Below are 255290 nucleotides of genomic sequence, written 5' to 3' on the forward strand. Positions count from 1 at the left end.
ACCAAAATCTTGCTGAAGACTTCTCTTTAAAATCAAATTTAACGAAGATGTTATCAATTTAGAAGTTCAACATTAAAACATCTTCGGTCGCCCCAGTTGATGGAATACTAATCTAAATATATTTCAGTCTAGATGTGTCATGTGCGAGCTGCAACATAGGGAAGAAAATATAAATGTGCGGCCGATAATAGGCGTTGTCAGTAACAGAAAATAAAATTTATAATAAAATGCGTAATTAATTAGCAATTACAAGATCTATATAAAATAATATGCGAATTGCGTTATGTGTAATGCACAGTAATATTCATCGCTTACAAACATGAACATTACATGGGATTTATGTTACTTTAAAAATAAAGATGACTTTTACATAATATGTGGAGCTACGCGAAAATATACACAAATCAACATATTATATACTCATTTTTAAAGATAAATCTTACATTGGGTTTTAGAAGTAGTAACACTAGAACATTTCCGTAACCCTTATTAGTTCAGCTTGTTTATGAAAACCAGTGTTATATACGATCGGTAAAAGACGAAACCCAGTTTTGTGCCATTGACAACCGAGAGAAGTGTCTTCCAATCTGCGATGAAATGATACGGCTTATGTTGGATCAATTTGGATTATCAACAGAAGAATATGAATTAAAGGCGATTGGCAAAAGCAGAAAACTCGTTATGGACAATCGGCAATGGTCGAATTTGCATTACGCAATAAAAGGACGTTATTAATTCACTCCCGTTTCGCCTGTCTCGGTGAACATGGAACTATTATTTTTCCCTATCAATTTTTGTCAAATAAGATTTTCAGCAACTGGCTAAAAGATGTTCTTGATATGGCCACCTTTACCCCATCTGTCTTGATAGATGACTGTCTGTGAGCTAATCATAATTGTAAATATCATATCTTAGAAATTGATTTTAATAAAATAACCACAATCTGTACTAATACATTTATAAAACATTCAACAAAGAAGTAATGCGAAGAATTAAAATTTTTGTCGAATAAAAAAAAAAAACATTCCACAAAGAAGTAATGCGACGAATTAAAATATTTACCTAAAATATTTTGAAAAAAATGCGGTTATGTGTGCTTGGAGACCTGGAAAACATGGCGGCATTAACAGTTTCAATATAACTCTTATTGATGTATAAAATCTTAGCAAAGACAAAGAAGGTCGACCCTATTTGAACTAGGGGTTAAATAGGGTTATAAAGATCATGAACAGGCATATTATAAACATTTATTGGACTAGTTATCAATATCAATTTATTTTAAATTCCACAAGATACTAATGAGATAAATATTAAGACAGCAGTTGAAATTATATCCTATCACGAGTTCAGGTTTTTCCTAAATGCAAATATAGAAATTTTTTAGAACAAAATGGTTTGCCAAAGGGTAAGCATACCCTAGCCATCAATGATTACAGAGAACTGGGGCGATCGTTAAAAGATGGATTTCAGAAGCTGAGGTTAATTGGTAGACAAAACACCCTATAATTTGAGGTTATGTGTTCCAAAAAGAGCACTTGTACGCTGCCGCATGAACAAAATAATTTTTACGGGAAAGCTAAGTCTTAGATTTCGGACGCTATCGTGGAAGGGAATATCGGTGAATGGCTCAAAATAGAATTACCAAGATACACACACTGTCCACCAAATTATCAGTCTGTATTAGTATTGTGCTTGATAACGACAAGAGAATCATTGATGAAACGTAGCTTTATAGAAATATAGTAATTGTTATCCATAGAACTGTTGTGTTTATATCCGTCAAGTTGTTTAAATATAAAACGTTTTGCGCGCAGAGCTGATATATATTTAATTAATTGACACGTTCTTGCAAGGGGGACTGGATGGAAATAAAAATCGAGATCAACTTAATTCAACACTTTATTTCGACGGGGACACCTTTAAGTGTCTGGTCCTATTGTCTAAGCCTAGGGTTTATAGTCCAGAAAGGCGTGGGGAGCGGGAGATTTGAATCTGACATGTATAGCCTGTTCTATATTAACAGCCAAAGTTTTCGGATATTTAATAACATTTGATACATGGTAGATTGAACATTTAAAGTTTGGCCTAACTCCAAGCGGTTTACCTCCATTAATTGTGCTATATATGGGCACGGACGAGTTCTTGGCGTTCCCACTTTCAACCTTAACTGAATATTTGTTTATTGGCAAGTGTCAGTTCATATCTTTCAACACATTTTAAAACATGCGAACAGGATTGCAACAAAAATTTGAAATATTCATTTTTAGAATATTTTCGATCAACAATGACGATTGACATTTCACGCCATCGTTTGTTTTTAATAATCAACGAATGAGATATAGCTATTTGGTTCAATATTTACTCTCAAAATATTCGAATTTTATTTTATTTTATTTTTTTTTACTATTTTAGCGGATAATACGCTTATGTGTGCACATCGATTCGTGTATGTAAACCGCCTGGAAATATTTTGTCGCTCGTTTTAATAGATTCCTATACGATGTTAAAGCACGTGACGCCTCCTTAATTCATTTGTTCCACACATCAATAAGATAAGAATCGTCAAATACGGAGGGGAAATTGTCAGCGATCCCAAATAAGACATTCCAGGACAACTGTCAGTTGTTTGTGCTAGTTCTACTAAAGAGTACGTTTTGTACTATTTTCAATATTTATTTAATTAAACGCGGTAAGGATTTTAATTAAAGGACACAGCTGAATTACTTGGGAAATGTCAACGTAAATATAGTCACGACATGAGGTAAGCAACGGGTTCGGACAAAGAAAAAGTAAACCGTTTTTTCTTCCCAGGCTATTATACCGAATTAAATAACCTGAGAAACCTCTCTTCATTTTATGCAAATTAGAATGTTATGAATATTATTAACTAAACCATTTTAATCCGAAAGCAAAAGAGATTCAAGCTGCGTTCACACTGATTTAAAAAATTATTTATTCTTCCACCACTGAAACACATTGATTACGAGATGTCGCTCTCCTGAAGACCGCCATATTGAATTATGTTGATTACGTCATTTTACCATGGCCAAATTCGACCGATTTTGAGTATAATTTTGTCTGACATATTTATCATTGAACCAAACTGCATTGATGCAATTTGTTTAAGGTAAAACGTTATATCTTTCCCCACCTATATAATGCTGCATGAAGTAAATAAAACGTTTTGTAATGATAAGTAAAGCTGTATGACGCCATGGTTTTTGTGGCGTCATAGTTGGGACCCAAAATGGCGCCTGGAAATGAGTTGTCGTAACTTTCCTTATATAGGGCTTTGGTTAAGATAAGGTCGTAGGAAAAAAATGTCGGCGATTTTGAACTCGGGAGTATGGATTTCCTATAGGTCTGTAAAACATTTAGGTGCACTAAAGCCAACCGTTTCGGAGATTTTGTCGATTTTCTAGTCCACTGGCGGCCATCTTGGAATTAAGTTATTTATGCAAATTTCCCCAAGACCGATAATGGCCCCTTTTGTTATGGGAGTACTAGAGACAATACCTGAACAGTTCCCAAAGAAATGAGTTCTGTTGCAGTTTGTTCTAGGTCCCCCCTATCATATTGTTATATCTACCCACCTATAGACTCCTTTTCGCGGAATTCTATGACATATCTATACACATCCCTGTCGGGGCAGGCAACTTTGACACAACAGTATGATAGGACATAAAATAGATAGTGAGTAGGTCCAATTACTTGGGACCCAAGATGGCGTCTTTGTACACTTGTCGTCATATTTTCATGACGTCATATGAAATTTCTGGCTTCACAGTTGTCGCAACTTTATCTATATACGGCTTTGTTCGCGTGTACACACTGACGTGGACGTAAAAAAAACCCTTGATAGTTGGAATTCGATAAAAGCGTTGGCCGTAGCGTCGCTACCCTGGGAAAATTCCCGTCTTTATGAGCCCAGTCGGACCAGAACAGTAGGAAGTTTAACCCCATTTTATAACATTTTAATTACACTTGACGTCATATTTTCATGACGTCATATGAAATTTCTGGCTTCACAGTTGTCGCAACTTTATCTATATACGACTTTGTTCGCGTGTACACATTGACGTGGGCGTAAAAAAATCCCTTGATAGTTGGAATTCGATAAAAGCGTTGGCCGTAGCGTCGCTACCCTGGGAAAATTCCCGTCTTTATGAGCCCAGTCGGACCAGAACAGTAGGAAGTTTAACCCCATTTTATAACATTTTAATTATGAAATGTATATTCGCTAGTACAGAGTCAAGAGTTGATGTATAGCAAACGCTACCAAAAGAGTGATCATCCTCATTCGCATTTGATTTTGGTGTCAACGAAATCGTGCCCAGCGCTGCATGGCAATGTGTCAACGATCTAAGACCCGGCGTCGCTGATGTAGCCTTGCTTGACTCAGGCAATTAAACATAAGCAACAGAAGATCACCAATACGAATGTCTGGCGCATCCATCTTGGATATGAATGACCTTCACTGCGCATTCAGTGTGGCGCTTTTCATTCTGAATTCAGTCCAAATAAACTGTAATGTGACGCACCGCTTTTAAACCGGAAAAAAACAATCCGAATTCCGGAGACCGGTCTTCGGAATTCGCATTGAATGCGCATGCAATGTGAACGCAGCTTTTATTATCCCGCCAAAGAGATATAGGAAAAGTACATTTATTCTAGCTTATTGAAGCTTGTTAACAGTAAATATAGGCCTATTTTTCACGTTTTTATAAATTAAAGGATTTTAATATTAATCTTATGACTCAGTTGTACAAAAACATTTTCGAAACATGAAACGGACACCCCGAGCGAAGTAATGTGAAAGTAATTTGTAAGAGGATTGCTAACGCTTCAATATACATCCACAGTCCTGTTTTGATTAAAATGGTACTTTTTTAAAATGAAGAGAATGAAATATGAAATGGTTGCAATGACTGTAATATGACAAGAGGTAAAGAAGGCTAGGCGTTGGGTATGTTTTGCCAAATTTACAGATTAAATATTAACAGAAAAGTCGGCGTGACACCCAGAGGCGTAGCTGTGAACTATATATTTGGGGGGGGGGGGCCGCAACCCTAAGCCTAATCCTTTTTTAAAACCCCTATAAAATATAAATAAACACCATGTGGCCATGCTGTCTACACAACTCGTTTGCTGATTGGTCCAGACACCGTAAACGTGGCTGGCTGAGCGGGCGATAAATATTTCGTTTAGGCGATAATGTTTTTGGGTACCGTACCTACATGCGATTCACTCTGATAAGTGACAGAAAAAAAATAACAAAATATTACTGACAGGCTAACTAGACAAAATTTTATGGAACACAGTTACTTTTCACTTCACATATGTTTCCAGGGTGATTCTCTCTGTGTTTTATTTTAGCAATGTAAACCATATTGGGATATGTACAGGTTTTATACAGATAGAATCTTAACTAATTCTAATAATTGTTGTAAATAAATATCGCCTATTATGTAATTTTTTTTTTTTTTTTTTTTTTTTGGGGGGGGGGGGTCCAAGTATATTCAGACCCCCCCCCCCCTCGATTTTGCGACCGACTATTTTTCTTCCTGGGGGGGGTGTACCACGCCCCTGTACCCTGTAGTTTAGATACAGTCTCCAAACCGTGTTTACACTGTAGTTTGGGTGTAGTTCGTCAAATGAAGATGAATTTTACGATATATCCATCCTGAAATAACAAAAAAATGAATATATTGTATACGCGCTTTAAATATCTGGATGCGATAGACTTCGTGATAAAAAATTCAAGGTGCATTATATCATTGGCAATAATAAGATCCAATTTTAGTTTTTAGTTACACAATGTTAACCACCAATAGATATTTTAATGACAATAAATCATATAATTTATTCAGCTCGACGTAAGACTTAAATATAAATAGATACAGTTGGTTTAACTTGAATACACCACTTTCTCAAGAGTGCAAACGAAAGATATCAGATTACGTAAATGATAAGATTCCCCCAAATAACAACTTTTCTATTAATTGTATTACTACCACAGAGGTATTAAAACATTTATTGAGTTTAAATAGTAACAAAGCCATTGGGTGTGATGGTATTGGACCCAAAATTTTAAAATTGTCTGCGTATACAATTTGTAGCAGTTTGACATATATCATTAATCTTTGTATTTCTCAAAACATGTTCCCCAGTGCCCTTAAACTGGCTAAAATTATTCCTATACATAAGAAGGGAGCTAAAGATGATCCGAACAATTATAGGCCAATCTCAATTCTCCCCACAATTTCAAAAATATTCGAAAGGCACTTGAGCACTCAAATTCAAACTTATTTGGAAACCTTCAATGTTCTTTATGCTTACCAATCTGGATTTAGATCAAATCATTCATGTGCTACTGCACTGATCCGAATGACCGATAATTGGCTTGATGATATCGATAATGGTGCGATGAGTGGAATAGTGTATCTTGATTTTAGCAAAGCATTTGATCTCATTGATCATAAGCTTATTATTGAAAAACTACATCTTTATCGATTTGATAATAATTCACAAATTTTGATTGAATCATATCTTGACTCACGGAAGCAAAAAGTATGTTTAGGATCAATTACCTCCTCAATAACTACAGTCAAATGCGGGGTTCCACAAGGTTCGATCCTGGGTCCTCTCCTATTCCTAATTTTTATAAATGATCTCCCACTCAATATTGAATCAAGTCAGATAGATTTGTTTGCTGATGACAGTACCCTGCATTGTTCACACAAAGATATTTTATCCATCGCCAAAAATCTCCAAAATGATCTCTATTTGGTTGCTGAATGGTGTGAAAACAATGGGATGGTAATCAATCCTTCGAAAACAAAATCAATGCTGATTTCAACAAAACACAAAAGAAATCAGAAAAACCTAACTTTATCACTCCATGGTGAGAAAATTGAGACGGTTACTACCGCAAAATTACTTGGAATTCAAATTGACCAAGACCTTAATTGGGAAGCACAGATAGCAGATATGTCTAAAAAACTAGCATCAAAAATATTTCTCCTAAATAAGATAAAAGATCATTTACCTTACGAGACAAGAATTTTGTTTTATAACAGTTACATACTACCAATATTTGATTATTGCTCTATTATTTGGGGAAATGCTACCAAAAGTAGATTAGACATTATTTTAAAATTACAAAAGAGGGCAGCAAGAGCTATTCTTGATGCACCGATTGAAACTCCGTCCACCTCTTTATTTACTAAACTCGGTTGGCTTACCCTTACACAGAGGATTCTTTACAATAAAATTGTCTTATCATTCAAAATTATTACATTTAATACTCCACTTTATCTAAATTTCCATTTTATTGAAAAATCTCTTGTTTCCAAAACGGATATCTTGCTCCGTTCACAGACCAGTAAATCTCTTTTTCTTCAAAAATGCAAAACGGAATCCATGAAACGTACTTTTCATTATTCTGCATGTCTTTTATGGAACAATCTGCCTTTTGATATAAAGATGTGTAAAAATGTTGAAAATTTTAAGATTAAACTGAAAACTCATCTATTTTGCACACTGAAGGAACCATAATATTCAACTGATGACATACTTATTATTTTTAACTTGCAACTGCATTCTATTTTATTTTGTGTGTAATTATAGTGTTCTTCCTATATTCTACTTGTATAATGTATATGTTTTGTAGTTTGGGAGTGACTTATCAAACTTCCCACTTTAAAATGCTATTGCATTTCTAATGATTTTAAATTTATCCTGATATTACATGTATATATGTCTTTGTAGTTTAGGAGGGACCTATGGAAGATTAGTGTTTTTTTTTGCAAACTAAATATGTTGCCTCATTAAAAAAAGTTTTTATTATTATTATTATTATAATAGAGATTTTAATTATCAATGCATATTTCACATTACAGTCGAATCACATTACATATCTTTTTAGTTGATGTCCATATCGTCTTACGTATTTGTCAACATCAAGGTGAACTTGCTCTCTTGTCCGACTAGCCTATTCAGACTCAATGACAGACTTTATGATACAGCGCGCGCACGCTAACCATTCAGCCATCCACCCCCCCCCCCTCAATCTCTAAACCAACCGCGTTCCCTTCACTGAGTCCCTTCAAAGGAGGCCCTGTCTGTCTACCTGTGGAATAACATGCATTTGTATCTGTTAAATTTGTGTGGTGGACAGATTGATATTATTTATACATAGGCGGGGAGTGATAACGTCTTACCCCAAACAAATTGCAAAAGAAACCACGAAGTTTCTGAGAGCGATATTTCGTAATTAGTGTGTTTTAGTGGTGGGGGAATAAATAATTTCTTTTTAAATTGTTCAAACACAAATTGGTCATAGAGGCGAAATGTGCCGAAAACCGAATTTGACAAAAATCAAAAAATGTATTTTGCACATGTATGGCGCCGGGCATTTCTTTTACAATGACTGACAACTGACAAATTTAAAATAGCATTTTCCGACAAGACCAGCGATAATCTCGTAAGAGATGGCTTTTACTATGTCTTTTAAATGGTTTTCAACGTCACTTCAAGGTCACCGTCTTATGCCGAACTCGTGAAACGCACCGTCGGACCGTCGGGGGATTTGTTTGGGCCTGTCTCCCCTAGAAAATTTCTAGAAATTTCAAGTCGGCCTTGCCAGGCCGTGAATACAGCAACCTGAAAGTGGTCGATTTTAATGTAATCAACAAATCAATCAACCAGGCTGTTGTCGTTGCATTCACATGACACCAGACGTGTCACCGATGAAACAAATATGCCTGAAACAAGTGTCGCTGTTAGTGCGACCCATTTGTGACAATTTCTAGGTCCCAAATATTAGCGATTCAGCTCCTTTAAAATCGAATGCAAGTTAAATATGTTTAATAGTACTTTCTTCTAGTGTATCTTTTATTTTGGTTTTTCTTATAGAATAAGGCTATATAACAATAATGTGCGCTTCTTGTTGTATAATACTAATAATAGTATGTTCAGCTATACTTTTCGTTTAAAAAATGTATGTTTTATGTCCTATAGACACTTATTCGCTGAAATCTATGACATCCAACAATATAATAGGGCATATAAATAGAAAATAAGTTTGCATGACGTCATATGAAATTCCTGGCTTCACAGTTGTCGCAACTTCATCTATATACACGGCGTTGCGTCGACCAACCATGCCATGTGAAGTAGATGTCAATATGGTTATGTGTAAGAATATTCAGTTCAACATATTCACGGTGTATGATTTTATTCATACTTCAATTTTAGTGAGTTCATTCTGCGACGTTTTTAGAAACAATTGCTATTAATTTGGCCAGTGCTGTAATAGCAAGTGTATAAACGTGTTTTGTACAGTCTGTACACAGTAACATATCCGAGAACCATATCAAACCTTGCTACGTTTTTGCTAGGTAGTTAAAAGTCTTACCCTGTATTATTACTAAATAGATGTACTTCTCCGAGGATGTACAAGTCTCATAAAAGTAAAATAACTCACTGAGTCGTGGGTGGGAAGGAGAGCGTGCGGAGGGGGGGGGGGGGGTGAAATGAAAAGAGCATAATTTAACAATAGATATTATTCTGAGACTCGTATGTATGGCTACATGGGATTGCAAGAGGGGAAAGTATTTTATTTGGCCAGACAGTATTATTTTGAAACACAAATTACATGCATCACCATGTTTCACATTGAACCAAATGGCCAGTTTGATGGCATTATGTGAGTCTAGAACCACACCAAGCAATTATTCAAATACCTATGATCATTTGAAGTTTACATCTGTTTCTGATGATTACACATCCGATTTTTTTGTGAGCAAAATAACGTAATAGCAAGTGTATAAATGTGTTTTGTACAGTCTGTACACAGTAACAAATCTGAGAACCATATTAAGGTATACAGACAACTCATCCAAAAGACAACTCATCCCAAGCAAACTCATCCCAATACGAGACAACTCATCCCAATACGAGACAACTCATCCCAACTTTAAAACATGAATCGAGATATAAGACAACTCATCCCAACAAATATAAGTGCTAGTTTTATTTGTTTTAATAATGATATTGAGAGTAGACATAAAAGAATGAATCATAAGGCAAAATAAGAAAACCTCCAATTTTACCTTCTACTAACATTGTTAGCTACTAACCCAGATAAAATGGTGTCTGAGGGGAAATTGAGAAGACACAAACAGAAGCAGTTCAGATCCACACAGTTCAAGCTATTCCAACTGTGGTATTTATTTGTAATCGTCATAACTTGGTCCGAGTGGTCTTATATCTCGACCCATGTATTAAACCAAACAAAACTATTTTGGGATGAGTGTTTTCTTTAAAGTTGGGATGAGTTGTCTTTAAAGTTGGGATGAGTTGTCTTATATTGGGATGAGTTGTGTTGGGATGAGTTGTCTTTGGGATGAGTTGTCAGGTATTCCATATTTAACCTTGCTAAGTTTTTGTTAGGTATTTAAAAGTCTTGCCTTTTATTATCATTTCTGCCCATGGCAATTACCAATTTTCCATGTTCTTGGTCTGAAGAAATAAAATAATAAAAGTCAAGTTTTTATTATTATACAAGTGGAAAAATACAATTCTTTATGGTATGATTTGAATAAATACAACTGATTTGAAGTTTGAATTATTATTTGTCTAAGATGACTGGGCATTTACAAATTGTAATAGCTACTCTTCATCAAGAAAATACATGAATATTTTTTCCCAATTCACCTGGATTTTATTGTAGGTCTTTGAACGTGAAATAGCTTTATTTAACGCCCGCTTCCACCGAAGTGATATTGCAGAAAATTAACAAATTCGGATTCCCTTTTAAAGGAATTAGACTGCACTATCGCTGGATTGTATTATATAGGTCATGTCAGTTTTTTTCAAAATGGCGCCTAGAACACAAAACAAACATTCCAATTCAGGGCGGACTGGTGTCGAGGCTGTATCCTAAGAATGATTTTTTGAATATTTAATCACGCAGAAACACAATTATGCACATGCAGTTATGATATAATATTGAATTAGCTTATCTCAAATACCTCGAAATATACTGTTTGGTCAGTTTGTCCGCCCGCCATATTTCTATTAGTCACACATCTTTCGGCCAATTAAAATGGACGTATATTTTGATTTAACCGAAACGAAAAATTTGCGTTATAAATACATTGTATTAAAAAATACCAAAATCACAAACCTGATATTCTTATTTTCTGAACAAACTTTTTTCACAACAATATCACTTTTTTCGATACTAATCCAGGAAGGAATTACCACACTGCTTAATAATACAGTTAACATTTTTAAAAGCGTATGCAAGTTAAATATATTTAATAGCGCTTTTATCTGATGTATCTTTTACTTCATTTTCTTATGAATTAGGCTATATAACAATAATGTACGCTTTGTGTTGTATAATAACAATAATAGTACCGTATGTTTAGCTACACTTTTCGTTTAAAACATGTATGTTTTATCTCCCATAGACTCCTTTTCGCGGAATTCTATGACATCGGCGCACGAAGTTTATAATCTCACTTATAATCGTGGGAAAGTCTAATATTATGAGAACCTTAAAAGAGAAAAAGTAAATAAAGAATAGAGATATTGCAAGTTTATACAGAAATTACAAATAATGATTATTTTGAATGTTAATCCGAGAGACGTTCCTATTGTAGTGATGGCATTCAAAAAAGACATTTCCAAAAGGAAAACAGGTAAACACCGCTTTAATTTAAATTTAGTCTGTGCATGTGCTTCTATTCAATCTGGAAAACCAGAACAAATATTACAGGATATCAGCCTACTGAAATTCATTGTCCGAGAACCAACATTTCGTACTCTAGTTTACTTGGCTAGTTTGCTGATTTACTAACATTGTGCTTTTCTATAACCCGCTTCCTAAAATTTTATTACTGTTAACAGCCTCTTTAATCAGTGATTATATTTAATCATTGATTAAAAGTATAATTTTTAATCACAGTTAAACATGAATTTTATTCGCTAAGAAAAATTGGAGTAAAAAATTAGCTCAACTAACCTTTGAGAATGTCGAACCAGTGTCAACTATTAACCTCTACCGAGCTAGTTACCGATTAGACCTAATCACTGATTATTTTAGACACTGTTTGAAAATACGGGCTTATTGTTTAAACTGTTTCTTAAACAAAACTAACGCTTGTCAATATTGAAAATTGAAATTTTAATAAAAAGAATCCTTGCCTCCGGTTTAAAAAAGGTATAAAAGCGCATTTTTTAGATTGTCTCCGGTAGACAAACGATAATTTTCGATTTTCTGTGATCTGGCCATGGAAATTGTTTTATTAGTTGAAAAACATAAAATATAAGCGAGGTCTGTAAATGGATTTGGATAATTAGTTGTGTCGAATGGTATTCTAAATATATTGTTTAAATTACAAGTTTACTTTCTTTTGTTTAAATATATTTTATTACTATAATGTAAAAGTATTGTTAATGTTACATAAAATTATAAAAACCTCATTTTCTTAATAAGCACGTTAAACTATCGAGATATAAGAGGTGCAAAATAAGAAAAATATTGAGTGCGTCTTTGAATAATTCCCGCCTTAGACGATCAGAAAATGGCGAATTGAATCAATCTGATGTGTCAATGCCAGTAAATTTTAATTTCAACATAGAATGTGGAAGTCGACATGTTTACATATTTTCTCTGTTTTCTTGAAACTGAAACCGTTGATTGCTGAAAATAAGATCGTTTAAATCTAAACACTATGGAAAACGTAGAGAGATTTCCATTATATGAAACGAATTCCACCCCGAAAAACAAATTAACACATATAAAATGTAAAGAAAAATACAAGCTTACCCTTTTCTTGGTTTAAGCACACAAAGAAATGGGAGATAAAGTATCCTCTATTTGATGGCATCTAAATATCGTAATTTTTGTTTCAAACGTAAATCCGGTTATCTGTAATCCACCTTCTTAACAGCAACGTTATAAAATTCAGAAATGAAATAGAATACAAAGTAATGTATATTATTTTTACCGTTAACCTTCACCGAAGATTTATTCAAGAATGTTTTGTAAATACATAACATAGAAACATTTTTTTTAGAATAAACATAAATGTGTCACAATGACCAGATATGGTTACAAAATTGTTGGGGAAAAAAACTATAAAGGAAGTAAGATTGGAGAAACTCATTTTGACAAACGTGTAAATGTTTATTTGCATAGAGAAATCCTTAAGATATAATCAGGGGCGGATTGGGACCGGGAACCGGCCCGGGCTCCCGTGTCGGATGGCCCCTTTTACTGACAGCGGAGCTCGGGCCGGGGATCCGGGGGCACTCCCCTTTGGACAATTTTGAAAAATGAACCCCATATGTGCGATTTGGTGGCATATCTGATTATAAGCTCTGTCAAATAATATATCTCATCAATCGATTAATTTCGGCCAAAACCCCGACCTGCAAGTAATTTACAACCATCAACCTGTGAAATTATCATATCGTCATGTTATTAATTAACGTATTATCACTGTATCGTCAAGAGTTAAGAGAATTTAACTGGTTAAAAAATCGGACTAGTTGAGAAACTTTTGACCATTTGATTAACCAGTTAGGAATATTAAATAAGTAGGAATATTTTCATTGAAAAATATCCCATTTTTGTTGCCGGGAGCGGTAGTTGATTCCTCCTGTGATGGAAGGCCACGAGACACATTGGTACAGAGTGACGAAAGTGTAATTCATAAAAGTTGCTTTTTGAATTTTGGATTTGTTGTTCCAGGTAAATTATTTTACCCTGACTCCGAACCTGAACATTTGACACACTACATATTGATTAATGAACATAGCATTAGTTCAGATAATGAATATTCGAGTATAAGGCCACACAAATTTAATTATGAGAATTGCGTTACCCTCGACATTTTTGTCAGGAGCGGCGGGAGGAAATAAAAATAAAAATAAAAATTGATCTTGGACGCAAAATATAGCTACCACGACATCACAACAGTGTCGGGTGAATCCGATGAAATTTCCGGATGAAATTCGAAATCCCCATTGCAGGATTCCGAATTCCGGCCCACACCCAGCACACCCGGCCCTGAAAGTCTATTATACCAGCCCATTCCAGACTCCAGTGATGGCATGGCGGCCCGTTAAAGCCATCGGCCACATACAACATGATCATCATTGCTCCATGGCCGGTCCAATACCCCCCCCCCCCACATATAATGTTCAGCAGAAAAAGGTTTTTTAGCCGAATTTGACAAAATTATTTTTTTCATATTTTGTCCGACCGGCACTCGGGCGATCGCCCGATGGCCCAATCCACCCCTGGATATAATAATATGGACAAGATTGGCGGGACCATGATTTATTTATAGCTATAGAAGGTAGATTCTAGAACGTAAACATATGAGACTCATCGATTTTTTAAGACACTCAACTCTAGATTAAATTTTTTCATTTACATAAAAGAGAGCTTGAACTTAATTTTATTTTAAACTGAAATGATACATTATCAACAAAACACTTATCAACGAACCCAAAAATGCCAGTTAGCGGGCCTGGCAACGTTCATTTGATCGAGTAGGATATGAACGCTAGCGGTCACGTACAATAACCCACGATAGTCTGAATCGGGTAAAGAGTAGACCGTTATCCCACTGTCCGGATAAAATTTCCCTCATAGCACACTGCATGGCGTATGTCCGTCTTCATTAATCTAGTTGGTGTAGAACAGTAGGACGTTAAACCCTATTCCATTTCCTATAGCAAATAAGATAAGTAAAAAGCTATATAACCATATGCAAATAAGAACTACCACTCCAAATCACAGGTTTATACTAAAAATAAACATTCCGGTTGGTAAAAAGCACGTCAGCAGAAGATAAAATAAAGACAGCGGAAAACAAACTTAAGATACATCGATTCTGAGCTGTAATAAAATGGGGTCCATGTAAAAACAGGTAACCAAACAGATACGAAACTGATGATGTTTCATTTGAGTCCCCTGCTGAAGGAATTACAAGGAAAGTGTGTAGTAATTTCGGTGGTAAAAAAAACAAACTTGTCAGTTGGTGTTTGACCGATCGGGACAAAACTGTGATGACCAAACGTTCAACTTCATTCTTTATCGGTTCTTGTCTATTCGTATATTTTCTTTTACATGGGACAATGTTTTGTTTCATCTATAAAAAAAACATAAACAAAAAGTGATTTTAGAACACTTAGATACTGGATGAAAAACTCAACACAAAAAACATCCAAACCGTGCATGCTTAATTGCAACAATTTGAAATAAGACAGGTACAAAGCAAGATTCTGTCTTTTTCCAGTATTTTGGTGAGTTATGTAGTATTATCATCGTCTACTTTGATAAAGTCTCTGTATACAAGAAATAATAAACAATCAACATTTGTATATCTATCCTGAACCCGTCTTCTTTATTCCGGTTGGTTTAGAAAAGTGTGATGTTAACACTCATTAATCTGCATTACAATCGCTTTAATAATACAATACCGCCCTACATTTCATTTCATTTGCGTCACAGGTTTTTGAACGAAAAAAAATTCGCTTTAATAATACAAAACCACACAATACATTACAATACCCTAAAATGTTTAGAAAGCTCTCTGTGTGTGTAAGTCTATGTTGTATATCTGACCACCTACCAAGCGTATTGCTGTAAAATGAATAATAGTAATAGTGTCTTTCTGTTTGCCTTTACGTTCTCCGCGATTGCCAAACAGCACCGTTCTGTGAGAACCTCATTTGCAATTTCACAAAGCAAATATGTAAATGATTACCAGGATATAGAAAACAAGGGTTACTGGCGACTTCTGTCAAAAACGTGTAAAAAACATAATACCGTTAATCAAATTTACAAATGGTGGAGATTTGTTTTATATGCATTCAAAAAGTGACACGTTCAGACTGTTTTATTTATGGTTCCAGTTGCTGACAAAGAAGCATTAATTTATTTTCTAACGAACCAGACCACTATCAAACTGTAAATCTATCTAATAATCGTAAACAAACAATTTTAGATTCTTATTTCCGAAATTAAAGTTCTTCCGGAAATATATCAAACGGGCCGATATTTATCCTCTAGAGATGCTAAGAATCGGACCTATAGCAAATTATTTGGGGCAGGTGTGTGCCGTGCCAATGTATACACGGGTGCACCTCGACACTCCAAAATGTACACGGCGTGGGGGGGGGGGCTTGATTTTTTTGTTCCATCCGATAGACGAAGCACCACTTTGCATGCTAGTGTCTGAAGACTCTTCACGGCCAACACCATGGTGGAAATGTACTACTATCTGCTCCTTTGGTGTATCTGTCATCTGTTTTAGCTTCAGCTTTTGAACTCCATGTACAAATCATCTGTTCCTTTAGATATAACAAATGTAGTGTTTTGTTGTACTTGCGTACACCTGACTCAATTCAAAATGAAATTCCCGGTCGTAACCTGGAAAACTGTCGTATTGGCCTGTGACGCGTTTTGCATGTTTGGAGGGCTAGTGATCAATGTGTCGATGTACCCGACATGGCAACTATGTTAACGACGTTATGTTAAGATACTCGACGATTCCTCATTCTACCTCGAACTATGAACCAATATGGATCAAGTTTCATGTAATAGATTTCATTTGTCCTTTATTGTTACGTGGTCTATTTAAAGAGATATTACCACTTTCGCCCAGAAATGGAATGTAATTGTTTTGAAATAACATTATACATTGGCGATCAGGGGTTTGGTGTGTTGCCGTCTGCGAACTCTTTGATTGTATGCTCCCAAGACAAATTAAGCAGGGCAATTTGTAGAACAAAGTAAATATTTAGCAGCGGATTAGTAAGTCCTTTTGCATACGGAAAATTCATCAATCGGGAATTCTTGGATAGTCTTAAGGGAAAACTCATCAAACGGGAAATCTCGGTTAGTTTTGTTAGTTTCATGGGAAAACTCATCAATCGGGAATTCTTAGGGTTAGTGGAAATTTTTTTATCTAATTGAAATTCCTGTCTGGGGTTGAGGGAAAATTCATCATTACATCATTAGGGAATTCTGGGTGAGGGTGAGGATTAGAAAAAATTTATTGGAAGTTATTGGCTTGGGTTAGGGGAAAACTCAACAATCGGGAATTCTTGGTTAGGGGAAAATTTATCTATCGGAACTTCTCGGCTAGGGTTAAGGGGAAATTTATCCGTGGGAGATTCTTGATTAGAGTTAAGGGAAAATTTATCTGTTGGAAATTATTGGCTAGGATTAGGGGAAAACCCATCAATCGGGGCGTCTTGGTTAGGGGACAATCATCTAACGGAAATTCTTGGTTAGTGTTAAGGGAAAATTTATCTATTGGAGATTCTCAGTTAGGGTTACAGTTACCTATCTCTGGTAGTATATAACTGGGCGTATGGGAAATTCCGACCTCCTCAATCGGCTCGAAAACTTCAAACAGTATATTAATGTGCACAGATGTAGAGGTAAAATCGTACGATGGAGATAGCCAAGTCTGATTGTAGAATGTCTTAAAGTAGCTAAGTCTTTAACTCAATATCATCCAAAGTCTTCGAAATGGAAAAACACGAATTATTTGTCAATTTAAATCAACATTGATGTTGTGATCTTACCGGGAAAATATGGCTTCTGATATCTAATATTTAAGACATTTTTTCAGCGCCATTTGTAACAAGGGGCTCGAAGAACGAGGCTAGACATAATCCACAAGTCATGTAAAACGGTTACCCGTATTCTTATCTGGGAAGCATGCGCAATAAATACTACCGCTGTAGACTGGAATAACCAGGCGCTAGCGATTGCCATTCGATTGAAACTTCTCGCGTATTTCGCCGAACATAACTGATTTGAAATTAGATTAAAGACGGAAACGATTGAATGTAAATCAGTTTAAATACAATCAGATTACATTATTATATGCGTTGCGACCCATTTGTGTCAATTTCTAGGTCCCAAAATATTAGCAATTTAGCTCCTTTAAATCGAATTAATGGGGCTAACGGACTGATTCAAGACAGCCAGACTTAGGGTTAGTGCAGCTATTTCTAAACAAATATTTACTCCGTGTCTTTTGCATTAAATTAATAGACTACCTTCTTTCTCAACATATTTACAAATCTTAGTGCTCTTAAACTATGAAACTGTCGGTTTATACGCATCAAAAAAAACAACTTCCGATTAAACACTATTTCCTGTCTGATTTTAGAAGAAAGGATGTATTAGAGATCGCGGTTGTATATCATTTTTTGCCCTTTCTTAAGTGCATATCTTTTTTGCCCTTTTTAACGCGCAATATTTCTAAATTTATTTTTATTTCTTGTTTTTAAAATTTTACGTACATGCCAACTTGTACACGGGATCTCGATTTTTCGTGCCAAATCAATTACGTTATCCTTAGATAAAGTTATTTTCCTTCATGGGTAAACAGACGGAAAAAAGAGGTCAAAAAGAACAGAAGCTAATTTTATCTATGAACACAAGAATGTGGACATTTCAGAAGTTATCTAAACTGCAAAAAGTATCACTATGTCAACTTTCCTGCATTGGCCGAGAAAGTTCATCGGGATTTTACGGAGTGGTTTCCCCTTGTCACTGTCAGTGGAGGGCCTGACAAGAACAGCTGTCTAGTCGTTCGGATGATACGAAAAACCGAGGACGGTTGTATACATTGGCGTGCACGTAAAAGATTCCCTGGGAGTTGGAATTCGATATAAGAGTAGGCCGTATTGCCGCTGCCCGGGTAAAATTCCCCTCGTAGCACACAATATGGCGTATCTCCGTCTTCATTAACACAGTAGGAGCAGAATGGTAGGACGTTAAAGTCCATTTCATTTCGTCAACTTTCTGTTAAGACACGTTTATTTGTGGAACAGGAACTGGATCCAAGGCACCACTCATCTGGTTGTTCTTGTTCTTCTTCTGTGGCTCGACTCTCTTTGAAAAAAAAACCTGTACACAATCGACTTGAAAAGGAAAGAATGGCACAATCCTGAACTATGCATATTGCACAACAATGAACTAATTTCTGCAAGTCTGCAAAACAAATTGTTAAGATGGGTTGATTATTGAATTTTAGTATTTAGCTTAGTTAGCCTGTGTTTTACCACTTGTATTGTTTTATTATAGTTAGCTTTTATATTTATTTAAAGATGCATTATACAAGTGCTAAATCTGCTTATTGCTGGTCTTTCTTTTGGCCTCAACTGTTTTATAAATGAAAATCCTATAATCAACTCTAGAACATCGGATGGGTGAGATTTAAATGGATTGAGGCACGATCACCATTTAATAATTTAATTGAAAAATGGATAATCTAGACTTAGTCATTCATATTTTGAACGAAATTTTCTATACATTCAATTTTCATTATTCATTTTTGAATTATTATAACTAGAACAGTCAGCTCTTTAGCTAAATCTTACATAATGCATCGTTAATAAAGGTACTTGTGTTAAAATTAAAAAGTAATTATCATTTAATATTGGGTTTCTTTTTGTAATGAACTAATTTTTGTAAAATTTTGATTAATTTATGTCTAAAGAATGTATGTACATGTTTTTCGTTTGCTATTTAATTTAATAATCTTTATTTTTAGTTGTACCATTTTAATCTATTTTTCTACTTGTTCCACATTCACTTAAATTCGTTCAAAATATTATCGATCAGTGTCACATAGCTATCCCAACAATTATGTGCACCTCAGTTACTTCCCTTGATGGAATGGGTAAACCTTTTTATTCGTTGAATTGTTTGAATAATCTCGTTGGCCTCTTGAATTTTAATACACCTTTAGCATTTTGTGGAGCTAAAAATATTAATCACTCGAAATCGTATTAATAATCCGAGTGTGCTTTTGGTATCAAATAAATGCAAAGGACACAAGGGCAGAGCAGAATTGTTGTGTCTTTTAATAGTCAGATAATACCTACTATGGGGAGCCACGGTGGCTCAGTAAGTAAGACGTTGGCTCGCTAACGATTGGAGGAAAAACCGATGTCCCGTGTACATATTCGCGTGCACATAACAAATTCCTTGGCAGTTGGAATTCAATATAAGAGTAGGCCGTGTAGCCGCTGTCCCCCACAGCACACTGTATGATGTATGCATGTATGTCCGTCTTTATTAGCCCAGTCGGGGTAGAACAGTAGGATCCTACTTCATTTCGATACCCACTTTGAAATTAAAAGATAAATATTTAAATATTGAAAAATGCTCTTTTGGAGTGCCCTGCCTTGTCCATTGACAGACACAACCTATTGTAATAAAGTCCACGCCAGCAAAATTTCTAGCATACATACCTGAGACATAGGAGTAGTCGAACACGTCCAGATTTGGTCTTCCCATTTGACCTAGGAACTGAATGTGATTGGCCGGTTTAGCATTGGAAATAAATATTGTCTAAATTGGCCTTTTAAGGTAACTCAGGAAAAGCAACTTCAAGGTTTTCAATATCCACCACATAAGCAACATAGAGAAACGGGCGGTTTAAAGGGTGGGTATATGATATGTTCTGTTGTATGACGGCGTCTTCATTAGCCCAATTAATACAGAAAAGTAAGTCAAATTTCATTTTGGGAGCCGTGCTGACTCAGTGGGTAAGGCGCTGACCCACTAGCCGGGGGTCCCGGGTTTCACCCAGGTGTTGCCCTAGAAAGTCCCTCGGTATATCCGGCATGTTTTCCCCTTGCCAGAGGTGCAAGACAGAGGACTTGGATAAGAAAAGCGTCTGGGCGTTCGGATAGTACGAAAAAATGGTCCTGTGTACATTTTGGCGTGCACGTAAACGAAGTCTTGCCAACAGAATACTTATCGAAACGTCGTGCTTGTGTATAATAAACCAGTGATTGTTGCCCCATATAACTGTGTCAGTCTTGTTATGTTTCCAATTGCTAAATGCCACTAAAGGATTATTTTTATGAAGTCTTGACAGTTGGAATTCAATTGCTGTCCGAACAAATAGCATACTAAATGCCGTTTGCCAGTCTTCATTGGCCCAGTTGGAGGAGAGAGAGAGAGAGAGAGAGAGAGAGATGTGGTTTAACGTCCTCTCGACACAAACTACATGTAGGTCATTTCGGGACTAACATATGGTTCAAATTTATTTCAATAATTATCTTGCGCCTAGGGTTCTTTAGCAGTGGAAGGAAATCGGGGGACCCGGAGAAAACCCACGAGGTTGGACCGGCGACCCTACTCCTTGCCACGTACAACCGGGGAATCGAAACTACGCTAGTTGACTCAATGGCAGGCCTTAGGATACAGTGCGCACGTGCCAACCAACCGAGAAACGTGGGACGTTAATAAAAATTCCCATTTAATTTCATTTTCATTGTCTATGAAACTTTGTGGTCAGAGACAGGGAATCGTATTGACTGCAATCAAAATAAATCCATCAATACAATGTCAACTGGAGTTGGTTCCCTTTAATCAATATTGATTTGACGTGCTATTGTTTTTTTCTTTAATCGACTTGTATTTCTTTATTGTCCATTCTTACTAAAGACACACTGTGTGTTATAGCTTTAAGCCCAAAAGCCCAAGGTAATAATAAATCGCCAAGTATCACACAGCTGTGACCCTGTCTCGGTGTTATGAGACGTATTAAAGTAGAAAGGTGGCCGATACCTGAATACTATGACCACTGGGACTTCATGCATCGATAGACAGCCAACTCACGCGGTAGTATGATGGTAAATATTGTTATACATGTACAACTAACACTTAGATCTCTTCCTTTGGTTTATATTATATTTACTTGGTTGGTGGCATGTGACGTACTATACGACACAAGGTTGAACGACCGTTTACAAAATGGCTGACAAACATTTGAGAAAAATTTTAAGCAGGATTGTTAAGATTAGTTTGTGCACCAAGTGAAAGTCTGTGAGTATTAGTAAGTAAACAAGTAGTATACAGGTCTACAGGTAGATTATGTGTGGGTAGTCCTTAATTAGTGTTTTAAAAGTTTGATCGAACGGTACAACACCTTGATTTATGGTGTACGTTCTTTTCCGGGACATTTAATAACCTGTTCGTGTATATAGCTATTAAATATTGTATGATTGCGCATAAATAAACAGTGCAGACTGTTATTAAACGGGTGGCCACATGTCCCGTATCGACGACTTCTAATGCCAGCATAAGTTATCGCCCCTCGACTCAGTAGTTTGTCTATTGTCGTGTTACAAGCAGGATCACCCTTTTAGCTAAACAAACTTGGTTGACATTCGCCATTGCTGTAAGTACTAAGATATGTCATCCTATCTTAGATCGCAAAGTGTATCATTGAGTCGAGTCATATGGATAGCTGGATCGCCTGTCCTACCTGGTAGGTTTCCTCCGTGTTCTCCGGTTTCCTCCCAAAGCTACAATCCCTATGTTAGTCCTGAAATAACCTACTTTGTGTCGAGTGGGACACATGGTTTGAGAATCAAATTCCAACCAGTGCTTCTGTATTTGGGTTTCTTATCACCCATATAATAAATTTGCAATCAAACGTAAATTAAACATACCACAGTAAAATTTGCCAGACTGAAACGTTCTACTTAAATGGGGTATAACGTCCTACTTTTAGGCAAAAAGTCAATTTTTCTCACGGCTATATCATTTAGAGGAGTACGGGTTTAAAGATACGAATCGACATTAAATACCAAAATGATGTATTCCAAACTATTAGAGAGTAATGCTAGTAGTAAATCTATCGAGGTCGGGTGTTCGATCCCTGCAATGGCCGAGAAAGTTTATCCAGATTTTCCGGCGTGGTTTCCCCTTGTCAGTGATGCAGGACGGAGGGCCTGACAAGGACAGCTGTCTATTCGTTCGGATGGGACGAAAAACCGAGGTCGCGTGTGCATATTGGCGTGCACGTAAAAGATCCCTTGGCAGTTGGAATTCGATATAAGAGTAGGCCGTAGCGCCGTTGTCCGGGCAAAATTTCCCTCATAGCACACTGTATGGCGTATGCCCGTCTTCATTAGCCCAGTTTAGGAGCAGAACAGTAGGACATTAAACCCCATTTCATTTAGTAAATCTATCAGTCTACTAATACACGGTATTAACCTATATAACTAACTTTGGTTATTAATAGGCCTGATTCTGATTCTGATTATGTATTGCGTGTCATATTCATTTGAATTTTAATCAATATTATCACATATGGTGTGTATAAAACGAAGGCAATATACCATACAACATTGATCGGTGTGAATCAACATGTAGTCGTAACCTTGAAGTTTTATGAGCTAATTTCAACATGTTTGATTCGATGCTAAGGTGTTATTATTTCTGTTGATTGTGTTTTAAAACCCGTATGTTGATTGCAGGAGGCTATTCCCCTACCCATACCTATTGGAAAATCCTGACAACGAATGAAAGTGAAGAGCTATAATATATGACCCTTTAGTCTAGTCCGGCGCTACTTAATGTCTTCTAACAGCTGGCACTTATAGATTTAATATTGTGCTCTTATCATATTACACTATTATTATAATAATATGGGTTACTGTTTTATCTAAACTCTCTTTATAGTCAATTAAACAGAACAATTTACATGTACCTGTATTAGCATACAGGGTAGGACGCTGCTATAGCTTCAATTATGCGGTATCCATGGGGGGGGGGGGCTTTTATAACATTGGTAGGAGTCGCGGTTGCTAAGTTTGTAAGACACTGGCTCGTTAGCGTCTAGGTCACAGGTTCGCTCCCGGCGTTGGTGGAGTAAGTTCATAAGGATTTTCAAGCGTGGTTTCACCAGTGATGCAGGGCGGCGGGCCTTTCAAGGATAGCTGTCTAGTCGTTCGGATGGGACGAAAACATAAGATCCCGTGTACACATTGGCGTTCACGTAAAAGATCCCTTGGTAGTTAGAATTCAATATAAGAGTAGGCGCAGCGCTGCTGTCCGGGCAAAATTTGCCTCATAACACACTGAATGGCTTATGCCCGTCTTCATTACCCCAGTCGGCGCAGAATAGTAGGACGTTAAACCACATTTCATTTCATTTCTATAGCATTGTTCAAGAGTTCCCGATTATACGATATCAATATCTGTCAGAATTTTCTCCTAAACAAAGCCTTGCTATGTTAGGGGAGGGGGTATCTGCTATAACATTGCTCTCTAGTTAAGGAAAGTTCAGAATTGTATGGTACCCATGATCAATAATTAAAGTCCCTCCACAAACCTTTATCTTCCTTTAAACTAGAAAACATATTTGTATGCTAAATACGAAAATACATTAACAGTTTCAAAAATCCATGTTGGATCGATATCTTAAAAAATAACATTACGATTATGAAAATCAATATCAGCTGTTCTTCAGCACAAAATCAATCTATGCTTAAAGATAGATAAAATGTAAATGAACGCGGAAAACATAGCTTCGTCATTGTGCAATCACATGAGAAACAACATTTCCTAGACACACGGATATTTTTTATGTTTATAACAGTTCTAAAGGTATTCGCCAAGGCCCAAATCTACTAGACCAAAATACCGTAGAAGAGTCAAATTAATTCACAGCCCGTCCCAATTCTCTAATAAAGAAGAAGTGTTCATGTGTATATATTGATATTATCTTCTTTGATTGGCATTTAGTAATTGAACATATTAACACAAGGTACAATTTTATGGATAAACAATTACTGAATTTAACACTAAGCCACGTTTCAACGAGGAAACTCTCGTCTTTATCAAGCAAATGATACAAATATGTGAGTATCCTCGTTGAAACGTCGCTTAGTATCAAACTCAGTAATTGTGTATCCATAAAATTGTACCTTGTGTTAGTATTAATATTATAATGAGCCAGTTAGTATATATTAAATCAGCGAAAAGAGATAATGCCACATCCACAGCAACATTAATTCAATGAAATAGATTAAAATCAATAATTAGAACATATTGCGTGCAATGATAATACTTTTTAGACAAAACTTGCAACTTTCGAGAAATATATCCTATTTCCGGGTATTTTGGACAAAAGTACGATTTTACAGTCTTTGAAATCATAAAATTTACCGAACGACAAAAAGATTATAACAACCTATCAATAATATATATATATATCAATAATAACTCGAAGCTTGTTATATGGCTGGGATCTCGTTTCCGTCATATTTGCAGGCTTGACTGGCTGGCTGTGAAATTGACCGAGTGGTACAATTTTATTTCAATAATTTGGGTAGGATAAAGCCATGATTTTGGGAAGGTAACCCTGCTCCCTATGACGTACAAGCTTGGGATAGAGACACCATGCTACTTGACTCAGTGACAGTGTACAGGCGTTAGACAACCTGATCAACCAGAAATCAAATGTTTGATATCTGAAACGTGTTATTTACTGAAATGATCTGCCAATTCAAGTATATATTTCTTGCCAGCCATTCTAGCGTTATTCATGACAAGTCGTCCTCGGCATTCCCAGTGGCATCGTTCCGTTCTACTCCACTATACCCTGGGTTCATTCACGAATTTAAATTATCTGTCCTTGATCGTAGTTTAATTCTACGAACCAATCAAAAACGGTTCACATACCAGTCTTAGCGTCATCGTTCACGTTCACCACACCGATTCGGCTCTTAGTTCCAAATAAAATACCACAAGTATCAAGGGCGGATAATTTGAATTCGTGAAAAACCCGTGAATGAACCTAAGTTATACATGAACCCATTAAGATATCCTTCAAGGGACACCGAGCCAGATTCTTCAGATATCTCAAAATTAAATCATTCTGTATTATTCTACATGTAATGTACCGTCTGTTGTCATTACACAACCGGATGTAAAAAGTAGTATTACTATCATAATGGTGTGATATTATAATCAGCAATCGCTAATATAATTATTATTTTTTTAATTAACCACTTAAATGATTCTTCAATTCTTTAATATACCGGAACATAAATATACATATATCGTCATACAGTACTGACAGACCAGTTACTGCACTTAGTAAGGGATCCTAACTAGTGACTGTCTTCATTGTGCAAATTTTGTTATATTTAAGGAAAATAAGATAATAGGATAAAAGCAAAAGTTTTAATTAAAACTGACATGTCGATAGATGAACAATGCATAAAGGGTTAACAATATAATAAATCAACAAAAACAATAGATGGGATTAAAGTCGTACCCCAATGACGGCTTGAAAAGTGGTGACGGGTTAACAACTTAATAGCCAGTTGATCTTATACCTCTAAACTATGTTTGTTTAATAGTAACAAAATCACACGTAACAATAATTATTAACCAAAAAGACAAACCACCAAGCAAGACAATGTTACATACAAAATACATAGACACTATAAATAATAATATATCATTTAAAATACCATTTACTGCCCAGTGCATCCCTACAAACACCTGGCGGTTATTCTCATCCCACACGGTTATACTCAATAATCAAATCGATGATTATTCATCCTGATGCAAGAGAGATACCATGGCAGATGGCCAAGAATTATTTACATTTATCAAAAGGAAATACAAATATACTGTTTATATAATAATTTAGGTTAATCAATGTATTTAAATCAATGAAACTATTCTAAACACCAAAATGCTATAACTTTATATTGATCGAAATGAACAATTGGTAAATATGTTGCTTGATTGTGTGATGTCTTACTCTCTGTATTTGTGCTTTATTATAGACTGTTGTCATTTGGGAGCCACGGTGGATGAGTGAGTATGACGTTAACTCATTAACCATGGGCCCGTTTGCCTTAGCCTGTTTAGTGCATTAAATTAGGGCTATGAAATCCTGTTTTATCTAATTCCATGTCTTGCCACTTTAATTGTAAAGATATATATGTTTATATATTCAGAGACGTCTGTTACTGGGTAATCCATTGATGATATCCGCAACCATGACGTGTTTAAATATGAGCCAGAGATGTGGTTATCTGTGGTACAGAATGACCAGGAGAAAGACTATTGAGAGTAGTGATACCACCACTGCATTAAATCGCTATCTCTCCACCTTTCATCTGACCTTTATGGGAGTTGGAGCAACTGTGGGTGTGGGTATATATGTGTTAGTGGGCGTGGCAGCTAAAGAATATGCAGGTATGTTTCCAAACTGGATGTTATATGTATTCAGTTGCAAGTTTGTTTAGTTTTACTTTTTTGAGACATCGCCAGAGAGTCGAGAAGGACGACAGCAATGTCGGGTGGTGCTACCGGGGTAATAATGGTTATCTTTTATCCAATAATTTCGATAATCAGTCTATGATGATGGACTGTGTTGTCGAGGTGGCCACAGTAGTCGTATGTTAGGGCATTGGCTTCTCGTCTTCAATATCGCGATTTCGAATTCCAGCGTGGGCCAAGAAGAACCTTTGGGATTTTTGTTGCCCGGTTCTGCAGCTGTTAATCTGGCAAGGAGGGTATACTCAGTCGTTCGAATTGAATGAAAAATGTACGAGGTCCACCCGTGTACACATTCGCGTGGAATTGGATATCGAAGACGCTATCAACGAATACAAATTTTCTTATTGCCGAACATTGACTCGGATAATTTTAACAGAATTCATGCTATCAGTTTTTAATCCATTGTGACTTAATTTTCATTTCAGGACCTAGTATGCTGATATCGTTTATACTGGCGGGAATTGTTACTTTGATGAATGCCCTATGTTTTGTGGAATTTGGATCCCGAATTCCCAAGACCGGTGGCTCCTATACTTATGTTTATGAGAGTATGAGTGAAATAATGGCGTTTCTCGTTGGATGGCTCATTTTGTTAGGTAAGATGTTATATTTTTATATATTCGTCTCCCAGACTAGTGCCTGCTTTTGATATCACCAGAGGACGTTTTGATTTTAACCTCCAGCTGATGGTCCAGCAAGACAAGTACATGATGCCAGTTTAGTACTTCTTACTCATCATCTTCCGGCACCTTCTCGAGACACTAACCCTTGTCGTCACTGTTATTTAGTTCTTGCTTATGAAGAACGGGTAATGTGGCAGCTTTAACCTAGACAACGAGAAGTGGCATTGTATTGGGTCTTAAAACATTTACAAAACCATGTTATTAATGCGCGGCAAAACACCAAGTTCATTTTATGTTCTTCAATAATTAACAGTTACTTATCTTTTTTTTTTAACTTCAGGCTACTTGACGTCTGGGGCCATAGGTTGTAGAGCTTGGAGTGGATATTTTGATTCTTTATTCGACGGCGCTATTCATAATAAAACGATTGGTGTATTTGGAACTATGAACTTAGGGCCGCCATTTAGTCACTCCCTTGATCTTGTAGCGTTTTGTTTTGAACTTACCGTACTTGTGATAGTGTCTTTGGGTATCCATGCCTCGGCTAAGGTGAACTTTGTTCTTTCTATGGTCTCTATCTCTGTTCTCCTTTTCGTTACAATGATGGGTTTTATTTTTGGAAACATTGAAAATGTCATAAATAAGGATCACGGGGGATTTTTCCCGTTTGGTGTTAAGGGAGTGATTGTGGCGACGTCGGCCTGTTTCTATGCTTTCCAAGGATTTGACGTTATCTGTTTGTCCGCAGAAGAATCGAAGACTCCACTAAAATCTATACCCAGAGCAATACTTTTCGAGCTGATTATTGTGACTCTTCTGTATGCAGGATCATCGTTCTCCTTGATCATGCTGGCACCCGTTTACCTCATCGATACTAAAGCACCTATTCCATCGGCTTTTGCGCTCAACAATATACAGTGGGCGAAGTATGTGGTGACTATTGGGCCTGTTTTGGGTATCAGTAACCTGAGCTTGTTGAACTTGTACAGTACTTCCCGACACGCATACTGCATGGCGAATGATGGATTATTCTTGAAGGTGTTTGGTGTGGTCCACAAAAAGACTCAAGTTCCTCTGGTCGGTGTAATGTCTATTGGGATTTTTGTGGCGTTATCTTCGTTGTTTTTGGATATAGCAGACTTAGTTCAGTTCAACGTTCTGACTCTTTTTGTGATCAACATCATAATAAGTTCTAATATAGTAATCTTACGGTCAAGGACTTCAGATCCATCAGCTGTGGATGACACTGAAAGAAAGACAATGATATCAAAATGTCAGATATCTAAAATAATAGATAAATTCAGTGTAGGATTTTTAATATTTTTTCTGGTTGTAATATCCTTGATGGTTGCTTTGCTGATACAAAGGACACCTGTTTTATCCTCCCAACCTAATATTATAGCACTGTGTACTGTGATCTTGTTTACGCTATTGATAGTTGGTATTAGTTTTATAATAAAATTAAAACTGAAACCACCGACTGGCGATAGTTTTAAGGTAAGAAGTTGTCTTGAATTGATTGTCCTTTATACATTTTAGATTTGAGAGTGGATATGATGGTCGAGTAGCCATTGATTCCAGTTAGGCTGTTTGTCTAACTTAGTGGATTTTCTCTGGGTATCCCGGTTTCTCATAGTTGAAAAGACCCCATCTATTTTGTTATAATATATTGGTTAATGGCTGCTCATATGGATTTGATTATTGGGTTATATCCGTTGATTATTCCGTGTGTTCCAATGTCCGATGTGATTAAACTACAGATCTATATTTCGTTTTGAACTATAATAAACGAAACGAAATAGGATCTGTGTTTTAATCAGATCGTGTTCGTATGTCGAAACTGTGTGCCGAAAATGAATTTACTAAATTTAGTACACCTGTGGGTTGTCGCTTAATCTTTTCAAACAAAACTTTAATGGCATAACCCACGCCTAATCGCAATAACACATAAATCAAAGAACTTGCTCTATTAAATTTGTATTATTTTATATCAATTTTATTTAATGTCTCGTATTATTTTGTTTTGTTTATTTATTGCAGGTGCCGTTTGTTCCCTTTCTTCCAGTTATAATAATAGCAATGAATATGATGTTATTAGTCTACTCCATTGACCTAAATGGTTTAATAACATTTATTGTTTTAATATTCATAGGTAAATATAGCCAATTTACATCCTATGATAAATCAATATTAATTGGAGTTTCTTAAACATACATTATGCAAGAGCTGATTTTGTGCTGAAGAACATCTGATATTGATTTTGGCGTAATGTTATTTTTTAAAATAACGATCTAACATAGATTTTTGAAACTATTAATGTATTTTCGTATTTAGCATATAAATGTGTTTTCTAGTTTAAAGGAAAATAAAGGATTGTGAAGGGACTTGAAATATTGATCATGGATACCATACAATTCTGAACTTTCCTTAAACATACATTATGCAAGAGCTAAATCTGTCTATTTCAGGTCTTTCTTTAGGCCTGAAATATTATCTAAATTATTGATTAGACATTAATTAACTTATCCAGGCCATAATCAGCTCTAGATGTCATCGCTAGCCTGCGATATTTACTGGATTAGGATCCGATTTGCTACTCAACTTTCATTCATGATTTAATCATGAAATAGATAATCGAGACTATGTTTTTTATCGTACCGACTTTAGTAATGATGTTCGAGGCTAGGCCGAAAATTCAGCAAATTCCCTTTACGTTGTCTATTTTTTAACTATTATAGTGAGAACTGCCAACTATCTTTATTTAATCTCCCATATTGTATCTTTAAGTGAATAAATATTTATATAGTCTTTTATGTTTGTTAAAGTGGAAACATGGTATACAAATATGGTATTCAATATTCGAATAACCACAAAAGCGTATATCTTTATCTGTGTAAATGACCGTGTTTACCGGATGTATCGAAGAATACTGATTGAATACAACAGAATCGCATAAATAAACATCTTTACAGCTATATGCTTAATATTTGTAAAAGTTGCAGATAAAGAGCTGGTCGTTCTTACTATCATACTTTGAAAATAGATAATGAAAAATGAATATATTGAAAATTTAATTCCAACTACTTTGTTCTGAGCGAAGTTATAAAGTGTTTGAAGATGTTACTTAGATTGTTTATTTTCGTAGCAACGGTACTTGAAAGTCGGGACTAGGTCTCGGTTATCTATTTTATTATTAAACTTTTAAATGGCGACTGTGTTATAATCTGCTAAGTTGGAGCCATCCAGTGACCCAGAAAGTTGATTACGGGCCTGTCGTGTTAATAAATGTTTCAATAATTGTTTATATAACATTTGAAGCCAAAAACAAACCTGTAATAGGAAGATTTGTCTTTTGCATAATGCATCTTTAACTTTGTTCTGTTTAGATGTGGTGTATTTGTGTTAGTGGACCTCCTTGTAAATACAATCAGAACCATGCTGGACGCTTAGTTGCTTCAACAAACATCATTGAAGTTTCTCATTTTTAATTTTGTCGTTTGTGTTGGTTTTTTTTGCAGGTGTATTATTTATATGTTAAGCAAGATATATTATCACTAGCCAGTCCCTGCTTCGACCCCGTTGTCTGCTAGCCTCTCTCTCTCTCTCTCTCTTTCTCTCTCTCTCTTTCTCTCTCTCTCTTTCTACCACCACCACTCTCATTCTCTCGTCCACCCTCCTCTGGGAAAGTAAAGGAAATATTGCCTTTACTAATTATGTTCAATTGTTTTATCTTTCAGGTCTTGTCATATATGTAGTATTAATTATCTTCTCTAGAGATGTTATGCCACGTGAAACGGTGATATCCGAGGAAGAGGTAGGGTTGATGTCATTAGAGCAAGAATCCTGATTGAAGTTAAAACTGGAGATTAATATAATATTGTAAAAATAAATTATTTTATTTATCTTAATGAGATTAAAACTATAAACCCATAAAAAAACGCAAACTTCCTGCTCAATTTCACACAGACCCCATTGGGACAGTCATTAGCTTTACTAATGCATTATTAATTATTATCCGTTAAAAGTAACAAGGTCCCCAGTGCGCATCTACTAGCACTTCCTTACAAAATATATTTATGTGGTTGTAAACATCGTTGTCCTATACACAGGACCCAATTCGAGTTGAAACGTTGCCGAGTAATAAACGGTAATTCTGTTTTAAAGAAATGTATTCAGTGTATTTTCAGTTCATTTACTAAATGACTTTGAGATAATTTATCTCTATCCGTTCTGGTTTAATCAGTATTTTATTCAAGAGAAGATCAGTATTACAAATGTAAGTGAATAGGATGCAGTAACGTGCCAAAGTGCTTATATAAACTCCAGTTTCCTCCCACTGCTAAAGACCCCAATGCCCAAGCGAAATATTGAAATAAAATTGAACCATGTGTTAGTCCCGAAATGACCTAGTTTGTGTCGAGTGGACGTTAAACCCCATTTTTCTCTCACTCTTGATATAAAACTGTTTTCATATCCTCTCTAGACTTGATGTAGTCCGTACATGACCTCTATTGTAAAAGTGATCTCTGGTCTCCTATACACCAGGGCGGATCCAGACCTCCCCCACCCCCATTCAGCTACATAAAAAATTGTAAAAGTGTCACACCCGTGTGCTTTATGCCTAATCATAAGATCGCGGGATGGGATGGGCATTCAAAGCGCGAGATAATGATATAATCCTAATATGTGATATCACAATTAATGCTTTGCATCAATGGAATTGCTACGTAATTTGGAGACGATGATGACATCATGCATTGGCATCATGCATTGTCAACTGTAAAATTTTCATAACAGGAATCTGGCAAACCCCCTTCTGCAAAACTTCATGAATCCGCCCCTGTACAAAGCACACAATTCTAGTCAAAAAAAGTTGTTCTGTAATAAACAGTAATTATAATCCATAGAGAGGTGTCCGGTGTATTTTAGTGGTGCAGCCCAATTAGAGCCAACAAAAACTACATAATAATTTGAATCTTGGTTATCATTTTCCAAATCGAACCCGGTGCAGCTGAAATTACGTGTGTGCCCATCCGACAATGCGGACTAGGTTGTTAAAGAATCATGCACGACACCGATTATAGTTAACCTGGGGCCTGTTTCACGAAATTTTAACTAAGATAAAATCCAAATTTTAGTAATTTGATTGGATAATATTAGATTGATTTTAGTGCTTAGCCAATCAAAATTGAAGTATCTACTAAAATTGGATTTTATCTTTTGTTAAAATTTCGAGAAACAGGGCCCTGGACTTGGTCTCAGACGCCAACGCAGTTAGTGAGAGGGTTATTTAAATACAGGGGGTGGGGGGGGCTCAGGGGGGGCTCGGTGGATGTGGCGTTGACTCACTAGTGTATCACAGCCGATAGAATATGAAAGCTAAACCACGAGCTTACTAAATGCGACGTGTAACGCTATCTTTGCTACACATTCTATATTTCGGCTACTGATCGCCGAGGTATTACTAGTGTGTATGCCATTGCAGTTCCCTAATCCTAGACTTCACGCTGTTGCATTTACTGACTAAAATATTTGACTAAAAATGAGACAAAGAAGTTGTCTTGCCCACAGACAATATATGCCTTGTAATATACTCTTTAAAAAAGTAGGTGATATTGAAATGCAAATACCTATGCAGGTTGTGATATGATAAATAGTCATGGACACTTGACATGCTTTGAGAGTATGTTCACAGATGAAGAACTTATTGCCCTAGCAGAACCACTGAGCTGCACATGCGACACGCAAAAGCGCCATACACGTGGGAGGGGTTCATTGTCAAATTTGACACTTCAAGGAAGGGTTGATGAAAACTGCCGTTTGCTGGTTTATCCTATCCATGTTTGCTTTCCTATCGGTTCTTGCATAAGATTTACTGTTTAGCGTAACTTTGCTTTAGTGTGTTACGTTTAATTTGATCGGGAGAAGTGTTCGTCGACGTCAACATCAACCGACAACACTGCAAGAATTGGCCGTAGCACTGCAAAAGGAGTGGATCAGATTGCCCCAAATCGTGATTGGACGGTTGGTTAGGAGCATGTCACGATGAATTGATGAATGTCTGGGGATTGGTGGAGCAATTACTCATTATTATGACAAAAATCAAAAACGTCCATTTTCACTTTTGACGGTGTATCTCTTTGCGAGTCAAACGGGCCCGTCAGATAAGCCGCCGATATGAACTGTTTATGTTCATGTGTAGGCAATTGGCCTGTTATTAACATACACTGGTTACCTCTAATAAAAACAGCAGTGCATTTCCACAGTTTTGTATTGTTTCTGAATATCCTCTACTTTTTTTGAAGAGTATATATCTCTATAATAACTCTCCTTAAAGTTTAAAACAGCTATGCTATTACAAAAATAGGCACAAGTATCAAGTCTAGATGTAACTAAAAAATAATGTTTCTCTCTGTCAGCCCACTCAGCTCCCTCTATCCAGAGGGTTAATTGCTGGAAACGTTACACCGTCTCTTCCTATCAATTATAGTCATTGATGCAGGACGGCGGGCCTGACACGGAGAGATGTCTAGTCGTTCGGACGGGACGAAAAACCGAGGTCCCGTGTACACATTGGCGTGCACGTAAAAGATCCCTTGACAGTTGGAATTCGAATTTCCCCCATAGCACACTGTATGGCGTATGCCCGTCTTCATTAGCCCAGTTCGGAGCAGAACAGTAGGACGTTGAACCCCATTTCGTTTCATTTCCTATCAATTATAAGGGGTCTTCCTAGCCGGGTCGATTTCTGGTCTTTTATATCCCTGGCACCAGGTTATTTATTAGCTAATTGGTTCAATATAACCAATGACGCAAAGCATTAGCCAAATATGGATAGTGCAAAAAGAATTGAAAACAGGGTCTATTGGCGTGTCCAAAAACGAGGCCCCGTGTACATTAAAGTGTAGGTTAACAGGGTGAAATTTAACACAGAATATGTTGTATGCTCGTCTTCTCTGGCCAGTTTAGTGGAGAAAAGCAACACATTAAACCCCATTTCATTTCAGGTTGGATTGCTGCGTGACAAAGAGTAGAATCGCATGTTCAACCGCGTGGGTTTTCTCCTGGTCCCCCGGTTCTCTTCTGCTAAAGCCCCCTACGCTCAAGCGAATTATTAGAATAAAATTGAACCACGTGTTAGTCCTGAAATGACCCCAAGTCAAAGATACAACACAATTTATTTTTATAGATTTTCATTTATTATAGAATATTATACAGATATAATATGTACATATAATTTACATACCACGTCCATTTTATTATAAAATACAGATATTAAGTACAAAAGTAAAATATAACTTTACTTTGAACCGATTCAGGCTTGATTTTCATACCAAGATTATACTTAAATGTTACGTTTCGTTTTAGAATAATCCGAACTTAATAGACTACCAAGTATACAATACACTGACGGTTATAAGCAAAATAACTTTCTGGGCAGTTTTTGAATCAATAATTAAAAGTCATAATAGAAGGTGATACAATTCATACTGGCGTCTCAGTGATGGGATTAAAACCGATTGTGTGGTCCATTTTCGAGACATTACAGACACAATAAGCCAGGTGATTCACATTCACGCCAAACTTACAACGTGTACTATTTTAACGTGTGTACAGACTATTGCTGGTGTAATTAAGCCCATCTCAGTATAAAAAAACCAACGGAACTCAAATAATAATAACATTGTCCCACAGATTATTTGAATCGATCAAATTAAGTTTGCACCATTTGAAGTTTACAGTAGTATGCACTTTATATACATCCAGTTTTCAGAAGCACTTACAATCAGAAAGTAATTTTTTGCAATTGATAATTACCATTACATTTTTGTCAATAAAACCGATCATGAAGTAAATTTAATATGGATATTGGATGAGTATACAGCTTTTTACAAATGTGATGACAAAGCAGGCACCTTCTATTTCAATACTACTGTAACTATAAAGCTGCCATGCAAGTCCTGAATAGTGGAGATGGTAAATCTGGGTTGAGTTTCTCTGGTACAGCTCCCTTTGTTGAATTTGATACTAAGACAACTGTATTGGTGAAACCTGCAAAAATAAATGCATACATCTGTGAAACCTTAAAGATACATTATGGGAGATATGATAAAGAGCTGGGAGTTCTCACTATAATAGTTAAAAACTATAAAATATAAAGGCAATTTGCTGAAAATTTCAGTCAAATTGAGACACTATGAACCGAGAATTAAGCGATCGAATAGTTAAAAACTATATAGTTAATAGTTAAAAACTATATAATATAAAGGCAATTTGCTGAAAATTTTAGTCAAATTGAGACACTATGAACCGAGAATTAAGCGATCGAAATTTCGGCATAGCTTCGATCATCATTACTTAAGTCTGTACGATAAAAAAAACATATGCTCGATCATCCACTTCATGATTAAATTATGAATAGAAGTCGAGCAGCAAATAGGATCATAATCCAGTAAATATCGCAGGCTAGCGATGCCATCGAGGGTTGATTATGGTCTGGATAATTTAATTAATGTCTAATTAATAATTTAGATAACATTTCAGGCCTAAAGACTAAATATAACCAGCATCGGAACTGAACTAGTGTGGACAACCGACCCATCAACCCTGTCGTACAGTAACAAAATCTATTAGCTATGAGAAGTATTATCGAGTATTGCAAATTCTCCACCAAAAGTATCATTGTTCGTTGTAATAACGTATCGCATAAATAGAAATTGATTGAAAATTAAAATCTAGTTAAAATAGTCTACGAAATGTTGGTATCTTATCCTGGAGAAGGTGGAAACGCCTTTTTACATACATCTACATATTCATCGTTACCTTTAATATATTGAATGCGTTTTGGTCATTTTTATTTATTCTACGATATATACTACAAAACAAAAACATACCTTATCTTCTGCCTATTGGTGAATACGCCACTGATGATAATGCTGCAGACATATTGGGAGGAATAGCTCTGACAATTGATGTCAGTGCTCTACCAATGGCATCAGTTGATTGCACTGGAGATGATATACCGTTACTAGAAATGGATGATGGTACTCCAGAAACTACTGGGTAGGAACTAGCTTGGGGGTATGTAAATGGGAAAATTGGTGAATATGCAACGGATGATAATGCTGCTGACATGTTCGGTGGAATTGCCCTGACTATAGATGTCATTGATCTGCCAATAGCATCAGTTGAGTCTGCTGGAGATGAAATACCGTTAGTGTTAGTTGAAATAAAAGGGTTAGTTTGAGATACAGCAGACGGTACTGGGTAGGAATTAGACTGGGACTGGGAAGTTGGTGAATATGCCACTGATGATAATGCACCTGATGAATTGGGTGGAATAGCTCTGATGATAGATGTCATCGATCTTCCAAAAGCATCAGTTGATTGGGCTGGAGATGAGATGCCGTTAGTGGAAATAAAAGGATTTGTTTGAGATACAGCAGACGGTACTGGATAGGAATTAGACTGGGACTGGGAAGTTGGTGAATATGCCACTGATGATAATGCACCTGATGAATTGGGTGGAATAGCGCTGATGATTGATGTCATCGATCTACCAATAGCATCAGTTGATTGGGCTGGAGATGAGATGCCGTTAGTGGAAATGGGTATTCCATATGATGTAGGGTTTGATGTTTGTACAGCCGGTAACGGTATGGCAACAAATGGTGATGAAGGTATTGCAACAACAGGGGTTGATGAGATAGCTGGTATGGTAAAAGTAGGTTGTGACCTTACGACAGTCGACTGTCTTGGGACATTTGCAACAGAATTTGGAACAACAACGATGGGTATAGTTCGTGTTGTAGCGGGTTGGGGAACTGAAACATACTGAGTTGGGACGGCGGCTATTTGTTGCGTCTGGGAGCAAAATAGTGGTAGATACGTTGGGATACTAGCAGGGGTCGTAGTAGCCATTGGTAAAGCTCGAGTGGAGTATGGAAAAGCTACAGATGGTGTTGGCATCAAAGCAGGTGGACTGTAGTACGGTACGGGTAGTATTCCTGGCGAGAAAGGCAATGTCCTTGGATACATTCGTGGTATATAAGACTCAAATGGTGAATAATAGGGAAATCGCCGTGAGGCATAGTAAGGTTGTCTGGGGTAGTACCGTGATCTTTGTTGGAAACCAGGTCGCCGAAGTAATCTTCTAAAAAGTGAAAACATGAGCAAGGGAAAGTTGTTCTGGTTGACTCTTGGCAAGTTGTTTTGGCCCAGGCCAGTATTTGTTTGTCCCCCTATTGGAATATTTGTACCCATAGGTATTTGACCAATTCGTGTATCATAAGGTGAAACTTGGGAAGGGTTGTAAGGAAACGGAGGGAGGTTTAATGGTGGGTAGTCAAACGGCGGGACATTTAGGTTCGGTAACTGTGGGACGTATCCCGACCCAAAGGAGCCGCCTAATGATCCTGATCCAAGGGAGCCACCATACGACCCAAGGGAGCCACCTAGCGATCCTGATCCAAGGGAGCCACCTAGCGATCCTGATCCAAGGGAGCCTCCGAACGATCCCGATGAACCAGATGATCCAAGGGAGCCTCCGAACGATCCCGATGAACCAGATGATCCAAGGGAGCCTCCGAACGATCCCGATGAACCCGATGATCCCACTGAACCCGATGATCCCACTGAACCCGATGATCCATACGATCCAGATGAACCTGATGATCCAGATGAACCCGATGAACCTGATGATCCATAAGATCCAGATGAACCTGATGACCCGGATGAACCAGAAGAACCATACGACCCATAGGAACCAGAAGATCCAGAGGAACCCGAAGATCCAGAGGAACCTGAAGAACCAGAGGAACCTGAAGATCCAGATGAACCATACAAGGACGAACCATAGTCTATAGGGAATGGGTTGTCATACGAGTAGTCTCCTAAAGCAGAATAATCGATGAGCGGCACAGGTCCAGAATCATAAGAATTACTGTCCGAATAACTCGAGTAACCCGAGTCATAAATACTTGAGTAGCCTAAATCAGAACTGCCACTATCATATGATGCAGCATACGAGTACGCAGGATAATGTTCTTCCATGCTTGAATATTCGTTATAGCTGGGGCTTGCCCTGCACTCTAGTATATACGATAGAACTGAAAATATAAATAAATAAGAGTTTTAAATATTTAATAAATGTAGCTTAAAAACAAATAAAGCGTTGCCAAGCAAAGGATAAGCACCCACCAGCTGCCCCTTGAATGTCGCTATGCAAGTTTCGCTCTTAGTGGCAATACTTAACCATGAGAAATTTTTAATTTTGATACGCTTCCTCTTTTCGACTAGGCGAATGATGCTGACGAGCTTGAAAAATTCGCAGCAAGTTTTAAACATAGATCGCATTATATGCTTCGTGTCGATTCAGTAACACTGCAAAAAATCGTAAAATTCAAAAGGGTTCATCCTTAGGAATAATTGATTAATCCCGGGAAGTTTACAGGATAGGGTATCAATGACAAGGACAGAAACGTTTTGAACGAGATTGAAGTTTTCGTTAAAAAAAATGTACGTCCTAATTTACTGGAACAAAATGCGAAAAGTGATGCAGCCTAGGCCTATAGATCAGAACAACCAAGTCTCTTGCTAAACTAGCTAGATATTCGAAAAATATGTTATAAAATCAGCAACATTTCTCATCATCACTTTTATTGTGTAAGGATAAATATAATTAACCAACTATCTCAAGAGCAAATTTCATCTTGAAAAATGTTTCTAGTTAGCCTATATTAGACTATCCCTAGGCGGGTTTAGACAGACTATACTTAACATTTGAATATTTTTGGGCATATCTATTACTTATTAGCATTATCTTATGCCACACTCGTGGAATTTCGTCCAATTTCACAAATTTTCAGGTCAATTGTGTTGCCATATGCCTGAAATGATTTTTGGCTGCATATTTTCTATGCAAATCCCCTACACCACAATTCCATTTAAATTCTAATGCTCTAAAAAATTGTGATGGTTCCTGTCCGACGGAGTTAGTTTCCAGTGTATTCCTGTCCTGAATACCCCGATGCATAATTCATAATTAATGAAAGTATAGCTAATTTGTATTTAAAATATTTCAATTTTAAAGGGTTATTGCACTTAGTGTTTACTTACCTATAATAAATAACGAAGGACCTTTATATAGAAACTTCATTCTGATGGTCAAAGATACCCCTGGAAAGAGATGTCTGCGGTCTTTTTTTACTGTGTCTTTAAAACGTTAGAGGATACAAAACACGAAACTGAAGAGTCATCTACTGTTCAAAACCATAGCCATTGTCTAGATAGATGGTAGTAATAGTGCCATGCGCAAAGCTCTTCTTTTCTCTCTTAACGTGTTTAAAGCGGCAGATTGTTCTTCAATAAGCTTGGATATGGATACTTGTTTCCGTTCACTGCTCTTTCTTTGACTTCCGCTCTCCTTATTTAATAGTATACATTAGATAAATTTTTAAAAAAATGTTCGGTCTGATTCCAGATATTTTGAAAGAATGGTTCCTTTCTCTACAATAATGATTTAGTTCTAGAAAACAACATCAGAAAGGTCATGCTTTCTCTGAAATGCAGCTAGGAAAACGGTATCGCCCTTTCTGTTGTGTCCCTGCTATAACAACCCGTACTCCAACAAACTTTACAACTATTTCGTATTAATATAAATGCAGATTTTATATATCTGTAAAATAAAGTGTTCACGAGATTTCTCTTAGTGCTTTGAAGTAACGTGTCTGTATAGCGGATCCTCCTCTTGCGGTAACGTTGGCTAATTTGATCATATCTGCAATAAAAATTGTATTTAAGCAATTAAGTACCCTTAAAATTACGTCACGAAGCTACACGGTGTGGTATCAAAGAGCCGCTGCTGAGACACAGTATGGAGTACATGGAGCTTTAACATGATCCTGATAGATTAAACATAATTAAATAATATTAGGCCATGTTGAGAATTAATTGCACAAGGGTTTTTTTTCTTTATCTCTCTAAGCTTTTATAGTTTTGTATTTAATTCCGTTGCAATTTTAAGTCGGGGTTATTTTTTTTTTTTTTTTTTTTTGTAGATTTAATCGTAAATTTAAATATATTCAGTAACGTTATTTAATTACGAGGGCATCTAGGTTCAAATTATTGCTCCATTTAGCTTTCTGCCATTGACATGTATCGTACACTATGTTATGGTTTCCCTTTCTAGAACACCCATCGTCACATCTCATATGAGGGGTTTCTATGGTTTATAAATTGTTGCAGTACTTAGCATTATATAACACACAGATTGCTGGTTTTGTTTAAACTATTAAACAGTATTTCGAAATGAAATGAAATGAAATGGGGTTTAACGTCCTACTGTTCTGCTCCTAACCTGGGCTAATGAAGACGGGCATACGCCATACAGTGTGCTATGAGGGAAATTTTGCCCGCGCAGCGGCGCTACGGCCTACTCTTATATCGAATTCCAACTTCCAAGGAACGTGCACGCCAATGTGTACACGGGACCTCGGTTTTCCATCCCATCCGAACGGCTAGACAGCTGTCCTTGTTACTGTTAGGCTCTCCATCCTGCATCATTGACAAGGAGGAACCACGCCGGAAAATCTGGATGAACTTTCTCGGCCAGCGTCTTACCCACTTAGCCACGTGATCCCCCAAACAGTATTTCGAAAATATTGTACAATATAAAGTCATAAAGAATAGGATAGAAAAACAAGCCAAGTGAAGTAGGCTTTAATTATATTATTTACTTCCTTCTGGTTTGGGTATATATATTATGTACAATTTCAAATAATGTATGATATAGACAAAGATTAATTACTGTATTTTAGTTATGGTATAAATAAGTAGATAAGTAATTATAAATAAATAAAATCCTCGTTACAAGGTTGTATTTTACGAAGTAAAACGTTTTGTAAGTTTAATATAATTGTAAACAGTTATTTAATTATAAATAAATAAAATCCTCGTTACAAGGTTGTATTTTACGAAGTAAAACGTTTTGTAAGTTTAATATAATTGTAAACAGTTTTAAAATTATCGGTGTTTATGTCTGGAGATAGTTCGGCATTACCGTAGGCATGTAATATTTCTAAAATACATTGGTAATAAATGAATGGTATTATTTCGCTGGAGTGTGTAGTTTGGACAGTAGGGTAGAAAGTGTTCAGTGGTTTCAAGGTCGGGATCACTTCGATGACTGTGATAAATATGCATAAGGAACTTATGGTATCTTAAATCACTTTTATTGTTACGCAGATAACAGTGGATAATTTGAAATTGTCGTTCACCATACAAAACAGTTTGTTAATATGGTGGGATACGGTTGGGTACAGTTTAGTCTTGGTGTCGGCGGAATATCTATGATAGGATACCAAAACGCAGTCGAAATTTGCTCTATTAAAAGTTGAACTCACCACACGAAATGTTAGGACAGGTTGACAAGCGCTTACATAGGCTAAACACCGACCAAGTGCATAATCCGTGGTATATTCTATGGTGCCATCGCACGTGAAATTTTCAACACATCTATCAACTATTATTGACGATTCTGCATAACAGAAACATTTAGCTTTTTGGTTGTTACAGCAACTTTAGAAAATAACGTTTTGTTTTGTTTTTTAATTTGCTGTATATTAACTATATCGTTAGGAGGGGCATCGTTTGGTTTAGTAAAAGTAAAACCTCCGAGACCTCTTCGTTAGGTAAGAATAGAATACTAGTAGTATTTTCCTTTTGCATTTACATGGTTCTCAAAACAGTAAAAGTTGTTGAGTTGCGTAACGAATTAGATTTATTGATTATCTAGGCCTGTCAATCAGCCGGAGAACGATCGGTAGGCTAGTTAAGCAGGTCTAATTTCAAACCAAGGGCACGTAACCTATTTGAACTAAAAAATGTTAGATGTATTGGATTACCTTTTCAATCTATTTTTTTTTATTGATGTTTAAATGGTTATAACTTGTTAAATACAACACGACCGTTTATTTATTTACGGTGGGGCACCCTATCTATGACTAGAAATAAGGACGAAGTATCATCTGCGAATAATCTTTATCGGGACCTAACTCCATTTGTAATATCGGCAATAAAAATGAGAAAAAGGAGAGGTCCCAGTACACACCCCTGGTGTACGCCAGAATATGATTTTTTTAAAACTGGATAAATAACTTTTTAGGAGATCTAAAACACCATTTCTAATTCCAAGTGAGTTTAGTTTGTGTATCAAGTCACGATGCCATACCCTGTCAAATGCCATTTTTATATCATTGCTCGTTTTGCTGCAATGGGACCAAGACTGTCTTCTATTGTTTAGGTTAGGCGGAGTCATGGTACCTCATTCAGTATGGCACAGGCTTACTATCCAGAAGGTCTAAGGTTCGATTCCTGTGTTGGCCAAGAAAACTCTTTGTGATTTTTCAAGACCCATGTTTTCTTGTCGTTGTCATTTAGCTGTAATTAGATAAAAGTGTTGCGCCATGATATCTAGAACACATCATATACCGAGCTGTGATTTTGTAATGCAGGATTCCCACAAAAACAATAGAATCAGCGCAGTATTTACCATGAAGCAATATAACCACGCACTTGGGGCATCAAGGGAAGAGGGGACACAAATTTGACATTGCCGGATATACCATCACTATACGTTGCAAAATTACAAACGGTCTGGTTCAAGAAAAGTCCTTCTACTTTCACCCAGAGGCGAACTGGGAAGCCGAAGTAGAGCAGACAGATCAAATTTGGGGTACCTAAGGAGATGATCTGAACATGAACATTGTTAGCAATTTTAACAGTTTAAAATCATCTCATCGGTTGGTAGATTGCAATCTGTATTCGGTACTAGCATAGCAGTTCAAAATCCAACTGAGTCTAGTTTGTAGATTAATCTTTATTCAGTGGGTACTAGTATAACAGTTTAGATTCAACTCAGTCTAGTTAATAGATCAATCTTTACCCGGGAAGTACTAGTTTAACAGTTTAAAATCAACTCAGTCTGGTTAAGAGATTTATCTCTATTCAGTGGGCATTAGTATAACAGTTTAAAATCAACTCAGTTTAGTTAATAGATCAATCTGTATTCGATGAGTACCGGTATATCAGTTCCACATTATCTCAGTAGTTAATAATTAATCTGTGTTCAGATAGTACCAGTATAATCTGTTTAAAATCAACTCAATTTAATTAATAAATTAATTCGGTGAGTTCTAGTATAACAATTAAAATAAACTCAGTCTATTTAATAGATTAAACAGTATTCCGTTCACAGAATTCACTGTTACATGCATGGGTAAGTACAGTTTTCAGAGACCAAGCTACGCGCATGTGGGGTTTTTTTTACGAAAAACGGGGTATATCATATAGGATGGCGCTGTAGTAAGGTGAAAGTTCATTTACGACAGGGGTTCTAGGGTACAGGGTTGTGTTGTGATGAAGGACGGTGCTGTTTTATGGAGGAGGTGGTTGTTTTGGCGGGGGTCGATGCTTCGTAGCCATATGGATATGATAAACGTTATTTTATGAAGGACGTGGCTTGTTTTATGAATGTCTGAGATGTGGGATACTTTAGGTTGCATGATATTTAGATATGTTGACTTAAATACTGCAAATCATTTTCAGTTGTTTATCCACAGATATGGACAACGAAATCACCGGTTCCAGTTTCTATCTAAACACACATGAAAGTGCCCCACACACCCTGACACACACACACCCACACACACACACCCATCCGTTGTCTGAAATACTTACACTGATTCACGCACACCCTAATCGAAAAAGAAACAGCCACATTCAGTCGATCAACAGAAGCTTAATTGACTGGTTCCCTGTCCCACTGAGGATGAAAGCAAACCAGCAGCGAGGAGTGATCGATGGTACATAAACGTAGATTGAACGCGATTGGTTTTTATTAGTATCACTGGATCTGGTTGGATGAAGGGAAAGATAGCAGGAAAGGAGGGCAATAATATCGTCATTAGGACAATGGGAATATGATGACATTGACGCGGGCATTTACATGAGTATTTGAGATAACTTGAATTTCGAGGGTACTTATTTTAGAATAGAGAATACGATTTCAGAAGGTAGGGCACTATTTTAGGATGGAGAGGGTACTTAGCCCCCCACCCCCTATATCCTAGTTGGAAATCTTATCGGGTTCGACCGTTATCAAACTTTTGTTTCCTGAATTTATGAGGGCAGGGTAGGCGGCTACCTACCTGCCTAGCACGCCTCTGTGGATACCACGTCAATATGATACGTAAAATTAGCTTGGAGGATCTGATCAAAGACTTTGTAGTTTAAAAAATGTAGGAGAAATCTTTCCGCTAATATAAATACACATTATTTTCAATCTTAATGTAAATTTGGTTAATTTCGAAAAAAAAATACCTCTTATTTTATTGTCTATCAATGAACTACATATATTATGTAGGCTCTAAAATTAGATCCTCTATAAGTCTTAAGATAAATGAAAAATACCTATAACGTCTTACCATTAAACAGATATTCTATAGAATATATTGGTGTGCAGGCGGGGTTTTGTTTATCCAGTCATTCCCAGCCATGCACCTCCTGACACCAATGTTTTACTTTCAAGTATGTCTTTAGATTCTGCAAACTCTTAAATATATATTTATACATTTTCATAAATTCTGGATACACGGTATGACTCTAAAACCTTTTAATCATTCTCTAGATCCAACTGTTTAACATTTCTAAAGTGAACTACTTATAATTATTAGGTCATAGAAGATATAGTATTGCTCTCTAAATAGAAGAAAGTACAGCAGACTGGTTAGTTATAAGACAGGGGCGGATCCAGGAATTTTTGCAGGAGCGGGTTTGCCAGGTTCCTGAGAAAATGTATCCCCGCCCCCCTCGGCTTGAAATTTTTTGAGAAATACGTTGTCTCTATCCTCATTTTGGCGTATATACAGACACATTGAGCTTTTTAAACAGAGAAATCCAACATCCTGTTTGACGTCAATTTTTATTATGAATTAATACGAATACATTGTGATTCAACTTTATTGATGCAAAGCATTAATTCACATATGTCTTTATCATTATCTCGCGCTTTGAGTGCCCATCCTGTCACACCATCTGGTAATAAGTGAAACTCTTATCGACATTCATAATCAGGTATTGTCAATAGGATTCCCATCGAAAGTTAGAGTCGCATATCGGTTGTTTCGCCCAAACTTGTCACGTGTACCAATTCTACCATTCTGCACACGAGACCTCGTTACAGGTATGTAGTTTGATTATTTAGTAATAATGGGGAAAAAACAACATCCCTTTTAAGAGACGAGTTATTCACGTTGTGGGGAACAAGAGTTATTGCTGTCGTAGTCTACGTCAGGCGATTTACGTCAAGTAAGGACCTAGTCCCACATCCAATAACCCATATAGTGGTATATTTGTTATTGTTATACAGATTCTGAATTATTAATAAAATAAATCTGCTTAACGAAATTATATTTACACATCCGTGTATAGTCCACAAACTAATTATGATAAATAGTTTTCACAGTGTGATTTCAACATGTCAGTAATATGATACATTCCTACAGTTTAATACTTTATATTGTAATTATGCCATGAGCTTTGGATAATTTATAGCATTTAGAACCTTTAGCTTCAAACAATTTATGCGGATTTAGCCCTCTTATTTCATTTATATAGTGATAATTACAATTACTGATGGTATGTTTAATAGTATTCATATCAGAAATCAAACTGATCCGTAGTAATATTCGCTGAGCCGCTACGATCACTGAAAGGGGTGACATTAATTAGCGAGTAAATCAGCTCTTAATATTAACTTTTTCTTCTGCAAATTAAAGTCCATAACAATCTGTTAGATTATGAAGAAGAAAATAAATGTGCTGGAAGTATATTTGGGTCAAAATATATTCCAATTTAGAGTAAATGGGAACGTAAAATAATGCACGAAGGCGTAAAATAAGTAAAAGGCGCCATTCTGCCCGGACCAGTTTGTGTTACACAACGTCTGATGTAAACAATGCACATGCTATCGTGCCGTCTGATGTGACGTCACACGTAGACCTATAATATAAGAGACATCAGGTCAATTATGTTCTACAGAGTTAAAAGAAGGCTTTCGCATTACCTCTGTGAAACAGATAATTACCAAGAAGAAGCAACGGGCCTACATTGCACATGGCACTGGCTCACTAATCAGAAGGTCCCGATAGCTCTTTTAGGAGCACAGAGGGGTGTTTAAGGTAAACGTCTAGTCCTTATTATGGCCCGTTATGACGCGACGAAAGACCTAGGGCCACCAGTGTACTCTGTATTTCACGACAGTACGAATTCAATGAAGAGTATAGGCTTACGCGTAGGGGTCTTTAGCAGTCGCAGGACCCGTAGAAAATCTAGGTGATTGGACAGACGATCATACTTTTTGCCACGTGCAACCAATAGAAACCCTGCCAGTTGACTCATGATGTAAAACGCACGCGTTAGACTACTCGACCACCCAACCCCGTTTTAATTGTATGTAAAGGGCTAGCTCGTGGGACCATTGGCGTTTTTCCTGATACACAGAGAAACTCCAACAAGAACCCCCGAATAATTATTTTAATAAACTTGACCGAATTCACACTCATTTTTAAAACATTTTATTTCAATGGAAACTAAATACAAGAGGAAAAATCATGGTAATGTACAGAGGAATGTGAATGTACAAGTGAGAGAGATACAGCATCGAAATCCAAATATACCCGCTTCTTAATACCTGAAAGATACATTTAAAATATACATTTATTCAAGATACGATATGGAAGATTTGATAACGAGTTGGCAGTTCTCACTATAATAGTTAAAAACTAGATAATGTTAAAACAATTTGCTGAAAATTTCATTCAAATTGATCCACTATCATCATTACTAAAATCAGTACGATAAACAGCACAGTCTCGATTATCCATTTAATCGTTAAATCGTGATGGAAAGTTATGCAGTAAATCGGCTCATAATCCACTAAAGATCACAGGCTAGGGATGCCATTTAGAGTTGATTATGGTCTGGATAGGTTAATTAATGTCTAATTAATAATTTAGATAACATTTCAAGCCTAAAATTTCAAGACAGATTTAGCTCTTGCATAATGTATGTTTAATTGTGGGCTGATTTTCGCTCTGAACTAACAGAACCAAAAGCGTAGCCAAATAGCAAAAAATCTATTGAAACATAATACGAATGCGACACAAAAGTCAGTAGACGTCCAAAAAGAGTTGGAAATATGAAAGCAGCGAATAGCCAAGAAGTATCAACGTTCCGGAAGAGCTGGCATACTCTGAACCGAGCGCGACACTGGCCACATCTATAAAGTCGTAGATTGTGAGGAGATAAGTATCAATAAAAATATCAGTCTTGATACCACTTACAGTTACAGGTTTATTCTATTGTTTAATATATCGTAGAAAAATTGGTAATAAATTCTGTAAAGTGTACTATTAAAAACTACTCTTTGAAAGAACGATAACCACAATTGTTTATCAATGAAATCATTTCCTTTCAGCATTCATCTTTTAATATAGCGTATTTAAACTACCCTTTCCCCATTTCGGATGATCTTGTCCAAATACGTCAACAAACGGTGCCCCTATAGATTACTGTAAAATCAATATTTCTTAAAGCTACATTGTTTGAGATTTAGATAAAGAGCTAGCTATTCTTACTATAATAGTTCGAAAATAGATTATAATGTAAAATTGAATAATTTGAAAATTTCATTCAAATTACTCTATTGCAAGCGACGATATTAGCCTTTGAAGGTTTGACAAGACGTGCGCAATAATTTCAACCACCGTACTGGTTGTTCGAAGCTAAGTCTCGCTCCTCCATTTTTAGCTTAAATCAAAATATGTCTGAACTGTTCTAATCTATTTAATATCGGAGAAATCCGATGACATCTAGGGTTGATTATGGCCTGAATAAGTTAATTAATGTCGAGTTAATAATTTAGAAAACATTTCAGGCCTAAAGAAAGACCTGCAATAGGCAGATTTAGCTCTTGCATAATGTATGTTTAAGTTCATTTTAGTTCTACAAGAAACCATTAAACTTACCTTTGAATACATTAAACTGTGTTAATGGTGTTTACTTTTTACCAAGAGCGAAGACATTTGTATCAACTGTTGGTGTACCTAATCCATTTGTTCCGTACGTGTTCGGACCAATTCCATTACCATAACCAGTTCCAACGCCACGTGTTCCATAGCCTGTTCCTAAGCCATTTGTTCCATAGCCGCCTGTTCCCAAGCCACTTGTTCCATAGCCTGTTCCCAAGCCACTTGTTCCATAGCCTGTTCCCAAACCATTTGCTCCAATACCAGAACCTAAGCTACCTGGTCCATAGCCTGTACCAAAGCCACTTGCACCATAGCCAGAACCAAGGCTACCTGTTCCGTATCCAAGAGATCCATATCCGGATCCGCTCAAACCAGGCGTACCATAGCCTCCGAAACCAAAACGAGAGTTATAGCTATTACCATAACCATTGGAACCCAAACCACCGAGTCCATAGCCAGGGGAACCATAACTGCTTCTTACGGTATCGAAACCTGTTGCTCCTAAACCGGAAGTTCCTAATCCCGCTGCGCCTAATCCTGGTGCTCCTATTCCTAAACCTGGTGCTCCCAATCCCAATCCTGGTGCTCCCAATCCCGGTCCTCCCAAACCCGGTCCTCCCAATCCCGGCCCTCCTAAACCCTGTGGTCCTAGTCCAGGTCCTCCTAGTCCAGGACCTCCTAATCCCGGTCCGCCTAAGCCCGGTCCGCCTAAGCCCGGTCCTCCTAATCCCGGTCCTCCTAATCCCGGTCCTCCTAAACCAGCAGCTCCAGGTCTATTTAATGGACCTCCACCTAACGAAGGACTAAGACCAAACCCTGGTGTATTTCTTGTACCGAATCCTGTCGAACCAACTCCCACTGGTGGATAACCTCTACCAAACGTTCCAAATCCACCTGGTGGGGATATTCCACCGCGATTATAGGATTGGGCGTCTGTTGTCCATATTATGGTCACTGAAATAAAAACAAAATCATCTAATATAGAACGATAGCTCTAGTAAACCATTATTGAAACGTGCAGGGAAGTCTTGTCTAAATACTAAATGTATTCCAAAACTGATAGCTTTACTTCGAAATCTGTCACGTAGTAGAGTTCTTTCTCAAACAACGCTCCCTGGGGTGTCATACACAAAGTATGATATGCACACTGTCCAACAGTACGCCGCATAGATATACTATTCAAAAAAAGTAGGGGATATTTGATTTTTAAGTGTTATTAAAGTCACCTAATGAAACTAACGAAGAAACAAATGACAAAATGAAATGAAATTCACATTCATCGATTTATTCCAAATGATCGTTAGACTAAGTAAGGCACAGACTGACCATTATAAGGGTAAAATGATACCCGGGGTCAAACAGCAAAGTTACCACAGCATCACAACCAAGTCAGTAACGGGTAAATCCTCCTCTGTTTGCCAAACAAGCATTGATCCGACGTGGCATACTCCTAATGAGACGTCTAAGGTCATTTTGGTCCAGATTGTCCCATTCCTGTTGCAACGCAGCAGCAAGTTCTTGGACATTGGCAGGACGTTGTTGACGTTGACGTAACCTCTATCCAAGCATGTCCCAGACATGCTCGATGGGAGAGAGGTCGGGACTCAGTGCTGGCCAAGGTAATGTGGTGATGTTCTGTTGTTGGAGGTGACCTGTAACGATCCTGGCCCTGTGACATCTTGCGTTGTCATCCTGGAAGATGAAACGGCGGCCATGACGTCGTGCGAACGGCACAACATGGACTGCCAAGATGTTGTCCCGGTAGTACTGGCCTGTAACACGCCCTGCAACAACATGTAAAGCCGTTCTTCCAGCAACAGTGATGCCTCCCCACACCATAACAGAACCACCTCCAAATCGATCATGTCTGATGACGTTAACGTCTTGGAAGCGCTCGTTTCGACGACGCCACACCCTCCTACGTCTGTCCAAAAAATCAACAGTGAACCTTGACTCATCTGAAAACATCACATTGCTCCAGCGTCGATTATCCCAGTGTTGACGATCCCTACACCAACGACGTCTTGCCTGAATGTGATGATCTCTCAAACAAGGGATCACGCGAGGACGTCGGGCGCGAAGGTGACCCCTATGCAGTCGATTCCGAATCGTCTGGCCACTCACTCTCACACCAGTGTCTGTTTGAAGACGAGCGCTGATCTGATTTGCTGTGATGACACGATTTCTCAAGGCCAAGGTACGGATAAATCGATCCTGGGCTTGAGTTGTCGCCCTTGGTCGACCTGAGCGTGGTCTGTCCTGTACAGATTGTGTATCACGGTATCTGGACCATAGCCTGCTTATGACAGACTGAGAAACATTCATCGTCCGCGCCACAACCGCCTGTGTTGTGCCGATCTGTAGCATGCCAAGGGCACGTAACCTTTCATTTTGGGTAAGCCGACGCATATCAAAATTTGTTTTCTGGTCACTAAAACAATTAAACTGATGTTTCCACCCTGGAATTCAATGCCACAATGACTGTAACATTCAAAGTCAGAGTCGTGCAAATCTTGGGTTGGACCCCCATGATGATCCCAAGCATCACCTGCATTCCATGCGGTAGCTATTGGTGCCTTTGGGCGTCACATGTAACTGGAAATGTTTCTTCTGTTAGGTTCTATAGTGACTTTTTTCGTAGTCATTTGCATATTTTAGTATTATGCCCCCAAAATCAAATATCCCCTACTTTTTTTGAATAGTATATAAACATATCTAGTGTACGTTTGTGTATTGCCACTCACCTAACCCAACTCTAATCACTTCAAATAGAGGGATACGTGAACATTTTATTAGAATACAAATCATAAAATTTAGATTCGTTCCTCATTTTTAAAACATTGACTAAATGAAAACAATTAAAGGATAATTTTCGAAATGTACAATAAAGCGTTGTATAAATTTTCAAGCTGTAGTATTTTTGGACCAATTTACATCCATTTCAATAGTTTTCTACTTAATGCACGCTAAATTATAAAAATGAAAAATATTAACGACTAAAAAGATTATGGTTAATAATATATCTTTCCAAATAATAATCCTAGGATTTAGAGAAAAAATCCTGATGCGGCCCGTGGTAATGTCGTTTTGTTCCTTTCCTGCTTTCATCGAATAATGCGAGATTTATTGGCTTTTTGGCGTATTAAAAGTTTCCCCAAGCCATTTTCCTTCCGTAATATCCTTATTGTACGCCGATTAGCTTTTTGATTATAAAAATCCTCCGATTCACAAAAAAATAAAAACATAACAGATTGGATTGGTTAAAAGTGTAAATAATTGGAATAATTTTCAAAAATTGATTGAAAATGCAAACACATATTGTTCACTAAATTCGAAATAAAAGAAATAGTAAACCTGAATGTAATTTTCAAAAGTTAAAAGACTTACTGAAAGATAATAAACCACAAATAGAGCCAAACATCTTGAGGTATTGTCGTAACTTATGTAAAGTATGGTATATACAAATAAAAGTTTATATATGTTTATATATGGGCGATAGATAAGGAAGAGAGCGGATGGAGTCAAGAAACCTGTTGAGGTAGGACGTGTGTTCGGTGTTATAGTAACGGATTAAGGAACTTGACAATGTTTTGATCTAATTAGTATCAATGTGAGAAAACAATTAAAAGGTGGGATTAATTACTCAGATAATTGACATGGTCAACCTTAACGTCGAGCATGTTACTCAAATTGTTGAACTAAAACTAAGTTTCTGCACTTAACGAATCGAATCACGTGACATTCTATCTTGACGTGTAAACAATTAAAGAGGTTGTAGAATTAAAGCCTACAATTTATTTGTTTACGATTTTTATCCAGATTTTACACAAAAGAATAAGACTTAGTTAATTTCGCAGATAAATGAGAAGTCGTGTCGGGTGTTTTTGGGGTCTTTTTATTTTATTATTTTTTTTTTTTTTTGGGGGGGGGGGTGCATGCCATGCCTTTGTGCACGACACCCATTTATACGTCTATATACTTGGTATTTGCAATGCATCTCTCTCTTAGCTGTTATGGGATATGGGCCACTGTCTGGTTTAGATCCTGGAATTGACCGAGAAAGTTCTCCTGGATTATCCACCGTGGGAGGGTCTGACAAGGGAGGGGGGGATGGGTTTAACGTCCACTCGACACAGACTAGGTCATTTCGGGACTAACACATGGTTTAATTTTATTCCATTCATTCGCTTGCGCGTATGGGTCTTTAGCAGTGGGGGGAAACCGGAGGACACGGAGAAAACCCACGAGGTTGGACAGGCGACCCTACTCCTTGTCACGTGGTCCCGTGTATGCACGTAAAATAACCCCTGAAAGTTTGAATGCAATTTCCGGGTAAAATGTCCCTCCTAACACAATGTGTGGCACATGCCCGTCTTCATTAGCGCGGCTAGTGCAGGGGCATGTTTCACGAAATTTATTTAAGATGAAATCCAAATTTTAGTAATTTCATTGGATAATATTAGATTGATTTTAGTGCTTAGCCAATCAAAATTGAAGTATCTACTAAAATTTAGATTTTATCTTTAGTTAAGATTTCGAGAAACAAGGCCCAGAAAAGTAGGAGCTTTCTGGCAAATGCAACATGCAAATTTCTATATCTGATTCTGTTGCTAAGGCATACTTAAAAATAAAAAAAATCAATTACACACACTATTATTTTCTACATATCATAATAAAACTATTCGTGAAATAACGACATAATGTTAAACCGCTGGTATTTATGAATTATAAAACCAACAAATGTAATTTTTTCCTTCCTAAAATTTCAAATTACACCTGCATGTGTTGTTATGCGGAAATACCGCTGTTTTACAAAATTGAATAAATGCATGAACCTCACAATGGCCTGTTTTTATCCCGCCGAGTTGACATGATGTCATGTGATTCAGAAGGATGAAAAAGTGCACCAAATGCTCTTAAACTTTAGTTTAAAATAATTTGAATTCAACATTTAACAAAGCTTACGTGGAAGTAATGAAATACAGAAATGTTTTCACAACAAAATTTGACATTTAATGAACAGCAATTTTGTGAGTACAGGAAGGAAATCTGTATGTTCTGTTCTTACTGTTGTTGGAAAAAAAATCCCGGCTGAATGATTTCATCTGGGGCACTTCTATTCAGACTATGGATTCGATTTACTAAAATTCATACACGATAATGACACGATAAAGGACGTATGGCTCTAATCTTTGGAACCTTAAAATTGCTTAAAATGGGTCTAAAAGCTCACATTAAAGGACAATATTGGTGTCAGTCATTATAAAATATGTGATAGAACTGGTTAAATACATCCCAAATATAATTTTAACACAGAGATCATTGCTACGGGAGATGTGTAATAAGCACGTGAAGAAACGGGAAATGACGACAAACATGACAAACACGATTTATCCTTGTCATGTTTGGCGTCACTTCCCGTTTCTTCACGTGCTTGTTACTCATCTTCCATACCAATGATCTCTGTGTTGAAATTATATTTGGAATGTATTTAACCAGTTCTATCACATATGTAATAATGACTGACACCAATATTGTCCTTTAATATAATATGAATGTATATAAAAACAATTGATATTTATATAATTTTCAGATATTTGTATTGTTAATTCTAATCAATTATGTTCGGTCTAAAATCACATATTAAGGTAAAGTGATATGTACTCAATTTATAAAAATTTTTATTGTACTTTCTAATCAATTATGTTTGGTGATATACGTGAACAGTTCAATATTGAATGGCAGTCGTTTACGCCACTTGGCTCAGTGATAGACCTTAAGATAACCATTCGGCCATCCAACCCCCATTAATGAAAGGGAGAGAGAGAGAAATGGGGTTTAAGGTCCAAACACAAACGGTGTAATTTCGGAACTAACAATTACGCGGAGGTTTTCTTTAGCTGTGGGATGAAACCGGAGGAACCGGTAAAAAACATACGGGTTGGACAGGCGACCATGCACTTTGTCACGTACAAGCGGTGAACCGAAACAACACCACTTGACTCAATGCATAAGTTACGATCTAACGCGTACGCGGGAAACCATTCGGCCACCAACGTATCACTTCTCAGTTTGTGAAAAGTCCACACAGATAATCATTATCACTATATATTTGTAGGTGTGTTGCGTATTTCATCTTTCTCTAAATTGCAGGTACACTTGCTGGTTGTATGGCTAACGCCCACGTTATCTCTCTCTCTCTCTCTCTCTCTCTCTCTCTCCCCCTCCCTCAGATTATTTATAATAATCCAGGAGTTGTTATGAAAAGCCTTATTCGTATCTAACAATCATTAACAAGATATAATAAATATATTAGTATTATCTATGAGTTCGTATAATTATATCTTATAATATGAGAAGATATTGATTTGATATTTCACTAATTAAATTAATGAATGCACATGTAACATATGAACCAAACCAATTATAGGACCAATCGTAGATTAATGTGATGAACATATATGAGCACTGGCTGAAATGTTCTAACCCTGACAAAGACAGAACGGCGCTATTTTCGATTGTCACATACTTTTGCCACCAACAAGTATAATCATTAAATGAATCATAAACACAAGAACTGCAACTGTAGTGTTATTATTGTCTTCGGACCAGGTCATGTTGTGAACCTACCCATTGAGAACATAAGAAATGGACAAAACAGGCTATAGGACAGTCATCAAGTACCTGCAAATGAAAGGACTAACCGCAAAACAGATACATGCTGACATGGTCTCCACTTTTCCACAGTAAAGAACTGGGCTGTAGAATGTAAGCGTGTCAGAGAGAGAGGGCCTTGGCGATGACCAGCGTCCTGGAAGGCCATCATCAGCAAACATTCAAGAAAACATTACCTGGGTGCATTACATGGTGATGACCTATCGACGACTGGCCATTAGACATATTGCCAGTGTTGTGGGCATCTCTCATGAGAGGGTTGAGCACATTATCGCCAACAAGTTAGGAATGACATTGGTTTCTGCAAGATTGGTGCAAAAGCTCTTGAATGCGGATCAGAAACGTCCCGTGACAATCTGGCCGTTTTGAAGCAGATCCTGATAATTTTTCGGCAAGATTTGTAACCGTGGATGATCCCCGTTTCAACATCATGTCAGCTGTGAACGACGTTTTTTTTTTTAGGGTGGTTGACGAAAATTTCTTCCTTACCCTCGTCCACGCCTTGCAACATCGTACACCTCTGAGCATAAATACACTTCGTCTGCATCGGCAAAATCAATCACATTCACACGGTGTGTCAGGGCTATGTTATTATATTATGCATATATTTTGTCCTGTTCGGCATCACAGGGGACAACCATCGACTGTATTTTCATGGTAAACAATTAAGGAACGAATTAAAACTTCAATTCATTGCTGAGTAATTTTATTAGCCAGGAATCGCTCAGAACGCGTCTTCGACGATTTAGACCAATCTGTTTCACAGAGGATTACGACAGTCTTCTAATATCTCTCTGTAAAAGATGACTGTCTGCAACACTTGACGTCACATCACGAGGCGTCAGACGTTACTGGTTCGGGCAGAATGGTGCCTTTTACTCATTTAATACCCATTTACACTAAATAGGTAATATTTTTTTACCTACAAATGCTTCAAACGCCTTTATTTATTTTTCTAATACATAAAACAAAAATGTTTTAGAATTTAACTTGTCAGAGGAAAAACGTTAATATTTGTGGCTCATTAAGTCGCATCGATGTCATCCGTATCAGTGATTGTGGCGGCTAAAGAATGTTCACTCCTGATCAGTGTGGATTTAGACCCCAAAGGAGCTTCCAGGGCATAGCCCTTGCTTAAGAGTCCAGAGGACCCAATCCAAAATTGCTTTTGCCGGTCCAGATTGTTTATTAAAACGATGTTCTACTTTCAGTTTGTGTATCTCAAAATATTCATAGTAAACCTTACAAAATGTTTTAGGCAAGATGTTGATCCATCTGCGATATAGTGTTCAATGAAAATTGATAAAAGTAAGAGAATGAGAGAAATGGTGTTTAATGTCCATTAAAACTAGGTTATTTCGGGACTAACATATGGTTTAATTTTATTTCATTAATTCGCATGCGCGTAGAGGTCTTTAACAGTGGGCGGAATCTGGAGAAAAGCCACGAGGTTGGACAGGCGACCCTACTTCTTGTCACATACAAGCAGAGAATCGAAACTACGCCACTTGACTCAATGACCAATCTGATAAAAATATAGATCTATATTTCTTTTTTTTTTATACTTTCCATGGCCTCTACTACATGAAGATCTGATCAGTTGTAGTGGAAGGTAGTGTCAGAGATCATACGAGCGGCTTTTGACCCTGTAACATCAGACATTTGATTAATCAATCAGCGTTGATATTTCCGTGCACCTCACACTCGCCGTAATAGACCGTCCCATTGGCTAATACCTCACATAATCCAGAACACAGGTCATATAACAACTCTTCCAGATCCTAGTGTAGTAAAGACAAGTAAAACGAAATTTTGAAGTATAAAAAACGAAATGAAATAGGATCTGTGTTCTCATCAGATTGCTCAATGACAGACCTTATGATTCAACGCGCAATATTCCAAGTCATTACTATATAGGGCATGAACATTAATGCACAGCTTGTTGTTGGTCAACTTCAGATTAACTACCAATTCAAAAGAATTTCACAATTACCAAAGCATGGTTTACAGGAAGAACTGGGAAACCCACAAGCTTGGGATTGAAACCAGGCTAAATGACCCAATGATGGACTGTATGCTCTGAAGCACAAGCCATAGCCCCTCTCGAAAAATAAAAAACAGAATTCATGGCACAAACAATTAGTTTTTTTACATTTTATTTTCTGTAGAAATGATATATGTATATATATTATGTACAACTATTAACAATTGAATAATATACAAGCTTATAGGAGAGGAGGAGACCTTTTGTTGCATAAGTATATTATTGCATATAAATACTACCTAATATAATACAATTACAATATACATATTTGTCATTACATACACATATAACACACTATATTCATCACATTACATTGAATACATTAATAAATCAATTACATTCTTGTCTGAGCAGAAATGAGAGGGCAAGAAATAAATTTTTGTAACTGCATTTCAAACTATTTTAAGACCTAGCGAAAATCTATGAGATTAGACAGGCGACCCTACTCCTTAGATTAGACAGGCGACCCTACTCCTTGTCACGTACAATCAGGGATTTGAAACCACTAGACCACCCAACCCCTCCTTTACCACAGAAGAATGTCTAATACATGATTATCCTTTAAGGTTTTTATGATATATAAAATTTTCAATCTGATCTGCTTTAATCATGAGGGTCTATTAAATGAAATGTTTTTTCTTAACCATACAAGAATGCCTAACAAATGATTCATCAGTTAAGTTTTTGAAAAAAATAAATATTAATATTTGAATCTGATCAGAGTATGAGAACCCACTCTCTATTTCTGAAAGACATCCTGTATTTTCACATCAAGACAGCCAATCAACAACGCTTTTATAAGTTGTTACAATTTTCCTTTTTTGGTTTGATAATAAGACATAATGAAAGGGTTTATAAAATTGGAGGAGTACACAAGTAAATCTAAGGAGAATTAAATGTTTACAGATTATAGTAAAGGGCAGATAACCTCAAACCTAATCCTCGCAATGATGACGTACATCTTAAAGTCACCAATCATGTAGTTTTCAGATCATATCAACTGTCTCAAGACTTAGCTCTCGCTAAAATGTTTTTAAATTGATTATATGATTATCAGTGGCAGATAGTTCATCTGTAACAGATGCAAAATTTTCAATTAATGGTATCTTTTTAAATACAAAACGAATCTTTCAGATTGATGTTCTTTTTAAGATATTCAAATTTCACAATACAATGGTTTATAAGGGATTCAAAATCTCTCAAATGACAATCAGCAAGAGGCTAGCACTTAACATAACCCATCGCAATAGGATTTTAAATTAATTCTGTTACATCTTAACTCATATGACAAAATGACGAAAATCTTAAATTCATATGAAAGAATGAGGAAAATGCAGACGAAAATAACAACAGATCTTCCATATTCTATGAATAGGATTTTAATTAAATCTGTAATATCTAAACTCATATGACAAAATTCTAAATATCTTAAATTCATATGAAAGAATGAGGAAAATTCAGACGAAAAAAATAACATATCTTTCATATTCTATAAATAATCCTAGATACGAAACCCTGAATTCTGTCATTAGAAAAAATGCTTATATAGAATAGGTAAGTTTTATAAACTCTCACAATAGATTTCTAATTTTCAGAAAAATTAAAAAAACAATTCCGAATTTTCATCTGTTTTGATAAACAGTAAAATTTCAGGTTATATATATTGTAAATATTATATAAATTTGACACAGCTAGAGGTATACATTAAGACTTTCATATTAATAGTTGCCATGCAAGGGCTTTATACTTATATAACAACAGTACAGCAAACCTAAACAAAATTACACACAAATTACATCCTAACTCATTTATACTATGTGGAACAAATTAGACTAACCTTTTTAACAGAAAAAGTGATAAAAATTACAATGTGCAATGATGAACTCTGATGAAGAGAGAGAGAGAGAAATGGGGTTTAATGTCCACTCGACACAAACTAGGTCATTTCGGGACTAACACATGGTTCAATTTTATTTCAATAATTTGCATGTGCGTAGGGGTCTTTAGCAGTGGGAAGAAACCAGAGGACCCGGAGAAAACCCACGAGGTTGGACAGACGACCCTACTCCTTGTCACATACAACGGGAGAATCGAAACCACACCAGTTGACTCAATGACAGACCTTATGATACAGTGCGCACATGCTAACCATTCGGACATCCCGCCCCCCCCCCCCTCCCTCCAGATGAGGAAGACCCCCTAATAATTAAAACATCTTTAATATTCAAAGTAATTTGCAACTAATTTGCTGAATATAATTCCATGATTTTCTTTTTCTTTTAATAAATTGGTAACTCTAGCTGTAAATCATATGGTATTATATGATATTAAAAAGAATCATATATAAATTGGAAACATTAGGTCCAAAATAAACGATAATATGCACTTTTTTTTAAAATCAAACATATAGTTAATGAAAATAACATTTACAATAAGACATGATTCCTTAAATTTTGTTTACATAAACCACTCTCTTCTATAACTGACAGTACAAGAAATTAACCACCGTTTTATCTTCACCATTATTAAACATACAAACATGAATAACTTTTTTTGTTTAAAGGTCACCGGAAAAGGTTCATAAATTTTTTAAATAATGCAAGTAATTATGTCAACATATCCTTTCCATAAGTATAACACGAACCCGAATGTCAATATTACCTACAACAGGTAAATTTCAACGTTAGCAATTTCCGCCATTCTCCGTGGGTAGTCGTAACTTTCCGTAAATTTGACGTCATTTTAGTCCTTCTGCTCATATTCTAGTCTATATTTCTATGTGCAGAAGGACTAAAATGACGTCACGGATTGCTTATTGAGGGAAAGTTCCGACTACCGACGGAGAACGGCGGAAATTACTGATGTTGAAATTTACCTGTTGCAGGTATTATTGACGTTCGGGCTCGGGTTATACTTATGGAAAGGATATGTTGACATAATTACTTGCATTATTTAAAAAAAAAATTGATGCTTTTCCGGTGACCTTTAAATTTAAAATATAGAGGTATTTGATAACATTTTGTTTGTCCGTTTCTATTATTTTTAAAGCAGGAACTGTCAGGACAGTAATTGCAACTGCTATTTCAACACTAGTTGCAACTGTCCAATATTTCTGTAATAGTTTTTAAAGCTAGACTCTCATGCCAAACTGTTATTGAAAATGGCAATCCAATGGCAGTTGTCCTTCTTGCTTTCTGGTTGTTTTGTACTGTCTCCTTTGACAAGAAGTGATATTGAAGACACTGCTGTCCTAAATTTCTGTGATACTCTTAAAGCAGGTTGCATCTTTCCAACAAGAAGTCTAGCTTCAACACAAAATTTTAGTTATCCCATTTGGTAATACAATTAACGCTATATATAACAAATGATCTTAATTTTATTTTTATACATGTATTTGCAAATTAAGGAACATCAATTAATAAATGTATATTTATTTATATATAAATACAGACTATAATGTACAAATTTATACATTAATCTTGAAAGCACTGATTTAACGGTGTGGTTTTAATCCACTGATATTCTCTAAATATTGAGATATGTTTACTCCATTCTCTGAACACATAACGCCCATTTCCAGCTTCTAACAATATCTAACAAATAACTACTATTACAATCCATGTGGCCACTAAATAAAGTTCAATGAAATGCTTGTAATTTCCAACAATTTACTACCAATTCAATTGTTTATGGGGCTTACTACTATTACACTCCAAGTGGCCACTAACTATTATTCAATGTAATGCTTGTAATTTCTAACAATTTACTACCAATTCAATTAATCATGGGGCTTACTACTCTTACAATCAAAGCGGCCACTAACTATTATTCATTGTAATGCTCATAATTTCTACCAATTCGATTGTTCATGGGGCTTACTACTAAGCAAATCCATGTGGCCACTAACTATTATTCATTGTAATGCTTGTAATTTCCAACAATTTACTACCAATTCAATTGTTCATGGGGCTTACTACTCTTACAATCAAAGTGGCCACTAACTATTATTCATTGTAATGCTTGTAATTTCTTAACAATTTACTACCAATTCAATTGTTCGCAGGTCTTAATGTCCACTTCCTGTCAGGGTGATACTAACATTTGCTTATCCCCTAAATGCAATATATTATGGGCATTTATTATTTGAAGGAGATCATCGAAATGACCAAACATTCCATTAGTACAAATTAAAGATTTTCATATACATCCATTGAAATCCAACCAACAAAATCCCATATTTATTGATTTAAATTAGGTTATGCAAAAATCAACAATATCTGAATCCAGTCTGTCGGTTCTGGAGAGCAAACACACACTTTGCCTTCTCTAGGACTGGACATTTATCATGGAGATGCAAGTCCCACATTAATGGACAAAGGTAAAGATGTATCACTGGTATCCTAAGATGTTACCAGTAAACATTTTAACTGAGATGGGTGATCAGAAAGAACTTCAGTGGACTCGTGTATCGTGGTTTCTTATAATTTCAATATCTCTAAGAAGTGTCCTCCGTGTAGTTGAGCTGCACCGATATATAGAAGACAGACTGTTGTCATCTGGTTCTGTAAAGGGAGATATGTCTTGTGAAGTCCTGAAGGAAGCATCATCTTTCCCTGACTGTAGATAGGAGATCAGAGAGATCTTTCTACTTAATCACAGTTTTATTAACATCCTATGTTCATCAAACCTCCCTGAAAAATATAATACAAAAATAAAGTTAAAGTTTACATTTAAAATTATCCTAGAAAACACCCCAAAGCAGTGCTACATCTAGGTCATTTTGGAAATAACATATGGTTCCATCTTTTATTTCTATAATTCACTTGCGCGTAGGAGTCTTTAGCAGTGAGAGGAAACCAGACCACCTGGAGAAAACCCACAAGGTTGGACATGCGACCCTACTCCTTGTCACATACAAGCAGGAAATGGAAACCATGCCACATGATGCCACAGACCTTACAGTTTCATGGACTTGCACTAAATTACTTGACCACCCAACCACCTACATCTTATAGTAGATCATCATCATTCACAACTGTATGATGAATCCCACAGCAAATAGCAGTACTTATATGGAATCGCATATATGGAATCGCACACACACCTACAGCAGGACATCAGAATTTTCGGTGTGTGGTAAATGTGACATAATACCAACACAGGGTAATATATGTTGATAAATGCCACATATCAACCTATGGTAATAATTGATCAATGTGAAATAACATCATCATAGCGAAATCTACCTAATCCTAAGTGGTCAACCCACATGAAAGCTACGAATCTTGTTCAATGAAACAATATTAAAATGAACTTACGAGGCTTCAACATTAGAGTTAAGTAATAGTTGTTTCTTCATTTTTACTATCTGAGCATGTGTGAGTTTCTTTCGATTTGTTATTTCTGGTAAATCTACAGATGATATTCCATGTTCCTGGTCGCTGGTACGAATATCGTTCAACATTTGGACAATATCCGATGTGGACTTTGATTTGGACTTTTTCGTCTCGCGTGTTAAAGTCACAGTTTCTAAATCACTACTGTCAATTGAGGAAGAAGCATCGTGATGGATATGACGAGAACAATCGGGACTTAATCCGCTCTCAACCTCTTCACTGATTTCACTCTCCGTATGAATATGTAACGAACCTGTGGAACTAACACCACTTGAGGAAGGATAACTACGAATGGAGTCTGTGCTCATAGCTTTGTTTCGTAAAGAATGTTTATCCATAATATCTCCCATCCCATAATTCCACGACAATCGTTTGTATATACTACTGTCTTTGTCTTTTTTGTTCATATCTTGAATCGAGTCCGCTGTGTGATAACGCTTCTCTGCACGCGTTCTTGAGATTCTCCGTGAATTATTTTTCGCTTGTGAATCATCGTCCAATATATCTGAGAAATCGGGATCACTGTCTGACATATGAGACATCATTGAAAGATTGAGAACATTGTTAGTTGGCACGCTTTTTGAAATATTTAATAATGTGTGTTTAGCGTCATTTGTGGGTGAATTACTAGATGGAGAAATTTTTCCATTTCGGTCACCATATGACTCCTCCGAACATAGCGTAGCATCACTCGAATCTTCACGACTTGAATCTTGTGAAAAGTTTTCTTGATCAGTTACCGGAGTAGCAGCTGTTTTTATAATATTGGGTATAAATCGTCCGTCAGTTGATTCGACACTATCTGTGCGCGAGTATTCATCTGTGTCTCCCGATAAAGAATATTTATCTAGAGGTGTATATTCGACTTGTTCCATACTGTATATAGGTTTGTTAACCCTTTCCCTGTCCATTCTAGTTCTGGCATCATTGTAAGCACCCTGAAAATATAATATCAAGATAATGGATAATCATGTATTTTAATAAATAAATCTGGTTGTTGGAGGACTGATGCGAACCTTTATCTTAGTCATGTGAATTATTTGAGGAGGCACTGTGATACCTTTTCTTAGAAAGACAAACTATTATGGGGTTGAATGATAGTCTAAAACTTCCACACTATGTATGTGCCTGAGTAACCACCTCTATATATAGCGGCTGAAGTTATAATGGTAGTGATCTTCAAGTGTATCAAGTCACCCATACAACTGAATTATGAAATTCTTTAAAAGATTTAAGTAACTATAGCAATTATTCCAAACAGCTCAATATTTTTATTTGCGATTTACAGGCAGGGCATCAAACGATGTCAATTCAAATATAAATTAACTATGGAACCATCTCATTGTAATCCCGATATTAAAGCAGGTAAAACAACTCACCTGAGCTTTTCTAATATATTCTAACCAGCATTTTACAGCTGATTCATTAGCATGGAATGTATACGCTGTACAAGGCACATGGTATTCATTCAAATAAATTAACAGAAAACTCCCTGAAAAAATCAAATAAAATTTCTGAATACAAGAAAGCTGGATACATTTGCGTCTAACATGTTAATTCCTTATGCACTTTGTGCAGGTCTTTCACAGTGGGGGAAAACGATGCAGGATCATTAACAAGGCAATCCCAGGTTCAATCCAGTTGAGAAAGGTCTATTCTGTCAAATGGAACGAAAAATTAGATCCTGTGTATACCACTGGAAGTGTGAAATAACGTGGAATTTAGTTTAATAAAATTTAAATCAAATGTTCTTCAATTGAAGAGTTAAAATGAAAACAGATTATACCGAGTCGAAAAAAGTAGAGACTCATTTGGAGTGATCACTCTCAATTTCAGTCAACTTGACAACTCAACGCCTGTAGACAAGATAGGTTTTATTAAGTTGTTTCATAAAACTAAATACATGTAGAATCAATTACCTTTATCTTTCAGATCATGTACAAGTATTCGGTCCAATCTCATCGGAGGTTTCATCACTTTATACTTATCCATTCTTTTATTAGATTTACAGATTAGAAAGAGATCAGTGAACAGAAAACAATCAACATCCATCTGTAAAACATACAAATATATTCTATATATATCACATAATATATCATCAAAATATACAAATATATTCTATATTTAACCGATATGATCAGACGGAATACAAATATACTCTATATATATATCACGTATATCATCGAAATATACAGATATATTCTAAATATGCAAATACATTCTAAATATAACTTTAGTGTAATCTTGCGCTATATAAATCTGTTATTATTATTCTTATATGATCAGAAGAAATACAAATATACTCTAAATATATCAAATGTATGACCAAATCCTCAACAACCATTAGATCTACTAATAAACAATTTCTGCATCAACCATCAGAAATGAAATGAAATGAAATGAAATGGAGTTTAACGTCCTACTGTTCTGCTCCTAACCTGGGCTAATGAAGACGGGCATACGCCATACAGTGTGCTATGATCGAAATTTTGCCCAGACAGCGGCACTACGGCCTACTCTTATATCGAATTTCAACTGCCAAGGGATCTTTTACGTGCACGCCAATGTGTACACGGGACCTCGGTTTTTCGTCCCATCCGAACGACTAGACAGCTTTCCTTGTCAGCCCCTCCGTCCTGCATCATCAACCATCAGTGAATCTTCAATTACAAAAAGATCTTTTTCATTCTCTACTCCTCTCATATGGTGTTCATGCATTAGAACATTAAAACCATTGACTCATTAAATGCATTTAAAGTGCAGCTAAACACTTTCCTGTTTACAGACGCATTTTGTATAGTTCAATAGAGAAAACTAATTTTTGATGCGGGCGAAAAAAAAAAAACTTATGAGGGTAACCAAATCGAAGAAATCTGTGAGATGTAGCAACTTACCCTAGCTTGAGGTTCTTTGAGACGGAGAGCTGACTGCATCAGGAGTTTTCTTCCTATCTGATTAATTCCTGGCATTGGTGCTCGCAGGTCGAAGTTCGAATTGTATTCTTGAAGAATCTGAAAAGACAGGAGGCAACGTGAAAAAATCTGGTATATTTCTGTGTAGTAGGCTACTAAAACAAATTCAATGGTACAATATTTATTTTGAGTTAGTAAGTTAAGTAATTAAGAAAGGCGTTAATTATGAATTAAGTCCGAAACCAAAAAAGATGACAACAAATGAATGAAGCACGTGAATTTACACAACATTAATAATGATTAAAACATTGAAATCACAGGGAAAAAAAATATGGAATTTAAAATCTGAAATAAAAGAGAGCGACAAAAAATAAAAACCTTCACCAACTTACATGAGCTTACAAGATTTAAGAAAATCTTGGGAAATGTTTTCGCATTTAATTTTGTGAATAAAAGAAGCAATTTGCGAAGTGAAGAAAAATGAGGTTAAATAATTACAACATCGAATAGGAAAATTATAATTCGACATGCAGGATAGTTCAGGTGGTATTATGGTATTAAAGGGCAGAGCTCACAAGAATCAAGCAGTTCAATAAAACATAGCTAGTTTAAAGAGGCACTCCTACTGTTACTAATTGATAACATGAGATGTTTTATTTGCAAATGAAATGGGGTTTAATGTCCTACTTTTCTACACCTACCCAGTTAATGAATGTGGGCAATGTGTTCTATGGGGAAAATTCTGTGAAGACAGCGGCATCTTTGCCTACTCTTCATCAAACTTTAACTTTTAAGGATAAAGATTAGAGAGAGAGAGAGAGAGAGAAATGGGGTTTAACGTCCACTCGACACAAACTAGGTCATTTCGGGACTAACACATGGTTCAATTTTATTTCAATAATTCACTTATTGGAGATAAGGTTAGACAGGCGACCCTACTCCTTGTCACGTACAACCGGGGATTCGAAACCATGCCAGTTGACTCAATGACAGGCTTTATGATACAGCGCGCACATGCTAACCATTCGGCCATCCAACTCCCCGATAAAGATTAGAGATCCTAGTCAAAAATTCCCTCTGTAATAAACAGTAAATGTATTCCATACAATTGTATGCAGTGGATATTCAGTATATTCATATTAGATTGCATGACAGATGTAGGATCAACGTAGAAATGCCTCTTTAAAGTTCTGACAGTCCTTTATGCCGAGTATGTGCTGACAGTACCAAAATAAATCTTGGTTCAGTTAAGTGGATTACTGATGTTTTGGCCACTGATGTTGAACAGGTGCCACTTGGTGCTAATAGGAGCTAACTGGTTAAGCTTAGGGTTAGGGTTAAAAACATCTATGGTTGAAAAAGTCATACATTCAGTTAGGCTAGGGGGACTAAAAAGGAATAAAAATGGAGTAATGTTGAGAAAAGCATTGGACAATAAAATAAAAGGAATTTGATTGTGAAAAGGAGGTTAAGAAAGCTAAGAAGACAATGATGAGAAAAAGGATGAAATTGATAGGATATATGACATAGAAACATTAAAAAGTAAGTAATGAGAGATGTTTTGAAAAATAAAAAAAATTTGTGTGGAACCAGATGATACCTCAATGACATTTTGTAATCGAATTTAAATTCAAATTTAAACAACTTGATGGAAAAAACTGGGACTTATTAAACTAAGGCTTGGACATCCTTTTTTATTCTAAAGAAATCCTCTCTTTTTATAAAAGATTATGAAATCCCCTCTAATTCTCAACCTTTTCTTCTATAAATTTCACACAATATACAACAAAGCATAACACAGCAACGATCTATAAGCTAATACATCTGCTGGCCTAAAAAAGCAATTGAATCTAAAATTCTAACTACCATGCTCCATCTTGCATACCACCAAATCCAAACAGCAAATCAGAGTTATCTCACCTTCTTTCAAAGACTTTCAAAGAGAATAAGAGTTTCATCCTTTCTATTAACTCTCCTTACCTTTTCTGGCTTTCTTAAACCGTTTTGATGTGCCTTAAATACTCATACATACATTTTAAAACTCACTCATATTTTTTATCTTCTCTGATCTGAGTTAAATGTTAAAGTTGTGGTATAATTACTTATGATGTGTTAATTTATTTTGCCACAGATTAAGCAGGCATAGAGGTATAAATGAAACCTAAATTAATAAACAGACAGAGATTCACTTTCTCGATCAAATTAAAAATTTAAATTTACAAAGATTACTACTGGTACTCTCCCAATCAAAGTAACACATCAGATCAAATCACACTTTTTATTTTGACCCCAATCAGAAAGGTCCTAGCGGGTTGGGTCGATTGTTTATGTTGACATGTATCAGCTTATTTCTTTCATCCTTATGGAAACCTGAAAACCATCTTGCATTTTGCAATCATACTTTTATATTTATCATTACATAATCACTTGTCAACAACATTTTCTCCTTTATTTTAATGTCTTACCTTAAATAAAACAGTTATCAATGATCTAATGACTTAAAATGATATCAAAGGTGGACTAGGAAGTGAAGAAAAACCCTTGGAGTTGAGAGCATCCCCACTCCCACCAAGGGTCAGCTATTTGATGGCACAAAGGGAAGAAGGGGAGGATAGTCCAACTGCCTTCTTCATAAACTCTTGCCTTTTACTGGGTCTAGCGACAAATTCTGATGAATTTTGATGTACAAAACTGCACTCAATCTAATTCTCATATTTTTCTTAAGAGGGTTTCATCAAAGTCATCGAAAACATCACACCTACATTGACTTTTGGATGTACAAATATCTCCTTCCTTACCAATAGTGTTTATGTAAAGACAACCAAACTACCATGATAAATATGATATAAACTATGCAACCAAAGTACAACTTATTATGTTGAAAAAAGACATGAAAAATAAAGTTAATGACAATAGAAGAATAAAAGGCATACCCTACATGCAAATTGCACAGTGATATGAAAAAAAGTAAATGATATATTATAAACTAGATTTAAAAACGACATGAGCATGCACAAACATTTGACATGTTGCTGCACGGATCTAGAAAGTACGATTTCATGCAAAACCAAAAATAATATGATGAGCAGTGATAGTAAGACATTAGCTGTGTGAAAAAGGGATTTTAACAGTTTAGAAATAAGACAATAATAAAAACATCATAACAGAACATTCAGATCTTAATAGCTCTTTTTTAATTGAAGCCTTTGTGCGCCACTTCCATTTTTTGATAAAATAATGTATTTTCCATGACTTAATTCACACTAAAATGTACTCATGTCTTCGTAAATACTGAATGGAATTGAACCATGTTAAGACTGATATTCATTGTAGAGAATAACCTGTCAGTTTAAAGGGGATTAGCAATTCCACAAATAACGCTCAGGAACTAAATTTAGTCCGAAGATTAAAATTAGAAGATTAATACTTTGATTGATTAAAATATATGTGCTTTTTCCATCCATCAGTAATAGATGATAACACACTACATAAATAATTCAACTTAGCATAATCACAATCTCATAATCTACTGCCAGCATGGTTTAACCAGAGTTCATCCTCTGGGTCCATTATCTATCTCTTTAACTAATTGGCATCATACCAAAGCAACTATGTACAACATTTTTTTTCTGTACTTTAAAAAAACATAAACAACAACAAAAATCTGTCCTAGATCCAAGCAGTCCTAGATTGTGATTATGCTAAGATAAAACTGGATGAGCTATTAAAAACTGAATAACTTTGATTAGAAAGAAATAACATTAAACTAAAAACCAAGACTCTCTGTACAACCAGAATAAGACCCACTGTCCCAAAATTGGTTTTCCCTAAGATATCAAATTGGTTTTCCCCAAGATATCAAATAAAATACCAATTTAATTTATATTTTGAAAAATGATAAAATTTTCATATCATTGAAAAGAATGAAATCATCTGTTGTTTCACTCTATAAGTTTAATACAGAGAGTCTCAGTGAATACAACAATTATACAAGTGAGGACATTGATATCTGAGATGACCTTATAACATAACCCAAAAATTCATTCTAACCACAAATTATTTTCCCCTTTTCACAATTTGCAATTTTCTAAAGTACTTTGTCTGGGTGTTGAGTCTACTAAAAGCTTGTAAGTCCTTAAACGAAATGGACACAATGTAACAATTTGGACTGGTCTGATAATTTCTGTATATAAAGACATCTCCCCATGCTCTTGTGTTGACAGTACAAAGGGTTCCATTAATTCTAACAAGAAAAGATTTCTCATCTAAAATCTTACCCTGACACATTCTTCATTAGGTGCCTCCACAGCCTCGTACGGCTCTATCTTTGTTATAATGGCTTCGTATCTTTCTTGATCTTGCTGGTTTCTTAACTGTTGATTTACATGTGTAACAAATCTATCTATACAATCAATCTAAAATATAAAATAAAAAAGTGAAATAAAGATATCCAAAGAAATTTATAAAATAAGCTGATCCATAGTATCTAGTACCATCATTATGTTTCTTATTTTGTCGACATTCTGGAGTTGTCCCCCCTTAGCTTGATGCACCATATTTTCCATACAAATTCTGTTTTTCTAACATTATATGAGCCATTATAAATAAATTTCTGATTCTCTGTAATTTTGAATCTTGATTCTCTGTAATTTTGAATCTCAATTCTCTGTAATTTTGAATATAAGAAATACCAATTTTTTCCAAATATTTAATTCCAGAAATATTTTCAAATTATTTTACGACTGAATGAAAATACGAACCATTGCCTGTAAATCTTTCTGTTGCTGTTCATCTTCAGTTTTCTTTAAGATGGCGTTAACCAAGAGACAATATTTTGTTAAACGCTGCATAGGTTTAGCCAGAAGATCTGTTAACTTTAATCTGTTACACTGTTTCTGGGCTTCAGCCCACTGAAAATACAAAAACAATAAAATTTTACTTTCATTTTTCCAAAAACTAATCAAGGATTTTCTTCAACACAAAAATCACTTAATTCACAACAAAAAATGTAACACTCATTCATTTTAGCTGTTCTGAAAATAATGAAACCAAAAATAGCACTCACCACAACAAATGTTTTAAAAAGTTCATTTTCGTTGTATTTTGTTCTCTGATAGTCCACACAATTCTTCTGATCCATGCACCATTTTGTATAGGGAAAAAATAATTTAGAGAACTGAAAAATAATTTTGGAAATGTGTTATTTTACTGGGTAATTTATGAATTTGAACTATAAAAGGGAGGGAAATTTTGCTGGGATAGTGGTGATTCGACCTACTCTTCTCAAGTGTTGTTTTACGTGCACAAGGGCAGACTTTGTTTTCTTTGTTCCATCCAAAACAAGTAAGCAACACTCTACTTATCAAACCTGACAACTGGAAGCTACTCTTAAAAAATCCAGACAAGTACGAGTATTCCAAACCTGGGAGATTCTAATCAAGAGTCTAGTGTCCTTACCACTAAATTTTACGTGATAAAAAAGAAAGAGAGAGAGACAGAGAAATGGGGTTTAATGTCCCCTCAACACAAACTAGGTAATTTCAGGAATAATCTATAGGTCAATATTTATTTCAATAAATTGCTTGTGCATAGAGGTCTTTAGCAGTGGGAGAAAACTGGAGGACCCGGAGAAAACCCATGAGGTTGGGCAGGCGACCCTACTCCTTGTCACGTACAATCGGGGAATAGAGTGATAGATCAGGGTTTGCCACGTAGGTAAATGTATCTTTAGTAGAGCCGTATAGTTAAATGTCTTATTTCCATGTGCAGAATTCAGAGACAAGGGAGTATATTTTTGTATATTATCTTACCTTAGTGGTAAAACCATGTTTAAATAATGACGGATTAAGTGGTTGATGAGACGTTCGACTTTCTTGTAAAACCGGTAAAATATATTTCTCCCAAAACTGACAATTTACTTCTTCTAAATCATCGATATTGCTAAATAACTGTTCGGTTTCAATCTGAAATTAACGAGCTTCATATTAAAAGAATATTTATTTTATTGAATGATGTAGAAACACTGAATTTTATTTGGATTTTTTCTGAACAGATAACCGGGCTTCTATGTCAAAATTTTGCTGGACGCTCAATTCTTGACATATTTGTATCTTTACCTCAATTCTTGACATATTTGTATCGTTACCTCAATTCTTGACATATTTGTAGCATTCCCTCAATTCTTTTTACATATTTCGAAGCATTTTACTTTAAACTTTCACTATATTGATTGTGTTTTAAGTTAATTCTCATTTTATAGCATGTAAATTGAATGGCAGGCAAATTGTCCTGTTGGTCAATATCACTATCAGTCAATCAAAGACTGGCAAATACATCTGAATCAAGAGTCATTGTATATGTGGAGTTACAAAGCTTGTATTAACTATTCAAGAAAAACAAGAATAAGTATTTAAATGTACCTCTGATAATAACTGGTTGTTCTGTATATTTAATAAACAATTTTTAAAAACCTGCAAAACACAAAAAAAAATATTCAAATCAAATATCATTTATGGGAGTATATTCCTACAATTGTCTATTGAACTGAATTATTTATCAGTTGTGGCCTTCCATTATATAAATCACATAAGTTCAAATGATTTAAAAATCAACTTATAACTCGGTCTTCCATACATATTGGTAGTGCACATATTACATATGGTATAAATGAGTTCATAATTAACTTTTAACTCAGTCCTGTGTTCAGATTGGTGATGCATGATTCACAAATGGCAAGTCTACAAATGATTTATTTTAAACAATTCCTGTGTACAAATCAGTAGTGCACATAAAAGATCCTTTGGCCATGGAATCTGTAGAAGTGTGGGTGAAAACACCACTGCAGAGTCAAAATTCTCCCTGTCGCATTGAACACATAGAAATTAAAAAATTACTGTACTTTAGTCTCAAAATTAAATGTTGACCGAATTCCATTATAACTTCCCCAAAATTTTTTATCATGGATCTCGCATTTACAAACATGTTCCAAATATGTATATGACATTATATATTATAAGTATCTCAGATTATTGTTATTTTATCTAATACAAAATGAATATACTTACAGATGTAATAACCCTGAGATTTTGTATAAAAGATCTTTCTGTTCCAATCAGCTCCCAAATAGCTTCTTGTTGATCGTGCTGGGTTTTAGACAATTCCTAGAAGGCAAAAATAAACCAATTAATTTCTGTTTATAAAAAGGGTTCAAACATAGAACCAATATACAGTTTTATATTAAGTGTTATCAAGTTGAGAACTTTATAAATGGACTGCAACAAGCTTGGAGACTAAAGGGGGATAACTCTATTCACATCACATTAAAGTAGTAACTGTATCAAACCAAACCCTTAATTTTAGAAAATATAAAGATATCAACACCAAGAAACCAAATACAGTTAATTTATGAAACAGTTATCTACATGCATAACAAACATGATGGCCATTATTAAAAATGTTTGAAGACTAAAGGGGGATAATTCTTCATAGACCTCAAGAATTACATTTTGTGAGAATAAAATCATAACATTAGCCAGTCTGTTATTTAAGTCAATATTTATGGTAAATATCAGTCATTTTGTTAAAACAAACCTAAAACCAAAGAATTCTACAGTTGAGATATTTTAATTAAAGCCAAAGGCATGATTACCTACTTAGTACTAGTAATTTATCAAAAAATAACAAATTTGAGCAAAATTTGATGGGAGCTATTTTAGTTGTTACATAAAGTAAAAGTAGAACAATAAACTTTGATGAAGACTTGATTGACAATCTGTCAAGTTGTTTTGATATGTATATAAATAACTGGTATATGTAAATATATAGGTCATACAGGTAACTATATACCTTTATATGTCAGAATAATAATATATATCATACATGTCTATAGTGTTTCTTTTATCCTAATGTTAACGACTGTTAGGGGCAAAGAACAGAGAGAGAGAGAGAGAGCAATGGGGTTTAACGTCCACTCGACACAAACTAGGTCATTTCGGGACTAACATATGGTTTAATTTTATTTCAATAATTCGCTTGCGCGTAGGGGTCTTTAGCAGTGGGAGGAAACCGGAGGACCCGGAGAAAACCCACGAGGTTGGACAGGCGACCCTACTCCTTGTCATGTACAACCGGGGATTCGAAACCACGCCAGTCGACTCAATGACAGACTTTATGATACAGCGCGCGCACGCTAACCATTCAGCCATCACACACCCCCGGCAAAGAACAGACAGAAAAAGTTTACAGAGCAAAGATTTGAGTACTGAGATACATGTATAGTAATTAAATTTTTGCTCTTTTATTTTCATTGGTGCATCTAAACTAAGTATATATTTCTTCTCCCTTAATACTTAAGATAATAAGGTAAAGATTGAATTTATTGCTAAAAAAATGGGAGAGACAGGTTTAAGGGAGTTTCTGGTCCAATAAAGAGACCCATTTTTTTTTTTGTGGAATTTGTTTTTGCCAGTGGAAGGAGCTCATTTGGTGGATAAACAGGTAACTGGTGCTATTAGGAACTAACTAGTTACAGTTAGGAATAAAAATCCCTATGTGGCCAAAACATCACAATTCCTCATTTTTTCCTAAAATGCTTGACCTTGGTGACAGGTTTTAGATCTAAAATGTTTAATGTTGGTGACAGATTTAAGACCTCAAATGCTTAATGGTGGTGACAGATTTAAGACCTCAAATGCAAGATGGGTAATTCTTTCATGTTCTAGAGTATTAAGACTTCTATCTAAAATAAGATTAATTTCACTTACTGCTGAATTGTCAACAATATGTCTCCAGTCTTGCTCCAGATAAAAATTCTCTTCTTTAAACGGAGTCTTTCCAACAGCAACAAGTGGATGTAAGGGAGGTAATCCATGTGTACTATAGCTGGTTAAAAGTTCGTTGAGTTGTTCATGTTTTTCTCGATCCTGTAAAAAAGAATGAAAACAAATTTTGAATATATTGGATGCATATAGAAAAGAAAAATAATTTTAAAAGGCTTTATGGTTTCACTGGCAAATGGAAATTTCCTTAAATATTACATCTCTCATGAAAGATAAAGTACATTACATTTTTTCTTTTTTTATGGAATGTTTAATTTATTATGTTTGTAATGTATTTTATTTGTATAATTTTAACAACACACGCTGCATTTCATTACATGTAATACATTATTTGTAACATGATGACACATATGTAAAACTATAGCATGTAGTGTATATATGAACATTCAGAATGTAGATATGAATATAATCAGTATGTAGGTTCTAGAAATGTTATATATGTAAAGGTTATTAACATTTAGTATGTAGGCCTAGATAATATGAATATTCAGTATGTTGTCGATAGCAATGTTACCATGTCTAGATAATATGAAAATATTTAGTATGTAGGCCTAGATAATACGAATATATTCAGTATATTTGTGATAGTAATGTTACCATGTAAAAGTTATTAATATTCTGTATGTTGGCCTAGATAATATGAATTATCAGTATGCACATGATAAAAATAATATGAATATTCAGTATTTAGGTGATAGAAATGTTACACATGTAAGAGTTATTAATATCTAGTATGTTGGCCTAGATAATATGAATATTCAGTATATAGGTGATAGAAATATTATATGTAAAAGTTCTGAATATTCAATATGTAAAAGTAATGAATATTCAGTGTGTAATAAATAATAAGAGTATTAATATTTAATGTCCTTGTAAAGTAAACAGTATAATAATACTCTGTGTAAATATAACAGTAGCTTTATTTACTTCAAGTAAATATAACATATCTATTTAAAATAATAACACTCAGGAAAATCTCTCCTCTATGCGAAATTTACGAAGTAAGAAATATGAAAGTAGAGCCAGTCAAATGAAAAATGTAGGCTTTCAAAGTGGTTCACAGCTAAATAAATAGATTTATTTCACAAAATAGCAAAGGAAAAAAGTTTTGTATGAGGTGACAGATCTTGTAGTCAAACTGAATAAAAATATACTGCTTTCTGATTAGGAAAATGACGAGAGATCCCCTAATCCAATGATGCCCCTCAGCCCATGAAATAGGATTTTGGTCAAAATATACACAAATGACTGGAATAACTATGATTCCTACTAGTCAAAGAGAGACAAAGAGAAAATAGGGTTGAACATCCACTATACACAAACTAGGTCATTTTGGGACTAACATATGGTTCAATTTTATTTCAATATGTAGAAGGAAACTGGAGAAAACCCAAGAAGTTGGAGTTGGACAGGCGACCCAACTCCTTGTCACATACAAGCTAAGAATCAAAACCACGCCACTTGACTCAGTGACAGACCTTATGATCTAAATCACAGGCATTACCATTAGACCACCCAACCCCAGTCTTACCAGTGAAGATAGAGAAAAACCACTGCATATATACTTAATGCATTGATCTTGTGAAAGATGCTTAAGAAAAGGCATTAGAATCAAGATCCACAGAACATCAATCATTTTTATAATATTACCGTTATGAACGTATTATATACATTATATTCATCGCATTATATACGGTTATTTAAACTCCTATGATGTAGCAATCCACTGATTTATTACATACTTATAATGTTCATGATGCATGATTCAAACTTTAATACAAGTAATAACAGCATAATAAGAGCTTTTATGCTTGTTTAAACATGTAGTATTAGTATATTTTATGAGAAGTTTATGTATATTCAAGTGTATTGTTATGATCAATACGGTCTTTTCAAAGAAAACAAATCTTTGAATATCACGAAATACAAAAGGATTGGTCAATAAGATTATTAGTACTAAATATTTAGAATGTTTTGAACTTGGATCAATTCTTTGAACAGGTGTCTTCATATTGGATATCACGAAGTATATTATTTTTTTAAATTCTATCTTAAGTAATATATCAAAGCTGAAGCTTGTTTTGTGAAGCAATCAAAGGAACTATTCTGTCATTAAAGTCTACTATTCCTAACTTATTTCATTGAGTTGTGACCACCTGAGGATAGAAACCCAAAATAAATGAGAGGTTCACTCAACAAAAACTAAGTCAATTTGGACAAACATGTTAATCTTTATTACAATAATTTGCCTTCACGTAGGGGTCTTTAGCAGTGGGAGGGAACTGTAATACCCAGAGAAAAGCCATTAGCTAAGCCAGGTGACCTCGCTCCTTATCAAGTAAAAGCTTTGGATCGAAACCTTGCCGCTTGACTCAATGACAGACCTGATGATCTAAAATACATATTACACAACTCAGCCCCCTACCAGCAAATACCAACAGAATAGAAATAAGAAACTATTCAAACTAATCGATAATTGTTCACCCATTTAGCTATTTTTAAACTTCAACACTCCTGCTGTATAATTGTTTTCTCATAAAAGGAAATAATCAATCAATGCTTTTTGTTCAAAAGTACACTTGATTTACGGTTGTTGATATTTTTTCTCTTATTACTTTGAGCAGCTATTTTCACAAAGGAGTGGCTTAATTGCTAAATTACTAATTGAAAAGGGTTAATTACGATTCCTGAATCTTGAATTCTGATAAATTATGTTCCACAAAGTTAAAAATTGTGTTCAATTTGATCTTATTAATTAAACTGTATAGAGAATGATGTTTCCTTCGATAATTGTTTAATTGTCGAGTTATGCAGGTGACCCCGTTCTTTGAAATGCTGATTGTATTACTAAAATGCTAAAAAGTTGTGTCTGGATGTTGACGTATAGGAAATTTGTCTCTTCTTATACATAAAGTAGATAAATATACTACTTTCTACCAAAATATATGAACAGCTGTTTATTGATTCACATGAAACAATAGATACCTCAATATAATAACTTGATATATATGATATATAAGCATAACTATATAATATGTACCACTTTATAGTGAGGTGTGGTTGGGAACTTTGTTTAGACTGGAGCATTACAGGAGCCATAGGGAATAAACAAATTACAAAATGATGCAATATCTAGGAAAATTGTTGCCATTAATTTGGTAAAAAAAAATCTTAATACTGCAAAAAAGAAATTATCTTAAAGGGGCATTATGGGAAACTTAGATAAAGAGTTGACATTTCTCGCTATAATAGTTAAAGAAATAGATAATGTAAATAGAATATGCAGAAAATTTAAGTCAAATTACTCCACTCTGAACCGAGATATTAGCTTTTGAACTTTAGACTAGTCTCGATCATCATTAATAAAGTCAGTAGGATAAAAAAAAACAAAGTCTTGATTATCCATTTTTACATTATTTTTCAAAAAATGTATTCCAATCTGCTAAATATCGCAGGCTAGCAATGGCATCAAGAGTTGATTATGGTCTGGATGAGTGAATCAATGTCTAATAATTTAGACTACATTTCAGGCCTAAAGAAAGACCTGCAATAGGCAGATTTAGCTATTGCATAATGTATGTTTAATAATGCAAAAAAAGTAAATTTTCTTAATATTGCAAAAAAAAAATAAAGAATGAAGTCTTCATGTAGAATGGATGATAGCTTTAACAGTACAAGCAAAGAATATATTTTTTAAAGTTGATTATACCACAAAGCAAAAATCAACAACAGTTAAAGGAACTAAATCGCTAATATTTGGGACCTAGAAATTGACACAAATGGGTTGCAATGCATATAATAATGTAATATGAATGTATGTAAACTGATTTATATTCAATGCTTTCAGTTTTTACTGTAAATTCTAATCAGTTATGTTCGGCGAAATATGCCAGAAGTATCAATCGAATGGCAATCCCTAGCATCTGGTTTTGCCAGTCTACACCGATCGTATTTATTGAGCATGCTCTCCAAATAAGAATATGGCGTCACAGTTTGACATGACTTGTGGAATATGTCTAGCCTCATTCTTCAAGTCCCTTGTTACAAACGGCGCTGAAACGCATTATGGTACATGATTCGTGTACCAATGGTAAAATGTTTATTTTGCCTTAAATATTGGATATCAGAAGCCCATCTTTTCCCTGTAAGATCACAACAGCAATGTTGATTTAAATTTGCAAATAATTTGTGTTTTCAATGTCGAAGACTTTGGATGATATTGAGTTAGTGACTTAGCTACTTTAAGTATAACCACACTGCTTTTATTATTATACTGTACAACTTTATATAAATTAATGATGTCATAAGATTGTGGACGTCATATTTGTACTAAATAATTTATTGCCTTTTGTGCACTGGCCAAGAAGTATCTAATATTGATGATCATTCTTCTATTACATGTATATGATCATTCCTTCCTTCCTTTCCATGGCAATCCATTAAAATGACATCAGAAACAATATTACGTGGCTGGTTGGGAATTAAAGAGAAAGCTGAATTGACATCCTACGTACCTTTCTGCACCAACTTGGCTAATTAAGACAGGCATATACACAATACAGTTTGCTATGATGGAAATTTTGAAACAAAGAGCAGTCCTACAGCCTATGATAGATTCTTTTACATACTTCCATGCCAATCCGTCTCCGAACAACTAGACAATGTTCCTTGCCAGGTCCTCTGGCTTGGACCACTGACAAGGAGAGAGAGAGAGAGAGAGAGAGAGATGTGGTTTAACATCCACTCGACACAAACTAGGTCATTTCGGGACTAACATATGGTTTAATTTTATTTCAATAGTCCGCTTGCGCGTAGGGGTCTTTAGCAGTGGGAGGAAACCGGAGGACCAGGAGAAAACCCACGAGCTAGGTTGGACAGACGATCCTATTCAGGGATTGGAAACCACACCAGTTGTCTCAATGACAGGCCTTATGATACAGCGCGAACCTGCTAACCCTTCGGCCATCACCCCCCCCCCCCGGACAAGGAGAAAAAGTTGATATGTTGTGTATGATTATGATTGGTACCTATAATTTCCATTCATTAAACAGACATTATGCAAGAGCTAAATCTTCTAATTACAGGCTTTTCTTTAGGCCTTAAATGTTATATAAATTATCAATTAGACATTAATTTACTTAACTTACCAATAATATAATCAACTCTATATAGATGTCATTGTATAGTCTAGATTTTCAATCGATTTAAATACACTTTGCCGTTGAAGCGGGATACCGTAAAAAAGGATAATCACGATTGTTTATTATCGTAAAAATGGTAGCAATGACAATCAAGGCTACACCGTTCTTCTAATAATGATAACCAGGCTCAGAGTGAAGTAATTGATTGATATTTTTAACATATTCTCTTTTCATTATCTATTTTTGTAGTGAGAACTGTCAGCTCTTTATCTAATTTTACATAATGTATCTTTACAAAATAAAAATTCATATCATCTACAAATTGTTCTAAAAGAGTAATTAAAGTAACAGAATGCCTGGATCTATATTCTTACATATTCAAACTATCAATTACTCGCACAAAACTTTGCATTTTACATTAAAACTATGGAACCATTAAACAATATTAAACCCAGAAGTAAATCTACTATTTCCAGTTACCTTGCTTCTGTACATGTTGTCTGTTTAACATCAGTGAATTCTGACGTCACGTTATAAACAAAGCTGTCAATCCATCAATCAATCGATTTAATTTAACTTCTTTTAATCAATATTGCATCATAGATTGATAGGTAAGGTGCACTAACTGTCCAGGTGTGTACAGGTATGTCCATTGTCTACAATAATCGAGATCTTGTCTTCACCGTCCCTTGTAACAAATCTTTAATCGAATCATATGGTCAATTTGACCAATATCATGCAAATATTTCTAACAAGGTTTATATCCAGGGACAATAATAACTTAATAAAACAGATGATGAATTCCTAGTCCTTGGTTCAACCTCATCCTCGGACTCTTCTTTGATGAAAATGAAACTTACATTGATATCTTGTGTGTGACACAGTAATTAAAATTCCATAGACCTCGTTGTTGTGTTTAAGATGAGATAAAACTTACAATAAAAATTGCATAGTTTACCGAGCAGTAAAGTTTTTATCGTGGAATAAATCTGACTAGAAAAATTCTGCACCCTGTTCTAATTCATAAACGAAAACAGTTACCAAAGCACCTCGAAATATGGTATAATTTACTATCACAGTTTCCACACTTCAAAACAATCAGAAGTTTTCTGTTGTACACGAGTTAGATTAATTAACACTATTTACCCGGTAATTAGTTTATCCCACATATCTTTAACCAAGTGACCATAATCGACAGTGGTTATATGTCTTTACCATCCAGTCTTTCTTGTAGCCTACTCTTATTCAGAATTTGTATGAAGAATCACAATTTGTAAGATTTTGAAATTATTCAAGTACAAGGCTACTCAATTCTTTCACAGATCTTTCTAAATAACAGAAAATCGAAAGTTTTTGTTCTCTCGCCTTTGATCCTGTATTCGTTGCAAATATTTGTACACAGTCAATTGTTCAACTTTCTTTTTTGGCATCCAACCCTCGAACAAAACACAGGGTTTTTGTCTTTCCTCTGAAATTTTGTAATATACGTATGAGAGTTTTATAACAACTATATATATGCTATACACCTAATCCACTCCGCCAATAACAATTTCAATATTAATGTAGAGAAATTGATTATCCATTTCAGCAAGCAGCCACATGTGTTCTATCTGGCTGGCTGTAATATACTAATATATGTTGGTGTGTATCACCTCATGAATATAATATATACACGTTTAATATTGAATTTCTTTTGTTCACGGATCTTTAATCAAAGCTAATTACAATTCAAAATCAGCTTTCAAATTTCAGTCTGAAATTTTTAACTATTTATTAATGGAGTAGAAACTTATCAAGAACACCTATTTTAATATGTACATGTGCATATTGAATTTCTCTTCTTTAGTAATTCTAAATTCACTCTATAATATTTATATTTTGACAAAATAAGCTTTAAACTTCAATCTCAGATTAGATTTCAAATTTTTATTAGAAATTTTATACCAATATTAGCAGTGAGGATATGTAATTTAAAATGCTTATATTGGATTTCTATTGCTTAAGTTTCATCTACAGTTATTCATAAAAATGACCTTTAAAATCTTATCTTGATTCACCTTTCTGCTTGAGATAAAGACATTTTATATTATTTATTATCAGTACAGACGATTCTCATAGAACTTACACTTATCTTAATTATTCCAACGTACTTGGCTCATTAAACTAACAAGACTTAGATATTCAAGATGGTTTCAAAAATTATTCAAGACTTTATTTGAATTCACCTACAAACCAGAAATAATGAAAACTGAAGTCAGAGACACACTTCACATTCTCTAAACAGAAGTCAATGATTCGTGTTTAAAGGTCAACTTTTTCTATCTCAACAACTATAACAGGTTTCACCTCCATATTTTCATTAGGACGGACGTCGACCAGAATCGTGAAATATTTAACGTCAAATTTCAATAATCAAAGAAAACTGTGTGTCAGCTGACTCAGCTCTTTTTAATTGTTACGAAATTTACATCAGATGGACTAATTGAATTTTCTTTTTCATACTTCAAGCAATATACTTTCGATCAAAAATCCACTGAGGAATTCTAAAAACAAATTCTTTTAAAATTCATTATAACATGGCAGGTACATCTGTTAGATATAAATTGATGTTCCAAAATAACATGGAAAAACAAAAGGTCAACAACCTTATTGGATCGGAAATCTTTAACAAATAAACTTTGTTGCCAAGCCACTTGCTTTACTTCAATCAAAACATTGCTTTATAAATTCTTGAATACTTCTCCCCTTTTCAGAACTTTGCTAACTTCCAATAGAAAATGTCCATTCATCACAAAGATATTAAACATCTTTGAGTTACAAGCCAAGTCAACATCAGAAAACATTACAAATTCTTGGAATTTTAAACCTTTAAATTTAATTACTTGTTGACTACGTTTCTATAAGGTAACACAAACTTGCTTGCGATGCATCAAATTATTTTTCACAAAATATTTGTACGTGGGCTTCTGGATCAACAGCTTGCATCTGGCGAATTCATCAAAAAACAATCAGTTAAGCATATTGCTTGTTTTTGTCGATTTTTTTCTTCTTTTTCACGAAAAACTTTGTGCGATCGATGTATATATATATATGTTTTTATATTCTCAAAGATCAATAAAGTAGACTGTGTGGTATTTATTCCGGTATCCTTTCCAAAACAAATATAAAAAATATATTTGCCCGACGTGTAAAAAACGTCTGACAGATCTGGTAAATGGACCGTCGTGGTTTTGAGGTGATGACCTAATTTTCCTCTCTATATGCGACACACAGATCAGTTTTTTCTTACAAAATCATTCATCTGTTTTCGGGGGTGCTTTTTTTTTCCATCAAATTTTCAGTGTAACTGTCCACAAGAATGTCTTTGAGGAGCAATATTTACACATTCCATGCAATTATAAAGGAAGTAGTCCACAACAGATCCAGAAATGGCTTCAAATTGACACCTTAAAAATAGCACATCTCTGAGGTAAAATTGGTCAAAATGATGAATTATGGTGAAGGTATTTCAATATAAATCCAAATCTCAATGCTCATCAGGTATATAAATTCTTGATGAAGAGATCAACAATTGTTATGACAAGCGCATTCCTCACCATCTACAGATCTGATATCAGGGCTACATGGACACATTAAACCCAAGATGGTTACCTCATCAGCTGTTGAATTGTGGGATAATTGCTGTAGGGGCAATTTGTCAAGGGGAGCTAGGTGGTTGGTCACCTGTTTTAACACCTTAAGGTTAAAGGTGATTACAGTTTTCACCTGACAGCTTAGTGAACAATGCTACCTGTATTCCAAATACAACATTTATAGGATTAAAGTCTCTCACCTACTGATCACATTTTAAACAATCAAAGGTAGAGAGGGCCAGGTGACTGACTCAATGATATGAATTCTCATGAGAGAAAGTTGCTTGCACTTGCTAACCATTCAGCCATCCACCCCCCACCCCCGTATATAGTGACAACAACAGACTCATTCTTTTCTTATAATGCTTAGTTCTTCAGATGGGACACCAATCCACCAATGTACACACTGGAGTGCAGATAAAATAACCCTTGACAGTTGGAGTTTAATGAAGAGCAGGCCAAATGCCACTGCTTAGGAAAAATTCCCCATTCATAGGAAGAAATGAACTATATGTTAGTCTCAAAACAAACAAAGTAGTGTGTTGACAAAACATTCAACTCCATCTCTATCTTATTTAATTTAAAATATGCTTGAATTCTAATTTAAAAGACACGTTTCAACATCCATATATATAATGTAATCTCTTGAGTGTCTTAAGGTCCAATATATACATACCATTAACTTGAAGAAACATTAGTTAAGAGTTTAATAAAGAGTTGGTCATTCTTGCTATAATAATTCAAACATAGATGATGAAAAAAGAAAATATTGAAAATTTCATTCAAATTACTTCATTCTCAGCCAAGTTATCATTGTTTGTAGTTTTGACAAGATGTGCGCACAGTGGGAACCAGGGCATTGGTATAATCGAGACTTAGCCTCGCTTTCCCATTTTTAAATTAAATTTTTAAATGGCGCTCCGTTTTCATCTAGTTACAATCTCAAGTATCCGATGACATCTACAGTCGATTACGATCTTGTATTGTTAATAAATGTCTAATTAATAGTTTATATAACATTTCAGGCCTAAAGAAAGACTTGCAATAGGCAGATTTAGCTCTTGCATAATGTATGTTTAACAGCACGTTAAAGACCCCTTAACAGTTTGATATCAAAAATAAAAATGTCCCTCATAGCACACTTCATGATGTATGGTTGTCATCATAATCCCAGTTGGTGAAGAAAAAGTAAGATGTTAAACCCCATTTCATTTGATAAGTTTCTGCTGTGTAGGTTTAGTTGTAAATGGCCCCCTGATCAAAGGTGTTAAGTTTTAATTGTATCTGATTGTTATTTTTGTTGCATATTCTGCAGTGGGTAAGTGGGTAAGGCGCTGGCTCGCTAGCCTAGAGGTCGAGTGTTCGATCCCTGCATTGGCCGAGAAAGTTCATCCAGATTTTCCGGCGTGGTTCTCCCTTGTCAGTGATACAGGACGGAGGGCCTGACAAGGACAGCTGTCTAGTCCTTCAGATGGGATGGAAAAACGAGGTCCCATGTACACATTGGTGTGCACGTAAAAGATCATTTGACAGTTGGAATTCGATATAAGAGTAGGCCGTAGTGCCACTGTCCAGGCAAAATTTCCCTCATAGCACACTATATGGCGTATGCCCGTCTTCATTAGCCCAGTTCTGAGCAAAACAGTAGGACGTTAAACCCCATTTCATTTCTCATATTCTGCATATATTAGTCTACTATTCACATACCTGTATCATTTTCTTGATAAAGACGAGAGTATCCTCGTCGAAACGTCGCTTAGTATCAAACTCAGTAATTGTGTATCCATAAAATTGTACCTTGTGTGTTGACTCTTTAATTGTTATAATCAGAGAAAGTATCTTTAAATTTTAAGTGTAAATACTCTCTTTATTACAAGGTATATAGTATTGTTGTTATATATTTTCATGTAACAGTTCGTGTTAATATAACAAAATTCAACCATGCGATAAAAACCTGAAGGTCATGTTAACCAAGTTGACGAAGATCAAAGCTGATTTGAAACATTGATCGAGATCTCTCATCATTACTCTTACATTCGATTGGCTAATATATTGGGTCAGACTACCCTTAGAAAATATTTCCCCAGCAATCGGAATTTAGGTAACAACATCATCATCAATGTCATGAACAATTACTGTAATAAAGAGATTCATGGTTGTCTACACTCAACACAACTAGAACATTTTTGGAGACTAACATAACTATGAATCAGGTTTTTAATATATTTCACTATTTCATTTATTTTTTTAAATCTGAGCTTCCTGCCTTTAGGCCCAACTAACTTTAGTATTAATTCTCCTTAGTTCTTAATAAATAGATACATGAGTCCCTTATATACGATTATATACGATGATTTGTAAAATTCCAAAACGAAATGAAATGAAATGAAATGGGGTTTAACATCTTATAATTGTTTTGCTCTGACTGGGCTAATAAAGACGGGCATACACCATACAGTGTGACATTTTGCCTGGACAGCAGCACTACCGCCAACTTTAATATCGAATTCCAACTGCCAAGGGATCTCTTACATGCACGCCAATGTGTACACTGGACCTTAGTTTTTCATCCCATCCAAACAACTATACATTGTCCCTTGCCAGACCCTTTGTCCTGCACCACTGACAAGGGTAAACTACGCTGGAAAATCCTGATGAATTTTCTCAGCCAGCCCAGTCACTGAGCCACCATGGCTCCCTCAAATTCTTAAACACACACACATTTGTAACTAAAAGATTTTGAGAAGAGCAACAAAGTTTGTCTTTAAAAATTGGTGTGGCCTTAGGCAAGGTCAGAACATGAAGTTAATCCATGAGGTTGGACAGGTAATCCTAGTCCTTGAACCTATAAATACAAGATCCACTAGGTGACTATCTTGTTTCATATTACTTAGCTCTAGTTAACCATCATTATCCTTTCATTGCTCTCGTTCAACCGATCGAAGATACTTGCTGATGTTGTAGTGGTATGGGTGCCCATTATGAAGAATGAAATTCCTTAAATGAGTTATAGACCACTTTTAAGAAAATCTGGTAATCATTTTGAAATGGCACAATACTTTGATATAGAGAGAGAAATGGGTTTTAATGTCCACTCGACACAAACTAGGTAATTTCGGGACTAACATATGGTTTGTTTTTTTTTTATTTCAATAATTGACTTGCGCGTAGGGGTCTTTAGCAGTGGGAGGAAAACGGAGGACCTGGAGAAAACTCAGAAGGTTGGACAGGCAACCCACCTCCTTGTCACATTCAACCGGGGATTCGAAATCACGCCAGTTGACTCAATGACAGGCCTTATAATACAGCACGCACGTGCTAACCATTTGGCCATCCAATCCCCCACTTTGATATAAAATTTTCAGACTGTTAAATAGACACACTTTGGCATCTGATTTACATAGTTAAATCTATTTTATTTACATTGTCCTGTGAAATATGAGTTGATGGACTTTAAGACAAAACCGCATTCTCATCCCTAATAAAACCAGACAGCCCCACCCTGCTAAATCCTGTCTCATACGTAATAGGCTGCCCCAAAAAGTATGTTGATCACCATATGGAAACATGATATACAGGAAGTGAGAGATCAAATTTGTGTACCAAGTCCCATCCTTGGTAAAAACCTAGATACACCACTGTAAATAAACATCTACAATATACATACATTTTATACATTACACTAGAAATATCTCTAGTGAAAGATGACAAACTTCATTATTTATTCACGTCTTAATATACACCTTTAATCTAAACAAACATGGAGGATACCTTATCTTAATGTTTGTATAGTAATATATCTATTGTTTCTTACAGGAAGACTCTTTAGTATGTGAGAGTGATAAAGGTTAGGCGGGGTTTACGATCAAAGTGAAAGAGATAATATTGGGAGATGCTAATTGTAGGCCTGTTGGGGAGGTTCGGGTGTTTCCGGAATCCAAAATGGCCGCTTTATATAAATGAAATTTTTTGGGAATACTAACCCTAATCCTAACCCTTTTTAGAAGACTGAACTTGGATCTAATTTAACGTTTACCCCTCTTAAAAGGGTTACGGTTAGGGTTCGGGTTAGTATTCCCCAAAATACTCATTTATAAAAAGCGGCCATTTTGGGCTCCGGAAATTCCTGAACCTCCCCAACCGGCCTACAATTAGCATGTCCCGATAATATTAAAACATAGCAATTTTGTGTCTGAATTTTGTCCAAAGGAGAGAAAGTAAAATAGTTCAATTTCAGTAGTTGTGCCCAGCACTGAGAGGAAACTGGAGTACCCGGAGAAAACCTCTGAGATTGGCCAGGGGACCCTGTCACATACTAGGTGGGAGTTGAAACCATGCAACTGGACTCAATGATAGCCCTTATGATCTAAAGCGCACTGGTTAAACCATTCGATCAAATAAAATAGTATGTATACTACTGGCAGAAGGGTTATAAAATAACGACAAATATTTCCATATTATTAAATTTATGTCCAAGATACGTCAGACAAGGTTTCCATGTCATATTACATGTAACGCAGGAAGAATATAAATCAGAATCCATTCTGAGATTGGCCAGGGGACCCTGTCACATACTAGGTGGGAGTTGATTCCATGCCACTGGACTCAATGATAGCCCTTATGATCTAAAGCGCACTGGTTAATCCATTCGGTCAGATTTTTTCTTATTTTTATTTCTAAGTGACTAGAGTTGAGTTAACTATGTCAAAACTGAACCACTTCGGATATCAAAAGATCCATTAAGGTGTCAATTTGACATTTGTTTGACGCTACTGACATGCCACATCAAATAAAATAGTATGTATACTACTGGCAGAAGGGTTATAAAATAACGACAAATATTTCCATATTATTAAATTTATGTCCAAGATACGTCAGACAAGGTTTCCATGTCATATTACATGTAACGCAGGAAGAATATAAATCAGAATCCACACAGACGATGATGTCATGTCTAAAAACCAATCGGCAGTTTTCTTCCTGTTTCTGACGCTTGTTCTGTTTAATTACAATCTGTTGTACGCATCTTTATGACGTAAAAACACAGCTGTCAATGTGAGTAATATGAATTTAGGAAAGGAAGTACGGAAGTTAAAACCACGTCAACACAATATTTAGTTCATTTTGAGTTAGGATAACTCTATCGTTTTCTGGAATTACTAAATGTATGAGCAATTTTGCAGTTTATGCGTACCCCTATTACAAAAAAAAATTAACTAACATTCTTTATTAGTTTCCAGTGTAATAAAATTGTACACAAAGTAACTGTTTGTGTTTTCTTGCATTTCTGAGAATTGATATGATTAAAGGTATTCTATCAAATATGCCCATCAGTTCAGATGGTGGAAGTAATGGGTTTAGTATCTCCTCACCACAATACTTCAGTCATTGTAAGACTGAATGTACAGTTAAGTGTAAGACTGAGTGTACAGTTATTGTAAGACTGGGTGTACAGTCATTAAGATTGAATTTAACAGTTATCGTAAGACTGAGTGTACAGTTATTGTAAGCCTGGGTGTGCAGTTTTTGTAAGACTGAGTGTACAGTCATTGTACGACTGAATGTACAGTTATTGTAAGACTGAATGTACAGTCATTGTAAGACTGAATGTACAGTTATTGCAATGTTTTCAGCTTTCTGCTTATTCTTCACTAAATTCCAACTTAAGGTTTTTTTTTATATGTGCATGCCAATGTGTATACAGATGAACCTTATTGTCTAGTCCCATCCGAACCACTAGGCAACACTATTTGTGTTAGCCCGCAGAAGCAACCTCTGATAAGTGGGAACTGTGTATGAAAAATGCTGAGGTACTATTTGGACAATGACCGAATTCAGTATAGCCAGTTTAGTGAAGCTTCCAATGACCTTAATACTGGACAACAACAGCATTTAGATGGAGATTTGTTATTACAGATTAAATACACTGATTCTTTTAAACAGAACTAGCTTAGAAATCAAAATTAAAGACAATTACTCCATTATTTGTTTAAATATAGAATATTTAGCTTCCAGGTATACATGTAACCCACAAGCACCTGTCATTTACCTAGAATTACCTTAGATTAGGTAACAATATATAACACACCATATTTAATATACCCTGACAAAAACAAAGCCTGATATTCACTAGATCAAAGACAACCCTTACAGCTATTACATTTATCATCATAATTATATGATTACTATTCACATACATAGTGGATTATAAAGTATTATATGTTCATATGCTAATCTCTGTATTAAGATCTTACTGAGAGATTTCATATGATATAATGACCGATTATAATCATAATGGTGACTATTATATGTTGATTATTATGGAAAGTTATAAAACAATCTAATAATAATATCATCTATGGTGCTTCTAAAAGTCTCCTACAATTTCATATTTAATAACATTATCATTAATCATTTAAAGGAGCTAAATCGCTAATATTTTTGACCTAGAAATTGGCACAAATGGGTCGAAACACATATAATAATGTAATATGAATTTATATAAACCGTTTTACTGTGAATTGTTATCAGTTTTGTTCGGCGAAATATGCCAGAAGTCTCAACCGCAAGTCAGTTTCTAGCGTCTGGTTATTCCAGTCAACACCAATATTATTTATTGCACATGCTCTCCAAATAAGAACATGGTATCATCGTTTGACATGACTTGTGAAATATGTCTAGCCTCATTGTTTGAGCACCTTGTTACAAATGGCGCTGAAACGCATTATGGTACACGAGTCGTGTACCAATGGTAAAATGTTTATTTTGTCTTAAATATTGGATATCAGAAGCCCATCTTTTCCAGGTAAGATCACAACACTAATGCTGATTTAAATTGCAAAAAAAAATCGTGTTTTCAATGTCGAAGATTTTGGATGATATTGAGTTACGGACTTAGCTACTTTAAGAGTAGAAATATACTGAGTAATTCTAAAGTTTACACTCAATGTATTTCTATTGATCAGATGCAGCTCCAAAAATAAATTGAAAAACTAAATCAGTTTCTAGAATAATTCTTTAGTTTTCCACTGATTAGACTTTAAAATACAGTTTTTCTTAATAAAAACACAAGTTTATGGATTTACTACTTCTAGTTTATTTCATACAACGTTTCAGTACTCTTACAGGTAATTTTATTAAGCAAGCTGTGTTTTTACCGATGTTGTACCTCTACTTCTAAATGTCATTACAGAAATTGTAACATTTCCCTCCCTCCCATTTCATTCATAACATTTTTCACCAGAAATACCCCTCTGCAAATAGTGTTTGATCCCAGACAATTTCTTCATACATTCCTTTTCAAACTAAATATCCATAAAATGTTACCGGTAAGCAGAACCATTGGGTGAAATGATCGGTATCCCTTTAAAGATCTGCTTCAAGACTTCTTAATGTTTTATTAGATGTTTCAAGACTTTTCAATGTTTTATTAGTATATTTCGCAAGTCTAAATGTGGACAAGATAAAAGACCATGATTGACAACCACAAGATCCAATTTTCACATAATTATGTCCCCTTTGCTTTCCACATGACATGAAAGGTCAGAAAGGGGTTAAATACAGTGGTCAAATTTTTGACAGGATTGTGGTAACACCCCCACCATCACAAGTGACAGTTTCAGTCATACAACTGTCAATTCTACTTCATAATTAACAGATTATGGGGTTTTCCATTCAATATAAATTAGTAGATTTTGAAGTTTTAAACTTCCTCATTAGGTAAAACCATTTTAATTTATAGTTAGGGCTGAAGTCAAGAGTTGCCTTGTGTCCTTAAATTATTATCAATTTGGTTAAAGAGATAAAATAAACACATTTTCTTGTGTTGAAAAATATGCCTGAAGAGGGAGGCTGTTATCAGAATATATTTACTGGTTCTTGCAAGAGCTATCGGTACATGAACCTTATACAAATCGGTTTTGGCACCTTTTCTGATCGTTAAAATTGAAAATATCTTGTAATTTAATCTATCTGGTGAAATCAGGTGTACCTGGTAAATTTATGGGGGAAAAAATATGAAAAGAGCAAAACATGGTCTTACCTTATATTTAAAGTTTGGTGCCAAAGGCCAGGATCTCCTATAGATTGAATGAGCACTTGATCTCACTGAGTGAGGTCGTCTTCTCACGACCTCCGGTGCTCCTCCGCTAGAAAACATTCGATCACTTCCCTTATCACTCCAAAATAGTCATTAAGCTTCTGAACACGGAAAAGTATGTTTATTTATAAGAGACTCCAATTTCTGATTGTGACGTTTTTAAAATTAACATTGTCCACAAAACCTATCAAATAAAATTCTCAAATGTTTTTTTAAAAATATCTGCTACTTTAAGGCACTTTTGGTGATGGTTTATTCGACAGTTACATTAAGATCTTTCGTTGTAAGATACTGTCAGTACAAACTTTACATTCTCTCTGCACATATTTATCCAAATCTGTAAATATTCAAACTACTATTAAAGAAGACACTGATATATTTCAGAAACTTCCTCTTGACTCACAACACTGAAACTGGACTTTGAATAAAGAGCTTTCATGAATTTGAAAAGACATCAAATCTATCACATGATTAGTTACTCATACAGGCGATAAATGATTAACATGTATGAAACATGTCTCCATAATACCACAAATCATGTAGAGCATGTAGGTTTTATCAAATTAAACTAAGTTAATCATTGAAGGAAGATAGGTTTGATTGCTTGAACTTTTCAACATGACCAATCACTTCATCGTTAAACCAAATCCTCATGAAAAATAAACTGAACAGTGAACACTAACTTCATATCTTATAACAAAAATACAGCACACATCAAAGCTTATAACAAAAATACAGCACACATCAAAGCTCTATCAAGATGAAGTTTGTTCTTTGGGAACATCTATTTGCTTCCTATTTCGTCGTGGATAAAAAACCTTAATGATAAAAGCACGGACTTGTAATATAAAGTCCATGATAACAGTAAAGTACTTGGTGCTCTTTTCAAAAGCTTTTACTACCAAATTTATAAGTTTTGAAATTCTAGAATTTACCAAGACCCTAAAGAACTAAACATTATATAGGCTTGGCCTATGATTGATAAATTTTATATCAATCCACTAAATTAATCATTCAGAAAATCAAAACAATTTTTAAATCTTTTGTTCACATTTTATAAGTAAGTTTCAAGTTTAAAAACAACTGTGTCTTTTTTAAGATTTTAAAGTGATTGATCATTATAAAATGCTGCAACACATAAAAAAATCATTCATCTTTATTTTTCTTAATTTTTAATCAATCTGTCAAAAACTTAAACCTTACGAAAATAAAGAGACTGTTTATATGATGAATGGTCTTTTTAATATATTCAAAAAACAGTATATGTAATCCATTATTGTGCAATTCTTCCATTTAAAAATATGTACTTCCCATAATAAATGAAATGAAATGAAATGAAATGTGGTTAAATGTCCTAATTTCAATTTATTTATTATGGGAAGTACTAATGGAGACATTACCATAATAAGACTGACTGACTTAATAACTCAATATTTCTTAAGAATTTTAATATCTTAAATAAAATATTCCACAATATACCCAAACCTTTCAAATCACAAATGGCCTTTTATATCCTTTTTGAAACAATTATTCCATCAATTTGAAAATAATCACAGAAATCAAATGGCCCTTTTAACCCTTTTGAAACAATTATTCCATCCATTTGAAAAGAATCAATGAAAATCAAATCCAAAGCAAGACTTCACATACTATTATAAAGTTTCAGCACATATACCAACACAGAGCTATAGTGTACACCCTCACTCAGCTCCTCTATATCTGATTTAAGTAATACTGAAACTCAGAGAGACCACATGTAGCTCCTACTTATACCAATATCTAAGTACACAGATTACATAATCTTTATCTTACATGGGGGACAAAAAAACCATCTTAATACACCATCAACATTTAATCCTCTAAATAAAAACTTTACTTATCTATGCCTTATCACAATTATCAGGTATTTTACCAATTACATTCCCATAATAAATAAACACAGCCCTCCTGAAAGCAAACTTGACAGATTTTTTACCCCCTTTTGTTTGGTAATAATTCACAAGGCAGACATGTAATTACCCCTCCAAAAAAACGAAACATAATTGGCATCAAGAAAAATAATAAAGAGTAAGAAAAAAAAATGTTAATTTAGTTCATGCTGTAATCAACATTTATAACATTGGTGAAAATATATTCACTAATTTTACCCAAATAAATCTTTATATCATTATCTGGCCGATATCAGATCAGAAGACGGACATTTACAGTATTTTTTTTCTCCATAAAACTATTTGATACCTTAATCATCTCGCCTATTATTTTTGTATCTGATCTTGATAAACTTTTTTTTCTACAGGTAAAAATAATTAAGGGCTATTTTTATACATATAGACACATGTTAACTACTTCCTCCGGGTTTTTTACAATGGCAAAAAAATGAGCCCCGAAGGTTATTAGCAAATTTATCCTGAAGTGTGTATAGTCTGACATTGTGACATGACATGCTTGATCAACCCGTTGTCGACATTAACCTTTTGTTAAATCATGATCAGTCGTGTACATCTTTTAATCTTGTAACAGATACAAAAGAATTGAACCATGACCTGTTAGTGTTAAATATCTTGTATTTTTTTCCCCTTCTGCTAATGATGGAATTATATTTGAAGTTCACATGATTAAGTAAAATATCTATGTTCATGTCTTCATGTCTTAATTTTTTTTTTTTCAAAAATAAAACTGTAATTTGACTTCCTAAACCACTGTTATTATACCAGAAATATCTTAGATACAGGGTAACTAAAACAGTGTAAAGTTTTACAAACTTCCGACCAAAACAACAAGTAGAATCAAATATTCAAAAAGAGAGTGAGAATTGGGGTTTATTATTCACTATAGCATTGGGGAGGGAAAGGGGGGAGGCTGGAGCACTCGCATGGTTAAGCAGACAACTGTACCTCATGTCACATACAAGTTTCGGATTGAAACCACGTCACTAGACTCAATTATAAATCCACAAATCCTCAAAAAATTAAACATTTGCAGCTTGGAGCAGTTATGGATCGATCTAACACTTCTGTCATTCTAATTAAAGTGGCAAATTATGTACTGAATTCCATTCATCCTCACCATATGTTTAATAGAACACCTAGCAGAAAATATTACCAGAAATTGTATAAATCATTATCTCTGAATAAACAGCTAATAATTTTGCTGCTTTGGAAATATTCACGTTGTGATACATCAACATATCTAAAAACTTTCAATGTTACAAGGTGCATAGAATTACATATTTAGGTAAAACTGTACTCGTTAGTACACCTGTTAATATAAACATACAGCAAGGTAAGTAATTAAATGATAAGACCAACTTCTTTTATCTTGAGAAACATGGCACAGAAAAACACGCATATTACATTTTTCTGTTGAAAGAAGAAGCCGTAAGCAAAAAACACACACATATGTAAAAAAAAAAATCTAGAAAACATTAAACAAATTACCACATAAAAAGATTCAAATTTGTTCTTGAAAAAAAAATGTTCACAAAAACCAAGACCGGTTTATTAACAGGTCAGGAAAAACACCGAAATTTTAAAATAATCATTTTTAGAGGGATTTTGAATCGCTTGTAAAATACAATACAACATTGTGAAATTTGTATTTCTAAAAGGGAGAGAGACAGAAACTAGGTTATTTCGGGACGAACATATGGTTCAATTTTATTTCAATAATTCGCTAGTGCGTAGGGGTCTTTAGTAATGGGAGGAAACAACAGCACCCACAGAAAACCCATGAGGTTAGAAAGGTGACCCAACTCATTGTCACATACAAGCAGAGCCATCCACCCCCAAATTTCTAAAAGGAATTGCCGTCTAAAATGCAATGTTAAATAATCAAATAAGTCATGAATAGTTAGATATTGTCCAAAAAGAACCACAACAAAACCACAAAAAACGGTAAAATTTCTTATAAAACTGACGAACTGAACAATCCACCTATAAATCAAAACCCACTTTATTCATGCATCACGTTTCAACAGACTAAATGAATGAATATTTACATATATAAGTTGAACTCTCATCTAACTCACCAAAAATTAGACTCTATTCTATATAAACCAACACAAACCTAAGTTCCTAATATCCTTTACCTTATATTAAACCGAACAAATCAAATAAACGGTTAAGTATGTTGAACTAAATGCCCTTTTTCCGTTTTCTGTTCCGTTTATTGTTCATATAACAAAATAGATTACAGACTTAATAGGTTTCTATAAATCAAACTCACAAGGTAGATCATTAGACAGACTATATATGTTAATACAAATACACTCAAAGAACCATTGAAATCTTGATCACTTGATCAAAATAATAAATAAATCCCTGATTATCCCCTTTTTAATTATTTTTATTGCTGTGTATAAGTATAATGACTATCTACCCCGTACTTATATTACTCAACAATCTAGGATAGTGTTACCTGTAGAGGCAGGTTCAGTGCAATGTACACCTTAAACAATATATTTGTCATCTACTGTTGAATTATAGCAATGACATAGGTGATATCACATTCATAATACACAGAGAATATACACCATAATACTTAATACACAGAGAATTTACACTATATACTACTACCATAATACACAACCAGCGAATATACACCACTACCATAATACACAACCAGCGAATATACACCACTACCATAATACACAACCAGAGAATATACACAACAACCATAATACACAACCTGAGAATATACACTATACACATTACACAATGAGGTAAAGTACACTACAGCTACCATAATGACTTTCTGAAACCCTATTTTGTAATCTCTTTCAGATTCTATACCCCTAATGCTATGTATAGCATTAGGGGTATAGAATCTGAAAGAGATTACAAATACCAGTACCTAATATAACAAAATGCAAGTATAAAGCCAGATTTATAGTTCCTTATAATGAAATATACCTAGTTTATATTCCCAGAATTATACATAAAACTCAAGATAATATCTTAATCTAATCAACAAGACAATTTCCTGTCTCAACGCTGTGGTGGTATAATTATAATAAACAATATCCCACATCCGAACCAGGAAAAAACTTTCTAGTTTGTGTCACACATCTCTTGCTGTTAATATTTAACACCTGTTTTCAAATATCGGTCATTGTCCATCGATCGGATGTTTTTATAGAAAACAAATAGTTGGATAACGATAAGACAGACAAACCTTCAAAGAGATGAAACTTTCCATTATTTGCTGAAAAAGATGGGAGGCATCTTCACTAGAGTCAATATCTCTACAAGTGTGTAAACAATTTACTTTTTTTCTTCTTGTTTTACAACTTTTATTTTGTACAGCTCTTCTACATGTTGTCTTGTATAAATTTACTAAATACACCCAATGTCTCTGTTGTATCAAAACATGGTACTTGTTGCTTTGAAACCAGAAGTAGCATACAGAACAATTACAAAGGAAATGGAGTGGAATGTCTCGTCAATGCTATACTTCAGTCATTTTGAGAGTAAACTGTGGGGTTTTTTTTGCCTGGACAGAAGTTTTTTCCACCTACTATTTATCAAAATCCAACTGTTATTGGTTCTTTTATGTGCACATAAATATACACAGGTGGTTCTCAGTTTTTCATCCCTTACAAACAACTAGGCTACACTTTATTTGTCAGCACAGCAGGTTCTACCGCTGACATATAAACTATGGACTTGTGTTTTTTCTAGACGTAACAAGATATTCTCCAAAGTATTCAACTCAATTTGTCTATCAAATATCCAGTTATCTAATAATCTACGTTAATTTCATAAACCTAAATAATCCACAAATCTTGTTACTGCAATTAAAGTTAAGATTTGAAACCAAAGGAATAGATCATGTTACACAAGATAATCATCCTTTCTCCTTTTCTGCGACTTTGAAAGTCATAGTAGGTCTGGAAAACACAGAAAGAACAACATAAGCTCCTGTCAGTCACTAACAATAAGTTTCATGACCCATATATAACATTTTGTCATTTTAGCTCCAATAGTTATATTACATATACTACATTAGATTGGCCTATGTCTCTTGTATCAATTAAATTCAATTTGATATCCTATGTATCTCAATTACATTCATTTCTATAGCCACTGGCTGTCAACAGTGTGGAAATGAAATGAACACAGCTAACTTCCCACCACAGAAATCAAATTCAAATTTTAAAGGGTTTACCATCCACTTACATATAACAGGGGCGGATCCAGGAATTTTTGCAGGAGGGGGTTTGCCAGGTTCCTGTTAAAGAAATCCGTCATCATCGTCTCTAAATTACATAGACATACATACAAATTGAGCTTTTTAAAGAGAGAAATCATTTTTGTAATGATGTAGGATCACATTGTGATTTAATTTCATTGATGCAAGGCATTCATTTTATTTTATGTAGCTGAGCAGGGTGGGGTTTGGACCCCCCAAACAACCCCTCTGGATCCGCCCCTGATATAATATTTATATTATATGATATATAGTTATATTATTTCCCTTATGCTCAGGATAAGTTCATCAGGATCTTCTGACGTGGTTCCCCATTGTCAGTGGTGTAGGACAGAGGGTATTGCAATAGACAAAGAGACAATGCATAGTCACTTGGATGGGACAAAAAAACAAGGTGTCATGTACGCATTGTTGTGCATGTAAAAAAAAATCCATGACAGTTGGAATTTGAAATAAAAGTAGACATCAGCGCTGCTGTCCGAGTCAAATTTCCTTAACAACACATTGCATGGTGTATCCCCATCTTCATTAGCCCAGTCGATGCATCAAAGTAGGACCTTAAACCCCATTTAATTTCATGCTCGTGATACTTAGATAGTCATGGCAAACAGCAAAAATAGCAAAAATGAAGAAAAATCCAACCATTGCAGATGACCGCCTAACACTTATATTTGACTAGTTATTATAAGAAAGTTGTTTCTTTCAATCTCTTTCTGTCTACGATATCACCCTTGGTGGAAGTGGACTTAAAACCTCAGAAACGAACGAACAGTCTCTTTTTTAATGATTAAATCCTTTTTAATGTTAGTTCAACATAAATCTGAGTCAGATAGTTGAATAGCAAGCTGTTTATAAACAGACAAATAAATAAGCATATATCTGTAATATGATATTAAAGAACACGAGTTACCATGTTAGTAAGTCATGCATGCGGATAAAACAAAATATATCTTACTGTCACTTGACATTCATTCAAACTAACCACACAGCTTTTCAAAACATAAATCTTTGCATAATTTAATCTAAACTCAATTTATGGCTGACAACAAGGATGAACATTAAAAATTTATCTGTGCAAAAAGCTAAGATTTAAGACCATGACTCTGCAGTGTAGAAAAAATGTCTATTTAACGGCTTACAGGATTTTAAAGGATTGCTCTCATGTCAACAAATAAAGGGCTAGTCGCACCCACCTTAAAATGTTGTATGTTATCAGTTTCAAATATAAAATACATAATATTATTTATGGTGAAATTCTTTCAATCGTATTCGTTATCTAACTAGAAACACACAGGAATACAATTACTGTTCATTACTGGGTGATGTTTCAAAAAGGAATCTTTAGTCTTTATCAACCAGTTATATACATTCCATTGAATTGTTTTCTGTGTATTTAAGTGTAACTTTATTAGGGTAATTTTAGATTTTAGAAGCTGGGACTACTGGGTGCAAGTTAAGATGCATACTCCTCGCAATGAGTATACCTAATCCCACTAAACACTGCTTTAACGAAAGCAAATGTCTGTTCCAAATTATGACTGGTCAATGGTCCGATTAACAACCAATAGCTAACTGCGTTACAAAAGTATTACGCTTAAAACATAGCTCCAAATTGGACAAAATATGTTTACATAACATTACATCATGACTCGCGATTTTATTATGCCCAATTAACCAGTGCATAGCAGAATATTGCAGAAAAACTAATTGCGTGACAAATGAGGCTATCAAATCGAAAACAATGTAAACAATAGGCCTACTGTATGTAGACGAACAAGACTTTCACCATTTTTAATAAATTAAATCACTGTCCAAAGTTTTAGGGGAGACCCAGATTAAATGAAGGGCTGTCATGTTGCTGTGCTTGGGATAGATTTGACTGAACGGGAATAATTGACACACTCCCTCAAAAGCTCAAGTATCAGAAGCCAATACAGCAATGGCCAGAGAGGGATTTCTTGGGCCATTGCTTCAGGAATATAGTTAAGATGGTAAATCATACAATATAAAATTAAATCTTAGTTCAATGTCTCAAGATATATAAATAATTTCTTTCATTAGCTGGTGCAGAAAAGTAAGACATTAAACCTCTCATTTAATTTCATTCCAATAGGTTGTCCACTTATCCATAGATCATTTCACAACTTTTCTATCAAATAAATCACATCATTGCCCATATACATGTAAAAATAGAGTGCAAGAGTATAAATACCCTGTTTATATCATTTCTATATATCAACAATATCTGCTATTAAATCATAAATTTGTCTTGTCTTATTCTATATCAGGACTAATGCATAGGATGTAAATCCGTATTGATCTAGCTATGTATTATATATCGGCGACCACATTCCAATCTTAGCCTACAGACGTCATATATCTATTGTTATAATATAAACATTACTTATGTTAAGACTCTTACCCATAGAAACACTACATGTAAGTCATCAACCAGAACTTAATAACTAAATCCCTTAAATATGGCATAAAATACAGGGCTTCCTAATATATGAGCTTCTATAAATATTTCAATCATGTTTTTCTTTCACAGAAAAATCATATTTTGTTCATATTAATCCATGATTGTCATTATCACTTTATTTTTATCTCACAGAGACATTAAATTCAAATTCTGAAAAGAACCATCACGATTTTATCAAGCATGATTTTGTCAAGGTCAGTTCTGTGTTTTGAGCCTGTAGAGATGACATGTAAAACATGTCTAGTCGTTCACGTGTCAACGTCCCTAATACGAAAATATAAAATATGTAAAAAATTCCTAAGCTGTTAGAAATTTAAGTTGGTGGAGAAGCCGCAGCTGAGACAAAGTTCTCCCACCCATCTCCCCACCCCCAACCCTCATAATCCTCTCATTAAATCACAGAAAATAAAAATTACTTCTTTGTGCTTCTCAAAAAAGATCAAAAGTCAGTGTTGTTGAAGGTATACAGACTAATTTCAGTTGAATTGGTTAGAATCACAGAATGACATGTTCTAGACGAAAGTATATTATGTCACATGTGTGAGATTTATCACTATTTATAGATGTGAGCTTAATTCAAATCAATGTCTATGTTCATTTCAAGGTATGTTGCCATATTTGCACCCAATAAAATATGTTGATCTACTATATTCATTCATCAAACTTTAAATGAATAATTTTAAATAAGACGCATGTTGGCCGAGAAAGTACGTCAGAATATTTTGTAATGTGCTTTCCCATTGTCAGTGGTGCAGACTGGAGGGCCGGGCAAGCAACAGGATCTAGTCAGAGTTGATTATGGTCTGGATAAGTTAATTAATGTCTAATTAATAATTTAGATAAAATTTAAGGTCTAAAGAAATACCTGTAATAGGCCGATTTAGTTCTGGCATAATGTATGTTTAAGCAAAAAATTATTATTTAAATCATTTTGAAAATTTATCTATCTATCAACTTTATCTATTAACTACTTGATTAATATTAATATTATTTAAATCATTTTGAAAATTTATCTATCTATCAACTTTATCTATTAACTCTCCTACTTGATCACTGCCACCCATCCGGTGATACAAGTTTCCTTCATACTGTTTTCATTTCCTTCTTTCTCTCATGTAAAAATTAATCATACATACAGAAAAAAATTATAAAAGATAGAATTACACAAGTTTTTATTAAAATTTATGATGAAGGATATCCTTTGTAAAATCAACATGACAGACCCCTTAAAGGGGCATTATGTAAGATTAGATAAAGAGCTGACAGTTCTTGTTATAATAGTTAAAACATAGATAATGAAAAGGGAATATGTGGAAAATTTCAGTCAAATTACTTCACTCTGAACTGGGTTACCACAGTTACAAGAACAGTATAGCCTTGATTGTCATTACTACCATTGTTATGATAATAAACAAAGTCTTGATTATCCATTTTTAAGTTAAATCATTAACTGCAAATATTATTTAAATCTGTTGAAAATCTAGAGTATCCGATGGCATCAAGAATTGTTTATGGTCTTTTTAAGTCAATTAATGTCTAACTAATAATTTATATAACATTTAAGGCCTAAAGACCTGCAGTAGGCAGATTGAGCTCTTGCATAATGCCTGATTAAGATGACCTATCACATCTAATGTTTTCACCACTTATCCATGTGCATACCATAAAACTTTCTGCCTGTCTTAATTAGAATGATTAGTGCAGATAGGAAAGCCAACCCACTATTTCATTTCATTTTGAAATTTATGACATAAATAGATTGCATGTTTGTATATTCTGTTTGTTTAAATAGAATAAAAGATAGGATTTTTTAGTTTATACTAGGTATATAGCTGACTCAGTATGTTTTCTGATGTAATATTTATAACCTGAGGCCATAGTAACAAACACCCTAAATCTCTTAAAACCTAACTGATAATAGGTTAAAATCAATGCTTTGTAATTAGATTATCAACCAGTATATCATACTTTGCCTTAAGGATTATTGACTCCACCTATGATAATTGTATGATTGTAATGAATGGAATCACTTAATTGATATATACTCTTAACTCTAAATCAATGGCTTTGTTTATTTATGAATTTACGCAATGACGTAATGTAAAGATAAATATACATTGGAAATTATGATCATATTGTGTGCCACAGGGAAGGAAAGCTTAATTTTCAATATTTCACATGCAAGCAAATGTCTTCAGCAATTAAAGGAAACTGCACAACACAAGAGGCTTGGCTGATGCTGTCATAATATAGGTTTTATATCTAATTAAGAAACCCTGTGACCCTCTTTGCTGATCTCATCAAGTAAGGAACCAAGGTGGCTAAGTGAGTAAGACGCTAGCTCGCTAGCCTGGAGGTCGCGAGTTCGATCTGGTGTTGGCCGAGAAAATTCATCAGGATTTTCCGGCGTGGTTTTTCCTTGTCAGTGGTGCAGGACAAAGGGCTTGGCAAGGACAGCTGTCTAGTCATACAGATGGGACAAAAAACCAAGGTCCTGTGTTCACATTGGCCAGCAGGTAAAAGATCCCTTGGCAGTTGAAATTTGATATAAAAGTAGGCCATAGCATCGCTGTCCGTGCAAAATTTCCCTCATAGCACACTGTATGGCGTACGCCCGTCTTCATTAGCCCAGTTGAAGCAAATAATAGGACATTAAACCCCTTTTCATTTCTCATCAAGTAACATAATTATATGTACGGCCAACCATTAATATGATAAAGCACACTGCAGGTAGCCTATGAATTTATATCCCTGCACCTGCTGACCTTTCATAACATTTAAATTAAAACAAAGATAATTAATTGTGCCAGCATGTGGGTGTGACAACATGGTGGACCATAAAATTACAAATTATTCACACAGGATGGCCAATAGCATTTTGCTTTAAAACTGGTAAGAGAATGGACCACTACAAAAAGAAAAAATCAATCCAAATTATAAAATGAAATCTTGGTTGTGAATAACTATTCATTAGAAAACTCGAAGGACAATAGAACAGATATGATTAGAAACAGAGTCAGACATTGATCTGAAAGACTTACAGTATCTACAAATCTGAAAATGTGCAAAAAAAAAAAACGGTTCACAAACCTGTTTCAATTGAGTCAAATATTCAAATTAGTTTTTTAATAATGAGTTAAAATATTGAAATAGTAAAATAAGCCTTCAATGTGATCTCTAATGTTCTTGACTATGGTGAGCATTCATAAGAAAGAGATTTGAAGTTTTACCATGACCAGTTTATCTGCGTATTGATTGTATTAATTTATAATAAGAATAACAACAACTATAATAGGCATGGAAGATCACACAAGTTTCTCAAAATACCAAACATGACATACACAGATCAACTATTCCAGTACTGGTACAACAATAGCACAAAATAAAAAAATAAAAAAACTCCTTTAACAATATTCGCATTCCCTGCATATAATTATACAACATAAATAGTTTAATAATAAAACTGGGAAGGTAGAGTAATTATCATATTAAACAAAGACGGAATATACATAATAACAAATATATACATATATATACTAGAGACATACCAGTAGGTATTCAATAGAAGAGGCACTCCTGAAACATGGGGGATTTCGTTAAATATTTTTTTAATTCTACCTTGTTTCAAAAGTATATTTTTCGAGATATGTAACTTATTGTGCTGCCGAAATGTAATGTTGTTTTGATTGTTATGCAATCCTCCTGCATTCTATATAACATACTATACAAAGCACCAGAATTATTTGAAATCCTGTTTGTTAACTGAATTTACACTGACTAATCAAAGCATAACAGAATGTTATACATGACTCATAATTGATAATCAAGAATTAAATCATCCTATAAAACAAATTATTGATCTAATTCAACAATGTTTCAATTTTATCATGAACTCTACAAACAATCAAACCTTGTGCAACATTTACACACTATCCATACGATTGCACATATTACTACACTTGGTTACACGACTAAACAAAGACGAAAAAACAAAAAAGCAACCCAGACTGAACTTGAAAAGTGTGCACAATTGTAACAAAGGATTTAACATCAAAATAACCTAACAATTAAACACTCAATATTGATTGAATTTTATTAAAACATCTAAAAAAAAATCTACCAGGATTCTTAGATTTAATACAAATCATAAATGAAAGATTTATTGAGAGATGTTATGGTCTGAATTCATCAGGTCTACACAAGGTAGAGTAGGCCATAATTAACTGAGCAATTAACCACACAATATTGACTGAATGTTATATATCGAACCAATAAACTACCTTTCTTACAATTCAAGATTCAAAGGTTAATAAAAAAGAAAAATTACCAAGATATGTAATGATTTAAATCCAAGTGGTTAACACAAAATTCCACAAAGTATCGAACCAACGTTATGATGGTGGATCAATTAAACACACTCCATAAAACACCTTGAAGACAGGTTGAACTAAGAGAGGTGAAAATATTACCTCCATACAGCTACCATGACACAACTTAACTGACGTGCTTTAAGCCTGGTCTATATCACTTGAGTTGGTCAGACACACCTGAATGACTCCAGGTATATTATAGTTGTCAGTGAGTACAGGTATAAAGGGGTAGAGATTTCCTACACAAGAGACCGTCAATTTGAAGATAACTCTACAGGGGGGTTGGGCTTCTATCTTTATGATACAAACATAATATTTTTATTTTATGTAGAAGAAATAAATACAATTAATGTCAACATAAAGCATTGTTTCTGTGTCATTATAATTAAATGTTAATTCTTCACAATAAAAATAAATGAACTGTTAATTTTAATGTTTTTAGATCAAGTGTTAACAGTATTTATCATAATTATCACTTGAAACTGGAAATAAAAGATGTAACCTAAAGTTCAATTTTACTAAAATTATGTTAAAGTGCGATAATTTCATATTTTTAAGTTAAATTTTTAAAATGTATTAAAATAAAGCCTTAAAATAGATGGTATCTATAAACAGTCCTACCTTGTTAAAGAATAATCCTATTAATACTATAATATCATTTTCAACTTCAAATTCAAACGTTTGAAGATAGCTATTCCATGGGGAGGGGGGAATAGAAAAACAAGGGAGGTAATTGTGTTATTATTTCCGGGGTGAATGATTTTTAAGTGTGAGAATTATACCTATGATCGAATAATAGTGAGTTGACAACCTATTGAGCAAAAGACATAGAAATAATTATGTTTTGACTTCCTTAGAAAATATGAAATTCTCGCTTTAACAGTAATGTTAAATAACAAAACAAGAAATTAAATGAACTGAAGTCAATGTCTAAATATCCTACTTTTCTACACCTAACGAGCTAACAAGGATGGGCTTAAACCAAACAGTGTGTTATGCGGTATTTTTTAAAAAAAATATCAAGATATGAAATAAACTGTAAAGTTAAAGTCCTACTTTTATACGCCAACCATGTTACGACTGAAATTTGTCCAGGAAAAAAAAACCGTAAAACCAAACAAGAAAATATACCTGTGTATATTCATAACCTTAATAATCTATTAACAGCTCATGATGACCTTCAAAATTCAAAACCCCCTAACCTTAAATGGTCATAAATCTATTTTATCTTGAAATATCATATAATAAATACTGGATAATCTCTCTATGTGTCCAGCTACAACCATAAAAATATCAACCCAAAAAAACCTAAAAAATAAAACATGTTAATCCAGTCTAGGTGATATATAAATACAATTAAACCGGCTTTTTATGGAATCCAGGCTTAGGGGAATATTTATAACCCCTGGATATAAAAACATAGGTTTATTGTTCATGTGTTTATGTTCGTGTTAAAGGACATTTGTAGTTTCGTACTAAGGACATCGTGTAATAAAATAGAACAAAAGCCAATAAATACATATGATTCAAATAATAACTTCATGTCAGCAGTCAATTAAATTTGGGAAAAATGAACAATGCATCTAGGTAACACTTCTCCTTGACAAATGTGAATAATAATGCTGAGGTCCCACTGGGCCCATATGAGGATGTAAGTCCTGGCATTTCAGTGTCCTTGTGGTCCCATTTACCACAAATAATTAATGAAGAAATGCTTTGGGAAGGAATATCTACAAATAATGAAAGAGATACATCTAAGGAAATTCTAACATAATAATAATCAGGGAATTTAATTAAGCACAAAAAGGATATTCTATCAGAAAGAAGAAGATAAAATCCCACTACAAGCAACTGAGATACTATCTATCTGAAAAGATGTGAAAATTTAACCAAAACCAACAATGGCATTTTTAATACAAATGATAAAAACAATTTCTTTCACAGTAAGTTAAAAAACTTCTACCCCCAAACAACCACAGAAGATGAACCACATGAGTAAAATCATTAAAGAGCACATGACAGATCTATCACATACACCAACCACATATCAATGTGTTCTGTTTTAATATAAAGACTGTTGCTAATATGTGATTTACGCACATCCGAGAATATAAAGCTTTCATGAAGAAAAAGACTGTTGAATTATTATTACTTTCATTTTCTAAGACACATAAGTAGGCAGTCTGAAATCAACAGAAATCAATGCAAACTTTAAATGGTCATACAATGATAAATTTTAATGATTTTTCACTAAAATGATTTTTTCTTTTAATAGATTATAGTGTATATGGCCTTTAACTCTTATTTCACTTTTATACTGGGACTTTAATGTTTCATTTTTTCATCCAAATAGATCTTGATATTATAATTTATTTGTGGGTGGAAGAAGTAAATTGGACCAGAAAAAATAAAGGCGTGAAAATATAAAAAAAAATAAGACAGGATGAGAGAAAAGACGAGGATGCTATAAAAGAAAACCGAGTGACGTATGCTATCCTTTGTAAAAGGCCTTTAAAATTCAATTCACATGATTAAAATACAATCCAATTGCTACATAAAAAAATATTATGGTTAAAATCAAAAGCATATCACAACATCAAAAGGCAATGCCAACATATCATAAATTTTACATGTAGAAATGGTTTGTTGTGTCAGCAATATTTGATTTATATCTTCTTCTATATCATTGAAGATTTCTGATTTATACTCTTCATAGTTTTATGGAAGTCAAAAATATGGATCTGAAAAACTTGTTTTTATGTATGGTGCATATTATATTCATTAAATAATGAATAGATCGTTTCTTTGATCAGGATGTTAATAAATAACGAACATCCTATATAATTACTGCATATCTCTTATAAATATCTTTATTTACCTGATAGGTGTGCTTCTCAGTGTAATATATTTATATTTAACTTATTTAGTTCTAGATTACAGATAAGTTCGAAAAGGCCAAAATAAAGAATTTCAAATAGGCGAATCTTTTTAAGAAAAACAAACCTTGATATAAATGAGAACTTGGTTACTATCGTGAGATATAAAGGATTTAAAGTCAGTGGCTTTGATTGCAAATTTACATTTTCTATTTCTAGAACACTTGATAACACTTTTATTTTAGAGATGTTTATATGATAATGAAATGAAATGGGGTTTAACGTCCTACTATTCTGCTCCTATACTGGGCTAATGAAGACGGGCATACGCCATACAGTGTGCTATGAGGGAAATTTTGCCTGGGCAGCGGCACTATAGCCTACTCTTATATAGAATTCCAACTGCCAAGGGATCTTTTATGTGCATTTCATGTATACACTTGACCTTGGTTTTTTTGTATCATCCGAAGGACTAGACAGCTGTCCTTGTCAGGCCCTCTGTTCTGCACCACTGACAAGGGGAAACCACGTCGGAAAATCCTGGTGAACTTTCTCGGCCAATGCAGGGATCGAACTATATGGCTAATAATTGATAAGAATGATAAATACTGCAGAGATTTATAAGATTGGCATTTAGTATGTATTAATGCAGGGTACAGTATTATGGATATACAAATATTGAATTTTTTACTATGCAACAACTGATAGCTTCAAGAGTATCCCTTTTAAACGTTGCATGGTAATAAATCTAGCCATGGTACATCCGTAGCTTGTTACTATAGACATTATCAGCTGTTGTGTTAAACTTGATAATATGTTTTTATCAAATATAGTCAACTGGCCAGACAATCTTGTACTGTGGCTACTGGTAAATTATATTTTTACTCTGTGTTGCCCACAAAAATTTGTCAACTATATAAACTCGTCAAATGAGAAACAGCGTTTTATGCGGGGAAGGATATGAAGTGCCTGTTTCAAAATCACAAGCTTGCAAAAATGATCCGAATAATATACTGTTTGAAATCTGAAAGGTGACATCAAGTGTTTTAAAATAAGTAAATGTCACACACAACACTTTATAGTTTAGGGGTTTGCAGTGGTCAAGCAGTAGGTCACTGACCTCTGGACTAGAATGTCCTGGGTTCTGATTCTGATGTGGGCCAAGAAATGCCTTCAGGATTTGTCAAATCTGAGGTTTTAACTCTATAGATAACAACTAAAGTGGTGCTAGCTGTTGGTTTGGATGGTATAAAACTGAGGTCCACAAGTGGTCATATTGATGTGCACATAAAAGAATCATGGCAGTTAGAATTCGATGAAGGGCAAGCAACTTTGAACCAAAATACAATATAAATGAACGTAGCTGACCCCCACAAGAAGTAAAGTGGCTTAACCTTAAAGGGGGCCAAAACCTGTATCCACAGTCATTCAAGTAGTGATATTATTGCTTCTTATAATAAGAGGTTTTAGATATCAAAAGAATTTGGCTTAAAGAGGTCATAACTTGACCATAACATACCAATAATCTCCCTGTTAACATATTAATATACATAACACATTATATATTAACTGGCATGTAGCCTACATATCTGTCAATATTCTTACACTGCCATAACCAAATATGGTCAAATTATTTCTGTTAAAGATACAGGCATTAGACACAACAACAAGTGATCCATTTCCAAATTTGAATCTGTTGTCAATTCAAACATCAATTAAACAGATACGTTACAGCAGATGGAATTTGATATAAAAAAGAAAGTATTCATCATTTTTTTTTTTTTAAAGAATGCTGGAGCTATTGCAAGTCCAAATGGTATTTTGTACTATTTCTTACCCACATTGAAAGAAGCTATATAACTAATTTAGCAGTGACATGAAAATCTCATAATTGCATCAAAACAGATTTCATTAGTTAAAGTTGCCAATCCAGATAATACATACTCAAATGGGCTAAAACTATTTCTTTAACATTTAATTAAGAATGTTATATTTGAATTTTCTAGTTTTCAGATAACATGGATTTTTGGGGGAGAATAGTTGACCTTAATTATCCTTGAAGTATCTTTAAGAGATCAATACACTTTAATTCCCTTTTTTAATACCATCAAATATTACATGTATAACCCAAAGCAAACTTGTATACATTATAGACTTAACATTAATGTTATCCTTTAATGAAGCATGCCATGGTTTCATTCCATATTAATATACCCAATGTCCTTTACATAAACAATAAACTGACATATACAACATACAAGAAATGTCTGTAATAATATCTCTGGAATTAGTGTGTTTTGGTTACTTGAATAATGTATAGAATTCGGTCTCTATCTTATAATAATAAAGTCATGTCAGTCGTCCAAAACTATGATAAAGTCCTATATAATGAACATATCTACATCAATAGATATGAACATGTAGATAAATATTAGTTCTACTGTACATTATTGGGTTGATTAATCACCTTAGAGGTTTATATCTAGAAGGTATTTTCAAAACCAACTGTTTAAACAAAATCCAAAATGGCTCATCTATTTGTTGGTCATTTCAAAACTTTAGGTTAGACATATGCTGTCTTCTTTTTTTTTTAAAAAAAAAAAACATTGTTCACCTAATTCTCCCACCCATTTGCTTTTTCTTACTTGTCAACATATTTCTAATTTAGATAAAAATAAAAATAAAAAAAAACAATTCACAAAGTAGGCTAGATCTCTGTACAAGTGTTGTTTTGTGATCTTACGTGAAAATTGCTGTCTTATTTGAAGCTTTATTAAAAGGAATCAAAACAAATTTTATTTAAGACAACAGTCAACTTTACATCAAATAAATGAGTTTTTGATCAATTTTCTTTGTTTCATCCATTGCCCACTAACTTCCTTTAAACTTAATTCAATATCAACATCACATCCTTTCAGATATTGTTCCTTCCAACAAGTTGGCAATCATCAAAGAAGATTTGTATGAAGGTGAATTATTTTTCCCTGGGAAATAAATTTATCAAATGGAGAAGTTTCTTTTAAAAAGTTCATAGGTGACAAAAGACTATTACTGTTGATACTTTTTAAAAATTGAACAAAATGGTATTGATCTTGATGAACACCTCACTCTTACATCTGAGATTATGGTGATGGTTGTTTTATAAAAAATGAGACAGATCAAGCATACTGAGAGAGAGAGAGAGAGAGAGAGAGAGAGAGGGAGGGAGGGAGGGAGAGAGAGAGAGAGAGAGAGAGAGAGAGAGACACCGTTTAACATCCTCTTGACACAAATTATATCATTTTGGAACTAACACATGGTTCAATTTTATTTCAATTAATTACTTGTGAGTAGGGAGGGGGTCTTTAGCTGTGGGAGGAAACCAGAGGACCTGGAAAACCCCACGAATGTTATGTACAAGCGGGGAATCAAAACCATGCCACCTGACTCAATGACAGAACTCATGATGCAACGCGCATGCATTAACACAATTATGAAGCGGTGCTTTGTCACCACCAATAATCATTATTCATAGTGTAGTAACACAAATGTATGCAGCTGTCAAGGTACAAACATTTTGCTATGGGAAATAACTTGGCAAACAAAAAACAACTTGTGGAGTCTCCCATCTGTTGCCATGGAGTAAAATCCATTTCACTATCTTTATAATAGAACTATTGAACTTAGTGACAGCTTATCATGTTTTGAATAAGATATATTACTCTACCTTTCACATTAAAAAAACTCAGAAATTTTCATAATTCTCAAGTAAATAAAATAACAGATATACAAAACTGTCTCTCACAATATATTTCAAGTTAGTAAATAACATTAACCTATATTTTTGATAATTTGAATACCTAATAATTCATTTTTTAAAAAAACAAAAAAAATAAGATACATAAAATTACCTCTCACAATAAAAATTTTTTTTTTCATATTTTCAAGTTAGTAAATAACATTAACCTATTTTTTTATAATTTGAATACCTAATAATTTCATTTAAGAAATAAAAAACAAACAAAAGAGTCAATCTCAATTTACAATCTTTAAACCATCATTGCACGACAAACAAAAAATTAATGTACTGTAATTGATATATTTTATGAGATCGATAAATAACAGAAAGCAATTTCATTTGATCATTTGAATACCTCATAATATCATTATTAAAAAAATCTATCTCAATTTACAACAAATTATTAAAATTCTCAGTGCGCACAAATAATTAATATGACACATTTGTGTCTGTTATTATAACAGAAATCAATTTAATTTGTTAATTTAAAAAGCTTTTTTCTAAAATATACATCAGTTAACAAATTGCCCAAACAGTAATTGCCTGACTAATTTCAACCCATAAATTGGTATATGTGTACAATAATCATCGACTAACACAGACCGACGGTGTACGTCTCTACTATTTCATGAAATAAATAACACAACCTTCAATTGATCTAAAAGCTTCTCATCAAGTACACTTGAAGTATTTGGTTTAATTACAATTACTTAAAAGTTTACAATATAAACATAGAATTACAAAGGGGGGATAACTAAAGGTTACCTAAAGCCAATATAAGTTAAGATAGATAGTAATTGACAACTCTGTGCAGAGTAAATAGTATTTTAAACACAATTAACATCGTCCTCGAGTACTGTTTGAGTTTTTTTCTGTATCTACCCTACACCACGGCTGTTTTAAAGAATGTTGGAACTTGTTTTGTTTTTTAAACTGTTACCAATGTGCTTGGTTAAAAATGCATAACTTTTTTCTTCTTGGAGAGGGTCACCCTTGTAATAATAACCTTTTGTTGGCACAAGGACTACAAGATTTTCATACATGAACAATCTTATTATTAACTTTGTAGCTGCAATCCATGATTTGAATAGATAAATTGATAAATGAAAATGAAAATTCATCAGCAAATTAAATGTCATTTCAAAACAAATTTCAGTTTTAGCTGTCTATGAATTTAAAACATGATCATATATTTCTGACGTTTATTATGTTATCTGTGTAATTGCCTTAAATTAATTAATATATTGGTTGAGGAACCTACTGTAGCCCAAGCAGTGTGGCGCTGAGTCGCTGCCTCAATGGGTTGAATCCCATTGTTGGCCACGAAAGTTCCGCATGATCTTCTAGCCTAATTTTCCCATTGCAGTGGTGCAGGATCGGGAGACCTGGCAAGATAAAGGAGCAGAAAAGTAAACTGTTAAAACCCATTATATTTCATAAAATAATTGCTTATTCAATTGTGATTAGAATTTCAAGATCAAAGTAATTTCTTTTTAATTGGTTGAATAGTTGCTTTGTAGTAGTGGAAATGCCTAGGGATCTCCTGCAAGATTTTACAGGTCAACAAAAATAACGGGGACGGTTACTATTAACTCTTGATACCACCCACTACTAATCCCTTTAACTGACCAAATACCATGAAAAAATCCAGTAAAGACCAAAACCACAAAGGGTTAATGGCATGAGGGGGGATTAGATCACATTGCACACCTAAAGCTAAAATAAATTAACTCTGGGCTGTCCTCAAAGTGTGACTCTATTGTTCCTTGGACAAGTGCCCCTTTAAATAGTGATTAAAAACCTGCCGTTATAAAGGCCGTTAAATCTCAATTATAGACTTTATTGTTATTGGGGGGTGCATGGTACATACTGTAGGGTCAAACAAAGGGTCAAATGAACCCTTTAAATACCTGTACATCGTGAATGACAGGTCCTAATGTCACTACGTGAAACATGATCCAAAGAAAAAGAAGTGGTATTTTCATTTTATTTTCACAAGAAATTCAACATACCATACTTGCCAATTACCCTATAAAAAACATAGGGACACTTCTATACAATCTGTATACACATACTGTGGTCAATCAATATTTATATTACCTACATGGGGCAAATACTTCACTGATACAATGGACAATTAAAATGACCATCAAGAAATATTTGGTTTTCCTTCTCCACCCATAATAGAAATTGACAAATAAATGGTTCATGGTTTCTAACAAAAACAGCGATAAAATATTAGAGAGAGAGAGAGAGAGAGAGAGAGAGAGTGATGGGGTTTAATGTCCACTCAACACAAACTAGGTCATTTTGGGACTAACATATGGTTTAATTTTATTTTAATGAGTCGCTTGCACGTAGAGGTCTTTAGCAGTGGGAGGAAACCGGAGGACCCGGAGAAAACCCAAGAGGTTGGACAGGCGACCCTACTCCTTGTCACGTACAACTGGGGAATCAAAACCATGCCAGTTGACTCAATGACATACCTTATGATACAGCGCGCACATGCTAACCATTCGGCCATCCAACCCCTCAATAAAATATTAAACTACAGTACTATCAATGTTAAGTACAGGATACAAGAGATAATGGTAAACTGGATACAGAAAACCCAATAGCCGAAATGAAATGAGATGGGGTTTAACGTCCTACTGTTCTGCTTTGACTGGACAAATGAAGACGGGCATACGCCATACAGTGTACTATGTGGGAAATTTTGTCAAGACAGCGGCACTACAACCTCCTCTTATATCGAATTTCAACTGCCAAGGTTTCTTTTACATGCACGCCAATAACGGCTATAAGTTGTCCTTTGCCAGGTCCTTGGTCCTGCATCACTGACAAGGAGGAACCACAAACCTAGGGTAATAGCAATTATTGCTTCATATCAGAATTTTTGTTTCTTACTAGATAATTTCGTGGAGCAGAAATACTGTTAACAGTGTGTTTAATCTCCCAATTAAACCAAAACAAATCTGTCAATTCACAGAAATGTACTTGGTGAATAGATAATCCATGAATTATGAGATAATCTAAATCTCTTTGATTTATACAATTAATTTCCAGGTTAAGGAGCTTTATAACCATATTTATAGTATTGTACCTGTAGGTATATGGGTTTAAATCTCAATACTATATGACAATCTCACACAATCTCTGAATTCAAAGTGACCTTTAATATATTTTATCTGCTATTGGTTTTGAAGAGAGTATAATTTTAACAATTATTTTGCTTGATAAAGACGAGAGTGTCCTAGTCGAAAAGTCGCTTAGTATTAAATTCAGTAATTGTGTATCCATAAAATTGTACCTTAATTGTGTTAATATGTTCAATTACTAATTGCCAATCAAAGTAAAAAAAAATATTTTGAAATGTGCTAATTGTAATTTGAGGGATTTTGAAGAAACAACAAAAAGGACAAAGTTGAACTTCTAAAAGAAATATCAGTCCAAAAGGATTCAAATCAATTCAGTATATAAAAAAAAATATTATAAACTAAAAATTTCACAATAATTTGCATTTTCTGCAGATTATTTAAAATCTCTCATAATTGACATTATAAGCAGTTTAAAGCTCTCTGTAAACACAGTTGGCATGAATAACTGTATATTTCATATCCCAAAAAAAGATCACCATAGGGTAAAATACGCCTACATATTACTTTTACCTTCAAAAAGTCAATGTATGCACTTAATGATTTCATTAACTGGTATGTCTGGTCTGCATTTATTTGCCAATTTATTTTTTTATCAGAATCAGTACAGGTAAATAACGTAATAAAGCTGAAATAAAAACATGGGAATACCTGCTGTTCCACCTGCTGTTTACATATTATTATAATGCATGGTTACTTTTCAAATTAATAAGCAGTAAGAAAAAAACCATGTTGATTTATTATCTATGAAGCAAAGATTATCAATATAAGTTATAAATTCCTGATTGAATTATATCATCTTTACCTCTAACTACATCTGTTATATCTTATGAGCATCTGATAAAATATTATCATATTATCAGATTTAGTGTTTTATATTTTACTGCCATGTACAACATAGGCAATAAGCTCAAAATTCCTGTACAATTTTTTACCAAACCTGCCCTGCCTCAGACCACAGATGTTTTCATTGAATACATTTGGAGTTTTCAGTTTAAATATTGTATTTTGTATCTGGTAGGATTTGTTTTGTTTGTATTTTGTTGTGCAGTCCTCCTGCACCGTCTGATAGGTCACATGTTACCATATTGTGGATTAAAGTTAGAAGTGTTCCTCTGCCATTTTTGGTCATATTATTACAATCCGAATACCTATAGAACATCTTTAAAATTTAAAATAATATTCCTAAAACAAGCTGTGATAACTGCAAGAAAATCTGAACAATTTTCACTTTATAAAATTTAAATTAGGTAGAAATAATTGATATTACTTACTAATATATAATAAAGGAACCAACTTGTTTTAAAAGTCATTTCTTAATCCAACTTTAACTCAATCTACCACATGAATATCCGAAATACATAAATCCAGAATTAATATCAGTATGTACTTTATATGTCCTTATTCATAACCACTACAGCTTGAAACATGCTCTAACTTCGAGAATCACTCAAACTGTCCTGATCAAGTTTTTTGAAGAACTTTAATCTACTACAACATAAAGGATTAACATCCTCTTCCACCAAAGTTGATTTCGCAAATTTTAATCCACATGTTAGTGACACACACACTCTGATAATTAGACATCAAGACTTGAAGAGAAGTTAATCCAAAATTTTAAAGAGAATCAATTAATACTTAATCTTTCACAAAGTAAAACAAAAGGATCATATTGCTAAAACAACCTTTGTAGAGATTAACCTAAGGCAGATAATTACAGTAAAACAGATTAAATATCTATGATTCTCCAGATTATAATAATGTCTTTAACACGTTCTCTTAATCTTTGACTCATGTCAGCCTTATAGACATTTCTTACTTGTGAACTTATCTTTAAATTCTAAAGATTAATTGATTTAAGAAGGCTATGTTATTTTTGATAAATACAACATATCCTTTAATACATGATTTTCTTGACACACATCTAGAATACAAGACCGTAATTATATTTTGTATTTCCATCTTTATCTATAAGGTGTCGAATGCGTGCAAGATTATTTTTATTAAGGAAGATAAAATTTTCCCATATTGATACTAAAGTCTTAGTATAAAACTTGCTACTTTTTCCACAAATTATTGTATGCATAAAAAGTAGAGTATTTTGTAATAGTCCAGGAATTTTTAATGGGATTTATCATCTGTCGTTTCTGCAGTCACCGGGTTCAGGAAGATGGGCAAAGTGTGTTATGAAGGAATTTTTGCTCGGACAATGGCCCTATGGCATATATTTTGATTTCTAGCTGTCATGGGATCATTTACGTGCTGCCAATGGCATACACAGAACGTTGATGTTTTCCATACAATCTAAACAACTAGAGAATATTCCCTGCCAAGCCCTCTGTCCTGCACCACAGACAAAGGGAAACCAGATTGAGAAATCTGTAGAAACTTTCTCCACAAAAAAAAACCTCAATAAAATCCTGCACCTCTTGGAAGGTGAGAAACCTTCATAAATTACATATTGATATAAAAGAAATAATGCCTATATATGTGATATAATATAAAAACATATGTTGTCATATCAAACTATGTATAGTGGTAACATCTTGTACATTTATTACATGTATTATTTCAAATCTAAATTATCTACATAAATGGGAGCCAGCATATCATTTCGTTATTGGCCGAAAAAGTACCACTGGATTTTTCCCCTTGTCAGTGGCACTGGACTGAGAACCTGGCAAGGAATATCGTCTAGTTGTTTGGATGGGACAAATAAAATAATTCATGGCTGCTGGAATTTGATGTAGGGTAGACATAAATGGGCAAAACTTTCCAAATGTTATTGTTTTTGGTCAATATTCATCAATATATCGCAAAAAATATTTGACAACCCTCCAATTCCAATAGGTGGTATACCTACAATTAATTTTTGGCTCACTGTGATGACATTATATCTCAACACTGGCATTATCTATGGATGTAAAACTTCAAACTATCACATCAACATACAAAACCCAATGAAATGGACAATTTTATTTTTGACCCAGATCAAAGAGGCGGTGCCCTTTTATTATTTTCGATATATCATGAAACCATTATCAAAAGTGAAAATTTATAACATACAATGTTTAGAAATGAAATGAAATTGGATTTAACATCCTTCTTTTCTGCACCAACTGGGCTAATGAAGCTGAAGAAGGGAGATAAGATATAGGACCCTTAAAGTATAAATAACTTGTACTTTATAATCAACACCAGTTCTACAACCAGCCCTTTCCTATTTATAGCGCAACCCCCATAATAACTGTAAACACATCAGATCACAATGACCCACGCATAATAATTCAGATTTCTTTAGATAACGATTATTGTCATTTAGAATCTACTGAATAATATATTCATTCAACCATTCTAAACATCTTTATTTAAAAAAACTAGTATGAATCATGTTGTCTGGTGGCGAAGTTCAACTTGAGAAAACATACGATATAATATTTCAAGTTTTATATTTCACTTATAGATAGACAGTAAGCAATTTGTAAAAAATAAGCTGAGTCAAACGACATCTTATGAATTATTCATGAATTACAACGGGTCCTTACACTAAAATAATAAAATAGTCATATGTCATCCGGTTTTAACTTTAACGTTATAGTTTGTTTCAAAATTATGATGTGTCACTCCTTTTATGGACATTTGTGTTTATGTTGACATGAGAATTATCCTGAGAAGTCCAGGTTATACAAGACATAAACCATTAGCTAATGTCCTACATAGATTTATAAACTACATAATTATTAATTATATTCTATGAATATCATTAAATTCATTTGGTTTATTAAATGCTGATGGTTGCTTAAAAATTATTCTGAGAAGCCCAGGTTATACAAGACTAATATACACCATTAGCTAATGTCCTACATAGATTTATAAACTACATAATTATTAATTATATTCTATGAATATCATTAAATTCATTTGGTTTATTAAATGCTGATGGATGCTTACAAATTATTCTGAGAAGCCCAGGTTATACAAGACTAATATACACCATTAGCTAATGTCCTACATAGATTTATAAACTACATAATTATTAATTATATTCTATGAATATCATTAAATTCATTTGGTTTATTAAATGCTGATGGATGCTTACAAATTATTCTGAGAAGCCCAGGTTATACAAGACTAATATACACCATTAGCTAATGTCCCACATAGATTTATAATGTACATATAATTATTAATTATATTCTATGAATATCATTAAATTCATTTAATTTATTAAATTTTGATGGATGCTTACAAATTAACCTTATTAACTTACAATGTCTGTGTTTCATCATCTAGTTGTTTGTTAATTGTAGTGTGTGCTGCAATCCTCAGACAGAAGTATCATTGTTTCAAAGGTTATTTAATTGTGAATTTTCTTGGAAACTAGCAAAGCATACTATCCTTAGGCCTGAAAGTTGCTTTTGTCTGTTTTCATTAATACATTGATGAGTTAATGCTAAATCCACATAGTTTCATTATTTGATAATTTTCATAATAAATCTACACATATTGGTATTACTCATATTTTTTAAAATGAATAATTTGATTATGTTATCAGACTATTTGATATAATGATATTTTCAATATGATGTAATAATATCTGTATACTGAAGACTAATGAAGTAGTATACTTTTAGGTATTACTAAAAATGAATAATTTGATTATGATATCAGACTATATGATGTAATAATATCTGTATACTGAAGTAATGTATATTTTTAGGACAATTCTGTTTTCTTGTTGCTTACCAGGGGTTTTAATGTCCGCTTGCACCAAGGCATGGTGTGTGTTTTCCTGTTATTTTGGCAGTAATTTCAATGATCATATTTTTGGGGTCTAGTCTGTAGGTTCGTCTCCTTGATTTCTATCTTCATGTTATATGTCGTTCGTTCTCCTTCACTTAATAGTATGTAATTAATTTGAATATTGAATTATCAATATTTACTGATATATTCCAATATGGTACTGTTAGTCTTTTATGACCATTAATACATCCATTGTTTTCCAGGTATTTCTTGAGTGTACAGAATAAGGATGTGTTAAGTTACTGCTGTGTGTTGCGTGTTTTATTTTAGCATAAAATCTGTATATAGGATAATTCATGGGGGAGGGGGTGGATATTAAAGAGTTGCAGTTGTATTTTTGTGTTAGGTTGTAAAGTTTAATGAAAACAAGAACATGATGTATTAAACAGTGTGTAATATGCAACCAGACACTAGGCTATCCTAGAAACTATGTATGTGGCATGTAAGAGTTATTTCCCCTGTTGGCTGAAGTTTAATGTAATGTTTTTAATTTTAAGCCCTTTTTTATGCTGTAATATTTTAGAGGAAAAAGAATGCATAAGGATGAAAAAGAAATATGATAAATAACTAATGCCTTACCTTATTTGGAGGGTTAAAGAGGTTGGAGAGTTTATTTTGAGCTTTGATTTTCTTCCCTTCGCTGTACGATAATGTTCCTCCTGGACTGGTTGTAGGTAGAAAGGCAAATGTGTCGTCTATTGATAAATTACTTCGCTTATTCCCTCGCAAACTACCCTAAAATTATAAATACTCATGTGTTAGAAAATTAGCCAAGTTTCTTGAGAATTATCAATGAAGAAACTATTCAATGTATGGGTTTTTATCAAAACTCATTTTAATTATAATTTTTTTCAGTAAGTGACTACCTTTTGTTACTACTGTACTTAATAAACTATTTAGAAAATGAACTATAATCTAAAGCTTCTTGGTAAAGACAATTTTCTTAGCACTACTTAAATAGAGTTATTTCCCTTGCATTATCACAGCCTCAACCACGGCTACTGCCTGGCTACATTGGACAAATACATCATAGTCATTATTTTGTTTCCTTTCCAAAATCTAAAACTCAGCAGGGAATGGTGTTAAACTAATTCATAAATTAGGTTACTCTCATTCAACAAATAAAACAAAAGACCTGCTTTATTTCCTGCAGCCATATACCGGGGGTAACAAATCAATCAAGACTATATGTTAACACAATGATATAAAACATAAATTGTTTTAAAAGCACATAAAACACTTATATATTTGTACACATTCCATTAATATAAGATGGTGTAAGCAGACAAGGGTGATATTATTTATATAATGCTAAGCTTACAGGTCTTGGGTTTAAATATTTATGGAGATAATACCAGGAGGATATAATGGCTAAAAAAACTAAAACTAAAAGATTAATTTTAGCCTTATAAAACAAACTATGACACAGAATATTAAAATATTCACAGAATGAACATTGGAATGGTTACTTTGGTTCTATATGAAAACCAAATAAAAAAAAGGTGTGACAATAAAAAATAAAAATAAGTTATATCTATATATATATATTATATACTGTATAAAAAAAATACAGTTTTAGAATAGAGGGTCTAAAAAGGAAGGATCAAGGATCATTATAATTATTTACTTACAAATAAAGAAAATCAATTAGTTGAGAATAAATAATATTGAATAAAGCACATACATAATGTAAATAATAAAGAAGGAAATGTTACAATTGTAGATCTATAAAAAAAAATGATTAATAGATACAAAACAAACAAAAAAAAAAAGAAAAAAAAGTACAATCACATTGATTTCATATACCTTTATTCCAATAAATATTACAAAAGAAATCAGAAAAACACATAATAGAAATTAAAGTTTCAAAAAATTACCAAAGAAAAAAGAAGGGTTTGGTTAAAACTGTAAATAGCCGTTTACAAATTGTTTTTTTTTGATTCACACTAATACATGATTGTTAAATCGGCAATGACTTTCAACTACTCTGCGTACATATTCATTGAGCAGGTTTTTTCTATTAGTTATAAATATATGGCAGCGTGAGGAGGGTACATTGGAGCGTGAGAAATTTCTCATGTTGAAATACTGAGGATCTATTCTCCTTTATATGCTGTGATGCGAGCTTGATTCAGCTAGTAAGAAGTGGATGTTTTTTTTACGGGTGAACAGTGATTTCAATTTGCAACATGAATGCATAAATTGCAAGGAATGATAATTGGGGGCTGTGGTGAATTACTTGAATAGATTATTGTGTGAGGTGCAATAATGTTTCTAACCATGCTTTTATATATTCACACCAAAGGTGTACTTTAGCTACAACTAAACGAAACTCAAATAAAGTTATGAATGCATATGCAGTAATTTTCTACAGGGCAGTTATCTAAGAATGTCACCAGGGACAACTTATTAAATAAAGTATGTTCTATTCAGTGCAATTTTCTGTTTCACTACAGGACAGTTATTCAAAGACAGCGCTTGCTTGTTATAATGTTGAATAAGTAAAATATGTTTTCTTAATTTTGTTTTCATACTCAATCCTTGCCTAGCTATTCAGTCAAAAGGGATGCAAGTTAAGAAAAAAATTAATGAAATAAATATTCACAAAACATTTAAAAGTCCCTGAAATCCCAGTCAATATAAAGAAACTCCATTGATTAGTCAGTTGAGAACAACAGCACACACAATAAAGAAAAAGGATTCTGTAGAAAGCATAAAATTATTAAATAAAAGTAGTCTCAAAATGTCTTCATAGAAAGAGGTATTCTATTGTAAGGTGTTTTGAGGAAATTGATAGTCAAGGGTCTCACACGGATACTCAAATCAGTTTGATAATTTCTTCCAAGAAAGAGGTAAGTTATTGCAAGGTATTTTGCAGAAATGGATAGTCAAAGGTCACACAAGACTGAAAAATCGTAAAATAAAGGAAAATGAAAAATCAGTGATTAGTAAATATGATGGAAAAGGGATAAAACAAAAATGAATTGGAAAAAAAAAAGGAAAAATTAAATTTTATGAAATCATGCTTTCAGAGGAAATCTACTGGTAAATCCCACCATAACTTACAAAGGTATCATCAGGGAATTTAACCCCTTCACCATATTTGGTACTGCCACCATCATTTTTAGGGAAGAAGGAAAATGGTAACTGTAAGGAGCCTCGACGTTGTCGTTGCGGCGGTGGTTCCAAATGCGTGGTGGGTGGTGTAAACGCCGATTCTCGTCGCCCATTTCTCTATAGTGGCATAAACATTGTTATAGTTTATTTAATTAAATTAATTAGTTCTAAAAGCTAATTATAAAGTTAATAATTATACATAACAGGATTTTTACATGAAAGCTAAAAGTAAAATATTTTAAAGGTACCCCTTTTTCATTTGCCGATAGTTTAATTCATAGCTCTGTTTCTAGTAAATGAAAATGCAGTATCCTTTAAGGAGTTAAATCTCTTTGATTCAGATCAAAATAGTGTTTAATTGGGTTGATCCGATCTGTTATTTCGATCTGATTTCCATTTGAAATATAAAGTGTGAGTCAGTTTGTTTACTAATTCTAACTTCATTTATGGCTCTGAAATAATTTGAAATATAAAGTGGGAATTAGTTTGTTTACTAATTCTAACTTCATTTATGGCTCTGAAATTGTTGACAGTAGAAGACAAAATCAGTTACCCTATATCTAATATTGGCTCTATTTGTGTGGATAAAATCTTATATGTAGACAAATCAACACATCAAACTTTTATTTTTTTCCAAATATCAAAGAAGTCTTTCTAGTTTTTCAAACATTTGTGAATAAAGGCCCTTAGACTACAGCACACTGGATATTAATTAAATAACTGAAAAAAAATTGAATAAGCATCTACAAGATAATGCAAGTCTTGAGTTGTTGGTTTGACAATATTATCCAGTCTCACATTATTGTAAGCTGCATTTATAAAATTGATAAAGCATGGATAATAAATAATAACTTTGTTAATGCATAAAATCTAAAAAAATAATGATTCAAAAACTATTATTTATGCTTCATTACGAGTTAATTCAAGCATTTAGTATGCATACATACAAAACTTGTTCCAAAAATAATAATCCAGCAAATTAAAGCATTTTGTCACTGCACTACTAAAATGTCATATGTTAAGTTTCTTGAACATTTCAATATTCCAAAATGTTGTATCTCATCGGAAAGGGGTGCATTTTAAATGATTAATGCTAACAGTTAAGTCAAAATGCACATGCCTTATCTAATAAGAAATTAGATATTATGTCTGACTCCTATGCAATTAGTGATGAATTTGTATAATTGATAGATCTACTGGTATTTTTCTTAGGGTCACAAGAATATCCCAAAATAATCAAAATAGCTTATCTTTCAATCATTAAATATATTCCTACATTACATAACAATTCTCAGACATGCTTCTCCCCATGCTACGTACTGTTCAATATGATACTCTGGCACATCTTTAAGAACCATGCAATATGCAAGGAATAATCACAGGTTTTATGTTTCATTTTCTAATTGTATTAGGTTTATGAGATTTAGAGGGCATGTTTATTAGAAGTGGAAAGGAGCTTAATATCTTGTCAACACAACACTTGGTCATTATAAGACAGAAAAATCGTAATTCTTTATTTTTATTACCATGGTAACATGTACAATTTAACCAAGTTTAACTTTGCATTTTTGCCTCCTCTTTTTCAATTACCAACTTTCAAAGAATTTTTACATGCATGATAATGTGTACATGAATGAAGCATGGTATTTCGTCCCTCCCACACAACTGGGTTTTTCTCTGCCAATGCCTGGAATCAACACCCTTATTGCCCAACTACATCAGCCTGACAAAATCTCAGGAAGTCCAGATTTAAATAATGTAAAATATAAGACTAATGACGATTTAGATTATTCTGAATAATCTATATTATCATTTATCAAAGACAATGTTTGGTAGCTAATCTTATTCATCTTTCATTCGTCAACAACACATCCAACAACAAAATCTTTTTTGCTTATCTTCAAGTATTAGATTTAATTGATTAAAAGTTATAGTCATCTTTTAAAAATGCTTTTAAGAATATTAATCGTTTTATACAGTATAATACTTTTACTAGTGGAACAAAAACTATGTTTATTTGGTCTGAAACGTCCAAATTCTGAATTAATCGGGTTGAATTGATCCGAGATTCATCAGACCCGATAACCAAATGAGACCAACTCTATTGACTTTAATTCTTAAACTGGATATTTCAATTCAATTCCACATTTGAAAGTAATTTTGAGCAAGATAGTGAGGCTATTAAAGCAGAAAAAGGTGCCCCCTCTCCGCCCCCAAATTGAATATTAGCATATAATTGATATATATTTTGTATATAATGTATTATGAAGTTAGTTTGATGACTAATATAAATATAATATATATGCAAAGAGATATAATTATACAAGACATAACATTACCACATACAGACACACTGTATGTCAAATAATACACAACACAATTTAATTATAAATTATATTTAACTCAGACCTCAGCCCCAAAAAATTAACGTTAAATTTATTTTTAAAGGCCCAACAAACTGGATCAATCACATATCTCAGAAGTCAAAAATGGGGGTACTATTTTAACATAAAGACGGTTGTTATTGAGCACGTAGGATGAGCATCAAAAATAAATCCGGAAGAATAGGCCAGAGTGTGCAAAAGAGATAAACAAAACTATTACTTTATTTATGGCAGCATCAATTTAACTTTTATTCCACCATGTTGGGCCTTTAAGCATCAAGTTTGCATACCGGTATTACGATACAATTATCATTATTCTCTATCTTTTGTCATTAGCTAACAGCAAGTTTAATTATCTTACAACTCTGTGTAATTTTTTGGATAGCAAATTTCAGATTAATTGTTCAATAAAAGCAGCAAATGAGCAACAAGGTTAAATACCAGGAACCATGTGGAAGTTATTGTTCTCATTAAAGGCAATCATAACAGATTAAAACAAACCAACCCCAAACCTCTATAGAGAAGCTTTTTCAGCATTTGCAATAAGAACACAGATTATTAATAAAACATGTATTGGTTACATAAATAATAAATGACAACTTACCCCTGATGATTTGGAACTTTTATTGGACGATTTATTGCTGCTGTTTGTCTTGGACTGTTTGCCATTGAAAACATCAACATCTTTTTCTGGAAAAAGAAAAAGACAATGATTCTGTGAATTGAGTGTTAAAGGAGGTAAAACAACCTTGATTTAGGTTAAAATAAACTACCGTACTTGAGGTTGATATGATATGTGTTATATTTCCATTAGTGATGGAGTGAGCTCTATAAACACCGGAAAACTACTGGAAAACACCATTTTATACTGAATATTGGAAAACACTGGAAAAACACTAAAAACCGGAAAACACACTAAATACCGGAAATTACCCTAAATAGGTAACCGAGTGACTGACACCCAAATAGGTAACCCGGAGCCTGGTCCTCTGTGTGCCTGGGTTAAGGTTAGGGTTAGTTTCCGGTTTATAGTATAGCCCTTCTCTGGGTTACCTATTTAGGGTGTTTTCCAGTATTTAGTGTTTTTTCCGGTATTTAGTGTTTTTTTTCCAGTATTTAGTGTTTTTCCGGCATTTTCCGTTTGTTTTCCGGTATATAGTATAGCCCGCTTACTCTTCTCTGGATACCTGTTACCACTGTTTGTCGTGCATTTTGTACACGGTGAATTGTCCATTTGCTGATTACACTATTTTGCCTATACCGTTTTTTTTAGTACTTAAATTTTTGTCTATTGGTTTGGATTGTTCGTACTTGGTTTTATTTTATTAAAGAAACTAACCTTCTTTGTAGTATAAAATAAAGTATTGAATTAGGATGATTTAATCTGTTATTCTGATTAACGATAAAACAAGCTCTAAAGATTGAGCAGAAATCGACTAGTTGACTGAATTTATATGTAGTTTCATTTTTGGCTTATGTCAGCAGTGAAACATAATTTTAGTTAAATCTCACAACTGGCTTTTTTTTTCTATTGACATACAGTTTTTAACAGGATTGACTTCCCATCAACCAAATTAACATATATAATCAAATCAAATTGACAATATTATAATTTACCAAAATCTAAGAGGTCTAGCTATTTAAAGTTGTATATATTTGGTATGACTAAACAGTGCTATAATGAAATTAGCCCCATGGTTTACTTGGTTGTGCAAATATAAATAACTGGACGCTTAGAATGAGTGTCCACTTTACTGTCCTGTAAATTTGGGTGTACACCATTTATAAAATGACTACAATGTATAGTTTGTCTTCTCAACGTAACAAAATATTGAATCAATGAGAGTTCTCAGGCTATGGTGGCCGATCATTATTTCTGAAATGACCACAGAAAATAGATTATGTCTAGAAACATGGGCACGTGGGGTTATATTATGATTATAGTCTATTTTACAACCAGTTTCATACTTACTATAAAGGCATGCTTTTATAAATATGAGAGAGAGAGAGAGAGAGAGAGAGAGAGAGAGAGAGAGAGAGACTGGAAACTAAGTCATTTTGGGATGAACACATGGTTCAATTTTATTTCATACATTCACTTGCGCATAGGGCTCATTAAATGACAGTGGGAGGAAACCAGCGATTCTGGAGAAACCCCTCGAGGTTGAACAGACGACCATACTTCTTGTCATGTATAAGCTGGGAATCGAAACCACGCCAATTGACTCATGATCTAAAGCACACACCTAAGACCAATCACCCCCGCCAAACATGTGAAGCAATGAGCACTGAATGACTCATGTTTTAATACAAACTATATTTTAATACAAATTTTAACATTTACAATCGTGAATTTAACATATTGGCACAGACTTTTCTCATAATCTTTATATTCTGAAGAATGTCCATCCGTGGAAGCAAATATGAAACTTATGAAATTAAATGAGGTTTAATGTCCTCCCTGCGTGTGAAAACCAATGTATACACGGAACCTCAGTTTTTCCTCCTATCAAAACAACTCAACACTGTTCATTGCCTTAAAATGGAACCTCTTGGTGTGAAGCAGAGGCTTATTCACTGAGCCAGGGTGACTCATTCCAATATGTATAATCGTTTAGACTGCAGACCAGGGATTGGCCATGTGAACTTCTCAAATAATATATGTATCAAGTGTTCTAGAAAGAGTAACCACACCCTGCCCCATGCATGACACCCATCACTACGTTTAGCTAACTGTAATAATAGCTTGGACCTCTATAAGTCTCCTGCCATATTCTGGTTGAGTATTAAATGGTTGACACAGACAGACAAAAAATACCACATTATTTCAACAAAATTCTGTGTTTGAAATGAAAAATTTTCAAAATCAAGGTGAATTGACCTTTTTGAATTATAATGCAACTGTAATGATTGATAAGAAATTCTAAAATTTATTCAGTTAAATGTTCATCTGGAACTTGTTGAAAAAAAAATCATGAATCATATTAAAGAAATCTCTGACACTTCTTCTCTTTGCATATAATTTTTGTGTCAATAAATAACAAGAAACTAATTGCAGAGTCTGGGTTCTGACATGTTGTTTTATGTATCTGTGTCATAACCTGCAAGGGTTTAAAAATGTGGGGCAAAAATTAAAGAAACCGAACATCTTTGATAAAGGTAAAAATAAAGCTTTGAAACTTGATTGATCCAATGTGTAATTTCTTTTTAATATATCCAGACATGGTTTTATTTAGTTCAAAATAGATACATGAATTTAGTTCTTCTAGGTTAATAGAGCTTAATGTCAATTTTTACCATTTAATTCTCAATTAAATACAATTTTCCCATAAAGTTTTAAGATAAGCCAACCAGGAAATAAGGCACCTTACACAAATTAAGGCTTTGTCAAGGAAGAATCTCTCAGGTGTCTGACATTTCATTTTAGCACAGATTTGTCTTTTATTCATGTCCTGCACAAAGATCAAAAATATCAGGTAACAGTTTGATGTCTTGAGATTTTGTCAGGTACAAATACAACTAAATAATTATTTCTAGACCTAAAGATGAGCAAATTTTCTGAATTCATCAGATTACAGATTAATGAAACGAAATGGGGTTCAATGTCCTAATATTCTGCTCCGACCGAGCTAATGAAGACAGGCATACGCCATACAGTGTATTATGAGGGAAATTTTGCCCAGGTAATGGCACTATGGCTTACTCTTATATCGATTTTCAACTGCCACGGGATATTTTACGTGCACACTAACGTATACATGGGATCTCGTTTTTTCATCCTGCTTTTGAATGTCAAGACAGAGATGAATAACTTTTGATGTCTATGTAATATTATTAGAAAAACAGGTAGTATAGTTATGTTCACTTACATTGAGTGTGATATTGTCAAAAATAGACCAAAAATAGGTCATTGGAGGACAAGTCCAGCACAAGAGAGAGAGAGAGAGAGAGAGAGAGAGAGAGAGAGAGAGATGGGGTTTAACATCCTCTTAATACAAACTAGGTAAATTCAGGACTAACATGGGGTCTTCAGCAGTTGGGGGAAACCGGAGGACCTGGAAAAAACCCACAAGGTTGGACAGTTGACCCTACTCCTCGTCACATAAAAGTGGGGAATCAAAACCACGCCTGTTGACTCAATGACATACCTTATGATCCAATGCGCGCATTAACCATTTGGATACCCCCCACCCCATCCAGCATAAAGACTTGTACATACTCTTCTATAAAAATCACATATCTTTAAAAGTTTGTAATATTTGTTATAAAGTAAGAATTGAGGGTCTAACCCATCAACATTATTGATGAGAATATATCCTTAGTTTGCAAGAACATAAAAATTAATCATTAAAATTCTTATAAAATGCTCAGTCATTATAGATACATTATGGGAGATTAGATAAAGAGCTGGCAGTTCTTATTATAATAGTTAAAAGCTAGATAATGTAAAGGGAATTGATCCACTCTGAACTAAGATTTTAGCGATTGAATTTTGGGTCTAGCCTCGATCATCATTACTAAAGTCGGTACTATAAAAAACAGTCTCGATTATCCACTTTTTGATGTAATTATCAATGACCGTTGAGCAGCAGATAGGATTCTAACCTAGAAAAAATAGCAGGCTAGCGATGACATCGAGAGTTGATTATGGTCTGGATAAATTAATTAATGTCTAATTAATAATTTAGATAACATTTCAGGCCTAAAGAAAGACCTGCAATAGGCAGATTTATTCTTGCATAATGTATGTTTAATGATGGCATAACATTGAAAGGAAAGACTTGTAATCCTAAATAAATGAGTGTAGAGCATTTTTTCTAACCGTTATTAAACTTGCTTAGTTGGCCAAAAATAAACAACTTTTGAAAGTACATGGACACATAATGGTCTTTCAGAAGATGTTACTATACTCTTGATTACTTTGGCAATCTGGTGGGAAAAAAAAAAGTTTCCACAAAAAACATGTTTGTTTGTTTTCTCCCAAAAAAGTTTTCACAAAAAACACGTATTTTTTTTTCTTTCTAAAAAGTTTTCATGAAAAACACGGTTTGTTTTCTAAAGGTGTTAATCACTGTAATTTGTCAATAATTAACAAGAGCCAAAGTTCAAATATGGCCTTTACATCACAATCATATGCTTGTGGTTCAAAATCTATAAAACAAACAACTCAACAAGCAGAAGATTTCTTTTTTTAAGTATTTTAAGTATTTCACACACAGACAATTTTTAAGTATTTTGAGCATTTGAAATATTTCTATATGATAACGAACAGAACTGTTTACTTCTATGATGGGAATTTGGCAAGATGTGGCAAGATAAAGTCCAATACTGTAAAAGTATTGAGTTCTTCATATTTTCCTACAATTTATCAGTTTGTCATCCTATAATTTATCAGTTTGTCTTCCTATAATTTATCAGTTTGTCTTTTTGAACGAGGAACTTCTTCCATACACTTGCAAATCACTTCTAGTAGTTATACTTGTTCTGGGAGAGATCAACACTCTTCAAAAAATAAGCCAACAGCTCCGCCGATTTGAATACAGCGACATGAAATTCTAGTACTTTGGACAACTGCACAACTAACGTCAGACTTTGATTTTTGATAAGTCACAATTCCAAGATGGCTGCGATGACATCATGATCCATTCCTGGTTTATAATGTATGCTTGTACTTGTTTTTCAGAGTTGTAGTAATCTAGTGGTTTGGACAATGGAAAAACTGAGATGGGTCAAGAACAAAATTCAGATTAGTCAGGCGATGGACATTCAGCGTTGATATGTGACTTTTGAATGACGCAAAAAATAGTCATCTGTACAAAGAGGATCTTCAGTCACAGTAAGAATTCAGCACCTGTCTTGGCCAAATTTTCAATAACCAAAGTATTGTGTTGATAAGTATTAATGTATTCATATGTTTAAATACAACATTTTTGTGAAGTCTCTATACAGACACTTTTAGAATTTAATACCTGTCTTGACTAAATTTTCAGCAAAAGAAAATAACCAGAATTGTATTTACATATATTTATGTTCTTTGTTTGTTTAAATATAACATTTTTGAAGGTTCTAAATGTTAAATATTTTACACAGGTCTACCTAACAAGCACCAAATAACTGACTTTAAAACTTTATCTTTGGTAAATTAGACAAATACACAGTCAACAACAGCTAAGAACTGTGGCACCCTTTTGTAAAGTTTCTTTTGTGAAAAAGATTTAGAAAACAAAAGAAAAACTAGTTTAGCCCCAAGACTTAAAGCTTTCTTTCAGGGGCAGTCTAAACAAACATCAGTGAGTATTTAAAAGGGAACAAAAAATCCACGCTACAAGTTTGCGATTCTTTTGAGTCTTAGTTTAATTGGCTGCGGCTTTGATTCCACAAACACAGACTTAGAATAAAAACAAAAAACAAGTTTGTATCTATGTAAAAAATGCTGCCCTATTGAAAGATCACAAGGTAGAAATCGATAATGGCACAGTCCTTCTTAGTTATTTTAAATCTTTTCAAGGGTTAATACTTTGCAATGTTAAAATCTAAGGATAGCTAGGCAGGAATTAACTTCTCAACTGAACCAACTTTAATTGATCTGTTTAATGCCAAAAATGACTGATACTTATTCAACACAATTAGAAACCTGTAAAAGTTAGTACAACTGACCATATTTATCCAACAATTTGGAAGTGAGAACTTCAATCGACTCTTCAGCAGTTGAACCGCCCAAAACTGCCCCAAACCACAACAAACAGTTGCTCCCGCCAGCACCTCAAATTTAAATTGCCCAAGTCACCACATCAAGAGTAATATTTAACCGTCTTTTCCTCAAATCAAAGGAATAATAACTATTGCATTACATAGACCAATAAATCATTTCAATACTAGTTTGCTGTCTCAACCAGAAAAAAAGGCTATGCCAACTTTAATATTTGTTCTTTGGGAATACCCATTAAATGGGGAAAAAAATAAAAGTAAAAGGCTCTAGTGAAAAACTCATTCTTCCAAATTTAAAAACAAAATTCACTTGCAAGTCTTGCAAAACTATTTACTTATCAGGACCCCAGGGAATAAAAAATTAAATTGACTTTGTCTAAGGTAAATAGTAGCAGGTGTTTCTAGAAGCATAAGCAAAATGTCTCTAGTACCATAAGTAAGATAAAAGCAGTTTAGCCAACATTGAAAAAGTAGATATACTTTACATTAATTAGCCAAATATTATCAAACACTGGTCATTGGTGTCCATTTAGACTTATATTTATTAAACTTAAATCAGGTCTTACCAGTATTTAAATTAGGAAACCCATTTTTAACAAAAATATTGATTTCTGAGACAATCTGTAGCTGAAAGAGTTGTGATCCAATACAGATATTGTTTGGGAGTAGAGAGGCACTAAGAACGGATATTTATCACAAACAATTGCAAATAATCAGCCAAGCTAATCAAACTTTGGCAGCACAGGGGGCAATGTTCAGTATGTGATGTTTTGCTTAAAACAACTAAGGCGGACCACAAGATGGAGACCTACCCTTGATATCAACAAACATCAAGATAACTATGTGACGCCTCACTTTATATCAATCGAATATTGGGAGTAAAAGTAAATATCTATCCCATTATTTCAATGACAAAACTCGACCGTCAAGTATTTATTCACACTATAAACAATTTAAAGTTTTGGACAGGACCATTGTTTCAATAGTACTACAATAAAGTTCATTGGTTGATATTCAGGCATTGCTTGGATCATTCCCAAGAAGTTTACCTTTCTTTGTAAAGCTTTATTGGAATCTGTTATTTTGATGAAAGGATATTAAAATCTTAATTAAACCCCTTAATGTTATTTCAATCGATTCTCTTTCTTTCTTTTGGCACAGGAAAAATCTAACTCAAGGTATATTTTTAACCTCTGGCTTTCCAAATATGTGATATTGAACCAAGTAGAATTTGATCCTGTGTCAAAGATATACAAAATCTAACTCAGGGTATATACATTTAACCTCTGGCTTTACAAATATGAGATATTGAACCAAGCAGAATTTGTTCTTGTATTAAAGATGTACAAAACCTAACGCAAGGTAGGCTATACATTTAACCTCTGGCTTTACTATGAGATTTTGAACCAAGCTGAATTTGATCCTGTATTAAAGATATATTGCCTTGTGCATAATTAGATCATTTCTTTGACCCTCTATTGTCACGAGCAGAATTAGGTCATCTGTTCAACTCTTTAAACTTATTTTTATTTGAAGGTATGTTGACTTTAGAGTTAATTAATCTTTAAATTAGGAGGTTAACGAACTTGTACCATATTTATATCATGAATACAACAAATACTTCAGATACATAAAGAATTTCTAATAAAAAGAAACAATCCATTATTCTATTGTTCAGCAAATCAGTTTTATTCCGTGAAAACATGGAGTAATCAAATTATTTCAATGGCATTTAGTAACTGGAATGGTAATACACAGGATCAAATTCTATGGAATACAATCACTGCTTATTATAACTGAGCGATGTTTCGACTAGGATTTACATTGCTTAATATCTTAAAGACTAGAGAATCCAAGTCTAAAACATCGCTCATTATAACAGACAGTAATTCTATTCCACTGAACTACATCCTGCATATATTAAAGTAGCTAAGTCTCTAACTGAATATCATCCAAAGTCTTCGACATTGAAAACACAAACTATTTGTCAATTTAAATTAACATTGATGTTGTGATCTTACCGGGAAAAGATGGGCTTCTGGGATCCAATATTTAAGACAAAATAAACATTATAGCATTGGTACACGAATCATGTACCATAATGCTTTTAAGCGCCATTTGTAACAAGAGACTCGAAGAACGAGGCTAGATATATTCCACGGGTCATGTCAAACGGTGACGCCATATTCTTATCTGGAGAGCATGCGCAATAAATACTATCGGTGTAGACTGGAATAACCAGACGCTAGAGATTGCCATCCGATGGGGACTTCTGGCGTATTTCCCCGAACATAACTGATTAGAAATTAGAATAAAAAAGGAAACGATTGAATGTAAATCAGTTTGTATATATTCATATTACATTATTATATGCGTTGCAACAGATTTGTGTCAATTTCTAGGTCCCAAATATTAGCGATTTAGCTCCTTTAAGACTAGTAATTATTTCCTGCAATTTCAAGATACATCAATGTAGTTGATCTATTTGTAGCAATTCTTTCATTTCCACTTTATGCGCCTAATTAATTAGTTGCAAGTCAACTCAAAATAGATTGATCTAATAAAAACATGTTTTCCTTGACCCAGATGTAAATGTTTTCTATGTAAGTAATTAAATCAACTGAGTGGTTACAGGAAAGACTAAGATTAAAGCTAATAGAAAATTTAACGTCTTTTTTCACAGAACCAAGGAGGCCTACTACTGATTCAGACAAATCAAACAAAGAAAATTGGCCAAAGAACAAAATACAATTTTAAAGCAAGATCAATGAAAAACGAAAAAAAAAATTATTTTATTTGATTCATCAGTTCAATAAACCAATATGAATACAAAAGTATCTCAACATAATTTTTTTTCTTTTTCTTAATTTAACATTGTGGAAGACTCAAACACATTAATACAATAAAAAAAAAAAGAAAAAGCAACATCTAAATAGGGACGAGAAGAATTTTGTTTTTTCAAATTGTTAACGAGTAATTCAGATGCCTTTTACAGATAATGTATATTAAAAAAAACAAAAAAAAACCAAAAAAAAACAGTCAATTAAGCATTACATACGATATGTAGATGCCTTTTACAGATAATGTATATTAAAAAAAACAAAAAAACCCCAAAAAAAACCAGTCAATTAAGCATTACATACGATATGTAGGGAAAGGGATTTTATGTGTTTCCAACTCTTGTATAGCTACTTCCTGAATAAAACTATTTTTGACATAAATGCCATATGTATTTTTGTGTTGCAACATATATTATTCATTTTGTTTGAACCATTATCTATAAATAAAGTAAGGTAGTCTAAGATAAATTACCTTGAAAAAGATAAGCAGTAGAATCTATAGTCAATGATTTACTTCGGTAGTTTTTAAATCGAATACTCGTAACATCCTTCGCATAAATATTTTTAAACATTTTAACATAATCCTCGATCCACAAGGTAAAAAATAAATAATCAAAATGGTGTCTTATGCAGACGTCGTTTAGTGTCAGGTATGGTTTCTTTCAAATAGATCATGAACAACTCCTTATAACCTGTTTTCAATAGATCTCTGACCACAATAAATATACATTGGCATTCAACAAGTCACTTGCTGTCATAAGAAAAGATAATAGAGGACATTTATTGACAGTTATTTATATATAGAATGATCTATCATTTATTTGTATATCAAGTTTCTCCCTACCTTGTATCAAATAAATATATTAATCAGGGTCAAAATACAATCCCAGCCTTACCTTTCACACTATGTAATTATAACTGAAACAAAACTATTTGTATATCAAATTATTAATATTCGTATATCGAGGAAGAATGTCATGACTTTAACATAAAAAAAGTTATATATTTTATTATTCATTAAAGGTCTACAGATCTATTTTGACATTAATATAGAATGTTCATTACTAACAGGCAAAATTGGTCTGGGAAGTTAAGTTATTACCAAATACATCAAGTAGATCAATCAACATTGCGCTTAGGGGTTTTTAGCAGTGGAAGTAAACTGGAGGACCCAGAGAAAACCCACGAGGTTGGACAGGCGACCCTTCTCCTTGTCACCTACAACCGGGGAATCGAAACCACGCCAGTTGACTCAATGACAGACCTTATGATGCAGCAGCGTGCACATGCTAACCATTCAACCCCCCTTGTTGAAACATGGAATAAATTCATTAGACTTTTTCCTAATTTACAAGTGGATCATAAAAATATTCCCTTTGGTTCATTTTCAGCTATTCTTGCTTTTTTCACTTTTCCAAAATACTTTTTTTTCTTCAATCATCCATTTAAATTTACATAATGTACTATATTTATCCAAATCCTTTACCTGATGCTGACTGTATTTGATTCAATCTTTCGACTTAAATATCACACAACATGAACAATATTCCAAAAGAGCAAATTTGAATAAGGTCTTAGCTAAACTATGTTGATGGATACAAAAAAAAAAAGGAAGAAGAAACATTCCATCACATCAGAAGGCCAACACATTATTTAAAATAAATATTAGCTCTTCCTATTGACTTCATACATCTAATGGAACAAAATGCTGCTGCACAATTTTGAAAATTAAAGACATGCATAATGAGTGCAAAGTTATATCAATTATGGCCCTGATCGAGTCTCATCTAAGTATGCAAACACATTATTTGAAATAAATATTAGTTTCTGTTTGTTAACATCATACATCAGATGAAAACAAATGATACTGCATGATTTTGAAAATTAAAGACATACATAATAAGAGCAGAGTTATTATATCAATTAATATAGTATTTGAGAAATATTATGGAAATGAAATAAAATAGGGTTTAACGACTGATCTCCGCTCCGACTAGACTAAAGAAGACGGACATATACGCCATACAGTGTGCTATATGAGGGAAATTTTGCCCGGACAGCAGCACTACGGCCTACTCTTATATCGACTTCCAATTGCCAAGGGATCTTTTATGTGCACGCCAATGTGTATATGGGACCTTGGTTTTTGGATAGCTGTCCTTGTCAGGCCCTCCGTCCTGCACCACTGAAAATTAAGAAATATTATCGCCTCAGGGCTTCCATATATATTTAAGCTGATATAAAATAAAGGAGGTTATAGGGTAAAAGCAGATATAGGTTTATTAGGTGTAAATAAACAGAAGGTATATTATATACTATGTGATCTTCAGGTGTAAAAAGGTTATAAAATAACCCACTTTTAACAAGTCTTAATGGGATATTTGATATTCAGAGGTCAAAAAGAAGGAAGCATCACATAATTTGGCTTTATAATAAAGAATCAGTTTAGATCACTGCACTTACAAATAGCAAAATAAGAGTAAAGCAAAAATCTATGCTACCTCAATACTTATACAGCAATATCTAATATTGACAATTCATTTACATCAAGGTCCCTAATTTTGGATTTTGCTGAGTTTGTACATCTGATTCTGGATTTCGTGAAATGAAATGAAATGGGGTTTATTGTCATATTGTCTGGATTCCCGTACATTAGTTACAAAGTGTATTTAATTTATATACTATTGAATATTAAGGCCAAAACAATTTGATTTTTTTGGCGTCTTCTTAAAAAATTTTGCTAGAGTCATGTTTTGCTTCAAATTCGAAACCTTTAAATTTGAACTAAAAGCTTTTGAGCAACAAAGTATTTTTTATTTTGAAGTTGAACTTTTCTGATCTAAAATAATATCAAACAACATTTAAGCGTTCCAAAAGAACAAAAATTCAAATTACTATCATGTTTTGCTTCAAATTCGAAACCTTTAAATTTGAACTAAAAGCTTTTGAGCAACAAAGTATTTTTTATTTTGAAGTTGAACTTTTCTGATCTAAAATAATATCAAACAACATTTAAGCGTTCCAAAAGAACAAAAATTCAAATTACTATCAAAAATCTACTTTTGCTCACATTGAGAACATTGTAAAAAAAAAAATCTTCTGATTCAGCAAATAGGCCAACTGATTTAAAAGCATCGAAATAAATCATTGGAAAGATCCTTTAGCTTAAATTTAAGAACAGTTCGAAAGAAGCCTTTCAAACTGATGATAATCAAGTTATCGAAGAATCTCCTGAACTTTAAAGGCAAATAAAATGTTCTTTTTCCATTAATCTAATTGTAATTGTAATTCCATTGAAGCTTAAATTAAATTTTCTCTGCATGTGATAATAGGCATTTTGACAATACAAGCTACCTTCTTCAATAGAAATAAGTGACCTTGTGTTTTACAAGATTTCTAGAAAATCGTCATTTCCAGTTAATGAGAACAGAATAACACATATGCAAGAGAAGTTTTACAAAATTAAAGAAGGAGAAATCCGAGATATATGTCAGTAAATAAAGCTGGTTAATTCTGTGCAGAAGGCTCTTAGAACTCTTTACTATAGTCTATTTAAAGCCCTGGGATATGTTTTCAAAGCAATACTTTTGATCTGTGCTTGTTTTCCAAAGAGCAATATAATTTGCAAGTATTGCAAAGTCATATACGAGTGCTCTAAAAGACTTATCATTTCCATATGGCTCAATTTATACTTAAACTTTTAGTTGGAACCCAGAAAAGCTGTGACTTCCCATTTAACAAAATGTGCCAACTCTTGTGTAAAAGAAGAACTAAGCACATTCAGATGAAACAATATTTTTAAGTTTTCAAAAATTCATTATGCATCTCCACTCATGTGTTCAAATTTTTTAAGGTAGTTATAATTTAGTTTATAAATTCATCTACTTAATAACTGGGAAGTGTGAATTTTTCTTCTGATATTTTATCTAACAATTGTGATGATAGTACACTGTGAACTCTTTTATATTTTAGGTTAGTAATTACATAAATTAATTTGGACTTGGTTCCAGATTCAGAAACGTTTGGCATAAATGGGGACTCTAATTTAGACCAACATGATTAATAGGTAGGGGGTGGGGGGATGTATTTTTATTATTGCTGATTCATAATGCTCATTTTGATGAATGTTTTTATTGGAATTTTACTACAGTCATTGTTTTATTATGAATAAATGACATTTTACACCATTTTTGATTGAGGTACACATGGTACTATTTATATCAGATTAATAACTTAAATAGAATTAAATATAAACTAAACAAGATTTATAGTCATATAGAGGAACTATTATGACCAAAGAAAAATATATGGATTTAAATTTTGGTCATTGAATTCAATAAAAGACCAACCAGTGACTTTAATTTAAGTCCAAATAAATTAGGAATCTGAAAAACAGCAACAAGAGAGAGAGAGAGAAATGGGGTTTAACGTCCACTCGACACAAACTAGGTCATTTCGGGACTAACATATGGTTTAATTTTATTTACATAATTCGCTTGCGCATACGGGTCTTTAGCAGTGGGAGGAAACCGGAGGACCTGGAGAAAACCCACGAGGTTGGACAGGCGACCCTACTCCTTGTCACGTACAACCAGGGATTTGAAACCACGCTAGTCGACTCAATGACAGACTTTATGATACAGCGCGCGCACGCTAACCATTCAGCCATCCATCCCCCCCAAACAGAAACAAAACATGGAAAACTCTTCCAGTGTAAAGTGGTATTAGATGTTCTAGGGACACAGCTCATTTTCTTTAACACCAAATATTTTTTTTAAAAATTCAATTCATGGTAATTCTAATGAACAGCATTGCAGTGTTTCAAACAAATATCATTGCCATACTCATATAAACCTCAAAAAGTTTCGGAAGTACAGAAGTACCAATGTTAATATACTCCTTGAGATACATCATAATACCTGTTCTTAAAAAAGATGTACTTTTGTTAATATAATCCAAGAGTCACATCGCTGTATTTTTATTTTTTTTATTTTTTATTTTTTATTATCATCCAAGAGACATCACTATGTTTTGTTTGTTTTTGTTTTTTTTAAAAAGATATACTTTTGTTCATATACTCCTAGATACATATAGATGTATTCTTCTAAAAAAGTTTCTGAAGTACCTGGTAGTATACCTTTGTTAATATAATCCAAGAGACACATAGCTATACTTTTCTTTAAAAAATGATTTACTTCTTTTAATATACACAGCTGTATTTTTCTAGAAAGGCTTTTGTAAATTATGTAAAGTAATGGACTTATGAAAGAAGCAATAGACTTACCATTATCATGTTTAACATAGAAGAATGTTATCATGGACGTCTGGTAACTGGCACAAATATTCAACATCATGTTTTTAATATTATGATGTAGATTCATTACACACTCAATATTATTTTCATTCTAAGTCGATTTTTAAAATTAAACACAAATGTTTAAGTTGAACTTCGGTTATTGTAAACAAATTAATATTTGCTCACAATCAAAATACGAAACTTTGAAGTTCAACACACTTGGAAAAAATAATAAAAATATAGTTTCTGTTGACAAGACTTTTTTTACTCCTCAAATTGCAATTGGTCTGAGGTTCGCAAAAGTTACTTCCACGTCAAAACAGTCAAAATAACTATTGAAAATGGAGGAACTTTTTTCTTAGAGAGTACATCCATTTTGATTCTTTTAAAAATACCATCAATATCCAACAAAAGATCAGATTTGTTATTCAGAAGTTTCTTTTTGACATTGATCAGATGCCGTTGTTAATCACTATTTAAAAGTTTTTGCTCAAACAAAAAGCAGCACATCGCACATTGCTGTACCAATAGCCAATCAAGTAATGAACAATGGGGTACAGTTCATCCTCCTACAATAGCCTCCACGACTTCATCAAACAAAACAAATAACAACATCGTTTACGGATTAACACGGGGAAAAAATCTGGATGACGCCGATTCTGTTTTTGCAATAGTCGATGAAACTCACAACAGTTCACGTAATTTACAATAAGCAGTAACCTTTCTACAAATACTCAGATGTAACTTGAATGCTAAAAGTCTCGGTAGATTAAGCAAATCTGGAAAACTTGTATCAAAAGATTTAACTTCAAGATTGACAAAATATCTTGATTCAACACAAAGCTAAACATCTAGAAGCACAAAATAAATATATCGCTCTTATTGTTCTTTTTAACTTAGAAAAAAAATTAAATATGCAGATTGAAATCCAGGGTATTCATAACTGAAAATCAAGCTTCAATAAAAGAAACAAAAACATTGTTCATCCCTTTAAATGTAGTTTGAATTAAATATTTGTAAAATTTCAATTTGCAAATAGCAAAATGTCCAAGTTCTTAATTTAGTACACTTTCCACTTAAGATAAGATTTGAGTCTCGACAGTTTAAAAGCAAAACATATTTATGGATTGGTCGATCAAGACAAATGACGAAAAGGAGTTATTTTGAGGACAAAAGATTTTGGTTATTTTTGCGTCCATTTGACAACCACCTAAATCTTGTTGACGACAGTGTAGCAGATGAACCACAAATATTGACAGAAGATGGTGCGATTGTTTCGAGGCCTCGCGGCTTCTCGATTGTTCAAGGATTAGACAAAAAGATCATGTTGGATCTGGTTTGATCTGAATGGAGTTATCAATAGTTTGCTTGAGATGGGTCTATACGTACACATCAGTCACCCGTTTATCAGTTTAGTTGTCTTACTTTACAGTTTCAGTAGCCAAAGAATTGGCAATGGCTAAAACGCATAACTTTTGATCTACCATTGCCAAATTTTGGGGGGATTTAGGGTCACTTAAAATTTACATTTCATTCTAGCTGATCATATTCTTTCAATTCTCTTTGAGAAAAAAAGGGGAAAACGACAAAATCCAAATACAAAAATGGATAAAAATGTTGTGAACTATTTCAAAGATATTAACAAAGTTTTTAAGAATGAAGTGCGAGATGAATTCACAATTTTACATAAATTGTTGGCAAGAATTGTCAAATGCCAAGAAATGTTTTTTTAAATTTTATCAAATATCAAAGTGCATGTCAACTATCGTTGAAGATATTCCAGAAAATAATTGGCTCATAAATTATTTAAGCATCATTATCACACTGACAAATAAAATAAATTCAATTAATTTTGGATTATATTCATATTCAGAACAACCATAGCCTAATAACTGATAATCCAAGCCCATTGGCCTACTTAAATTTAGTGCATAGTTTATTTAATAATGGACTTATGACCTCACTTTGTACTTAATACATTCAAAGCTACTTTCATTTATTTTTCAAACATTTAAAATGTTTCAAACCTATCGATTACTATTTCAAAAAGTCCTTGTTTTGCATTTTGCCTCATTTCTACACTCAGAATAACTGTTTTTGTCAACACATACCCAATCATGGCATACACTAGAATCATCATCATCCATCATCATCACCATGACATACACTAGAATAATACAATGTTACCTTAATCATGTTTTGCATTTGTGGACAGTCTCCCTTTTTGAGTTGGTTTGCAATTTTCAACTTGGTATACTGTACAGTGCCGTGAATTATTATGGTCAGCCCCAGGATCCATTCATATATTCACTTGATTTGATATTGTTATTGCAAGTAATGTTTGTGTCTCTTGTCCGTGGGTTTGTACTGGGTTTCTGTTTATTTATATAAAAGGCAGTTTTCCTGCACTTACTATTAAAGTAAGGTATTTTGTGTGTGCATTCGATAAACTCCTTAATAACCTCTTTGACAATTAGTAAGTCTAAGATTCATAAATGGACAGTTAGAATATGTAGTCAATGACATGGACAGTTAGAATATGTAGTCAACAATATGGACAGCTAGAATATGATAGTCAAAGATATGGACAGCTAGAATATGTAGTCAACAATGACATTAGAAATATGTATGAAATTGTCCAAACAATCTAATATGAACATGCACGATTTAACTATATAGTCAAATCACATCAAATTAAAATTTATTGATCTGCCAAGTGGTCAATACCTCTATTTCCTTCAACTGATTCAACGGTTGATAGCACAATGATATTCTAGGAGACGGCTAGATCAGAGAAAGTCTAGCACATATGATATCATGTGGATTGTGCGTTAGGGTAAGCATAAGGGTTACGCTTGGTCCAGGGTTAGGGTTAGTGCTTGCCCCGTTTACATCTCAAGAAATTGACTAAATCTGCAGGTCCTAACCCTTACCCTAACCCAAACCCACAAATGAATTCATATGTCCTAGAATGTGCTAGACCATCTCCGATCTAGCCTTCTCCGATATTATATCTGATGTTCTATTGAGAATTAACCTGTGCACTGGATTTCATAAATTTGAATGTACATGGTAGATAACTTCCACCGAGGTGATATCGCAGACAGTTAAAATAACAGTTTTGTATATATACAGACTCTAGTGAAGACAATACACATTAACTGATCAGATATACTAGAAAACTGAGACATGTTAACAGTCACTATTTTCTGTTTAAATAAAAGCTTGGTACCAAGCTTTATTTTCATTTTTGACACTGTCTTAAAACCATGTCATATAATTTACAGATTAATTTCATAAACTAATACATAATCCCCTTTGACACACGTCTTCCAAAGATTACAGTCAACTTACTATTTTCTTAACAAAGAGAAATACAAAAATTAAATACACGTTTGTCAGTGTTTATAATCATATGACTATGAATATTAGAAATTGACCATAACTTAAGACAATCCTATGTAAAATTCACAAAGAAATACTTTGAAGATGGTTTAGTTATATCCCTGGGGCTAATTCTGAGAGATAAAAGGTGAAACAGTGTTAGTTCCGTGTTATTTTAAAGGCACAAACATATTGTCTCAGGTGCTGGAAGGATTTCAAACGGATCCCAAAGGTTTCAGTATTGATCATCAAATCTTAACACCTTTATGTTACCCTTTCAACCAGCCAGATAATATCAGATACAGAGAGTTGGAGTTAAGCGGCTTCATCTCCTTCGATTTAAACAGGCGACCGGCCAAGTAAAATGTTCACACCAATATCCATCTACCAGGTAATCATTTGTTTTAATAACATAAACAGATTAACAATAAATCTCTGTAAATTCACCTCCGAGAGTAAACTTGGCAAATCAATATTGACTGTTTTAAACCAATTACTTAAAACCGCATAAAACAGAATTAAAATGTTATGTTACACACATCCGTAAATATTAGACTATTGAAACGGTTATTAACGCTAAACAACAAATGAGTATTTTTATTTGAAGTACAAGATTAATTTAACATATCAACACATTTTTCCACCGGGTGAACATTTCGGTCAAATATTGTCCGAGTGTCATCTTTTTAAAATTCTGAAATCTCATAAATTTTTTACCTCATATTAGAGCATTTAAAATCAAAGAATTCAACCATCTTAAAAATATTAAACATTTAAATACAGATGCAAAAATAAAAGCGACAATACTATATACCGGAAAACTACCGGAAAAGACCATGTTATACTGAATACCGGAAAACACCAGAAAAACACTGAATACCAGAAAACACCAGAAAAACACTAAATACCGGAAAACACCAGAAAACTACCGGAAAACACCATGCTATACTGAATACTGGAAAGCACCGGAAAAACACTAAATACCGGAAAACACACTAAATACTGGAAAATACCCTAAATAGGTAACCCGGAGACTGGCACTCTAAATAGGTAACCCGGAGCCTGGTCCTCTGTGTGCCTGGGTTAGGGTTAGGGTTAGTTTCCAGTTTATAATATATCCCCTTCTCCGGGTTACCTATTTAGGGTGTTTTCCGGTGTTTAGTGTGTTTTCCAGAATTTTGTTTTTTTCCAGTGTTTTCCAGTATTCAGTATAACATGGTGTTTTAAAAAAGATTTTCTCACCTTTTTTGACAAAGTATGGTGTAAGTTTTACATCCACTGAATACTGTATATTACACATTTTCATAACTGATTCAGATATCCTATCATAAAAATACAACTGATGTGTAGGCTATTGGCATATAAGCATTTTTCTGGATCTAAATCTATATCACATCAATGTGTCTTAGATCACATTATATGATGTATTTGACTAAAGCATAAATAGAACTGTGACGCCCTAAATAAAAAGATAACTTATATCAAGTTTTAAAATTCTTATCCGTAGATTGTCGATTGAAAATGACAAGAGAATCATAGTAGAAACGTCACTCCAATTAAAATACAGTAATTATTTTTCATAGAACTGTTGTGTTTATAGATAAGCTTCTCTGTTATCCCTGACCAAAATATTCCATTCAAATCTATTATAGAATCCAAAATTCATCCAAAGCACAATAAATCTTAGATTGAGATATATAGTATATTTGGGGAATTTACGAGTCAATTAAATAAAATCATGATCATGTCTATCACAATAGTCTAATTATAACTTCATAATTCTATACATTTGATTAATCTGCACGACTATACTGATCTATTAATAACCTAATAATTCCTTTAAATTCTCAATATCGCATCTCAATGATCATTATACCTATTAATGACTCGGAAGGTGAAATATCAAAGATCTAATCTTGTACTAATCTATATTAGGACTTCACTTGGTCGCATATAGTCAACATGGATCTGAACCCTTTTGAAGCAAAAGTTGCAATTTGAAACAAAGGTATTCAGTTTGTACTTCCAGCTATAAACTGACTTATATATATTTGCCAAATTTTATTTAAAACCATTCATTTATTGCATTATATTTTTGTTTGCATTTAGTATGAATAAAGCGCATCCTGATTACAATTTTCATTACAACCAGTCAATTTGAGATGTAATTAAATGTAATTAAAATGGTAATTAATTTGTAATATGACATCATCAATTATGCAAATTATGTAGAAAATTTGCATAATTCAATCTTCATTTATTGTGCAATTTTTTGTTAGCATAGCATGGTGTTAGTTTCAAAACATTGTCTTTTTCTATTGCAAATTTCCAATCAGAAAAATCTTAATTGCCGTTTGACAATTTAAATGAAGAGAAAAAAAAGTTGATCCCGAACCAAAAAACTCAAGAAATTACAGTTGATCCCTAAGTTCTCACCATATGATAAAATTCTAACATATCTACGGAGAAAAATCAAAAGTGGATAACCTGATCACGTTCATAATACAAAGCTGATCTGATCTATTCTAATGAAAGGGAAAACAAGAACCAAGAAAGTCTTATAAAAAACTAATTTCAGTAGGCAAAACTAATAATTTATTAATGATTTAAGTATTTGAACTTATTTTCCATAAGTCAGACAATGTCGTTTAGGGCAGACGTTTGACAATATGCTGACAGTCAATCAATCAATATTCGATACATATGTATAAGAAAGGTATTTATAATACGTCTATGCTTATTGTATTAGAAAACAATGACAGATTAAGACTTAATATGAATTATTGATGGGACTGTTTAGACTTGGTGCTAGCTAGACTAGTAGCACTGGAGACTAGTGACGTAACTGTGTCAACCAGATACACATTAACCATCCAATTAAAATGAAAGACATGTACAGAACAGGAACATCTTTCGCGAGATGGACTAGTAACATAAGTTACATAAGTTATGTCACTCAAAAACAATACCATTAAAAAATAACATAAGTTATGTCACTCAAAAACAATACCATTAAAAAATAATAGATTCAGTAAAGACTCATATAAAGGAAAGGATTTGACATACTAGGCTATTTTGGGACTAACACATGGTATGTTGCATTTTTATTGCAATAATTTGTTCCAAAATAGAGGTCTTTAGCAATTGGGGGAAACTGGGGGATCCAGAAAAAAACCAGGTTGGTAAACCTGGTGGCATAATTAATTTCGTCAATTGTTAATAATAACTGAGATTAGTAAAAGTTATAGTCTCAGTACATTTTTTTTTTATTTCCCTTTAATTTAAATATCTGCTTTGCCATATTGGCAGCCATGCTTGACAATCCAGATGTACACATCCGACATATATATAGACACAGCAGAAACATTGGTTCCAGAGGAAACCCAGGCACACAAACCCAGGGGCAGTCATTATTAATCTCGCCAATTGTTAAAGACAACTGATGGACACATCCAACATTTTTGGACAAAGCAGAATCAGTTGTTCTCCATTCTGACAAAACCATGACATAATTCTTAATTCAATTTGAAATTCCTGGCTTTTAGCCAATAAATCAACAATGAAAAGATGAAGGGCTTAAAGAACTGACTAGTAAATCTTACGAATAACTAGACGATATACTGTTCCTAGATGATAAGGCTTCGTATTGAACGTCAATTAAGACCAGGATTATAGAGCTATCTCACAGACATCTCTTCTATACATGGTCCATTAAAATATGACGGCCTATTATTCCTAGTATGAAGATATCTAATGTAAAGAAATTAATCTGCTGCTTCATTCAGAACTGACTTTCAGATCTATGTCGACCATGGGAGAAGTCCAGAGGAATTGGAACCCTACTATCTATATTACCCCATACCTATGTTCATCAGATCTAAAATCACTCCTACTGTGATCACATCCTCAGATATAATTCCACTTTCAGTGGGATTAGAACCTTTAGACAAGTGACTCAACTAGGGAACCTTCAGAACTATGTGTACTCAACTGGGATCAGTACCTTCCATCCAATCTACTGTGATAAGAATCCTCAGGTCCAGGTTACATCCACTGAACTTTGAACCCTCAAACCTGGGCCAACTTTACTAGATTGACCATCACGTAATGGTCTCCTCCACTAGGCTTAATATACTCAGATTTGGGATCTGGCCAACCTTCAAAATAAAAACCTTCAAATCTAACTAGCCACCCCCAGTGCGTAACAAAATGTAAATCCAAATGCAAGTACCAAGGTCATATTATCTTCAGAGACAATAACATTATATATGTGGCTACAATAATTTTTTCGATCAGTTTTCAGTATGCTATGGATGGATTAAGATTCTTGCTATAATTCACTGGTTTGTAAAATTTAAAAAAACATCTTTTTATTTATTATTTAAAAGTTCCAATTTCACACTCAACTTATTTCCATACAAAAAAATCACCAGTGTATAAAAATATTTAAAGATACATCATTTAGTCATTTAGGAAACACTGGTTGAATTCAACCATATACCGTACTAATAATATAGTGTGAAATGTCAGATTTGATGAATATTACATATTCATGCTCTAATAAGACACCAATACCAAATTACTAGTCAAACACAACAGCCTGTACAAATCTCAAGATATGGCAGGTCAATAAAACTAATTCAAGACATGGTCAATTTCACAAATTACCATACATTGACAGGTTACAATATGTCTAACTAAATCAATATTTTATAAATAGTCTGACCAAATGTGACCTATGAACTGAGGACATGTAAAAATGAAATGGAGAAGGAAATGGAATTTGGATTTATATCATCTCTGTTTTCGTTTCTGTAAGTTGGAGAAGAATAACCAGATTGTCTCTTATGTCAGATTGTCTCTAATGGAAATCAACACCCTTTTAAACAGTTAATACACAGGACACAATTGTGTTATGTCCAGTTCCATTAATAGATGTCATTGCCAGGTCTTATTTACAAAATCTTTGAAAGGGAGTGGGGAGGATACATTTTTAATACAATAAAATCGCAATCAATTGATTAAAAAGAACTTTGTTTTGTTTTTTTAGCTGCAAGTGAAATCCTAATGGTCCATACAATGATCAATCCCCTGTTTTGCACTGCATACATGCACAAGGAATCAATGGACATTGTTCTTATTGTGTTTCTTGTTTTGGACTACACACAGATGTCCTTCCATACATTTATTTCAACCTATATCTTTTTTTGTTTTGCTTTGAACTGTACTTGGACATTTAATGCCGTACTGACGCACACATGATGGTCTATACATTTTCCGCACTTTATACATAGTGTCAAGAAAGGAAATAATAGTGTCTGCTTTCTATTAAGACAACTATCCCTATGGGTTCTGTAATCTCATTCTGCTACAGACACCTTGTGTGACAACAGACTGAGACTGCCAGGAACAGAAGACACAATAATTATCAATTAGTCTGGTGTCTGGAGGTCTCCTAAATGATACCTGATTTCATTTCATCTAATTTTTATAACTAGCCCCAAGATAATATGGTAAGCAATTTTGAAGTTACTAGAAACAAGTTCATTTGAAAGTTCTTCATATAGTATTAGACAGTGCAACACTTAGATCAGTCCCCCCACCCCCACCCCACTCAATGATTATTCACAATAAAAAACAAGAAGACTCTTAGTCCTCAAGATACTTCCGGTACGCACTTGAACACCAAAACCTTAGTCAAACATATTCCCATGGAAACAAAGATTATTAAATTTTAAAAATTTAAAATTGGCACGAGGCATAACTACTGTAATAGCTGGGTGTACCAGGCAAGCTGTACATAGAGTTAGGGTTGGGTTAGGGTTAGGGTTAGGTTTAGTCTAGAACGGTTTTGAGATATCTTTTGGATACAAAACTAGGATGGAGGGACTGAATTACAGGTGGAGCCTATATCAATATCCTTCCCTAATCTTCATTCAGCCCCACTGGGATAATTAACGAAAATTTGTTAATAATGAGCATATAAAATCCACAGAGCTGTGTGAGCTCATCTGTCTTGTGGCAAGTTTATGTAACTATCAGCTTTATTCAAAATTTGTATATCTGTCCTGTATTCATGTATTGTTTGTTGTGTGTATGTTTTATAGAACAGTTTTCCAGAACAGTTTTCCGATATTGTCATCCTAATCCTGTGAAATTAAAATAACGTTGACACAGAAATTAAATGATAGTGTCTAGCTAACACTTACGTAGGCCTATATCGAGACTAACACATGGTTACTTGCATGTGAAGAGATGAATTTTGGCTGGAAATTGAAATTCCCAACTACTATTCTTCAATCAAGTTTATCTGTTGTTTTCTTTAAAGCTATGGACCATCTTTTTTTGGGTCTCATCTGGAGCACTAGACTCAATTTTAAACACAGAATAAATTATGCTACCTACCTGAATTATCCGAATCATCAGCCATATTGATATCAATGAGACAAGGTGTCGTAACATCCATGGCAACTTTTAAAACATACTGACACATTTTGACGATAATCAAGTTTATAATCCACAAATAGAGAGAAATATAATTGATGTCCTTGACGTAATTAGTCGATGAGTAGTTTGTCTTTGTTACGGTTCATTATATAAATTGATTATCCAAAAAACAATTATTTTGACAAGCTGTACACTTTCAGATATTCTCAGATTAATTAGCACACTGTCCGTCTTTCCAGTGCACTTTCTCACCTTATTCATCTATTGTTTCCCGATGATAATGTGTGAAATTTGCAGACAATCTGAGGTTAATTCTCATACAGTAGTGTGCCTTTCTAACACACTTTGTAACTGTAAAAATCATTGATAACTGTTTTTTATTTATAATCCGGGGATTATCAGACATTCTGGGACTATATAAATCTAATGTATTGCCATTGTTACTCAAAATACACTTTATAACCATATAGATTATCCCATTGGCAAACCGATCTACATTTGTTAAGCATACAAAAACCCAAATAAAATACGCAACAAACAAACAGTATCACAAACAAAATGCAATTTAAAAATTATTGTTCATATCCATGAAACACATTCAGTGTTTCTTGTATGGTATTCAGTAAGTCATACTTCAAGATTTCCAAACGATATAAGAATCTTGCTCCACTTTAAAAATAATTTTCCATATCTATGTAACACAAGTCAATTGTTCTGGCCCAATATTAGGGTAGTAACTTCATACTATGAAATCACACTTCAACATTTTTAAAATATATTCATATCTACGAAACGTAAGTCAGTTTTTCTGGTCCGATATTATTGTAGCAATTTTATACCATTAAGTCAGACATCGACATTTCTAAATAATAAAAGAATCTTGGTCTGCTTTTCAAGTTCCATTTTCTTGCAATATCATTTGTCCATGGCTGCCAGCACTCTCAGCAGCAGACGTGTAATCTGTGTCCGATGCGTATTTTATACATTGTACCACTTGATTTTCTACGATTGACTCAAGTTTGTGATTAAATCTTTAAGCAAACTTCATTATCAGTTGATCCATGATCAATATTCAGATTGCATGATTCGAAAAAAAAAACCCTGAAGATGTAATTTGATTTGAGATGTGGGAGGAGGGTAACAAAAAAAGTTGTATTTGGAATTCTGATACCAGGAATATACATATTTAGCCAGTACCAATATTATGAGTTAAGTTTATCACAAATATAGACAACTAATTGAAATATACATTATATAATTGGTAGAAATATATATCACGCAAAGATGTTTCTAAACTAACAAGATTCATCCATATTGTAATCACAATCTAATAATTTAACTGATCCCTTTTATTGTAGATAACTCTCAGACTAATATATTAGTAATACAAAATATAAGTAAGTCACACCACTATCTGGTAAAATATATTTTGGTAGCCACCATCACAATATACAATCACCATACACTATATTCTGTGAGATGATATCAGCCTACACCATCACAAACTTTGACTACGAATATTGGTTAAGAAGAAAAAAATCAAACTATTAAAATAAATTAACCATAACCATCACCATTCCACCTAATGATACAGAAATTTAGATATCAATTCCTTCATTCATGAGAAATTTGAATAGGAATTTAATCCAGTCTCAGCCTTGATTAGATACGACATCATCCTTCTTGTTGATTTCTGTCAATTCTTTGGAAACTTTTAATTCCCACTTTTCACTTGTTCGACCTGATGTGGTATCAGAATCCAAGTGTCCACACGACGATCTTACTAAATAAATATTGGCTTTTTCTTTCAATACAGAATGACTGATTCAAATTCAATTTACAAATTCAATTCACACTTGCAAACATTTTAATAGTAGATTTGACCGTACTTTATTCCCCATCAGCATCTGTGTGGATTTATTTGTGGACTTAGTTTCCCATATATAGAATGAACTGCTGCTGTTTTTTTCTATAATTCCTTCGTGTAACATTTATTTATTCTTATACTAAATACTAGAATTTGATGACTTATTTACATATCTAGAGGGTATTATTCCATGTTTAAGTATTCCCATCCATTTAATAAAACAAAATCAGAGCCTGCGGATCCTCCAGAGATTTTTAAGTCATATTATTCTCGAGTTACAGGAAAACCTGCATTATTGTACAGCAACACAGCTTCTTACAGATCTCTTGCATTTCTAGCAATTGTTCTTATCGGCATGTTTCTTCACACAGTGGAATTATTAAAGTCTCGTTCACTGTAATCCAGATTCACGAATGTTTTTGAACAGAATCTGATTATTTCTCCTTTTGTTCTGTAGAAGTGTGAAAAGTTTAGAATAATTCCAGTGGTTTAGCTTCAAACTTTGACAGCGTACTGGCATCTTATTTCTGAGAAAAGAAATTATGTTTTAAGACATCTCAACGCTATATTATTTTTCTTCAGCAATTCAAAAATCTAAAGTCATTACCTTACTAGAGTTGTTAGGCAATGCACTGGAAAATTCCTAAATGAGCAACACTCAACAGATTCGTCTTCATCTTTCTCCCGTAACGAAAGATAATAAGCACAACCAAACGCATACAAAATGTCGTTTTACAATGAACCAGTTCCCGAGTGAATACAACTGAAAAACGACTTTATACCACTGAATAAATCTCCTTCTGACTATCAGGATCGGTTACGAAATCCACACAATGAACGTGTGCAAGGGTAAATAGAGAAATCAGATTCGAGACCAATTTGAAAGTCCAGAATATAAAACATGTAATCAAGAGCAAGTAATTTAAGTTCTATTGTGTTGAATGAAACACACAGTTCTGGATTAGCAACAGACAACTCCCAGTAGAATCTTTGTCTTCACGACCACATTCAATATAAATTTTTTTAAATCCTGTTCTACTATTGATGGAACAAATTTTAAAATAATGAAGAAATGTAAAAAAACTATTTTCATAGAAAGGCTAAAACCTCAAGATTATTAACACAAATGGTTTGGCCAATATTGTTGATTAACAAGCACACAAGAGAATTACATCAGAAGTTTAATGAAAACAAAAATCTTTCTCAATCACGAAATTTCCCTACATCATCACAAGATGACTCTAAAAATGTTCTGAGTGTCACATCGATAAATTTACAATAATTTCTGAGTTGACAAAGTAGCTCTTTCGTGATGATGTGTGTTTGATATTACTTTATCAATGCCAGTAATTGCATACAAAACCAATACACAGCAGGTTTAAATTTCTACACCATCTGATACCATTTTTCATTTGAGAAGTTCATATAGCTATATTAATACTGTATTTCACAACATCCATTGGCTTCTAATTACAATGGCATCATTAATGTCGGAATAATTAAGCAGAATTAAATTAATTAAGAAACCAATCCAGTAGTCACTTTAATGGAACAAATTTGTTAATTTCTAAAATTTCTCCCAGACCGCCACAGTGAAAATCTGGTTAGCGGCAAATTCCTTTACCACACACTGAATTTATTAGAGTTAATAATCGTAAGACGGATTTATTCATATGGTGCTAAATCCGCCGTTGATTCTGTAAGCCAGACAATTTACGAAAGTTATCGCTAAATGTTAGTGAGTATTAACTGGCTTGTAAATCACAATTAACTAGTTTACATTTCAAACCAACTGTGAAAACTCGTACCACAAGACTCATGATATACGGCATTTTAATCGGAGTAAATCCGTAAGCAGGAAAGACCTGATAGTGAGTGCCAAAGATATTGGTTTGAAAATGACCGTGGCTCGTACCTCTCTGATATTGATTAGTTATCAGAAAGTTTATTCCTCAATGACCCACTGTGTAGGTCAGGATATTGACAAGAGTGCTACAACCGGGGCGACGTAATAAATTTTTTTTTATTAATTCTGTACAATAAAGTAATTAAGCAGTGAACTAATTAATCATAAGATTGTAGCTATTGAAAACTTGTTAAATGTAGTGCAACACCTATGAAGTTAATATAATATAAATATAGAATTAAATTTGATAAATAATAAAAAATCAGTTTGTACAAGGCATGACATGCTTACTATGTATGCAACACATGATATCACATTGCCATTTGATGTTATGGTCATACATATGGAATGTAACTGCCTTTTAGAATTGACAGTACTGTCTACATAAATTCATACATAGTGGCAGGTGAGATGTACAAGGCATGACATGCTTACTATGTATGGAACACATGATATCACTTTGCCATTTGACGATTTGGTTATACTTATGGAATGTAACTGCCTTTTAAAATTGATAGTACTGTATACATAAATTCATACATAGTGGCAGCTGAAGTGTACAAGGCATGACATGCTTACATGTATGGAACACATGATATCACTTTGCCATTCGACGTTTTGGTTATACATATGGAATGTAACTGCCTTCCAGAATTGACAGAACAGTATACATAAATCCATACATAGTGGCAGGTGAAGTGTACAAGGCATGACATGCTTACTATGTATTGAACATATGATATCACATTGCCATTTAATGTTTTAGTTCTGAATTGACATAAATATTTTCTAAGTGTATATCTTTCCTTTAAGCCAACAAAAATTTCTAATGGTTTCTTTCACCGTTTAATCATTCCTAACATTTAAACAGTATCTCGATTGCAAACGACAAGTGCATATGTGTTATGTGGTTTAAAATAGACTCAAGTTTTTTTTTATTTGGCTTCTTTAAATAACCTGTCTTGTTACAAGTTTTTAATTTCCATTCAATGAACAATGCATTATAAAGGAAGGATTTTATTATTTTGTTGATATTGTAAATGGGTTATTTGGAATTGACATAAAAATATAGCATGCACTGGTCGGTACGAGAATTTTGCTTGTTATTGAATTGCAACTGCCAATCAGAGGTGTAACCTGCTTCTAAAAATAGTCTGATCGAGCACATACATTTTTATTTTAAAAAAAAAACGAAAAAAAAACGAGGCTGCTGATTGATTAAAGTAAAAAGCCCAGAAAGTTCTTCTAAGGACATGCAATAAAGCAAAAACAAAATTTAGATTCAACTTTTATCACACGTTAAAGAAAAGGTTAAAAAATCGTTGAAAAGGCACCATTTTTTAACAATGTACTCGGGAGTAGCAATCACTCCCCCTGTTTTAGTCCTTCATGTTACTGCTGCCAGTACGATTTTTTAAAAGCGAAATTCCAATTTACATGCAGAACTCTGGGGGTTGGATGGCTGAATGGTTAGCATGTGTGTGCTGTATCATAAGGTGTGTCATTGAGTCAATTGATGTGGTTTCAATTCCCCAGTTGTACGTGACAAGGAGTAGAGTCGCCTGTCCAAATTTGTCCAGTTTCCCCCCACTGCTAAAGAACCATACGCACAAGTGAATTATTGAAATAAAATTAACCATATGTTAGTCCCGAAATGATCTAGTTTGTGTTGAGTGGATGTTAAACCCCATCTCTCTCTCTCTCTCTGTGTTTCTCTCTCTCCGTCCGAACAGGTAAACGCCCTTTTCAAGTCTGTGTGACGCGTTGATACTTACTTGAAGAAGTCACATAACATAATAACTAATTACAGGTAGGTCTGACAAAAATGACATAAATTGGATTTATCCTACTTATATTAATGGTATTATTGATATCTTTTAATTCAAAAAGTGGAATAAAAAATTTCATCAGAAAAACGTAAAATGTTGAGAAGTCTTTATTCTAAAGTGGAATAAAAAAAAAGAATTCATACAAAAATGAATCAAAGAACTGTGAATGATCTCCATCACTTGTAAAAAAAACTTATTTTCCATTTCATTCGATTTTTTTCCCTAAGCTGGAAATCACTGATCTTAAGTAAATATTAGTCAAAAGGAATTACGCTAACAATTTACTGTCTACTTCTCATCTTTTCATCCACATAGAAGTCAAAAAAGGTCAGGAAGGTTCCGTCTAGCGATTCACTCATGATAAAAGGATGGACGAAAATCAATGATTCCTAAATATATCTGTATGAATTGTAGAATTTACGAGAGCAAAAATATGACAGTTGAGAGTGATGTCATGTGCTCTTAGTGACCTAAATCTGATTTTTCTTTATTAGGCGTTCTGGATACTGGAAGGAGGCACTTGGTACTCATATTTGTCTTCTGGCTGGCGTTAATTGTAAACTCTAGCAGAAATAGCTACGGCCATTTAATTTGTGGTAGATCTAAGATCAATAATACGATGATGCTTGTCTACAGCCATGTCTGTATTAACAACACAAATTGTTTGCTCAACACAAATCTATCCGATAATAACACGATCTAATTTAGTTACATTCAAAATAAGAATAAAAATCCCTCATACAAATTTACCATTAGTTTACGCTATCACAACATTTTTATAAAATATTTGGACCATATCCAAAAGATGAGAGGTTATAGATCGAAGGTGGATGTTCTGCTAAAATTAAGCATCCCCAGCTTTGTGTAATATTTCATAAAACAATATTCACTGAATTTTATATTATTTATGTTAATTTGTGGATCTGATATTCTTTTTAATTTAATTTCTTCCAATATTTTGTCCGTTGGTAACATTTTTGTTCTTTTTTACATATACCAGAGCAGGACTCTTGTTTCAATCATATTTACCAGTAGAACTGGCCTATCAGTAAATTTATATCCACTTTCAAAGATTTTAACTTGAAAGCACAATAGATACAGTTAAAGTAGCTAAGTCTCTAACTCAATATCATCCAAAATCTTCAACATTGAAATCACGATTTATTTGTCAAATTAAATCAACATTGATGTTGTGATCTTACCGGAATAAGATGGGCTTTTGATATCCAATATTTAAGACAAAATAAACATTTTACCATTGGTACACGAATCGTGTACCATAATGCGCTTCAGCCCCAGTTGTAAAAAGAGACTCGAGGGACGAGCCTAGACACATTGCACCAAATCGATCGGCGTATGTAGACTGGAATAACCAGACGCTAGAAATTTGCACTCGATTGAGACTGCTGGCTTATTTCGCCGAACATAACTGATTTGAAATTGGAGTAAAAACGGAAACCATTGAATGTAAATCAGTTTATATACATTCATATTACAGTATTATGTGTTGCGACCCACTTTTGTCAATTTCTAGGTCCCAAATGTTAGCGATTTGGCTCCTTTAAATATAGTTTTTATATAGGACAATGACAAAACTTATCATACTTCTGATGAGAAAAGATATCTTTCTAATCAGATTAAACCAAATATGTCAAAAGTCAAAAATTGACAAGTGCTGGTGAATTCACAATTTGCTTTTGTAAATATACCAGGGAAAAATTAATGAAGTTACATGAAATGATTTTTGAAAAAGGGGAGGTTCAAATGGAAAAAAGTTCTTCAGTTATTCATAAAATTTACACAGGCTTACGATGTATACACAATATAGCTGGTAAGACCAACAATATTTCATTTTTTTTAAAATGTTATTTATCTTGTTTTATCCAAAATAATCAAAATCTGAATTTATTTTTAGCCTAGGATTACATATAAACAAAACTATAAAGAAATTTGAGAATTTATCATTATTTCTGAAAAAACAAAAAAAAAACAAACATCAACAACACTGGTACCTTTGCTTTTTATAACCTAAATTTTGCATCATTAAACACTTTAGCAAACATGTCCTCAAATATTGTCCAGTATTAAAAGAGTGAATTAATCTTGGGTTAATACTTGTGTCAAGGTACCTATTTCCACAGCAAATACAAAAAGAAAACAGGGTACGAACAAAATCAATTTTTATGTTTTTATTCCCAAAGATATCTCAAACTATCTCGACAAAATCTACACAAAGCCTCACGATAAAATATAAAAAAAACACGTTCCACAATAAACATAAGCTTGAGTGGCTTATGGTCTAGATTGTACGATTATCTGAAAATCGCTAACAACAAATTATCAAATGATGTTAACAGAGAAAAGGCCATGCACAAAGTGGTATGTCATTTGTGAAATAAAAATATCAATATCTTAGTCGTCAACAATAAAGGTCAACATGGCTGATTTAATTTTCTCTACAAGACGCTAATTTACTTCAACATACAATAACATTAATCTTGTTTATGTGACTCTGATTTGAATTAGTTTAAAGGGAGGTTTGTCTAATTATATAGCACCACTGTAAAAAGTTGAGAAGAGGAGGACAGTTTGTTGGTGTATATGTGTGTGGATCTTAGAGAGATCACACTGTTGGTATAAGAAAGATACATTTGGTTTTCGACGGGTGGATGGAATTCAATTCTCTATAGTGCTAACACAAATATTCAAATATTTGTATTCAAATAGATTTTCAAAGCTATTTGAACTGATTTATTTGGTAATCACTATTCGATGTCATTTCAAACTAATAGAATCTGATCAACTAATATTTACAAGTACTGTTAATAAATAGATATAGAAAATATACTGATTTTACACATTCTTATTATCTAGAAATCTGAAAATATAAGCAATGAAAGCACTGTAAACAATATTAAAGATACATTATGGGAGATAAGATAACGAGATGGCAGTTCTTGCTATAATTGTTAAAAACTAGATAGTGTAAAGGTAATTTGCTGAAAATTTCAGTGAAATTGATCCACTATGAGCCGAGAACGAAGCGGGTGAAATTTTCGCATAGTCTCGGTCATCATTACTAAAATCATTAATATAAACAGCATAGTCTCAATTATCCACTGTTATGATTTAATTATCAATGGCCGTTAAGCGGCCTATAGGAATCTAATCCAGCCAACATCGAAGGCAAGCCTTGACATTGAGAGTTTATTATGGTCTGGATAGTTTAATTAATGTCTTATTGATAATTTAGATAACATTTCAGGCCTAAAGAAAGACATGCAATAGGCAGATTTAGCTCTTGCATAATGTATGTTTAATCATTTAAATTGAATCCAATATTCGAATATCATTCAAACAGTAAAATCAGCATTTAATAGCAAGTGCAGCAGAACCACACTACACGCAAAACAACGCCTACAAGATAAACCTGCAGACACGACAGAATACATAGACATTGCTAGAAATAAACAACAAATATCAATTGAATTGAATGGACCCGGGGGGCAAGCCTGGAAATAAGGCACCTGTCACAGACAATGTCAGGCACAGATTCAGGCTTTGTCAGGCACAAAACATCTGGTGCCTGTCATTTTGTCCGGCACTGATTTGTCTTTTTTTATTGATATTATTAATACATGTCCGGCACTAAGTTGAAAATTTCTGGTACTATTTCATTAGTGCCTGACATTTTGTTAGGTATAACTAAAACCGTTATTTATAGGCCTGTCGGGGGGGGGGCAGCCGTAAGTGTTTACTGCACTGAACAGTGCTGAGTCTGTAATGATACAGGCTTCACTCAAGTTATAGAAATAATACGACAGATCTTGATGGTAGTTGTCTCTTGAATGGTGTTTACTAACTCGATTTACTCCTCTGAGGAAACAACATGTACTTTTAACAACACATGTTTACATCATACATTTAAATTGTTTTAAACGAAATGCCAAGAACAATAATTTTCTCTTTACGTGTATAAAAAATTGAATAAAGTTAAATATCAGTTTCATAAACATTAAAAAAAGAAGCCCACACAAATATTATGACTGATGTTCAAAATGAATTCAATATTATTTCATATTGCACCAAATACATAAATCATTTGGTATTAAATATAAAGGGATATATCAGCTGTGTTTAATGATTTGATTCACCATGGAAACAGAAACTGAGGTCAATGCCCCAAATATAACATGTTGATATATCGAATTTGTCAGTTTATTTTTTTTAACTCCAACCTAAGTCATCCTTCAGTCCCCAGAAGATGTATGTATACTATTTGGAAATCAATTTTAAATGAAATAAATTGGGGTTCAACGTCTTATTTTTCTACATCGCGATGGGCATATGTCATGCAGTGTGTTATGAGCAACATTTTGTCCAGACAGCTCAAATTCCAACTCGATTTGTTTTTTCAAGATCCGAATGACTAGCCATTTTTCCTCGTCATTCCCTCCATCTTGCACCATCAACAAAGAAGAAACCAGACTGGAAAATCCCTAAGAACACTCTCGGCCAACAATGGGATCAAACCTGGAGTCCTCCTGGGCAATGAATCAGTGCCACACCGAGTCAGCATGGTTCCAAATTTGAAGGAGATATTCGATTTATCATTATTTTATTGTACTGTAAAGCTTCAAATCAATTGTAAAATATTTCCCCAAATTCAACACTGCTCCTTTATAGGAATGTTTGTGGGTTGGTACTGTCAAGAAAGTTTTTCCCAGCAGAAATATCATTAGAATGTTTGCACGACTACCATGATAATAAAGGGCAATATTGATTGTCAATACTGTATTGTATTACAATCTAGAATTCGTTTCCAGCCAGATTTCCTACTCAAAAGCCACTCTCATCAGCCACTTAACATGGAAAATGTCACCTATTCAATTTAATACTAGAAGCATGTAGATTGCTTGATGGAGATTTTTATTGGACAAGTTTTACGTTTTTAACCACGAAGGTCAATAGAGCTAGAACATTTATAGCAAAGTCCTATTTCATAAAAACAATTTGAACTAAAAAATAATAATTAGAATTTAGAGATAATTTTTGACATGTTGGTTTAGCAAAATCCTTTTAATACAAATATTGTGCCTAATAAATCATCAAAGACAAAGAATCCATAAAAAAATGAAGCAAAAACGAGTAAATAATAAATGGACCTTGTAAATGGTAAATTATGAATATGATACGCAGGACACAGTTCTATGGCATACAATTACTCTTGATTATTAAGCGATGTTTTGATATTTTGATTATTTTTCTCTAGTTTTTATCAATTAAATGAAATGAAATGGGATTTAACATCCTACTGTTCTGCTCCGACTGGGCTAATGAAGACGGGCATATGCCATACAGTGTGCTAAGAGAGAAATTTTGCCCAGATAGTGGAGCTAAGGCCTACTCTTATATCGAATTCCAACTGTCAAGGGATCTTTTACATGCACGGCAATGTCTGCATTAGATCTCAGTTTTTCGTCCAATCCGAACAACTAGACAGCTGTCCTGCCCTCCATCCTGCACCAATGACAAGGGGAAGCCCGTCCAGAAAATCCCATTGAATTTTCTCGGCCAACACAGGGAGCAAACCCACAACCTCCAGGCTAGTGAGTCAGCATCCTACCCACTGAGCCACTTTTATTAAGCAATGATGACCAGTAATTGTATTCCATAGAATTAAGTCCTGTGTATTAGAATTTCAATAACTAAATGCCATTAAAACAATTTATGAAACTTTTACAGAAAAAGCTTATTGATAGAGTATAATGACATTATGTTACTCTGTAAAACTATTGAAGAATTCCATTTTGTTGTGGAATGGTGAATGTAGTGTCAAATTTGAATGCATGAAACTCTTAATTAAGAGTGTAAGTGGCAATATGACGTTAAGGTACCATGCTAAATTATCAATAGAATTCTATTTTATTGTGGGATGAAGAGTGAAATCTGAAAGGTGGGTATTTGATTTATCTAGTTTTATGAAATTGGAACATTAAACCTACATATGTATATGACTATGTCTAAGTGTATATGTATGCCTGCTATCCTTAATGGACGTTTTGATGCAATAGACGTATCATATCTTATCTAGGGACCTGGTTATAGTATACTATGGTTTTATATAAAGCAGATTTCGGTACAAGACCAACTTGGTCGATAAATATGACTTACCTTTCACACGTAAAGTAGCACCAGCTAATAAAAATGTATTGCACTCCATTGGTAATGGTGTATTTGAATCGGCTACGTAAACATCAAATCTACGTATATCCAGTTTACGTTCATTCAGTATTGGCATCATTGCCTCTCTGAAAACAAAAGCACAGGGTATTTCAAACACCTTACAATCTGGTCCTATTTCCAAGGGTACTGTCTACCAATAGCAACAATGTGGTCCTATTTATACCATGTTTACAGTCCACTGTTAGCAGCAATGTATACAGTCTACTGTTAGCAACAATCTGGAGCTATTACCATGTAAACAGTCTACTTTTAGCAACAATCTGGTCCTATTACAATGTACACAGTCTACTGTTAGCAACAATCTGGTCCTATTACCATGTATACAGTCTACCGTTAGCAACAATATGGTCCTATTACCATGTATACAGTCTACCGTTAGCAACAATCTGGTCCTATTACCATGTACACAGTCTCCTGTTAGCAACAATTTGGTCCTATTACCATGTCTACCATTAAAAACAATCTGGTCCTACTACCATGTGTACAGTCTACCGTTTGCAACAATGTGATTCTTAAAATGACTCTAAGCTTATTCTTGAGAATTGATAGAACAAAACCATGAACATGACATTTGTTTTTTTTTTTTATTTAATCTGACTAGAGATTATAAACTGAATAGTCAAAGGAATTAATGATTCAACCAGAAATCGACAATACAGTTTATAAAATGTTTCAACAACAATCAACCACATGCACTGAAATATCATGTATTTTTTTATAAATATTTGTGGAGGCTTAACAATTTTCTAAAGATTCACACAGCAAACGATAGATAGATAAACACAGCATTGTTTCTTTTTCTGAATTCCAAGTATTTATTATAATATACGAAACAAAATATTGTTTAATCAAAATAAAGCGAAAATGAAATGAAATGGGGTTTAACGTCCTACGGTTCTGCTCCTAACTGGGCTAATGAAGACAGGCATACGCCATACAGTGTGCTATGAGGGAAATTTTGCCTGGACAGCGGCACTACGGCCTACTCTTATATCGAATTCCAACTGTCAAGGGATATTTTACGTGCACGCCAAGACCTCAGTTTTTCGTCCCATCCAAACAACTAGACAGCTGTCAGGCCCTCTGTCCTGCATCTCTGACAAGGGGCAACCACGCCAGAAAATCTGGATGAACTTTCTCGGCCAATGCAGGGATCGAACACCAGACCTCCAGGCTAGCGAGCCAGGGTCTTACCCACTTAGCCGCCGTGATCCCCCAAAATAAAGCACATTTCATTTAATCTTTATGAGAATAATGTCTTGATTATCATCAACAGTCATTTAATCAAGAATGTTCCTCAGTAGTGCAGGACGAAGGGCCTGAAATTGATAGTGTCTAGTCATTTGGATGGGACAAAAACCTGAGGTCCTGTGTACACATTGGCGTGCATGTAAATTGGAATTTGAAATAAGAGTAAGCCATAGCGCCACTGTCTGGGCAAAATATCCCTCATAGCACACTGTATGGCGTATGTCCATCTTCATTAGCCCAGTTTGTGTAGAACAGTAAGACGTTAAACCCCCCTTTCATTTCATTTAATCAAATAAATGGGAGGATGAAGCAATCTGATTGGCTGAAAAAATTATAATTTAAATCAATTGTATGGAGCTGCTACTAGGTTGTGTTTTTTTTACCTTAATTGTTGATTCTTTAGAGCAGCCACCACTACAACATCACTGTCATCATCGGAGAATCGTAATGTAAAAAATTCATCTGCACCAATCTACAGAGAAAAAAAATACATAAACTTCCAAAATTAAATATTATCTGCAATTCAATAAAAACGTAAAGGAGTACAAATATTTAGAAGGTTGTTCATCCCAAGATTATCTCAGTTTTGTCCTACTCATTTGAATAATTAATATAATCTTGTTGAGTCGAACATTACCAATAGTTTGCGTATTCACAGAGCATTTTAATTTTTATATACAAAACAAGCTTCCTCTACAATTAAAAACAAAACCTTTGAAGCACTTATTATTCTTTTTAATTTTAAGATCAACACAATATGATTGAAATTGTATCATCACCACAATTTAATTCTGTATTAAAATTTTAACAAATACAGTAACTATTTATATCCTCACAATTTGCAATTACAAAACTGAAAATCAGTCCTTGCAGAATTCAAAACCAGAAGAAAATGTTTGATTAGTTGTCTTCACTTTGTCATAGAAACAAACAATAAATCACTAATATCAGTATATCTCCCTAGCAACTAAACATAGGACAGTTACTAGAATACCTGGTGGAATTAATCAGTGTACGCAATAGGTGTGATGGGTATTAACGTATCATTAGCGGGTTGTGTGTATTAATATATATCATTAGATAAGTTACACAAATGTATGAATACAAAATACATATTTATTGATTAATACAGGATAAGCATAACATAAACAACCGAAGGAACAAAAATAATTCCCTAACGGAAGAATAACAGTTCACGTATGATTATTAATTTAATTTCTATATTAAGAAAGATTCATGTCCGCCCAAGACATCATTAGCAAAATATTTCATGAGTCAACATTCCACTAAATGAAATGGCAATTTGATCTATTTCAGAGTATAAAACTGTTCAAATCTTGATAAAAAAGCATTAGAGATGATAGACACTAATTTTTAATCTCTTATAGATTTATCTCGTAATTAGTTTAGCTGAAGTCTGAAGCAAACTCATAAATCGTTTCTAACAAAAATTATGATGGAAAATCAATTGACTGCAGTTTGCGAGCAAACAAGTAAAAATCTTGATGACAATCATATCTGTTACGTTAGAAACGTAGATAACAACTAATAAACAGATATGAAACTTTCAAATAAATTAGAAGTGGTATTACATGTTCTAAAAGCCTGTCAACAAAACTATGAATAACCATGAGAATTGGGATCACGTGGCTAAGTGGATAAGACGCTGGCTCGCTAGCCTGGAGGTTGGGTGTTTGATCCCTGCATTGGCCGAGAAATCCATTCAGATTTTCCGGCGTGGTTTCCCCTTGTCAGTGATGCAGGATGGAGGGCCTGACAAGGACAGCTGTCTAGTCGTTCGGATGGGACGAAAAACCGAGGTTCCGTGTACACATTGGCATGCACGTAAAAGATTCCTTGGCAGTTGGAATTCGATATAAGAGTAGGCCATAGGGCCGCAGCCCGGGCAAAATTTCCCTCATTGTACACTGTATGGCGTATGCCCATCTTCATTAGCCCAGGTTAGGAGCAGAACAGTAGGACATTAAACCCCATTTCATTTCATTTATACCATGAGAATTTATCATGCTTTTTGGGTAGACATCACTCTATTGGACCTTTGTGTGTTTAATTAATGATATCACAGGAACCTGTAACTCTCTACTGGACCTTTCTGTGTATAATCATATCAGTCAAAGCATACATAACAGGCCTCTCACTTCAAAGCTTAACCAGTTGGTCAATTTATCTGAGATTAATGACCAAGATATCAGTTCACAGAATGTGACAATCTATAACATTAACTCACTATAAAAATCTATTTTCAAATGTTTTTGCACTGTGAGAAATACCTAATTTTACAGCCTGGGAATTGACTGATAAATTATATTTTATCTAAATTAAGAATACTTACATGAAGGGCGCACAAAAAACATTAAAAAAAAGCTTGTGTTTTTTATAACTATAACGGGTACTATTGTATACTATTCATTTACCCTAGCAAACTCATTATTTCTCATTTAAGCACATACCTTTTTGAAAATGCATTATGCAATGCAAAAAATACTAAATTATACTATAAAACATAAAGCCTATGTTAAAAAGTGTCCATTGTTTTATTCAAATATTAATTTTTCCGGATCACAGACCGCCAAGACAACTGACACGTCCGTCTTAATATTGTTGACATTATTTATATTTCTGCTTTATTAAAATTTATTTCAATCAAAGCATCTGTATAAAAACAATTAGTCAAGAAATTGAATAGGAGCAGGGATAATTCTAACGGTATTGGTTGGGTGGAAAAGTGAGCGAGGAGTCACGTGACGTAAACAAACCCCATTTTCGGCATTTGCTAACTTCGTGGAATGAACACTCAGGAGTTTGTACCAGTATTTGTTGCTATTTATCGGAAATAACATAAAAAAGGAAGACATTCTTTTCAATTTTTATGTTAAATATCATCCAGAAAAATCAAAACCGCCATATATCGCGGTATGTTCGGTTTTTCGATATTTTTCAGAAGATGGTATTTTTCAAAGTTTTTATTTCTGTGATGGTTTTATATCGAAAAACCGAAATATCGCCCAGCTCTAATGAACTCAAATGAGAGCCAGGTTATAGGGCTGTCAAAAAAAATACACACATATGTATATTGCGATACAGGCCTAACATAATACGCTATATCGATAAGACTTCGGTGTATCAATATTTCCATTCTACTTTTTTTCAAAATGGCCACTTGTCGATTATCGTTATTTTAATTACATAAAAATGACGAGATGCAGGATATCTCTTAGCATTTATTTATCAATATTCATGTAAATATTTACTTGAAAAACAATGATATAAATCATTGGTGACATTCAGCATTTATTTAGTGTGTTTTATGGGTAGTTTTGCATTGATCCATCCAATTGCCAAACAAATGATGAAATCGTGCACGCCATCACGGAAGCTATTGACATCATTTGTATTGTGTCAACTATTTTTTTTTTTTTTTTTACGAACAAAATGAATATTTCTATAGCAGATTTTTTTTTTCTTAATTTAAGTTCACAAGTATGGGGTTTACCGTCCACTCGACACAAACTAGGTCATTTCGAGACTAACATATGGTTGAATTTTATTTCAATAATTCGCTTGCGTGTAGGGGTCTTTAGCAGTGGAAGGAAACCGGAGAACCTGGAGAAAACCCACAAGGTTGGACAGGCGACCCTACTTATTGTCACGTACCTCTGGGGAATCAAAACCACATCAGTTGACTCAATGACAGAGCTTATGATATAACACGCATGTGCTAACCATTCAGCCATCCAACCCACCCGGCCCACTTTAAATAAAACAAACATTTCAATCAGTTCGTGTATTAGTGTCTTCAAATACTTGTGAGCCCTACTTATATTTATTTTTTCAGAATAAAAAAAAAACATGAATATATCTATACTGGTTTATCAAAATCCCTATACAGAACTATTAACAAAGAGAGAGAAATGGGGTCTTTAACATCTGTTTGTTAAAAACTAAGTCATTTTGGGACTAACATATTGCACAATTTCATTACAATAATTTGCTTTCTAGCTGGGGTGTTTTAACAGTGGGAGAAAACCGGAGGGGCCAGAGAAAACCCATGAGAGTGACTAGTAACAGACCTTAGGATCTAAAGTGAATGCATTGGACCATTAGACAACCCCCTCTCCACCCGGCCCAATTAACAACTAATAACAACTTTTCATTATTAGAAAGCATGCATATGTAACAATTTTTAAAGAGATTATATATACCAACCCTTGATTGTCGTCGAACAGGTGACCTAAGAGGAGAACCAATTTCAGGAAAATTTAGAGCAAATATTGAATTCTCATTGACTTCCTGGACTTCTTTCTCCCTCGGTTCAGGACTGGGATCTGGATTATCGGATTCCTGTGTGGAAGAATTGGCCATATTGTCCTCCGATTCTGGACTTTTGTCTACATCCTGCTCCTGAAGGTAGATCAAACAATACAATTTTAAAACCAAATTTGGGCATCTCTAAAAGTACATACAAGTAGCTTAAAATTAAACATCAAAACGGTTGAACTGACCTGTATTCTTGATGACTGATCCCTTGTTAAAAGAGAGGAATAATTACTATAGTTATCAAACCATTATTTAAAACATATTTCTGTTTTGATGGTTGACACAAGATCATGACATTAAAGACTTTCTCTTTGACAAGTGAATTGCTATGAAGTTCGGGCATCCTAGAAACTCTGCTACTCAATTCTTTTTTCATCTCTGATTTCCAGATTATCAAAGAACATAAATGTTATCATTGACAGCTGACAGATTAAGTCCCTTCTTTAGCCAATGCAAGAATTTTCTATGACAGTACTTCAAATTAGACGAAAGTGTAAAAGCTTGGAAATACTACCAGGGGACTTATTCAATGGCATCATTATAATAACCATGAATTGAATAAGGAACGAAATGGGGTTTAAAACTAATAGATGGTAAAGCTTTAATTATTTAGTAATTTTATCTCTTAGATTTTTTGGGAGGGGGGGGTACTGGTTATTTTTTTTTTGGGGGGGGGGGAATGGGGGGAGGTAAATAGATGGTAAAGCTTTAATTATTTAGTAATTTTATCTCTTAGTTTTGTTTTTTTTTTGGGGGGGGGGGGGTACTGTTTTTTTTTGGGGGGGGGGGGGCATCTTTTGTTTTCTGTTATTTTTGATTGTGTCGAGCGTGTGTGTGAGTGGAGGTGATAATTTTAATGTTTTACTTAAATTTGATAATTCAGTTTACTATTGCCCAATTCAAATTCCGAGCAGAGTATATAAAATGTGAAAGCCAATTGGCCATGTTCATTTTTTGTTGAGTTTGGATGAACAAATCCCAGATTAACAAAATGAACTGAGGATTGCACATTTTTTGTGGTTAACGCATAAAAAAGCATTTAAATTTAGCAACATTTAGCACCAATGCTTACCGGTTTATGTTTCAGAAAGTCCAAAAGAGCCAAATATTCATCGGTGGTGTGACTAGTGGGTCTTAGAGAAATTCGTCTCTTGTACTGGTACTCCATATTGAAACAACTAGAACACACTTTACTAATAATTTTCTTTACACAACTGACACATTAAATTTTTGACGTCTCAGTTTTTCCCATAACTGCTTTTTGATTAATGGATATCATAGTAGTTCCTTAAGCACCTGATGTCCAAGTCACATGCACTTGATCAAGTACACTGAACAACAGGTAAACTGACACAGTTACAGTTATGTACGCATAAATAATAGGTATTTTCAGGTATGGGTTTGAATTTCACTAAAACTAACACTTTTACCATGCAATGCATTTTAAAGTAAATCCAAACCAATTCACTGATCTTAGGTTGGATGTCCTAAATCACAGGTCAAATGTCTTAAAATCCATAGGTCAAATATCTTAAAATCCATAGGTCAAATGTCTTAAAATCCAATCGTTATGTTTAAATGTTTTAAAATCATATTAAAGCATACTGTCTTTAAATCCATATTTTGGTTAATTGTTTGTAATTAATCTTTTCAATTACCGTAACTCAACAAAAACATTGATAAGGCCCTCTGAAATATAATCAAAAATACGTGAAAACTACTAGGAAAGTCCCTGAGTTTTATTCATCATGACACTATGTGTTAGTCTCAAACTGAACTAAGAAAAATAAGATGAATTTAAATAAAAATCATTCCTATTTGTAGAAGTTAAACCCAGTCCATTAAGATGAATTTAAACACAAGTCATTCCTAATACATCCTAACCAGTAATCTGATGTCCTTTTTTCACTGCTAGCTGATTCAGCACATAAGAACATACCAATAACAGAAAGTGGTACCAGATCTTCAAGAGTCACTGTAAGCCTACCCTGTCTCACACAGTCTACCTGTCACTACTATAGGACACTGTATCATTTCACTTGTCAACACACCCAAGAACAATTCACTAATGGAAAGTGATATCAGATCTTCAAGAAATTATAAGTCTACCATGTCCCATGCAGTCTACTCTACCTGCCACTCGGTCTAATTTCACCTGTCAACACGCTTGTAATGTACATGTAGATACACAGGTATTACATATTTAAATGACCATGTAAACATATCATCATAGATTCAACACCTGTAAATGTCTTATAAAACATTTTCATAAAACAACCTATAAAACTTGTTATAAAACTCAATATGACAACTAAAAATACATTACAGTAGACTTATAAATATAAAAATAAATTATGTAAATAGATGACAATTTCAAGCCAGGCGTACACATTTTTTTAAGTTAATAAACTTACAAGAAATAGAGCCCACGCAACACTACACAATACAGTCTTCAATAATTGTAGCGAATAAAAGAGATTTTTTTCACTCCAGTTATTAAACTGACTTCAAATCAACCACAGAGTAACTTCATTCACGTAAAAATATTAATCTATATTTTAGAGACCCACATTTGTCCCAAAATACATGTTAGGCTTACAGTCTGACATAGTTTCACAGTTAAAAGAGGACCAAGTCATACCAGGTGAACATACATAAAAAATAATTTCCAAAGAAACGATTTTAATTCATCCATTAAATTTCATTATCTCTTTTCATAGCCAAAGTTACAAAATAATTAGAGCATTCATCTAACAAATGGGCCAATTTTAAGAGAGTAGCCTGAATCAAAAGTTTACTGTTAGTCTTTTTAGGATGAAACGAGGACACCTTTCGACATGCTGTGAATGACTCATTACACGGTAACGATCAAACTAACTTCCAAGTAATCCATGTACAGTGACAATCTTATTACAGTTCTTGCAGGTGGTCTCTATGATGTAAAAGACTTAACGGCGTTAATCACCTTTAACTTAACTGTATTAAAATATTGCTTTTTTATAATACGAGAACAATAATGAAATAAATACACAGAAATTGTAACCTATGTGTGTATTTTCCATACAAATGGAAAGTGGAAAAAGATGTTCTAGAAGGAGCAAGCACACCCTGCCTTATACACACCATCTATCACTACTCATAGTTCCCTGGTACAAAAGTTTCAGTCCTACAATGAAGAACACAATAAAAATCTGCCCTTTATACCTCGGATCCACCAATCACAATACCAATCTGCCCTTTATACCTTGATTCAATCACCATACCAATCTGCCCTTTATACCTTGTATCAATCACAATACCAATCTGCCCTTTATACCTTAGATCAATCACAACACCAATCTGCCCTTTATACCTTGGATCAATCACAATACCAAACTGCCCTTTATACCTTGGATCAATCACAATACCAAACTGCTCTTTATACCTCAGATCAATCACAATGTCAAACTGCAAATTCTGAAGATTTTTGTTATCTTTATCTATTGTTTTACCATGTGTTAAATTATTTGTAATTTCGTTGACAATAACGTAAGACTACAGTATGGATCAAATTCAGATGATAAAACAATCATGGAAATTAAACTGAAATTTTGTACCAAGCTAATAGATATAAACTTGCCACCAGCTGTTGTGTATGTAGATATCAATAGATGACAATCTTAGATAAGTGGATGATTGACAGTAAATTACCTGAGTATACTATTTTTCTACATATACTAGATACTGTAATAGCTTTATTGTGATTACTCACATTGTCTTATATAACAGTAAAATTATTCTGAAGGAAAGTCATTTGGATATATATAATCAGTACAAAATCCACAAATTTATTTCTGAAAGTCTTAAACTATGTTGTCATAATTAACTTAATACACATAAATAAATGTAGTGAGATATTTCCGAAATTGATTTTACACAAGCTGAAATTAAGTTTATTTTGTTCTTTTACTTCAATAAAAGAATCCAGAACTCAATTAGCCTGGTTGGTACAGAAAGAAATTTCAAACATCCACATAGAAATTGAGAGCCCTAATCTGTCAGTTTATCTTCAATACTTCACTGAATCTGTAATTATTACCTACACGTATATATATTCCTGACCTTGTAGACATTCCAAAAAATGATACGGTCAACTAGTCATCTTTAATTCTATCTACATTTCAATAACACAATAAAAGATATACCATATTTCATGATGGATGATTTTCAATGATCATCATTCAATGAATCTGAATAATAATAGTATAAACATGATGACACAAATAAACACTTTTCACCTGACGTGACCTCAATAACTAATAACCTAGCATGAATACTCAATATCTAATGAAGTGGAATAATTCTATCCACATTAGCTCCAATACTATTCAACTGGTCAAATTTAATGCTGATATTCTCTTTATGAAATGATAATAACTGATATAGCCACAGTGTGATTTGAATATAGGATCTCTCATTCAAACTTTTCTAAAAGTACCAAATATCTACTAAAGCAGAATAATTCTATACAGATTAAACTTAATGACAGATTCTTTTTGAAGCATCAAAAAATTGGTACTGGTATATTAAAATAATTATTCGACGATATTGAATGCTATTTAATGAAACGAACAAGTTTGAGACAGGCACTGAAATTGATGAATTAAGATTACCTATAATGCCATGATCTTCAATAGTCAAAAATAACCCCGACATTCATTCTAGACTAAGTGTGTTAGCACTCTAATAAGGCCAAAACAAAACTATATAAAATGACATTGATAGACAAGTAGTGAACTGATTGATGAGGATCTCATACCTGTAAATTTAATATATACCTTAAGTCATATTGAAAGCATGTTTGTTATTCCCTTTTTAACATGTTCGAGGAGCCAAGGTGGCTAAGTGGGTAGACGCTGGCTCACTAGTCTGGAGGTCGTGTGTTCGATCCCTGCATTGGCCGAGAAAGTTCATCGGTATTTTCCGACGTGGTTTCACCTTGTCAGTGGGGCAGGACCGAGAACCTGACAAGGACAGCTGTCTAGTCGATCGGATGGGATGAAAAACCAAGGCCCCATGTATACATTGGTGTGTACGTAAAAGATCCCTTGGCAGTTGGAATTTGATATAAGAGTAGGCCATAGTGCCGCTGCCCAGGCAAAATTTCCTTCATAGATGCCGGTCTTCATGAACCCAGTATAGGAGCAGAACAGTATGACGTTAAACCCCATTTCATTTTTAACATGTTCAAATTTGTCAGTTACCTAATATTTCAGCCAAAAACAATATTCCTAAATATATTAGTGATATAAAAATAAACAATATTTTGATTTACATTTTAAAAAATTCTGAGTTTGCAATGAATCAAAAAGCAAATTTCCTCAAAAAGCTCCATGTGAAGTCCTCAAATGAGAAATTGTATCAGGTCTCCCAAAAGAGAGAGTAAGCATATCTTGTCTGGTGCATAAAACATCACTAGTTATAGTGGCCTGAAGATATCCAATCACTTAGCCACCACTTCTGATGTTAAAACAACAATTTTCAGTATAACCAGTAATGGTGGTTTCTTAAAAAATCAAACAGCTCTCACCAGAATGGTAAACTATCAGAATCATAAAAAACTAATATCAAAACTCAAATCGATCTTAATAGCTTATCTTAGTAGCTTGTTAGAATATCAGACATCAAATAGATCTTAATAACATGTTAGAATATCAGAACTCAAATAGATCTCGATAGCTTGTTAGAATATCAGAACTCAAATAGATCTCGATAGCTTGTTAGACCATCAGAACTCAAATAGATCTTGATAGCTTGTTAGACCATTAGAACTCAAATAATCTTGATAGCTTGTTAGACCATTATAACTCAAACAGATTTTGATAGCTTGCAAGACTATCAAAACTCAAATAGATTTTAATAACTTGTATACATTTTAATATATTAATAATTTGTTAAAATAAAGTAACTCAAATAGATCTTAGTAGCTTGTTAAACTATAAGAATTAACAGATCTTAATAATTTGCTCAACTATATCAGAATCTAACAGATCTTCATAGCTTGTTAGACAATCAGAACTCAAAACAGATCATAATAGCTTGTTAGACTATTAGAACTCAAATAGATGTTAATAATTTGTGGGGCTGAATCAAACAGACTGATATCTTCAAAAAGAAAGTTGCTGTGACTGACTGATACAGAATCCCAGACATCAAACTTTATCCATTATATATAAAATCCTTAACCGAGTTTCAAATATGACACTTGGCCAATAAATCACACCTTCATCAGACTTGTACTCACTATCAAGAGAAAACTTCTAGTTTTATTACTGCGATCTCTTTGATGAATTCACTATTTTATAGGTCTATCTATGATAATTGATATGATATAAGAACATACAATACAACTTGTAGGGTAATAAACTCTACCATATTCATCACTATACCCCAGGCAGTTTTCAAAATACAACCTATTTTTTATTGCCTGATATAGAATAAATCAGACATATTGACATGATGTACATTGTACTTATTAGCTATATATCAAATAATCAATAAGTATATATTTTCTAGGTGAGGTACAATAAGACAAAGTATATAATATACAGGTGTTGAGTACAAGGATCAAGATTTATTTATCGATGTGTTAGGTTACTTTTTTTTATTTTCATAAAAATTTCTTAGACTATCTTATCAGAATTATTTAAGTCAAGCAGATAAAGTTCAAAATCAATAAGATATGTAGAACACAGCACTGAAGAAATGAAATGTTTGTCATACTTTTTTATACTAAGTGGGCTAATGAAGACAGGTATCACATTGTATGGTATCGAATAAACCATTCTGTTAGTGAGCCAGCACCATATTTAACGAGCCACAGTAGTTAACTCAATTTGAAAAATGATTGCTATTTATTCTTGAAGAAAAAGTGGGGTTGTATTTGAAAAATGATCGTTATTTATTTTTGAAGAAAAAGAGCGGTTGTTTTTTGTGTTTTTTTTTTAATTTGTTTAATTACTAGAAATACTAATGTCAGGAAATTGTAAACATTGTTTAGAATTTACAAAAAGCCCGAGGTTATTACTAATATAAACACAATCATTCAGTTTTAATGACAAATTCACGGAAATAATAACGCTTTGTTAACTTACTATACTAGTAATTAAACTTGTTCTTATGTTTTATATATTAAAATATATGTTTGATGCTCTACACTTTTCTGCACCAAATGGGCAAATGAAGACAGATAGGTATATGCTATGCGGTGTCCTGTGGGTTCTTTTACATGCATGGCAACGTGTACATGGGACATTTGTTTATCATCCCCATAGGCGTACAAGGAAATTTTTGACTGGGGGGGCGGTGGTGGTTAGTGCCCCAAAAATGTAGTTAGGTTCTTAGTATGTTACATAATAATAATAAATTCGCTGTTAAATTGGACACATTCAAGAACGCAATATTATTTTATACAACTTTTACAAAGTACAATTGTGTGCCCAAATTTTCGCAGCATTTGGTGCCCAAAATGGGGGGGCAGCCGCCCCACCAGCCCCTCCAGCTCGTACGCCTATGATCATCCCATCCCAATAACTAGACTATTCCTTGTCAGACTCGCTGTCCTGCACAACTGACAATGGCAATCCACGCTGACAAATTCAGGAGAACTTTCTCCACCAACACTTTTACTAGCAAACCAGCTGTATACTCACTGGCTTCCAGAACAAGAAGAACAATTACAAGCAAGAAGGAAATAAGTATACATCATGAATTTATCATCAATAAATATTAAAGTTATTTCTACCTGAATACATATGACTGTTTTATCCTGATTGAATCAATAGTGTACTCATATACTTCATACAGATTGTATGTCTATCTTTATACATATAGTTAGTTATAATTAATATAGGAGTGGTTTCTATATTCCATGAATACAGAACCAGATCAATATATTATTATATAAGTTACTTAATATGTTATCTTAATTATACTTTCTGAAAATCCTCATTATCTTGGTGTATCCATGGTCCGTAAACGTAACATTATTAACCATGGCCCCAAAACAACTCAGTATCAGTCGGGAGGTATAACTCTGTTTACATTACAAATTTTACACGTGCCAGGAACCGTGCCGAGAATGGTACGGTTAATATTCTTTGTATTGTTAACGGGTCAAATGTGCTGTACTGAGAACTGTGCAAATGTCTGTACTAGACAATTGATCTGCTCTACATTTTTTTTTTTTTCAAACTTTTGTAGATTTGAGGAAAGAATCCCAACAATATTGGATTAGATATGTAGATCTTCACCACAACAGTCCAACCCAATTCTTCATTAAATAATGATTTTCTATTTCTTTTAAATTGGTTCAAATATACAGTGCCATACAATAACTTGTACGGGTTTAACAGGTTTCATAATTTACTACTTATATTAAACATCACCATGAAATATAACACTGTTCACCTGATAAAAGTGTAATATATTATCATATGATAAAACATGTGACCAGATATCAGTTTCTACATTAACATTAAACAAATGTTAATTCAGCAGAAATATGCAGGACGGAGGGCCTGACAAGGACAGCTGTCTAGTCGTTCGGATGAGACGAAAAACCGAGGTCCTGTGTACACATTGGCGTGTACGTAAAAGATCCCTTGGCAGTTGGAATTCGATATATAAGAGTAGGCCATAGTGCCGCTGTACGGCCAAAATTTCCCTCATAGCACACTGTATGGCGTATGCCCATCTTCATTAGCCCAGTTTAGGAGCAGAACAGTAGGACGTTAAACCCCATTTCATTTCATTTCATTTCAAGACTTATATGTTTTATATCCTTATAACTTTACTCAAGACTCATATGTTTTATATCCTTATAACTTTACTCAAGACTTATACTATGTTTTATATCCTTATAACTTTACTCAAGACTTACATTATATTTTATATCCTTATAACTTTACTCAAGACTTCTATGTTTTATATCCTTATAACTTTACTCAAGACTTATGTTTTATATCCTTATAACTTTACTCAAGACTTATATGTTTTATATTATTATAACTTTACTCAAGACTTATATTATGTTTTATATCCTTATAACTTTTTCTTAGAAATGAATGATAATATTGATACCTATCAAAATTATCATATGATATCAGTTCAAAGGTACATACATTTAATTAAATGGGTGTCATTATTTAGATGATAAATGAAGTTGTTTAAGTCTTCTAGGAAATGATTACCGGTAAATGGAATTTAAAAATCTAAAATTACAATATCAATTTTAAACATACAAAATTTCAACACATCCATTTGTGAACACAACTTGTTGAAGTCAAAATTCTTAAAGGGCTAATCCCTATATTTTTTTGAGAATAAAACTGCTTAATTTTGTGTTAAAATCCCTTAAAATCCTCTAGCTGAGGGCCGGCAACTAACTCAATATTTTTGATAAGTTTTCAAACCACTTAAACCCGTCTGGAAATGGAGACCGGTGTCCCAAGCTGTATTATGCAGTGTCTGGATAAAACCATACTTTTATTTTATAAAAATAACGTGTAGTTGAAATTTACCTTTCGTTATCAAGTACAGCACATGGGTCATTCACTACATAGACCTCTCAAGGAACGGGAATCGATTATCAGGTCACCCAACGAAAAAACTGACTCGAAATCTTAAAAGAGTTACGTGTCCGGATAAGCAATTTTGACATTCACGTCAAAACGACTCAATATTTTGAGCTGGAATTTTGAGAGAAGGTAAATACCCCATTCCTCTATATGTTGGCGCTTAAATTTCATACGTACTCCGACTTTTATTTTTGAGACTCTCTTGATATCGGGATAGTCCCTTTAAAGTAATTAAAACTTTATGAAAAAGAAAAACATTTGAATTTTAAAAAAACATTTGGATTTTAAAAAAACAAAACAACTTTTAAAATCATACCTTTTCATAAACAGTTCTTTTTAAAAGTTAAATTTTCTTAATCAACTTGTACAACCCTAAATTTGAAACTATCTTAGTATGAATAAAACTCACAGAACTTTTCATAAACATAACTTCTTATTAAACAAACCTTTAAGTTTTAAAATAGAACTTCCACCTATTAAACTTTAACAATTATAACCACATATTCAACTCACATGAAAACTCTGTGGATTTCTACCTAACTAAATTAAAAATATATGATATATTCTTACTATCACATGAAGTCTTATGACAGTGATAAATATTCCCAAACTCTTAATAACATAACATTAGATTGTCTTTTCACACAAACACTATGTAATTATACTATACATATCTAATAAATCCATGAAATTATCATATTAACCCATTATAAATCCTTAGGATTAATACAATAGACACAGGTATATATGATATATCTTACGACAAGCAAGGTATATGAAGTCTATATATGATAGATATTGACATGCACCTAAAGATATATACATGTTTTGACAAAATACAGGTGTTACACTCCAGTCACCCCCTTTTATCAAATATTAGATTCACCCATATGAAACATTAAGTTACAAATGGATGTACCATTTATGGTAAATTAAGGGTATAAGAGATGGATTATTAAATCAAGAACCAGTTTGAAAAGTTAACTCGCCCGGACTCTCTTAGTAATATGTAAAAGTTATCATTTACTTTGATTGAATGTCTCATTAATCAATTGACTGATTTAAGTGACACCAATAAGTCAATTTAATAGTCAAATTCTACTTTTCTTATACAATATTACTTACCCAAAATTTTCCCTCCAGAAAGCTGGGCTAAAGTTTGCCCTTTTGACTCTCGTATAAGATTTTGGATTTAAGAGGGTTGTGCAATTACGTCAAACATACAATCAATCTTTAACTTTTGAAATTTTTCTGAATCAAGTACAATATAATAAACCGAATGTTTATACGACATCCGTAAATCTTTTTTTCTGTTGAATTAAATATATTTTATTTTCTAAACATGCTGGTAATTTAATAACTACACAATGGAAATAAAGCTCAAATGCATTTTCTAAGTAGACATTTATATGAAGCTTAATGTTAATTTGAGAGTCAATGAAATTTTTTACAGAAAAATCTTTAGAACAACTGCTTTCACATGTTCTGTCTATGCTGTGTTTTGTATTGTTTGTCGTGTTTGTGTTTTGGTTGTGCAGTTATCCTACATTGGCCAGTAAATGAGAGCTAAATATGACATTTTGTTAAGTATTTTTAAATTTGAGTTAAATGTCCTCCTTTCACTGTGTTGAGAGAATCTGAGCATTTAAAGGGAGACTACTTACTACTTTAGATGATGAGAGAAGTCTTTTCTTCAATGCTCGTTTTCTCTTCAATAATTTCTTCTGTATTTCACTCGGAGACTTTGACCTGTAATTCACCATAAACATAATATAAAGCGCGATCAGGTAGTTTTTTTGTACTAGTGTTAATTAAGGTAATAATGCAGAGCAAGATACCTGTAATTCACCATAAACATAATATAAAGCGCGATCAGGTAGTTTTTTTGTACTAGTGTCAATCAAGGTAATAATGCAGAGCAAGATACTTTTATATAATTTATTAAGTATTAAATAGACATAATACTAAATCTCATTGAGGTAATAATATATATCAATATACTTTTACCTCAGTTATTAATTAACAAATAAGCACAATAGTAAAAATCAATAATTTGTTTTTTTTACAACTTCAAACTCATGCATGTGATGTGTCAAAGTACAAAAAGGCATTTATCTTGGCAACCACTGAACCCTTTAAAGTACACATTCAAAAATCTATTAGAAATTGAATATACAGCCAGGTTAAATTCAAATTAAACAAAGACGTTAGACATAAAGTCTCTTTAATTCAAAGATATATCTATTTCAAACAGGAGACATTCAAATGGGGGGAATATTGCATCACATGAAGTCATTGTGAAATCTAATTACTAAAAAGAAATAAGTCTGTTGTCATACATAAAAAAAATTTGTTAAGGGATTTTATTCACAGACTAAAGTCCCTGACCATTATTTTGTCTGAGAATATCTAATTTAAAAAGATTAATTTCAGAGCTAAAATGTACTCAAATTTATTACTTAACATTTAATTAAGAAAACAAAATCTCCAAGCTTGGATTCATTTGGAATAAAAAGAGGCCCAACGAGCCATTGAGCCACTCATCTTTTTAAAGAACATTGTTTATCCTTCAAATGAAAATCAGTGACTTTAAAGTTACAATTTCATATTTTTAAGTTATATTTTTAAAATGTAATAAAATAAAGCCCTAAAATAGATGGTATCTATAAACAGTCCTACCTTGTTAAAGAATAATCCTATTAATCCTATAATTCACTATTGCCAGTTGAGAAATTGGCAAAAATATCATTTTCAACTTCAAATTCAAACATTTGAAGATAGCTATTCTATGGTGGGGAATAGGAAAACAAGGGAGGTAATTGTGTTATTATTTCCGGTGTGAAGATTTTAAAGTGTGAGAAAGATAACCTATGATCGTATAATAGTGAGTTGACAACCTATTGAGCAAAAGACATAGAAATAATTATGTTTTGACTTTCTTAGAAAATATGAAATTGTAACTTTAACCTAATTTTCGTACCTTCTCTTTTCTTTAACAAACAATCCATCTACAGTATCACCACCATCAACAGTATCACCCTCTTCTTCGGACTCTTCACCGTCACTATTACTATTGCTATTATTGGTGGTGGTAATATCTGGAGTACGTCGTATAGGTGGACTAAATGGTTTTCCTACAAAAATAAAAATAGGTTAAAAGGCTAGATCAGGGTTCTTGTGTCAATTTTGTAAGCCAAAAAAAGTATCCAGTTAAGACATCTTCTGTCAGTCAATTTTCTTGTCACAAAATATCTAAATTAAATCAATTTCTGTTGTTCTAAATTTGTAGTGAATATAAATTAAATGTGATTTTGATTTGTTACGGTCTAGTCATTTGAAAAAAAAAAAATTCCCGCAAACAGTTTAACTGAATAGCTACCCTTTAGCACTTGGACTGCTTGAAAATACTGTTCCCTCTAAGTGCCTACATGGCCAGAGTCATGTAAATAGCTGTGAACTATTTAAGGACCTCATACCAGTTTTGTGACTCAAGCATTCTAGGGAGCAGTTGTTTCTGGTGATTTTATTCAAGAGCTACAAAACTCAAGGTAAAAAAAAGTATGTTTCTCTAATTTTCTCATGATACTGGGTCAGACTATATTTACATGTTCAAGGTGCTCAAGGGTTAAAACAAGCTATTATAAACTTTTATTCATTCATTATTTACTTAAAAATTGATGGCTTTAAGGAAGAAGTTGAACAAGGAATGACTTCCTTTCCTCAAAGAATCTGAAACTACAAACTAAAATTTGTAATATGATTCACCATATCTTAAAAAAAAAAAGTCGTTTGTCATTAAATTGCATTTTTTTGGAGAAAGCATAAGGCAAGGGAGAGAGAGAAATGGTGTTTAACATCCACTTGACAAAAACTAGGTAATTTTGGGACTAACACATGGTTCAAATTTATTTCAATAATTCGCTTGCGCGTATGGGTCTTTAGCAGTGGGAGGAAACCGGAGGACCCGGAGAAAACACACGAGGTTGGACAGGCGACCATACACCTTGTCACGTACAACCAGGGAATCAAAACCCTGCCAGTTGTTTCAACGACAGACCGTATGATACAGTGCGCACATGCTAACCCGGCCATCCAACCCCCCCCCCATAAGGCAAGACATAATGATAATGATATTCAAATTTTCAACAGGGGTTTATGGCAAGTGGGCTCGGTTGGTTTTCTGGTTTTTGCATGTGGTGAAAATTGTTAGCAAATTGGATGTACTTTTATTGCAAAGGTTTGAACAAAATAATTTCATACCCTCTTCATAATCTTAAATAAACATTTTTAAATATGAAAACATTAAAAATTCAATCAGATGAAACATGAAAAAGAAAGTCATGTTCAATGAATATTATAAGAATTAAAGTTCTAAGCCAAAATAAATTCAGTATCTTTCATATCCAAAAGTTGCATTAAAGATAAGCTATTTTGATATAGTTTCAAGATAAAGTATTAAATTGTGTTACTCTTATGAGTTAGTAACTTCGATTTGTGATGGAACAATTTAAAGGCAATATAATTAATTTTTTAGACAAGACGTAATTATATAGAATACAGGTATCTTGGATGTTTATTGCTGCCAACACTTCAACAAGAGTTTTCTCATCTTTAATAAGTACAGAATTATAGCTCCTAACACAAGCTTTATCTACGAATAAAATTTTAACAAAGACAAGCTGTCATCTCACTAACGAAACAACAATTTTATTTTGATGTCTTCTAGTTGTATGGTAGAGTTAAGGTCCACTTCCAGCTATGGTGATATCGCAGACAAAAATGTTTTCTAGGAAACTTGCGAGAGGAGCCAGTTAGTTGCATGACCTGTTGAGATTAATCAACATTTATGACCTTATGCCAGTATGGTGTCACTGTGAGATACCTCATCATCAAAAAATGAGTGCATAATAAATAAAAATGAGAAAACTTACTTTTTCTAGGAGCATCTAAAACTAAATGACCACTAAAATCTGGTTTCGAATGTATATCTGTATCACATGTTCGACATAATAATAATGGCTGATCTTTATTTAATTCAACACATTGTGGATGATGACAGATCTGTAAAAACAAAATAAAAAACATTAATCAAAATAAAGGAAAAGCAAAGTTATAAACCAAACCAGACAACAGTGAAGTTGACGTCCCACACCTCAATCCAAAAATAAATAGATGACACTCATTAATTACTTGCCCATTTATCTTTTAACAGAGCATCGCAAGCAATCAAATTGCTCACAACTCTGCTTAACTTATAACACTATATTATGTATACTTAACCAGAAAATGCTGTTTATTGAACTTAGTCAAGGTAAATGATGTAATGAAACCATACGCCATGTTTCAACACTTTCACTCCATTAGAATCAGAGGTATCATTTTCCAAAGCAGGAACAAATCAAATTTCTTATCTATGCTTAGCCTAAGCAGAAAATGCATGCTTGTCATAGAACTCAGTCAAGGTATTCGCCTCATGAACATCTTTAGTAAAACTGAATGTTCTACCTTAATTAAAAGAAGAGTTACTGATGGGTAGGTTCAATTTAATAATACTCTGTTTTCTCTGAAAGATGGGAGGGGAAAAAAGTCAAAGATAATTATGTATGGTATTGTCTGTCCTTTAATTCAGTGAATATGACAAACACTGCAATGTGGTTTTTATCCAAAGATTGAATTGTATTGTTCTTCTGTGGTGTGTTCATGCGTCTAAAAGCTATGACTTTTTATTTTAGCTTTGATACTCAGTGTTTTCTTGTGTTTTTATTGTACAGTTGTTTAGAGTATTTATATCATTCTATTGTTATTTTGTCAAGAAGAATAACATCAACTGACTGTCTATATTATGGTTACTGTGATGTTGTTAATTAAAATACAGTCAATTAAATAAGCAGCTGTTTTTTCCAGAAGTGTGTGTTTTTGCGTAGTGTCAATGAGGTTACAGATCATTTTTAAACTGATAGAGTTATCCCCCTTTAGTCTTCAGGGTAATGGAATATCACTTTTATGTTGAATCCATAATAATACAACATTGCCTTATTAAATCTATATTACTAATATAATTAATACATATGAAATATTTACTTTCATAATGTAGGAAATTATCATACATTTAGAAAAATTACCTTTCTCATTTATTACTAATCTGATCTATTACTGAAACATCTTCCAACAGAATTATTCTAAATAACAAGTTCTTTAGTGTTCAGGTGGGGAGGGGGAGGGGGGATGGCCGAATGGTTAGCGCGTGCACGTTGAATCATAAGTTCTGTCATTGAGTCAACTGGTATGGTTGATTCCCATCTTGGTCGCCTGTCCAACCTCGTGGGTTTTCTCCGGGTCCTCTGTTTTCCTACCACTGCTAAAGATGCCTATGCGCAAGCGAATTATTGAAATAAAATTGAACCATGTTAGTCCCGAAATGACCTAGTTTGTGTCAAGTGGATGTTAAACCCCATTTCTTTCTCTCTTTAATGTTCAAACTTTCCTCTGAAGTTAACAGTGAGATAATTTTAGTAAATTTAGAATTCATATTGTGTCTTGACCAGAAGACTTGTATAATCCTTGAAGGACATTTTGTGATTGAGCGTATTCATACCGAGAAAGTTCCTCAGGATATTACAGCTTTGTCAGCTGTGCAGGATTGAGTGTCCAGTCATTCGGATAGAATGAAAACCTGAGGTCCAGTTGGAATTGAATGAAGCGTAGGTGGAATCGCTACTGTTCGGGAAAAAGTAACCTACTCTCATAGAACAGTGCATGGGACAGGTCGATTTTAAATAGCTCCTTTAATTTCAATTCAGATAGGCAACAGTACATACACAAGTAATATTAAGACAGAAAATCTAACAGTTGGATATTTATGGGTTTTTTTATTTTTAAACAAATTTGAGATCACAGGTTAAGTTTTATGCACCATGTTAACTGTATTGTTTGTAAGACATAATGTAATCTAAATGGGTTGTATATTAGATATCATGCAATGGTAGCAAATATATCATTTAAAGTTTGAGTGGGTGCATATCACTCAATCTAAGTTGAACCATTTAAACTTGTTGTACAATAATATGATGTTACAACGGCTATATTATAATGCAAATGATCTGAAAAACCCATTGTCAACTGACACTGTCTTATGAATATGGTGAGAATCTTTAGGTCGAGTACGGGGGTATTGTTATATAAAACTACCCAAATCAGGGAGCGAAATTTACATGTCTGTGCATGATAGATGTGGATGTCAATATCAATGTAAACAAAAAGTTCAGATTCAGACATACAAAGGGTCTACCCTTTTGAACACAGCTTTAAGAAAGCGAACTTGAATTTCAAATGCAAAATGTTATGATAAATGAAACTTGAGAAAATTCACACATAACCCAAACCTAACTTCAAATAATTTTGGTAACTTTGTGATGGTAATCAGGCATGTTTTAAGACGAGTTATGATAACAGTTTCTGTGTGGTTATTGTCTACCAGTCAAATTATTCATAGAGCTAGGAGAACTCTAATCTCAGAATAAATATTTACTTGGATTCTACTTTCAATTTTATGTAATAAAATAAAATCAGGGGGTCTATGTGAGATATAATTAAAATATCATATAACCTATTGTCCAGTTACACAATGTTGTTAGAACAAGTTACACTTATCAACATTTCTTTAATGAAATGAAAATGAAATTGGGTTTAACATCCTACTTTTATGCACATACTGAGCTAATGACACTGTAACCCCAGTATCATTCGACATTCCTTTGATGAAATGAAAATGAAATGGGGTTTAACATCCTACTTTTATGCACAAACTGAGCTAATGACACCATAACTCGGGTATCATTTACTCTTGTGTATTCAACATTCCTTTGATGAAATGAAAATGAAATGGGGTTTAAAACCATCTTACTTTTCTGCACCAACTGGGCTAATGAAGATGGACAAAGGTCTGTCATTTTGAGACTAACATATAGTTAATGTTTTTCTATTGTCTCGTGTGCAAAAAAAGGGAGGTGAATTTTACCCAGACAGTGGCATTTCTGCCTAGTCTTCATTGAATTCCAACTGTCAAGGGTTCTTTTATATATATATAGGCAATGCGTACATGGTTGGATTTTGGTTTTCCAAATGACCTGGCGATATATACTTATCAGATTGGAGGTACTACCCCTGACATGGTAACATATACTTATCAGAGCGGAGGCACTACCCCTGACATGGTAACATATACTTATCAGAGCGGAGGCACTACCCCTGACATGGTAACATATACTTATCAGAGCGGAGGCACTACCCCTGACATGGTAACATATACTTATCAGAGCGGAGGCACTACCCCTGACATGGTAACATATACTTATCAGAGCGGAGGCACTACCCCTGACATGGCAACATATACTTATCAACTCGGAGGCACTACACCTGACAAGTGGGAACTGGGGTAGAATAATCCCGAGGTTCTACTCGGAACAAGCATGCATTCGAAACATGGGTTATTTGTGGGTCCAGTGCCTTTACCACTCAACTACCACAGCCCCATGTACAGATGAACGGATGACTAAATTTCAACATTATACATTGTTCACTATGCTGAGGACGTCTTCAAAAATGTCATCCATCAAGTACTCTGATTATGTGCACAGCCAATATGAAATGAAATAAAGACGGACATATGCCATGCAGTACATTATGAAGAAAATATAAACCAGATTTCATATCTATATGAAGGATTATGAATTCAGTGTTTCGTTTATTTTAAACATAATTCCATAGGTCCTAAATATATGAATAACTGTAATATGTATGTCAATAGGTTTCTATGTCATATAATATACAACACAGACACACAAAAGATTAAAAAAATATCAGATAATAATGCGATCTGTCATCTTAACTACAAAGATATAGAAACGTAAAGAAATCTTATTGAAAAGATGTTTATGATGCTATCTATAGTCCGGTACGACTAGGTCTCTAGGTAATTTAAACTTTATGAAACACATTTAAATGAACAGCCATTGAAATAAGATCTGATTATTGTTCACTAATACTATAAGAAACAGAGTCGGAGATTTTCCTCAATTGACCAACAATTTGTAAGGGTCTCGACTGTCAAAAGGATATTGCGGTTTTCAATACTATGTTTTTTTTTCTATAATATTTAGGTTATCATAACATTTCTATTTCTACTGGGAACAGACAGACACATTGATACAAATTCAAGTCACTCCAGATACACTGTCCTAGCTTGTCCACTGTCAATGGTCTTACAGCTCATTGGGTCATTTGCAAACCAATGGGTCATAGACCCTACTGCCGAGCTGGTTTACTGAATTTTAATTACAGGATGTTTCATTTTTTCATCTAGAAAATAGTAATAGTAATGACTGCATTAGAAATGTAATGGTAAATGTAATTAATTATATTTGTAATGAAAAGAAGCCAGCCTTGCCTCTGCCTTCTGCAGTCTGCCCATTTCCTCCCCACCCCACCATTTAATCTATGTATCCAATTGTGATTATTAGATTGGGTTGAGGTATCGTTTGCTCTCTATGTGGTATGATGTGCAGTTTCCTAGCACTATCTATTGGGACTGGGAACCATGGTGGCTCCCTAACCAGGACGTCCAGGGCTTGATCCTGGACATAAGCCAGTAAATATCTCATGATTTATCAGCCAGGTTTCAACTTGTGAGTGGTGTGAGGAGGGCTGGCTAGCAAGGAAAAGAAAAGGCCCATGTAAACTATTTGCAGCATGTGAAATATCACCTTTGAAAACAGTAAAACATATTATCCCTAGTGCCACTGTCCCATCAAAATGTCCCTCACAGCACACTTTATAAGCCCGGTTGATGCAGAATAGTCAAATATTAAACCTCATTCTATTTCTAATGTGACTGTTTATATAATTATAAATTACACTGGGACATGACCATATATAGTGATAGTGCAGTTTGTAATAAGGTAGTGATATGTCTCCCATTAGCATTACAGTGAAGTCTTGTCATACTTAAGCAATAAGATATTCCTGAAGCAATGGCCCGACAAATCCCTCTCTGGCCATTGCTGGATTGGCTTCTGATACTTGAGCATTTGACGGAGCATGTCTATTCTTCCTGTTCAATCAATCAAATGACAGCCCTTCGTTTAATCTGGGTCTTCCTTAAAACTTTGGACAGTGATTTAAGGTATTAAAAACGGTGAAAGTATTGTTCGTCTCCAAACAGTATTGTTTACATTGTATTCGTTTTGATAGCCTCGTTTGTCACGCAATTAGTTTTTCTGCAATATTCTGTAGAATCGGACTATTGATCAGCCATAATTTGGAACAGAAATTTGCTTCCTTTACAGCAGTGTTAAGTGGGATTAGCTCTAATCAAACGAAACACTGCAAGGAGTATGAAGCAATTGTGTACTGCTTCAAAATCCCAAATCTGATAAAATTGTGACATCATCCTAGTGCAGCTTGCAGTAAGTGGTGGTGTCTCCCAACAGCATTATAGTGAAGTCTTTGTATACATGTATACATGAGACCCCTTATACTGAATAATATTGAAATACTTAAAAATTCTAAATTTGAGAAAACTGTGAACGTTCCAAGCCTGTGACGCTCAAGTTCTGACATGAACAATAGAAGGCACAAACTATAGGAATAACAAAAATTTGTGATATTGTTGTAGAAATATGATTGATAACTTGTCTGGAGATAAAGACTATTATTATTGTTTACATACATGTTGTTAAAGAAGAATAGAATGTTTGATTTATTGATGATGACAACTTGTATTGACAGGTCAGTCCAGGTTATTGTTATAGAGACAACTATATTATAATAATATACCTTTCTAAATAACAGACTGTCCACTGTCAACCTCATCCCACTCCTATAAAACATGTACTTTATCAATAAATTGTTTTGTCACCTGGACATTTTTAGTTGTTATACCAATGTAGAGAGAGAGAGAGAGAGAGAGAGAGAGAAATGGGGTTTAACTCCACTGACACAAACTAGGTCATTTCGGGACTAACATATGGTTCAGTTTTATTTCAATAATTTCTCTTGTGCGGAGGGATCTCTAGCAGTGGGAGGAAACCGGAGTAACCCAGAGAAAACCCACGAGGTTGGACAGGCGACCCTACTACTTGTTGCATACAACTGGGGGATCGAAACCACACCAGTTGACTCAATGACAGACGATACAGTGCGCACATGCTAACCATTCGGCCTTCCTACCCCCCACCAATGTCTTCAACACTCAACCCGTAATAAGAGCAGGAGAACCACACTACACGTAAAACAAAACCCTATAAGACAAACCTATGGACACGACAAACTAAAACTACACAGACATTGTAGAGAGATGTTAAAATACAGTTCTGCACAGAGGCATGTTTCAGGACTTTCACATCAACATTTTGCGACCTTGGATGAACCAAATATTTTATGATAGAATATGATGATCATCTCTAGCATTATCTCAATTGTTTTTATATGTTTTAAGTACTTTTACACATGCCTAGAAATTTAACTGTATTTTAAGGATAAAATCTTTGAAATTCTAATTTTATGGCAGGTAATTTGACTAACTGGAAAGTTATCTTGTTAACTAATTTCACTACCAGTCATTCAAGTGGCAAGTGGTATATGTTTACTGGACAACCCTTCCTTATACTTACTTGTATTGTTCAATTCCTCCGACACCTGACCAATATGATTGATGACTTCTGACTATAATACCCCTATCAACAATGCTTCTTTATATAGATATATTGTTTTATTATATATTTAGATTCCAGTAAGACAAGTTATTCTGTGTGATTAAAAGGTTGGGCACAAGAACTCAAATTCCAGTCAATATAATTTTAAGTGCCTTGAAAATCATATCTATACCTGTTGGAGTTATAATGATAATGGTTGTAATGATTATCAAGTCACTCATACAATCGAACAACGAAATTCCTTAAATGAGATATGCAACCCTCTTAAGCAATTCTAGCAATCGATTCCGGAGAGCTCAATACTTTGATTTGAAACTTTCAGTCACAGTAAATAGTTAGTTTCTTCCCTATTATTCCCGACCCCTCATGGAAAGTGAAACTTTGTATTTCTTCCAAAGAGTATCAAAGAGCTTCAAATATTATTATTTGTACAGTGCTAGGATAAAGGTTTTTAAAAGTATTTCGCAAAAAATCACCCAGTTTTATTCACCAAAATATATTTGAGACTGCACCTTTAATGTCTATTCTAAACTAACAGGTTCTCTTCTGGACCAGCAATAATTCGATCTTTAGAGATTTAAAGAAATCGGAGTGCAAGGAAACTTGAGATGAAACCCACAAACTGCATAGTTTACAGTTCTTTTGATCTACAAAAGGGGGAATTTAGACCACCACCTATGGCCTTAAATAGTTTTAAATTTTCATTAAAGAATTGTACATTTCTATGAAATGTTTCCAGAAGTTTTTGCACAAGTAATGACTTTCAGGAGAGTATAGCGATGATAAACCAATTTGTAATATAGTGCACACATTTACGATCATATGTAACAGGCAATTTGTCTCAAAATTTATCTCAAAATTTCTACATTTGACAAGAATGAAAACGTCTCCAGTAGTTTTACTTAAAGAGCTCTAGGGTGTTCTAGATTTATTAAAAATAAATATATGATATGACAGGTAGATGTATATTTCTATTGTTGTTTGGGTCATTACCTACTAACAACAACAGACCACACTGCGAGATAATATACTCACAATCATCAAACTCTCGGTCTGGTAATACGAGCTCCCGTTTTCAATCACCGCTAACAAAGCATGGATAAAGTTTGTATTGACTGACAAAATAAGCTTGGATGATTCCCCATAAATTAATGAAATTGATCTCTTAAAGATATTATATGAAGCCTCTTATTGTTGTCCCGTAACTAATCTCGTTAGAAGCTCAATATGAATCAAGTTTTTTTCTATTGTGTTCTATTATATACATGTATATCCAACCAGTAAAATGGCCTAGAGTGTTGAGTAACCTTGGGTTTTTTAATTTAAATTACTAAGCTGCTTTATTTTGTCAAATTTATGTGATACCCCCCAAAAAAACAAAGTGTCAAAACATATTAAGTTTAGGTTAAAATCAACAAATAAATCGAAAATTAATTTGAAAACCTTACTGTGAAATTAATGTTTTCTTTTGTCTATCGTACCCCTGTAGTTTTGAGTATAATGTATTGTAGATATTTCCACAAAACAAACTTGGGTTATGGGTGGAATTAGACTAATTATGTGGAACTGCTTTACAAACAATTTTTAAATTTATATTTCATAAATTACAAAATATTTTAAAATTTAAATTTCATAAATTACAAAATATCTTAAATTTATATTTTATAAATTACAAAATGTTTTACAATTTATATTTCATAAATCACAAAATATTTTCAAGGTTCTTGTTGGACCATGCTGGGATTTTAACCAGGGACATTCAAGTAAAGAGGACCGTGTCCTTGCCACTCAACTTCCATGGACCTTGCATAGTTAATGCGTTTGTCATCTTTATTTGTCCAATGTGAAAAATAAAAGAGACAATACTTTAGTTTATTCTAGATTGACATACAATTTAGTGTGAAGTATTGGGGTCATGAGAGGATGAACCCTATCTTTCTGTTCCAGATTTTTTGGGGCTGTCAGAACATTCAGGACCATTTCTTGGCCCATCATTGACATAACAAAATGACAATCCTCAAGGGAACGACCAGTACACATCTAAGATATCAGTCTCTATCTTAATCTACATGTTATTATATATTTAACAAAACCAGATTAAGTTTTTAAAATATTGATTACCTATCAAACAAATACAATACTACAACATTTTTTATCTATATCTAGCACGTTTCTTTACTACATATTCATTTATCCCCTCTTGACATAAATATTCTATAGGTCACATTTTTATGTTACTACCCTTGAATCAAGAATCAGACCCTTAAATTAGTTCTTTAGGTGTCGTCAGGGTTGTGAGATAAGCCTGACCCAAACTCATTTATTTTGCTTTTTATTTTATATTAAAAGATCAGATATTTGCAATATGAAATAAACGAGTTACAATTAAATTTTAATCTTATATTATTATAACTATACTTGAGCATCTAAGCCACGTTGTATAAATGTGCAGTATGTTCTTTTCATTAAACAATTAGCTGTGTCTGAAATGAAATTGGGTCTAAAGTCTTCTTTTCTGCAGCTACTGGGCTAATGAAGATGGGTATATGCCATGCAGTGTGCTATGACCAGAAAGTTTGCCGAGACAAAGGCGTTTCTGTCATAGGTTCTTTTACGTGTATGCTTTTTGATCCATCTGAAGACCTTACGCAGTTCCTTGCCTGGACCTTCATACTGCACCAATGAAAAGGGGGAAAGATAGCAGAACTTTCTCTGCTTTTTAGTGAGTCATCACCTTACACACACAGCCACCATCACTCCATCTATGTGTTTAATGTCACATTTTTATGCCATATATACTGGCCACGGAAGTGGAATATATATCATAAATTTGTTTTTATGGAGGTAATTGAAAACCTGTTTATCCTTACCTTAATAATGTGCTCTCCTAAAACTTTAAACGTTTCAGTACCTGTAACAGTACCAGGTTGTATTTCCACATGTTTGATCACAACATCGATATTACATATTTTATTTTCATCACAAAAACAGGTTGGTAAATTAAAATGTCTGGCAAACAAGTTACGTATTGCTGGACCTTTATATTCACTAAAGTCATCCTCCAATTCCAAAATTTCTAGTTCTGCTTCAGGATCTGGAGTTGGAGGTCCAGATGAGAAGTATGATTGATCTCCGCGTAAAGTGCTATCCGTAGATTCACCCTCCACCTCATTTATTAAATCCTCAAACATTTTAGTAATATCCTGATCAAGCTCATTTCCGCTGTCGTCGGTGACCAGAACTGGTGAGACACATTCTGGAGAAGCTGGTGAAAGTGGTGATATGGACATACAAGCCCCAGAATCACCTTGTTCTGAATCTCGAGAGACTGGTTCATCAAAGAATACTGAGGCACAACTAGCTTCTAAGCTTAAATCACAGTCAGAAGAGGTACTTATTGGTCTTTCATCATCCTTTCCACTGTCTTTCTTTTTCCGTTTGGTCAAGAATTTTTTCTTAAAATTTTTCTGTTTTAACTTCATTTTGAAAGTTTTATATAGTTTTTATTCCAGAAGTAAAATTCTCGTTCAATAATAAAGAGTTTTGTTTAAATTTAAATCATCACATCATTTCCTATAATTGAATAAACAAAATGTTGAACATTGATGCTAAATGGAATATAGATACTCTCTACTGGAGGATTTAAAAATAGAACCAATCATATACAAGAAAAGCAGCAAAAGAGAATGAATATATCTTTTCTACAATCAACTTCATAAATAAATAATTTCACTATAAAAACAAGAAATATCCAACAACAAACTGCCTGCTAATTAATACCCTCTTAAAACCAACTTTTACAATTTGCACTACTTTCACTTTTTCTTAAAGTCTGAATCCACTCTTCACTAATTACACTGAAATACTCCTCAAATTTACCTACTTATGCATATAATATTATGAAACTTGACCTAATACCAAACTAAATGCACACTTAAATTTAATCCATTTTCAATCTTCTTCATAACACTTGTCAATCTTAAAATAATTCAAACATGATGTACTCACCGTGAAGACATATAGACACTTACAAAAATTCTGCTCACTTAAAATTTTAATAACATAGTGTACTTTTTTCTATGTGTTTTAAGCTTCTTATCTATGGTTGAGACAGGTAGAGACCACCTTAAAAACAACATACCCATCTCAATGTACGCTTTATTTATAGAAAATCCCTTATAAAACTCTACTTCAAATATTTGTCAACATAACAAAAAACACAATCTTTCAAAACTCGAATAAATAATTCCATTTAAAGTTTAAAGAGAAAAACTATAGACTTGCCCCACACGAGGTTCAATTCAATCAGAATGACATTTTCACCAGAAAAATATTTTTCCCCCTTGCAATGCTACAGTATTATTTGACAACAATATCCATGCAATATGTTCATTCATAAAACTACATCCGAAAAGAATAAAATTACAAATCCTTTGCAATTAAAACGCTTATGCTTTAATAATTTGATACCACACAACTTAAATTGAATAGAAAAATGAAATACTCTTTAAAGCTGTCAGCTTAATGTCATTTTATTCAACTATACATGCATGTCCGAATACAAAAGCGGTGTTTTAAGAACGTCTCACAAGGTCAGTTAAATCTTGATAAATAAAGGTGGATAAAATGGTCGTCAAACAACGGTAGACCTATCCTAGAATATCCAAGTATTATAATCAATCTATTCAGTTCTATATATCAGGTGAAAATCATAAACTTTAAATCTTGAACTTTACAAAAAGCTTTGTTGATTCTTACATTAATATATACTTATTGTATATTTAGTTTATCATACAATATCATTGTCAGGCTTACATGTAAGACTGTCTTGGGGGCAAAATAAATTAAATGTTTTTATAATGATTCCCCTCTAATTTGGTTCCTCCTCACCACACACGGATCTCAGAAAAACAAGGAAACATTTAATCAGTTGTCCAATTGTCATCAGGAACATGCCCTTTAACAGATTTTCACATTATCAGAAACTTTTTCTTAGTTTCAGAGACTGTCATCTGCAGTAGAATTTTGTCTTTATTAAAGTAGAAAACAAGTTTTAATCTAAAACTCTAGAAACATATTACGCCAGCACCGTATATAGTTGCACATGCAGTACATACATATATATCACTATCACAAATTAAGTATATCGACACAATAACGATGTTTTTATATCTTTCAAGTATTTATGAGTCAATAAATATTTCCAAGTCATATATATTTCTACATATGCAACTGTCAACACAAGAATCTTTGAAGGATGTAATTGAAAAAAGAAAATGTTCTATCCCAATAATTTATCGCATCACATGTGATTATCGATGTACAAGCAACTACTTCCGTGCTCAGTAATCATAAACATATTTCTAAATTTACGAATTACCCAAGTCATAAGCTATTTGTCATTCACGGATATGAAGTATTTTTTTCTGCGTCAATAAACATGTCCATATAACGATGTAATCTATCAATCAGTCAATATCGGGGATATTATAAGTCACGTTTATCCTTCTACTTTTGGTCATCTTCGCAGTTCTTTCTACCCACTCATCATTTGATTGACACCTGTCATGTAATAACCTTTTGATTAGTTTTAATATAGGCAAAAGTTCCTATTAACATGACCATCTTGCCTAAGAGTACAAGACTATTTAAAGTCGTTGATTGTCCTCTTCATTTTTTGGACAATATCTAATTATGCACACCTTAAAGATGCATTATGTAAGACTCAAGAACGAAGTCTTTCTTTTTTCCTTAAATATTATATAAACTATTATTTAGACATTTATTCAACTGACCAGCTCATAGTCGACTCTCTAGACCACCAAAGGGTCATGATTTTTAATAGATTGAAACACTGTCACCATTTAATAATCTAATTTAAAAATAGATAATTGAGACTTTGTTTATTATTGTAAAAATGGTAGCAATGAAAATTGAAACACTATATTCTAATCAAAACTCCCAACATTTATAACTTCCCACAGAATAAAGCAATTTGAATGGAATTTTCAATATATTCTTTTTTCTTTATCTATTTTTGAACCATTACAGAGAGAACTCGTGGCTCTTACATTTAAATCTTACATAATACATCTTTAATCAAATTTACTCACATTGATTATTTAACATTTAATTAAAAAAACAAAATCAAAATATTAATGTTGGATAATCTCCAGATTAACAAGTCGACGATAAACAATTATAGGTGGTAGTAGTTGGTATTGACCACATCCTGTTTATATCACAGGATGCTGAATGTTGCGAAATATTCGATTCATCACATCTTTGTAAACACTGAACGAAATTGAACAATGTTTGAACTAGTAATATTCCTATTAGAGAATTAAAGGCGCTAAATCTCGATTCTTTGGCACATAGAAATAGTCAAATGAATGTATATAAACTGATTTACATTCAATCATTTTCGTTTTTACTGTAATGTTCGGAGAAATACACGAAAAGTGCAAATTGAATGGCTGTCTTTGATATCCGGTTATTCCAGTAGCCTTGTGAAATATGTTTAGCCTCGTTCATACAGTCACTCCATTACAAATGGCATTCGATCAACGCCGGATTAACCACGGGGCACCATGGGGCCCAGGCCCCAGGGCCCCCCACATTAGAGGGCCCCCACAAAAATCTCATTGCGCGCCTTGAGCATGGTCGGACCAAGGACTCCAACGGCCGGTGACCTAGTGACCGGGCCCCTCCGATGCTCCGAGATGTTTTCTGAGTGGATCGCCGGAATTCAACGCTATTAACAGGCGAATTGTTAACGTTGATCTAAATTGACCAATAAGTCGTGTTTGCAATGTTAAAGACTGCGGATGACACTGAGTTAAAGACTTAGCTACTTTAATTTTAAATATTACTCAAATAAACATCAGAGGCTTAGACCATTATTTTTGTATCCTTTTAGTTTGTTGATTTGATTGACAGCTGCCATGGTAATAGTTTTAATATAGATATTTAAAAAAAAAAATGAAGCCTAAATGTTCAAATTGACCAGATCATTAAACAAGGTCACCTATCTCTTTTTGCTTTTGCCCTCAAAGACCATAAAACTGTTTGCTTGATGATTGATTAGTATAGGTTTAGTAAATGCATAGAAATGGTCAACTTGCCTTAGGAAATTGAACGAAGGTCAGGCTTTTTTTCCAATAAATTTTATCAAAATTTTATCAAATTTTCGATTGAGACCTTCCTGATCTTCTGGCTGGGATTCAAACAGTTTAAAAAATGGACCATCAAAAGATTTTACAAAATACTAATAGGTGGCACTGGCTTTTTAAAATTGTCTGCAGAGGGAGAGAGAGAGAAAAATGGGGTTTAACGTCCACTTGACATAAACTAGGTCATTTCGGAAGTAACTTATTGTTCAATTTTATTTCCATAATTCGCTTGCGTGTGGGGGTCTTTAGCAGTGGGAGGACCCGGAGAAAACCCACGAGGTTAGACAGGGGACCCTACTCCTTGTCACATACAACTGGGGAATCGAAACCCCGCCAGTTGACTCAATGACAGACTTTATGATACAGCGCGCATCCTATCCTTGTAATTACTGAATGCAGTTGAATCATTATTTTGACTGATATTCCTTTTAGAGATTCAACTTTCACAATATTGTAGTTTGGAGGTCCCATGTTCGATCCCTGCGAAGTTCATCAGGATCTGGCGTGGTTCCACCTTGTCAGTGGACCCCGGTTCATTTCATTACATTTTTAATAAACAGTCAGAAAAAAAGTGATATATGAACCAAACTGACAAATGAAATGAAATGAAATGAAATGGGGTTTAACGTCCTACTGTTTTGCTCCGAACTGGGCTAATGAAGACGGACATACGCCATACAGTGTGCTATGAAGGAAATTTTGCCCACACAGCAGCACTACGGCCTACTCTTATATCGAATTCCAACTGTCAAGGGATCTTTTACGTGCACGCCAATGTGTACACGGGACCTCGGGATGAACTTTCTCGGCCAATGCAGGGATCGAACACCCGACCTCCAGGCTAGCGAGCCAGCGAACCAAACTGACAACAATGTGATAAAACTTATGACATAAACACTACATCACCATTTTAGAGTGCTCTTATCGGTATAATGGTTCATTAAATCACAAAGTAAACAGGCATATCATTTTTTAGCCTAGCCTCTTTCTTCAAGAAATATTCTATTCATTTATTAACTATTCAATTCAAAGCAATTCAACAGCTACAGTATTTCTGAAGAATGTCGATTCACATGCGGGCGATTGTATTCACCATTTTAAACATGCATTTAAAGAATCTTTTGTTGTGTTAATTTTATAAGTGTCCCGTCCATTGTTCGATAATCTGTGTTTAAATAGCATGTGATAGCTCTCGGCTATAAATCTTTTTTGTTACATCATGTAATAAAATAAATACACAAACAATCTACTTGAAAAAAATATATGTAGCGTGAACTACAAATGATACATATTAAACGTCTATGTGATCAAAAACTAACTCTAGTCATTTTGAAAGGAGATAGTTTTAATGTCTACTTAACACAAACATTATTTTGAGAGTAACATGTCAACTTTTATTTCAATGATTTGCTAAGCAATGGGAGAAAAGTAGAGAATGGGAGAAAACCCATTAGTCTGGGAAGACAACCATATTCAAAATCCTGCCACACATCACTTGGCCACTGATCCCCCTGGGTCCTTCTGAGATTAAGAGGATAATTCTATTCTGGAAGATAATGCTAACATGATATTATATGAGAGAGAGAGAGAGAGAGAGAGAGAGAGAGAGAGACCTTTAACCTATCATCAACACAATACTCTGCTGGTTATATGAATACCTTTAACCCATCGTCAACACAATACTCTGGTTATATCGAGACTAGTATACAGTAAATTTTATTTACTATGTGTAAATGCTATATACGATGTAAAGTTTTGTCTGAAAAACTGCATCTGCCTACTCTTCAACAAATTTGAAATATTCTTTTAGACGCAAGCCAATATGTATAAGTGGCAAACATTGGCTTTCTGTACCATTCCAACAATGAGACACCCTTTCGCTGACAGCTCTACAGATGAAACTCCTGATATTTGCAAACAAGTCTTCAAAAATATATTTAAAAAGGGAGATGTCTTTAATTTAGGTAAAAAAAAAAATAAGTGTTGAACTATGATAATTTCTTGTCGTTTTTTCTTTTTTAAATAAAAATTTTCATCTCACAAAAAAAATAAAAATATAATCGAATTAAGTTAAGATTTATAATTTCCCCCAAAATCAAAGAGGCTGCATCAATTTAAATTGCTTACTTTGCATTTTTTTATATGGTAAGTATAAAGTTATCATATTTCTTATAACAGTAAAAAATAATATCACAGCTTGTACAACCTTGACTGAACCCCCCTGCTACTGTTATGGGCATGCTCATGTATCCAAACTGAATAAAGAAACAACTTTTCACAATATATTATAAATGCTTTTTTTCACTGATATATTTGTAATATTAAGATTATTTCTCAGCAGGGCACATCAAATATAAGCAGATATTTAATATAAAATAATAAAAATATACTGTAAACTTTAACTACACCCATAACAATTAACATAAAAAAACCAACTTTCACGATTTTATGGTTTAAATAAATTGAGATTATATATTCCAAAATAACAAGGTATACTATAGGCCTCACCAAACACAAAGCTTATATCAAATCCTAGTGAACTAAACTTTAAAGATACATTAGTTAAGAGTTTAATAAAGAGTTGGTCATTCTTGCTATAATAATTCAAAAAAAGATGATAAAAAAAGAAAATATTGAAAATTTCATTCAAATTACTTCATTCTCAGCCAAGTTTTCATTGTTTGTAGTTTTGACAAGATGTGTGCACAGTGGTAACCAAGGCACTGGTATAATCGGGACTTAGCCTCGCTTTCCCATTTTTAAATTAAATTTTTAAATGGCAAACCGTTTTAATTTAATTAAAATCTTGAGTATCCGATGTCATCAAGAGTCGATTATGGTCTTGTTTTGTTAATTTTGTTAATAAATTTCTAATTAATAGTTCATATAACATTTCAGGCCTAAAGATAGACCTGCAATAGGCAGATTTAGCTCTTGCATAGTGTATGTTTAAGTCATCTACTTTGCTAACCTTATGAATGATAATAAATGCATTCATATAAAAGTCAACAAATACTAATTCAACCCCATATGTCTAAATATCATTGAAGATTAGAAGTTTAAACAAAATGGCACTTCAACTCTCCAAAGCATCATTTTCCCACATACATTATTCAAAGAGTATTCTAGTTACAGTCATAGACCTAAGGTATAAGTACAGTACTTATATATAGTAGATATACAGGTAAATTTATACTGATAATACAATATAAGTATATTGACAGTTATATACTTGTAAGTATACAAATCATCTCATATATAAGAAATTTTATACCCTCCTTCAATAAGTGCTCAGTATACAGATATTTAAAATCAATGAAATGGGGTTTTACATCCCACTTTTCATCTCCAAAACTGATATCAAGGTTTAAGAGCAACCATCTTAATTCTTAGTCAGTATCTCTATTTGTTAGATAAGTATGAATTAAAAGTATTTTGTAACAACAAAAATAGACAATGCACAATAACTGCACAACAAATGACAGAACAAACCATAACAATAAATTTTATATTCTTGAACAAAGAGTGGCTTCATATGCTAATTTGGAGTTTATTTTTTAATTAACAAATTTCGGTAATCAAAAAGAAAAATCCTCTAAAAATCCTCTCTGTAAATACTTTTTAATAAACATCCTAATTTATTCAGTATACTCAGATCGAATATTAATAATTATTTATCATTATTAATCACATTACGCCAATACCAATACTTAAATATTTGACTATTATAATAATACACATGATCATTATATATGTTCTGGGACACACACAACCCCTAACATTGCACAAATGATCATAAAAATAAAAATGATGGTATGTTAACCCCATCATGACTGTCAACAAGATGTTAACTTTCCATTCCAATATTCTCTAAACGACCTACACATCTATCATGGTAATCCACAAATATCAAATAAACAATATCCCATCATTTTCCCCCTGACCTTTATAATGATGGAACCACAGTAAACATTCAATAAACTTATGATACATAATGGTTAATTGTCCTTATTCAAAAACAAGGTTTTCCATAATTTGTTATCACCTTAAAAATGATAGTACCATTATTTAAATTCCATAATAAACCACAATGAATCATTCTTATTCAAAAACAAGGTTTTCCATAATTTGTTTTCGCCTTAAGAATAATCGTAGAACCACGGTGAATCAAAGTACCATTATTTAAAGTCCATACTCAATAAACAACAATTACTGATTTTTATTCAAAAACAAGGTTTTCCATAATTTGTTATAATAGAAACATAGCACCATAATTCAAAGTCCATATTTACTAAGCAACAATTAAATAATTTTTATACAAAAACAAGATTTTCCATATTTTGTTATAATAGAAATAGAGCACCTCAAAGTCTATATTTAATAAACAACAAACTAAATAATTCTTATTCAATAATAAAGTTTTCCATAAATTGTTTTCACTCCAATGATGCATGTTCAATAAGCAACAATTAATAATTCTTATTCAAAATTAAGGTTTTCCATAAATTATTTTCACCTTTATAATGACAGAAACAACATGAGAAAAGTATACCATTATATTCACATCATTCAACTGCACAATTATCCAAACTTTGTTTTCACTCCACAAATAAAAATATAATCCATACTGTGTGGTTCATGTCTACTCCTCACTCCTTTAGATATCAGTATAGAATAAAACCTGACTGGACGTCAAGTTAACACACAGGTGTCGTTACAAACTGATTACGACAGGGGATACTCTAGCTATAAGGTGTGTACTCATCGGTCTAAACGTATGAATGACTAGTACTCAGTCTATAGGAAAAAAACATCTAAACAATATACTACTATTGAGCGTCTTTTGTCGTGTGCATCAAGCGTGTCACTGATTAACTCTACGATACGAGTTACTTAAAAGATATTAAAATTTCAATTTACTATGTTAAACAAAAAGATATGTATCATTCATGAGCTTTATTCACTTATTTTAAGCCATCCAAACTATCTTTTAAAAAATCTTTAAAATTTATATCATCTTTATCATAGTTAAAACCTGTAGGCTCATGTATTAATATATCCTAGTCATTTTATGTTAAATTTAAAAAATAACTTGAATGAGAAGAACTTTCAAGATTGGTGGAGATTAGCAATTGAAAAGAGGTAAAAAGAATATTATCAACATCTTTGTTTTTTGTTAAAAGTATGTAAACTAGACAATCTATTCCATGTTAATGGGTTTACTTTTCTTTAATGCCAGTCACAACACAGAAGATAACATCAGTAAAAGAAGATAACATCAGTAAAAGAAGATAACATCAGTAAAAGAAGATAACATCCACAAAGTTTCAAAGTACTGTATACTTATGAAAAACATTGAATACTAATACTGGAAGTAAATAAGCCCAGGCATACAAAACACTAAAATTTTCACAATTATTCAACCACCTCTAAATAAAGTGTTAGTAGCATTATAGGTAGAGGGAGGATCACAGTGGCTAAGTGTCTCACTAGTCTGGAGGTCGGGTGTTTGATCCCTGCATTGGCCGAGAAAGTTCATCCTGATTTTCTGGCGTGGTCAGTGATGCAGGACGGAGGGCCTGACAAAGACAGCTGTCTAGTCATTTGGATGGGACAAAAAACGAGGTCCTGTGTACACATTGTCATGCACATAAAAGATCCCTTGACAGTTGGAATTCGTTATAAGAGCAGGTGGTAGTGCCGCAGTTTGGGCAAATTTCCCTCATAGCACACTGTATGGTGTATGCCCGTTTTCGTTAGCCCAGTTCGGAGCAGAACAGTAGGATGTTAAACCTCATTTCATTTCAGATTCGTAATAAGCAGCAGTTGATGCAAGATTACATGAGATGCTTAGTGATTGGTGAACATATCGTATGAGGATCCCTCTATGTTTACGGTGCCTCACTATAGTGAGCATGTGGGTACCTCTATGTTTACGGTGCCCCACTATGGTAAGCATGTGGGTACCTCTATGTTTACGGTGCCCATCTATGGTGATGATGTGGGTAGGTCTATGTTTACGGTGCCCCTCTATGGTGAGCATGTGGGTACCTCTATGTTTACGATGCCCCTTTATGGTGAGCATGTGGGTACCTCTATGTTTGCGGTGCCCCTCTATGGTGAGCATGTGGGTACCTCTATGTTTATGGTGCCCCACTATGGTAAGCATATGGGTACCTCTATGTTTACAGTGCCCCTCTATGGTGAGCATGTGGGTACCTCTATGTTTATGGTGCCCCACTATGGTAAGCATATGGGTACCTCTATGTTTACAGTGCCCCTCTATGGTGAGCATGTGGATACCTCTATGGTTGATATGAGGTTGGGTTTCCACTTCAAAAAGTTCACTGTCAGTCACTTTGATAATGCACAGAAACTTTGCAAATTAAATTTATATTTCAAGTTTTTTATTTATGGTAAGATATCTTGAATTCACATGTCCACACCACTTTGTCAATATATTGGAGCCATGTTTTAAACTGGGGTTTGAATTATATGCTAGTTGACCGATAGATCCTCAGATATTTCAGTTAAGTTTTACCTAAAGCAGTCATGATTAACATGTATGGTTGAGTGGTTACCCATGGTATGTGGCCCAATTTATTGTTGGAATACAGATCTCTCTATGGTTGGTGTACAGTGGCCCCTCAACCCCCCGCCACCATCCTACCTAATATGACTGACAAGAACAAAGGAGAAAAGGCTATGTATTCAAACAGCCTCAAAATAATGATCTAATTAACTCACATGCTACATATCTATTTTAAATAATTCATACATATACAGGCCATAGTGCCACAGTCTGGGCAATATTTACCCCCATAGAACATTGCAGGCCATAAGCCCAGGTCATACTTTAATGATTACCATTGCCAAATAAATAATCAATAGTATATAGTATGAATACGATTTATTAAACCTTCCACTGTACCTGGCACACTTTCATATAAAATCATAAAAAGAAAGGTCTAATTGAACATATAAACCTATTCAATTATTTCCCATTTAAATTTCTTTTTTTTATAGTATTTTGTTATTGAAATATAGTAATCTGATTTGAGTAAAAGTATTTTGATTTTTGATAGAATACATAAATATGTTGAGTGTTTTGTTAAAGGCTTTGGTTATTTCTGTATTCAAATGAAATGAAATGGGGTTTTACATCTTACTTATTTGCACCAACTGGGCTAATAAAGACAGACATATATGTCATGCGGTATACTATGAGGGAATTTTGCCTGGACAGCATAAGCTCTACTCTTATTTTTGATTTTCAACTGAATTTTTCATTGGTTGCCAAAGTATACACAGGACCTCAGTTTTAATCTCATCCAAATGATTAATCACCTTTCCTTGCTATGCCATCCGTCTTGCACAACAGACATCAAGAATTTGTGAGAAATATTCTCAGACAAAAACCAGGATCGAACCTGGAACCTCCTGATTAGTAATCCAGCATCATAATCACTGAGCCACCATATGCGTCCATGGCACTTTAAACTATAAATCTCACTATATATCAACATCAAGGACATTAAGGTTACTACAAGTGGCCCCTTTCACCTTAATACAGCAGTCAAAAAATATAGGTACGATTTAGAGATGAAGTAAAGTGAAGCTTCACATTAATGAATAGATGAGCATCTGTAAGTGCAAATTTAACTGTTTTTTTTAATAAATTGTTTATTCAGGAATCCTTAATGCAAACATTATTAATAGAAAGCACAGGAGAAATAAGTGTATAATACATACTTTCTCGAAGTTCAAATAAGGAAGATAATTCAGATATTCAGTTTATTCAAATAGTTCTTCAATTTTTAATTTCATTTTTTTTGTCAACTCGAATATGGGAAATATAAAAATAGATGAATGAGAACGTCTGACTTTTATTACAAAGTTTACTTAAGTATTTAATTTTTTTTCAACATTCATCTTCTTGACACCGTCGACAAAATATTTTCAATAAACAATAGAAAAACTTAAAATAAACTTTCAAGTTTTATAAGGTTACTATAGAAAATTTGTCTTATTAAACATAATCAATATTAAGCCCATACACATCCTGTATCACATTTTTCCATTCATATATGTTGTTTAATGAAACACACACTGAATGTTAATAGAGAATATTAACTTTGTTAACAACAAAAACACATACTTTGTTGATGACAAAGGCATGTTTAACTAGAGGCTGACAGAATAGCATTTTAATACAGGAGAAATAACAGTATATGTGTGGTTTAATGGTCGAGAGCAAGACATTAAAGATGGGTTCCCAGAAAAGTATTTATTGGGTGGTTATTTCCAATAAAAGTATGGTAATTTTGGTATATATGGAAAGTAGAGATATCCAATCTTACTAGAAAAATACTGGATTCCCCGAAAAACACTCATGGAGCGTATACAGGACAAAAATGTAAGGGTTCCCCTAATCAACAGCCCGATGATTAGGAATTTCTGCACGCGTGATGTCAAAGGTCACACGCGAACATTGAGCGCTTGATGTACAAGTTGATAAACTTTATGAAGAGTTAGACATACAACACTTTCTGAGATAAAAATGACGGAATAAGACGCGGGTAGTGGATAATCCGAGAATTTAATTAGGATTCAATATTTGTAATGAATAGTAAGCGATTAAAGACAACATCGTCTTATGTATGCAATGAATTCTCCTCTGACTTCCAAGAGAGGTAAGTCACGTGACATAAACATAACCTGGTTTAATCAAATTTTTATAGCGGGACATTCCTTCCCAATTACAATGTTTGAGAAGGATTTGAAGCATAATTATGACAAATTAATTAGTTTGAATATGTTTTTAGTTCATATATACCATTAAATCACCCAGTTTGTACGCGGGAACCCATCTTTAAGTAATATATTGATACTGCTAAAGACCATTAAACAACTTAAAATACAGACACTATATACGGCACATGCATTTCAATGGAATCATCATGCAAGTCCAATATTTCATCTAGAATAAAATAATGTACGATTGGCAGTTGCCAGTATATTATTTGAAATAATGGTACACCAACATCAAAGGAGAAAGAGAAATAGGGTTTAACGTCCACTCAACACAAACTAGGTCATTTCGGGCCAAATATATGGTTCAATTTCATATCAATAATTTGCTTGCGCATAGGGGTCTTAAGTAATGGAAGGAAACCGGAGGACCTGGAGAAAACCCACAAGGTTGGACAGGCGACCCTAGTCCTTGAAACGTACAGCTGGGGAAACAAAACCATGCCAGTTGACTCAATGGCAGACATTACGGTACAACGCGAATTATTCAGCCATCAACAACTCCACCCCCACCCACCCTTTAGGGTTTTATCCAAACTTGCTGTTTGACTACAAAAATTGTGAGCTCACAGGCAGACACACACGTATCAGGGACAATTCATGTCCACTTTTGGAATTGGTTTACAAAATGAAATAAGATTTAATAACTCGGACACATGTACCTTTAAAATATTTTGAAACAAGAAGCTATGAATCTTTATCTGGATATTTTATCCTCAGTTTTATCATTTATGATTTAATTATATTTTATTAGGTGCAATCACTTGAAGTATATTTATAATATTACCTTTCATGACATCATCATGACATCATCCCCGTCATTAACAGATTAAGACATTAATTTTTTATCGATGATGTAACAATTACACATCAATACATAGTGGCAAATGGCATGCTGTGGCAATCCCGACATCTCATATGGCAAAAATCATATAAATTTCAATAACTGATCAATCTTTATTAATTAGACAAAGTATCAAACTGTCATGGTATCTTTTAATTAAAATGATATTAAATATCATCTAGGTTAATCCATGGGATTATCTAATGTTTTAATCTCTTTTACTAGGATTTTCAACCAGGAAAGCGATATATATAGAAGTTCATGGCTTGTGCAAAATTAATATTGCAAGAGTCATAATGTATTTATTTCAGTTAATAAAGTCTCTTAACATCGTTCAGATGGGATGAAAAACCGAGGTCCTGTGTACACATTGGTATGCACGTAAAAGATCCCTTTACAGATGGAATGTGATATAAGAGTAGGCTGTAGTGCCGCTGCCCCAGCAAAATTTCCCTCATAGCACACTGTATGGCATATGCCCCCGTCTTCATTAGAAACCCCATTTCATTTCATATGAGGGATTATTAATGCCTTGTAAACTACAATCTGGTGAAAGTTGAATCTCTAAAAGAAATATCAGTCCAAAAATGGTTCATTTCCATTCAGTATTTACAAAAAAAAGATGAATTGAAACTTTAGCAACACTCGGCAACCTCTGCAGACATAAAAACTAAATATAATCAAAATGGATGCAAACCAAAACGACCATAATTTAATAACAATACTTTAATACAAGCCAATCCCAAAATAAATAGATGAAACTCATTAATTACTTTCACATATATTTTCATATGAATCATCAATATGCTTAACCTGCTCATCATCAAACTAATTGTATCCCAAAGGAATGACATCAAATTGCTTATCACTGCTTAACCCTTTCAATGCTAGACGTAAATCCACTGCCTGTGCTAGACCCTTTTTTGAGGAAAAAAGGGAGGTTGGAACTGAATGCCAAGCAGTACTTATGGAAGCTTTTATGAAAAATCTTTTTGTCTGTTGGGATGGGCATGAGGTTGGGCTAAGAGGAAAAAATAGAATTTTGGAAATTTGCATAATAATGTAGTCACGTGACGTCATGGCGGCCATTTTGGATTTCTCATTTCACACTAAAGCTAACACGAAAACGAATTTTTCTCCATGAAATACTTAAAAGATATTGTTTTTTTTACTGGATTTTGATAAAGATATATAAAATGAACAAAAATATCAATAGCAGCCATGAGCAATGCCGCCGCGAACACGCGCATCACGTCTCCCGCTGCCATGACCACGTGCGGATTGCAATACCTTGTTTTTACTTTCACTTTCATCCCCAAGTCCCATATCATTATCAATATAGTCAGTCAATAGATCTACACGTTCGGGAATCAGGAATTACCTACGTATTTTACGATCCAGCAGGCCAGCATTATTATCAACATCAGAATTATTGTCAGAATCTACTGCAGACACAGGGCTATCGTGTTCACATTGGGCTTGTTCATCATGCACGGGAGACATAGCTAGCCATGGGCGGAACGTCGCACAACAAATCACACACTTCATAATACCAATCACTGTCCTGACTACTATCATTATCAAGTAACTGGAAACGAATTATGTGTATCACCCGCCTCGAAATTGTCCACATGTTGGTCAGCAAGACGTCATTCACGACTTCGTCGAGAGTGCATCGTCTACGTTGTCACAATGCACTCCGCCATTTTACGGTTTGCTGCTTTGAAACACGTGGAAATATGTTCTAGTGTATAGAAAATACAATAGATGGCACTTGCAGTTACGGTACTAATTTTAGCGAGGGCTTTACTGAGTACACGGTAATACCGGGTACGGGCATTTTACCGACATTTTATAATACCCGGTACTACCGGGTATACGCAGTGAAAGGGTTAATTTAAGCAGAATGCTCATTATAAAACTCAGTCAGGCCATTCTCTGAATAAGTGTTTTAAAGAAGTGGGACAGATGGATCAACTGACATGGAAAAACTCATTTTTATAGTCTCCTGCTCTCTCTGAAAAGTGGGAATTATAAAACATAACTAATAAAACATAAATGAACTCAAAACAATATTTGCTGACCAAAGGAAAACAAAAGTAATGTCAATGTGCTTGTAGTTAGATTGACCATATTCAAAACATTTTATAGCCTGTGGCTGGGCTACGACCATCATCGTCACCTGAAGTGACCTCTTTATTCATTTAACCGTATCTTTAATTACACTTTAACCTTCCCTTTTATTCTTTTACCAATAATCTGTGGTTTTCATCATCATTCAACTGACTAATTTCTTTAATACACATAGTAAATCGCCTAAAGGGGGTTAATCCAGATCTTGTCTCACTAAAAGAATAGACAACGACCTTTGACACGAGAACAAAATAATGATCACGCCCACTGTGTATTCTTTAGGATGATTTTTATGTTCAATAATTGACAATAAAAACTACAAGGTTGAACACTTGTGAATAGTTTTGATTGATGTGCTTGTGTATGTACTAACCTACAAATAATGGACAAGAATGCTTGATAAATGTTTTTTTCTTTTTTCTTTTCAATGACTTGATGTTATGATTTCTACCTTTTTAAGTGGTGAAAAGCAATTCACTGCCAAGCTCTTTGTACTTTATATTTTTTTTAATTTACCAACAGTGATGCTGACTTCAAGTCAAAACTTTTGTCTACAAATATAATAACATGAAATAAAATGGGGTTTAACATCCTACTTTTCTGCTATGACTTTGTGCTATGAGGGAAATTATGCCCATATTTCGAATTCCATCTTTGTCAAGGTTTTTTTTACGTGCCTTCCAATGTGTCAATGGGGCCTCGGCTTTTTGATTAGACACTGTCCTAATTGCCAGGCCCCGGCCATCCTGCGCCACGAACAAGGGGAACCTGCACGATATAATCCTGAGGAACTTTTTCAGACAACACTGAGAGCAAATAATAGACATCTTGCTTATCAAGTCAGTTTCTTGCTCACTGAGTCACTGCGACTCCCAACAAATATAATAATATTGTTGCTACTGATATAGTCAATAGGTTGTACCGCGCACAGAGCACTCACTTGGGTGGATGTGGCGCATTATCAAATGCAATATATTATTATTATCAAAGTTTTGCCAAATTTAATTAATGGGAAACAAAAACTGATTTTATTATTTAAACATGATGTTTTGATAAGTATCCTCTTATCGTTATCATACACAGTGTAACAAATCATAAAACAATTTGTGCTGCTTTTGGTTTTCTTGTAATTCCTTTGGTAAGACACAGAGTCAAACCTTTTATTAGAAGAAAATACAAATCCTTTTGAAACACCATAAATGCTTGTTTCAAACAATATCTATAAAACTCCTTTTTGTTAGCTTAGTGGGATAGAGATTGGATCCCACTGAAGTCAAATTTTCAAGTAGATTTAACCAATCAAGTTATTTGTAAAATGTAGTCAATGTCAATTGGCTATCATATATCACTTATTGTTTACCTCCATGTATATACTGGACAATTGATCTCACTTGACCTGGTCGTCCTGGTCAAACATCATTTTAACATTGATGAACAAATTCTTGCCGACATTTTTACATTAAAGGAAACTTGTTGTCTGTTGGAAACCAATTTACACGCTAACAGCAGACGGCATAAAGAATGCACATTTTGAAAAATTAGAAAAATTTAACAACACTACAAAAAGATTGTCTTTTCAGCAGACAAAATTTCCCAAATTCCACATTTTGATGAAAGTTGAGGCAAGGGTCAAAGATAAACCTGTCAGATCTCCAGCAATTTCAGTCATCAATAAATCTGAAACATTCTGACTGTTTCATTGAAAATCCTGAAATTTTCCGAGCAAGTTAAATTGAAGGAGGTCACATTATGTACTAACTCACTCTCCATTGCACCTGGGCTTGAAATCAAAAAGAGAATCGTAAGTTGAATTTACATGTAGACAAAAAAGGAACTTGGCCCTAAAATGGTGGACAATGGTAAAAGTTACGGTCAGTAAGTATAAAAGGGAGATACAACAAATATATACAAGTACGGGGAATAACAAACCTTTTATAAACTGATGACTACAGATTAAATGAGATAAAAAGACCGGTTCTATGAACTGTATGTAAACAGTTTGTATATGAAAGAAACATGTCATCTGTAAGATTACGGGTCCCGTATTATTCTCCCGTCTAAAAGAATTAAACTAGTTTCCTTCCCCGTGACTCATTCATCAAGGCATCATCCGCATCTTTCTTGTATTCAATACAATCAGTTCTACCTGAAGTCTTTTATATACAGAACAGTAATAATACATTGTATCCAGTGTTGTAGAAAGTAGAAGCTGGGACTAAGTCTTAAGAAGTTGAAGCTATTGGACAGGTCACCAGGGACATGGGCAAGAAAAGGTGTTAGCTCACCTGGCCATAAAGTCAATGGGGGAGTCAACTCGCCCAGCAAACCAAGTCAGAGGGGATCTACGCACATGTACAATCAAGTCAATGGGAGTGAGGATAGAAAGTGGAAAAAAATTGAGATACATCATTTTGGAAGTGCAGCAACAGAAAAAATAATACAAGATGCATTATTCAGATTGAGTCATCAAGGGACAAACTGAAAAAGAATAATATTCTTCTTTTCCATTGATGAAAACTAAAAAAAAAAAAATTGCAAATGAATCACCACTAATTACAGTTACAAATTTTTATATTCGCAATCTCTCTTTGAAATCAAACCATTCATTCAATGTGCATGTTAAACACTCCTGTTCTTTTCAAACACTTTATTTATTACTTCACAAAAGAGAGGAAAAGAAATTCTGAATGAAATTTTGTCATCAACAAAATTTGTCATCTTATTTGTGAAGATACTAACAAATCTTTGATAATTTTTTTTTAAATAATTATATATTCTGACGGAAACTACTGTCAATGAAATAATAAGGTAAATCATTGATATAGAATTTCTTTTCATTTTGAAAGAAATGATGGTAGAATAAAAGGGGTGAAATGACAATACACACAAAGAATAAACTGTTATTTGGTTCTGCAAGAAAGAGTAAAGAATAAACTGTTATTTGGTTCTGCAAGAAAGAGTTATCAAGATGTCATAATAAATGGAGTGATTCCTTTTATAATATTTTATTCAGTTAGCTTTTCATGTGCATCCATGTATTTCAATTATTTTTATAACCCTCTTTTTTCACAGTTCATATTAACAATGTTGATTTTTATTTTATTCAATGGACAAACTTCAAAACTCCTCCAGTGTTATGTCATTTTATTTGTCTGTTCTATTAAAACAACCAGTACTTTAACCATAGGCCATAGTGCAGATGATAGTACTTTAACAAGACCATAGATTCTAGTACTTTAACAGACCATAGAGTCGATTCTAGTACTTTAAGCACAGACTCTAAAACCAGATTCTAGAACTTTAACCATAAAAATAAATTAGAGCACCAGATTGTGCTCTAACAAAACCATAGAGCACAATCTAGTACTTTAACAAGTTCACAGATTCTAGTACCATAACAAGACTACAGAGCACAAATTCTAGTACTTTAACAAGACCATAGATTCTAGTACTTTAACAGACCATAGAGTAGATTCTTGTACTTTAACCACAGACCCTAAAACCAGATTCTAGTACTTTAACCATAAAAGTAAAATAGAGCACAATCTGGTACTTTCACAAAAACATAGAGCACAATCTAGTACTTTAACAAGTTATAAACAGATTCTAGTATCTTAACAAGACTACAGAGCACACAATCTAGTACTTTATCAAGACCATAGATTCTAGTACTATAACAGATCATAGAGTAGATTCTAGTACTTTAAAAGACCATAGAGTAGTTTCTAGTACTTTAACAAGAACACTGATTTTAGTGCTTTAACCACAGACCACAGTGCAGACTCTAGTACTTTCTTTTGGCTTCCTAACACTTTAATCTTTGAAAGAAATCGTGAAAGTTATGATCACCCCTACAGGTGTTAACACGTAATCTAAATGTTTGTACTTCACATTATTGGGAACAGTCGATGTTTATTTTGCTACACTGAAGAAAGTCTTATGTCAACTTTGACGAGAGGCCATGAACCTGTTAAAATCAAAGTTTGATGACAAGACTCGACAAGAGACAGAGATCAGGTTCATAGCTTATCTGTTCAATGTAAAACAATCATGTGTGTGTATGTTACAATTGATTTATGATATCATACTTGGAATGTTTTGTGAACTTTGATATTTGGAGCAATAATTGGAATATTTTCTCATGTTGACACAATGTCAAGACACATCACCTCAAATTGACCTCAAGTTGTACTTTTTGAAATATTAAAAGTGAAATTTGAGAATTATCTTTGGAAGTATTTGGAATGTTGATTATTAAAGATATGATCCTCAATCGTCTTATCAAGCCAAATAACTTAATTTTTATCTGTGAGGAATGATATTTGTAATGACCAGGAAAAATCTAAGTGTATGTTACACAGTGTCAACCACTGTTTACGCCATAGCCTGGTAATGTCTATGCCCATCAATACGTATAAATTATGGGTCTGTCCAAATGTGTATCAATGTACTAATTTTTCTTTATAAGTTCATCTATCCTGATATTTTTGGATTTTTCTTTTTTACCAATAATTATACTTATGTATATTTTTATATTGGTATATGGTAAATGGCATTTCTTTATTGCATTAAGTGTTTATGGTCACTGCATTTCATTTCTTATGGGGGGGGTCAAGGTCGTTAAGCGGGTAAGACGCTGGCTCGCTAGCCTGGAGGTCGGGTGTTTGATCCCTGCATTGGCCGAGAAAGTTGATCCAGATTTTCCAGCATGGTTCCGCCTTGTCAATGATGTAGGATGGAGGGCCTGACAAGAACAGCTGTCTAGTCGTTCGGATGGGACAAAAAAAACAAGGTCCCATGTACAAATTGGCGTGCATGTAAAAGATCCCTTGACAGTTGGAATTCGATATAAGAGTATGCCATGGTGCCGCTGTCTGGGCAAAATTTCACTCATCGCACACTGTATGGTGTATGCCGTCTTCATTAGCCCAGTTCAGAGCAGAACAGTAGGACATTAAACATCATTTCATTTCATTTCATTTTCATTTCTTATGGCTTCACTTCATTTGTATCACTGCACTTCAATTTTATCATTGCATTTCAATTTTATCACTGCACTACATATTTCAATATTCATAAAAAATGTGTATATTTAACTTTGTAGGGGTAAATATATATTTGTATAAGTACATGTCAACCACCTTTTATTTATAATGTGAATATAATGACAGGGTTTAATGTTTCAATAAGATTATCTATATTCAGTGTATGTAGAATGAAATGTAATAAAGACATCAACCATAATATATTTATATAAACAGTTTGTCTGACCCTTAGCCTCTATTATTTCATCACTTAAAGTGACACTCATTAAAAAGGCAGAGCATGCTAACTCATCCAGAATACTTGATACCACTTATTACTGAAGCCTTTTATAAAGGTGAATTGTCTTGTGCTTAGTTCATGTAGCTAATTGGTTTATCTTTACACACTGCTTTACAACAATTGTTTTATTCTCTTATCTGTTGTGTATGTAGTTTGCTATGCAGCTTTCCTACATGTTTAATTTAAAACAATGTTTAAATTTTTATCAAATTGTAGATTGATAATAAAAAAAAATAGTTACTGAAAATATCATCAAATATAATATAATCAATTATTCACATTGCTTTTTCAACTTTCATTCCATTTTTGTATAATTTGTTTTGTCTGTGGTTTGTCATGCAGCCTTCCTGCACGGTATACTTAAGATGGTGTACAAATTTCATCCAGTACAATACTGTTACTAAAAGTATCATCAAATATGAATCTTGAAGGAGATAATAAAAGAACAAAGTTTCTGGTTTCAATGCTTAGTCGCTGTGCTTTATTTACTTATTGAGGGGGTTCGCAGGCTGTTAGATCATAAGGTCTGTCATTGGGTCAAGTGGTATGGTTTCGATTCTCTTGTATGTGACAAGGAGTAGGGTCATCTGTCCAACCTTGTGGACTTACTCCTGATCCTCCAGCATATGTTAGTCCTGAAATGACCCATTTTGTGTCTAGTGGATATTAAACCCTATTTCTCTCTCTCTCGCACTTTATTTAGAGTGACTATAACTTCAATAGTAACAGTAACCATGTTTAATTATATATAAAAGTATACAGGTTTTGACAATAGACAGACAGTATACAGACAGGTAGATTTATATCAGACAGTCATCAGGTACTAATTACAGGTAGTAAATATATTACATATACAGAGATACTACACTACACGGTTGTATGTTTTTGTCTCGGCTGGGTATGTAACCCTTGCAACCTTGAATAAGACACTTTAATTGTATTATAGTGTACCCCGACATAAAATACTACAAATTACACCTATTTTTATTTTTGTGCTATTAAGACCTGGTTACCCCTCATTAGTGGTGCAGTATGGAAGGCCTGTCAGTCATGTGGGTTGGACAAAAAACTATTTCATACCATTAGCAGCATATCAAAGATTCCCTGACCGATAAAAAAAAGAGTAGGTAGTAACACCACCATCCAGGCAAATTTGACCTTTTGCACAATGCATGGAATATGCCCATCTTCTTTAGACCTGTAGGTGAAGCTCATTTCATCTTTTCTGCTGATTCTAGTATAGGTCCTACACAACACAAATCACAAACTGATCAGCACTGAATATTCCTTAAGTCGCTAAAATCACTGATAGGGATGACATTTTTGCGACTTAATGAGCCTCAAATATTAACTTTTTCCCTCCAACAAATTAAATTCTAAAACATTTTTTTTATGTATTACAAAAATAAATAAAGACGTTTGAAGTATTTTAAGGTAAAAATTATTTTCTATTTAGTTTAAATGGGTATTAAAATGAGTATAAGGCACCATTCTGCCCAAATCAGTAACGTCTTATGTAAACAATGCACGTGCTATTGAGCCAATGATTGACGCCGCGTGATGTGACGTCACATGTTGATGACTGTCATCTTTAACAGAGATATTAGAAGTCTTTCGTAATCCTCTGTAAAACAGATTGCACAAATCACTTTAAGCTGCTCCATTTTATGTGTGTGTGCTATTAACCTGTATTTGTATAATACAATATATACAATTGTTCAATTATTTATAATTAACTAAAATAAGAGCACATCAAAACCATCAGCTGTACGTGCATTTATTATTTATGTACTTTTTATGAAGGGGAAATTTAATGACTAAATATACAGAGTTATCTCCCTTGACACATTTTTGCACAAGGGATTTGATTATAATTTCTACACTGGCCTCTAGTTCAAAACAATTTGTTGTATGTGTGTATTATCTCTGTACAAATATGTTACTAAGTACAAAAAAAACCCAACATAACAATGATGACAACATTAGAAATAACAGGTTTGTGTGCCATTTTTGCTTTGAAGAGTTATCTCCCTTTAAATTGTAATTTTGTCTTTATAATACTTGTATATTTTTTAGTATCATTAGATTATATGGCATGCAGTAATTAAAATGTTCACAATTTAATAACAAATTAAATCAATTTACTTTGAAGAGTTATCTGTTTGGTATCCACTAATTAAAATTTGTCCGGTTAATTGAAAATGTGAAATTACATTAAGACTGGGTATATTTCTGTTACCATGTTTGTTTTGTATGTTGTGCATGTTCATCGTATAAATTCACAACTTGTTTTGAGTTCTTTTTGGCAGGCTTGTTCTTTGGACAATTGGGCATTGATTGACCGATATCGATTTTTGTGATGGAATTGTGATGATGTCATGGTCAGTTCATGGTTCATTATATAGTATGCTTGTGGTTGTTAAAGAGTACTATTTTGTAACATTTTATAGTAAATAAACTATTTTAAAATTAACTATTACTAGAACTTAAAGAAGCTTTATCTTATCTATATCCCCCAAACTTTCCTGTGTGTACTGGTTGGTATAAGGAAGTGTGTAATATAGACAAATATAACTCACTTTGACAGCCCTGTGTTCATCTTTACATCCAGGATGTTGACACGATATATAGTCTTCCTCTGTTAAAATATACAAATAAACAAAGAGTTAAGATTATAAATATACCATATTTATACATGAAAGGATAAAAAAATATACAGTATTCATATACACACATGCAAGCTAAAGAAAATCATTTTGCTCAGAAGAATAAACGAAAGTATAGTTGTAAGTGGTCATATGCATTATTGACTTTTGAACATTGTATGTAATTATTTGAATATTATTCAACTCAATTCAATTTCTAGACACTGCAAATCTGTGAAATCAGTATATTTTCTTGAACATTACTTGATGTCATACTTGATGTCAATGAATTAATATTAGTAAATATTTCATAGGAGACAAATTATTGATTAAATTCCATTAGTTTAAATTTATGTTGAATAGCAAATAGTAAAATATTTAGTTCAGACAGCCTTAAAAAAAAATTTTCTAGCTCATTTTGGGGTCAAATAATTTGATGAAATATGATCTACTACATTAGTTTGTTTAAAAGGACAATTTGGGACATCTACAATAACAGTGAGGCTGAGGTCCCACACCTCAATCCCCAAACCAATAGATGACACTCATTAATTACTGGCATATTTATCTTTTTAAAAAGCTTCCAGCAATCACATTGTTTATTGTGCTGCATAACCCTAGCAGAAAATGCTCACTATCGATCTTCTTCAATATATCGATGTATACACTAACTATATACTCCCCCTCCATTAGATCAGCGTTATTCTCTTGACAAATAAGCGGAAAATGATCATTATCGAAACCAGTCACCTAATGAAATGCCTCACCAAGTTTGAACAAACTAGTTCAACTAGAAATCGAGTTATTACGTCCCAATAAAGAAAAACAGACAAACCATTTTAATGGTAATTCTTTCTGTATAAAAATATTTTTCAGAACCATTAGATCCTTTGGCATTCACTAATTAAAATGTTCACATATTCAAAATGTGAAATTAATTATGATTTTACGAGTGGGTTGATTTCTGTTAATATGTTTGTTTTTCATGTTTGTTTTTCATTAGATCCTTTGGCATCCACTAATTAAACTTTTCACATATTAAAAATGTGAAATTAATTATGATTTTACGACTGGGTTGATTTCTGTTAATATGTTTGTTTTTCATGCAGTGAGTGTTCACCATTTAAACATACATTATGCAAGAGCTAAATCTGCCTATTGCAGGTCTTTTTGTAGGCCTGAAATGTTATCTAAATTATTAATTAGACATTAATTTAACTTATCCAGACCATAATCAACTGTCGATGTCAACACTAGCCTGCGATATTTATTTGATTAGGAACTGATTTGCTACTAAACTTTCATTCATGATTTAATCATGAACTGGATAATCAAGACTATGTTTTTTATCGTACCGACTTTAGTAATGATGATCAAGGCTAGGCCGAAAATTCAATCGCTAAAATCTTGGTTTAGAGGGGATCAATTTGACTGAAATTTTCAGCAAATTCCCTTTACATTATCTACATGTAGTTTTTAACTACTATAGTGAGTAACTGCCAGCTCTTTATCTAATCTCCCATAATATATCTTTAAATTCACAGATTTCTTTTCATTATGTACCCTAACATATTTTTCAAGAGAACTTGTCTGACCAATTTCCTAAATAGTAAATAAATTATTTCAAAACTACCGAAGATGGAAACAAATGAGTAAGATTTATGTTACAGTTATATGGTGGGGGTGGGGAGGTTGAAACACCAGATTGGTTAACCTTGACTGTCACTCTAATGCAGTGATGTGATTTCAAATTTTTTCTTGTCAGACATTTTTTGCTGAAAATAAAGGGGCATAACTCTTACCGTTATTTAAGCAGGCGTTTTCAGACCACAATAAAAAATCACGTGTCAATATTCAAATTCATACGTAATAAAAAATAGGTGCACCTTGTTATTTTTCATATTTAATTCCCGTACAGTATTCAAATTTATGTCAGTAATATTCCTACAAAATTACGTGTCGTCGTAATAGGATAGAATGAAAGCCTGCCGACCCGTACCTGTTTCAAACTCCTCCAAAATTACTGTACTTTTGGGGGTATAATTCGATACTTTTTTCAGCACACACAATATAAAATCTTTTATTGACAGTTCAACAGGGGAAGCCAACATTTTATGTTCCAAGATGCCAAATATTATCCGTAGGATGTGCCATATAACTTCAAATAAATACAATGTTAGCACCTATTCAACCTGTGGCAGACATGTCGGTCTACTGATAATATATAGGGGAAAATACAGATAATTCAAGAAAGTCATAATGGTAATTTCTAAATATCAGATAATGGGCTGCAATGTGCTACTTGGAATGTGGAATGGTCCAATGGGATGCAAACTATATGCTGACCAGAACTATATGAAAACTCTTACCCATGATTGAGAAGAGAATCTTGGGGGTAAAACTAAGATTCTTAATCATATTTACTGGAGCTTTTTTAAGTTTAGCCAAGGACTCTTGGAGAAACATGATGGAAGGTCTCATTGAAAACATAAAACTCATTAAATGTATTTCTCTCCTTACAATGTATTTTATATTTCTTTCCACCTCACCAAAACCATATAAAATAACAAATCACTTCAATAAATATTTATTGATTTTGTAGTTTTAAAGTTATCATAATAACTTTAAAATATTCTGATCTCAATCTCTAAACAAAAGCCGCTTTTCCTGATGTTTTCGTTATAATTAATTTATGGAGCTTCCAACAGTTCATTCACTTTATAAACATACTACTCAAAATGGATTAATTTTGTAATTTAAACCGCATTACCACAAACAAATGTTTAATTTTTTTTCACGGTCACTTTACTGATTATCTTGATTCTCTTCCAGTTAATTTAGTTTGGAAGAATGTTCGTTGTTAACGTGTCACAAAATATATAGATCATAACAAAATCTACGACAATCGCCAAAATTAATGATTAATCTTTTTTTCACCCTTCGCCCGAAGACAGGTAGAATGGTCCAATTATATCGTCTGTGTTTAGTTTAGTTAACAAAAGGTAGAGTTGAAAATATAATTGACGACAGCCCGGGGATGTGGCACATTTCAACAGTGACACAACGTGGGATTAGAGGGCAGTATAATATGTTGACAGAAATCTTTTGTTATGAGCAGCAGATCTCTTTAATTATATTAGCAAGCCACTACTATTCATATTGTCTCTTCAATAAATCACTTGAGAATATCTTCTGTACATTTCGTTTCAAGTTCGTCCCAATAGAAAAGTTCAAGATAGTTGAGCAGTGAGCACTGGTGTTAGCTGTTCAATTAAATTATATCTATGAGAAATTCATTCCAGATTTCATGCTTTCTAATAATGGTTGCCATACTTTTCAAGAGTTTATCCGATTAAACACTGAAAATTTTCCACTGTTCAAAATTCAAAGCATGGAATAATCCTAGAATTGTTGACGGAAATTTAAAACTTTCAATTTTAAATAAAACTGGATGCAATGATTTATTTCCACTGAACAGTGCATCAGACTTTTCACAAACATTGGATATTTCCAAAATCTGCCAATTTCTCTGACTGGAATCAGCACTAACACTTCTGTCCTGTTTCAACTTTCAACTTATTATGGAATAATTTTGATTCCAATGATACGTACATATCAGACGAAGTAAAGAATCTGATTGTCACGATAACCGATTTAAAACAGATTACAATATAACCTGTAATTAACAACCAAACACTCATCTATTCGCAAATTACAGTATCACCTCTCATTAAAGACCAATCAATCATCATAATTATGATTATAATGGCATGATTAATATTGTGATGATGTTTGGCACACGGTATGCTTACACTTTCTATAACATCTAGTACCACAGTTCATCTATTTCACATAACTGACACTAATCTATGTGACTTTAAACATAAATATCCCATCTCGACATTAGCTATTCTCAAATAAACTCTTACAAAACCTATTATCAGATCAGTTTATGTATTTCAAAATTGGTAGATTATATTCATAGTGAACTTCGTAAACACTACAAATCTCTTTTTCTTTTTAATCTGGCATGGTCTTAATAGAGAGATTTTAAGACACCTTACAAAGAGAATTATATTCTACAGGCGTTTCTTTAGCCACTCCATTAAGTTTTTGGTTTTTTTTCAATCTAGCAAAGTTTCAATGCACTGCGATAGGCGTTTATTTAGCGATTGGATTAAAGAACATCAAAGGTACATCAGTAGAGATAATTAATTGAAATACAATCTGTTTATCGTGATTATTTAATCCATTTGTAATACGACACATCCTTGTAGAACTGCTTTTGTAGACTCTTAAAATCTTAAACACAAAATTCTCTTTTACACGGATCAACATACGTTGCTCAAAATACACTACTTTAGTTTTTGTAATCTGAGATTTGTAAAGATCATTCTAGTACCTTTCAATTTCAGTTAGTTTACTGTTCTGATTTAAATCATCTACCAATAGTTGTGTTCGGGAATGTGGTGAAAAAAATGCACAACCAATCAAATATAATTGCAAAAATAAAAATGTATCAACAATTTCAAATCAATGAATAAAAGTTTCTACACAATTTTCATGGTTCATGAAACACTGTGAATTACATCACAAATAAAAACATCCTTTTTCCGATTATAACCACACTTAGTCAAAAAATATATAAATTCCTACAACATGTACATTCCTTAGTATTGTTATAATAACCACATTTTTCATAATGTTCACTTTTTAGCGATCTTCAAATATCAGTTTATCATATCCTTTTCAAATATTCAAATTCCGCCCGAAGCACAAATCATCTTGAGGGTAATAATTTAAATTAATCACTGTACTTGTTACTACATATATAAACTACAGCTGTCAATAAAATAAAACAACATTCTTTAATCGGACTAAAACTGATACACCCTCGTACATTCCTTACAAAATGAAAACTCATACCTTTCCGCTCATATATCATATACCTTACACTCATTCAACTCAATTATTAATTAAAAGACAATTTTTTACAACTTTCAGTTATGTCATTTATGATATGTTTTATTCATTAATCAAAAAAATTGATCAAGATTGTAAAAACAGATTGTAATTAAAGTTATATATAGATATTATTAGTCCAGGTGTTTTGGAGGTATATTCAGGCGTGGTATAAGTGATATACCCCTACTGATACATGGTATATTACACCTATGTATGGTTGATTATACATACAGGTAAACCCCCCCTAGGGTCAGGACATACAGGTGTATAGAGTTATTAAAGAATAGGGTGGATCAAATTGCTATGTATTGTAAGATATTATAATAATAGAGAGTAGCCTCTCATTTAAAGGCGATTCTTTCTTCAGATCACATACGAAAAAAAGGGGGATAATCCTAGTTAAATCCACCTTCACAGGGAATATGGAATTCTTGTTATCAAAAACACAGTAGTAACACTTTATCAACAGTTTTGACATCTTTTTTGTTACCTAATACATTTCTTTTTAAAATTTAATGACAAAGATTACAGCAAATGTCCAGTCACCGTCGTTTCCCCATGAGTCCTGTCTCAACAATTAATCGCGTACAAAAGGAAAAGAAACTATCAAAATACCTTAAAAGATTTTGCATTTTAAATGTTATTTTTGATAATGGATCAAGTTTCTACAGACTAAAAGTCACTTCTCTTTTTTGTTTGTTTTATGAACACCAGTAGAATCCATATTCAAATATATGGTTTGTTTATATAAAATGATCAGAAACTGATGGTCATAAAGTGGGATGACGGAAATCAAACGAAACAGATGTGGACACACTGAAGATGTCTGTGAATATTTTGCGATTCCTTATTTTCCTACGTACATTCTGACCCAATTTAAAGTTTTATTTAAGAAGAAATTATATATTTTAATGATATTGTGTTTTATATATTTTGGGAATTGGGTGTTTGGTGAAAAAAAAAGAAGTGAGATGGCTAAAGCCATTTCTAGCCCTGCTAATAATAATAATAATAATAATAATAATATCGTAATTTATAAAGCGTGTTAATACTGAAGAAAACAGTTTCTAAGGCACTGTTGGTTTTTATATTCACTGATTATTTTACACATCAGGGTTTTGAGTTTAATCTGATTAAAACACAGATCTATATTTCGTTTCGTTTTTTTATACTTTCGATGGCCTACACTACATGAAGATCTGACAAGTTATAGCGATAGGTCACGTCAGGAGTCAAAAGACCGACTTATGACCCTTTTGACGTCAGACATTTGATTAACCAATCAGCATTGATGTTACTAGTGGATTACCCACAGTTCCGTGAAAAACACGCCTAAAGCTCGCCGTAACAGACCGTTTCATTGGCTTATCCCTGACACTATTCAGAACACCAGTTAAATAACAACTCTTCCAGATCCAAGTGTAGTAAAGACAAGTAAAACGAAATTTTGAACTACAAAAACGAAATAGGATTTGTGTTTTAACCAGATTGTTTTGAGTTAAGATTTAAAATGGTCCACAGATGGTAACTATTTCGTTGATTGTGGTAGTCTATTCCATAGAAAAGGACCAGCATAAGAAAAGGCATGTTTTCCAAGTTGTAAGTTCATGACTCGAGACTTTAGAAGATGTTTTTTCTGAGAACGGAGATTTCTGCTGGTAGGATAGGGTTCTACAAGACTGTTTTATAAGATGGAGATTGGCCATTTAATGCTTTGAAGACGAAGAGGAGTAACTTTAACTTAATTCTTTGCTGAATTGGGATCCAATGTAAAGATTGCAATACAGGGGAGATGTGTTGATGTTGTAGTTTGTTAATCTAATAGTCTGGTAAGCCGTATGGTAAACCATTATGGTAATCTAGTTTAGTTGAGATGAATGTGCGAATGAGTTTTTCTTTATTTTCATAATTGAGATAGCATTGGATTTTTCCAATTCGATGTATATGATAGAAGGCAGTGGGGTAAATACTTTGTATGTGATTTTTAAACGAAAGGTTCGAGTCTAATATAGCACCAATATTTCGAGCTTTATGCGTTCCTGAAATTATTGTGACTTGTATTAAAACTTGTCAATAAACTGACCTTGAATCTGTTTCTGATCATATTTTCAAATGTGGCATAATAATCTCGCATCTTTTTCCCCCCATAGAACACATTCAGGATATAAAAGGGGGCAATCCAACATTAATCTTGTATCTTACTCCTCACAGAACACATTCAGGGTATAAAGGGGGGTAATCCATCCTTAATCCATCATTTCAGATTGAATGTGAAGGCAAAATACATATCAGATAAACAAACTCTGTCAAATGTAAAAAAGTAAACATGTTTATGTGTTAGATGTATCAAATTAACAATAATATTACAGAATCGTGTATCAAATAGACAATAATATCACAGAATCGTGTATAAAATTAACAATAATATCAGAGAATCATGTATCAAATAGACAATAATATCAGAGAATCATGTATCAGATAATGAAATATGTAGTTAATCTTCTGTTCATCAACAAACTATTGCTCATCTTACGTCCATTAACAACAAAAGGAAAATCCATCAAAATCTATTTCTAAACCATGAAATAATAAGGGACACAAACGACAGTGCTTTCCTGTTCCCTTTGGTGGCTGCTTCTGTAAATTGAGCTTTGTCCTCATGACTTCAATTTGTGATCAGTGTCATACATGGGACAGAGTATGTTGTCTTGTGGCAAGATCAGTTCTGTATCCACCTTGATATTTTGATTAAAAATTTAATTTCTGTTATTAGTACAATCTGGTTAAAACACAGATCCTATTTCGTTTCGTTTTTATAGTTCGAAATTTCATTTTAATTGTCTTTACTACACTTGGATCTGGAAGAGTTGTTATTTAACTCGTGTTCTGAATGGTGTCAGGGATAAGCCAATGAAACGGTCTGTTATGGCGAGCTTTAGGCGTGTTCTGCACGGAACTGTGGGTAATCCACTAGTAACATCAATGCTGATTGGTTAATCAAATGTATGACATCATAGGGTCATAAGTCGGTCTTTTGACCCCTGACGTGACCTATCACTATAACTTGTCAGATCTTCATGTAGTGTAAGCCATCGAAAGTATAAAAATACGAAACGAAATATAGATCTGCATTTTCAGGGCCTAAAATAAGGTTAAATTCTCAGAGCACAGATTTAGAGTCGACCGCCCGCGAGCGCCGCAGGCGCAAAACGCGCCGGCGGGTGGTCTGGGCTGCCTCCCCCAGAAAATTTTGAAAATAGAGAGCTTGAAACCGGCATCTGTGGACTATTCTGGTGCAGTTTACATAGGAATTTATTTTGTCGCGAGCAGCTTTTTTCGCATAAAAACTAAGCACTAGGAAGACAACACATCACTTTCGTTACGAGTGAGCCAGGTGATCTGATCTGATCTGTGCAACTGACCACACCACAAGAACACAAGAAGAAACACCCAATTAGGGGTCAGGAGGCATCACTGACTACACTTTTTTAGAGCACTACACCATTTTTCTGAGTTTGGTTTTCTTATTTTCGAAGCACGGATTTTTCATTTCGAGGCACGTGCGTGCTCCAAGGCACGTTATTTTAGGCCCTGTGTATTTTAGTCAGATTGGTTATTAGTAAGTACACAAGGCAAACCTACATGTCGGACAGGATGCAATATACAGACACCACAAACAACAAACGCACATATCACATCATGTGAATGGATTTGGGGGATAGGAGATTAAACCTTCCACATTGTTGTAAACCCAACAAGGCATATTCCTGGAGGAAGTAAAGGAGGGGATCACCAGATGAATTAGGAATCATGTACGATGTTAAACAAAATTCTAAAATGAAAAGTCAATGCAAATTCTATGTCAGGAAAGGCAAGTTCCTGACAGTCCATATCTGTTATGTTATTGGAAAGGACTTTGTCATTCACCATCATATTTTTGAGTGTTGCATTGTGATTGTTCTTTGTTTCCTGTTTGTTTTTGTTGAAATGGGTTCATCAGGATTTTCCAGTTTCCCCTTGTCAGTGGTGCAGGATCAGGGTCTGACAAGGACACCTGTCTAGTTTTTTGGATGGGACAAAAAAAATTAGGTCCTGTGTTAACATTGGCATGCACGTAAAAGATCCCTTGGCAGTTGGAATTCAACATAAAGAGTAGACCATAGTCCCACTGTCCAGGCAAAACTTCTCTCACAGCCCATTGTATGGTTTATCTATGTCTTCATTATCCCAGTCAGAGCAGAACAGTAGGAGTAGGACGTTAGATAAGACATGGAATGGTCAGTTATGTTTTCCCCATCCAATTTGTAACCATGGTGTTCCTTGGTATGGGTAATAATGACACAGAAGTTAATATACTGAGTATAATTTGTGACCACACTGTTTCCTGGGCTGGAAAATAGCACATCACATACTGAGTATAAATGGAGTTCAAAGAAAGTATAAAGAAACTTTTTAAAATTTAAATATGGTAAATATTATTACTCACATGTACTAAAGAACTAACGATAAATCACAAATAAATCCAAATTCACTTGAAAATTACACATAGAGATCCTCGTTCTGTTTCTGCTTCATTTATATATTTTACCAATCAATAGCTAATTAGTGATCCTTTACTTTCGGAATGAAATAGATCTGTTTATGCACACTTTCACAAACATGAGGTTCCTAATATTGTCCTACATTTAAACAAATTTGTGTTCATCAATAGTAGTATAATTCTTAATTATTTCTTTGCAGACGTGATCACCATTTCACGGGACATTTACGTTCGGATATCGCACCTCAAATCAGTGATCAAATGTGTACCAGTTCACAGTATATCCTGGGGTTACTTGTTAATGTGTGACTTGGCTTGACATAAGATTGAGATTTGCCTGGCTGGTTTTTGCTAGTCTTATTAAAAGTTGGTGGAGACCTCTTTCCCTATGGCCATGTTATATTTACTGTGTGTCCCCCGAGGGCCTAAGGTCATAACATATTCTTGATTTTCTTCGATCTGAATCTTTGTTTGTGTTTAACTTGATTCATTGGAGTAGAGAAGAATTTGATGAAGTTGTGTAACTTTGTGGTCATCATGGTATTGACTGATCAGCTGTTAAATTTACACCTTTACATCAAAGGTGACCAGACTAATAAACTGATTGCTGTTTGGTCTCGGTTATATAAAGTATCGTTTAATGTTTTTCTAGGATTATTTGTCTTCATTTACACCATGTTATAGATCTGATCTAAATTTCTGATTAGCATTTGGATCAAGACAAAACAAATGGTAATATAAAAATAATAAAAATCTTTAATCAACGTAGATTTACAAAATCTATTGTTACCGGTAGACAACATTGGTAATTAAGTATAAAAATAAGCCGTCTGCTAAACGATTGAAATTGGTGCACGAGCACAAATGGGTAATTGTTATCTGAGTTGAAAATATCAATAGCGATTTCTCACTTGCGCTTAAAGGGTGTATGGCTTTTTTTTTGGGGGGGGGGGGGGATAAGACAAAAATGGTTCTAAAAGTACTTTTTGATGTCATATGAATGTATGTAAATGATTTATATTCAATTTTTATAAAAATAAATTTTGTTGTAGAATATATCTTTATTTGTTCATTAGAAAATGGCACCTGAAACCATAGGGTACACGACTCGTGTGCTAATTATAAAATGTTATTTGTTTCTTAAATATTGGATATTGATTGATATTGATCAATATTGAATTCAGGTTTTTAATTTCAAATATTATGGAAAATACTGAGTTAGAGACTTAGCACCTTTAAAATGGATATTTCAAAATTTTTATAATACATTCCTTTTTCAGAGGGGACAGCCCAGAGCAGACAAAAATGTATGATATACATGAGTTTTTACACAAGACAATAAAAGTATATTATATAAAGCAGTATTACATATGGACTTTTTTTTATCAATAAGACAGATAAAGAATAAGTCACATTAATGCAAAACAAAAAGGATAGTTGAAACTCCTAAATTAAGAAACATGTGCAATAAACTTTGAGTAACATTAAGCCTATCAAGAATATAACTTTTAAGTCTGGCGAGAGCGAGATCACAACAGATCTACAGACGCTGATCATCATTGTCATTTGATGGATCCTTAATCCCTTGCAAACTGCAATAATTTCAGAGAGAGAGAGAGAGAGGGAGAGAGGGAGTTTAACTCCATTCCACACAAACTAGGTCATTTCGGGACTAACATATGGTTCAATTTCATTTCAATAATTTGCTCACGTGTAGGGGTCTATAGCAGTAGGTGAAAACCCACGAGGTTGGACAGGCACCCTACTCCTTGTCATGTACAACAGGGGAATCGAAACCACGCCAGATGACTCAATGACAGACCTTATGATACAGCGCACACATGCTAACCATTCGGCCATCTAACCCCCACAACAATTTGAAAGTGTAATCTCTAAAAGAAATATCAGTCCATTCAGTATTTTCAAAGATGAAATGAAAATGTCCTACATTCAGCATTCTCTTCCGGTGTTATAAACAAACCACCTATGATTATTGCGTAAAAAAATATCTTTTATAATCTATTTAATCCAAGCCAGGAGATTATCTATCATTGATATTTTGGTTTTGTTTTCCTTAAAGATACATTATGGGGGATTAGACAAAGAGCTGGCAGTTCTTGCTATAATAGTTAAAAACTAGATAATGTAAAGGGAATTTGCTGAAAATTTCAGTCAAATTGATCCACTCTAAACCGAGAATTTAGCAACTGAATTTTCGGCCTAGTCTAGATCATCATTACTAAAGTCGGTACAATAAAAAACATAGTCTCGATTATCCATTTCATGATTTAAACATAAATGAAAGTTGAGCAGCAAATCGGATCCAAATCAAGTAAATATCACAAGCTAGCGATGACATCGTGAGTTGATTATGGTCTGGATAAGTTAATTATTTGCCTAATTAATAATTTAGACAACATTTCAGGCCTTAAGAAATACCTGCAATAGGCAGATTTAGCTCTTGCATAATGTATTGTTAATCTAAAGTTGAATAATTAATTTTAAGTTAAAAATGAAAATGATGATCAGAGTCCGAAAGCTGAAATAAAACTAATCACCAAACTCGTACAGATCATATTAAGAACAGATTTAGCAAATTTACATCAAATGTTGAATAAATGACTCGTACAGGTCATATTAGATTCTTATAAAGCTGTTAAGAACAAATTTATCAAATTTACTTCAAGTCCTCAATCCAAAGATGGTTGAAGAATAACTCTACTTAAAAAGATGATGGTTGAAGAATAACTCTACTTGAACGGTTGACATGAATGTCAATAGGAGAAACCCCAGACAGAACAACAATAGTGACATTGACACTCTACATTGTCAATTTGATAATTTGACAAACTCGATGTTACACACTGGAAATCTTTCAATGTTCGACTTAAAGAAAAGCATCTTGTTTAATCCCCCCACTTAGAGTCGGTCCATTCTTTTTGTGGTCATCTGTTACTTGAGTGTTACATGTGAACTGCTTAAGGCAAGGTCCCTAAATTGTTGGACATACACCTTTTACATGTCGAGGTCAAATTCCTGAACTGTCAATATGTATCCATGCCTCTCTCTGATTGTAATCAAATATCACAAGAATTTTGCTGTGTGTCCAAATTCTTAACAGGACATGGCCTCCACGATGATATGGGTGGGAAATGAAAGTGTTAATTTGTCTAAATCTGTTTTATAATTTGACCTTTGTCCCACATCAACAATATGGTATATATATAAACCATTATAATGTTGAAATAAAACTGAGTTTAAGTAAAAAATAAAAAGTACAAAAACTTCAGTTTAAAGTCTCTAATGGTCATTTGAGGGACTTTGAATCCCTTGCAAACTAGAATATTATGGAAGTTGAATTTCTGAAAGGAATATCAGTTCAAAAATGATTCAATACTTAAAAATGTTTGGGGTGTTTTGGTTTAAAAATAAAATGGAATGGGGTTTAACATCCTACTGTTCTGCTCGACTGGGCTAATGAAGAAGGGCATACGCCATACACACTATGGCCTACTCTTATATTGAATTCCAAATGCCAGGGGATCTTTTACGTGCACGTCAATATGTACATGGGAACCACACTGGAAAATCCTGATGGACTTTTTCAGCCAATGCAGGGATTGAACACGCGACCTCCAGGTTACCAACCACCGTGCTACCCACTGAGCCACCATGGTTTAAGGCTGTTCATTTATAACAAGCCAGTGCCACTTGTAATCTTAGCTCAAATTTTTTGATGAGCCTCTTTTTAATCAAACTGAATCCAAGCAGGGAGACTATCTACCATAGAGCTCCAATAATACATAGAATTTACTGCCCACCCTTTCTCATTGTATAACTTTAAATATATTCATATTATTATAGTTTATTTTATCAAATATATGTTACCGGTATTTCTGTTTTCAGTTTATATCTTCTGTGTAAATATGCTGTCTTATACCGTCTTATACGGTGTTGTTAAATATGCAGTTTCTTTACAATGTCCTTTATGCTTACTCTTCTCCGAAAATCCCATACCACTTCTCATTCAAAGTTCACAGATAAATATTTTTGATGTGCATTTGGATTCAGCAATACTATACTATTCAAAAAAAGTAGGGGATATTTGATTTTGGGGGCATAATACTAAAATATGCAAATGACTACGAAAAAAGTCACTATAGAACCTAACAGAAGAAACATTTCCAGTTACATGTGACGCCCAAACGCACCAATAGCTACCGCATGGAATGCAGGTGATGCTTGGGATCATCATTGGGGTCCAACCCAAGATTTGCACGACTCTGACTTTGAATGTTACAGTCATTGTGGCATTGAATTCCAGGGTGGAAACATCAGTTTAATTGTTTTAGTGACCAGAAAACAAATTTTGATATGTGTCGGCTTACCCAAAATGAAAGGTTACGTGCCCTTGGCATGCTACAGATCGGCACAACACAGGCGGTTGTGGCGCGGACGATGAATGTTTCTCAGTCTGTCATAAGCAGGCTATGGTCCAGATACCGTGATACACAATCTGTACAGGACAGACCACGCTCAGGTCGACCAAGGGCGACAACTCAAGCCCAGGATCGATTTATCCGTACCTTGGCCTTGAGAAATCGTGTCATCACAGCAAATCAGATCAGCGCTCGTCTTCAAACAGACACTGGTGTGAGAGTGAGTGGCCAGACGATTCGGAATCGACTGCATAGGGGTCACCTTCGCGCCCGACGTCCTCGCGTGATCCCTTGTTTGAGAGATCATCACATTCAGGCAAGACGTCGTTGGTGTAGGGATCGTCAACACTGGGATAATCGACGCTGGAGCAATGTGATGTTTTCAGATGAGTCAAGGTTCACTGTTGATTTTTTGGACAGACGTAGGAGGGTGTGGCGTTGTCGAAACGAGCGCTTCCAAGACGTTAACGTCATCAGACATGATCGATTTGGGGGTGGTTCTGTTATGGTGTGGGGAGGCATCACTGTTGCTGGAAGAACGGCTTTACATGTTGTTGCAGGGCGTGTTACAGGCCAGTACTACCGGGACAACATCTTGGCAGTCCATGTTGTGCCGTTCGCACGACGTCATGGCCGTCGTTTCATCTTCCAGGATGACAACGCAAGATGTCACAGGGCCAGGATCGTTACAGGTTACCTCCAACAACAGAACATCACCACATTACCTTGGCCAGCACTGAGTCCCGACCTCTCCCCCATCGAGCATGTCTGGGACATGCTTGGACAGAGGTTACGTCAACGTCAACAACGTCCTGCCAATGTCCAAGAACTTGCTGCTGCGTTGCAACAGGAATGGGACAATCTGGACCAAAATGACCTTAGACGTCTCATTAGGAGTATGCCACGTCGGATCAATGCTTGTTTGGCAAACAGAGGAGGATTTACCCGTTACTGACTTGGTTGTGATGCTGTGGTAACTTTGCTGTTTGACCCCGGGTATCATTTTACCCTTATAATGGTCAGTCTGTGCCTTACTTAGTCTAACGATCATTTGGAATAAATCGATGAATGTGAACTTCATTTCATTTTGTCATTTGTTTCTTCGTCAGTTTCATTAGGTGACTTTAATAACACTTAAAAATCAAATATCCCCTACTTTTTTTGAATAGTATATATACCCGAAAATACCGGAAAACAACCTGAAAATACCGGAAAACTACCAGAAAACACCATGTTAAACTGAATACCGGAAAACCACCAAATACCGGAAAACACACTAAATACCGGAAAACACACTAAATAGGTAACAAAGAGCCTGGTCCTCTGTTTGCAGAGAGTTAGGGTTATTGTTAGGGCTAGGGTTAGGTTTTTCCGGTGTTTTCCAGAGGATCAGGCTCCGAGTTACCTATATAGGATGTTTTCCGGTATTTAGTGTGTTTTCCGGTATTTAGTGTTTTTCCGGTGTTTTCCGGTATTCAGTATAACATGGTGTTTTCCGGTAGTTTTCGGGTGTTTTCCGGTATATAGTATAGCTCTTTGCATTTAAACCAATGAGTTGAAGGTACTGTTGGTAGTCTGTGACATCAAGGTTATTATCTACCAGAGATGCTTAAGATTTCTGAAATCCAGCTCACACAATTGTTCCAGTTAACTGGAAGTACTGATAGGTTTCATGCATGGTTAAGGGTATGCTTACACTTTCTTAAACACGATACCAATTCACTTTTTGGTGTACTCTGGTATATATAATATAGCATAGCTAAGTATACCCCCTCGAAAACTGACATTTGTATGTGAAATATGCATAAAGCTATGCATGAGGTAAATTACCATTTCCTGCATAGCAAATTGATCAGTGGGTCTCCACTGCATATATTGTTCTTTGTTTATTTAACAACAAATTGATCAGTAGGCCTACGCTGCATGTTTTGTTCTCTGTTAAACCCCATTTCATTTCATTTAACAACAAATGGTTGATTTTTAATCATATCCACATATGGCAGGTTTTAGATTACATTTCTTGCCGTCTGTACCGGTATCTATATGTCACATGTGTGTGAAGTAGTGTTTATATGGTCTATTGACTAAACACTTTATATAATACTCTCACACTAATTGGCAATACCTACATATAACAATATGTCACAAGTACATGTTGACATAAAATACACTTGTCTTATGTCAATACAACATTCCCTCCATCAATAAACTATTCGCTCCATTCTACGACCTAATCAAGCAAATAATTAGGAACAATAAGGTAAAACCCCTTACTTCCTCTTGTAACAGTTATCATAGAAACAATATTAGTTAAGATTGAGTCAATAGTTACATGGCTAGGCAATAATCAATCATAATATAGGTTAATAATTCGATAATATTATACAAGTTGAGCTGTAAATCAGATTTTAAGATAGATTGCCAGATATTTTCTTAACAGCTTACATACATTGGTGACGACAAATAAAATCTTTTTGGAACTGACATCTTTCTGGTCAGTTACAAGAATTCTGTATATATAAAAATGAATCTAAATTAATTTGTTAAATACAATATATGCAGATCTAAAACATTTGACCAAACATAAAAAGGATTGCCCAGAACATAAAAAGGCAGGGAATAGAATTTACAACTCAGCTTTAATGAAAACAATCTTAAACATATAAATGTTATCAAGAAGCTAATATAGGTCCTAAAAATATATACATATAGATGTTTCCAAGAAGCTAATATAGGTCCTAAAAATATATGGCAATAGAATTAAGAATATGTCATAAACTGCCGATGCAAACAGAAATAATTATGCTTTGAAAGGCAATAATTTTTTTTGCTAATCAAAATCTTGCAAACTCGAACATTGCTGCAAGAAATAAATCCTAATTATGTAGATGCTTCCAAAGGTTGGCAAAAAAAGCTGCCTATGAGAACAAAATATCTTTGAGTTGTGAAAAGCATTTAAATTTTGCTAATCACAAATCTTGCAAACCTCGCACAATGCAACTTGAAGAAGACTTGTTACAAGAAATGAAAAGATTTGTAAATAGCAAGGGTTTACCTGACACAAGTGAGTTAATCGGTCAACAAAGCTAATCCACGCAGATAATAAAAACACAGATTTAAAAAAGTAACACTGACAATGACCATCACATGGTACATTAACAAGACAATAGAAGATGAGTGAGCGCAGGAGTCCAGTTACTTTATTATAAGGTAAACAAATACAAAACACTTTCGTAAATCAGTGATGTCATGGGCGACCATATAACTCGTCATAGACCTTGCTGTAGGCCATCTCTTTATTTTCCACAGAATAGCGTAATTATAAAAGTCGCAAATCAGCAGGGTAACCAGCAATTAGTGATCGAATGTTACTAGTTAATGTCATTGTGTGCCAGTCACAGAGAAATGCCGCTAGATTTAAGTCTTCTGCTCTGATGTAATAAGTCTTAAATCTGCTTACTTGAAAATGAGCTGCAATAATAATTGGTATTAGAATCCATTCATTAGCATACTGGTTAAGTGTTTATATACGCCAGATAAATAATCTACTTGAATTGTTTTTGTTACAGGGTTGATCTCAATAACTTGTCATTTAGCTAAATCTCTTAATGTCTTCTGGACAATTTGGTTTATCTGTCAAAATACCACTACGCTCTTACTGAAAAATGGCATAATTGCTCAAATCTTTCATTAGTAATTAAAAGTAAAATACTTGCCATGAATTAAATGTTAAGTCGGCATTGACAAACATTCTCACTGTCTTTGCATAAATACAAAGTACAATATGTGTAACCATAGAAATGTTTGTACTCAATTCAACATATTGTATTCATGCAGTAAACTGGGCTTTATAAAATATGCAGAATAAATTAATGGAATCCCACCAAGCGCAAACTTGATATGTAACAGCAGTGTATTAAATTTCAGTCGTATATCAATAATAAAAAAGGAATATGGAAAACAAAAATGACGGACAGAGAGACATACAAACAAACATAAGAGATAACCTTTGATGTCCCCTCCTGTTTCACTAATAGTGGACTAATAAAGAATTGACTTCAGTTGATCTGATGTGCTATTTCCATTAGCGACGAGGCAAACTCTACCAAATTAAATTTTTGCTTTTCAAGATTAAGTGACAGGAGCTTGTTTAACATTAGCTTTATCTATAATTGACGTAAACTATTCAATAAAGACAGATTGCCTCCTCACATCTCAACATAAAAAATGTAATACCCCCAAAAATATTTTTGAATCAAATGACAAAAGTCAAGCTATTTTAAATGATCAGGGTTTTTTTGTACACTCCTAGACTGGTTTACAGACATGATGATAAAATGCTTGATATGTAGGGCTGCATCGATATACGCTGAAAGGGTATACTGTGGTATACATGACCCAGTCCGGTTAAGGGTACTTTAAATTCTGCACCGTGGTTCGGTAACATGGTACAGATTTACGGTATCATGCAGAGTTATGTCCCCTAGTAGTTAATGTGACAAGGAGGAAAGACGGTTTGCTTAACCTTACTTAAATACTTCATACTACTCCTCAATTATTTGGGGAGATTCATATAATTTTTCCAATCATGATGATAACTGTTTAAAGTGTTCCTATCATGATGATAACTGTCTGTAAGCTGTAAGTGTTCCAATCATGATGACAACTGTCTGTAAGTGTTCCAATCATGATGACAACTGTCTGTAAGTGTTCCAATCATGATGACAACTGTCTGTAAGTGTTCCAATCATGATGACAACTGTCTGTAAGTGTTCCTATCATGATGATAACTGTCTGTAAGTGTTCCTATCATGATGACAACTGTCTGAAGTGTTCCAATCATGATGACAACTGTCTGTAAGTGTTCCAATCATGATGACAACTGTCCGTAAGTGTTCCAATCATGATGACAACTGTCTGTAAGTGTTCCTATCATGATGATAACTGTCTGTAAGTGTTCCTATCATGATGACAACTGTCTGAAGTGTTCCTATCATGATGACAACTGTCTGTAAGTGTTCCAATCATGATGATAACTGTCTGAAGTGTTCCTATCATGACGTTAACTGTCTGAAGTGTTCCAATCATGATGATACATGTAGCTGTCTAACCAGTGTATTTTGTTATCATTAACTGAAGCTCTGATTCAGATAGATATCTATCCAGAGTATTTTTTTGAATTAGTTATTATATTTATGACCCTCAGATTCAGACAGATATCCATTTCATGCCATGATTATCATATTTGCTTAATATTATGGATTCAGGTACAGTATGCTAATATCAATAGAACAGTAAACTGTATACTCTCATCATATTTAAATATACCCCCCTCAGGATTGTTAATAAATGTTTGATGATCATTTTATGATGTGCTATGGCAGGTATATGTTTATATATAAATAAAACATGAGTATTGTACATACAATATACAATATACAATTCAATCTAGATCTTTATTTGATAGTTTGGATTGGATGAGAAACCAAGGTCAAGTGTACAAATTTGTAGTGCATCTTAAACATCCCAAGGCAGTTGGGATTTTAAAAAGAGTGGAAAATATGAGCATTGAACTGAAACAATAGGAACATGGCAATGAATTAAACCATTTTCAGTATAATAATACCTAATTTGTCAAAAATGAAATGGGGTTTAACGTCCTACTGTTCTGCTCCGAACTGGGCTAATGAAGACGGACATACACCACACAGAGTGCTATGAGGGAAATTTTGCCCGGACAGCGGCACTACAGCCTACTCTTATATCGAATTCCAACTGTTAAGGGATTTTTTACGTGCATGCCAATCCGAACAACTAGACAGCTGTCCTTGTCAGACCCTCCGTCCTGCATCACTGACAAGGTGGAATCATGCCGGAAAATCTGGATGAACTTTCTCTGCCAATGCAGGGATCGAACGCCCAACCTCCAGGCTAGCGGGCCAGCATCTCACCCTCTTAGCCACTGTGATCCCCGCATGGCAACGAAAGAACTGGGGAATCCATCAGGGTTAGGAATCAGTTGATAAGTCTGCATTGTACACAACTATGATGGGCTAATGAAAATGGACATATGCCATACATTGTGCTATGAGGGGAATTTTTCTCGAACAGTGGTGCTATGACCTACTCTTATATCAAATTCCAAATGCCGATGTGTACACAGAACCTTATTTTTTTGTCCTATCCGACTGACTATATAGTGTCCCTTACCAGACATAATCATATAAATAATAATGACCATATGTTAGTCTCAAAACAACCAAAGTAGAAGGATGAGATGTTAAACCCCATTCAGTTTCACTGACTACGATACAAAAATAGTTGACTGTACAAACTCTTGAGATAACAAAGAAGAGATAGGAGGCATTCTTGAAAGATTAAGAAAACCACAATTCATGTATAACACCTGTCACTTCTGATAGCTAATTCCATGAATTGATATGTGTAGAGTTTCTGCTTAAACCTCAGAAGCCACAGCTACTGGAATTTCATGGAGTTTTGCAGATTTCCCATTTCGGTTAATGCTGCATGCCATAAGTCCTCCTGCATTAAGTTTTATTAGGCGTAACGGTCTGCTAAACAGCACACAAAGCAAAAAACAGTCCAACATTAGTTGAATGATGACACATGGTTTACAAAAATTACTTTGATGTTTTTATCTTTTAAAGGATGTACCCAATATGTTATTTTATAGTAATATGTTAATATGGGTATTATAGGTTTTACCGATTTCAGATGCTGACAGGGAGACTTCGGCCAATACAGATACATTCACCGACAGTGACAGATATAAAAATATTACCAATTAAAATGCCTCAAATGTCATCTATACTAATATTTGTGGCTACATTAAGACTTTCCTGAGGCTTAAATCTGGTGTATAGTGGTAGCTCGGACAGGGGGGTAACATAGGCCTGGTGGCGATGGACTACCACTACTGATTTCAGAGTTATGCCACTTTTGGTTCATGGCTACATGTATACCTGTGCTATGCCAGGTCAACTGCTAGTGATGATTAATGTAGATACATGTTATTGTTAGTCGGGAAAATGCAATGAGAGTTGATCACATGCATGAAAATAAACATAAAAGGGTAGAGTGGCAAGCAAGAAAGATTAATTTGTTCACAGCAATAATCATACTTTAAAGGTATTTACAGAGTCTTTTTAAAAAGATATTGCTAACTCCAGTATCGACAAAACCGCTGGAATCAACGTAATCAATTTCAAGCGACAGGCCACTTATCGGCCAATTTTCGATGTTGAAACATCACTAATATTTTACATATAAAATATCATAAAATCTGACATTAAGGAAATAATTATTAATTAATATACCTATATCTTTATATGATATTAATTAGAGCCTCATTATCACCTATGACATTTCACTAATAAACATTACGAACATACAAGTATATTAGCAGCTTGAGGAACTACGATCGTCAAAATTAAAACTGATCACTATACAAGTCATAGTATATGTTTATCTATATAATATATCTACAATGTAGCGTAGCAAGGGTGGGGTGAGCAGCATCCTAATTTTAACAATCTTGATGATCTTCTGTATTGAAAAACACTGCTGGGGGGGGGGGGGGTAGGCAGAAGGATTAAGTTGCCGGATACAATTTTTTTTTTCTCATGAAAACACTGTTTTAAGTTAGTTTGATATGTGTATTGAGTTTTCAAGAGTGCGGGACAAACTCAAGGACAGATTTCTTTGCGTTACATGAATCTGTCTGTAATTAGGTATTAATGGGATTGTGTCGAGTAGATTAATATAGCATCAGCAGTAAATCCCAACATTATTCGCGCCAATAATTACACCAAAACTTGGGATAAATGTATGCCCAAAAATTCACATAGCGATAAATGTTATCACTGGATATAACGTGACGTTGCCACAAAATCATCATAGTCAAGAGACCTGTGCCCTACGACCTCATAGTTCACAAAATTGGAAGGTACTTGCATTGTCTCTTTACAATAAAGTATTTAACAGTAACAAATTATCTTGCATTCCCCCCCTGTGCTCTTTACACCTCTACTCTCCTCCCCTGTGTGCCATTTACACTTCTAGTCTCCTTTCCCTAAACCCCTACCCCAAAAATCTCTACATAAAAACCTATATCCACACAATTATTAGGCTATATATACACACATTAATACAGCAAAGTAAATTTGTTTGAAGAATTTGGGTTATTTATAAACTTTTCACTATACAGTTGGTAGGTAGTAAATGTTGTTTTTTATCTCTTTGCTTGATTGATCACATGGAATATTTATAGAAAATGTATAGAATGATAAATCTCAACAACCTAATAAATATTATTAATAAACTCTTATCAGATGGCTCATGAAAAAAATATCAAGTTGGAAAAAATGTGAAAAATTCTTTGATATCCACTTAAAACAAAATCACTTATAATAGACGATGGCATTTTTGAGGTGAACGATCTTTCCCGGACATTTAAGAGGACTTGATCTATATATAGATCGATTTAAGTACATGTGCATCAACAATAAGGACTCCGGTATTTTTCTCATATATAAACCCCAAAAGATTAGTGTTTTGTGTCAAAAGAGTATGATTTCTAATTTGTTAGCCCCAAGCAATAAAAAAAAATACAACACAATTTATTCTTTCATTATCATTTCTGCATGCTATTTTTGTTATCTTTAAAGGTTGTGCTTTTATTTATGAATAATTCATGAAATAAAGCAGTTCCCATACCAGTCGTACAGGTACACTGATCAGATGGCCTATCTAGCAAGAAATATACAAAGTGCAGATCTGAACTGAGATAACAGTGATCAAATTGTCTACAAAGCAAATTGCAAGTAAAGATATAGCCATAAGGAATAGTACAAAAATCAATTATTTTTCATAGTCACCATATCTTATTTGATGGGACAGAGAAAGAGAGAAATTGGGTTTAACAGTCACTTAACACAAATTAAGTCATTTTGGGACTAACATATAGTACCTTTTATTTCAGGCTTTTTTAGAAGTGGGTGGAAACCAGAATACCAGGTGAAACTTACATTAGACTTGTCCCTTACCCATAATGATTTGCAAAGATATTAGCTATCTACATAGGTTGGAAAAAAACTACTAAATACTGTTATGTCATGAGGAATAATACTTCATCTAATCTTTTTCCTATACCATTTTTAGACACTGGGGAATCAAAATAACAGTAAAACATCAGTGATGAATTACTTCCCCAATTTGCATAAATATTCTGCTTTTTGATGTAAAACTCATGCACTAGACTACATAAGAATATCGAAAGGAACTGAGATCTTTTGTATATAAACTATAAACCTATATTTTACATTTTGCCAAAATCAGATAAAGGTTGTGACCTGTAGCTACAGGTGTCCACAAACAAAATGTAACTAGATGGACAGACGCACAGGGGAGAAAACAATATATGTCGATATGAAATGTGGATACCGGTATATAAAAATTCATTGAAATTTAATAATGAATTTTTAAAATATTATGGACATTTACTGCGTATTACAGGTTTGAAATTATTCACTTCCAATCTTGCTGATTTTCTCTCTCTTTTTATTCTATGTTTGGTTATAGATATCAGTCACTGTTATTAGCAGGCAATCAGGAAATCAGCCTTCTCTATATCAGGCCAATCTTCAATACTACTTTACGATATCCTCTTGTTTATTCTTTAAAAAAAACTCCCTAAATTTAAAAATTTCTTCTCAACAGATCGGATAGTTATTTCACTAGAATTTTTTTTAATTTGACAAACCAGCAAAGTAAACTTGCTTTTTACCACAACATATCTTATATTCATTTTAGACTAAATCTTTCCATTTAGGGACAATTTTTGCTCTTACTTTAGGATCGACATTAACCAGCAACTAAGGGAAATTCTTGGTATGTATTTCATAATATCTACTATTCTATAAACATTAGTTCAAAAACTGTTAAAATATCATAGTTATCTAGCACAAGTTTATGCATATTTTAGTGGGTAAGACGCTAGCTCGCTAGCCTGGAGGTCGGGTGTTCGATCCCTGCATTGGCCGAGAAAGTTCATCCAGATTTTCCGGCGTGATTTCCCCTTGTCAGTGATGCAGGACGGAGGGCCTGACAAGCACAGCTGTCTAGTCCTTCGGATGAGATGAAAAACCGAGGTCCCGTGTATATAATGGAATGCACTAAAAGATCCCCTGGCAGTTGGAATTCGATATAAGAGTAGGCGTTAAGGCCGCTGCCCGTGCAAAATTTCCCTCATAGCACACTGTATGGCATATGCCCGTCTTCATTAGCCCAGTATAGGAGCAGAACAGTAGGACGTTAAACCCCAATTCATTTTATTTCATTTCATATTTTAGAGAATGCAATCGTCATTAAGACCAAACTAAGCAGAAATGAATTTATTTCTTAATCATGTAAAGAAGCAACAAAGTGAAGAATAGGCATGGTCACAATGGTCTTAATCATACATAATGCAAGAGCTAAAACTGCCTATTGCAGGTCTTTCTTTAGGCCTGAAATGTTATCTAAATTATCAATTAGATATTAATTAACTTATCTAGACCATAATCAACTCTCGATGCCATCGCTAGCCTGTGATATTTAGTGGATTGGAATACATTTTGTGAAGGATGATTAAACGTAAAAATGGATGATCAAGACTTTGTTTTTTATCATACCGACTTTAGTAATGATGAACAAGGCTAGTATAAAATTTAATTTTCAGCATATTCTATTCACATTATCTATTGTTTAACTTTTAAAGGAAGAACTGTCAACTCTTTATCTAAACTTTAAATTGCCATATATTACATAAGGAGTTTAGCACCAATCAATTTCAATTATTCAAGTCCAACACGATTTTAGATGAAACCATATTTGGGGATCAATATGATTTTAGATAAGCCCCTATTTTGGATCAATGTAGTTTTAGATATAAGACCCTCTTTTGGATCTATCATTTTTGTTAAGACTTTATTTTGGATCAATGTGATCTTTAATAAATCTACATTATGGACCAATATGATTTTTAATAAGACCATGATCATATTTGCCTTTTAATCTAGAATATTACGCCTTAAAATGTTTTCGATTTAGAACAAGAATAAAATAAATCCAAACTTTACCTGCATTCATCTTGACTATCACTTCAGTCTTTACATTACACACTAAAATAGACAGGTAAAAATATATAAATAAAACATACAGGAAGATTAACAGCAGGATTAACTCTATATTTAATCCTTAATCACAGATTTATACTACAGTCATTTACAGGTGAATCAAACTACAGTGAACTCTGTCACTTCCAACATCGGATCGATACAATATGCTGAATTATACAGTATTACGGAATACTCAATTGTTTCAACACCAGAAGTATTATTACATGCAATGTACATGTAACTGCACATGATCATATATATATATATATATATACATGTATATCTTCAGATCATGACTCTGTTCAACACTGCATCGAAACAGATGAAGCAGTGGTTTAAAGGGAATATTACTGAACTGATTAGAGTTCCATGGCTAAATGCTAACAAGGTCTGTCACTGAGTCAAGTGGTGTGGTTTCGATTCCCCGCTTGTACATGACAAGGAGTAGGGACGCCTGTCCAACCTCGTAGGTCTTCTCTAGATCCCCCCACTGCTAAAGACCCATACATGAAAGCAGATTACTGAAGTAAAGTTGAACAATATGTTAGTCTCAAAACCTCTGTCTGTCTCTCTCTCTCCATAAACTTCATGTTTTACACTGCACTGTTGGGTAGCAAAATTTGAGACAAAATAAACAAAGTGGTTACTAAACTGCAGTTTGCTGTTACTTTTTTCTAATTATCAGTTTGAAAATAGTTTTTAAAAATAAAATCTGAATCATAAATCTTGTGACAATTATTTTTTGAAAACCTCTCAAGGAACGAAGGAAGGATGAATAATATATATGTTAATACATGTATGTGTGTAATATGTCTTTGTATTCTTATACACAACTGACAGACAGGTCATGTGACATGATTATATCCAAACTCCAAAAAAAGAACAATAAATAAAGACAAACTGTGTGGGTGACACTCCATTAAATGTCACAGATTAAAGATGTAAATAACGTAATTATGGGATGTGATTAACAGATAGCTTGCCAGAACACATCCACTTCTATATCAACAATCATTAAAAGCTTGGCAAAATAATTACAGTTTGTCATTAAAAAGCAATAAATTTGGATACACAATGACAAATGATGACTACTGCTACAAGTTATTTGATATATGCGGAACCATTTGTAAATTAAAATACGTTATTATTATCATTCTGTTTCTCATTATTATCATTTAGTTTCAACTGCCATTTGTTCTGCGTCTGGCTACATTAAACAATGGTGGTGTATTAAAGATACATTATGTATTTTTTGTTCAAAAATAGTTAATGCAAAATTAGTATATTACTCATACCCAAATTACTTTATTCTGAGCGAAGTTATCAATGTTTGTTGTTTTGACAAGATGTGTGTATTGATTGTTTATTATCATAACCACAGTGCTGGTTATTTGAGACTTAACCTAGCTTCTCCATTTTGAAATTAAATTATTAAATGGCCAAACCGTTCTAATCTACTTAAAATCGGAGCCATCTGATGGCATTGAGGATTGGTTATGGTCTTGTCATGTCTAATTAATAATTTATAATAACATTTAATGCCTAAAGAAAGACCTGTAATTAGAAGATTTAGCTCTTGAATAATGCCCTCTTTAAAGCGGTGGACACACTAGCCGAATGATTCGGCCAAATCAATCGATGTCGAAATTCACCTAGTGTGTCCACTATCATTCGGCCGAATTTCTATTCGGCCGAATGATTCGCCCGAATCAAACAGGTTTGATATATTTGGCCGAATTATATTCGCCTGGTGTGTCCGCTTCGCCGAAGCATTCGGCCGAATATAGAATTCATTAGCCAATCACCACCCATATCGAGAGGTCACATGATAGATTGAAGACATAGACGCCGCCATGTTTAATTATGTGACGTGAAAGGTGATGCAATCGACAGGTTGAATCGGGCGAAGCATTCGGCTAGTGTGTCCACCCATTCGGCAGAATAAAATTCAGCGCCGATTGATTCGGCCGAATCATTCGGCTAGTGTGTCCACCACTTAAGTTATCTGAATTCTGGTGCTTTATTAAACGGGGTTTAACATCCTACAGGGTTAATGAAAACTGGCGTATGCTATGTAGTGTGCCAAGTGGGACATTCTTCGGACAGAGGCTTTTCCAGATACTCTTCCTCAAATTCCAACTGCCAAGGGTTCTTTAATGTACATGCCGATGTGTACATGGGATCTCAGTTTTTCATCCCATACGAATGTCTATACACTGTTCCTTGCCAACACCAGGGTCGTACTTTGGATCTCCTGGTTTGTGAGTCAGCACCTTATTCACTATGCCACTGTAGCACATGTTTGTTAATGTGTAAACCAATAGACCATAGCTTTTTATACCTTACCAATGACTAGACTCATTTTACTTGTTAACCTCCCAGACACCACAGTATCTCTGACAAATGTAAACCGGGATTGAAAAATCTCAATGACTGTCTCAGCCCACAATGAGAGATAACCTAGCAGTAATAAATATAAAGATAATACAAAAATACCTCCTTGACCAGACACAAAGTTTGAATGAGGTGGATATCCAAACATTAGGAAGTAAATTAATAACCAAGAACAATAGCAAGATGACCAGTCATAAAATTTATAATACACTATAAATCGTCTGTTGGACCAACTCCCTTTTAATGACCTAAATATTTCATTTCTGCTATCTGTTAGCGACCATCATTACAAACTTGATCAACATAAGATAAGATATTTATTGCATCAAGACGTCCATTAAGAACAGCATGCATATACCTACATATATATTTAGACAAAGTCACACACAATCTAACATGTAGACTTGAATTTCTGTGAATCTTTCCCATTAATTATTAAAACTCCAGACAAAGACTATGATTTCTAAAGCGGAGCTTATGTAAAAATGAAAAGAAATGAAATGGGGTTTAACGTCCTACTGTTCTGCTCCTAACCTGGGCTAATGAAGACGGGCATACGCCATACAGTGTGCTATGAGGGAAATTTTGCCCAGACAGCGGCACTATGGCCTACTCTTATATCGAATTCCAACTGTCAAGGGATCTTTTATGTGCACACCAATGTGTAAACGGGATCTCGGTTTTTCATCCCATCCAAATGACTAAACAGCTGTCCTTGTCAGGCCCTCCGTCCTGCATCACTGACAGGGGGAACCACGCCAGAAAATCGGGATGAACTTTCTCGCCAATGCAGGGATCGAACACCCGACCTCCAGACTAGCGAGCCAGCGTCTTACCCACTTAGCCACCGTGATCCCCACATATATATTTAGACAAAGTCACACACATCTAACATGTAGACTTGAATTTCGGTGAATCTTTCCCATTAATTATTAAAACTCCATACAAAGATTATGATTTCTAAAGTGAAGCTTATGTTGAACATACAACTGCGAGTAACTGGCTTCGACTGAAAACGGTCGACCTGAGCGCCTCTTAAAACTCAAAGCAATTATTATTGCAATTATTGTTGATTTGATCCACATAAGCACACTTGAAACTGGTTGAAAACAGTTGCTCCCAGTTGCAATCTTGACATAAGCCCTGCTTAATCCAATTTTTTCCCAGCAGAAACACTCACATACCTGTCTTTGAGAATCTATGAAATGCACAATGAAAAATAGCACACAATACTGTATGTATATCATATAAGTTATAAATCTATCACACTGATATACCACGGTAAATTATTCATCGCTAGACAGTATCCAATTCTAATAAAGAATGTACTTCAGTAGTAGATCAATGTTCTATTTTTGATAGACATCGCATAGTTTCGGTCATCACTTTTTTATTAATCGAGCCACTGGAGACCCAGAGACCCACAGTTGACTTTATAAACCAACACTAACATTTAGCCTACAGACTCCTGTTTACTGTGCCCTCCCATCTCTTCAAATATGCATTTTAGGATTATTTACATTTTATGGACCTCCTCCACATATTTTTTTTTGACATCTGGGATACACTACTACTGTTTGACAGATCATGTAGGTATTAAGTACATTTATCTGTTGATATATGAACTTTCATTGTTTACATTACGAACAATTCAGTTTCTTGCATCCTATAAGCCAGAAAACTAAACACATACATTTATTTAATAAATGGCATTTGGTATATCTTTAAAAAATCTGCATTTTACGCCCATTTAACAAGCAATAATATATGTATCAATTGTTTACTTATGATTGTCTGGTTATAAATACAATCTAAATAGGTAAATAAAATCGGATGTATATATAATATATAGACATTTAAAGTGTCAACACTGGTGATTTAATCAACATGTGGTCACAGCCAGACCATTTTATTGTGAATAAACTTTTACCTTTGTAGATATATGATACAGGTGATATAAATTCAGATTTATCCTGCCTTAGAGGCTTGATACAGGCTAATACTTATCATAACTACAGTAACATAAACACAGGGGTGGAATCTAGATGGGGGGCCCAGGGGCCCCAGCCCCCCCCCCCCTCGACATTATGCAAAATTTACTAATTATTCTATTTAAATTTTAGGTTTTTGTTTGTGATGAAATTGAATGTTGTATTCGAGTCAAGATGCATGCCACAAATCACTACTGACACCCTTATTTTTCTAAATCTGTGACATAAAGTCAAAGGATCACTTGATTTAAGCCATTATTACTGAGAGAAAGAGAGAGAGAGAGAGAGAGAGGGGGGGGGGGAGAGAGAGAGGTTTAAGGTCCACTCAACACAAACTAGGTTATTTCTGGTCTAACACATGGTACTATATTTTGATAATTTGCAGTGGCAGAAAACTTAGGCAGACAATGCTACTCCTAGTCATGTGCAAGTGTGGAATCGAAAACCACATCACTTGACTCCATGACAGACCTTATAATCTAAAGCGCATGTTTTTGACCATTTGACCCCCAACCTGTTAAACAATAAAATAAACATTTAAATATATATAAAGTATATGAAATACACACCCTCTAAATTTATATCCACCAAAGTTCTTCAATAGATTATAATAATACATTGGTTTATTTTCAACATGTGGGTGTTCATAATCAAATAAAGGTAGAAATTACCCTTGAGTGTTTAATCCTACAACTTGTCATCCATCTTGTCAAAAAGAACAACACCCAATTTTCAGATTAAGATAACAAATAGAAAATGAAAGAGCTTTCAACCAGACTTAAAGTTGACACTGATATACTGTCAAATTTAATAATAATATAATCTTCTTAACTCGGTCCCTTTATAGAAATCTTGAGATAGATTTTGTAATAAAATCTATTGATATGTGAAATTGTTAAAGATGGACTGTATTTATCTGAATGTTGATATTGATTAAATATTGATTTTCTTTCAATAGATTTAATCTAATTTTTTTTAAAATATTTTTGATATGTTAAAATTCTTTAATATCAATGAACTAAATGGATCTGGTTATCTTTTAATTGATTTAATTTAATTTTTTTAAAAATATTTTTGACATGTTAAAATTTGGAATTCATAAAGATCAATGAACTAAATGGATTTGGTTAAAGTACATACATGACTAGACAACAACCCCAGCAAGTGAGCCATAAAATTTAAATAAATGACAAACTAGTTAGTTATGTGTACCATACCTGTTGTGTTCTGATCACAGAATGTTTGTAAAATTCTCCCAATTACCAATCTAAATACAGACCTAAATTCTTCCAATTTTATTCTCAATGTAATAGTTTATATCATTTCACCTAGGGATGTCTAATGTTTACTTCTCTTATTCTAAACAAATCTGTTAATTTCAGAATGAATTGCATTGAATAAATGTATTAAGAACTGAAATACACTCTTTAAATCGAAATTGTTTCCTGAACAGTCACATGTTATCTTCCCTTGTATTTGTTAAAGTGTGCCAAAGAACCAGGATGCACACCAGTCTTAATCTTAATTTTGTATATAATTGTACAGAACAGTGAAAAGCACTTTATTATTGCAGACGATGTTAAGGAGATTCATTATTCTTTCCGGAATAACACCACAGAATAGTCAGATTGTTATTCCCCACACAGAATAGTCAGATTGCTATTCCCCACACAGAATAGTCAGATTGCTATTCCCCATACAGAACAGTCAGATTGCTATTCCCACACAGAATAGTCAGATTGCCATTCACCACACAGAATAGTCAGATTGCCATTCACAACACAGAATAGTCAGATTGCTATTCCCACACAGAATAGTCAGATTGCTATTCCCACACAGAATAGTCAAATTGCCGTTCACCACACAATAGTCAGATTGCCATTCACCACACAATAGTCAGATTGAAATTCTGCACACAGAGAACTATTTACTTTGAGACTAGATCTCTGCCCCGAATGACCGCCACATTAAAAGATAGCCATGCAGCAGCTGTGTCTCGACAGCACCTTATCAGAAAAGAAAATTGGGATGTAGTTGATTAGGAACATTTGAAGTTTGAAAAAAAAACAAAAAAACAGTAGCCTCTATAGATCGTGGAACGCTAAATATCAATAGGGTTTGCCCTCACACGTCCCCAATGCTTCACATTACATCTGAAAAAGATCTGTTAAAATTATAGTCTCTATCGTGACCACAGGAGTTTTGAGAAAAGAGAGCATAACTCTGGCATGGAAAGTCATGGAACGCTGAATATCAAGAGAGTTTACTCCTCGTATGACCCCTATCCTTACCATCAATTTTGAAAAAGATCTGTTAAAATCTATAGCATATGTCACGTTCACAAGGCTTCCAGAAAAGGAGGCATATCCCTGGGAAGGAAAATCACAGAATGATGAATATCAATATGATATATCCTCTCATAACCACAATGCTTCACCCCAAATTTGAAAAGAATCCATTAAAAACTGTAGCATCTGATCTTTTTTACATCTTACATACACACAAAGTATAAATAATCTTTTCCGAATATATTAAATTGATGAAGTATACTTAGCGTCTTCGACTAATATCACTGATTTATTAATTAAAATGTCGGTCAATTAGCGGCGCTAGTTGTAGATAGATAGTGTTAATTTTGTATATCAGATGGCAATCAGTACCACAAATTACTAGAAATCGTTGAATATATCGAAAATTGATATTGATTAACTCCTACAATGTTACAAATATTTACAATAACAACCATTATGTCTCATTTGAACGCCAGGCCACCATATGGCAAGGAAAAAGGTTATCAATTATTATCATCCTGTTTCACTGGGATTGGCTCTACAATAACATTTAAATACATGTTTAAGAAAAAAGCTTTCTGATCTGTGACGACAGAGTAATAATATGTTTGACCAAGATCAAATCACTCAGAATTCAAAGATTTTCAAAACATTTTTTTTTAGAGTTTTCTGTATCACAGTTTTTGATAGATGGGTTGATAATGAAGTTGGGCATATACCATATAGTGTGCTATGAGGGACATTTTGCCCGGGCAGCGGCACTATGGCCTACCCTTATGTCAAATTCCAACTGTCAAGGAATATTTTACTTGCACGCCAATGTATATACGGGAACTCAGTTTTTCGAACCATCCAAATGACTATGAGGGACATTTTGCCCGGGCAGCGGCACTATGGCCTACCTGTATGTCAAATTCCAACTGTCAAGGTATATTTTACTTGCACGCCAATGTATACACGGGAACTCAGTTTTTCGAACCATCCGAATGACTAGACAGCTGTCCTTGTCAGGCTAGCGAGCCAGCGTCTCACTCACTTAGTCACCATGGCTCCAGATTAAGTTGAGTAAACGACAAAAAAATAAAACATAATAAAAAATTGGCATAATGTTAATTGGATTTGGAAAAAGGTTACCTTCCAGTTCCACAATATTGTAAAAGTTAAGAAAGGAATAACAATTTAGAAATCGTGCAGTTCTTTCAGTATTTACAAAGAAATGATGTTTTGATTATTCTGAACATTCAGCAATGTATTCAAATGTCATAATCAAAAATCCAGTGTTCGGTAAAATATTTTTAAAACTGACTGAATCCAGGCATTGAGATGATCTATCCATAATTTTTTGGTTTTTTTTCTTAAAAAACGTTAGATAATCCATTGTGAAAAATCAGTTGTTGTCCGAAAAGTGCAATTGAGGATCAGAAGCCAATCAAATCAATCTAAATAAGAGAGATGGTGTTTATCGTCCACTCAACACAAACTAGGTCATTTCAGGACTAACACACAGTACATTTTATTTCAATAATTGCTTGTGAGTAGGGGTCATTAGCAGTGGAAGGAAAACCCACAAGGTTGTACAGCGACCCTACTCCTTGTCAAAGAACAAGTTGGGAATTAAAACCATGCCACATGACTTTACCAAACTGAACAAATATTATGTAAAAGTTACCCTTACCAACATCAAATACATATATATAAACTATAACACATACTTTGCGATAAAACAATTATTCAATTTATTTGGGTTAATGCTTCAAAGAGAATTCTCCTAATGTTTTGAAGTAAGTATAGTAACATTTTGTAGGGCAATCATATATAATAACAGATAACAGATATGAAACCATGCAAGACAAAAACAAGATCAAAGGCTTGATTGAAACTTTCAGAGAATACTCTTCAAAACGTGGTCCAAATAAATTGAGTACTGGTAATTGTTATAGTGTTATAGTTTATTACTCTATCCAGTTACTAAATGTTTCTAATGGATTAATACTGATAGGTATAAAGGTTTCATGTAAAATGACATTACAAATATTTGTCTTATTTTATCGATGGACATGGCTAGTTTCAATAAAATATAAATGTCTATTGATAAAACAGTGACAATTTATTGTCTATAATGCATTGATACATCCCACACCATAGAATTAACCGCAGACTAGATGACATTGACATTATCTTACCCATCCTTTCAGGTTTTCATACAAAAGTTCATTGATACTGCTAATTAATTGCGGTAAAATCGTAGAGGTTATTGTCTTAAAAATGCCGCAAGAATCTTTCATCTTTAATATAGCTATATTTTCAATTTAATTATATTAACATTTGGGTTGGTTATTATATTCAAATGACATTTTTCCTAAAACATCAAGCCGAAAACCGTTGTCTTGAAGGCAAATGATCGTATTTGACATGTTGTAGTGTCAACGAGGCGATTATCTGGCGGGTATTTGAACTTATTAGGCCGCAGATAAACAACCAATAAATATCTATTTTAAAACTTGACCTGTGCAAATAATTTTAGAAAGTCTGAAAGTTTTTTTTCTATCATCATGGAAGGTTTATTTACAACAGGGAGAAGTCATTGTAACAAGCACAGGTTAATTGGTCAAATTTACCAACAGGATACAGGTTGACTTTAGGTATGTTAATGTTTAAAGGATCACGTTTAACTGTTGATTTTGTGTAAATACAATCTAAAGAGAATCATATACAATCTAGTCTTTCACTTCCAGTATACATGAGAAAAGTAGTAAACAAAACATTCAGAAAATTTTAAGTTTGCCTATAAGAATTCTTGATACAACGACAAAATGTAAAAAGCTTACCAAAGGACCTTTAGAAATGTATGAACACATTGCTGACGACGTTTTTTTGTTTTTTGATTTTACCTGTGCAAAGCAGCAATAGGTTTATGCTAGCGAATAATTTGTTATAATTAACCAGCTTTTAATCCTACTATAATTGTTGTATATATACATCAATTGAACAATTAAAACAGTTTAAAGTTCTGCTACTTGCAATAATCTCGAATTATGTTCATTGTTTGTCTCTCAATTAAGTCATTTAAAACCATCATTTTCGAGTTCTCAAATATTGTATGTGAGAAAGTTTGTAAGTTTTAATAAGTTTCTAGATAACCCTAATATAGTACATGTATGTTTTAACTCCAGAGAGAGAGAGAGAGAGAGAGAGAGAGAGAGAGTTTAACATTCACTCGACACATACTTGTTCATTTCAAGACTAACACGTGGATTCAACTTTATTTTAAGCTGGAATCAAAATCACGCAACTTGAATCAACTTGAATTATGTACATGTATGTACTCGTCATTTGAAGCTCCAATAGGCAGGTTTTCTTCTCCCATTCTCAAAATCCTGTATTTTGCCCGGAATTCTAGAAGTAACGCCTTTGCACCCCGCTACTCAAAATCCTTGCACTGTTACTGAACAATTACCTGTAAGACCTTCATAAAACAAGAGGTCTATATGAACTTACAGTAAGTAAAATTGAATATTTAAAACTAATTAAGTCTTGTAAATGTTTGTATAGTTAACAGTAAGGTATGTCAACTCTACTTATGTCAAAAAGTAAACAATTGTAACAGTTGTGAAAATAGTGATGAATGATTAATGATGTTACAAATTATATAAAACACAATGTGCATATATATATATATATACGACACCCATCACAAAACAATTTATCAACCTATTTATTTTATATAACCATGGTTTACCACATTTTACAATTTGTAACGTACCGATACTTAACATCTCACCATATTTTACAAGTTCTAATGTACTCAACATCTTTCTGGTAATCCTAACATTTAACATTTGAAAGAGGTGTTCAGTGTCACCCATCTATAAATAACATATCAACAACGGCCCATCACATTTTACAAGTTCTAATCTCTTACTACATTTACAAGTTGTAACATACTTAACATCTCATTACATATTACAACTTCTAAGGTACTAAACATATCATTACATATTACAAGTTCTAACATACTTAACATCTCAGCACATTTTACAAGTTCTAACATACTAACTATCTCAGCACATATTACAAGTTCTAACATACTAAACATCTCAGCACATATTACAAATTATAACGTACTTAACATCTCACCACATATTACAAATTCTAACGTACTTAACATCTTTCTTGTATTCCTAACAGATAACATTCAACATTTTGAAAAGGTGTTCGGTGTCCCAAATCTATAAATATGTTTTGCAAAACTGGAGTGTTCTACATGTATGTCAAAAGATCTGATGAACTTTTGAGATATATAGGTAATTTGATAAGTGTACTGAGGCATGTTAATCTATTTAAATTTAATTATTCAAGTCTATAGTCAATATACTCTAGTCAATCATCCTGATCATGTATTTCTAGGACAATATTTAATATTTCACAGCTCAGACAATTTGATCCAAATCAATGATAACCTTACAGTTTGAATTGAACCAGATTAAAAAGAGGCTCATCAAAAGACTCCCCCTTGTCAGTGATGCAGGGCGGAGGGTCTGACAAGGACAGCTGTCTAGTCGTTCGGATGGGGAAAACAAAACAAAGTCCCGTGTACACATTGGCGTGCACGTAAAAGATCCCTTGGCAGTTAGATTTTGATGTAAGAATAGGCCATAGTGCTCGGGCAAAATTTCCATCATAGCACACTGTATGGTGTTAACCCATCTTCATTAGGCCAGTTTGGAGCAGAACAGTAGGATGTTAAACCCCATTTCATTTCATCAAAAGACTTTAACCAACAATTCTATATACATGTATCATTTGAACAGGATGCTGAATATTGAAATTTTTTCAATAGATCATATATTTCTAAATACTAACAGGAATTGAACCTTTTGATCTGATACTACTTTTAGAGAGAGAGAGAGAGAGAGAGAGAGAGAGAGACAGAGACAGAAATGAGTTTAAAGTCCACTTGACACCAACTACATCATTTTGGGACTAACACACAGTTCGATTTTATTTCAATAATTTGCTTGCATGTAGGGGTCTTTAGCAGTGGGAGAAAACCGGAGGACCCAAAGAAAACCCACGAGGTTGGACAAATGACCCTACTCCTTGTCACATACAAGCGAGGATTTGAAAGCACACCATTTGATTCAATGACAGACCTAATGATGCAACGTGCATGCATTAACCATTCAGCCACCACCCCCACCCCTCACATCAAAAGACTTTACCCAATTCTTCTATATATTATCTGCAGAAGATGCGGAACATTACACATTTTTCAATTCATCCTATCTTTGTAATTAAATAAATTCTGATTAAAACACAGATCATATTTTGTTTTACGTGTCTTCACTACCGGAATCTGGAAGAGTTGTGAGGGATTAGCCAATGAAGCGGTCTGTTTTGGCAAGTTTTTAGCGTACTGTGCACGGAACTGTGGGTAAACCACTAGAAAAGTCAATGCTGGTTGATTAATCAATGTCTGACATCATAGGGTAAAAAGCCACTCGTATGACCTCTGACGTGACCTATCACTACAACAGGTCAGATCTTCATGTAGTGTAGGTCATCGAAAGTATAAAAAAAAAAAAATGAAATGGGGCTGATATCACTATTAAAGATTCAACTATCCCAATATTGTACATCACAGGGGATTCAAAATTTCTCAAATTATGATTAGATTAAGGGCTTTAAGATAACCGTAAATATACATAATATATTCCTACATACACATAAATATATTTCACAATCAATTATTCTAGTATAGTTTATGTAAAGAATGACTGTTAAAAATGTTGAAAGCAACAATTTTAATCGAGGTAAATAACGTTTATACATAAAACATTCTGTGACTCATACAGCTGTATCAGTCTATTATACTCATGTGAAAGTTAGTAAAACGGATGACTTTTGTTAGATAATTTCTATTCAAAGTTTTTAAATGTTGTTAAATGTGTGATATAGTTTTGTTAGTAGGTAAACTGTGTCAGTGAATAGACCCACTGTACCTTCTACTGTAGGTGAAAAACATGATTGTTGTAAAACACATTATAAATTTGTAATAATTAAAATGACTACACTTCTTGGAAATAGGATGGAAAATATTTGTTAGCCTACTTTCATTGGATTCTTGATGTTGATTGTTTAATTGTTTAACTTGGTGAGACTGTCACACCAAGTTGTAAATTTTAGATTTAAAATAAAGTCAGTGTTAAGATATAATATAATAGATTTTGTATTCTTTTATTAAACAAAATCTAATCCTTTTAAGTTTTTCTAATCGAAATCCCACATTAGATCAATTAGATTCCATACTTTATTCTGACCTCTATTAAAGTAGCTAAGTCTCTAACTCAATATCATCCAAAGTCTTCGACATTGAAAACACGAATTATTTGTTAATTTAAATCAACATTGATGTTGTGATCTTGCCGTTAAAAGATGGGCTGCTGATATCCAATATTTAAGACAAATTAAACATTTTACCATTGGTACACGAATCGTGTACCATAATGCGTTTCAGCGCCATTGGTAAGAAGGGACTCGAAGAACGAGGCTGGACATATTCCACATGTCATGTCAAACGGTGATGTCATATTCTTATCTGGAGAGCATGCGCAGTAAATACTATCGGTGAAGACTGGAACATAACTGATTTGAAATTAGAGTAAAACCGGAAATATTGAATGTAAATCAGTTTATATACATTCATATTACATTATTATATGTGTTGCGACCCATTTGTGTCAATTTCTAGGTCCCAAATATTAGCGATTTAGCTCCTTTAAAGCAAGTTAGTTACATTCATGTTTCTTAAAAGTAAATTGAAGTTACATGTATGTTTTGTGAAAACAAACAAAGAAATTTGGGGGGATGTTTTCAACTTCCTTAATATGAACAGGTCCTGAGGAAAGGGATAGGACGGTGTATCCAATAGTTGATTTATCCCCCAAAAAATTGTTAATTCATGCGATGTGCATATTGTACAGTTAACTGGAATGACCAATTTAAAGAAAAGGTAGCCTATAGCCTTTTTTTTGCAACATTTTAGAATTACAATAGTTATTTTTGAAGGGAAGATGTAAAGTTCGGCCTATATAAATATCTGGTCATTCTTGACTATAATAAAACATAAATGCCAGAAATATTTATTTTTAAATACGTATATGTAGGTGGAATCTGTACACTGGGAGTTCGTATTTACTCCTTGATCAAATATAAATATCATAACATGTAGTAAGGGTATATATACAGTATACATTAGAAGACAAACCCTTCGTTCAGATAAACTTTATCAAGCCTAAACCCATTGATAACTGTGTTTTCACCTGTGTCATTGTAAAGGTGGTTACAGCGGCTTGTCTTCAGTACAGGTGTGTGTTGTTGTCGTGACGAAATCTGGCCAACAACTTCAACAAATCACATTTCATATGGGTTTTATCAATGGAAATATATTCAATAATAACTTACTAACTACCAGGTATATCCATTATTTCCACTTACCTGTAATAAGTCCACAATTTTCACAGATTTAATCGCCGGTACAGAAAACAAATCGCAAGTCGATTCAACCTTTCACCGGATGTAAAAATAAACTTGGTGACGTCACGGAGTATCATCCACAAGTTTCGCGCTCCCGGCTATTAACGGGTGACGGAATTTATAGCCACGGACAAATATTTCTCGATAAATATTTTATTATGTGACAGGCGTGGACTTCTTTGTTGCGGTTTATTTATTACTTGAGTAAGGCGTGGTAGAGATTGCTCAGATTAGAAACTTAAACACGGAAGGATTTCTATTGGGTTTTTAGTTTGGATTTACACCGTCTTTTAATGAAAAGGGCGCGAAAAGACACAGGCACGTGCCACATTTTTTTCTGCGGTATTAAAAGTAGCTACAAGTTGCAAGAACAAATGTGTTTTACTTTTTAGGGGTTAGGTTAAGGTTTTGTACCAGTATTGTTAGCAGAACCGGATAAACCGGACCGGTGTGGGCCCCATCGCATTCCGTAAATACGAATGCAACACGTCTCCTTTACTGATGAGTGGTGGGTGCCACAGTGTTGGTTAACCCTGGTCAAATGACTTAAACTACCGATGTCGACACAAGTATGTTTACCGGGTAACGTGTTGTGATTTAGCCTGATCTGGTGGGGGTGGGAGACACCCGATATTCATCAGATTAAACATAGCCTACATTATGTAAGAATTAGATAAAAGGGTGGCCATTCTTGCTATAATAGTTCAAAAATAGATAATGCAAAATGAATGTATTGAAAATTTCATTCAAATTACTTTATTCTGAGCCAAGTTATCAGTTTGTAATTTTGATACGATGTGTGCCTCTTTTG

The 255290-nt window shown here is 33.9% G+C and overlaps 4 protein-coding genes across 8 annotated transcripts; 1 reads left to right on the top strand and 3 right to left on the bottom strand.

Moving 5' to 3' along the window:
- Positions 1-21563: 21563 nt before the first annotated feature.
- LOC126828206 (cationic amino acid transporter 4) lies at positions 21564-31920 on the top strand. Of its 5 annotated transcripts, none has more exons than XM_050557839.2 (6): positions 21564-21699; positions 26833-27073; positions 27583-27753; positions 28121-29277; positions 29821-29932; positions 31518-31920. In XM_050557839.2, the coding sequence occupies exons 1-6, from the start codon at positions 21694-21696 to the stop codon at positions 31625-31627; spliced, it is 1797 nt and encodes a 598-aa protein (XP_050413796.2). In that variant the 5' UTR covers positions 21564-21693; the 3' UTR covers positions 31628-31920. The 5 variants fall into 5 exon arrangements, with proteins under 5 accessions (XP_050413796.2, XP_050413798.2, XP_050413797.2 ...); XM_050557841.2 differs by lacking the exon at positions 21564-21699 and adding an exon at positions 21738-21902; XM_050557840.2 differs by lacking the exon at positions 21564-21699 and adding an exon at positions 21738-21892.
- Positions 31634-40537, bottom strand: LOC126828204 (uncharacterized). Its single transcript, XM_056102248.1, has 4 exons — positions 39898-40537; positions 38311-38888; positions 37474-38244; positions 31634-31639 (listed from the first exon to the last, which is right to left on the bottom strand). The coding sequence occupies exons 1-4, from the start codon at positions 39935-39937 to the stop codon at positions 31634-31636; spliced, it is 1395 nt and encodes a 464-aa protein (XP_055958223.1). The 5' UTR covers positions 39938-40537.
- Positions 40538-47398: 6861 nt separating this feature from the next.
- Positions 47399-52366, bottom strand: LOC126828210 (uncharacterized). The gene is made up of 3 exons (XM_050557848.2): positions 52257-52366; positions 48867-49823; positions 47399-47530 (listed from the first exon to the last, which is right to left on the bottom strand). Exons 1-2 carry the CDS (start codon positions 52288-52290, stop codon positions 48898-48900), a joined length of 960 nt encoding a protein of 319 aa, XP_050413805.2. The 5' UTR covers positions 52291-52366; the 3' UTR covers positions 47399-47530; positions 48867-48897.
- An 8206-nt stretch (positions 52367-60572) lies between these two features.
- LOC126828201 (pleckstrin homology domain-containing family G member 5) lies at positions 60573-240868 on the bottom strand. Its single transcript, XM_056102167.1, has 24 exons — positions 240825-240868; positions 240229-240270; positions 215081-215139; positions 181437-181566; positions 179486-179639; positions 178170-178254; positions 166778-166972; positions 162934-163022; positions 161228-161364; positions 125381-125466; positions 122342-122509; positions 119855-120010; positions 74659-74817; positions 72961-73056; positions 72316-72366; positions 71707-71859; positions 70962-71072; positions 70657-70806; positions 70174-70311; positions 65879-65995; positions 64904-65036; positions 64364-64476; positions 62907-63922; positions 60573-62279 (listed from the first exon to the last, which is right to left on the bottom strand). Exons 2-24 carry the CDS (start codon positions 240236-240238, stop codon positions 62270-62272), a joined length of 3516 nt encoding a protein of 1171 aa, XP_055958142.1. The 5' UTR covers positions 240239-240270; positions 240825-240868; the 3' UTR covers positions 60573-62269.
- Between the last annotated feature and the right edge of the window lie 14422 nt (positions 240869-255290).

The sequence above is a fragment of the Patella vulgata genome, chromosome 7, assembly GCF_932274485.2.
Source record: "Patella vulgata chromosome 7, xgPatVulg1.2, whole genome shotgun sequence".
NCBI lineage: Eukaryota > Metazoa > Mollusca > Gastropoda > Patellidae > Patella > Patella vulgata.

Coding starts and splice junctions, on each gene's coding strand:
- LOC126828206 (XM_050557839.2), top strand. Junction 29,278..29,820: donor CGACTGGCGATAGTTTTAAG/GTAAGAAGTTGT, acceptor TATTTATTGCAG/GTGCCGTTTGTTCCCTTTCT. Junction 29,933..31,517: donor TATTGTTTTAATATTCATAG/GTAAATATAGCC, acceptor TTTATCTTTCAG/GTCTTGTCATATATGTAGTA.
- LOC126828204 (XM_056102248.1), bottom strand. CDS start 39,937: ATGAAGTTTCTATATAAAGGTCCTTCGTTATTTATTATAG. Junction 38,889..39,897: donor TCCTTCGTTATTTATTATAG/GTAAGTAAACAC, acceptor TTATATTTTCAG/TTCTATCGTATATACTAGAG. Junction 38,245..38,310: donor TCGGAGGCTCCCTTGGATCA/TCTGGTTCATCG, acceptor TCCCTTGGATCA/GGATCGCTAGGTGGCTCCCT.
- LOC126828210 (XM_050557848.2), bottom strand. CDS start 52,290: ATGTTTGGCTCTATTTGTGGTTTATTATCTTTCA. Junction 49,824..52,256: donor TTGTGGTTTATTATCTTTCA/GTAAGTCTTTTA, acceptor TTTTTATTTCAG/TGACCATAATATGGACAACA.
- LOC126828201 (XM_056102167.1), bottom strand. Junction 179,640..181,436: donor TTTAGATGCTCCTAGAAAAA/GTAAGTTTTCTC, acceptor TTATTTTTGTAG/GAAAACCATTTAGTCCACCT. Junction 166,973..178,169: donor TTCTCTCATCATCTAAAGTA/GTAAGTAGTCTC, acceptor ATCTACCTTCAG/GAGCAGGATGTAGACAAAAG.